This window comes from Buteo buteo, chromosome 7 (genome assembly GCF_964188355.1).
Source record: "Buteo buteo chromosome 7, bButBut1.hap1.1, whole genome shotgun sequence".
NCBI classification, from domain to species: domain Eukaryota; kingdom Metazoa; phylum Chordata; class Aves; order Accipitriformes; family Accipitridae; genus Buteo; species Buteo buteo.
Window position 1 is genome coordinate 29,446,316 of NC_134177.1, and position 274,726 is coordinate 29,721,041.

Sequence of the window (274,726 nt, forward strand, 5' to 3'; positions counted from 1 at the left end):
GCTTGTTTTTTCACCTGTTAAACAAAAGTATTCATTAACATAGCTGTTAGTCCAGCTATCAGAGCAGTAAGATATCCTTTATGATATCTTTCCATTATATCAACTGCTGCCAAAGCTGATGTAAGAAAAGCAAATTTCCCATAAATGTGATTATTCAGGAATTTGGAGGCAACTGGTCATGCAAAAGGTGCCTCCTAGTTCTTCCATACTTGTGTCTTCATTTTTGTGCTTTGGGAATGAGTGAATTTGTTCCCCAAGCGTGTACTCAATCAACCCCAAAGAAGGTGGAACGTTGGACAAGTGACCCTTCCTAGCCTTGTAGCTAGAAACATATATAGGCACAAGCCCATTCTGTGTCAAGATGTGAATTAAAACTTCAGATACAGTGTCCCATGTGCTTCCTCTAACAGTGAATGCAGTTCACATAGAGGAACCACCTGAAGCACATGACTTAGTGTGACAGGTGTTATCAGCTGCTGAGCAACTAAAATGAGAAGTCATCTGACTTTCTTACCAGAGCAGGACAATAAACTGTTTTTCCAAGCAAAAAAATAACAGGACTAGAAATGTATTGAGGAGCCAAAATAGGGGAATGTGGGAGTTGTCTTAATGTTAGGGGAGTGCACGGAAGCTTTGTCTGCAGTGCTGACGGTGCCGGTGGAGCTCGCTGCAGCGCTGCGGGATCGCTTACCTGCAGGGTGTCCGTTGCAGTGTTGAAGGAGCTACTTTTTGTCCAATTCCCTCTATAGCTCTAGCATGTTCCAGGACTTTTTGCTAGCTGAAGGAGCTAGGTCCTGCTCGTTCCTATAGTTCCTCTCTTGCCAGATAAAAAATTCAGGAAAGAGAAGAGCCTTGGGATCCTTCCAGGGGTGAGTGCTGGTGTCTTTACAAGCCAGTTACTGAGGTGAGATTTTTTTTTTTCAGATCATTTTAAGATGATTTCCCCTAATAGCTTGAAATTCAAAACGTATCTAGACCTTCTCAGATCGATCTGAAAAGCGTAAGCCGAAGCGCCCGAGAGGGTCGGTGCGGCGGCAGCGGGGCTTGTGCGGCCTCCGGAGCACTGCGGCAACGGCCGGAGGGGCTCTCTGCTGCCATCTCTTGGCGCGTCGGGGCAGGAGCACGCCTGTGATCCGCTCTTCCTTGGACGTTGGGATTGAGATTTAACTGAATTTTAGGAAGTCTGGAGAATCTTAGGAGACAGTTGGAGTAGGGATACTGAATTACTGCTATCCTTACTCGGAGACAGTAACTAACAAAGCTGGTTTAATGTGGCTGAACCACAAAGGGAGCTTAGGCTATTTTCCAGTATCCTCTCCAAGTTACCCTGCTCCAATGATGCTGGAAGTGTAATTTCCACCCATCCTTGTAGCTGAAGCTGCGTGTAACAGCACAAGGAGATGATGTAGTGAGAGATAAGGCAGAAGCTGCCACATTTCCACAGCCTGGAGTCAGACTCCCTTGTTGGTGGCCCACACTAAGGGACTTAGGTAAATGCAGGCAAGTCCGAAGTAGAGCACACAGAAGGCAGGCATATTGAAAGATGTGTCACTACCAGTATATTCACTGGAGCATATAAGGAAACAGACAAAGGACTTTTCCAAGCACATTGCAAGACTATAGCAGGGTTATACAAACATACAACATAAACAGTTTGTTATCATCTTTACCCAGATTACCCAATAATATCTGAAGTACAATTCTGTAAATTGTGTTTATTTACACTTGTATACTGAACCAGCAGCAGAGGCTTGCAGCATTACAGTAGGTAATGGTGGAGGATATTACATTTTCTATGTTATTGGGAAAGAAGCCAGAACCACTTCCCTCCCTCCTCCCCACAGTGTAGAGTTCCTAGAGATTTGACTCCTCTGTATTGCTAACATTGACCAAATTGGTTGTATTCAGGGAAGGTTTTCGTGTTCCAAATTTAGGAGAAAAACTTTTTTACTATCAAACTACTCTGCAAAGCAGAGGTAGGCTACTAAAGAGAAGTGGAAAACAGAAAAGCAACAGCAAAAGACTGCATGAGAAAGAGGTTAACGGCAAGGAATGAGCAATGTCAAACAGCATGAGAACCATCAAGTAAAATGAGCGGCATCCAGCAGCAGTGGAACAAGAAGCAAATATGGACTAGGTGGGAGAAAAGATCAAATAGAAAGTCTACCTGAAAATGTAAGCTTGCCCTTGATTCTTTTTCTCTTCACTGAGGGTGGGTGAAGTATTAGGATGACTTTTCAGTCTGTTGGTTAAAAGAAGCTACAGTTCTTTTTTCCTAGCTGAGGCGTATCGGTAAAATAGGAATTAGTTGGCTAAAATGGAGCAAGGAGGGCTAGTACAAAGGACCTATGACAGCAATATTTATCCTTTTAGCATGGCATATAGGATAGTTTGTCAGTATAAGCAACTTATAGTCAGCTATCTTTGGTTAGGTATTTGGGAGTCCTATCCTAGCATAGCCTAGCTGTGAGAGAGTGAGTTCATTATACCCATAAAAAGCATACTTGTGAGTTTTACTGTACTTGAGCACATATTTTGCTTCCTGTGTGCAATTACTTTGTGACACTTGTCACTGAAAGGGTTCTGGGCATAAGCATGATTTGGTGAGCATAACTAAATGTTCTTTGTAAATTTAGTCATGTGTTTTGTGACATGATAGCTTTAAATCTTGTAGTGGAGACTTGTACCAAAGCACTCTTTCTAAAGTCCTTCTGTTATGACTTACACTCTTAGTGCTATACTTGGGACATGGAAATCATAGGAGCTGAAATAACTGTAACATAATGCCGGAATACAAAAACAGTCGGGGAAGTGGCAAACGGACTCTTGGAAATTAAAACATATTCCTTGCATGTTCCTCTGCTAAGGGAGGAGAATACAGAAGCTGAAGTAGCAGAAGTTCTCAACAGTATGTTGGTTCTCAGTGCACTTCTGTAAACTGGAAGTCTCTTTAACTTTAGGCATGGATTAGTTCAGCAGTATAGTCCTTGTCCAGTGCAGGACACAGCATTGACCCTGCTCTTGGCAGATCTCCAGCATGGAAGCTGCTAATGGATGGCATGTCTGGACCTTGCTGAGGACACTTGCATCCTAAATTCATGAGTAAACAAAATGGTAACTCAGTCCAAACTAGTAAATAAAGGTAATGAATGACTGAGACCCTGTGAAAGATGATATAATCTGGAATGGCTGTTGTGTGTGTTAGTAATGTGGAGCCTATCAAACCTAGTGACTTGCGTTTCTAATATAAAGGCCTGAGCTTTTTGGAAGCTCAACTCTCAGTGTCCTGAGGATGGTTTTCTTTTGTTGTAAAATCATAGAAAAGCATCAGATTTATTCTGGTGAAGGGTCTAGAGCACAAGTACTATGAGGAGCGGCTGAGGGAACTGGGGTTGTTTAGCCTGGAGAAAAGGAGGCTGAGGGGAGACCTTATCGCTCTCTACAACTACCTGAAAGGAGGTTGTAGTAAGGTGTGTGTTGGTCTCTTCTCCCAGGTAAGAATCAATAGGGCAAGAGGAAATTACCTCAGGTTGCACCAGGGAAGGTTTAGATTGGATATTAGGAAAAATTTCTTCACCAAAGGGGTTGTCATGCCTTGAAACAGGCTGCCCAGGGAAGTGGTGGAGTCACCATCCCTGGAAATATTTAAAAGATGTGTAGATGTGACGCTTAGGAACATGGTTTGGTGGTGGACTTGGCAGTGCTAGGTTAATGGTTGGACTCGATCTTAAGGGTCTTTCCCAACCTAAATGGTTCTGATTCTGTTCAACAACAATTGAATAGTTTTAAGCGAGTAAAGTTACTCTGAAATTTTCAGAATAAAATAGGACAGAGAATGTTGTATCTGGGAGAGGCTCAGCTAACCTCAATGGTGCAAATAATACAAAGGAATACCCTGGTCATATTTTGAGATTAGTTTCAAGTTCCCCAAAATCATCATGTTTTGGTAAGGCAAAAAGAAAGAAAAGTCACTAGCATGAGAATTGAATAGAATTAATATTTACTCTGTTTTTCCCTTGCTGTACCTGATTGCTGAGGGCAGAGTTGGGCTTTTCAGTGCCACATGAGAACCTAACTTTGCATCTGAAGTTCAAGCAAGTTTTGCCCAGCTACTAATTAAGTTTAAACCTAAGCTCTGTAGGCATATGACCTGGAGGTGCTATTAGAAACTGTTGTATCAGAAAAAATTTTCCAAACATGTTATAATATTTTCTTAGTAAAGCCTACAGTGCTAACTGGATTATATTCCTATTAGATTTAAACAATTGCATTTTGTTTGTGCTTTCTGAGGATTGCCATTGGGAGGTTTTAGTCCTGAAGGTAGGCTAGATAATCTAGTTTATTCAAGCACTGAATTTGAGAGTTTGGTAGTCACTGGATTATAATGAATCCTCCCTAGGAGGAGATATCATCCATAGGGTGTGCCATTCCAGTGTGCTGCACTGCCTCAGAGAACCTTAAATGAAGATGTGATTAGTACTGTAGGGTTTGCTGATGCTGATGATAGGGTTTGATGACCAAGTCCTACTAGTTGCATTCATTCTCTTCTGACCTTTTTCCTCAATCTTTGGGATATTGACTTTGAATTTAAAGTTTTACTTGTAGCAAAACATAGCCAGTGTATGGAAAATGCAACAATTTTCCGCCATCAGCTGTGATTTTTCTCTCCTTTTTTACTTTCTCTTTCCTTCCCATTTCTTTTTGTTGCCTTTCCTTTCTTGCTGGCACATAAAATGCCTCCAATGACTTAATGAAGGGATGCTATCCCACTAGGGCAACCAAACACCCCTGCCAGGACACCACTAACTGGCATGCTCTAAGTCAGCCAGCCTTTTAAGCTCCAGGTAGATGTTTTCAAAATGAAACGGAAATTTGTTTCCAAAAAATAAAGGCAGTTAGTAGAAATGCAGTAGTAGTACTAGGCCCAATTTAATATCTCAGACCTTCAGTTCAGCTGAGAGTCAGTGGCTGCAGTAATGGACTTATAAATGGAAATGAGATTCATGATGATTTATTGATTGAAGAAGTGAAATAAAGGAAAGTCTGGCAAGAGCCTCAGGAAATACTCTGATGTGAAGTATAAAGTGGGAGCAGTTAGAAGCATATTTTCATTGTCTTTCAAAAAAAAAAAAAATCCCAACTCCTCTGACGTGTTCAGCCACTCTTTACTGGGAGCAAGTAAAAAGTTTTCCAGGAGGTATTGTGCCACCTGGTTTCAGTAAGGGGTTTTTTTTTTTTGCAGTTTTCATCCCTTACTGCATCTGCTCACTCTCAGCATGAGGAGTTCACTTCAAGTTGGGCACAAACCTTTAGTCAGCGTATTTCCAGTTTACCAGAAAGTGTTGCACAAATTATTAAGGTAAATTGCCACCTTGCTAGAAAAAAAAAAAAAGTTTCTGCCCAGTTTACTTTACCTTTGCAAGAAGCACATTTGTGCTGCATTCCTGGTCCTACCTGTCCAAGCTGGCACCTGTGTTTCTTTTATTCTTACCCTAAGAGTACCTTGCCTTCAGATCAGCATCTTTTTATGAATTTTTGTTTTTTTCCTTTCCCTTGCTTTAGCAGGGGTGTAATCTGGTAATGCTACTCTTGTTGGAATACCAATTAAATCTGCTACATTTTGCATTAGAATACAGACATGAAAGGGTTAGTGTAGCAGCAGCTCTTGGAAACAGCACTTGATAGTTCCTAAGAAGGGAGAGCTTTCCTCACCTGGGAGTTAACCAGGGCAGCAGAGCAGTTCAGCTCTGATGGGAGGAGAACAGCAAGCTGGGCAGGATTCAGGGCCAAGCAATCCTGCTTTTCCCGAAGCTTCCCCTCCTCCCCACAAAGTAGGGCCATCAGAAAAAGATTGACTGGTTTGATGGCCAACAGCTACTTTAGCCTTGCTGGCAACATGGTTCCATCTGCTTTTTTGACACTTTGTAATTCCAGTGAGGATAAAAGTGCCTGCCAAGGCCAGAACCCAGGATGGGCAGGATATACATGTCTTGGTCTTTATTTGGGGCTTTTAGTACCATCTTCTTAGAATGATAAAAGGTCTGTTACCTCAGGAGGTAATCTAGAGGATTTAGTCAACTCAGCAAAGAATGGTTTGGAGCCTGAACTGAATAAGGGGGAAACTGAGGCAGAAGCACTGGCAGGCTGCATTGCTGGAGAAAGAAATCAAGGAACACCCAATTTTCTTTCCACAGATTGTTACTGTTTCCACTCTTGAACAAAGAAAAGGGATCACTGAAAAATGGTCCCTTTAGAGCAGCATAGCTCCAAGCACCTTTCTTTTCTCCATTCTGTTAAATTAACGCTTGAAGAAATACTAATGGTGACTTGCTGCCTCTCTTCTCTCAAGAAGTAAGATTGCAGGAAACTACTCCCTTACTGAGGCACAGGTAAATGCAGAAATGCCAAGCAGGATTACGAACCCTGGCTATATAGAAAAATAGTAAGGAAGAGCTAAAGGTATAGGAAAGTTCTGAAGAAAAAAAAACACTTTTCTCCACCTTACCAGTTTCACTGCTGAGGTGTTCTCATCTCTCTACATCCAACATTCATTGTCGCTGTTTTGTGAAGTTGTTGTAAATGCAGTGTTCATTTTGCTTTGCTCTCACAAGGTTTCCAGCATCCTCTGCTCCACAACAGATACAGTATTTCCCTCCGAAGAGCTCTCCAGATTTGCTGCGAAATCTAACTCTACTCTGAATGGAACAGGATGTTTCTCTGAGTATTTTACAAACCTCAATCTTTTCCAGGCTCTTAAATACTTGGTTTGGAATGCATTTCCCCCACATCCTTATGGAAATTCAGCATACCCCTGTGATGGCATGAAAGACCTGCTTATTTCTCTGCTGAGTGCTAAAGTGCCTAATACCAGCAGAACTTACGGCAATGTGTCACAAACAGCAAGAGCTAAGATGTTGCTCTCAGTGAGCAAGAACAGAGCCTTCACACAACCTCTGTGCTGTCTGCAACTATTGGCCAGTGCTACAACTTCCCTTTTCCATTTTGAAGGGATTTGGTTGGAATAACTGTCCCCAGCTTTGATTAGCTGACAAGTTTAGATTCATGTAGGTCGTGCAGAGAGCCATGCAGGTGGAGGAGATAATGCAAACCTACAAGTCAAGCTTGTTGAGGAGAATCTATTTACTATGAATACAGCATCACAGTAAAGACACCTTTCTGTCTCTTTCTTGCTTACCTCACCTCATTCCTTTTCTCCTTTATTTTCTTTCTCCATCTGGTCTTAATGAAGCAATAAGAAGGGTGAGTGCAGGCCCCAACATCCTTAGCGAGCTGTTGAAGTAAACTTCTCTAAACTAAAGGGATTGCTTCTTTGAAGTGGTGCAACACCAATAGTTTCAGCAAAGCTACATTAACATGCACTAGGAAATAATTAATCTCGGTCATTTCCCTAGTAGGCAACAAGAAGGAAACATGAAGTGGTTCAGTTTCCCTTGACTACGTAGATGTTATTTTACCAGGTAGGGAAACTAGGTTGGCTCTCACTATACATACTGTCATATGGATTTACTGTTAATGCACTTCTTCCCTCCCCTCAGTAGTGGGATAAGACATTTGCAATCATGGCATGTTGAGTTAATTGGAATCCTAAAGTCACTGTAAAGAAAAAATTTCCCCCTCTCATAAACTTATAACCCCAGTCTAAGGTCACTTCTGTGAGAACTGGATGGCATCAATTCCTAAAAAATTCAGATACTGGGTTGCAGACAGGTCAAGGCAAAAGTGGATGGTGCTCTTCTGTCATTTGTACTGCAGATGAGGCTGCCAGTGTTTTCAAATCAGAGCAATTTCAAATTTGCTGTGAAATACACTAAGAGCCATCATGTCTAAGAGGTTTTTTCTTGCTAATTGCAACATTCCCCTGTGCAAGGTCCCCTTCAGCCTCAGAGAGCTGGAGTTGCAAACCAGTGAGTGGGGCTGGACTGAGCACTCCCTTGTGGTCTGTGCTGGGAGTTAGGATCCCATGGAGGAGGTGGTGGATGCTCTTTAGCTTTTGACCGCTAAAGCCATTAGCCTGGATGAAGGGTTTGGTTTTGTTGTTTAGCTGCCAAATGTGGTAGCCAAGAGAAGTCAAAGGATGCTAAGTTTGGGAATATCTCTAACCACACATCCATTGCTGATTTTTTTAATTGCAGTATTTTTTTTTCATAGAAAAACCTCTCATAAATCACCTACTTCTTCCATTCAGTAGTATTTTCACTTTTGCAATGCAGCAGCATGAGGCTGAATGGCTGGCAGAAAAACTACTCTTTGTAGAGGTGGAAAGGATGATTTTGCATAGGAAAAATGTGTGTGGGACAGTACAGTTGCTTCATTGCTGCCAAATTTGCTGGCTGCAAAGATTCTGCCTGCAGTGGAAGGACTTTCTGTCAGCAGACCTCTCAAATATATTCATTGTCATGGTGGAGGGACCTGTCCTGTAGTTTCAGTCATTTGAAAATGGAAGGGCTATACTGTAAGTGTATAGGGTACCTTCCAGCACAGCCTCTTCCAATTTGATGTTCCTTGGGCAGCACAACATCCAAGAGTGATGCAGTATTTTCATTTTCCTTCTCCTTCAAGATTTTGCAGATAATGTGGCAGTAGGTGAGAGATCAGGCTGGCTGGTCCTATTCAGTGTGTTGCATCACAGGTTAAGGAAAGACACCGCCACAGTGAGCTGCATGTGTCTGTACTGAATGAGATTTGACAAGTTGTGGTGGAATGTACATGCATATTTGAGGTTTTACAAGCCTCTCTCTGTCTTGAGAATCTCTTTTGCTAGTCTGAGGCTAAAGTCAGAAATGTCAGGTGAAGGAGCAGCTCAGGTGTTTCAGATACTGTCCAGAAAAGTTTGTGGAGAGTAGATTTGATTACGATCTCCTCAGATCAAAAGGTAGATGTTAAAAGCAAGTTGTGCTGTGCTCTACTTCCTTTTTACCACCCGGAGGAGCTGGTAGAATGGGCTCCCTAAATGCCCCAGGTGCCTTCACTCCAGACTTTTTTTAGATCCAGTAGAAGCAGAGATGCCTATGAAATGTGCTGGGGTGGGTGTGGGGGTATGGGGGCGTGGGGGTGTGTGTGTGTGTGTTCAGGATAAAGAGTAGTTCCCTGCATGTACATTTCTTACTCACATTGCTTTTTTGGTACAGCTACTCCTTTTAGCTCAAGGTCATACATTTGAACAGCATATTGCATTGGACTAGGTGCAATAGAACAGCCAGAAACCAATGTACATAGAGTAATTTGTAAATATCAGAGACATGTCAAAGCCATCCAAAAGCGAAATTCTGCCTTCAGCCAAGAGGGAAATGTATGAACAGGCCCACAGGCTGTTCAGATGCTTCAGGCAGTCTTCCTTCAGCTAGCAGGCCCCATCACTCACTCTATACAGCATGACCAACGAGTACTTGTCAGAGTGGTCAAGAGCACTGGGGAGAAGGAAGACAGAATTTTTAGACCTTTTCCAAAGTGTCATGGTTCAGTTGTCTCATGTTTCTTAGTTAAGATAAGGGTAGTGAAGAGTTTCTGAGAACACAAATGTAAAAAGCAAAGATAACATTGGAAGAGTGTGATAAACATGGACTCTTCCCTCTCAAGACAATAACTGACAATAACTGTAGGCATGTCTGTGGCAGTATTGAATCAGTCCAGTGATTCTTTCTAGCTTACTTCTTTGTAAGTAAGCAGAATTAAGTTTTGCACAATATGAATGAAATACCTACGTAGTATCTTTGATCTTTGCGTCAGAGCACAGATGGCAAACCTTGTGTGGACCCTCACAGGGTCACTTTGGGTAATTCAGTCTTAAAAAAAGCTGTCTGGGGATGGAGTAGTCAGCTGTACTGCACAGCAGTGTCATGGAACAGACAAAGGAACATGGATACCTTGAGCTGTGGGAAGGAAAATGGAAAAATGCCAAGTGAATCTCCCTGAGCTTAAATTTGCTTATGATATTATAGCATCTTTTGGTTACCTTATGATAATTTCAATAACCACAAATGGTCGTAGTACTTCAAAGCAGGGAGACAGCACAGGTGCGTTACTGAATGAAGAAAGGGAAGCATTACATCAAAATAGCAATACCAGTTCCTGTAGGCTTCATCAGGCTCTTGAGCACTTTGCTATTGCCCATGGCTGTTTGCCCTCAAGATTTTCAGACTGTACAGAGTAGCTACTCTCTGTGTAACAGCTATAGTAAGCAGATTTATTCCAGTTTTATTAACCTATGCTATGACTTTGAAAGGCTAGAACAGTTTATGAACTTCCAGCTCTACTTAGATACTGAGAGGATAGTTGGAGAAGTCAATTTAAAGAGACCACATAAGCCACACCGTCTGGCAGTTAGGAGGGCATTTCAAGTGTATTGTGTCCATGTATGGTCAGCTTGGTGAGCACCACGTGGGCTCTACAGCAAATACAAGAGCTATTTGAGTGATGAAAGAGAACATGAGCTACTTGAGTGATGAAAAAGCATGTAAGCAATTTGAATATTTTCCTTCTCAGAAGCTGGATTTGGGACTTTTAGCTAATCACTTATACTGCAGAGCATCCAAAGTCCCTGAAAGTCTTTATGATAAGGAAGAGGGGATGAATAGGTAACTATGAAACATTTATTTTCTTGGCTCCTCAGACATTGCCTGCTGCCAATTTTCACTGCTCTGCACACACAAAGCCATTTGTCTCTTAATGCTAAATCCCATACTGGGATTCGCAAATGCTTCTTCCATGTGTCTGTAGGGATCAGGCAAATGTACAGAACTGCCATCAAAGAAGCTATGTGCTTTAGAGGGAGAGAGAATGGGACCAAATGCTTAATGTTGGTATTCTGCATTCAGCTATGGAAGGTAATCCCCATATTAAGACAGAAGTAGATCTGCATATGTACTCTGCAGTGTTATGCCTACCCCAGAAAGCCTCAAAACTGATGAGGCAATCTCATGGATACAAATACACTGAAGAGCTTAAAAATCCAGATCATTCCCATGAGAAAGCAAGTACTGCTCCACAGAGGCTGTTACTGGAGGTTCAAGGCTGCAGAACTAGGCCAAGATCATTTATTCTATATGCTTGTCAAATTTTTGCAATCTGGTACCTTATAGCAGCCCTTTGAGGTAAAGCTCATACCACATCTCATAAAACTGAACCCTTTGGCAAACCAAAGGCATTTTCCCAAGAATAATGTAAGCAAAGTTGCAAACATCATCCAGGAATTCCTCAGCACCTGTAGTCCTACAGTTTACCATCCCTGTGAGGATTTGGGATAATGACTTTTAGTTCTATTTGTACTATGCTTGCTATGTTTTCTATTTGGGTATTGGGTATTTTCTATTTGGGTTCTGTTGTTAATTTCCTTTACCATAAAGTTTTGTTGTTAATTTCCTTTACCATAAAGTAGCTGTGTATTTCCCTGCTACACACACAAAATTGAATGTGTAGTACAGATTAACAATTAGCAGTCAAGACTTACTTGAATGTTCACAAAGTGAAAGGAGATGTAGAGAAATGAAAATGAGCCTTAGTTTCTGATATATTGAGAAGTTCCTTGTAAATAGTTCACATTTTAATTCCTCTCCAAGGATTGTTAGTAAATAAAACTTAAGCAGCAAGATAAATTTAGCAAAAATTGCAAGACACATCTGACACACCCAAACATTTGAAAGCAGGGACATCAGTTATTGAACCTTATGCCTCCCCTTGTTATTTCACATGCTTACAAAAATATTACCACTTCTGTATCCTGCTGTTGCTCATACATCTCCAATAAATATCCAAAGAAGTAATGCTCTTCTTGTTTCAACCCGGAAATATAATGGAAAACATTTAACAGTGATGTGCTTTTACACCAATAGATCAGAGCATCACAAGTTCTGTATGTTCAAAAAAGTCTTTACTGCAGAGGTCGTAGTTACTGTTAAGCCTCTCCAGAAGTGGCTGACGATATACAGCAGCAAACTTAGCATGCTAAAATATTCAGTGTGTTCACCCCAGGCTCTTTTTTTTTTCACTTCTGGATAAAATCATTTCAAGAAACACCACCTCTTACGTCCTGGAAACCAGGATGAGAAGAGCATAGTATGATCAAGGGATATATATCCCAAATATGTGACACTATTCTGAGAGATGAACCAAAAGGAAAAAATATTTAAGCTTAGAAATAAATAAAACTTGAGTTTTCATCTAACTAGTATTAAAAAAAGGATCCCAGAAGTGGTTTTTCTTCTGCTTTATCTTTTGCCATTTCAGTGACATTTTTGCAAAAAATAAATTCTGGGAGAGCTTTAGAACCACACTATAATGCAGCAGGACCTGCACCATAACTATCTGAGTTTGAAAAATAGTATCTGCCTGCCTGAGCTCCCCTTATAGAAATAGCTGTTAAGATAGTGAGATTCTTCTATTTTGCCCCTATGCTTTTATGTCTAATATTCACAATCACCACCCAAATAGAGTGTTTGCCTTGCAATTGAGGGACAAACTGCATGACAGAGGAAGAATACTTCCATGTAGGTTTAAAATCATTCAAGCAAACTGTTATTAATTACAAAGGAAGGAATGTGTCATCTGTTGCCTTTACATTTGGACAGCCTAAAAGGCCAAGAGAAGTTTTTCATGCCAATGTTCTGTTTCAGCACTTTCTGATTGTATTATGTTGATTAGAGTTTTAGGTTATATATACACTTTAGATCTAGGTTAGAAGAGGACAAGCAATTTTTTTGTGTCTGCCTTCTATTCTGTGTTTAGTGGAAGGAGGAATGAAATGTCTTTGTTTAACTGGAGAATACTTTATTTATGGAACACACATTGCAGTACTACCATTATCCTTAAGTAGCAATTCATTACATGACTGTGTTCTTTCAGTCAAAATAGCTTATATTTTTCTCCATGATCAGTGGAAAATTTAAATCTTCAAGGTAATGGTCTAATCCACCTAACTCACAAAAATGTTAATGTCTTCTGTCTCTCCTTTTTCCCACTGTGCTCCTCCCTTATTTTGTGTGAGCTATCATCCTAAGTTACTTGCAACAGCCAGGAATGCTGCTTTTTCTTGGCCATGTTCTTTCCCTTTTTTCTGGGCTGCATGCCCTGCAAGAATTGAAGAAGTATTGGTCCAAAGAATGTTTGCCAGTAGTGGCTTAGAGTACTGCAACTTCAGGAAATCCTGGCTCTCATCTCTAAATAATCTTAAGTATATTTTGAATTCAATGCTGTCTCACTTTTCTTCCACATAAGAAAAGCAGTGATAAAGAAAATTTTTTGTAGTGTGACTGAACTTTGTTCTGTGAGTGAGTCTTGGTAGTGATCAAGAATGTGGTTTGGAGATGTTCACTTTAGAAAATCAGAATTAAAAGGAGAAAAAAACAGTGGCATACATAGGGAGATGATCTAGAAAGCCTACATTAGTAGCTTTAGGGGTACATTACAGAGAGGCAGAATGAATAAATGCTAGTCAAAAGGGGTGAAGGGAGTAATGGACTCGTGTCTATAATCACAAGCTAATACTTTGTCTTGAGAATTGTTCAAGGTTGCTAAGTGACAGTTATGTACTTATATCACTCACAAAACCTAGGAACATAAAAGTAAAGAAACAATGAAGGACATCACAAACGTAAGCTTCCCATCCACCAAGTGTTTCTTCAATCAAATAGGAAGAAAGGTCTTCCATTGCAGCATAAATGTTAGTGGTACATAAAGCTGTAACAAAATAGTAATTATAAAGTATTTTTAATCTAAAAATACTTACTTTGCCCAATGTGAAACTTGAGAGCCCTCTTCCTTCTTTGCATAGGAAAATGTGTGACATGTGGAGGCCATATCCTGGTTTACTGCAGTTGAGCATGTGAGTCCAACTTTTTGAAGGAAGCAGTTTAATGTGTTAGCTATGCAAAAGCTACCAGCTTTTCATAACATCTGAAAGCTGTTCTTATCAACTTGTGGAGAAAATACAGGGTAAAAAGCTGATTCATGACAGGCAGAGAGCTGATGTAACAGGTATTTAGATTTTAAATCCATAAGCTATCAGATGGGGTTTTTTTTCTCCCATAATCAAGTTACAAAGTAGTGGACTCTAAGATCTTTAGATTCTTGTGTCTGCTGAAGAAGAGCCCTCCTAGCATGCCAAATAATTTTTTTTTTAATATTATTATTCTGGACTAGAGAGACAGAATTACCCATCTTATTGGCCCTCTGAAGTTATCCTTCAGTCCCTGACATCATGAGAACCATCGAGCCCTCCTTGCAAGATACCTCTGATAAAGTAGTGTCTAAATACTGACTAACAAAGGAAGGAAAAGGATTGAGAGCTAGCTGCTAGTAGCTCCTTCGTGTAGCAACCTAAGGATTTCAGTTGCCTCCCCTTATCTCAGTTGTAGTAGTATAACTTAGCAGTTCTTCAAGTTAAAGGAAATACTGGTGCCAAATACCCAGGTAATGGCACATAGCATTTATGGCCTAGTGGTAAGTAGCAGCTGCAACATCATCTTGTAACAGACTAGTTTGTCTGGGTTTGTGTCTTTTGAGCCATAACAGCAGAATAAACCAGCTATGTTGCATGTATATCTATAGCATGTTTTTTAATATTAGGCTGTTTCTTTTTGCCTCTGTTGCCTTCCTTGCAATTTCAATTAACTTTTATAAATAAGCAGTATTTCCAAAGACATGTAGTTCCTACAAGTTTTGTGAAAAATCTTTAGCTGTATATAGGAAGGAGACAAGCTACCAATTTCCGCAAGAAAGCTAAGTAGGTTGAATTCTACCATTCTGATATATGCAGATTCTTAAATAGAATATTAAATATTCTGATATATACAGTTATATATAGCTATATGCACACATATTCTTATCTGTTCTGATATATATATAGTAGTTAGAGGTGATGAGTCATCCCTGGTATAGCTTGAATGTTGTATAACTGCAGATACAGGATGTGAGGGAGGCAGTTAGCATTGGGAGCATGGTAAAAACAAGGGAGTTATGTGGAGCAGGGGGTGAATTCAGGAACATAGTGTACAAATCTGTACAAACCTAGGCTTTGTTAGTTTTGCTGTTCACAGAACCAAACAAAAAGTGTTATTTGTCCAGAGAAATTGTTCACGTAGCATAGGAGTACATACAAACTGAGTGGAATAGCACTAAGCATTAGTTCCTGGTGATAAAATTTAAAAGCAAATCTTTTTTTAGTCTTCACCATTATTAGATTCTTTTTCAGATCAGGCAGTTATTGTGAATCCACAGCAACTTTTCCATTAGACTGTTACATTAGTATTTAAGTGAGCAATTAAAGGGACAAATAAGAGACTGCATTAAGCTGTACAGCTTCAGCAAGACTGCACAAAGGTCAGACTTAATAAGGGAGTATTTTCTTAAGAAGCCATACCTAGGTTTTTCTCATTCCATTGTAAGGCAGCTAAAGATGGCAGAGGTTTTCATGCTTGAGAAATAGTATGAATAAATACTTTTATTTTCACAGTTCACAGTTGAATTGGCAATGATAATTTATGGTCTTGTTGCCTGCTTTTGCAAGTCAGTGGCAAAGATAGTCACATTCACTCATGCCACATCAAGTTAACTGGTGAAGAAGAAAAAAGAAACCCTTTCACATAGATTTACTCCTAATTGTTTTCTAATCGGTTTAGGTTCTGTTTGTAATCAGAGAAGCCAAATCAATATTCAGCTAGGCAAATGTGCTATGGAGGCAATCTTTCCTGGTGCCAAATGCAAAAATAATGCCAGCTTGCAGTGTTATGACCTTTTAAATCTTACTATATTAACAATGCTGAATCTCCAATTTCATGATTGCCAGGTTGTCACAGAGCCCCTTGCTGTGACGGTGTTTTACTATATACTGACAGTAGCTTACCCACCTCAATAACTGTGATAAAATTTCTTCTTGATAATGCTTGCAACATGTTTTTGAAGTAAGCTGTTCTTGTTTTACCGATAGGAAGACTAAGAAGGGAGAGAGGTTAAATTACTTGCTCAAGGTAAAAATGTAACCAAGTTGCAGAATTCCAATGCCTTTGCTGTACTCAGAATTACAAATATGCTCCTCTTTTTTTGTTACATTAATTTATTGATAGTTTCAGGGACAGTGGGATTATCTTCTACACACATGCTTTTCTAAAAATCTGCTTATCTGAAGAAAAACACTTAAAAATCTTTGTCAATGTTATTTTTTAATAATATTTACATCTTCAATCATATGTCCAAAACCAAAGTGCTAATATTCACAGAAGTGATATATTTGATTTGTATTTCTTTAACATTCATGATGTATTAAAATATCCAAGTCTTCTAAAGTTTTCCTAGTAATCCAAATACTAAGGTCTGCCTGGCATCCTAGAATTAATGAACTCCCGGTGCAAAAATCTGCGTTCTTCATTTGCATTTTTTATTTAACAAATTTCTGTGATATATTTTTGGGCCCAGAATCTAAACTCACAAACCTACACCAAGTGGAAGTAAAACTTATATGGGGTACATTTACAACTAATACTATGGGGGTTTTTGGTTTGTGGGTTAAACAAACTTTCATCTTATTTTGTTGTTGAATAGATACTAATCTCCTAATATCAAAAGCATTCAGGAAAACGAAATATGACCCTCTGAATTTGTAGCCTTAGAGGGATTTGACATGCTAACTTCATCTTATATTCTCTCAGTGTTTGAAACCTGTTGGAAACATTTTTCTGTAGTACTCAAACTGTGAGGAACTCCTGATTTAGTAAGATCACTGACCTTTGCCTGTCCTGAAGGCAGAACATTACATCTGGGTTCTGATTTAAATTCTTGTTTTGTATACTGCTAGACAGCTGATTCATAATCTGTAGTAATACTAGAGAGAATTTTTTCCTGTGGCCCTTGCATCTGGATGTCATTTATCTAGTACTTTGCTCAACCATATTCATTTTCACCTTCTGAGGTAGCTGTTGACCTGGAGTCTCATTCATAAGGAAGCTAAGACCAATGATTTTAAGAAGCACTCTCGTAAAGTTCTCACAGTAAGAAAGAAATTCTTACAGGTCAGACTCAAGAGGTAACAGATGGACAACATTATTGATGCTCTTTTACTGCCGATGCTGATGTTATTGATATTCAACAATGGCTAATCAAGACCTGGGCCATGAAGCCCACAAACCATGGAAGATATTCAGGACAGGAGGCTGACAATTGTGAACAACTTCATGAATCTACTCAGCCATTAAGTAATTTAGGTTTTGGGGTTTTTTTTTGCCTAGACCCTTGAGGCTAGGTTTGTTTCCTCTTCAGGCAGCAAAACCTGAGTAATGACCAACAAATAGTGGTGTGCTAGGGACATCCATGGCCCAGGGCAGCTGAAGGTACTCAGCAATTCAGCCAGCAGCTCACCTAGGAACCAGTTTGTGGCAGTCAGAACAATGGCCAGACAAGGATAAGTGAACTGTGCATCAGAAATAAATCACTCACATGTACTGGATAAAATGTGGCTCTGGTAAAAAGTACGTGTGTAATGATGTAGTTTAATATTGTATCCTTCATTGCAAAAAAGGGCCAGATTGAGATTACACAAGCAACCTTTATTTCTGGTATTTTTTAAGTTTCAAATGTTTGACTTTGTAAACATAAACATTAGTTGCACGGGATGGTTTGAGAGTTATTTTCTTACTGATGAATATTATATGAAGCCTTTGTATAATGCTTCAAGACATTGAGTTCACGTATCCGTCTTCATAGCTCCTGCAGTTTCCTAAGAGAAGAGATGCACTCTAATTCTGATGAAAAGTAGAATAACAGCAAAGTTAATTTGGAACTTTTGAATGAGAACACCACAAACTTCTTACGTTGAGGTCTCTGGATATTATTTCAAAATTTTTCTGAATAGTGGATGTTTGGTAGCATAATGTAATCAGTCAACAAGAGATCTTTTATGATGCTATGGACATGCCCAATTAAAAATATTAGTAAGATTGAGAAGTCAAACACTTCAGTGTTAGAAACTGCACAAATCATTGCTTGACCTAGTCCTTTAGGTAATAACTAAATGTGTGTTCCACTCTTTCTAGGTGGCTAGCTGAGATTTTGAGGCCTAATTACAGAACTGTTGTTAAGCCTTAAAAATTGTACTACTATTACTGGCAAATATATTTGTAACACAAAAATGTTCCTAAAGATAGGTCTTTGTCATAACAAATTGGACATTTAATATTAGGGTATGTGGTTTTACCTTAATCTGGATGTTTCTCAGATCCTTCCTGTAATGTAGGTAATGTCCCCAGTAATCTCAGATGGGCATGTGGATCTCTATTTTGTTCATGCATACAAATGCTTTTTGTTATTTGAAAATAAGGAATAACAGAAATTTCAGAAGGGTATTTTTATTTTTCTCTTCAGATCAAAATGGGAGTAATGTTCAGTAAATAAGTTTTTCACCATAATAATGAAGATTAAAACTGCTAAAGAGATATTTGTTCCGTAGGCATTGTTCATTCTGTGTACTGGATAAAACGTGGCTCTGGTAAAAAGTACGTGTGTAATGATGTAGTTCAATATCGTATCCTTCATTGCAAAAAAGGGCCAGATTGAGATTACACAAGCAACCTTTATTTCTGGTACTTTTTAAGTTTCAAATGTTTGACTTCATAAACATAAGGTTCTCTTCTTTCTTAAATGCAGTTTTAAATGGGGAAATTCCTGGATTTACAAAATAGTAAAGTGACCCCTTGCCCTCTCCCTCCTCAAACTCCATCATCTGAGTATTGACATAATCAACAAGCACCATTGAAAGGTTGAGCTACTACTTCACTTGAGCTACTACTTTATGGTAGTGTTCCCTATATTGCCAGACAGTATAGGAGGGGAAGGGGGTTTGTCTTACCTTTAGAAATTTTTGCTTTCAAAAAAGAAATGACAGTTTAAGAAAATATCAGGTGTTGTTCCAGACTTTACAACTGCTGCTCTGCTTTCGTGAGCACAGACATCTCCTAAGCTGCAGCAACTTCATCATCTTCTGAAACCTGTTGTCCAGTTTCCAGTCTGTCTCAGTCACTATTGTCACTAGGCTCCAAGCTTGTGCTGTTCTGCTGCCTTGCTCCTCCTCGGTCTATGTCTTTTTCTGTGAGGGTGGCCCTCAAGTCAGATCAATACAGGGAGTTGAGAGTGGTTTGAGCATGATCAGGGAGGAAGCAATCATCAAGAACTGTATCTGCTAAAATTTGACTCTCCGCTGACACCTGTGTGTTGTGACTTTCACTCATATCTGTGTTTTCTTTCCTTCTCCAGCAAGACTGTGGTAATTTTAGCGGACAGACAAGTGGATTATTCTTCATAAACTAGTAAGCATAAGTATGTAATGGTCACAATTAAGAAATGAGCTTTGATAAATTGTAGAGCCTTTGAGTAAGGACAGTTAGCACAGGGGTAGAGAATGTTTTCTAAAGAGATTTACAAAGCCACAAGCCAGTGCGAACTCTAATAAACTGAAAGGTAACCTAGCTTTTAAGCTGTCCCCTTGCTACAAAGATCCAGTTACAAGTCAAAAGTATTTCCTTCTTAACTGAAAGGTATTCTATGCATTAGGTAAGACACTTCCTAAAACTTCACAACAATCACATTTAAAATTCATTAAATGATCATGATAAAAATAGTGTATTTTTCTCTGCACCATAGCAAACTATTCACAATTAAAAAATGCTGTACTGGCCTTCTTTCTTGTCTTTCACCAAACTTCCAGTTCCATTTTTTTTAATTGTCTTCCAGTGTTAGCACTCAATAGGATAGTTCCAAATCCCAAGTGCTAAAATGCAGTGTAACAAACCACTGTGCTGTGAGCTGGTCCAAATTATGCAAACATACCAGCTGTTGCCAAACAGTTAGCTTGGCACTGGAGCCCAATTAAGTGTTTATGCCCATGTAAAACACTTCCCAGAGCTCTGGCTTATATGTACAAAAAAGCCTTTGATTTAAACCAAAAATAAGCTTCTGAAGCAGGGGTGGGGGTGAGGAAGAAACCTTGCATGCAAACCATGACTTAAGCATAAGGAAATTCTATGCTTTTAAAACTGCCGTTAAATCAACAAAACTCCCATGAATGAAGAATTTTACCACCTTCTTTACAGCAGCAATATTTAATATTAAAGGCTGTGCCAGGTATGAAGGAGAGGTTTCTGCCTCAAAAGAAAAGGTATGGTGTTGCGATTTTCATTTTTCAGGAGGAGTGTCTTTTGGGAATAGGAAACAGGAAAAAGGCATTGGAAAAAGTAGGAGGGAACCAAAAATGGGATGATAACAGCAGGGTGTCCTTACTGGTAGGAGCATATCTCTTTGCTTTGGTTCCTCAGTTAGAGAGTACAACTAGCACTTGCTTTGTGCTCTTTTTCTAGCAAGTCCACAAGCACACTGTGCCAGTACCTATCCCTAGGTATCCATCTGTTGTTGTCGTGGTTTAACCCCAGCCAGCAACTAAGCACCATGCAGCTGCTCACTCACTCCCCCCCCACCCAGGGGGATAGGGGAGAATATCACGAAAAGACTTAAAACTCGTGGGTTGAGATAAGAACAGTTTAATGGAACAGAAAAGAAGAAACTAATAATGATAATGATAACACTAATAAAGTGACAACAGCAATAATAGAAGGATTGGAATGTACAAATGATGCACAGTGCAATTGCTCACCACCTGCAGATCAACGCCCAGTTAGTCCCCGAGCGGCAATGCCCCCGCCCCCACTCCCCCCAGTTTGTACACTAGATGTGGTATCCCATGGTATGGAATACCCCGTTGGCCAGTTTGGGTCAGCTGGCCTGGCCGTGTCCTGTGCCAACTTCTTGTGCCCCCCAGCTTTCTCACTGGCTGGGCATGAGAAGCTGAAACATCCTTGACTTTAGCCTGAACATTACTTAGCAACAACTGAAAACATCAGTGTTATCAACATTCTTCTCATACTGAACTCAAAACATAGCACTGTACCAGCTACTAGGAAGACAATTAACTCTATCCCAGCTGAAACCAGGACTATTGTATAGTGCACTGCAGTACTGCTCTAAGGCTTTACCTCAAATGGTACGATTATGGTAATGCTAAGTGGGGAAGATGGATATAAAACATATCCAAGAGCAGTTTGAGTAATAGCTTGAGTTAGACGAGGAGAAGAATAGAAGGGAATTACAACAAATGAAATGAGTGTGGATTTACTAACAGTGAAATGCCTCAGTGTTGTGTGAACTACTCTTTAGGGATAGAGGCAGCCCATAGAAATTAGACACTACAGCCAAAGAGTATGTTGCTTTGCATTGACTGTTTTATCTGTGGAAATGTAATAAAAAGGAAGAACAAGGATTTTATTTTGCTTACTACTTAGGAACACCATGGTCATGCATTTAAGTATCTTGCATCTCCTGAAGGGTCTTTTCCATATTCTGTGCAAGAGAGCTTGGCTACAGGTGTACTTCAGGCTGTTATAACATCAGGTACAATTTTAAGTTGATGGTGTTATAGATGTAGTGTGAAATGTGACTGTTTAGTATAGGGGAAAGGTGGAGTATTTTTCCCATCTGCTTTAGACTGTTGATGTATTTCAGCAGCAGTTGGCAGCATCTATGTTCAGACACCTAAGTTTATGATATAGTCAAAATAGAAACTCCAGAGGTTGATGCAGCATGCCTAAACTGGATGTCTAGTTAGAGACACTAAGTCTCTCCTGCTCCAGTATATTTTGCCTGAAAACACTTCTAAAAGACAGGGAAATAGGAAAAAAAAATATCATATAACTATCTTCACAGTGGGTTTATACTATCTTAACAATAGAATCATATCATTTAGGCTGGAAGAGACTTCTGGAGGTCACCCAGTTCAACCTCTTGCCCAAAGCAAGGCCAACCTCAAAGTTAGATCTGTTTGTTCAGTGTCATTCCAGTCAAGTTTTGGGTACTTCCAAGGATGGACATTCCACAAGCACCAGCCTGTTCCAGTATTTCACCATGCTCTTTTCAATTTTTTATAATATCCAAGTGGAATTTCCCTTGTTGCAATTTTCTTTTATGAATAGATATGCCTCAGCTTCATTCATATCTGTTGTGCTACAGTGTACCTACAGTATAGATATATCAGAGTTTGCTTTAAATGAACTGGATTTGGTACCAGAGCAGCTGGTTACAGCAGTCTGGAGCTAAGAAGAGCCTGTAAAATCCACCTGAGAACCATGGAGTGGACAGGCAAGAAAAGGACTGCATAATCTCTTTATCAAGATGGTATAATGGATACTAAATGTATACAATTCAATAATAGGGATTATTAGGAGAATATTTGGTATTTCAAACACTGTTAGTACACTGTGTTAAGTCACAGCTAATTGCCATTTTATTGCCAAGTTTTCTAATATCTCAAACTGCTGCCTCCTAAATTGCATTAATGTGAAATGCAAGTCATATTCCATTCATCAAAATACTGCTAAAAGGCCAGCCTCAAACCGATTCCCTTTCAAAGTAAGCAAGGAATGACGGAGGCTGAACTAAAACAGTCAGATGCAAGAATGGAGGGAATGCAACACAGAGAATGAAGTTTGGTAAATTGACAATATCCAAGCAAGGCTGAAATCTTATCCGGGTATTATAACCATAAAGAACTGGAATTGAAAGAATCACTTACAGATACAGCAAGTCTGTGCAGAAGGGAGGGATGTAACAGTTATGTGTTCATGGTGAAGTACTGTTTGATTAGCAAAAGCTAAAAAAACCTGGTGGTATAGGAAAAAGGAGGAGTTTCCATTACTGAAAGGAGACCCAATGCTCACTTCCAGCAGGGCCCTGACTCTTCAAAGCTGGGAATACTGAAGAGCAGGAAGGTAGTACCTGTGTGTAAATGAATGCAAGCAACTAGTGACAAGTTAGGTATACAGATTTAGATAAATGTGGTGGTATTTTGGAGCTCTCTCAAATCTTGGGTGCCCTTTTGCTTTGGTGACCATATGTTCCCGAAGAGGTTGACAGAAAACCCTAAGTGCTCATAGGGTTAGAGCCCTGGGAAATGGAGTTCTTAAGCTACTTGAGAGTACTGGAGTACGATCTAGGCAGCAGGGTCCTACTTCTGTGAAGGTAAGGGAAAGAGTTGTGCCCAGGGTGTTCAATAGAGTTTAAGGAAGAGGCTAGTGACACAACCTATGGCAACTGAGGAAAGGTTAAGGGCCCAGGGATCCAATGTGATGAGTCCCTGACACGATAGCTTTTTAAGTGTTCAGCTTTCCCAACAATACATAATATTTTGAAACAATGAAATGCATTTATCTCTAGTATCAGCATGACTTCTTTATTTGAGGTCTATGGCAGGAGGGCTTATAATTTTAATGAAATACAAAAGACATGAAAAATAAACAACATATAAAAACTTGATACTGATGACTCAGACCTGTGTCTAAAGTCAGATAAGCTGCTAAGAAAATGCTAAGAATATTTAGATAGAAAATTAACTGATTCATGATCTCAACTTAATATATCAGCAGGATGCACTGTTAAAAATGAGTAGTGATACAAAACTCCAGATAACAAAGGAGAACTCTGTTCTTTTAAGAGGTAGAGTTGAAAAGAATTTAGAACAAGATCAAAAGATGATGAGGTTTTAAGGATTGAAGCATTACTACTTATAAAGTAAGAGTAATAACAAATAAATTTGCTGAAACTGAATGATTGCCAAGCTGCTTAACATAAACATCGGTTGGGGTTTTGGTTTTTGGGGGTTTTTTTGGCTGTATTCACACAGATCTGTTCAGTTGGCATAACTTCATTTTCTTTTTCAGGAAAAAAGATGGTTGGTATGATAATTTTAAGAGCTGAAAGGGGAAACAAGCTTGCTATATCTCAATTAGACACAGGAAAAATAAATTTGTCTTCAAGAATGCCAGATCAGAGAGCATTTGCTCCTAATGGTTTAGTTCACCATACTGTAAAGATCAGGGCAATTTATAGAACTCTGATCTGTCTTGTTATAGCCTAAATTTCATGTGTGTTCAGTTTAGGCTTTGGCACAGATATAACTCTATTTTCACTGGAGTTAATTCTTCTCTTCAAACAACCCTTGATAATCTTCCACTGTCTCTTTCTTCAGTGAGTTACATTAGTTGCCAACTCAAAACATGGGATGAGCTCAAATTTGAGTGGACTGTATTGTCTTACATTTTTTGACTAGAGTAACAGCTTTGTCTGTTTAGAGGTAGTTGTTTGCAGGAAAACACCAAATACTAATTAACCTTCCCTTTAATCTCTCCCATTATAGTCTCTGTAAGAAGACAAAAGCAAATTTGAGTAAAATATGGTCAAAACTGGATATTCCAGTGTCTAAAGCTAAGCCATGTCTGTGTATGTGTGTCTGCGTTTTCTGTCCACATAGCTGCTATAGTGCCAGGTGCAAGGGCTTGGACTTTGTGTAGCACTAGGGCAAGATGGCAGAAATTCTGGGACTTAGGCAGCTGTTCAGGCTAAACATTGCAGGTAAAAATCATGCCTCATGGCCTGAAGTTCATAAAATTTACCCTGACTTAGTATACCTAAGAGCACAAGGTCCGGTGATTATCAAACATACCACAGCGTGAAAAAGGCAGTCATACAGGATATGGCAGTACACTGTGATAGGGCTTTAGTTCAAATATTTTTCTCAATATGATACTTTCTCAAAACTTCCTAGTCTGTTACTGTTTTTAACATTCTTTAGCCAAGGTCATAAGCTACTGATTTCAGTTCTCAGGAGCAAATGTTTTTCTAAACCCATTTCAGAAAACAGACTTTTTGATCACTTATTAGTGGTCATATTCACCCTTATATGAAGACATTTAAAATGTTCTTATATGCACATTACTCAAGTTGTCTTTTTTAAAAAGCATATGATGAATTTTACTGCTGGGAATTGTTAGTATGTGGATCTACAGCAAGATCTTTTTATGGTTTAATGTGTAGCTATATGCCTCAGAAGTACTGTGAGAAGGGAAATGTGTTGCAGAGCATTGATATCCTCATCTTGGTCTGGGGACAGAGTGGCATAGAACAGGTGCAAGTTCTTCTCATGGAGACTAGTGTCCGGGACTAAGATCCTGTTTCTTCCTCTCCACAGATTATCTGAAGTGGGAGGAAGGTGCTCATTTTCCTTCCCACCTCTTTTCTCCAGCATGCCACAAAAGTTGTCTGAATTCTTTTTCCCTAGAGACAAATGACTGTACTTTTTAGGCTTGTCTTCTGGGCCTATAATTCTTAGGGGGGTGGCCTACCTAGGGAGAGCTCTGGTAATTTCTACTCTCAGTTTGCCCACATTATCTTTTCCACAGTTTCCTGCTCCACCCCAGTGCAGGAAGGCTTAGTCGTTTGAAGAGCTCCCAAATCATTGCAAGTTATAGCTGACATAATAGGGAAAGCTAAAATCAATGCCAGTTTACCATTCTGTAAGTCATTACAGCTCAGCTCATACCTCTTAAAAATCTAAGGGAAGAGTGACACAGGCAGCTGCATATGGAAACCATAACAGCTATTCCTACTGGTCAGTTACATGTGTTTCTTGCACCAGACCCTTTTCCAGAGTGAAAATATTTCTAGAAAATTGTTTTGAGGGACCTAAAAGGGGACATAATGAAAGACTATTTTGCTTTTCCCATTTTGACCTTCCCCTCCACAGCATCTTGCAGTTTAGCAGTGCAAGGGTACCAGAAAACAGTACATCTTCCTACTGTGGCTTCTGCCAGAGAATGTTGCTGGTCAATATGCACATATGCTGCCCTCTGACTGCTGCTAGGCCAGTCTGTGTCTGAGAATTAGCCTTCCACAGCTGTTTTCAGTACAACTGCTATAAAATCTACTCTGAGCACTCCTGTCAAGCCAGAGACACTCATCTACTCAGGCTCCCACTGTGCCTACATGAATGCTAGTAGAGGTGGAATTTTCGTGGTATAACCAACATTGTTAGCAAAGAGACCACAACCATTTTGCTGATTTCTAGTTGCTGTTGTTGGTCTGTTGCTGGAATATGTGCATTTTTAGCTACTTTTTCTAGAGCCGAGCATCTTTGTCAGAGGTTGTATTGGCAAAAGACATCAGGTACTGTCAGTCCAGGGCTTACAGCTGCTGACAGGGCTGCGCTGCTGGAATGCATCCACTTTGGCACTTTGTTGGTGTGTCAGCTGTGACCTTGCATGCTTCATGCAGACAATGGAGGGCTGGACTGTACCAAATTACTTTGCCTATTTTGTGCGTGTCTGTATAAAGAGCTGTGGTAACAAAACACCACACACTTTTCATTCTCTGCTGATCAGATTTTGTTGTATATCCAAACCAAAGTGGTCTGCTGACCAGCTTGATGCATATCCATTTCTCATATGGTTTCTAGAATTTTGCATGTGGAATTGTTGACTCTCTTGAAGTTATCTAAGGGAATTCTTGCCAGTTCAGTGGTAACAAACATTATACAGAGGCTTGACCTTATCAGCAGGCTATTGTTTGCTCCTTGAAGCTATGAAGAGTAAAGTGCTAACTACAATTTACTCGAGTTTCTGCAAAACCAACACAAAACTTTCTCCAGGATTTATCTCCCAGAATGATGTGGAATTTTTTCTATTATGTTTTGCTGGATTATCTGAAGAACAGTAATGAAGTACTTGCAACCTCTTTTGATTTCTGCTTCACTGAGGACATTCAGATTCTTTTCATAGGTGGCAGCAGTAGTTATCAGCAAGATTCATGTATTCCTCAAAGGGATGCTGTGGACAAGTGCACTTGTATTGCCTTGTTATAGCTTTTCCTTCAGTACAACATACATTTTTACAATTTCCATTTCTCTATCATGGATCAAGTTTAAACTCCTTCCTTCCTATACCCTCTTGCCTCAAAAAAAAGTCCACTGTTAACCTGGCCAGCCAGCAGCAGGAGTAGAGGAAGCTCTGAATTAAAATGCTCCAATGCATTACAATTACCCAACTTGGCTTTTGCTTTTCAACAGCCCTAATTTTGCCTGTTGTTTTGCATTTCAATGTTTAATAAGGCAAATATCTAATGCAAATATTCCTTAAAACAGAAGACGTGGCACTCATAAAGTGATTCTCCCTCAAAATGGAGCACTTCTATAATCTATTCCAATTCCTAAATAAGCTAACAGCATATCTATATAGGTAGTAGATGACCACAGTAAGAATTCCAGAATGGTTCTCTGTATGGACATGGCTCTAGAAAAATAGCTTGGGGCGTTGGGGGGCTATGGGCGGTGTACCAAAACAAACTCTGCATTTGAAGTAAACTGATTATTCCAAAATAAATCACTTTTATTATAGAATGTGTTCACACTGGGAACTATCATAAGACATTTCACTATACTGCCAAGCACAAACTAGAAAGAATAATACTTTTATTTTAAACAATATCTAGTCTGTGTGAACTCCTTTTATTTAAGGCTATTTCCATTGTTAGAATACTATTAGACAGCCTGTTTCTGCTCAGAGATTCTTATCTCTGTGTTCTCAAAAGCTATTCTCCAAGAGGTTCCCAAAGTGACAGATATGTGGAAAGCTTTAATATTCTAGCTGGAAAGAGAAATTTTTCTTCTTCCATTTCTTAGGCAGCATTCCTTTCCCTTGAGTTTGGTCCACAACAGAATCTTATGTACTGTTAGAAGGACTTAAACCCCACCTTGTCCAGCTCCTATGGAAAACACAACTGTGTTTCTGTGAAACGGATACTTGTATCCGTTTCAACCACTGTTACAGAAAATGATCTCTTACCTCTGGCTTCAGTAGCCTTTTCATGAAAATTCTCATCAAATCTGCAAAACTAAGTTTGAGATAGTTGTTAACACTTTTCTAAACAACAAGAAGGTATTTCCTTTCACTACAAATTAATACTCTTTTAATTAAGGAAAGCAACATTAGATTAGGTTTTCATCACGGAGCACAGTACATGCACACCAGCTCCACCTGAGAAAATGGCAGGGGCAAGCATCTTGTATTACAGCAGCATGCAGAAGCCCGTATCATTGGTACAGACCCATTGCACTGTCTGTAACAAAGCCTCGGCAAGGTACCCTCTGTTACAAATATTTTAATCATCTCTGCAGTGTAAGTAAGGCGTTTAACTGGTGACAAATGAAACTTCACCAACTTGGAGGAAAAAAGAAGAGACATAAAAAGGCTAATTAAAACAAAAGGCCGTAGTCATATTAATACTGCAATTGTTTTAACAACAGTACAATAAATGTATCAGAGGGAGAGATTAAAACTTGTGAAATAAACAGAAATTTGCTATCTATACATTCAGTTTCTTTCCTTTTCTGTGATATGTATTTTACAGGAAATATGTTGTTGGGCTTGCTACAGCAGCATACACATGCTCTGTGTTTTTCTTTAAAACATGCACAAATTGGCAGGACTGGCTGGGCTTGCTTAGGTCCCATTTTACTGTCAGTGACAAAGAAGTTTTGGAATTTCTGCTGTTTCCATCCAGCATCATCCAGTGCTTAGAAAGTGGTAAAACAAAGAAGGTAGCACTGCATCCTCTCAGGGAATGATGTGGAATTCTCTCCAGTAATTCTGGCAGTGAACAGCTGTTAACCCTAACCTTTCTTCCTCCTGACAAAGGAGAATGAGGCAGGAGGGGTTTTTATTTCAGCAAACATTTTTAAATGGAAGTATGGAGCTGGGTGTATTGAATTAACAGAGGGAGGCATCAGTTAGCTGAAATTGTCAGTGTCTAGGAGTCAAATCTAGGACAAAATTCAGCACAAGTTCAGTGTAGCTCTGTTTGTTTTCTTTCAATCATAGAGTGTTTTGTGCTTACCTACCTTGTGAGACTCAGTGAAAGGGTAGTTGGGACTTCTGTGTTTCCACTAAAATCAATTAATACATTTTTATGGTGTTTTAAAGTGTAATTCTCTATTTCTGCTATGTATAGACTAGTAGGCTCAAATTTATTTTGTTTTTCCTCTTATTGTTCTTATGAGTCCTTCATCCCAACCAGCTGTAATACCAGTGTACTGCATTTGTATGTATTAGGCTTATTTCTAGGACTTTTTTTATTTATATAAAAATTGAAGAGGCAGAAAACACTGTGCCACCAGGTATCATTGATCCTCAATGTACAAATCAAAAAAAAAAAAAAAGAATTAAGAGATTGATATACTATGAATAATGCCTTAAGTAGATCAAGATTGAAATAAATAAGTCCTCACTTGAGAGACTATGCTGGGTCTACAGTTATTTCCCGTTTGTGCCTGTATCAGGCTTACCTGATGATCCACTCTGGAACTGGTCACTCCTTTATCTGATGCAACTGTAAGTCACCACTATCAGGTACAGTTTGGGTAGATCACTGGTCTTATTCCTCTGGTAAGTTACCCTATGGCAAGGTTCAAAAAGAGATTGAAGTGCCACCTAGGACTGAACAGAAAAGCAAACTTGAAATTCAGTCCAGAAAAGCAGCCTCACACAACAGCCCTGGTACGCTACATTGGCCGCACTGTTTTCATTTGAATGAAGAACTTGTTTGCCTGGTGGTATTTTAGCCTTTTCTTCCAACTTTCTTGTTGCTGTGTCCTAAAAATGTTTAACACTCAAGGGTTCCTTTTATGGTAGCTTTTTTTTTAATTATAAATGCTGTGGACTTAATTTTGGCCTTGCAATCTTCATGAAATTCCTTTTCCTTATGCTCTCAAGTGTTGACTTGGTATCTTTTATAAAGACTGTTTTGATAAGATGCTGACAATCACAATCACTGTGATAAAACCAACTGTGGAAAATCCCTTTGGTTTGCAGCGTCAAGAGGTCTGGGAGTGCCTGGAGCCACGGCCGAGCGCACTGCCTAGTGCTGGGCACCTGCACTGCACAGGCATGCCAGCAGCAGTGCAGGGAAGTCCTTGATCTCTTTCTTGGTTCTTAGACATGCAGCTTCTACTACACAGAGGCAGCTGGAATGTGAACTTCTTCCCATTTCCTTCACCACTGAGCTAATTTTATGGTGTGTCAAATATTGTGAAATGGAGGAGGTTTTTTATTTCTGCACTTTTTTTCACTTTAGGGGATTTTTGAAACAGTGGCTTTTATTTGTTCAGAAAATATTCAGACTTTTGTTGGTCAAGTCTACAGTCCTTCTGCTACATTGCTTGTAGAAGAAGCATAATTGAAAGAGCTGATCCTATGGACACAAGACAGAGGCTGTGATTATCCACAGCTTGGCTTTGCCAGTCAATTTCTTTTTTTAAAAAATCCATTAAGCAGTACACTTCAAATTCCTTGCACTTTTCAGGTGGGTGACTTCTGTCTAAAAGCCTTCAAAGAGCTGAATTATGCACATTTCCAGTTTAGCTGCACATGTCTAAGCATATGATTGCTATAGAGCCAGTTTGGTTTATAGCTTTCAGCTTATTCACTTCATTGCATAGCTTCTTAATTTGGGGCTTAAAGGGGAAAGTGATTAGTTACTTCTGTGAGTGTCTCTCACTTCTCATGAACTTTAGCATCTCTGCTTTGTCTGTTCACCATTTCTGTTACAACATCAGCAAGGAAGGATGAATGCCTGTTCTAATTAGTTCTTTCCCTGGAGGATCACACAGAGATCTCAAGTCAAAATCCTGTAAGCACATTTGCTTTAGAATGCAATTTCCAAACTGAGTTGTCAGTTTTTTGAACAAGATCAAGGAAACAATGGTATAAAACACTAAGAAACAGTGCATGTGTTAACAGGACATTTATATGTTTATGTAAGTCCCAATGGCAAAGAGACAAGGATCTTCCTCGTGCATTGTAGCATTTACTGAAGAGTGTAAAAATAAAACAAAATTATATTTCCCATAATATTTAGATTAATATGTATGACAAAAACCCCATGCCAGCAAGCTTGCCAATAAGCCAATCTTAAGCTTCAGATCACTGCAGAAATTTACTAAGCTGTTCATACAGAAATTATTCCAGCACCATTTTCTGACTGTCTATATACCTGTTAAGGGTGTGGATAGAGTCAACATGCAGAAACTTTGCTGGCTGCACTGACTTCCTTCCACAATGAGACCACCATCTTGGTGTTTCTAGATACATGTCACACTAATGTCCCTAACAGAAGCCAACTGTTTGTGTCCCATTTGTGTTCTGAGGGGTTTTACAGAGCAAGGCTGAAAGGGTTACACTTGTTCCCTGCTAACAGGCATGTCACAGTGGACAGCTGCTGCATGAGAGAAACTTGGGGGGAAGTGCAAACTTGTAGAACCCAAGCTCCCCTTACATTTGTTTAATGCCCATGTATGATTGGGTAATAATATGCCACTAACAAATAGGCCTGTCCTTTCTATCAAGCCTAGATAGCATCATCTTGCAGCTGTTGCAGTGCAAGTCAGAAAAAAAGAACTTGAATAAGGAGCACCTTGTGCCTTCTCTGCGGACCCACAAACTCCTCCTGTAGATGGATTAATACCTTAGAAACTATATATGCTTCAGCTGCAGTTCCAACTCCCTGCTTAAACTTGTAGGCATTCGTGTATTTTGAGAGATCAGCTAAGGTCTTTCCAATGTTTCAGGGTCCTGACAGACATTTGGGTCTGCCGTCTGCAGTTATTACACAGCAGCATGTACACGTGGCTTTGATAAGTTCAACTTTTGCTTATGTCTGTCCACAGGAGGTCTTGAAGCAGTGAGCTGCAAAGAGGGGCTTATGGGGTGGATCTACTTCAACCACCTTCCCTTTGCAAGAGAGAAAAGACAATCATTAGGTAACTAGCTCTGTCTTACCAGTCACATGCTAACCTTCTGCTAAGACACAAATGTTTAGATCCACAGTATCCACATGAGAAAAGGGAGTGGGATGTGTCCTGGTTTCAGCTGGGATAGAGTTAATTGTCTTCCTAGTAGCTGGTACAGTGCTATGTTTTGAGTTCAGTATGAGAAGAATGTTGATAACACTGATGTTTTCAGTTGTTGCTAAGTAATGTTCAGGCTAAAGTCAAGGATGTTTCAGCTTCTCATGCCCAGCCAGTGAGAAAGCTGGAGGGGCACAAGAAGTTGGCACAGGACACGGCCAGGGCAGCTGACCCAAACTGGCCAACAGGATATTCCATACCATGGGATGCCACATCTAGTGTACAAACTGGGGGGAGTGGGGGCGGGGGATCGCTGCTCGGGAACTAACTGGGCGTTGATCTGCAGGTGGTGAGCAATTGCACTGTGCATCATTTGTACATTCCAATCCTTATATTATTGCTGTTGTCACTTTATTAGTGTTATCATTATCATTATTAGTTTCTTCTTTTCTGTTCTATTAAACTGTTCTTATCTCAACCCACAGGTTTTACTTCTTTTCCTGATTTTCTCCCCCACCCCACTGGGTGGGGAGGGAGTGAGTGAGCAGCTGTATGGTGCTTAGTTGCTGGCTGGGGTTAAACCACGACAGATGATATCATAACCACATGGTCTGTGAAGGTAGTTCTAAAACTTAGATTTGATCTCTCTAGCTGCTGAAGCTAGACTTTCCTTTGTTTAGGACAGCTGTTAGTGGCTTCACTGTTTTGATTCCTGCCAAGGTTTCTGAGACTGTCTTTGGCAGCTTTCAAACAGCAGACCTTTCCAGTGGCCCTAAAAAAAAGTAGTGCGTAAGCCTGAAATCAGAACCAAGCTCGCTGGGTCTGGTAGACTTTGGCATCTTCAGTACCTGCTTCCCTGACTGAAATGGAATCATGTTGTTCTTGGGGAGCAGTGATTATCTCACTGGCTGTAAGAGCTCTGTGGTGGTGTGGCTAACCTACAGCATTATTACTGAAGCCATAGAGTCTTCACACCAGTGCTTCCAAAGTGCTATGGATTTTCAACTAGCAGTACAAGTATCACAGGAAAATGGTGTGTGAGTGCTGCCACTCTGTGCAATTGTGTATGGCTAGGAAGTGCTACTGATGCTGCAACAGCAGTGGAGGAGCAAAATAAGTTTAGAAACCCCTGATCTATGCTTTGCTATAGGTCTGAGCATTGATATTACAGGTCAACTGCTACATCCTATCATTCTTGGCTCCTCAGCATTTACTTGGTATATGATACACACACATGCATATCACCAAAGCAAATGAGAGTATCTCATGCTCACTCTTCCTAAAGACACAGAAAAAAAAAATCTAGATTAAACAGGGAGCTTATCCTTGGGAAACAAAGTAAATGCACTCTTTTTTTCTTGATTGTGAGTAGTAGAACTTAATTTAAGGTGCCTTTATGGAGAAATTTCTTAGGGTTTGCAAGTATTTAAAGAGGATTTTTTTACTGCTTTGGTTAACTAAGTTATACTAGTTCACAGCAAACTAGTTTAACTTCTGTGCCAAGAAGCCTTTAGACTTTCTCTGCCTAATAATGCTACTAGCAATTTATTAGGCTTTTGAGATAAGTGTTTCCCTGAGGTTTTGGTGGCAGAGGTGGTATGTAGTTTACATGTTTCCTACTGCTCTTTTCTCATGGGACACTTTATGTAATAAGCTCTACTCTCACTATATCTGAGTTTGTCCTCACTTCAGTATTAACTCAGAAGTTGCTCTTCATCTGAGTTCTAATTGCAAATACATAAACCTTGAGCTCAGGTGTATGTTAGTAATTTACACTCAAACTAGTGGACCCATGCCATCATACAGGTCTAGGAGCTAAGCCAAAGTGCTGTTTGCTCTCACTGTTGGTAACCATGTGGATTCAGGCTAAACTGCCTGAAGGCTTAGTCCCTTAGTGCCTGCATTCTGCAACTACTTGAAAAGAGTGGGAAAGGGACAGATTGCCATGCTGGGAACGAAAGCGAGGCCCTCAGAAGTCCCAGGTGAACACAGAGTATTGCACCTTGCTGTAAGCCAGTACAGCTTTGTAATGGGACAGCTTACTCCAAGTTAAACCAAAGCCACTACTCTCAGCTTCTCTGCAGGGCAGGCATAGCCCCTGTGTGATATAAAGCAGAGTATTTTCTTAGATCTTAAGGTAAATATTTAGGCATCCAATGGCCAGCAGCAAGCAATGATAAAATACTTTTCAACTGCATTTGCAAAATCTGTATTTATTTTTTGTTATCTGTAAGAGGATCTCTAATCTTTGTATCTCTCTCCTAGCAATGTTATGCCATGAATAAATCATGATTGCTGGGTTAGCTGTCTAGGTTTCTCTTGACTAGGGAACTGGTTGAGTGTAGATCAAGCTTAGGTAACTTAGCTAGCATAAGCTTGACCTCAGTCTGATTTATTTTGTAGTGAGAATTCCAAGTCAATGCCTTCACAAATACAGGATAGTGTGAGGGAATGTACAAAAACAATAGACCTTTCAAATGTACCTGAAGTGACTTAGTCATGAAAATCACTGAAGATCAATGGAACTCATACTCCTAGATCAACTGGATTCCTATGAAAATGCCAAACGTAATCTTTCAATTTGCTTGTATTAGGAGAGGTTCTGCTCAGTCTGAGATAGATCTGGAGTGGGAAGTCACTAGATATTTCAGTTTTATGTTAGTATAAATGAGGAGAATTTGAGCCACTGCTAAAACTGTTCTTCTGTCGAGTGTCAAGCACAGAATAAAGGAAATTACACTGAAAAAATAAAACATGTGGAGTCCATGTTAAGTTTTAATCTCCTAGCACCTGAGATGTGGTTTATTTTTTCCCACCACTTTTTTAAGTTCGTGCTTGCATCAGTGCAGATTTAAATACAACATGACCTTCAGTCAGTTATTTTGGAGTTCCTGCAACTTTTGGTGTGATTTTTAAATGGATACCCAATCTGCTTGTGATGGTTAACTGTGTGGCTGATATAACCTCCTTTGTGCTGGACATGAAGGTGATGTAAAATGTTACGAATTCAGAGATGGAGTATTGCCATCTGAGGCTTGGTAGTAAAACAAGGGTCCTTTGGCAGAGTGCAGTATGAGAGTTTCCATGTGACTTACTGGGGGCTGTACAAAGAGGGTAGAGACAGTAGATCCCAGGGTACACTTGAATGACTGTAAGTTAAGCCATTAGACAACTGAGGGTAGGATTTATGCCAGGAATGGATTGCAAAATTTATTTTTCCAAACCAGGATGCAAAGGATCAGACAGACATCAAAGTGTCAAAGAACTTTTTCAGTGGGCTAAGAGGGTGTCTTCGGTTTGCATTTGCCTAGAAGAATGCAGAGAGAGGAAATCTGAAATGCATCTCCCCTAGTCCACAGGTTAGAGATAAAAACACACCTGTTTTTTTCCTCCAAAATGCTTTCTATGTAGACATTTAGTTTTTAGGCAACTCAGTGATTGCAGATTGTCACTCTTACTGCCTCACAGGATACAGAGTTCTGCTCCTGGAGCTAGTCAGACGATCTGATGAATCCCAGATGAGACATAGCAAAGCCTAGGGACGTCTGGCCTGAGAGCAGAAGATTCAACTTGGAAAGATGGATAATGGCTAAACACATGGTCTAGGTGAACTCAGAGAATAAGCAGGCAGTAGCAGTAGGTAACAGGAGGTAGCAGTAACAACTTGTATTTTTCAGATTTCTCATCTCTTTCCACTGTTGTTTTCAATGGAAAGGCCAGGGAAAGTGTAGATCTTGTTATTTTAACTCCACTCAGATCTTCTCTGATCTAAGAAACATGCTGGTCTAAACTGGCACTGATGCAGTACTTGATGTTTAACTCCCTGTGCAGCAAAGAACTACTCTATCATCGTCTTCAGTGGAATTTTACCTTAAGTATAAATAAGGACTGATTTAAGTATTTGCTTAAGTGATTATCATAGGTGACTCATACCTATAAGCACCTTTGAAATATCAGCATTTCAAAGCAGCATATAGAATTAGTGGGGAAGGATTCCACAGCATTGCAGTAAAAATAAAAGTGTTGACCCCAGAGCTTTGGTTTTGCAGTGTCTCCTAGGCAGGCTGTTGTGTACTTGGGTGGGTGGGTGTAGATCAGAAGGGCACAGGCCTTCCCTACACTTCCAGCATGTTCGCTGTCCCCCACTTCTAGATGGAAGGTGCTGCAGTAAAGAAAACAGCAGATTTTCAGCAATAACTCTCTATTTTCATTCATGGTCTGTTTATCTTTCGTGGATTGTATTTTAGTATGTTCTTTCACAAACTAACAGGCACTATACTTACCACAAATATAAATCAGTAGCAAAATCCACTGGAATATCTCCATCTGTATAACTAAAGAAAAAGGCCAAAATATTTTACATCTTACAGTTAAAACAATACATTAACAATAAATAGCTCATGTAACTGCAATTAACTTAATGGATGATTTCTTCATAGTTCTGTCATTTCTAAATATTTATATGTTTATAACTGCAGGCAAACACATTGCAATCCTAAAATCTGCTCTGCAATTTTATGCTGCAGTGTATAGTCCAACCATGTATGTAAACCTCATGTATATGCCTATATTTCCCAAAATCATAATATAAATTTCAAACCTTTAAATTGGGTTTACACTGTGCTTCTGGATGCAGCTGAACTTTGTATATAAGAATGACATCATTGTTTCTGGAGTTATTAGCCTACATGAAAAGAGGAAAATCAGAAGCAGACTTTTAAGAGGAAAATATCAAACAAAATAAATGGTTTGAACACAATATATGATGCTTTTGGGTGCTATAAACATTTTATTGTTACTTGTTTGGGAAGAACTGCATAACTCACTGGGGCTCCACAATTCGTGAGTAATGCAGCCATCTCAAAATCTAGCAGATTTATCAGTCATGGTGTTCAAATGAAAATCTGGGATCTAATTTCCTCCTAAGCCCTTATAAATTTGACCCAGTGTTTAACTATGTCTCATCTGCATGTGTTTCCTTACACTTACATAAGACACAACTTGAATTAAAAAGTGTAATTTGATAGGAATATTTTAGTGCAGGAGTACTAAAATCTAGTTGTAACTTCTATTTTAAAGAGCACTGGAAACTTAAGAAAACTGTCACCAATAGCAGTAATTACAGGAGATACGGTATTTGAGTTAGAGATTTTTTTGCTAGAAATTAACAATTGTTCATATTATTAATTCTGCATAGACAATAACTCATGTCTAGATGAAGTGCCAGCATGACTGCCATTCCACTGAGCCTCACTCTGCCCTTTGACACAGGGCCACGTTTCATCCTCCATTTACAGGCAGTGGAGAGAGGCACCAGACTGTGATTTTCTGGGGTTGCCTGGACACTTTGTGGCAGTGGACCCCGCCTGCCTTTCGGCAACACGCTGACAGATCAGCCGCAGGACCCTTCTTGCACCTTCTGGAAAGGACTCTGCTCCGGTAAGGTGATTAAGCCCAGCTATAAGCACACCAGCTGGCCTCCGTAGGTCCTTACTATACTGATCCTTGCAACAGCATCTCAGCCTGCTAACTACTGCCCTACAGAGGATAGTGCTATAAGCCAGCTACGTACCTGGCAGTCCCTGGGTCTTCCAGTGTTTTGCTTCATTTGTGAGACTAGTGTCTTCCAAATGCATTCTGCAACAGCACCGCTGCTGGATGGAAGGCTGCCTGACAGATCAGCAGAAAGCATTTCGCTGGGAAAGTTTTCTGTAAATAACGCCTTTGTTGATTTTTGCCTCAACTTCACCTATTGTTATTATTTCCAAATTATGTGGCTGACGGTGTGCACAGGCTTTTTCCTGCTCACAGACATCCTGCTCCTCTGTGTGACCAGAGCATTTTCCTGTTGCATCCAGTCGTGACATTGCAACTAAAGGCCTGTGGTGTCCCGTGTGGCGGCCGCAGCCGGAGCAAACACATGTGGGAAGACCCACTCCTATTCCCATGCAAATTTTCTTGTTACTATTAACTGTTGTTTCAGAAAGGGAGCAGAAACCTAGCCCCCGGAGGAGTGCCAAGGCTCGCTTTTGGGGATTAATTTTAAGGTGGTGGCACGCAAAGACTCCCCCCGAAAGCGCTAAGAGCCGAGTGCTTCAGGCAGCCGCAGCCGCCTCGCAGCCCACCCGGGTCTGCAATGCGAGTGATTTGAGCGGCCGCCCCGCGGGGGCCAGGGGAGCGCCGGCGAGCGGAGCGCTCCCGGCAGCTCCCGCAGCTGCGGGCCGGGCCGGGCCGGGCCGGGCCGGGGAGCCGAGGCCGGGCAAGGCTGCAGGCGGAGCCTCCAGCTGCAGCTGGGAGCTGAGCGCAGTGTGGGCCCGCCACGGCCGCCGCCGCTCGCTGTATGCCCCCGCAGCCGGGCGGGCTCGGGGCGGCGCGGGCGGCGGCGGCGCTGTGCATGCCGGGCGCGGGGCGGCGCGGGCAGGAAGCGCTCGCTCCCGGCCGAGCCGAGCCCGTGCGCAGCCGGCGGCGGGGGCGGGCGCTGCCGTGCCGGTGCCGCTGGGGCTGGGGCACGGCGGAGTGCCGCGGCGGAGGCAGCGGCGGGATGGGGTTGGCTTCCTGAAGCGGGGGGAGGGTGGAGGGGGCTGGTTTTGCGTTTCGGTCCCTCTCCGCCCCCCTCCTGCCCCTCTCTCCCAAGTTCGTCGCTCTGCCGCGGCCCCTCCGGAGCGGCTGGCTGCGGGCTGCCCCTGCCCCGCTCCCGGCGCTGCCCGCGGCGGGGCGGGCGGGGACGGCGGGGAGCCGAGGCAACCCAGGGAGCGGCCCGCCGCCCCCGGGGAGGCTCTGCTCCGGGGAGCAGTGGGGGAGGCGGCTGGCACAGGCGCCGGGCTCCGCCGCCCGCCCCCCGGCACCGCCGTCGTCTGCCCAGCGCTGGCGGCCCCGGGAGATGGTGACACATGAAGCGTGCGGGAAGGACCATGGTTGAGAGGACCAGCAAGTTCTTGCTGATCGTGGCCGTCTCGGTGTGCTTCATGCTTATCCTATACCAGTACGTGGGGCCGGGGCTGAGCCTGGGTTCCCCCAGCGGCCGCTCCTACTCGGAGGAGCTGGACCTCTTCCCCACGCCGGACCCGCACTACGTGAAGAAGTACTACTTCCCCGTGCGGGAGCTGGAGCGGGAGCTCGCCTTCGACATGAAGGGCGAGGACGTGATCGTCTTCCTGCACATCCAGAAGACCGGCGGCACCACCTTCGGCCGCCACCTGGTGCAAAACGTGCGGCTGGAGGTGCCCTGCGACTGCCGGCCCGGGCAGAAGAAGTGCACCTGCTACCGCCCCAACCGCCGGGAGACCTGGCTCTTCTCCCGCTTCTCCACGGGCTGGAGCTGCGGGCTGCACGCCGACTGGACCGAGCTCACCAACTGCGTGCCCGGAGTGCTGGACCGCCGGGAGAGCGCTACCGCCAAGACGCCCAGGTACCGGCCCACCGCCCTCTCCCGCTTCCCCGCTGCTCCTCGGGCCGCGCTCCCCTCTGACCGCCGCCGCTCGCCCGACTCCGTCCAGTGTCGAGCCCCCCTCCCGGTGCGTTGCAGCATGCTGCTAACGTGCTGTGCCCCAACCTGCCCTGAACCTTTCCTCAGCCCGTTCACCTGTCCTCCCCTCCCGTCCTCCAGGCTGTGCCCTGCACCTTCCTCCTGCATTCCCAGGCAAATAGACTGCTCTTTCCCTCCCGTCTACCTAGTACACTGCACCCTCTAGTCAGTGGTCTTCTGCTCTAGCAGCCTCTGTAGACCCCTTAGCAAGCGTATGTATTTGAGCCACTTACACTCTTTTGTAAACATTTAGTCTTTATCTCGGACCTCACTTGCCACCTTTTAGTACCCATTATAACATACGCTAGGCTGAAGCTTGCCTTTGTAATCAGCTTTGCTCTGACCTGTGCACCCGTTTTCCTCCAGTTGAAATTGTTCCCCAGTGCAACTGAGGAGAGGCACATGAGCCCACCAGTCCTCGTGCTTACCTCCTTGTTTTACCCCTGTAGTCTGCCTGATGGTTTTTTACACACTGCAGAAAACGTCCCTTAAACATCCTTTCTTACGTTCCTTGCTGTTTATCTTGATGGTAGACCTGAGGTGAAATCTTCTGGGGAAAGGAGCTGCCTTGTACGTGTTCCTTGTGTCTCCCTCATCTGTGCACCAGGAGAGAGGGAAAGCCATCCTAAAGGACCCCTCAGTGCATCCCCGTTGAACACCCAGTGTATTTCTGCCCTCTTATCCCATATTTCTCTACCTTGGTCTCTTTATAAATTATAAATTTCAGAGGAATTTTCTGTTTGAAGTACTCTGATAAAGACAGCAGCTTATATTAAGATCTCCAAAGATAATGTTATTTTAACTCAGTATACCTTTGTGTCTTTCATTTCAAATGACAGGTTTTTTTAATTGATCAGTTTTTTTAACACCTTGCACACCTTCCTTGACATATCAGTGTTTTTATTACGACACTTTGTAATCTGTTTGCCTGAAAATTTTATTTTTAAAGGTGTCCAAGCTCTTATGCTAACATTTGCTTATGCCATATGCTTTATTTATAGGCATATTGTTAATACCATATGTAATCCCTTTAGTGAAAGGTGGCCTTTAAGAAAGTATGTTTTAGCATCATAACTGTTTTCCTCTGCATTTTTTAAAAGCAGTTTTTAATAATTTTTCTTTCATTGGAGCTGTGTGCGATTGCCGGGGTTCTTTATTGTCTCTGTCATGATTGCTGCTGTTTTGAACCCGTTTCAGTGTTAGTCATCCAACTACTGTGCTCAGATTGCTGTCATGCTGCCTGACCCAGGAGCAGCAAACTCAAGTATGTATCTAAAGGGCTGAGTATTCAGGCTTTCCTGTGGTCTCTTATTTTACTAAGGTGCTTGAAAATACCTATAAGTGAAATATCCTCAGCCCATCTAGTTGCTGTTGAGGTTTTAGTGAAGCATTGTAACGAAAAATGCACGAAGTTCAAATCTGATTCAAAAAAGAAACAAAATATTACCCATTTTGTGAACCTTGGCACTTGGCTAGCAAACCATTAACCTTATATAAAAACTGGTGTGGTTTTATGAATTGTCTCAGAGCCTTGTGTGTTTCCGTTGGAGATTTTGTACTAAAACCTGCTATCTGTTCAGTATTTAACAGTCTCATCCTATTTAGCAGGTTTTTTTGTATAGGTACCTGAGAACGGGGCACTTTGGGTTGTGAAACAGCAATTAAATTCCTTACTGCAACTCATAGGAAGTTGAGAACCAGAAGCCTATTGCCTCATCTCAAACGCTTGTGAATAAAATTTTCTTTGTCATTTGTTTTGCAACATCAGGAACTGTATGCTTCTATATGTTTCTTAACTGTCTTGATTTTTTTGGATGTGCCGGAAAAATAATCGATCCTGTCCCATTCCCTCATGTCTCTGCGTATCCAGAAGTAGTTCTGCTTAATGTGCTCTCTTTATTTCCCTTAAATCTAAATTAGAACTTTGTTTTCAGCAGTGTAAGAACTATGATGTGGAAGTTTTAGGTAACCTAAGATTTATCACCTTGGTCTGTTAAACAAAAACCAGAATTTACTGTTCACTGTATCCTGGGGATGGTTTTGGTGCAATGAACAGCTGCTGATTATTTTAATAATACTGTCCTAGGATACTCCTCTGTTGTACTGCAGTCCAGTTTAGTAGGCACCTTCTCCAAACTATTATTTATTTCATGTCTAAGAAAATTAGGAATAAGAGACAGGCAATGCTTGTTTAAAATAAAAATTTGATGGATTTTCTTTGTTAGAAAAAGGATAGTCTTGTATTATGTCCGTTACACTAAGAGCAATGTAAGTTTATTTCTCCATTGTGACATTGGATCTCTTATGTTGAAACAGGACATGTTTTTAGATAAGGCATATGCTAGACATGCTACTGTTTCAGAGTGGAACTGAACTATGAAATTATCTTTCTCTTTCAAAAGGGGAAAAAAAAAGGAAAAGGAGCAGCAAACAACCGTTGTGGCAGGGTTCACTCAGATTCTAGTATTATCCACTTTGGGTTTTGGAGTACAGTCTTCAAATTCAGCTTTTAAAGCTAAGGTACTGGCCTCTGCATTTGCTACTTAATGTGAAGTTTAAACCTTTGTTCTTCCAACTATATGTTTATCCCCCAAAACAAAACAGCTGACTTGTGATTATAAATAAATCTGCCTTCTAGTGAACGATGAAAAGCATGAAGGTCGTTCACAATTGCCCACATGTACAAATCATGAGCTTAAAGCTGTTAATTTTGTAAGGAATGCAGTTCTGTCACTGCACAGTGCCCTATTGCACTACATTCCATAACCTGTGCATGGTACATAAATTTACAATGCAATTGCTCTTTTTATTGTTCTGCTGTTCTGTGCTAGACTTAATGGTTAGGAGCCCTAGATTGCCAAAGACTGCTTTTTTTTTTTTTTTTTCCTTCGTTCTGTCTCTCTTTTGCATTGATAGAGTAAGCAGTTGGAGATGGGTGTTTTAGCTCTAATGGGTCTGCACTCTTTAAAAACAAAAACAAAAAAAACCCCAAACAGCAAACTACTGGTTCTCATCCCTTCCTGCCCCACCCCCCCGCTAGTGACTTTCCCTGTTTTGTATTCAAAAGACTTATGGACAAGCACTTCTTGAAGCAAATGTTATGTTTTATACACAGCCAGTAAAAGAAAGAGATTGATTTGTTTGGGGGCTGTAAAACTTGGGACTCCAAGGAACTCTGAAGCTGGCTGTGTCTATTAGCTAAGTCACTTAGCTGCAGTTCTCTTCATGGCTTTAGTAGAGGGCAAGATTTTGGGAATGGAGGGCCTATTTACTCCTTGTACTGTTAGGCGTAAATAACTGCTGGAAAAGACTTTTTTTAAAAAGCAGTAATACTAGGGTGCGTGCTTTGAGTCATCATGATGGTAATATTTCAGAAAGCAGAGGCTAAGCAGTTTCTGTGAACTGCTCCCTTAAATTTCTCTCACCTAAAACTGCAAGAGATCTAATCTCTTCAGTTGATTTTGAAAAAAAGCCAAACTCAGTTCTTTAATTTGACTTCTAGAATTAGAAAAATCTATGAAGTGATCCACTAGTAACTTGTCCATCTCCTCTGTTAAAGGACTGAATGAAAGCCCTTAGAGGTGTTGAAAAGGTTCCCTTGTTAGCCTTTGGAGGAATCATGATTCAATGCCCTGGCTGCATCCTTCTTCCATGCTGCTAACACAAGAGCAGAGCTAGGTGTTCTGAAGTTGTCCTTGTACGGTACTTCATGCGTGAGCTTGACTCTAATGTAATGTGCTGCAGGAACAATAAAACAAACAAATTATGCTGAAGGAATTCTACATGTTTCCTCTCCTACCTCTTCTCAAAAAAAACAAACAAACAAACAACCAAAACCACCGCCCTCCCCCCCCAAAAAAACCCCAGACAACCCAGGCTTTATTGCTATCCTATGAGTTTCTTCTGCCTCGTGAAAAGAAAAGCATCTAAGCTGGCATTTTCCTGAAGACATGTTATGCACAGGGGAAGTGTTTTAAGGCATACAGTTCCTTTAAAACTATGTTTTGTGCAAGCTGCCTGTTGCTGTGGGGAACCCATGTCCTTGGTAGAGTGTTGGGTGGGCATTGCTGGCTCTGTGCTCACCCAGCTCACGTGCATGCTCTGCCTTCTGTTAAGCTGTTTCAAGCACCAGGTAGATTTATTTATTTTTTTCATGAGCCCCCTCAAGACACTAGCTTAGTGTTGGCTTTATGTATGTGTTTCTATGCTAGTCTGTGATAGAAGTTTGGTTTCTGAGTTCATCTATGAACAAAAAAATTGACAAAAGTATTACTTAGTGATTTTAAAAGCATGTGCATGCTTCCCATTTCAATATTTTTTCTCAAGATTTCATATGCTTTAGAAATAAAAAAATAGTAATCTACATACTTTTATGTAAGAAATCTGGCAGGTTAGTAAAACCTGCTGTTAAACAGATCAGTCCAAGTTTTAGAATCCCTCTGTTAAGCTATTTACAGCTTATGTTTTGTGTTGGTTTTGGTTTTTGTTTTTTTTAAAGAAACAATTAACAGGGCTCAGCAGTTTCTTAGTTTGATTTTTCTGAAGTGTGAACTTTCACAGCTTCAAATCACGTATCTGTCCCTTTGCAGGGATCTGTTCTTGATGAGGTTTTTATTATATGTGTGCTTAGGAGCTGCAGAGACACATTGTCAAGAGACCAACTGTTTGAGAATGAAAGGCTTTACCGTATTGTTTTTATAATATTAGCAGTTTTTAAAAGCTTAGGCTTATCATTCTTTGTGGATCTGTGTGTGCTGGGGGTTGTGAAATACCTGTCTGCAGGAAGCAAGGGGCATTTTTTCCAGTCACCTGTTCAACTCAGACGAGTTTCTCTTAAAGACTGGTGGGGAAATATCAATATAAAGCTATTTTCAGTAGCCTGATTCTTCTTTCAAATCTGTAGCATGTGGTGTGTTTTAAAGCCTGCTAGTCTGATATGAAACCTTTTGCACCTGGTTGTGCTTACCTGTAAAGCCAGGTTGCTCCTTCAGAGCCAAACCATTCTGAAGGGCCAGATAGGTTTATAGTGAAAACCTTTAAATTTGACATAAGAACTAAATGTGGCTGAAAGTTGGAACTCTTCAAGTAGCTGCCTTAAGTTTGAGCTACTGTATATATCTGAGCTTAAGACTTTTGGCTAGTATACCAGGTTTAATTACTCTTACTATTTTTTTTCTTTTGTTGGAAAAGCAAAAGGATGTGTCCTTAGATATGTCCCCGCTTGAGTGTATACTTATACTAACCTGATTTGGCAAAACTATGCATTTGGCTGTTTTTCATTAATCTTTAAACAAAAGTTGCGTCATAACATAGTAATTTTGTTTTTCTGCTTAGAAGTTTGCAAACACTCTTTACCTAGAGCTCAGATTTTGCCTTTTTGCCCTTATCATTTCCCACTCTACAAATAAAATGACAGAGGGTTTGTTCTCTATCACTCATTGAGCAATTTTAGTGTACCTGTATCTCTTCCAAACTGATGTGATCTTGAGCAGTGCCACCTTGTGAACTTCATGTCACATCTTGAAAGAAATCCGTGATTTAAGAAAATTGGAGTTCCTTAGTGCTGTAGGGGCTTTAGATGAAAAATAATGTGTGATCTGCAAGTATGAATTTGATGTTGCTTGATAGAACAGCTGCAGACTTACCTGGTGTGACTGGGTTGAAACCTCTTCCCTGCAAGAGACTGGTGAAGGTCTTTAGTTGGATGTTAGAATGTGAACTGGAAGAGGTCATATTACCTCTTAAGAAAGCACTACTAGAGGAGATTATGTTATAATTTGGAGATTACTACAATACTGCCTTCCCTCTGGGCCATCTGTTCCTTCTAGGAAGGAGGAAGAGATTAGCCTCCTCTTGTGGCCTCTTCCTTCATTGATTTGCAGGGTTAGATTTAATGAGTTTGATCAGTCAGCAGAAGCTTTTGGCTGCCTGTTGTAGAAATTGGAGGAGTGTAACCTGGGACCTGTTTTCTAGAAAGTAATTCAGGATATGCAGGCACAGAGTTATTTAAGAAAACTTCTTTGTGAGTTCATTTCATTGGTGAAATTGATGTGCCTTATCTGAGTCATTTGTATGCAATGCCCACGTTTCCGGCTCTTGCAGGAGTCCTAGATGACTCCTTGCCAACATGTTCCTAAGCCAAATGTTAGTCACAACAGCAACAAGCAGAGCCACAGAAGAATCGTGATAGAGATTAGTGGAAGGGGTTGTGATTGTGGCTGTGGTATTCTAGTTACTTTGACCTGGAAGCAAAGGGTGACTGTACAGATAAACGCACCTGATTTTAAATTCCGTGAGGAATATCTCGCTTATTGAATGTATTGCACACATTCTGAGTTTCTCTGCTGTACATCCTGCTGTCTTTTACAGATTATGGCTTTTGTACATCTCAAAAAGTGGGAAAGCAGCGTGGACAATTACCTTCAGTCAGTCATAGAACCAAGGTCACTGCTTTGTGCCTCCTTATTTTAAACTTCCAGTTATTTGGCAGCAACTTTACCAAATTTGTGGTAGTAATGCTTTAAATCGGTAATATTTTTGTCAGTGAACACTTGGGCTTGTGCTTGCTTTAGAAAGCCCAAGTGGCGTACTCTTAACTCCACAAAGCTTATCTTTGTTTATGCTTGTATTTCCAGAAAGTATTAAGGCAGAGAGAAATTTTCCATTATTGACTGAAATTGTGCTTTGTCAAGCAAATATGAAGCATGGTCTTTAATTCCTAATAATCACAATTGTGATAGATGCCAAGTCAAGATTTTTTGATGGAGTCTTGCTTGATGTGGATGGAAGGGAATGATACTTAAACATCACAAGCAAATGTCTTCCTAAACAAAGATGTTAGTGTGTTTAAATAGTACATGAAGCACAGGAGGAACGCAGAGCTGAAGTAATCTGTTACAAATTCTCTTGTTTCTGAAATGGTGGTTGACCTTAAAAAAAAAATCTCTACTTTTTCTAAAGGAATTGAGGTAGAATTGATGAGGAAAAAATAACCACGAGCATAGATTCAAGGCGACACAGTTTCTGTAATCGCTGTTTGATGTATTTTTGTTCACCCTTCTATTTCTGTAACAGAGTACTCTGCTGACAATCCAGTCTGAGAATCTCTCTGAAGAGTCCTTTGGAGATTATTGCCACAAAGACACAAAGAGCCTCAAACACCTCCGTACAGTAGCATGTCAAGTTTCAGATCTGAAGAGGATGCTTCAGATAGTCTTGTGTGTTACTGCCAAAGGAGGAGCTGTTTACCAATGTGTGGGATTGGAGCCTGAGATCTCTCATGACTGGAAAATGTGTTTTCAGGAAAGGTCCATGCAGAGACAGGTCGTCAAACGAAAAGCACATCATATATTTAATAGGGTTTAGTTTTTCCTACTTGTATTAAATGGCATACATCCATTTCTGTGCTTAGCCTCAGAAGTATGATATACTATATGGAATGCTGCTTCATCCCTACAAACTGCTGAGTAGAGCTAAAGATATGAAATATTCTGGGGCATGTCTGTTCCAATGGTGCATCCAGAAAGGATTAAGAAACTCCTGTTGTCCACCTCTAACTGTCACCTGTATTTCTTAGGAGTACTAATTATATAGCTCTTTCACCTGTATATCTCAAAGCCTCTTACAAAGTATATAGTAAATAGCACCTGGTGTTATATTAATTCACAACCTTAAACAGCCCTTAAGTGGCTTGTCTTAAAGCTGGCTTTGACCATAAGTGTCAGACTTACATATTAATGTACAGACCTTTCCTGCCCAGTGACTTTCTCTCTTTCAGAAGCAACTAGTTTCTTAGCATGTTACTACTACTTTGCTCTGTACCTCCCTTCCTTCCACCCTATTAATGGTAAATGCTACATAATAGGTCACCTGTGTTTTTATAGAGGAAATATTTCCCAATTTCCTGCCAATTTAAACAAGAAAACAGTGATTCACAATTAACTTTTCATGGTCTGACTCTGTGTTTTGCCTCATAACTAATCTCCAGCCTATTAAGCAGAGATTCTTTGATTGCACCTTGCTGCAGATTGAAATATTATCATTCCTTTCATGGAGCTCTTCTATGCGAGGGGGGAGACCTCTGAGCTTCCTGAGCTCCTTTTGCATTTTTGTTTTTCAAATATACCAAATTTCCTTTTTGGTTAATGCTGATCTTGAAGTACTAACAAGATGATTTCAGATTTTTCTGGCCAAATAGCGTTAGTTAGAGTTTCAAAATGCCTGGTAACTCTTCATTATCTAATTTCAGACATGTTGAAAGGGGCCTGGTTTCTGGACAAGTGCTAAAGAGGTAAAAGTGCTGCCTTCTAAAAAATCCTTCCACATATTGGAGTTACCGTACATTTTAGCCTTAGTTCTTGTTTCAATTAGACATGCACACATATAAGATACCTGATTACAGGAAATATTCAGTGACTTTTGAAAGGTTTTATGAAGAGCATGCATTGTTCTTTCCTTTTTTATCTTAAATAGCTTAAAGAAAAAAGTATTTTTTGTATTTTTTCTCTCAGGTGTCTCAGAAAATTTAAATTTTCTGACAAACAAATCCTGTAAAAATACAATTGACTGTTGTTGTTGTTGACTGTTTTGTTTTGCTGCCATGACCCCCTTGCTCTCAGTAAAGGTTTTAGTTAGGATACCTGTGACCCTATATCAAAGTGTTGGGAAAAAAATCAATGCCTCATAGCTAAGACAAACAGCAGCAGTGTGCTGACTCACCAGTTTACTGACAGGTTTTGCTTTCCTAGTGGAGATGGGGAAAGAACAAGGAGCACAAGAATCGCAGAGTATAATCATAATCAGTCAACCATCCCTTCTTTTAACATGCCTTAAATCATAAAAGGCAGGATTACCTTGTTCTGTTCTTTGCCTCTTTTTCTTTTCTTTCTTGCCACCTGTACCTTTTTTTAGGTCTTTGAAAGAGAAAAGACAAATGTGACTTGGGTAGTTCCACAAGGAGGAAGATTGAACAGATTTATCCTGGCTGCTGAAGCAAGTACAGTAGGGGTCATTTAGATGAAACCCCCCCTTAAGGGAAATACTTCATCCATTGTATACCGTACAGGAAAGCCAGTACATACACATAGGAGCCTTTTCAGATAAGGAAGTGCCTTAGCCTCTTTTCTAGGGGGATAAAACTGGAACTTGAGTGGAGTTTCCATCACTGATTATACTGTTGTGGCTGGTGGTATTATTTGCAACACATCCACAATAAATCATCTTCAGCCTTTTTTTTTCCCTGAAGTTTTCCTTTGATTTATTTGACCAGATTTCCATATATGTTTAAAAATGACAGCATCTTTCTAGTGTGTACATAGCCTGACTCCAGTAGAGCCTTAGACCTGGCCAAAGACTTCACCACTAATTTCACCATTATTGTAGTGAGGTCCTGTATTTTTAACAACCATATTGTGTTACATGTATTGGGATTCCTACCATTGCTACCAGTAGCTTTGGTTTTGAAATGTAGTATTACACTAAAGACCAATGACTCAATATTGCCCTTCTTTATTCAAGCCATTATTTGGGCACAGCTCTCGTATTGTGAGAACAGGCTTTGTCTGAGCGGTGTGTTATTTCTTCCTAATACCTGAACAACCTTTATTTTCCATTCCCTGGGCTAACACTTTTCCTCCAGGTTGGCATCTTCTTGCGCCTTGATTACTTCAATACTATCTTCCTGAACTTGATGAATTAAATCTTCCTCTTTCACTTTAGAGATCTCCTACTGCCTAACCCTTCTCACTCTCATGACTTACTAGAAGTAGGACTTGAACTCTGAATCAGCCAGTAGTCCCCACTTCCATCCCAGCTTGAATTTTCAGGCAAATTCAGTCACACTTTCTAATATGCTCAATCTGCTTATCAAGGGAGAAGCTTCCTGTGTTGAAATGCAAAGTTCCTTGGTTGTTGTTCATGACTGAGAGCTCATAGACCTGTGCTGTTATACACATGCAAAAGGTTAGCACTGGTATTTTGATTAGACACCCTCAGAAATGTTTGGTGCTGAAGCAGGAGTTGAAATGCTACGGTCCTTTTCTGTCGTATGCTTAGTTTACTTGAAGGTTGTGTCATTTTTGCTTAGATGCCCATGACTTGACTCTTCATCCTGGGTGGTATGTAAGCCATGGTCGAAGTAGTTTCCTATGCCCAGAAAGTCCTACAATGTGCTCCAAACCATCTGATTGCTTTTTGGGTGCTTCTAAAGTAATCACTTAATAAAGAAGTGAAATCAGCTATATTTTCTTAGAAAGGGAAAATGTGTTTTAATAAGATGTATTACTCTTTGAATGCTTTATAATCTTGCAAGATACCACATGCTTTGTTATATTAAATTAATTCAGAAGAGGATGAAATAATTTACTTAAACCTGTGCTTGTAGTTTTAGCTTTTTTAAACCAAGGTTTCTCCCCATAACTCTGTGTGATCATCTTCTTCTACCTTTCTTAGTCATGATGTGTATGTAGTCCATTTACCATTCTCATCCATTTAAGAGTTTCTGAAGCTGAGTAGACTAGCAGCTTGAGGCCTAACATGGCAGAAAGCAACTACAAAATGTCCCATGTTTTCTATATTTACTTCGCAGACTTCTTAGGATGAAGAGGATGGTCATACTCCAGTGCTGTGAACCCCATGTGTTCCAGAATATGAAAAGAAAATCCATGCATCTATTTTCAAATGCTGGTTGTGTCTTGAGATTTTTATTTGGGCTTTCTTTTTGTTCCAATTCTTGAAGAGCCCCTTTTTTAATAGGTCGGAAAGTTTTAAGCTTACAAAATGTAACTAAGCCAACATCAGAAACAACTATTAATCTCAGCAGTCAAATTTAATACAGTCAATACACTTAAATCTTTTCAGTGAGGCATTGCTGTCTTAGGATGAGCCTCTAACACTGCTCAGAAAGGGTTGCTTTCATGACTTTTACTAAATTGGATGAAGCTGACACCTGTTTATGCAGCCAGTCATACGCAGCAAACACATGTATTACAGAAACTGAAAATTAGCCAATTACTATTTTCAGCATTTACACTTTAATAGCCAGTTACCAATTTTCAACCCCAAGTGTTCACAAGTCAGGCTCTAAGCACACAAGTGCGCTAGCAGTTTATATGAGAGCATCATTTTCTTTTTTTAAGAAAAAGCCAGCTCCAAATATTGAAATGATAAAACAAAAATCACTGAATGATACATGAGTTTTGATTTTAAAAAATAACCTTGTCATTGACCATTTCTAATAAAAGAGGGCTAGCTATAGGCAGTCTCTTACGTGTGACTTGGGCATGCCAAGGAGGGACTGAAAAACAGCTACCACAATTCTATTAGTATGAACTCGGGTTTGGTCATATGTCATGAGGACTGATGTGACTCCCACCAAAAAGGAAGTATCAGGAAGTTGTTCGATGGTGACGGCTGGAAGAGTTGTACTTAACTTCTGGTTGTAAAAGGAGCACCTGAGGTTGGGGATAGAAGAAGATCGAGATAATCAGTCCATACTTGAGGATGAGGGGAAAAAAGAAGAAACCGCACATACCTTGTGTTGACTAGGATTTTCAGGTGTTAGATGGTTTGTTAGTTACCAATAAAGCTTTTTGTTAAATAGCCATAAAGTCTTTGATCTTAGTGAAGACATAGTTTGAATTTCTCGCCTTTCTTTCCACCAAATTTCTTTGCCTTGAGAGTTCTATAGGATTTGACACTGAAACTGTGTGTAGTTGTTTAAAAGAATAATATTGGACCATGACATGCAAGAAGAATACTCGAAAAGTCTAGTGTGAGTAAATATAGTATTTGAGACATCTAGCTTAGTAAATGTGAAATGCATTTGTCCCTGACTTCTAAAACATATTTAGATCTTTTAACTGGCAACTGCTAAGATTATATTTTTATAATATGATTTAGGCAACTCCTTGGAAGAATAATTTGGCAAGTTCTGTGTAACTTTTAAACTTTTTCCTCAGTGTGTTAGCTGCCTTGAGAGAACTGAAAAGATTGTGGATTTGCCTTCAGCTAGTCTGAAGATTTTCCATGCTGTGACATGCTGCTTATAGCAGCTTCTGTGATGTAGAGATGCATTAAAAGAGAAAGGTGTCTTTGCCTGAAAGCCTAATCAAAGCTCAAGGGAGGCTTCAAAAATCAGGATTAGTGCTTTGAAATGGATTAACTTGCAGTGGCTGTGATACAGAAGTTTTACACAGTCCTTTCAGTTTTCTCAGTTTGGGAAACAGGTTTCTGTGTGATAAGCTAACAGTGTGGTAAATGAGTGGATCAGTATGGCCAAACACGGTGTTGCATGAGGGAAAAGAATCACATGTCCTTGCTGCCTGGAGGTGACTCGCTGGCTTTGAGTCTCCTGGAGTGTCCTGCTTGCTCAAGCAGGGGCTGAAGCTGTATCACTTTCATGGGCCTGTTGGCCAGATGTTTGTATCTGTCAGGTCTTCCTTGAACTTCTTTTCTCAGAAACATTACTGAAGATTTCTCTGGATTATGCTTATGCTAGCAGTTCTTATCTAGGTGTTAACCTGCCTATGACAGCAGTTCCTGCTAAGAAATATTCCTGTAGTTAGCTGAAATGTTTCCACGGTGCTTATAACAGTAGCTGTCAGCAGGAGAAATACACTTGTTTTGTCTGAATCTTTGAAATTGGCTGACGAAAACGGTTTTGTTTACAGCAGTTCACCAGCTGGAAAGCAGTAGGAAATTGTCCATCCCATTTCCATCCCAGCAAAAGGCCCAGCCAGGAGTGTGGAAGTTGTGTATTACAAAAGCTGGATTGTTGCCCATGTTACTAGGTACTTCAGGGAAGCTCGTAGGAACCGTTCTTAACCTGGCTGTCTGTCCCATCTTGCTCAGGCAAGTTTTTATGTTTATTTGACAATGCTAAGACTGGGTTATGCACACTATTTGCACAGCCAGCTTTTATGTTGCTAAACTGTAAGGTGATACATGCAGGGGGCGGAGGGATGCTGGCTTTTGTAACTGTTCAGCACAGGTTTTGTATTCCTCCCAAACAGTTGAGCTCTCAAGTGCGGGGGTTGCTTCCCTCATGACCCCTGGGGGAACCATGCATTGCTCCCCATGCTCTGTCTCGAAAGCTGTTAAGAGAGCTTATCCTTTGTGGCTGGCACAGGACAGCAGCATGTGAAGGAAGCAGCACTAGCAGCAAACTCTCTGGTGTACAAATAGGGAAGAACCTGGGTGTCAGTTTGTATTTGTGAATAGCCCAGGCATCATCTCTAAAAGGCATCAGAGAACTTTGCATACTTTTCATATCCAGGGAGAGTGCTACTTGCCACCTGACCTGAAGCATTTTAACAATAGTTATTTTTTATTATATTATCTGTTGCACGTATTGCCTTGTAGCCCTTTTGAAATAGGTTGCCTGCACAAAAATGGAGAAATGTTTGTGTCCCATTAGTTTCCCAGTCTTGAAACCACAGATGACAAAGCCAGTACCTAGCAAAGGTATGTAAGGGCTTTTGTTCTTGAAGAGCATATACATTGGATGTGTATGTGTGCATACTCTTGTTTCTTCAAATTCCTCTGCAGTATAACTGTTAATCCCTGGGCCATGCTGAGCTGGGATATTATGTGTTCTTTTTGTATAAATGCAGAAACAGAGGCAAAGGTTAAACTGCTTCCCATGGGATAGGCCAGGACACCAAATCTAGGATTACAATATATGCATGTTGAGTGCTCATCGATGTGCTTACATGGTAGGTTATGCCTTATCACAAGGACGGTTCCATCTTTCCTGTCTCATGATCTGCCCAAGGCATGGCTTGGGTTGGACTGTGTAACGAGGTAACTGAGATTTCCTGTCACTCAATCAGATGCTATAAGTAAAGATCTTCTAAATCAGTTTTCTAAATATCCTGAAACAAATGCAGAAGTAAATCTTCTTGCAGACTGTCCACAGCATGACTACTTCCATTTGGAAATGACTTCCCCCCTGAGGCTTTCTCTCAAAAGTTCTTCTTGACGAGAGCATTTTCTTCCTGGCACTCTAGCTAATGTTGGAGGGGGAGGACTTCACACTTGAGGTGTAGTTGGACTATAATGGCAATATAAATCACAATAGGAAGGGTGTAACTGCAATTTATAAAACTTGCTGGATGATCAATAGTTTCTCCTGTATACTGTGTGGATAGTGGTTGGCTATGATAAAGCACTGGTTGTCAGTGTAACACCCAGTTGGAAATCTTGCAGAAATTGAAGGATGGATTCTCTGAACATTTGGGAGATGTGGGATGCTTGGTCTGCCAGATACTTCAGGCAGGATGAATCCACCCCTTTCCTAACTAGGATATTTCCTGACTTATGAAGTTATTTGAGGATTGTAATGAAAAATCTGTTTTCTGGATTGAAGCCTGGCCAATCCCAAATCTGGAAATAACTGCTCATGAGAACAAAAAGAACAGTTATATTTGTCAGCTAGACTATCGTGGGTAAGCGAGATTTAGAGAGTTTTGCCTAGCGTAGAAAGGATCTGAGAACAGCTTTCTCTTATGGAAGTCAGTAGAATTACTTACACACTGAGGAATTTATATGGCTCTCTACTCCTTTTCGTGGGAATATGTGTTTGTGTTGGGATGTTTGTGAAACTTTAATGCATCTATTTTAACTTGGTTTGGTTTAAACTCAAGCAGGATCCTGTGTCTGCATGAACCATGACACCTTGAATTACTCTGAAAATAATTTTGTAATCTGTGCAAAAAACCCAACCCTAGCATAGATCGGAACCAGAGCTAGTGAATTGCAAAGGTGTCAGCTATTAAGTTCTTGGATACTTCAGGATTTACTGTATAGTGCATACTGCTGCAATATCCCTGTTTCAAAAAGAAAAACTTACTTCCATGCGAAGTGGTCTCTCTGGGGTCAGTGAGGAGAGCATATGGGGTGGGAAATGACTGGGCGTTAACAACTTCCCACAGGATAAAGCACAAACAGTCCTCCCTTCAAACAAATCCAGTTACTGAATGTGAGTAGGAACTCTGAATTTTAGTGGATTTCTGCAATTAAGAATACAGGCCTTGTGCTCCAGAAAATAATTAACCAAGTGTTTATAGTGGTGAGGGAACTCAAGAGTAGGAGCTGGTTATACCAATTCATTCTGGTTATAGGCCTTTCTTCCCCCTTCCTATTTATAACTAATTTAAATGTGACTAACAGCTAAAGCTAGAACTACACTTCATGTCACATAATCTTTTTTTTTTCACCCTGCTTGATGATGCAAGTTGAAACAAAGGCCTAGTTGTTTAAGCTGCCTTTAAACTCTATGAAAGTTCACATGCTTCTAAGTCATGCTTTTAAATCACACCTCCAAGCCTGTATGGGAAAGCTACAGGCAAGTTTTGAGAAATTCATTCTTCATTCTGTTCAGCACACAGCTGATGGTGTCACAGGAGAGGGAGGAGGAGTCTAAGCATGAGAATGGTACTTTTAAGTGCTCTACTTGGTTAGAGATGGAGGTGGGACCAGTGCCTTGAGGTCGTGTAAGGAGATATCTGGAGCTTTTTGCCCCCAGGTCACTAGATCAATGCAGAACATGGTTAATGTGCTAAAAGCTCATATCCATCTGGTCTGTACTTTCAGTGCTGCTCTTAGGTGACAGATGTCCTCTCTACAAATGCAACTCTCTATATGGCACTAAATAGACCCGTTTCTTTTGCAGTCTTAGTTGAGTATGTAAGATTGAATTAAATAGAGGAACTGAGCTGTGTGAATGGCCAAGTCATTCATGATGTGGTAAACCTTCCTCTGATGATTTCTGATTTCATCAGCTAGCCTTTCTGTCATGCCAGAGTGCTCTTCTGCTCTTTGTAAATAAAATAGTGATGGTAGAATGGGATGCAGGTACAGACTATGCCACTGCTGTTGGAACGTATCTGGAGCAGTGTCAAAACTGCAATCCTGACCTCCATGAATCATCTCACTTTAGTTCTCTGATATGAGAGTATCCAAACTTGTATCCTTGGACACAAGGATCAAAAATGTTTAACTTGAACTCACTCAGGTTAGAAAAGTTGCCTCAAAGGCACACAAAATGGGGAGTAGGAGAAGCCTGGCCATTGAAATGAGACTTTTGGACGTAGTCACAGTGGGACTCACTTAAGTAGCTTGGTCAGGTACCAGGTGCTCTTATTTTTCCTTTCCTTTGTAATGGCACTATACAGGTCTGAAGAAGCTTTTATAAAGACAGTGAATTGTAAGCTAGCCCAGGAGACAGGAGCAGCATTCAGCTATCAGTTGGCAGGAAGACAGAAAGAGACACTGCATTAGTACCAGAAATAAACTTGGATTTGGGCTTTAAATATGGAGTTCAGCTTTCTCAACATTTGTATAGTTTTGTAGTTTTCATTCCTGTTTATATCTAATTAGAGTTTCCCTTGTTTGGGAGAAGGGAGGTGTCTCTGAAGTACGAGCTCTTAGGGGTATGACTCCAATAACAAGTTAGTGCAAGGTGAGGGCGTGGATTGCTGGCAGGTCAGCCTGCCTGGTGCTTGCCCTTCTCCCACAGTAAGGTGCAGTGTTTCAACCTCAGTGGAAATGGATAAGCTGCTTCACACCTGCTGTGTGGCAAAAATATGCCCACAGGTTTCATGGCATAAGTGGCATGCTATAAGTTTGCATGATAACATGCCTTCAAATATTATGATGTAAAACCTATTGTGTTTGGACTGAGAGGAACTACAGTACTACAGCTGGTTGCCTGCCTCAGAGGGGAAGGTCAGTGAACGTCTCTGCCATATTCTTGAGTCAAAAGTATTTGCTGTTGCTTTTGCTTCCTACAGCAGTCTTTACCAGAGGTAGGAATTGTGCCATCACAGTGCCAGGAGGTCAGGTACAAATGTTGTACAGAGCCTCCATGCAGTAACTGTGTTTCTCACGCACTGGACCAAACATCCTTTTACAATTTTTGGTTTTGTTGTTTTGGTTTGTTGTTTTTTTTCTTTTAACCATTTGGCAGAATCTTCATCTCTATTCCTCTGTATCAGGAAAGGAAGAATTGTAAATGCAGGTACTCAGCTACTCTCAACCTGAGAAAGATGGAATTGGTTTATTTGGCTGGAAGCCACAGAACTAAGTGAAATTGTCATAGGATTCTTAGCCAGTTATGAGAAAAGCCTAGGTTTAGTTTCAACAGTTTAGTAATGAAATTCAAGCATGGATAACAGTTGTGGTTCATGGTCTCAAGAGAGGTACACTAAAGGACTTCGTGTCCAGCTCTCTCCTCAGAGCTCTTGCGGCAGTGGGAGAGCTCAGAGCTGGGCTGTGGCTCATCCAGCTGTCAAGAGATCAGGTGTCACACTGAAGAGCACTGTTGTAGTATTGATCTAATCTGGAGTGGACAAAAGAGACTCACATCTCTGACAGAAAAAAAGGGTTTGGCTGTTCATGCAAACTTGTAGCTCAGAGCAGTTGCTTTCACTGGTGACAAGATAGAGGCTCTGGTGCAATTAATCTTTGTCTGGCCTTGTGTGGCTACGCTACTTGGGTTTCTGTGCTGCATCCAATTGCATCCTGGTAGAAAAGGAAGGCAGCAAGAGGACACTGGAATAACACTGGCCAAGAATCTCCATTTGTCTTCAGGCTTTTTCTGGTTTAATTTTGCATGGCTTCAGTGAGGTTGCACTGTTGTTCAAGTAATTTGTAGGGTACAGTCTCAGGCAGGTTGTTTCCTGGGTTTGAGTAGTCCACATCCAACTTTGTTTCCGTGAACAGAGAGATGTGGGAGATTTAGATTGTGGGAAGCTTTGACAGGCACCATGCACAGGCCAGAGGTTCTGAAAAAGCAGATTTGGAACAATGGCTTTGAGGAAAAACCTTCTTGTCAGTCAGTGGTTGATCTTCTTTATGAGAATTGCTGTACTTGAGCCCAGCTTCTAAGGTTTTTAGCCCTGTCATTTCACGTTATATAGGCATAAAGTTTAGCATGATCAAGTTCAGCACCTCTCATACCTATTTACCTGTGCAATCAATCCTCACCAAGAAACAACAAAGGTGTCCTTCAAACTTTAGGAGTTTGGTTTTCTGTTCATTGGGTTTTTGAGTAAAGGAAGAGATAGTGATGCTCTCAGTAGCAAGGAAGATTTCTGCTTTTTTTATGTAATTGAGGAATTTGAAGGGGTGGAGTAAAAGATCATGGTTTATTCTTTTGTTTAATTTTCCTCTCCTTCATAGCACAGATGTTGGAGTTATGTTTATGTCATTCCAGTGCTAAACGCTTGCTTTGACTTCAGCAGCAGCATTACTGCAAAAAAAAGAATGAAAAGTTTTATGCCATGCCACAAAGCACATATGAATTACCGCAGAATGTTGACTTGCATTTCTAAATTTTGGCAGGAAATGAGGCAGGAAATGCTTTATTAGAAACCTTGTCCAAAGAATCCATAATTGCACAATTTAATTATGTTGGCAAGGGGCTCTGGAAAGGTGCTTGAGCTTCCATCAAATGGTGACAGCGTATCTATATGTTTTGCCAATTGTTGCCTCTTGCCCCGCACAGTGACATTTCAAGAGAACAGTCAGTGTTTGCTGAATGGGAGCATGGAGGTAGGAAAAAAAAAAAAATAGAGCAACATTTTCAACTCCAGCACAGTCTACTTTGGCATGCAGCACACTGCCTTTTCCACAGGGATGTGTGTGTTCTGTGGAGTGTACTGGACTGGACTGAAATTAAGCATTTGCAACATTAACTGTAGTGTCCACTGTATGAATCTGTTTATCTATATAGATATGTGTATAATGACTCATAATTGTTCTGAAGCTTTTCTGCATGCTCTTGTCTATGAACAGTTCAAACTATGTACAGAAGGCATCACCAGTGCTGTGATAACATTCACGTTCTTCTGCTGAACTCTCTCCTGCTGTCAGTCGTCCTTTCAGAACCCAAGGGCACAAACTGCTTCAAAGGTACCTCAAATTAAATTGGCAGGAATCTCATAAATTTGAGTCTGGTCCTGACTACTCCTCAGTTATAAACATTTATCTCTATTGTTGCTAGGCTGTTAACAAGAAATGCAGACCTGGGATTTAGTTTAAGTGCCATTTGAACCTTACATACAAACACTACAAATAAACCTACCAGGCTAAACAGAAATCAGACATGTAATTCCTTCTGAGGTATCTAGATGCCTTGATATCTTTTCTGCAGGTAGCCTGCCAATCAAGAATTAAGAGTTGTTGCTCCCTGTCTTCTCTGGAAGGTTGTTTCTCTCCTTACCTGTATTATACAGTTATGTTTTTCAGTGCTACTTCCCTACTTTCAAATGTTTCTCTTGGTACTTGTTAACTTCACCCTCAAAAAGGGGTCATTCTGCAAGACTCTTGTGGGACATCACTGTAGAGCAGACCTGATCCCTATGCTGCTTTTCCCATTAGACATGAGTTAAGACCCTCAGAGCTGACCTAAACCAGTCAGGGTCTAAAGATGGAGACTTAGTAAGACTATTAAGGATAAGCATCTAACAGTGAATTACAAGTTCACAGAACTTTCTTTTGCACTGTAGTAAATTGACATGAAACAGCCCAAGTCTGTAATGTTCAACTCTTGCCATCCTTCAAAATAGAGTGCAAACTGGTTGCAGGCCCTTGCTAATTCCTGAGCTATGCCCAAAATTTGTTTGTGAGATCGTTGACTGGCTTGGACTAAAATCACACCAAGGACCAGCAATTAACAGTGCGATAGAGAAGTGTTCTTCAGGTGGCATAATCTAAGTGTGTAGTTTTTTTCCCCTCCTCCTCCTCCCTGCTTTATAGTGTCTGTCATCTGTGTGCATATTTAAGGGATTTAGAAAGGAAGTGCCCTATTATCTTCTCTGTATCCCACGCTGCTGTGTGGCAGTCCTGTACCTAACTGGGAATCTGCAGAGAGGCTAATCAATGAAGGAAGCAACCATCTGCTGGAAATTGGAGACAAGTGACTGAAGTGGAAGCTTGGATTAGTATTGCCTCTCTTTTTCTGGCTCTACTTTTCCTTAGATGAAAAATTAAAAGATTGTAGCAATTCTAGAAAACACTGAGAGTGGGATTTGGGGTTTGATTGTAGAGGAAGCAAATGCTGCACAAAGGGGCAAAGTTAGCATTAGCTTTTGCAGTCCAGCACTGTTTCTGAGGTTTGGGAATGAATTTATTTTCCCTGACTTTGAATGACTCCTTGCTGCTCTTCCTTATCCAAGTAAAGGAGGGGCAGACCAGGCCTTCTCCATGTCCAAATTGCAAATGAATTGAGCAGTCTTGATCTTTTTGGAAAACAGCATACTGATAAAGTCTTCAAGTAAAATGATAATAGGGCCTGAGAACCCAGGATGATGACATAGTTACTTGATCACCACTTCTTCCCTCTTAACGCTCCAGCAGGCATGCCTGCTTCTTCCTTTGCTGAAATGTCTTTGATTTTGGAACAAGGAAAGAGGAACTGGGAAGTAATTTGCAAGCATTCAGACTGTTTGCAACACTCAAGAATAGGAAGCTGACCTGTGGTTTCCTTGGTTTTTGTTTGTTTGTTTTCACATTTCAAGAAGGAAGAGGAACACTTTGTGTCCTGCTCTGTGGGCAGCATGTGTGTGGCGGGTACACAGAGTCCTCAGTGGAGATCAGACGCCTAAGGCACCTCACAAGCATCAAGTAACCCCATACCACGCGCAAGGCAATAGAATGTCCCTTCCTGCCCCATCCTTTCGCCTCTCAGGAGGCACAAACAAATATCATATTGTCATCCCAGAACGGGAAGTCCAGCACCAGGAAAGCTAATGTAACCCTTGCCTTTTTGTCACTATTTTAATACCTGTATTTTGATATTTATTTTGGAAAGAACTTACTTCACACAAGCTTGTCCAAGCAGCATTGGTGCATTGGTAACGGAAGAGCTACTTGTCTCACAAGTGTTTTAATGAAATATGACTCAGCATGTTTGTGAGGATTGCAAACCATTTGGCATGGGTTCTGTGTCTGCTTGGCCTTCCTTGAGACACTGGTATTTACAGAGTGGGTTTGATTCAGCTTCACCTTTCTTTAACTGGCCCAAACTGGGTATGTTTTAGCTGAAGCCAGTGATGTAACCTTGCTACAAATAAGGAAAGAATAGGAGTTGATATGAAAGGAGTTGCTTTTTCTAGGACACTTGGTCACACTAAATTCCATTTGTCCCAGTGTAAATTTCATGGAGTTCAGTTCTGAAGCCATCCTTTCCTGCCCCTCTAGTTTAGGAGGCAATAAGGAGCATGACTGCCTGGCACCATGAAGCTGCACAGCTGGCACCTGCCTAGTTACTGATTTTTCCAAAGCTGTGCCTAACAAAATATTTTATGACATCCAATGATCAGTGCAAGTACACAGTAAAAATCCACTACATTTATTTTTATTTCTAAGTCATAAAAAGAAAAATAGGCACATTATATGCTATGCATATATATAACATATATAAAATTGGGTTTAAATAGGAAACAAGCAGCTTTCCTCATCTTCCCTAGTGTATTACAGTTGTTCACTCTTCACTTGCAAAAGATCTTGAAGCTAGCAAGGAGGGGGCAGGAGGAAAAGCTTTCCTAATAGAAGCAGCAGTGCTTAGTGCCTGCAGCCATGTCTTGTTTTAAATGTAATCTACTCATTTGTTGTCAGTGGAACAAAATTATCTTATCACCCTTGGCTAATACTTCAATAACCAAATGAGTGAATATATGCAGACTATGAAATGAGCTAAAACATCTACAAGTTCCCTCCTGGAGAGGATAGAAGCAGGAAGCCTAATTCAAAGTCTTGAACAGACCATACAGGACCTGATCCAAACCATGAGTGCGTTGGTGGGATTCACCTGAGAGTGGTAAGCTGCATCCATAAGACAGAATCTCCTGTGGATGTTGTTACCCTCTGTATCGTCTAGTGGGGAGTTTTTCATGCTATTTGTAGGCAGAAGCTGCTGTCTGTCTGTCTGGGGGCAAGTGTAAATCGGCTCCCTTTTAAACAGTGCCTTTGCCTCAGTTTATTAAAAGTTCTGTGAATCCTTTCTCCATCTATCAAAACAACATTACAGTGAGCAAAATGAAAGTAATTGTGTATTTCCTACCTCATTTTGAAAGTCTGAGTCAAGAAATGTTGCTCTCAAAGTGTACCAACACTGTGTGCTGGGTCCTAGTCTGTAGCTCCATGCTGCAGAGCTCCATTTGTCTGCTTTCAGAAGTGGCGAAGCAAGGCTCCTGGAGGCTTGGGTATTCATTTGTGATATTGTGAGCAATGGCCTTTTGTTCCTGAAGATGAAAAAAAAGCATGCTGCCTATCAGAAATGGAACTGATGTCTCAAAGAGTTTATGATCATTTACAGATTGTTAAATGAGGTCAAAATAATCTTTCTGTTGTGTGATATAGCAAATAGGGTATTGCAAAGAATAGTAGTGGCAGAGGCTGAGACATCTTTAATCTTAAAGATATTAATTTTGGGCGTATTTCACTTTTTTTAAGCTTTGCATACAATATTAAAAATTAATGTTTCACCTTGGTTTCTTAAAAAGTACACAAGTCTAATGTAGAAAAATAAATTGGTAGAGCTAAGAAGTACCATTTCTGAAATGGCAATAAAGTGACAATTTCTTGAAAAGGGGCATAAGAGGGACTATTTCTTAGTGGGCACTTTCTTCCAGTTAATAATAGGGAACAGTGGGTTAAAATTCTCCTGAACTTCTCCTATCCTACTTTTCTGTGGCATTCTGGAGTATTTGCAGTTTGGAAACAGATACATTACTAGTGAGTTACAGGCATAATTTAATTTGTGTTTTTACTGCATGCTCCTTGCAATTCATAGAAATATCATAAAATATGCAGTTTAACTTGGTGACATTTTTAGGCAGAATTACTACTGAGAATAGGCTTGGACTTATGCCACTGAAATCACAGTAAGCTTATGTGTTTTCCTGCCTTGGAAGACTGCTGAATATCTCACAGGGCCAAGCCCTTAACGAATTGAAAATCCTGGATACATAGGTCTTTTTTTTCTTTCTTTCTTTTTTTTCTTTCTTTTTTTTCTTTTTTTTCTTTTCCTTGCTTTAATTTCCTTTTCCTTTTTGCTATCTGAAGTTCCCAGTTCTTATTGTCTGGTCTATCTTTTGTCAATCAATTTTACATATGAAAGTGTAAAATACCATATTTTTATGTCAAATACTCGGAAGGGAACAGGACCAATGTCTTCCCTGTTCCAATTAAGCCCTGGGTTAACCCTTGAGGTTTTTGACAGGTTTTCTCTAAGTAGTGAGTAATGCTAATAGGAAAGAATGGGAGCTCTTCTGTGAAAGGACAGGCTAAATAACTCACAGGTGATTCTTACTTGCCTGCTGTATCTTCCATACAGGCCTTTGTTCTTAAGACATTTGATTTTCTGTAGCTAAAAGATCAAGGAGAAAGGTGCTTTCTAGCTTTTTCATTTGAGTTCCCAGACTGCTGTGGGCAAGGTGGGGAGAAGAGGTAGGCTTTTTTTCCTCTTTTTAATTAGGTCAATGATTTCACTGTCTTTGTACAGAAAGTATTTGAGCTGTAGCCCAGTCACTGGCAGATTTGTAAAGGCAACTTTGTTTTATTTTGCTTAAGTTTGCTGGCCTGACAGATGCATTAGCTGCGGAACTTCAGTTCTGTGCAATTCGGGGATCTTGGCCCTATATGGCCTATGAAAATCTTTGTGCTTGGTACTGTTGAATGCTCCTTTAAAGATCTGTTTTATGTGTTGGTACTTAAAATTCAGCAATGGTCAGCGTAAGGCAGTTGAGTATAGCCTGTGACCTATGAATGTGGTCCTTTTGAAATAAGAGTTTCAAGAATTAAATATGGAATGAGTTGGGCTAAGAAATGGGAAGAGGTCAGGAGAAAAAGGCTGGCAGAGAAAATGGAATAATTGAAAGCGGATACCTTGCAGCTCATAACCAAAAATTGGCATATCTTCATCTGTCGTGGCAGCTTCTGTCATGGTTACTGGGGGACTCTTTGTATTGAAGGGAAGTCACTCAGTAACTCTAAAGCAAAGCATTTTAAAGAAATGGATGAAGAGTGTGTGTGTATATATAGATGTGTGTGTGTGTATAAAGTCAGAACACTTTTATCTATAGTTATTTCTAAAGGAATTGGGGATGAACAGTGAAGCAAGAGAAGAAAAGGAAGCATTTGAGGGAGGTGTCCTTTATTCCCCACTGATTCACTACCTAAAAAACCTGCAAAATGTGAGTATGCTATACAGCTGCATTTATAATGGCCATTATGTTTCCTCACCCCAGAGTTACAAAACCCAATTTTTACATCCGTGAAACATTGACAGTCACTGTTTTGAGGATTTTCAGGTTGGTATATGAAAAATCAGAAGCGTTTAACAGTTCTTGCAAGTATGTTTTGATTATATGTTGAAAATGTCATGTCTGAACTTTTATTTGGGTTGCATTAGCAATTATATGTCCAAGGGCCACACTTTCAGACATGATTAGTGTCACCTCTCAGATGTGCAGGGAGAAGGCAGGGAAGCAGGACATAATGAGGTCTTTAGAGGTCTGTTTTATTTCATCAGAGCCTGTTTCACAAGCAGAACATAGCCAGAGCATGTTATTTTGTTGACCATGTCCTTTTCTGTGGTGAAACCATGTGTAGAGGAAGTGGAAACTTCATGTTTGGTTTTTCTCACTTTTCAGTACTTGGCTGTTGTGTCAGCTTCCTTTCAGAGTCATTGTTTGCATGGAAAGCTGTGTGATATAATCACCACTGTTTGTGGCTGTTTTAAAGGGATTCTACCATAGGTTATTGCTCCACTGTTGTGTGTTTCATATAGTTAAATTTGTTATATTTTAAAGTGATTTTTTTTTTTTAATGGACTTCTAAATCATTGCATGTAAGGTCAATGAGCAAAGTAAGTGACCAGATATTTGGGGTTAGAACTAAGTCAGGGATAGAGCCTTGTTTTGCTCTGTATTAGGTGTGATTCGCTAATGAAAAAGGAGGTTTAAAATCAAATCATGTAACAAAAAAATAAGTAGTTGAAATAATTTACTGACAGTTGAAAAAGACACCATAATATTTTCTTTCTGGTAGTTACTCTGAAATGAAATGTAAGAAATGGCATGATTTAGTGGCAGGTCAATATAAGAAAATAGTGTTATTGCAGTTGTCAGTACCTTTTCAAAAGTGTTGGTGTTTGTCAAAAATCCTGCCTGTGAAAGGTTGTTTTTTTGGTGTTAGACTGTCGTGAGGTCTGTTACTACAGCACACTCCCAGTAACTTTCAGCTACTCTTGCAACAACAGATATTCTATATGAAGGCTTCAGATTAAAAGTAGTGGGGGAAAAATAGAAATATAGCTATAGAAATATACGCTGCTTCTGTTTCTACAGAAAAAATAACTGTAGCAGAGACTCACAAATCAAAAAAAAAAGAAAGCATGCCTTGTGTATGTTAAGTCATTTATGTGGCCTGAGCTTGTCAATCAAATGTAATGAAATTCCTATTTCTGCTGAAATTACTGTATTTCGCTTCAGAAAGGAACACAGATTTTACAAGTTCATGAAACGCCATGAACTGTAAATACATGGGAGTTCTGTGACTGCAAAAAAATTACTAGTGCAGTACAAGCTAAAGTTCATCATGTTCTTTTAATGCAAGGGGAATAAATAACATCATGGAACTTGGCAGATACTAACTATAGCGTTTTTCTAACATTTGATGTGCCACCCGGTAATAATCTGATTGTAGGAGAGGAAAACAATGGTCATGGGAGGAGATATGTTGTTGTTTTGGCATGTCATGATGATAGCAAAGGATTGTTGTCAATTTTGGTTTTGAACAAAAAACATGAAAGAAAGGGAAAATTCTTTGTAGTGTCTGTTGTTTTTGGGGGGGGAGCAAAACTGCGTGGGATGATAGGTTGATGAAGCACAGTAAAAATGGCTGAGACTTGTTACTAAGAAAAGACCTCTTTGCAAAGTTACTGACAGCCACTTTTCTGAAGAAAGGAAGACTTCTGTGATTCCAGAGATTATGAAAGAGAGGATAACTTTGTTGTTTTAGCCAAACTATTAACAAAATCCCATCAATGTGTTGTTTTTCTTGTAACCTTCAGCAGGTGATATTAAGCCAGTTTGTAGGCATGAGCTGGTAGACATGTCTGAACAAGAAAGTATGCATTTTTACTGTGTTATTCAGCATTATACAAGTTTGCCAAGACTCAGTCAGATTTATATTAATTTTTCATGCATGGTAATTTCTTTTTGACTGTCCAGAAATGGGTGTACTTTGTATACGGAAGTGTCTTTATAGCCTTGCAAATGTTTGTAACAAATATTGGCAGTAAACATACATAAGTTAACATACTTATTCTAGACCCACAAGCTACCTGTCTAGAGAAAGCACTTTGCTTTGGGGGAGCTACATCAGTTAGCTTCCTGCGTGGAAACACTGGCATTTTCCAACGGTGCAATAACAGATGTACTCTCAAGGAGCTATGAAGAAGATCATAACAAAATAGCAACCAGCCAGTAGAAAGTACCATGTTCTTTTAAACTCCCAGGAAGTGTGGTTCATCTTCAATAACTGCATAGCTGCAAAAGATTGAGGCAGAGGGAGCGGAAAAGACAGGAATCTCAGCACCCCTTTGGCTTAACATTTTCTGCACGGTAAGTACTTTCCTAAATGTAATAAAAACTTAGAGCAGCTGCTGAAGAAACTGTAATCTCAGCTGTCCAGCCTGTTCTTTTGCTCTGTTCCTGTACGTGTTTCAGAGCAAACTGAAATGTGTCCTGGCTAAGTTTTGGGTTGCAGTGAAACTGAATATGATGTGCCCAATTTTACAGCTTTTTTTTTTTGACAATCAGTTTCATTAACAAAGTAATGCCTTGTTTCAGAGACTTTCTTGCAAAATGCTTTGGTTTTGAACAGGAGTTCAGCAGGTTTGCCAGTAAAAGCTCACAGAAAGTGTGTGCGCATAACTGTGGAGGCAAGAATTGTCTTTTGACTTAAATTCTTCAACTGCTGTAACCTAATACAGCTTTAACCTGCTCCCATGACTGTTTTTTGCTTGTTCATGAGCACTGGAGGGTAAGCAAGAGACAAGAATTTTGTAGTCACATATTTGCAGAATGTAGCACAGACTATTTGCAAAACTGCTTTAAATACCAGGCTAGAGTCTTTTGATGCATTCAGAGCTGAAGCTTTGTTTACAGAGAGTTAAAAGTTTTAAGTTCCACAACTGAAGTGTCCCTTTCAACCAAAAATCTCGACAGCTCTGCTGGACCCAACTAACCCCAGGAGGGAACAGATGCTGGCTGAGCAGTGGGCTGATTTTTCCAAAGGAAGAGTCAGGTTCCTGCCTAGGCCAAAAAAGAAATGAGGGGAGAAATATATGCCATAATGAATTGAGGTGCTAATCTTGGTCATAACATCTAGCTCCCTGTTTCATGTTTTCACAGCAGTAAATTCATTGTGTTGCTTGTTGTTGGGATGCATGCAAATTTCTTAGCTAGCTGTCTCTCACGTAATATGAATATTATTTTTCAGGCTGAACCTACCTATTGTGACTGTGGCTATTCTCCTTTACAAATATCATGGGACTTCACTTCCATTAAACTGTAGTTTCTCTTCTTCTACCGCTGTGGTATTAGCTGTCTGACCAGCGAGTTACTTCTCTGCCCAATATGAGTTGCCAGCATGACTCGGAGGCAGTCTTTTCAAAAGTACCTAGCAGCTACTTTGTCAGTCAGGCAAAACCCATGATTGTTTTCAGGTTGCGGTTTATAGGGACCTATATCTAAAAAGTGTCTTCTGATTTCAGTTTAACTGTTCTATCTGGAGACTTTAGATTTTCAAGTCTAGACAGAGAAGAAATTGAATCTAGCTTACATGTAGTCACAGTAAAACCCAGTAGTCAGTGCTGAAACTCTCAGACAGTTACAGAGTGCTTATTCCCTCAGCTCTGTAGTATGGTGGAAATAAAGGGAGTAGATGAGTAGGAGACCTCTTACTATAGGGCAGCTTCCTGTTCATGGTATGTATCTTTTTGAAATGAGCATTGGGTCATCTGCAGGGTTTTTTCTGAAGTTGGAGGAAGGGCAAAAAATAATCAGCCTAAGTAGAAATGCAAACAAATCGTCACGCTCTTAATCACAGAGGCAGCATGGGAATCATAAATCAGGGAGACAGCTAACAGTGGTTACAGGAAGCACAGATGAGTAGGAAAGGTTAGACTTTTCTTTAAAGATACTTTAGCTGCTCACTGACCCTGCACGTGCTAAATTTTTACGTAGCAAGTATGAGAAATAGAAAAACAGATTATACAGAAAGAAATCCGCATTATGTAGATTTTCTCATGCACCCTTCTAACTGCATTTTCTATACTTGAAACATGTATGCATCTTTTAACCACATACAGTAACAAAACACTAGACCCTTCTGATTGCATGTACAGTATGCATGCACACAGGGTGCTCCTCTGTTCCTGTTTCTTTCCTCCTGTGTTTCTTTCCCTTGCTGCCTCTCAGGAATGAACAAAGGTTGTAATATGATGGAGTTCTTTTTCCAGAAAATAAACCAATGAAGTTCGAAGAGACAGAAGAACATCATAAAGTAGCTTTTTTGTTCATATAGATGCAGTTGAGATAACTCTTCATTTCTTACTTAGGCAAGCAAGGGCAAAATTGGAAAGCTCATTGTTGTATTTCTAGATCTATTGCCTTAAACCCAACTATGAGCCTGGAACCACAGCCCTGAGAATTTTGTAGTCAAGGAATGCATCACAGAAATGTTTATATTTCAGAGAACTTACTGTTCACAAACTTGTATTTTTTTTCTATGCTCTATCAATTATTTTAATCACAGATATTTAATTTCCTTAAAAATCTTTCCTCCTTTTGCTTTGATCATCCTTTTTTAAGGCTTACAGGGATCTTTACCTTTCCTTCTTGTAGAGTAATCCAAAATTGACCTACTGCTATAATAGCATCTGGGGATTAAATATTTCTAGGACCTATTTTCTGTTCTATTTTCATTTTGCAAAGCCTTGGGCTTCTGAAACAAGCCTTATATCTTCAAAAATGTCCTTATTTTTAATATATCTACAATATAGTGCTCAACTTGAGACACCTTTGGCCTGATTTTGAAAAGTTCCCAACCTTCCAGCGGATGCATTAAAAGCAATGCATGTCCAGAGATTTCAGTTTTTCAGTTTCATTATATAGAACTTCCTGAATGTTTTCCTTAAAGTTTCTGTCTCACTTTCCAGTTTCACAAATGGTATCAGTAATACCACTGCTGTCCTGCACTTCAAGGTTCTCAGCATAAGCATTGTGAGCTTTTTTATAACTCTAGACAATGATAGTACTTTATTTGTTATGCTTTTGACATACAAAAATATTGTAGCCAACAGTTGTATTTTTTGTAGGTAGCTAATTTGGTTATGTCACTTGTAAAACAGAATCAGGTGTCAGTGCAGGGCTCTGCCTCCAAGTTTACATTTACCAGTTTAGAAACTGGTTTGAGATCAATTAGTGCCACTGAAGTCTTACACATTTAGAGTTTCCCCTTTCCCAAAAGAGGTGCTTTTTCTACCTGTGTCTCATCCCACAGTCATTTCTATAAAATCTACTTGTAACTGTCTCCAGATCAGGCAATCTCATTTGTCAGCTTCTAGTCTTGTAACACCCCAAAGTTCGAGGGGTTTTCCAGAGTCAGAGGGAATGCAAAGCTCCTTCAACTCTGTATAATGCACCTTGAGTAACAAAAAATTCCGGACAGTGCAAGCTGCACACCCTCACCCCATGTACCAAATTTGTGTCTCCTCCTTGGTCCAGCACAGCTGAAAAGTTGAGGGAGGGAAGTGTGCAAGAGAGATCTGTTTTGCTCATGTATGCAGAAACAATGTAGGAGAGGACTTTGATAGGTTTAAGCATTATGGACTTGAATCAGCCCTGCAGGGCAAGAGTGAGGAACAGGATCTGTGTGACTCCACCAAGAGCTGAAGAGTAAATTGCGGCAGGTAACAGTAGTATTGGAGAATGAGACTTCAGTCCTGAAAACCTTAATGCATCTACTTTGTTTTAATGATCTGACTTGTCCTGTGATACACAGTCATTTGTCTGCAGACTGAAGATTTAACTTTTGGGGGGCAAACTAATGCTATGGAAGCTTGTTGATGAGCAGTTGCAGCATAAGGATTATAATCTGGTGAATGCAGAGTTGCTGTTGCAAAGTTACTTCGGTTGTCTCTTCTCATTATGTTTGCTGGGTTAACAGTCTGTAAGTGATACTTGGATGAAGGGCTTTTTTTCTTGTTTTCTTCAAAGCTCTTCGATTTGCTGTCTTTCTAGTTTGAGAGCTCTGCCTTATTGCTGGTAGGTGACCTGTTAATATTCTGGAAACTGGAGCTTTTAAAAATGGATTGATGCCTTCAACATTTAAAAAAAATTCCTTTGCATTAGTCCATTTTAACAGCCAAGGCAATTTTCCACATGGTGGCTTTATGGAAATGGGTTGCAGCTCTTGCCGACCATGACCAGAACATTACAGGAAATGTATTTTCATGGAAGATTTGCTGCGATTGCCAACTGGAGAAAGGGGGGGGAAGGGTGTAGGGGTTTGTTCTGTTAATGGACAACTGCGTACCATGATGTGAGTCCCTTCTGTTAAATTAAATTGGTTTGCACTTTCCACTATTGCTTGTTCCATGCTGAAAGAAATAGTCACTGATATGCCATTTCCCTCTGTAAGGACTGTAGTGTGTTGGCGTAGCATGACACCTTATGCTGAAAAGGGGTGAACAACAAACACATTTAGGTATCTGACTGAGATAATTTAAACGGTACGAACAATTGGAAAATTTCCACGGAGTGGCTTCATCAGAACTGGAACTAATAGAAATTGGCTTTGCCGCCTCAGTGCTTATAGCTGGTAGTATCTTACATGATTTACAGTAGTACTGAATGAGATTTTAAATCTGCAGATACTACTGCACAAGCATGACTTTAAGCATGTGAATAGTCTCTTTAAGTTAAAACTTTAGCATCAAAGTCTGAACGTTTAGGTGGGGTTTGGTGCACTGTGAGTGTATTTTTTTCCATAGCTGCTACAGCTGAAAGTTTGATACTTTCCAAGTAGAAGCAGGAATGATATGTGGCTTTATTTATATGTGAAAATGTTATCTGTGCTGGGAATATATGATTGCTTGCACGAAAAAGCACTGCATGACTGATTCCCCTGTGGTAAATATTTGAATTCCAGTAGGTCCGTTATCAGTTCCATATGAGATATTTTCCATCTCTTACTGCATACGTAGGAGATGAGAACAAAAGAGAAACAGAAAAGAGCAGACAATGAGCAGAGATCATGAGTACCATCCCCTAAGCTAAACTCCTTGTTCCTGTCAAAGGAGACTGGAGCTGCAGGGCAATGATACTTCTTAAATACTCATGTAGGGTCTTACTGTCTCTTGTTTTCATTTAATTTTTCTGCAGCTTGATTTCAGTCTTCTCTTGTAAGGAGTTTAAAGCTGAGCTCTATAAGTTTGTATTGACCCTGACACTGGATAGGCAACTCTGTTGAAACAGTTTAATAGAGATTTTACTTGAAATTGGCAAGTGTCATTCTAAAAAAAGTGTATGAGGTAGGATTTGCTCTATAAAGAGTAGAATTATGCCAAACTAGGGTGGGGGTGGTAAGCTCATCCAGATGGTAAAAATACTGTTTGTAAAAAATAGTTTTGGAGGGGTTGAGGTTTTTACAGTGATGTATGAACTTTTCAGTGGTTGTGTTGGGTTTGTTTTGAATTTACTCTAGGAGGAAGTTTTACTGTCTACTGTGTGATGCTTGTAATTACATGAGTAGGTAAAGAGGAAATGGTGAAGTAAGACTAATTTGACAAAATTACCCTGAACATATGAAAGAAGTATTTCCTGACAAGTTGACAATCTGTGTGTTAGAAAATTTTCATTATTAGTCCTTTAATTTCCCATTGCCAACACAGAGGAATTGGTTTGCTTGCTGAGCAGAAAACCTTGAATGATCAATTGAAGCTCACCCTTTTGAGGAGGTTTTGTTTTATACTAAGAGCATGTACTGGACGAATATCGTTTATATACTTCATGTGGCATATGATATATTTAAAGTCTGTTTTTAACAGTGATCTTGTCAGCAGCATTATAATAATGTTGCACAGCTTATTCTGCTATACCTGTCATGTTTTAATGTTAGGTGTGTTATGCAGAGAGAAATACCACAGCAAGTTGGAACAAATGGGGAAGAGGGAGCGTGGTGGAGAGGCAAGGGCCTTAAAGGAGATGGCACTATCTTGCTGCTTCTTTGTGACTAAACTTAGGAAGTGCAAGGTATAGTACTTATTTCTTTGTAAATCTTGGTCATGGTAGCGAGAGAATACTAAGGGTGGGTGGTCTCCAAACACCTCTGTAGTGTCTTAAACATGAGACTTTGAAAAATATGCATAAAACTCTTGACACTGCAAAAGTAATTTAACTCAGAGCTGAAGTTGGGCATTCAGTAATGCAGTGCCTTATCCCGCAAGAGAACAAGGTAACCTTTCTGTACTGGCCCTTATTACTACTTACCTTCTGGGCAAAGGTATGTGCAATGAACAACCTCCATGAAATGTGGTACTTTGAAACAGTGAGGAAGGGAAATGAAGAGGGGGAGGAAAGTAAAAATAAAACCTTAAGCCCTGTCGATACAGTAAATACAAACAGGGAGTGAAGCCCAGACATGCACTGTATGATTCCTGCTTTTTCTTTGCCCTTTTTTTTCTTTTTTTTTTTTTTTTTAATTTTTTTTTATTAATGGGTAGCCATTCTTCTTGGTATATATAATTGAAGTCCATGCTACTTGGTAGAAGACCTGGAGTTCGATAAAGCAGTCAAATGAGGCTCAGTGAAATAGTGCAATCATTTTACAAATCAACACTCCCATCAATGACTGTTTCCACTTGACTGGAGTGGCTTCTGTGGTAGATTGAGTATGACATGCCATCTCGTATCCCAAAGAGTTATTAAACCAACATACCATGCATGAGTTCTTAACACAATATCACCAGAGGATTATTAAATATTCACTGGGACAGGAAGAAGTGCAGGCTTTATGAAGAAAATCAAGCTCTCTTGTGCAAACTGACTGCTAAAAACTTGTTGATGAAAAATTTCAGTTCAGCACAATTGTGCCACACTGTGCACTTGGAGAGCTATATATAGCTTGTTCCCCTTTCTGAGTCCTGTTAGCAATGCAGCTTCTGAAAGAGAAAGGGACTGTTCTGTCTAACTGGATGAAACAATGGTTTTCTTTGCCTATTTGTAGATGGATATGGTGCTTGGAAAAAAGTGGCTTTAATTGTTCATGTGGTCAGTGCTCAGCCTTGAATAACTCTGAGATAAATGAGCTACATGCACCTGGTGCTTGGTGCAGAGCAGTAGAAACAATATGCTTCCAGTCAGTCAACAGGTTATTTAGTTGATGGATGTTAGTAGATGCATGTTGGCATGGATGAATGTAGTAATGCTTTTTGGGGAAGAAACAATATATTTACAATGCCTGTTTTAGGAATAAGCATTAAATGCTTGCACTGGAAATGGCATTAAAAGCTTGATGTCAACTCATAAAGGTTGAGAAACGGAGAGTTAAAGCTTAAGAGTCCTTAAGGTCTTTGCTTGCTTTGGACAGTACAGCATCTAAAAATACAATTTTTTAACTCTGCATCTCTTAGATATCTGTAAGAGTGAATGCACATAACAGAAGTTGTACAAGTGGGAGTAAATGAGAGAGGGTCCATCTTTGATTTCTCCATTCATTGCAGCACTTCAAATGATGGAGCAGTGTCATTTTGCTCATGCAGGAAGTTCTCTCTTCAGCATCTGATTATCCCACTGACCTTTTTGTTTGGATTTGGGGGGGGGGGGGTGGTTCTTGATAAAGAATGGTGATGGACTGTGTCTTGGAATTTTCTGTGTTTTGTTGTCTTGACTTTTTGTTGTTATCGGTTTTTCCCCCTGCTTGGGTATCTAGCTGCAAGCACTGAATTAACATGTTTTGGTAGTTCACTTGCTGCTGTAGTTCTGCAATAAGTCTTCCTCACTGGACTGGGAATGGCTTTCTCTTGGAAGGGAAAAAATAATAGGCTGAAGGAAAGGTGGTAGAAGTTGCTTCCTGTTTTTTATCAGTGCTTCACAAAGAAGCTCAAGATTATAAGAGACGTGCATTGATTCAGAAAAATCCCAACTGGCTCCTTGCCACTTAAATTATAAGAAATAGTTCAACAAGCAGATGTTTTAGTTATGAAACAGCCAGCCCTTATGATCAGTAACTATCTGTTCTGAAAGGATCATGACCTCAGACACACCTGAAGTGGCTGCAGGAAGGAGCGATGGTACTTGTGACTTGAACACAGAGTCTGCATGGTATTATTAGCAGATGTGGCTGGTTTATTTCAAGCATATCCTTTTGGTCTTGTTATGCAGTTGCATTTGTTGATAAAGCGTCTTGCTAAGCACCCAGTGAAAGCTGTCTCAAGATGAGAAAATCTATGATGGTGATGTTTGAAATCATGATCCATAAAAGCCTATTGTTTGTATTACTGCTGTTCATTCTTTTTACAGGTTACAGAATCTCTGGAAAGAAGCAACATTTGTATCTTCTTGCAGTCTAAACAAAATCCTTCCCCTATTGTGGACATGGAGAAAGGTCCTCTGTTGCTAGAGGTTATGACTGGGTGGCACTGGGAAAATGCATACTCAGCCTCATCAGATACGAAATAGAATTGAAGGCACAAAAGAATTTATACCCTTCATTCCTATCTGATTCATTGCTTGTTCACAGATTGTCCTGTCTGTTGTTAATGTAAAGAGAGAAATCTGCTTTTCTGAAACAGCTGTCTTTGGAAATGAGATTTAAACAGGGCTATTTTACAGATAGATTGGTTTTCTGCTTTCTCATACACACTGCTTACTGGGTGTTTGTATTTGCAGCTGAACAGCTGATGCTTCAAAAGAGAAAAAGGATAAGAAAGGAAAGAGAATAATAGCTATTTTCTCAGTTAGTATAATTTGATGTAGGTATCCCATCATGAACCAAACTTACTCTGTCTTACTGCTGAACACAGCTGAAGACTCAGCCAGCAGTTTTCCTGTTGCAAAGGTTGAGTGCTCCTCTGCCACATGCCCAGTGTCTGCAAGCTGTCACGTTGCACGAAGGCAGATTTGGCATAGTTTAGCTGGCAGTGGTGATAATTTTTGTAGTATTCTTAGTGAAAGGGTGAGCAGTGAGGCTCACTGGGTCTTCTATCCTATAAGTTAATAGGAAGTAGTAACACTGCAGTGCGTGGCATCTGAGGCTGTCTCCTGTCTTTTTTTTTTTTTAAAAAAGAAAGAAGAAGAAAGAAGCTTTTATCATTATCTAAGAAAATATTGTGTAACTTTACTGCTTTTGACTGTTGTATGCTAATAGAAATAAAATAGTGAGAGAGAGTGCTTCTTGCAGCTGCATTTCTTGTTTGATGCAAACAAATGTTACAAGTCAGTAAAGCAGTGTTGGTACTTGATATCCTGGAGCCAAGGTCTTACCTGAGTGAAAAAAAAAACAAAAAAAAAATTTTAGCTTCTATTTCAGTACATAATTAGTGCATTTAGCCTTCAGCAACTAGAAGGACAGAGGTCTAGTGCAAGCAAGAGCTGTGGAGGTGCTGATGAAGGGAAAGACAGATTGACCATACTAAGCTATTTCCTTTGCCCTTAACATCACTGTTAAGCTCTGGATTTCAGATCAAAGATACCTCTTCTACCCAGGGCAATGCTGAGGCCATTAAAATCAAAACTTGACAGTAAGATTTGGTATTTAGAGTTATAAACTAATTCCATTGAAAAATGCTTTCAATGCTACTGGAATAAGGCAGCGTGCAGCCTGGAAAGTGTGGAGGAGACTTCTGCGTTACATGGGTAAGATCTAGGGCAATAATGTCCGCAATAAATAGAGGAATTTCATGGATGTTCTATCAGAGTTGGGCACCTTTCCTAAATGTAGTAGGAAGATGCAAATGGATCATTCATCCTTTCTACAAAAAGGAAATGAAATAAAAAGCTTCATTGGGTTTTGTTTTCCTTCCTTCCAGCAGCAGCTGAATTGCAATTATACTTAGATTTTTTTTCACGTTATTAAAAGGAGAAAAAAAGCTGTTTCTTATTCCAGTATTACCAATTCAGACATGAAAATGAAAATCTTTATTTACTTTTGTTACAGAGGTTGAGTGCGTGATCCCACTTACATTGCCATTGGTGGCAAAACTCCTATTGATTTCAACGAGAACTGGGTTGTCCTCTTGCTGGGAACAGGAGATGCTGTAGTGAGCTTGATTTGTGACAGTAAAAAGAGTGTTCAGAGCCAAGGGATTGAAAAACAATCCACAAAAATGTGGAAAAACATATTACAAAAACATCCAGCTATCATATCTGTGGGCCTGGTAATAAAGTTAGAGGAAGTAAACAATGCCAGTGGACTCTGAAAACATACAGTAATCAGTAAAAAATACCAGATTGTTGGAAAATTCTTCCCCAAGGGAAGAAGTCTCTCTTTTGAAAATAATTCTTTCAAAACAAATACAACAAACATCTTAAAATTAACATTTCCAAAGCATAAAATGAGAGGTGTGTGGATTTGGTATGGTATAGTTTAATTTGTCTCTAGATAAGGTTTGTGGGTGTCCCAGCTTGGCATGTCTAGTTATATGTACACATTCCCAGGCTTGCAGCACAATGGGGAAAGGACATTAGTGCAGTTCTCTCCAGATGTGGAAGAGGCCCAAGTACTGGGACCCCAATTTAAGCAACCTACCTATGCTGCTTTGTGCTCAAAGCTCACTGGTTTTAAATGGGATTAGTTATCTGTCGGTGTGCCTGTGCAGAGTAGGAAACTGAGAGTAACTAGTGCATTTTAAATTTGTACTTGCTTCTCATGCTGGCAGGCATGAAGTAGAGCTAATTCTGTTCAAGTTTATGGTATCTGAGCCAAAGTTTATGTAGTCTCTTCTGTTTGGTGAGTAATCACCAAAACAAAAGTGATCAGTCTGTGTCTTTTCTCTTAAAAACAACAAAAAGTCATTATGAGCACCCTTGAAATAGAAGACATGAGAATAGGTGTTCAGAAAGGAACACAATTTTTTTTTTAATTGCTAATGCCTTGCTGCAAGTGGAAAGCTTTTAAATTTAAACGACAGTTCTAAAGCAATGAAAAATTACTTCAGTGTGTCCTTCACTCTAAAGCTTTTGATGCGTTTGCTTTCTCTTGGGAATAAACTTGAGCAGAGCAGTGATAATTATCTAATGGAGCTAACTTTTATTTCTTGTCTGGCATTTATATTTATAAACCCAAACCTTCAGTACTTACTCAAGGTATGGTTAATGCAACCCGGTTTCATTTTGTCACTACATGAGCACACCAAGGGAGGGAATGAGTTATGGCAAGGCTTTGAACAGGCACGTACCTGACAGCATGAGCTGCAGCAGTTGTTTGGAGAGCTCATTGCACCCAGGACTAGCGTATTGGTCCCACAGATCAATTCCCTTTTCAGTGGGCTGGAGCCACCCTGGGACTTGCTTTTGCCTTAGATCTGAAAACTTTCCACTCTTCTGAGAAGAAACAACTCTGATAGCCACACACGGATACTGGGCTGTGAAATGGAAGTTGGTGGTTCTTGGAGAGCTGAGAGGAAAATAATTGATTTAAGTCCCAGCTCCACACCCTCATTTTACTGCAAGAGTCAGTACCCCTTGGCTTCAGCAGCTACTCCTCCTTTTCCTTGGGTGCAGCCAGGATTCATGTTACTCATTATTACAAGCAGCTTGATACTTAGTAACTCAGTCTGTCTTCTCCATGCTTATGCTCTGGTGGGAATGCAATTGCTCCCTGCTTGTCTTGTGTTTGGAGGTGGTGGAAAAGAACATGAAGTAGATGTTGGCAAGAATAGGCAGAAGAATTGGTTTGGGTTTTTTAGTTTTGGTGGGGCTTTTTTGTTTGGTTTGGTTTTTTTTTTTTCAACACTGTGTGCTTGTTCTGAAGAAATAGCATTTCACAGAGGGGAAATGTCATTACTGCTGATTTCAGACTGGGTAGCTTATTTGATTGCTACCTAAATGGCACATCCCTGTCTTGGAAAAAAAAATTTTTAAAAAAATTATCCATCTAGGTTAAACACCAGGTAATTTAAACTAGGGGGGCGGGAGGGACGGACGACAGGTAGAGAGGGGGAATTGCCAGTAAACACTGAAAAGACTCTGTTCTTGATCTTCCTTATTTCCAGTTGCTGCAGGAATCCTAGTGCTGCAATTTCAGATTCTTGCTCAGCTTCTTGGTCTTGGAAGTTTAAGTAGATTTTGTACAGCTGCCGACAACCTACAGGATTGGGCTTTTTGGGTCTTAAAGACAAAGTTTTGCTTCTTATACTATGTTTCCTATTTTCGAATTAATTTATGAACTTCTGATGACTGAACTTCCTTTTCAGTGTTTGCAAGGGTGATCCCAGGCTCAAGAGCTTTCTTCCTGTATTTTATTGACTGTTCTTTTTATTTAGTTTTGGTTATAGCCCTCTCTATCTCACTATGAAGTTCTGCTGTCTGCAAGTTTTCATTCTTTCCATGACCATTTTTCCCCTCTACAGAGGAACGTGTGTCTGTAAGACAGGAATGTGTATCATCCTGTGCAACCTCAGTCTCAATGAAAAAGAGCAGTGCCAGAAGATGAGGCAATGAAATCCGACGAGTTGAAGGACTTTGTCTCTGTAATGCATCATGATGTGTTTTCCCCACCCTTGGCCAGACTTCTGCAGGCCTTTCTCTAGACAAGGAATGACCATGGCTACATAGACTTCAGAGTTCTCAGACTGAGAAGTTGTTCAGAATAAAACATACCAGTTACCACGGTTAAGGTGTACCAAACCTGGGCTGATTCCCTCACCCCCCCCGCTATCATCAGCCTGTAAATTTGTGGCGTTGCTCTAGAAGTCTGTTTCTGTTCTGAAGAAAATCTGATTTGAGGAATTTGGAAGCAAACGCTGTTTGGCAGGGAGTTCCTTTTGGAAGGCTTTTGTCTTGTAGCCCTGTTGTTTCCCAATTGATTGAAAGTGTTGGGAGAGGAGAAAGAGCACTGTGGTCTTTACCTTCAGCTTAGAAAACAAGTATTTGCATTACTTTAATTTGCTTTTCACTGGACTTTTCTCAAAAAAAAAAAAAAAAGTCTCTCAAGATTTCTCAGTGTTTCTGTGACTTCAGAAAAAGGTCATCCAGGCCTGACATCTTTAACTGAGTTTACAAAGCTAGGGAGATTTGAGGCCCTATGCCCCTCTATTTAATGCTGGTGTAGTTTTAAAAAATGTGCATTGCCTACGTTACTCCACTGAATTTGTGGCACTACCTGTGATCAATATTGGATTCTTTTCTTCATTCACTTACTACTTCTTTCTAATTACATGTTTCACATTGCTTTCAGTTAGGATTAGTTAGTATCAGGGTGTGTTAGTCTTTAGCATGCCAATGATAAGCAATTTCTACTGTGTCAGAGGTGAGACAGTAAAAGCTGCAAAATATTCAAGTTCTGGACTGGCATTCAATATTCCTCCTCCTTTTCTGTACTCTTTCCACTGACAGCCTATCAGGTAAGTGGGGTGAGGTGAAATGCTGTAGTCAAAGACAGGCTGCAGGAACATCTACACAGCAGCCACCATGATCACAGGTGCTTGGTCCAAAGCTGAGCTGCCTTTATATAGTACCTTATTTTTGGTATTGGTAGTACCTCATGTTGCCTGGCACAAAGTACCTGCATCTTGTCTAGTAGCATGAATAGATTTTACAGCTCACACTGAGGTCAGCAGTCAGAATTATGCTATTACCAATAACCTCTACTTTCCAGTTTACAGTTTGCTTTAACTGCAGACCAACTGACACTACATATATTGTTCAATTCACTTAGGTGGTTTCTTCCTGTAGTTTGTTTTTATCCCATGCTGTTGTGGTTTAACCCCAGCCAGCAATTAAGCACAGCTGCTCACCACCCCCCCCCCACCCACCCAGTGGGATGGGGGAGAAAATCAGGAAAAGAAGTAATACTCATTGGCTGAGATACGAACAGTTTAATGGAACAGAAAAGAAGAAACTAATAATGATAATGATAACACTAATAAAATGACAACAGCAATAATAAAAGGATTGGAATGTACAAATGATGCACAGTGCAATTGCTCACCACCTGCCGATCGACACCCAGTTAGTCCCTGAGTGGCGATCACCCCCCCCCCCCAGTTTCTATACTAAATGGGACGTCCCATGGTATGGAATACCCTGTTGGCCAGTTTGGGTCAGCTGCCCTGGCTGTGTCCTGTGCCAACTTCTTGTGCCCCTCCAGCTTTCTTGCTGGCTGGGCATGAGAAACTGAAAAATCCTTGACTTTATTCTAAACACTACTTAGCAACAACTGAAAACATCAGTGTTATCAACATTCTTCACATACTGAACTCAAAACATAGCACTGTACCAGCTACTAGGAAGACAATTAACTCTATCCCAGCTGAAACCAGGACACATGCCATATCACCACTGTCTTGGTTGTACGTACGCAAGTGTTTAGGGGCCAGACTTTAAAACAATATTGCTGAAAAAAAAGCTGATTTAAATAGATTTTTCTCTAATCCACATCATTTTGATTTTTATACAATGTTCTGCAATATGTCTGCCTCAGCACAGCTGAGAGAAAGACCAAAGTATGATGTTGAAGCATGGATGAAATCTTGTTTTGGTTTTTCTCATCCTATACCCAGTGTTTTCAGCTGCTGTAGAGTTGTTGTTTCCCAAGACCACTAACACAGCTGTTCATTCAAAAACAGTATAACAGGAGTTAGTGCAATGCAGCAGGAACATTTGGTTCTGCAAGAGTAAAGAGTGCCACAGTGCACACAAGTCAAACACAAACTCTGTGTCTCCCTGGATATGCTCTTTGCTACTGTTATCAATCTTCACAGAAAATCAACAGCATTTAAAGTTTGCTTTGCCTTTTTCACCTACACAGTCACTTACCATAGCAAAACCAAACCTGTGAGCCCAGTGATGTCTGTAAGGCTCTTGGCTTTGTCAGTATGTATTTTTTGTTACTTTTCCAGCCTCTGTTTAATCTACCTTTGTGATGGCAGTCAATGCTGTGATAGATGGCTGTCAGTTCTGGAAATGCTGTCCCTTTTTGCTTTATTCACTTGCCCATGCAATTTAAAATGTATACACTCTCTGGCCATTCTGTTGTTCACCTCATCTGCAATATTTCCAGAGCCTCCCAAGCTGGGCCTGCCGCTGCACACAATATTGTTATTGGCACAGCAGGTAAAACTGGAGGGTTATTTCTAGCAGTGTGTTAATGTAAAGGAGCTGATGAACATCATCCCAAACCTGTGGTGTATCTTAAGGAGTTCTAACCTTCAGAATTCTGCTGAAGGATGCTTCTTCACAGCGTAGGCAGAATTTTATCTACAGCTCTGATTTCTGGTCTAAACCCCTATGAATCCTTTCTTATTTCTTATTGTTTCATTTGAAGAATTTCTTCTCAGGCAGTCATAGTTGTTGAATTCTTACTTCCTTGTGTGTGCATAGTTTTTATATACTTGGTTTCATTTTATATATAAAGCGTGGAAATAATAATGATCATTGTGTTCCACAATTGATATTCTGCAATTTTAAGATGATAAATTGTCTAAAAAAGCTTTCTTGAAAGAAGCTATTTTTTCTGCTCTGTAAACTTTTTGGTCTTCCACAGAGACTCTGTATCATGAGAGCCATTTGTTTGCAGTTTAGTATTTAAAATTCTCTGAATTTTGGCATGTAGAATTGTTCCTTAGGTGCTCTTTTTTTTTTTTTTAATGTCCCAGATCATCTTTGTTGGTAATCTGTATATAAATAGTCTATTATAATGCCTAATCCTTTGTTAAAGGAGACCTGGAAGGATCAATGGTGCTGTAAAAGAATAATTAGCTTTTTTTTTCCCCATTACCCTGAATTGAATTTTCACTCTGTGTCGTATTGACTTTTAACAGTTTATTGAAAATGAGGTTTGAGAAAGTCTGACTCTCAGACAGGCTAATCAGTCAATTGCTAATAGACCTGTGATGCTCCACAGCCACTAGCTAATAGATTTTCTATTGTTCCATCCTTGTTGATCAGATAATCTGTTTTGGTAGTTGAGCTAAGGCATGCACAAGTGGCACTTCTCAGAGCATGAAGACCCTAAAATTTCCTTATACAGTTTCTGTTCATTCCTGCTTCGTAATTGGCCTACTTCTACCTGCTTTTCTCCCCTTCCTCTTCCAACTCTATTTAAAACTGCTGCTTATTGAATCTAGAGATCCTGAAAGGTAGGGGACTGATGGTTCGGCAACCTTTATTCTCTTAACATTCATGCGACAGCTAGCATGTAGCAAGCAGCAGCACGCTTTCTTACCCTTGGCTTAACTGTGGTGAGTGTCAGCTTCTCTGTCGGCACTATGCTGCCATGGATGTGGCTGCATTCACAAGGCTTCTGAGGGTCATGGCTGCTCCTTTCTGGTTGGGACACACAGATGCAAAACAGTTTCACATGCTGCAGCTTTACTTGTTGTCAGGGTGCAAGTATTGTCAGAGTATGGGTAAACTTTTCTCTGTAAGGAAGCTGAAGTTTAGAGAGCTCCCTAAAAGGCTGTAATGTGCCGTGAAATTTATGAATATAAAAATGGACCATCCCAGATGGACATTATTAACAAATGAGTTAATGCCAGTGAAGCATGAAAGGAAAGTAAAAACATAGTGGATGATATTGTTTCTCTGTAAGAATTAGACTCTAAAAATAGGCCTTTGACTTAATCTTGCATATTGCTGCACACTGTGGATCCATCCAGGAAACGATGCCTCCTTGCCTCTGCTAGGACTACTCTTGAAATTAAATCAGCGTGAAAGATATAGCCAAAATACTGCATGGAAAAAGAAGTCTTGACTGTAAGAAGCATATCTGCGGTCTGTAGGTTTAATATGAGCAAGTGAAGGTGCTTAGAGTTCTGTCAGTAGCTCTGCAATTAGCACCCAGCTCTGTTTCTGCACAGAACTTAGAGCTGTTTTTAACCAGGATCAGAAGTCAGCAGCTCCTCCTTTTTTATTTAAGCTTAATAGGCAAATAGATTAAGTTATTTATCTTCAGGGGAGGGGAAGAAGAGTAAATAGGAAAAAAATTATATTTGTCTCTGTGCATTGTTTTGTGTACTGCGCATCCCCACCCACCCCCTGGTCCTGACAATTTTCATTTTTAGAAATTTTAGCTTACTGAATGGTAAGTTGCTGGGATGGGGATGTGGATGCACACATGCAGCCCCTCCTACCCTTTCCCCTACCCAGGGAATGATTTTTTTCATAGTAACTGATATGTGGACAAATTACTTATTCCTAAAAATAATAAATATTTTTAAGGATGATTCCCAAGGAATGTATTTAAAAGAAGGAAGGTACCACCTTTATGGTCAATTTTCACTTCTCTACTAGAACTGTAGAAATCATCTTTAAAGAAAGTATTCCACGTGGTAGATATGGAAGTTTTGATGCAGCTATACATGCAGCTTTGAATACAGAAATTATTTATTGAAAGATGGTTGTGCCATGAACCTGAGTTTTAGAAACTCGGTAGATGCCAAATGGAGTTTCATGTTGTTGCCGTGTTTATGTGACTTTGAGCCCTGGAAGTCAGGGCCTGTTAGACCTCTTAGGTTTTGGTCTAGTTTTGCAGTCTTCGCTGTGTAGCCTTCATTGCAATAATGGTAACTTTTTTCCCCTGCTCTTGATTTGAAATGAAAATGGTGCTGATTTGGTTAAACTCTCTATTTCTATTTAACATCAACACATGAAGTGTAATGGCTTATTTGCAGTTCTGTTCTGACCTTCAACCACATGGTGCTGTCAGACGTGAGGTGAGAGCCACTCCGTAGCTGGTGTCTTGAATCAAAAGGGAGAGAAAATAAACTGATCCCAGTAGGTTTGCTTGGAGAAAGATGATTGATAAATGGAAAACAAGTAGCAAAAGCTTCTAGGGATATTGGGGGGAAAAGGAGTTTTCTGGTTAAGTAATATCTTAAATAAGCTCACAAATGCTTTTTCTTTCTTGAAGTTCTCTGTTTCTGGTGGATTAAGCTCTAAGTGCATACGAGACAAAGATCTTAGGCTGATAGTGTTGTTCATCAGAGTCTGTTAAGCAGCCAGCCAAAACATTTAAATTGTACTGAAAGATGAAGGACTGGACAACAGAAACCAGAAACTGCCCTGAAGGAATGACCCTGATTTCACAATTCCTTTTTTAACTCCTTATCTTTTTTTAATGTCACAGTTTTCATGATGTGTACTTTCAGAAGAACTCTTGGGCCTAACCTTTTCTTGAATTTTGATCACTATTTTAGTACTTTGCTGGGAGATTTAACCCCTTGAGAGCCTGCCCAGATACACTCCATGGGTGTAAGGAATGGTCCTCAACTTCTTCGGATGGCAGTGTTCCCTGCATAATGCCTAAAGCTGTTATAGACCTTCTGGGAAAACAGGTTTTGTTGTTTTGTCTAAACATTGTTAACATGATTCTGGAGAATAGACACTGTAAATACTTTGCATAAATGGGGAAGTGATCTAATTCTATTCGTGCTGGTGATGATTTTTCCAGTGTAAACAAGTCAGGTGCGGTCCCTGTGTTCCCTACTATGCACTGGGGGTGCAGTGGCTGCCGTTCTAGTTGCTGGCAGTTAGCTATTATTCCAAGTAGAGACTCCAAGGAACTGGCACAATCCATGATCTTTCAAGTCATCATATCTAAGGATCTTGGTGCTAACACAGGCTGTGTGATGTAGGTTTAGGTCCTAGCTGCGTAGATCCATTTGCAAGTTTAGAACCAAAGTGATTCAAAGACAGAAGTACCTGGAGAACCTTAAAACTTCTGATGTATTAGCTTGTAATGTCTCTGTCCCTGCACAAGCCAGCTAGCCTGCTGTGTTCCGTATTATATTCCAAAATTTCACAGGTTATTGGACAAATATAGATATATATATATACACACACACACATGTATATGTATAAATAAAAGAAATTAGTGTGGAGAGAGAAATTCAAATAAAATACAGTGGAAAATATTCCAAAAGCTAGAAAACAATGCAGATCGCTACCTTTTTCTGTTCACAGACCTTGTCTTTTACATCATCCATCATAATTTTCTTCAGAATTTTCTGCCTGAAAATTTATTGGATCAGTCTGAATTTAGACCTAGTCTTAAGTGCCATTTGAGGCCGTAGAAGAGCCCAGACAGCAATGAAGGTATCTTCTAAGAACTCAGGCAGGAATGAGTTTGGATCCTTGATACTATGGTGTCTGCTGCTAAAGGCAGGAGATTGCATCATTCATAACCACAGCTAGGAATTACTTGATTTTGAGATTTACATTTTTAAAAAATGTCTAAGATTCCATTCAAAGTAAAAGAGAAAAAATAAAGAAAAAAGGCAGCAGTGGGGAAGAGAAAGTACTGGAACAGGAACACTGGAGCATCACATTGCTTGTCAAAAGCCCTAAAAGATATTTTTGTCCTGAGGAGCCACCCTCCAGCATCCTTGCACATGGGAAAGAGCGCACCAACTTTTTCACCCCTTTCACTGAAGCTTCTTCCTCTTCCCTTTCAGAGGTCAGCCAGCCTGATTGGTTTGGGTTACTCACAGGATAGTAAAGTGGGAATAAGCATGCCCTATTTCAAAGAGCACAAAAGAAGGCAGAGTAGAGGTAGGAGTTTGGTGTGTGCATCTAAGCCTCTGCTCAAGGATTTTGGCCAGAGATGTCTCATGAGAGGGAGCAGTTAGCCACCAGGGCCCTTCAGCACACCCTCTTGGTGGCCACAGTGAGCTGAGCCCTTCCCTCTGCCTCTCTGAGGAGCTGAACTCCAGCACTTGTACTTGGTAGTGATTTAAAGAAAAATCAAAACCCTGATTGGATTGCAATTATCAGAACTGTGTCCTGGTGGGAAAGTGTATGTATGTGTGGAATAAAAAGGATTAGTGGTAACACTCTGCAGAAAGAGATCATGGAGCTAAAACCACCCAAGCAGTGTGTGACCCGCTGAAAGGCAGAAAGAAAAGCTTCCCTTGCCCTTTGGGGGGGGGCAGGCACAATCTACTCTTGTGTGGTTTGAGTCAGTAACAATTGGCAATTTGTAATAGTCATTTTTTTGAGAGGATAATCCCAGGTTAAAAATAAACAAAAAGCTGGAAGGAGTCTGGTATTTTGTGATAGCTTTCCCAGCAGAGACCAAGTTTGTAAAAGAGAAACTGCCCATACTATATACCCTTGTGTTTTAAATGTATTTTCTTTGGGCACTCATCTCACCCGATTTGGTGATTTCTGAGCACCTTTGAATGCTGGAATGGTTGAATTCATAGTTCATTTTGAAAACTAAAAGCATGTTTTGTAGAACAACGAAGTGTGGTTCTTACAACATTGAGTGCCCTTTCTAATTAAAGAGTATTGAAACTTAGTAAGAGATTCCCAAAGATAGTGTATGTTTTCAATCTGGGAGTTGCCCTGATGATGGGCCATATTGTATGAATACTTTCCAAAATGCCAAGTTGCCCGTTTTTCTTTCATTTTTCCTAGCCAACGTCTTAGCAGCCACCTGGGTTTTTCTCTATACAAAAAGCTAGATACTGCAAGGCTGACTGAAATTCCTGGCTTATGCTTTGGGAACTTGATGTTTCAGAAACCATGATGGATTTCCAAGGAATTCTCACGGACAAAATCTGTCCATGGCAAGCTTCCATAAGAAATAATATAATTGAGGTAAACTGCAGAGGGAGTTTTCTCTGGATCTCTCTGGAGGTATCCAAATACACTTATAACAGTGAAATGTTCTCTAGACCACATATAAGCAGCTTATGACTAAATCATCACTCTGCCTAACAAGCATTTAAAAGAAGAGGTCAGTCAAGCTGCTGCGTGGCACTCGGAGTGGAGCTCTGCAGGTTGGGCAGCGAGGGGGCTGGGTGCTGTTGTTGTCCAGCCTTCTCTGGGGAGTTGAGAAAGTGTTGGCGCTTGGGAGCCCTGGTTTTAGGTTTCATCTCTCAGACTGGGAAACCAGGAAACTATTATTTCATTAATCATCTATCCAAATATGCCTGTGTATTATATGGACTCCATTGTTTATAAAAGGAAATTACCCATTTAACGAGTAATAGCAAAAGAAGGGGAGAGGGGAGAGAAACCCACTCCTGCACCCATTGAGACAAATTCCTTGCAGAGAAAAGCCTTCCATTTCCCATAATGAATTCCTCTGCAAATACAAACACATACTAAGTGCTCCTGCTATGCTAGTGATGGAAGACAGGGCATATGTATACTTTATGTATATAAAAATAATTGTGCAATAGGTGTAGAATATGATTGGATGCCGCTTTGACATAAATGCATAGGCTTTGTAAAAATGTGGTACAAGTTTAGCATGGAATATATTCGCTCGAATTTCTTTGTTAATTTGGTGAAAGGCCCTACAATACCTAAGGAGTCCCTTTATTCCTGTGACGTTCTTTTTCCTGTTCCCGCTACCTATTTCTTTAATTATTTCTGAAATCTGTTAATACAAATCTAGTTTTGAACATGCTAGACAGTTTAACAGTGTAAGGTAGCAAGATGTGAAAAAGCAAATCATTTAAAGCCTGCAGTGTTACCTTCTGGGGGGGAGAGGCTGTCAGGCTGTTTGTGAAAGTAGCATTTGCTTCTGACAGTAGGTTTGCTTATTACTGTAACAGGAAAGGGCAACACTGCTAAATGGATAGACAAAAAGATATTTTAGACCAGAATAGAGCACTTCAGCTCTCGTAGACAAATTAACTGTAGAAAAGGGAGACCACCTTTCTTAGACACAAGGTCACTTATTCAAGCAGTAGACTGGAGCCATTGCATTGACTCCTACACATGCTTTGAAAATGTAAAGCTGAAGCAACCAATTAACACATCTGACTGTTGTTGATCAGGAAAATATACCATTTGCTTACTGTCTGCATCTGTTATAGTTCCCTTGAAAAGTCACAAACAGCAGGATCCAAAATCCTTCTTGGAGAAATATGGGGCAGAGGGATAAAAGATATAAGTAAGAAAAACAAGAAAGGTAGAACTGGTGTGAACAACAGCTACATTTATATCTGTGCATGCTTTGTCATCTTTCTAAAATTGTTTCATTGCATTTGCCTGTTTGCAGGGTACAGACTGTTTTCTTCCCAAGCCTCAGTGTGCAGAAGCCAAGTATTGGCAGTAAGCCGTCTTGAAATTAGGTATAGTCTATTGAGGCTAGATTGTATGTGGCTTACACTTTCTGCATGTTCACCTGGGGGTTAAAAAAAACAGAGAATGAATTGCTGGTAGTGGTATTATATATGTTGTATCATCTTAATGTACCATTTGGTGGCCCTGTGAGTTCCACAGCTGTATTAGTATGAAAATAAGAGACTTTGCCGTGGTTGTGGAATGCATTTTCAAGTGATTTAATGGTTTTCCAACTTTTGCACTTTAGAATGTAGTTCCTTCAATCCTAGATTACTGTTTCATTTGAGAGACTTTGGGAAACTTCATTTTCAGTCAGTGTTTCTATCCTAAAATTTGGTGAAGAGGCAGGGTAAACTTAGTAATTCCAATTGCCTTCTTTGAATTTGTGTTAAAATGTAGCACTCTGCTTTTTCCACATTAATTTTTAGGTGCTGTTACACTCTGCTCTAGCAATGGAGGGTAAGAAGAGTAGCTTTAGAGGAGGAGGAGAGACATATGCTTTCGCAGGCACTTAGTCACTTGTGCTTTTTAAAATTGCCAGATAGCCCCGGTCCAGGGAGAGAATGACCTAACTAGCATCCGTGTGTAGCAGTTGGGTTGATAATTGCCTGATATGCAAAAGGCTTCCAGTGAAAGCATTTTCACAGACCTTACAAGCCATTTACATGCATGGATCACCAGTCTTGGTTAAGATTAAATGGGTCTCAAATAACACTTGTTACTTTTGCTATGTTTCTTTCAATTTCTACAAAAAAGTAATATAGAAAAGTATAGGTGTATTTAGGGGAGATGTAAAACATAGTGATGACATTCTTATGTTGAAACTAAAAGAGTTGTTTAACTTTTTTTTAACTTAATATAGTCAAGCAAAAGACAGAATGACATTTTAATACAAACATCACAGTGGAAATGATCTAACACCATTTTTCTGCTCACTTTACCTTTTTCTTAGCATTTATTGCAGTTGCTTTCTTTGCGCTTAGATCAGTGTTTGCTGTCATTACCACACATATGTTGTAACTTAACCTTGCACTTCATTACTGACCAAAAGCAATCATTGCAAGCACGGCGTAACTATTCTAACTTTTAAAAGGAAAATAAAAATATGTTGTTTTTTATAACCAATAAATCTACTTTGAGTAGTAGGATAGCATCTGTAAATCAGCATTCACTTCCCTTAGGTCAAGGAATTCTTTTGAGCCTAAATTGCCAGACTTTTTCTAAATACTTTTTTAAAACAAAATTCAGTAGTACCCAAATGATTAAATGCTGCAGAAATCTACTATAGTTGATCATGGTTTATTAAAAGTATTAAAAAGTTTTCTTTATTGCATTATGAATTTGTTCAGGGGAACTTTCCACTGTATCCCCAGGGTTGTCACTAGGACTTTAATTGAAGTTGTTTGAAATCACAGCGTAAGTTTACAGTGTTGCACATTACATCTTATTCCAGCTCTCTTCTCCTGACTTGTCTCATGGCACTGGGTAAGCCACTTCACCTTCTTTCCATGTTTTTCTTACTAGCACGTTCTCTCTCACCCTCTGTTTCTTGTTTTTTTAATAAGCATTGTAGGTGCCTTGGGCCAGGAACAGCCTTTCTGCTTTGTGTATGTCCCGGCATGGTAGAATGACTGATCTTGCTTAAAAATCTCTGGGTTCTGCTGTAATAGTAATGAAAATCATAAATAGTAAATAACCCCATAAGAACTTTCTAGTTTACCACAAACAGCTTTTGTTCATAATATATACCTTGTGGGGTTTTTTTAAATGAATTAAAACATGTGAAGTCAAGATAAAAATCCCAGTGTACTCAGATACAATTAAAAAATAAATTGGCTCTCGGGCAGAAACACTGTGCACTTGAGTCACTTGAAAGAAAAAAAGAAAGTGGTTAGAAATGCTGTATTGCTGTCTAGATGGAAAACATGTCAAATATGCATGAAACTCTCGGCCTAGGGGGTGGGGAAGTTGAGAAATGGAATGCATTTTTTTTATCAGCTAAAAGAGACCATTTGCTTTCAGCCTCACCTCTAATCCTGATAAAAGAGTTTATTGCACTCAGATGCTTTTCAAAGAGAATTGAAGGGCATGTTCTAATTTTATTTCTCAGAGAAAGTTGAAATTATGATGTTGTCTTCATGTTCACAGTGCTTCTTCAGAGTTGGAAAAAAAGCGGGGAAAAAGGCAGAAAAAACCTATCCTGTCTGCTCCCTCTTCCCAGGCCTGGTGACAGGGTGTTTTTATTAACTCTGTTTGTACTTCCATGGCCTCTAGTAAAGCAACATGGAATTCAGCACAAGGCTGTTCTATCTCCCATTGCACAAACCACAGGGGGACAGCCCTTTCTGCTCACTCTGTAGCTTTCACAGGACCTGGGACTCAAAAGCCTCTGAAGGAAGGAAGCACAACTGGGGACTCTGCACCTTTCCATTGCATCTGCAGTGATGAATCCCTCTTAAACACCACAACTGTGGTGCTGTTTCAAGTCCTGTTTCAGCCTTTGCTTTGTCAACAGTTGTATACCATGGCCTACTTCTGAGGGGGCTGTGAAAGACACAGAAAAGTGAGGCTGAACATGCTATGAAGAAGCTTGCATGTAGTTTAAAAAAAAAAGTCCGTATGTCTATTTGCAGTTGCTTAAGGAAATAGCAATTGTGCAAATTGGAAAAGGTGAAATACCACAGCTGTTTCTTTACATAGGTTTTATAGAAACCTTCTCCATAACCTGCTGATGGACAAGTTGAAGACATTAGATGTACTTGGGAAAAGATATGTGATACTGTCATGGTTGCTTTAAAGCAGTATCGAAGGACGTCAAGTTGCATTCATGCAGCAAAGAGTCTTATGCACATATTATGGTCATGTTGCAATTTTTGTGGTTGTAAATCTTAACTCTTCCTTTTGGACCTCCACAAAGAATTAATAGATCAAAGGAGTTGGGGATCTGAAAAAGCTTGTCCTTTTTTTGTAGAGGTGTAGGTTTTCCTTCCCTGTTTCTCTCCTTGTGACTGCTAAAGGAAGTTGTCATATCTTCACATCTGTTCTTTTTTTTTTTTTTTTTATACACCAGCTTTATAGTTGGTCTGTAATACTCTTCTGCTTCTGTCATCTGAAACACCCCCTGTTCTATTTGAAATTTATAATTTTCTTATTTGCTGAGGTTAAAAAAAATACGTTGCTTGCATACCTTTTCATTATAAAATTGGAATTATGCGAGAGGCTCTTTGAATGCCTTGATGAAGACCATGGGAATGAGCAAATGGCCACTGAAAGCTCAGGAAGATAAAAGGATGGTATGAAGACATTTCTTCTGTTTTTTTGGCAGTCAGTGGATCAGGTCGTGTATCATTCATTGCTTGGAGGTAGTGAACAATGCTTGCTGATTGATCTTTTTTGCTTATTATGTAATATTGAGGAGTTGAGGGTTATTCCTTTGTATAAATTGCTTCTGATTATTTTTTAGTTTCTCCTAATCTACTTGTCATTAAGACAGGATGGAACTTTTCAAACAACTGCTAGTGAGGAAAGGTTAATTTAATAAGCTTGATCATATATGAGCTAATAAATTGTAATAGGAAATGTCATTATTCTGTTACAGTGTATGCTGGTTACCTGTTCTGACATTTGTTTCTTATCCAGTATTCACAACTTGTGAGCCATCTTTTTTGTTTCTAATGGATTTTCTGCCTCTTAGTTCAGTTTACCAGTGTGGTAAATTTGTCCTTTCATATAGCAAGTCCTGTCCTGGTATTATGCATGAATATTCCTTCTTTTTAAGGCCCCCAGGTCTCCAGATGCATAAATATTCCATGAATAGGAAGCCCCTTATGCTTCCCTTCTGGACTGGAAGTGATTGACAAAGAGGAGAGGTTACAGAAGTAAGGCGATGGGGCAAATGCTAAGCAATTCTTCAGTTAATTCTTAAAAAACAAAAAAACAAAAACAAAAAACCAACCAAAACCTTCATGTCTTTCTCCTTCCTTTCCTCTCTATTTACAGCATGTTTGGGCTGGTTTTTACACTGGAGTGGGGCAAGAAACTATTTTATTATTTAGTTCCTGACATTTCTAATGTCCTTGGAACAATTTTAGTGTCAAATATCAGAGAATGGGAGGAGGAGGGATAACAATGGTTTGAAGTTATCTTGTTGTTAATAGGATGTTATTTGTGTAATTAGCCAGTGAAGATGAGGTGATATAGCACAGAATGTGACTGTGAAATGCAGCATCAATAATAATAGTAGGGGTGAAATATTTATGGTTTTCTTCTCCAGGTAGCAGTTGTAGTTTTAATTGTTCATTTTTACACATCCATATGATGTTTCTTTGTCTTCCTGTGGTTCAGTTGTTTTCATGTAGCTTTTGTAACTCTTAATTTCCCTTCTTATTGCCAGAGCAGCATCTGCTGGCTAGAATTGATATAATTGCCATTTTTAGCAAATAATTTATCTCCTTTATTTCCTTTTTATTCAGGATATTGCCATATCTGTTTCTTTCCTTAGGTTTGAAGAGTTGTGCCAGTTGTCAATGCAAAGAAACCATCAGGACCTTGAAGAAGGGTCTAATTTTTCTGCAAGAAGTAGGAAACAGGGTGCAGTGATGGGGTTAAAAGTACTTTTGTACTCCTTTCCCTGATACATAAGCTTTTGCTCCTAGACATATTATTTCAGGTCCTATCACAGTTCTCATGCCAAAACAGAGTATCTTTGAGCTTCATCTCTGTTCCTTAACATATGTGAGCCAACTTTCAAAACAACCACATGATCTGATATTTGGATCTGTTCAGTAGATGCCATTAGCTGGAAGAACAGTGATGCAGATACTGGAATGAAAAGCAACGGCCAAGTCTGTGTAGGGAACTTTTGTCCTTGTTGAAATGCAGTCAGTATTGTGTTATCAGGGGAATGCTAATATGAATCCCTTAATACATGCTAAGAGAGGGAACATGATGATGAGGGATACACTTCTCCTACAGTTCCCTCCCTGGACAAAGAAAAAAAAAGTGAGGTAGCCTTTTGCTTTTTAAGTTATATTGTGGATTTCTGAGAAAATTAGTTTTATCTAAGTTATAAATAAATATGCAAAATGAAATGGTGTAGTGCCAGCTGACATCCAGCTGGGATTTACCTGAGGCACCACGTGGACATTTTGTGAAAGAGCTGGATTAGCCTGTCTGTGGTCACCTAAAATTTTGTGAAAAGATATCCTTGGAAAGCTGTGCAGTCTGGTACATGGCAAAGAGAGAACATGTGTCTGAGAAACGTTTTTATGAGGCTAAATATGAGGTTTGTCTTTAGCAGGTGTGATTTCATAGTACCCACAGAATGGAAGAATTAGAGGAGAGACCTCTGCTAGAGACTGGCAACAGTCTCGTGTGGCCTCAGGCCAGGGAGCAGAATCTTAATGAGAGAAGAACAAGAGTTGCCTAAGAGTCCTCCAGCACTTACCTCCCTTGAGCTCACCAGCACTCACCAGGCTGGCTCAGGAGTTGCAGTATTTTAAGATATATTATAAAGCAGTGATTTATATGCTGAATTTTTGAGGAGTTTATTTCTTAGGTTGGTGGGGAGTTACATGTGACAGTGGGATCTTGCTGGGTACTATATAAATGGTGAGCTGTGGCCCAAGCCCTGCAGACTTTCCGAATTACACAGAGGCATAAAGTGATGTGGCTTATACAGCACTATGGAAGAAGTTAGTGGCAAAGACCGGTTTAGATCTGCATTCCTCCACTTAATATGATTTAGACAGACAGCATGGTTGAAGATAAGATAATGCTGTAAACAGTGATGGCAACAAATAAATGATAATTAGACCTCTAAAAGCTAAATGCTCACAAACGGAAGCACCACACGTAGTCTTCATTGTACAACTACAGAAAATATGAATTTGGTCCAAAGAGAGAATCTTTACATTTAGAAACTCAAACTTTTCACCTTGCAGTTCATCACTGCTCATCCCCTGGGCTTCAGATAGCTGTAGGTAACCACTTCCTGTTTTTTTCCTTAGTTTGAAACCTCAAATCTTAAAAGTAAACTTCGCGTATCTCAGAAGTGTGCATATTTCAGTGCAACCACTTGCTACACTCTGCTCTAGAAATGAATTTGCCATTTCGTAACATTTTGGTGAATGATATGTTGATCTATTTAAAAATCTGAAATAGAAGCAAAGTGAACAGATAACTTTTTTATGCTGTTTCATACTGAGAGTAAAAACAAAAAAAGCAGTTGACTAAAGAGGTAAAAACTTCCTCTTATGTGTACTTAAGGTATTTTCTGTTGCTTTGCTTACATGAGATGACTTAACTGTATAGTCTGTGAACTTAGCTGCCCAGTGTTTATACTCGCTGTCCTGTTCCCAAGAGGCGTAGGAAGGGCCAGGCTGGATTTTTACAGAGCACAGTTTATAGTTCTTGTCACTCTTCAGCTTAACTTCTAATTATTCTATTATCTCTGCTCCCGAAATACAGAGATTTTTTTTTTAGGGTGAGTGCTGGAAGGAGTAAGGGAAAGAGTATTCTTAGCCAGGAATGTGGGGTTAAACCTTTTTCTTCCTTGCTTTGCCTGGTGCTGCCCTGACCTCTGATAAACTCGAGGGGAGTTCAGGACTGGTGTGGAATTTACTGACATTTGAAAGCTCAGTGTTTTGAGCTGAGAATAATTTACTAAGCCACTTTCTGCCTGATGATGAATGACTAAGATGGTGAAATTTAAAGGGGGAAAAGGAGTTGTAGAGAGTATTAATGGGGGAGGAGAGGAGAATTTTAAAACAGTTCTGGCAGCACCATTTACTTGGAAAATCCTGTGTCCAGCAGTGGTGTATGTGGCTCAGTCCTGATGTGGTTCTTGCAAAGAGAATATAACAACCTGGCCTGGGTAACAAAACTGTTAATTAAGCTGTCATAGGGGGAATGTGAGTGAAAACCCTGCATTACAGGAGTGTTTTTAGTATAATCCTTAGTTGTTCTTTGAACAGGTGCCCAAATAGTTTTCAATTTGTGGAAACACTTGAGCATGCATGTGGGATTTCATCTATTTATTTGTATAAATATCAGTTTCCACCACAACTGTGCCTGCACCTTTGCAGCCTGCAGACCTGATGTGTGTGTGCTGAGTAGCCAGAGAAGTAGTGCCAACTCAGGTGCACTAGCTGGGGGAGAGTTATTTGAATTTCCTTATGTCTGCACAACAGCAAGTACAAAACAAAGATGGTTTCTTTTTAGATCCTGATCTCTGGCCATTCCAGGACAGGGAGCTGCTCCTTGTACCAGAGGATCATTGTGGACTGCTTTGGGGAGAGGTGGGCAGAAGCACAGTGCACTGTTTATTCTCCGGAGCACTTGGGAACCCTGAGACAGTGCTTGAATGTTGCGTGGCTGGAGCTGTCCCTCAGCATTCACCCCTTGTTTCCAAGAAGTTTGGCAAGGATCTTTTTAGTTGGATCCTGGAAAGGTGCAGCTCCACCAGTGGCACAACATATTCTGCTTGCTTTGGGAAGGGAGAGGTAGGAAGTGTTGGTAAGGATTTCACAATGTCTTAGAACATTTGACATGTGGCTCTTTGGTAGGAGAAGAGGACAAAGAGAAGAGCAAGTCCAAAGGCAATACATCATGAAGTAGACCCAAAGGGGTTACGTTTTTGTTTGTAAAGGAGCGGGGTTACTTTACAGTGCACCATGAATGAGTTAAAAACACTTCCAAGCAAAAGCTTGAACAAATAAACCAAACAAGCCCATGTGAACCACAAAGGCTTTTCATTGACATTTTTGTTTGTAAATGCCTTGTATCACAATCTTTTTATTAATTCTTTTCTTCTTCAGGTTTTATTGTGTGTTTACTCCAAAACGAGCGCTTGATTTTTGTGCCTAGTTTCGAGTCTTGTGACTTTATAGATACTGGTTTCCCTCTACTTTAGAAAAAGTTCAGTTGATTTCATAAACCTCTGCAATTCCTCATCTCACTTTTTAGGTGAGACTAAATGCACAAGCTATTAAGATGACTATAGAGAATTTTTCAGGCAGACATAAATGAATAGAAACTGGAATTCATAACTTTAACTATGGTATTTTCTCTGAGATGCCAAGATAGTGTTGTTGAAGTAAACAACAAAACTGTCAGCTAGTGGTTACATTTTAACATGGTTTTACAGGGAACTGATTTGAGCTAAGCTAGGTAAGTGCAGGTTAACAAGCTCTTTCTGTGACCTGCCATATTCTTCCTGATCAAGCTCTGATCAGATGCTGCCAATTGTGCCAAAAAGTGGTGTGATTTTGCAGCAGCCAAGGAGCAGGATGGGACTTGCCAAATACTTGTATGCTTGTGACTGATGCCAGAACTAAAATAAAACCCAGTGGCTCTGGCTGCCTTATTGAAAATGTTGCTTTGTATTTTTCCTTCCTTTTTGTCTTGCTTTCTAACAATGTCATGCAGTTGCAATGGCAGCCTCTAGCTTTTCAAATATCTACTAGCTTTTTTTGTTCTGTGGCCTATAGCGGGGGGGGGGAATCTGTGCAGAAATTCAGTCCTTTCTGTGCCCCCATTCCCTCTTTCAGGAAGGGCAAGCCAGGTAGAAGATTTGGCACTCTTAAGATCTTTAATTTTTAAGCTGCAGGTAGAAGGAACCTGAGTAAATTAGTGCATTGGTCTCCTCTTTCTTTGCCCTCTTTCTGTTCCTGGGTTTTGTACGTCCTTTCCTCTTGGATTCCTGTCAACTAGTTTCTGTACTGTTTCATTGCTTACAGCCAATGCTGTGGCTCCCAACCCAGGGCTGAGTGCAGCAATAAATCACGCCCACTGCTGTGCACTAGGAAGAAAGATGCTTTCAGTGAGCTTGGGGCTTGTAATGCAGATTAAGGTTTCAGCATCTCCCAGGAATGCTGGGGAGAGCAGCGAGAGGGAGGTGGGGAGGCAGAGCTGTGTCTCTATTCAGGAGCTGTCTAGCTGTTTGTAACTCGCCTTTGTTGAGTCCCAGTCAGGTCTCCCTTAGGTCACACATTTGCACTTATTTTGAATAAGGTAGAAGAACCCTTGAGAGACTGCATTGCCAAAGAGGGCCAGGGAAGAGCAGGGAATGCGTTTGGGGCTTGGGAAAGCAAAGGGAGGGAGAGCTAAAGCTACTCGAGTGTGGCAAATGAAGGTCAGAGATCTCCTATGACCTTGCACTGCCTTCATGACCTTTTTAAGGCTCTTGACTGTGATGATTTCCCTGCCTGAGGGATCACTGGCATCTGCAGGCGTTCCAGCAGCAGTTAAACACCTGTGCATTTGCTGCTGACATTTCATTAGGACGAGTAATGAGGCTGGGTGTTAAATGTCTACCTTTCTGACTGGTCAGGAGAGAAGACAGAGGAGGGAAGCTGTAGCATGTCTTGGGGCTTGTGACTCCTCATAGGAAGAGTAAAGCACTTGCCCCTCAGCCCTGCTGCTGAGAGCAGCGTGGAGAGTGGGCCCAGCATCACTGTGTCCTTGCCCTCCTGCACTGTGGCCATGAGCTGAAAACTGTTTCCCATTTTTACAGCCATGGCATAACTCCCTTGTGTCAGTCTCAGGTTCTTCCTAGAAGTATAAAACATTCAGTAAAGGTTCCCTGGGATAAATGCCCACATCTGGGCAAAAGTTTATTCTGTAGCCTCCAGTTCCAGATAATTCTCCTCTGTGCTGGCATCCAGAGCTCTGCATTGCCAGATTGTGTCCCATAGTGGCATACAGAGAGGGTGTGAAGGTATGCCTGCAACAGCCTGGGCTGAGAAAAATGTTGCTCTCCTCTGATGGTGGGCCAGGGCTGCTCTCAGCCAGCAACCTGAAGGGCTGGAAAGCAAAGTCAAAACATGTGAGCTTCCTACCTTTAAATCCTAGGGGATGAAATACTTCTCTGCTCATTTCAGTTGTCAAGAATTGTATGTGTTTTGAAGTTTCTTGTGCAACTAGTACTCCTGTACCACAAACACACTTTTTCAAACCTAATAAATGTCAGGCTGATTGGCAAAACAAACAAAACCCCAAGAGTGTGTTTATGAAAATTTATTCTTTGGAGAAAGGAGTCTCTACCTACAGCCTGATCTTGCAACAAACTACACCTCCAAATCTAAATCCTTTTATGTTTGTATGGGGGAGAGTAGACCTATCCTAACAGAATCTGAAAGGGCTGGTTTACTGACAAGGAAAGGGCTGTCCATGTCCACTTCTAACATGCCAGAAACCAATGCAAAATCTTTATCTTGGAGTGCTTTTTCACAACAAAGGCAGCTGTCATTTTGCTGTTGCTTTGAACTCTGCTGAAATACGGTCTACTGACTTGCACTGATGTTCAGAAAAATTGATGTCTCTGTTTCCACAGTAGCATAAAGATGTGCTACCCTTTACAGACAGTTGGCAGGCTCCTGTACTGAGCAGCTGAGCTTGAGATGTTTTAGATATGCTGGTGGAGACGCCTTCCTAAATTTTAGGAGGTGCTAAAATTATGCTTCTCTTCAACAGGCAAAGATGGCCTTCTACAACCACTCCTATCTTCTGATCAAAAACTTACTGAAATAAGTGGAATAGTGATATACTTTTAACTTGGCTGAGACGTATTTGTGGACCTTTAAATATCCTATTTGTTGGTGCTGACTGAAGGACAAGATCAATGTTCCTCAAGTTTGTATTAAGCTTGATTAGAGGCATGTTACGCTTTACTCTATCAATATGGAGTGTTCAAAATGAGTTTACTACGGTATAGAGAACAGTTAGCTGGGGTTTTTTTCCCAGCCCTAGGGAAATTATTGCAAGATTCTTTTATTCCTTTTGTTGCTGATGCACAGGACAATATTTTCATGAGCAGCATTTTCATTTCTGACAGTAGCTGGCCTATAAATCACTTTGGCATAAAAGTATGGTTTGGAATCTGGAATTTCCATGTATCTTACATAACTGTGCTTCTGCCACCAGGTCAGGAGTGTATGCACAGAAAGTCTGAGGGCTGCTTAGACTGTTTTATATACACATGAAAGAAACAGTAATTTTTTTCTTGTTCCCAGGTGTCCATGTGTTGGTTTTGTTATATGTCTGTTTTCTTGCCTTCACACTACTGCAGGCATTGGTGTCCTTGCAGATTATTCATGAAGGGATGTATGTTTCTGTGTTTCCCATTTCACCATAGTTGTGCTTTATCCTATTAGGGCCCTTAGTGTTTTCACCTCTGTTTGGCATTTCTGTCCCTACTTGCTGTTCTTTTCCCTTGGCAGAGCTGATAGACACACTTAATTGGTTCAGGGTTATGCTCAGTCTGAATAGAAAACTTCCTTGGAGACTAGACCTCTGTCATTTTTACAGCCACTGTGGGCCATTAGATACTGACTTTCACTGAGCTGTCCTCCCTCCTTCTTTCAGTATGTCATGAACATCACCAGTCCCCAGAGCTTCCATTTTCTCCTAGTTCCACCAGCAGTGATGTTTCCTGTGCTGCCTGCAAGTCCAGTGACTCCCAAGAGGATTTTGGTTTTCAACTCCCTTCCTCTTCTCCTTTCTTAATGTAAAAAGTGTCTTGAGTGAAACAACCGTGCTCATAACAGTCAAGATTTGTGATGGTCTTTTAGATGTGAGAAGCCGTGAGCTGCTTTGGCATATTACATCTTGGGATGTTATAATTGGCCACTAGACCCTTCTCTGCTTTGTGATCAAGTGAACAGGATAATAATGTCACAGCAATCCCATGGTTTTGGGGGTTTTTTTACCATGAAAATGTGTGCTGGGTGAAGGCCTCTCGTATGTCACAGCTGGAGTAGTTTATTGGGGAAGTGATGGAAGGAGAAGGGGGAGGAATGTTTTTATTTGCTTTTTGAATGAGTGATAAAATTCATGGTTCTCACTGATAAGATGTCAGAGGATTTGCACCTGTATTGTATTTCTTTAATTACTAAACAAGAATGAGAGTGAGACCTAGGTGGACTTGAAGTCGTGTACTGACAACGTTAAGACTCCTCCCTCTCTCCAAGTTTTAGAGCTGAATGCAAGTGTCATGACATGGAAGTTTAAAGTGTGTTTAAATTTTCATACCTACTGACCTCTAAACCTTTTATGCTACCTTATCTCTGATTTTTAAATAGATGTTTAGCTAAAGATTGTCTGCATCTGAATACAGGTTTCATCACCAAAAGGCTTTGTAGAGTGAAGACAGAGCAGAGGGGAGGAAAACTCAGGCAGACTTTTTGAAAGACTCTGGAAAGGGTTTTGTAACCATGGAATCTGCAGAGAATATGCTTTTCAGGAGCTGATGTCCCTTTGTAAATAAAGACTTTTCTTTCTTTTGGAGTTGACAAACAGAAAAAAGAAAGCTTTATTTTAATGCAGTTCATAGGGCTGGGGAGAAACTGGGCTGGTGTTCAAGCTGCCTTGTAACCAGAAGGTGAGTGAGAGCTGTGAGTAACTGTGGACAAGCCATGAGTGGGTGAGTCACATTCTCAGCACTGGTTGCTTCATCCTGGCAATTGTGCTAAGCTGTTACGCATGTGTACTCTGTGTGTGTTTAGAAGTTGTTTTTAAGCCATTAGTACCATGGTGGAGAGAAGAGCAAGCAGACTTCAGATCATCTTTTCTTTAGTTGGCTGGGTTTTTCCCCATATGGCTGCTGTCCCACAGTGGGTTTTGTTTCTGTTGTTCATCCGCAAGCCTGGCACCAAAGTTTGGAGATGGCACAGACAACCAAGAGGGAAGGGTATTTGGCTGGCATCGAACACTGGACATGCTGACCTTTTAAACTGGTGATAACAGGCAGTGAGGTGGTGTGAGCGGACGGCAGCAGAGAGATTGTCTTCTGAACCTTTGCTGAGAGCTCAGCTTCACTCATTCAACTAATCAGCAACAGCATTTTGAAAACAGAGAAGAGCATATGTAGGACACAGTTTACTTGCCCTTGAAGTAAGATTATGATTCCATGGACAGTGACAAATTCTCTGAAATAAGGCAGCACTTTGGCTACTAAAGTGCTTGTTCATTCCGGCTGTGCCAGAGCGAGTCTGCTACTGTAGTCAGAGAGATTCTGAGAAGAAATATTGAAGGAAATCTGCAAAATCATTGTAATTTGGTGGAACAAAGTGATGTAAATGTGGGTGGTTTTTTCTGCTTTCCTATAAGCTCAAGGTAACAGACAGTTCACACTTTCAGATGCCTGCAATCAAAAATGGGAGGAAAACAGGCACAGGAAGGTGAAATGATGCTGCTATAGCTGTACAACAGGACAAGGATCTGGGAACCCTTGTGCTTTATGATCCAGCATTCTGTCAACTAGACAGGGCTGCATTTGTCTCACTCTACCTCTTCCTCTTCATTCAAAGCAAACCTTTTGTTCCCCCTTTCTCATAACAAAACTATTTTCTTAATCCTAATATATACCTGAAAGGAAGAAAACTTGGTAAAAATAGTATTAAATGTTTTTTGTTTTCTAAAGTAAACATCTTGCAAAGAAGTAACTCTCTCAGAGGCATGCTCTGTCCTGCTCCTCAAGAAGAAGCTGCACTGAAAGCAGGGTGGGATTCTAAAAAGCGTGGGATGTTAATCTAATTCTGCGGTCACTGAAGTCAAAACTACTGCTTTTAGTAAGAGCAGGTTTATACCCATACTTGCTTTGTTTGAGGAAAACAAAGAAAATTCCAGTCCCCCAAAACTGCCTGTTGGTTTCAAAGACCAAATGGAATGGCCGATGTATCACAGAGTTGTGATGGACATGTAGATTTCCTTCCAGTTCTGAAAAATACTTTTTAGTATTATTTAGTAAAACAAAGATTCCAATATTGCACTTAAAAGCAATTCCATGAAAAAAAAAAAAAAGGTATCACTTTTATTGCCTGAAAAGCTAACATTTTTTGAGACATCCAATGACTATTTTTCGGTTTACTAAATAAGGTAACTCCCAAAGTGGAATACTGAATGCTTTTTAAATGCATATAGGGGAGAAAACTGTAATTTCATCAATGTCCAATATAAAATCAGCTCAGTTCATACAGGAACAGAAAATGAAAAATCTTTAGTGACAATTAAAAGGAATCAGTGCAGTTTCATTCTACACAAACCATTTTATGAGTAATCTGAAAAAAACCCATAGCATTTACCATATGGTTTTACTTCAATGAAATGTTAGCTTATTCTAGAAGCAGTGAAAGTCATCAAGGCTTTTGAAAAATGTTTTTTTTAGTGGAGCTGGTTTTCATCTTCTTTTCAGATTGCACAAGGGTTGTTGGGATAAGGTCTCAGCAGGTCCCTCTGCCAGCTGGCCTTGCACTGATATCTGCATCTGATGCTGTGTAAGATCTTGCCCAGATCGCATCATATCCTGCTTTATTCATCGCTGCTCATAGAAGGGAGACAATATTGCTGTAGAAGTCTTTTGAGATTGAGGGGACACCCTGCATAAATGCCAGGTGATGATACCATTTGAGTCTGAGCTACGAAATTACTTGAGTATTCCTCTGTCACTCCATGCCCAAGGCTTTGAACTAAAACCCCGCTTAAAAGCTGAAACAAGGAACTCTGCTGTCTTGCTGCACCCAGCCAAGGCCAAGGTACGCAGAAAAGGTTGCCTTTTTATTTCTTTTCCATAGGAAGCTCCTTGCAGTGGAGAATGCTAACTGGGTTTTGCTCCCTTATAGTGTTCGCTGATTATCTGATCCGGGTGTGAGGACTTCTCAGTCCTCAGGCAGTGGGAATTAGGATTTTAAAAATGCAAAAAGAGAGGATTTTAAATGGAGTATCATACTGTGTTCGTTTTGTGTTATGCTGTAATGATTAAAGTCAGAACGTAAACTGGGAAAAAGTTCACGTCGTAGATGTTTAATTCTGTTGTCTCTTCCTCTTACCAATAGCTTTGCTTCCTTTTTGTTTCCTTATTGCTCCTGCTGCATCTGTCAACCTTGGAGAGCTTGCATGGTTTTCTTGGCAGTGCCCCATACCTCTAATCTTAATGCCTATTACTGTCTGGCTCTCGGATCATATGTACATTTCTCTAATACACTGCAGAAGGTGGCCAGCAACAATCTTTCTTCTTTATACCTCTGCAGGTCTAATCCTGCAGAAGTCCTCACTTGTAAAGATAAAGCGAGGACTTGTACATTTATCCTCCTTAATGAGGCAGCAGGTCTGGAACTGCGAATTGGTACTGAGTTATGTCAGCAGAACCACACAGTGACTAAAATGTTATGGCTGATAATGACCAAGTGGTACTGAAGGAGCATCTGCACTTTACCTAGCTCTAGCCTGCCCTGAAAAGTTGTTCACATTAATTTGTAAATTATGTTAAAATTAAGAAAATAGCAAAGAAAATACTGGTTTTGCCAGCACAGAGTGACACAGAGTATTATGCGGGCTGGTAGTGAGGGGAGGAAATCCTTCAAATTGAGGAGGAGAGGGTCATAATTTGCTTCGTTGGTTTTAAGTCTCTGGCCCTACAGAACATAGTCCCAGTTATGCAAAAAGGCAGATTAGGAAGAAGTGCTCTTCCCTGGGCAGTGCTCGGGGTCCATGAGATGGAGCACGGATGTTGTATTGCTGCCCCTGCCATTCAGGCAGTGTGAGCCTCATCCTGATCCGTGGCTCTCATCTTGTGTTTATGGTTACATAAAGGAAGCTTTGTACTTTGGGTCCTGGATTATCTCTGGCTCAAAATTCAAACGTTAGTGATTAAGCCAAACATGTAGAGGTTATTTAGTTGGTTTTTGTTGTGTTGGGTTTTTTTAACTGTTTCCAATTAATCTCATGGAGGAAGAGGAGCTGTTCTTCCCCCTCCCCCTATTTTTTTTTTTTCTTCTTTTCCTCAGCACCTTTTTTCCTTATGAGGACCTGCCCTGATTTCTAGCCATAGAGAGCCTTCCTGCAGAACAGCCAGGCTTGAACCTTTGAATACTAGGATATAGCTATCCTGGGTCAGATTAAAAGCCCATCTTAACGCAATGTGTCCAATGCTGGTCATCATAGAAAGATCTCTACAGATAACTAAAACAAGGCAAGGGTGTATGCTACTTCCCCTGAGTAAACTCTCCTAGTCTCCAACTATTTCAGCTCAAGAGATTTCCTGAACTAGATGCAGTTTCTACTGTATTTAGTAATTCTCAGTGGATTTTTCTTCTTTGAATTTGCCTAGTGTGCCATTAGTATAGCTACCCTTTGGCAGTGCTTTCTATAGGTGCCTATGTTTTTATATTGCCCCCAGCATGAAGGATTTACTTACTGTTGATTATTTTGGATTTGGCTCACAATCTCTTCATCTGCTGCCCCAGCTCTGAGAATGGACAAGATGGAGAACAGTTGATCCTCCTCTGTTCACTGAAGGTTTGAACATGATGGGAGTTGGTGGCTGTTTTTTAACAAGGATGATTTCATTTGTTTGAGCTAACAGAGAGGTTACAAAGAAGTTTTGTATAAAAGCAATGTCAAGACTCAAAATCATCTTAAGCTGTGGCAGGAATAAGAAGGTGAAAATGAAAGACTGTGGAAGAGAAGACATTGGGGAGCAATGGTATGGTCATCTGGTTGTTGGAAATATCCATTCTTGATTTAGGGAAAGAAAGCAGAAAGGTAGATTTGGCTGAAGTGAAAATGTGCATAGTTGAGGTAAATAAAATGCATCTTTTTTCCAGTTGATGTCAGTTGCAATAGAAATGTAGGTTATTGTGAGTTATTACAGCTAGTGGAACTTAGTGCTGGCTGTTCCCCTACAAAATCTTTAAGAATTAAGATTTTTGTCATGCAATGAGATGAAAGAATAAGGTTATATTGTATTAAATAAATATCATTGTAACAGGAGCCTCAATAAGAAATAGAAGAAATAAGAAACTGCAAAATAAAGATATTTTGAAGATTACTCATTTTCTTGTCTTTTTTCCTTTCCTCCTAAAGCAATTTTTTCCCTTGATGATTATCTGCTCTTGAAATTTGCTGCAGGCTTAGCACAGCTAAGAATTAATGGGCTTAATAGGAATCAAGTTCCTAAAACTGCTTAGCCAAAGTCAATGAGATCTGAAGGCAAAGTCAGGCCTTTGTGTGCCTGAGCCACCTGTGTTGAGTCTGTGAAGAAACAGTCTTAGGTGGGCAGCTTCTGTGAGCCTTGTGGGTGGAGTTGTGTTCTGTCCATAGAGTGCTAAGGATTCATTTTTATTTCTCTGCTTTTTTGTATCAAACTCATCTGCATGCATCATGCTGCTACTAAACCAACACATAGCAAAAAGGCAGCACTTGAGTAGAATTAATTTGTTAAACTTTGCTCACTCAAATAAAGGTTGGGTCTGATTTGTTTGGGGTGCTCTTAGCTCTTATCATCAAGCTAACTGGAACTGCCTATCTTCAAGCTAATTTATTCCCTCTTTATTTTTTTTTCTTTCTTCATGTTTCCTTGATGTCTTCTGACCTGAACCTGTTTCACCATTTGATGTGGCTTAGGTAAGTATATATGCTCTAAATCAGTGTTGTTTTGTTGTGGGTTTTCTTATTCCTTTCCTCTCCCCTTTTGTACAACTTGCAGCATTTTCTGACTGTTTCTCATGCAGTTAGGAAGCAATTTTTGCAATCTGTCACATTATTGTTCCATGGGCTGAGCTGCAATGCAATTCTATACTTTCCAGGTCTCTTCAGCTCCAGGTTTGGAAAGGAAGGTGACCTCGTAGGCTCTTTATGACAATGCCATCATTAGGCCTCCAGCCTTAGTGAGGGTAGCAGCTCCCTGCTGGAGCAAGGAGAGTGTCTCTAGATAAAACACTCGGAGTAATATGGAAGTTAGCACACTTACAGCTGACCAGAAAAGCTTTATGATGTTGCCTAAGTGATTGCTATGTAAAAGCCATTTTCTCTTACCTAGAATTCCAGTTTTGTCATTTGTTTTCACCTTTTCTTTTTTGTGCCTACAAATCAAAGATGCGGGTTGTTTAGTATGGGACCTTAACATGTATTCAGAGTCTATACCACTTGCAAGCTAAATAGGAGCTGGAGATTTTTTTAAAATTCTCAAAAAAATTAGTAAGTGGTTCATGAAGCCTTCCTTGAAAGGCTTCTTGGAAATCTCAGCCTTTTAGGGAAAGTATTCATATACTTTTGAAGAGATAAATCCTTGTCACCATAAATGCAGACAGAAATTATTTTCCTATTGAGCAGTAGGGCTACCATCTGATAATGACTGTAAAACATTATTATACATAGCCATTATTTTAATTCAAAATGAAGTGCTTTTTTTTGTGTTTTAAACTTATCTAGACATAGAGAATATGCTGGCATCTATTTAGAACGTTAATATAGCCATGTGACTGAGACAAGTGAAGCACTTGCTATGGTTGGGGAACTGACTTAGGTACTTGTAATCTGTTGGTGATAGCAGCTTTAATTCTGATCAGTGTCCAACTTTTTAATGGAATTTTTTTGTAAGAAAAATACAGAATGTAGAGATACTGACATACTATGGCAGCATTTTACTCTTACATGGTATAACAGAGTAGTTATTGACTTCACTGAACCACAGTGGATTTCCACTGATACAAATGAGGCATAATTTGAATTGCAGAATAAGAATGCATGAACTGTCTTTCCTTCATAAGTATTTATGTGTGAGAATTATCACTTTATATGCAGTTATGGAAAGACTGAATGCATAATGTGGGATCCCATATGCTTGACAAAAGAGAAGTATAGAGGACAGCCTACTTGTTAGGTTTCCTATGTAGGAAGCGGATACCTTGTGGATTTAACATTGAGATCATCTGTGTTATCCTACCCACTTCTGTGAAGCTGCGAGGTGAGAAAGAAAGAAGTGAAAAGGAAAATACTCCCTGTGAGTGAGGTTCCTGACCGTAAGCATTGTCTTTATGGGCAAACCAGGACAGACCAGTTTAGAATTCACGTTCCAGAAATCTCAGCCCATCAACAGAGTGGCTGCTCCCAGAAACAGATGGCAAGGCTGCCCCGGAGCCTGCGAGGCACCTCACGTGCTGGCTGATGTCTCCCCGTGCGCTGCATGTCTGTGTGCCGGCATGGGCACATGGCTGAGGCAGCCAGCAGGGAGGGGAGAGGAGGGGAGCTCAGCTCCAGAGGCAGATGTTAACCTGCCCATGCACTCTTGCAAGGGCCAAATGGGATATTCTGCTTTCCTGTACAGATTCGACTGGGAAACCAAACATGAGCCGGCTACTAGCTGCTTGCAGAGAAAGAAATTACTCTTTCAGCAGTTCTGTGAGCATTGCTATGGTTCTTTTCAGAGGTAGTTGTTCCAACTGAAAAAGAGTTTTCTGCAGAAGGCATATAGCACTAACCACATCTGTCTCACTGCGCTCAGGGAAACAGCAAAAGCAGGCTTTGTCTTCACCACAGAAAGTTTGCCAATTGGGCCCCAACACATCACACTGACGCATGGAAAAATGTATCGCTAACCACGCGCATTTACGCAGTACTTCTGCAAAGACTGTACTTGCTTCAGTGAAGCTAAATGCTATGTCACATGCCATCATGTCATTTTCTACCCAAGCAGTAGTGGCAGATTCTGCTCATTTGTCTCAGCTGCCCAACTCCAGCAGTCCCATGTTCCCCAGCTACAGCTGAGGTGACGTAGCTTGCTGAATTTCTGTCCCCATGTGTTCTTGTAGCATTAAACAAACAATATTTCATTACCTGGACTTTCGTGACAGCTCCAACTTACTACCCATTGTTGTATGCTCTTTTAGAAAGCCTCTTTGGAGCCCATCTCTCAGAAGCTGCTTTGCAGGGAAGGATTTCGGGTGACTGTGGGTTGGCTACTTGTGAGCATATGGAGATAAGCAGAGATTCAGCAGAGCCTTCTTCTATAATTTGAAACACCCTGTTCTGTGGCAGCCAGTTTAACTTTCCATGGTGTGTCAACAGCTCTAGAAGTCATTGCTAGGGAGAAAGGAAAAAGATCTGTAGTTCCTATTAACAGGGTGGTTAGGAGGAGCAGAAGCTAATCTAGGTTATTAAAGAAATGATACTCCCTTTCAAAAGAACTGAATGATCTTATTGTTGCCTTTCTCATGTATGGAGCAGTTCTGAGGAGCTGAGTGCCAGTCTGTCAAGGGACCAGGATAAAGAGGTCATCAGCCATACTGTCCAGTGTCAGAGCAGTTGTGCCTAAACCCATCCTGGGGTCTCATAACCCTGCTCAGGAGCTATATGTGCAGAGACAATGAGGGGGAACATTTGGGCAGCTCTGAAGGGGGCTGTGCATCATTTGTGCTGTAGTAGTGTCCTGGTTTCAGCTGGGATAGAGTTAACTGTCTTCCTAGTAGCTGGTACAGTGCTATGTTTTGAGTTCAGTATGCAAAGAATGTTGATAACACTGATGTTTTCAGTTGTTGCTAAGTAGTGTTTAGAATAAAGTCAAGGATTTTTCAGCTTCTCATGCCCAGCCAGCGAGAAAGCTGGAGGAGCACAAGAAGTTGGCACAGGACACAGCCAGGGCAGCTGACCCAAACTGGCCAACAGGGTATTCCATACCATGGGATGTCCCATTTAGTACAGGAACCGGGAAGTGGGGGCGGGGAATGGCCGCTCGGGGACTAGCTGGGTGTTGGTCGGCGGGTGGTGAGCAATTGCACTGTGCATCATTTGTACATTCCAATCCTTTTATTATTGCTGTTGTCATTTTATTAGTGTTATCATTATCATTGTTAGTTTCTTCTTTTCTGTTCTATTAAACCATTCTTATCTCAACCCACAAGTTTTACTTCTTTTCCTGATTTTCTCCCCCATCCCACTGGGTGGGGGGGGGAGTGAGTGAGCAGCTGCGTGGTGCCTAGTTGTTGGCTGGCGTTAAACCACGACAAGTAATGCTGAAAAGACTTGATTATTTTAGCTCTTACATAGTGCTAGGTTCAGAACAAACCATGTAATTAGTGACTGCCTCAGCTTAAACTTGTCATCTCCTTCAAGGATGAGACATACAGGCAAGGGCTGGGATTAAGGAGGAGAGGTAACATGCAGGCTGTCAATAGACAAAAGCAGCAACTGCTTTCAGCTCAATCATCGCAGCTTTAGCTGGTGGTGGTGTGAGGGGCCAGTGTTGCATGTTCTATTACTTGGGAAACATGACCCAAGAATTAATGGTCTTAAATTTAAGCCAGGGAGCTTGTGCTGATACTAGAAAAAATGGTGAGCTTAGGCAAACACTGGAATAGGTTTCTTGAGGGTGGTGGGGAGGGATTGCTCAAAGTTTAAGGACTGGCTGGGCAAACGTTTTAACAAAAAAGTTTTAGGTACGGTTGAATCTGTCTTGGGAATAGGATCTCTTCAGGGTCTTTAAGCACTCTTCATGCTCTCCTCCTGTCCTCTTTACTAAGTCTTTTTTCCCAACCACTTCTGCTTGTGCAAAAAAGACAAAATGCAGTCCTGAGAGAGGAAACAGCCTCTATCTGATCTCTCCAGCTTTGAAGTCAAAGCAGAGTCATCTGCTAGCTTGATCAGTTCTGGTGAGCTTTATCAGGTTGTGACCTGAATCCATCTCTTTTTTTAATTTTGCAGGGCAGGGAGGGATGTCAAACGTTTGCTTAGCATAAAACACATTTCCAGAGGCTCCAAGACTCAAGATTACATGACAGGATAGAAGCAGGATTATGTTGTTAGTGTGTTACCTTTTCTTCAAAACCCTCTCATTGAATTTCCACACCGTTGCCTGATTCCTTGTGTGGATTACCATGGCACTTCACCGAGTTGATAAGCGGAGCAAAGAAAACCAAGATTTCACGACATGTATTTCACTTCAAATGCCGCATACTTAGTGTGATGTACATTTTGCTTTGCAATTAGCCAGTATGCTTGTGTACTCTAATCTGCAGCAATTTTTGCTCTATTAATAACCTATTAGTAGCCTGCAGCATGTTTTCCATACATCACCACTTCACAAATCACTGAACTTCCTCTCACAAGTTCATATGAACTGAAACAAATTATAGTAAAAAGGGTGAGAAAGTATGCTCTTTTAGAAAAGACAAAATCTGACCTCAAGATCACAAACAATGACTTGTGAAAAATACAGATGCTGAATACGGCCTGTTTCAGGCCTTGGTACTTTCTGTCTCCCTGTGCAAAGTGTACACACTCCAGTTTGGTTCACTCACCTAGTGCCATCAGCAGTCATGTAAATCACAGCCTCAGGAAGCATTGCTTGTTATTCCAGCTGCATGGCAAATCTCATGGCCCTTTGAGCCTACATGCTATTAAATACCTTGCACTGGCTTTTATAAATGGTGTGCAGAAAAGAGAGATTATGATACCTCTGCTGCTGATTGCACTGTCATTGTGGGTCATTAATCTCTGCCTGACTTTGGTACTTCCAAATGAGCACTCTGCCATTGCTCTGCACCTGCCACAGCTATAGCTGCATCACTGCATCTGCAGGATCCAGGCCTGGCTTTGCAAACCCCAGAGCAGGGGGAATGCAAGACTCCTGGCAATCATGGCAAGAACAGGATCCATGAATGTGTCTGTCCACCTGTGTACATATAGCTGCCTGGTAATTATCCACAGTAACCCGTTCCTAGAGTGACTTACCAGGATGAGCTGTTGTGGTTTTCAGCTGGGACAATCACCATTGATTTTTGTACTGTGAGATTCTTACACTGGAAATCTGGGACTTGCATGTTGAGGCTACTGTCTGGTCTAGATACACAGGAACATCTCCTTTACTTGAAGTTGCATGGTTACATCAGCATTGCCTGAGCTGCTGACGCGCAGCAGCTTGGTCCTAGCAGCCAGTACCTATGGGCCAAGTGGCCCCTGGGACTCCACTGCTGATGGACTCCATGGAGTGGGTTATCCCATAATTTGGGAGGCAGCCAAGGGCATCTTGTAGACCTGACACAGATTCCACTAGCTGATGGCATTGCTTGCTGTCTATCTATAGTCTGTTCATTGCGCTCTCTGGCCATTGAGATTTTTGGCAATGACACTTCACAGGTTTCTGCTGAACACATTATCTGATCATTGAAGGAGTGCAGGCTTTCCCTCCAGTCTCTATTTTGAGAAAGTCACAGGGCCAAGTTAGTGTGGTTCCCAGAACAACCCTTCCTCCAGGATGCTTTGTGAGGGCTTAGTGGCCTTGCTGACTCTCCCACAGGGCATGCCTGTGCTGGGAAGTGTGGAAAGATGCTCAGAGGATGTTTTTTTCTACAGCAGCTGGGCTAGGTATTCACATGTGAAACAACTGGGGCAGGGCTGGTGAAAATGCATGCCCACAGCCCAGCAGAATTGACTATGTATACAGAGACTTGATCAAGGGAAGGTAGTTTGTTGGAACAGATTCAACTGAAAATTTGAGCCAATGTCCTTTTTCAGTAGCTCTTTCTGCATTTTAGTATTTCTACTTTCCCTTAGTTCTCCTGTATATTTTACCTTTTTATTGCCTTTTTTCCCTCTTTTTAGAGAAAGAACTCATTTATTTTGAAGAGTTGAGATAGTATTTGTTTGGTTTCTGCTACTTTTAGTACCAGATTTGTCCTTTGTACGCTCTAACGTAATCTTTTTTTCCTGTAGAGAGACCGCCTGAGTGTTTGAGCCAGGTCCAAATGCAAAATCAATAAAAGCTCATTGCCGTACATGTCATCGTATTAGAGCTCAGTAAGTGAGACTCTGGTTGGTGGGAAGGAGCTTGCTTCTAGCCCGTTATCAGACAGCCACCATGCTCCTTGGGTTTGAGGCCAGCACCCCACAGCACAAAAGGCTAAGTGATGTTCTGCTGGTGCTAAGCAGCAATGGAATCAACATTGCTTTATAATTTAGATGTTTTACCATCAAGTCACAATATTAATCTTTCTCCTTTCCTTCTGAAAATCAAACAGACCAGACTTTGGAAATAATTTCTGCAGGGATTTTACTCATTGACTATGAGACAGGATATCTAAACAGATCATTCATTAGTTCTTTTTATTAATGCACGTGTATGATGCCTCTTGACAGTTCCTCAGTACTGAGTGCTTGGGTTTTGGTTTTTTGTGGGTTTTTTTCTCCTTTAGCCTTCCAGTTTCTTCAGAAAAGTAATGTAAAAGAGACACCTGCTTGTGTTTGGTTTGGGTTTGGTTTTTTTTTTTCCATTCCTTAATTCTGCATACTTTATTTTTGAGTGAAGGTTGTGAACTTTGCAGCTTACTGGGAGATGCTCTTCTGTAGCCAACAGAGTCAGGATTTATTTTTCCTGCAGTTCTTTCTGGAAGGAGAAAACAAATACATTTGGTGAGGAAACTGGTTCTGGGCAATGAGAAGAGGAAGCTTAAAAATTTAAAACAGACATAGAAGGCACTGTAGCATCAAGGCTGTATTTTAGATGAAATAGTTTCTGTCTTGTATTTCATTTCTGATTCTCCAAATGCAAATGGGGTTTTGACATATTCAAGGAGGCTTTTGCATTTTGAGTTTGGGTTTTGATGTTTGGGGCGTTCTTCCCAAGAAACAGGCCAGAAGCACTAGCTTCAAATGCATACACTGTCCAAGGCATTCCCTATGACCAGCATTTCAGATACCCACTGCCCCAGCTTGAGATCTATGGGCATAACATCTTGCCTAGAAAATGGTGCATAAAGAATGAATGTTGATTACACAACAGAAGTTGAATAAATAGGGTAGCGGGAGGTGGGTTTTTATGACACCATCTGCTTCTGTGATCTGGAGCCTCAATGTAAAATCATGGCTCAAGTTCTATACGATGAGTTAACAAAAGCCTTTAAATAGGGTAACTAATGGGTCAAATGTATCTTCGCTTGTAAGGTTAAGACCCACAAGTCATCATTTGTAAGAAAGTGGGGGGTGGATTGGTCACTGGAGAGGAGATATTAAATTAAATGTGGTGAAGCAGCCACATGGGACCCCTTAATAGTTTCTGAGTATTATTTTTTCTTAATGAAATGCAGCTTAATGCAGTCCCACCCTCCTGGCCTGACAAATGTCAACTCTGGCCTTTTGAAGGTTGTCATGTCACTACTGCCTTTTAAATGATTCTGTGCACTCTCCACTCTCTGCTGCTTTCTTGTCACTTACAACCCCTGTTTTTTGACATAAACAAGGGAATATGTCAGTGGGAAGCTGGGACTGTCAGGCCTTTCAGTTTTGCTTCTCACCTCGTTTCTTTCTTACAACAAAAAATAAGATACATTTAAAGTGGAGGTTGTACAGAGACCCACCAGTGCATTAAAAACAGGCAGCAAAAGTGGGGGGAAAAACTTCTGTGGAATATGAAATATGAATGGGGATCTGATCCTCTGGAGGTCATACTCGAATAGGCAGTGTTGTACGAGCTGGATCCAAGTGAGCCTCAGCCCTGGGTTCATCTGCTGGTCAGGACTCGGAGAAAGCATTGCTTTTTTGGGAGTAGTGAGTAGAAATGGGTCAAATGCAGGCTGCCTGATTCATTGTAAGAGCCATTTTAGGATGGCTGAAAGAACTTGGATCTTAAACATGTCTTTTTAGCAAGACCAAAGGCCACGAACCATCCTTATAATTTTTACAAGAATGTGTTTAAACATAGCCAAAGCAATACTGCTACTGACCATTACTCATCAACAGCAGCACCTCACGGATGAAATGCTATGCCTTCTCTAATAGCATCTTGGTTTCCATTAGGAAGGGGTTTTAGTAGTGTATTTCTTTCACTTCCCCCAGAAGAGTTTGTCCTTCCCCCCTCCTAGCTTTCTGTGCAAGAACTGTTGTGTTTCCTGTTCTGTCTTTGGTGGGGAAGGAGTGATCCTCCTCCCCCCACCCCCTCTTCAGACCTAGATATAAATTGGACCAGAGACTCCTGCACACAGCTCATCCCAGAACTTGCCTGCTATTGGAGGAACACTTAAATGTTAGTTTTAATGCTTCCCAGGTCTCTCAGCTTCAACTGACTGCAAAATACTTTCCTGCAAGTTTGCTCTTTCTGGAGGCAGCCTTCAGCACCTGTTAATTGCATACTTGGTGGCTCTTCCTCCTGTTGCCTGGGCCATATTGCTAAAAGATTCAAATACGTACATCTCCTCATCTTTTCTTCCTTCTCACTAGTGAAGCATGTATGCTTCAGGAGTCTCACCACTATTTCTGGTCTCAAAGGCAGTGTTAGATGGAGCCATTGCTCTGCTTCATGAGTCTGCACATAGCTGGCAGAGGAATTACTGGGTTCTTTGGGCAAGAGCAGTCTGCTGTGTATATCACATAGCAAGCACCCTGTTCAATAACTGAACAGGCAAGGAGTGGGGGAGAGGGTGTGTTATCACCATGGTTTGCCTCTTGTGACTGAGGCACAGAATTTAAATGGCTTGTCAAATATCTGCAGCATTCAGGTAGTTGATTTTTTTCTCTATATTCAGTCTTTTCTTTCACTAAATGATTATTGTTTTGAGATGAAATGCTTTTAGTTCTGGGAAACAAGCTTTTAGGAATAAAAAGGTTTTGGCTTCCTCTTAGAAGTAGTTGGGGAGAAACCCATATTTAATAGTGTTACATAGGAGCTGGGCTCAGTAGGAACACAAGGGAAGCTGGTTGGAATTGGGAAGTGACAGGAAAAGAGTAGATGTGACAACATTAGTCTGAAAGATTTCTTATTATCACATAAGTATGTGTGGAAGAAGGTAAAAAAAAATCTGTCACTTCAAACTAAATGTGTCTGGAAGTAGAATGTAACTGAAGTGTCCCACTACACCAGTATCCATAGTGCCCCTCATTTACTTTGATGTTCTATTAATTGTGCATATACAAAATGAATGTATTTACCTAGGTGAGTCCCTTACTCATTATAAGTTAATGCTTATTAACACTGATAGGGATAGTCCAACAAAGTCTTGATGAGTCCTCTAACAGTAAAAGTAGAGAGCACTTACACACCTATGGAAATGGACTGTGAGGTTTAAAACAACTCTCCTACCCTGCTGTGTGGTTCAGCTCTTGCCTAGCTTTAATTCTTGAGAGAACTGCTCAAAGTCTTCCCTTCCTTAAGGGCTGTGCTAATCAACATAATCTGCTTTATGCAACAGGACAGGTAGTCTAATTGATATGTCCATATAAAAGAAAACTCTGATAGTGGAACAGAATTTCATACCTTAGTTGGCATCTCAGCAAAGAGGCATGAGGCTGACTGGGCATTAAATCAGAATTACCTTTATACCCTGTGATGGTGGTTCTCTCAGGGCATGGCCCTGCAACAGTGGGGCATGCTCGCAGTTGTGAACTTACTGCTTCTGGAGGCAGAAAAGCTGTTGAAGCTGGCACAGTTTCAAAATAAAAATTGTCTGTGGAGATACAGCAAATGCTGTAGTCCCGCAGAATTCCTTTGAATACTTATCAGAAAGTTAAATGCCACTTGTTGAAAGGACTTGGCATCTACTGGGGTGAAAAAATGTGTATCAGTAACTGAGCAGTTGCACAGTCCAGCGTGCGTATGTAGCAGATCAGGTTTTCATACGTAGTACAATCAATGTGGTGAGTGCCTGCACCGAGGAACCCAGCAAACAGGGGAATTGCTTCAGAGCTTTTTGTAAAGGTGGTTCCCAAGGGACAGTTCCCTCTTGTGCTGCTGCTAATAAGGCTTTTGTCTCTTCCCCCACCTGCGAGAGTCCTTGGAACAGCTGCAGAATGTGGATTTCCATATCCCACCAGCAGACTCAGCTGTGTCCTGGGAAGATCCATCTCCATATTTCTCCTTAGGGGAAGCTGATTCTTTGATTGCATGTGCTGTCCCACTAAGGGCTGGCTCTTGCTGGGGACAGTTAATAATAAATAGGTGTCTCTAGGGAGGCCTTTAAAGCTAGGGACCCTCTGTTTGGTCCTGTTTTGGTAACATAAAGGTGAAAGGCCAGGGAATTTATCCATTTAAGGATTCTCTTAGGAAAGAGAATATGTCATGTAATTAAATAACGGTCCCCACAAGGTTTTGGGGGATAACAAGCAGTACTCAGAGCAGACACTTCAATAAAATTTATATGCAGGTATGCTGCACTCATACTATAACCTGCTTAAGGCAGGTGAAAGTTTAAGGCAAGTAAAAGTCCTTGAGGTTATAGTGAGGGAATGATACTGTAATTCTGGCCTCTTTTCTTTCTTAGTATAGGTGGAACTCGTAGGCCCAAGTGTGGTCATAACTGGGTACGTGTGCAAACCCCATCTTAAACCTTTGAGCTTGTTTTAAAGTTAATCCATTTATGTTTAATTTACAAACAGCTGGTTGATTTAAAGGGATTTTCATGCTGGAGTAAACAAGGAGAACATTTACACAATGAGTAAACTATCCTGCTGTAAATTCTCTTTGCAATTGTTGTAGCTATTTGTTTGTATTAGATCTTAACTTCCTCAGTGCAAAGCTAATCCTTCTTGATCCTATAGTGAAGTCATGATCCTGTGTCTGATGTCACCATCTGTTGCCATAGAAGCAACTGTGATGTTGCAAATTAAACTTTATGACTTCACGGCAAGATAAAATCCCATCTTCAGCTGCTTGCAAAAGTAGTTAGGAATATTTCCATGAAGTATATGAAAAACATGCCAGTTAAGATTTTGTCTAAGTACAGTTCTTAGAAAGTTTATGAACAGGGAGGCGTTGGAATAATGTACTGTATGAACGGGGAAAAAAGAATCCCAAGGTTTGTATCAAATTTGAGCTTTAAAAAAACCCCAAACCCTGCCAAGTAATTCATACTTGGCAGGAGCCCTGTCTGTTAAAAGGTTAGTATGGTTACCAACAGGATCGAAATAGAAACAGTTTAAAACTCAAGCACTGTACTGGTATCTCCTCCTCTGACTATAAAGAAAAGTTTGTGTGATCTCCCCTGGCAGTGTGCAACAGCTGTTGATAATGACAATTTAAGTCATTGTCACATAAATATCCAGTCAAGTATTACAAAAGCTTGAACTACAATGTGATGTTATTTTTTTTCCTGAAGCATTTAAATCACATAGGAAATTAAGCCTTGATCGCACTTTTAGGTGTCTGACCCACATTGAGAAAAATCTTCCTTTTCATAAATTAGAAGAATGGTTTTCGCCTGAATGGCAGGGGAAGGAAAGGCGTGAGATCAGTGGTGCAGGAGGAGAGCAACAGTGATACAGATGCATATGCACAAGCGAACAGATGAAGGGCTGTGCACTCCTGGTAGCCCTGGCTCAACTCTTCTGCCAACAGGAAGAGGCTGCAGAGAACATGAGGTAAAATGCAGGATAAGTTTTTGTTTTCCTTTTTACTGTACGGAAGAGAAGGAGAAAGAAAATATAATTATTTTTTTTCTCTGCTAGCAAGGAATAGAGCTGCCGAGTTCTACATTAGGAACGTATTAATTTATTTATTTATTTTTAATTGGCCCTTTCTCTTTCATGCCATCAATCATTTCCTTAAGATTTCCTAGCTATTTCCCTCTTAAAACTGGATATCAAGTTTCAATATCTTCTAATTCTGTATCTTTGAGTGACAAAGACTAAATCATCTTACTGGAGCAATCCAGAATAATATATTGATGTAAAAAATAACTTGACAGACTATTGAGGACAAAATGCAATCTCATAGGGAAGGTGAAAGTTTCCCAGTGAAGTTCGAGTGCTCTGTACCTACATGCACCTGTTGGAGAAGCACAGTCTTGATTCCACCCATCTGTCCTTAAACAGGTATACTGTATGTGTCAAATACTCCATATGGTCATCTTCACTGGCTTGCCTTGTCTGTATTTGAAGACAGTGGCTCAAAATGGATGGTTTCCAGACATTGTTAAAGTTAAAAAGAAGAGGCAGTTTGTAGTGCTTACAGTGAGGATGCAGAATCTAATATGTGGGGTTTGTTTGCCTTTCTGTTGAAGACTGAGCATCTTGGGGAAGAACAAGGTTGTATTGTCCATCCTGTTCAACTGCTGCAGGGTTGTTCCCACTGATGTATTTGTGGTTAAATTATTTGGATCACTGCATTCACTTCTCTGATAAGCACACAGCTATGATAAGTGAGTTACAGGATTACTTGAATAATTTCTTTAAGAGAAGGCACTAGTTCTGGATTCTCTTGACGTGTCTTTCCCCATTTCTGAATATCTCAAAGGGAAATGAAAGTAAAAAATAACACCCAGGAATCCCCAGCGGAATTAGGTTCACTTTAAACCTGACACATACTCTATATCCCTGGGGCAGGCACTTAATTTTGTAGTGTTTCAGACTTTTATGACATGATGATTGATTTTGTAGAGGTGGAGTTGCCTTAGTCATTAGTTAAAAAGCCTGATAAAGCTGCACAAAGATATTAAGTTGTTATCAATCATCACTGTCTTTTTGTTCTCCCCCAACCTTTACCCCACATTTCAAAGGGAAGGAGCGAGACAGGCAGGAGGCTGTCTCACTTTCAGTCTGTCAGGGTTTTATTAAACCCTGGCTCTCTTGTCAGGCCCACTGTTGAAACCCAGGTTTGCACCAGATGATTAATGGAGAGCAGCATGCCCTGGCTGACGGACTCCCGCTAGGCTCCCGCTCTCCAGCCGGCAACCTGAGCCACAGAGTCCTCCGCTGGAGCTTAAAACGCTCCCTTGCCCCCACTCCCTGCACAGCCTGCACTGCGCCCTCGCTGCAGTCACCTTTGCAGATGTGTCGTAGCCTGCAGTTGAAAACTGGCAAAGAGTTTCAGGGTGTTAGTTTCCTTTTCTCCCTTTTTCGGTTCCCCTCCCTCTGGTAGGGTTTAATTGGTTCTTGGAAACCTCTTCAGCATATGAATGGCAGCTCGAATCCTCCTGTGAATTGAGAAGCTGCCCAATGCACACACAATTGATTCTTGCCTTGATTGCATGGGGTTCTCCCAATTTTTTTTTAATTATGTGTTTTCTCTGAATCACAGAGGTATTTTTCCTGATTTCTAGTGCTCAATTTCCTTTGTCATTTCTACCATCAGTGTCCTAGGGGTTGGCTTTTTCATTCTGAATTTCCTTTTTATCATTGCCATTTGTGCTTACAGACTATAGGAAGTCCTCTCAGTACAAGCTTCTTGTTTGATTGTGGTTGGGAGTATTGTTAGGGTTATTGTAGGAAGAATAGAAGTATGTTTTGTGGATAGGATTTTCCAGCCAGAATAAGCATGTACCCTTATGACATGGCTTATGAAGGGATAGTGCTAGGTACGGGTGGATAATAACTTGTGGAAAGTGATCACCAGGTCACACATTGAGAACAGTAAAACTGTGCTTCATCTCTCCTACATGTATTTAAAAAAAAAAATAAATAAAAATCCAGGTTTTCTAGGCAGCCAACCAAAGCTGCTAACTCCTTCAGACAGCTTACTGTAGCAATACTGTTGTAATGGACTTAACTGGAGGTGAGGATATGTATATTTTTATTTTTCTCTAAGCTTATGTTTTGATTTTACTTTTGGTGATGTAAGAGCATTTTTCTCATTCTGAAAGTAAGACCCTTTCTGTATCCAAGTGCAACAGAACAGATCTATAAATGTGTTGAAAGGACTTGTCATACTGGGGTTTTTCCTTCTAGAGGCCTTTTAGTACAGGAACTCCACTGAAAGGTTCTTGAGTGGTACACGAATAACATACTAAAAGACAATTTAAATCTGTTTTGACTAAGTTCCGTCTTTTTTTTTTTCTTTCTTTTAAAGAATGACAAATCATGTCAGACCAAAAACGTCCACCTAGCCCCCTGTATCCAACAGCAACTAGACTGAAAGCCTGAAAAATAGCGCCAGGATGGGGCAAGAATATAATTATAATTATCTTAGTGGTGTTCCACCCTCAAAGACTTCCCTGAGTCAGAGGTGACATCTTCAGAAATTACTTCCATTAATTTTTCCAATTCCTTTTGAACCTGTACTCCTCGCAGCTTTTAACAGCATTCTGTGAAGATGAGTTTCACAGTCTAACTAGATACTGTGTGAAGAACCACTTCCTCTGCTGCTTGTGAATTTGCCATCTGCAAGTTTCATTCGATGCCCCCAGTTCCTTTTCTAGAAGGTACAGTGGACAGCTAATCTCCAGGCATCTTCTCTGTGTCACTGGACATTCATAAGCCCTTGTCCGTGTGCCTACTTAGTCATCTCTGTTTCAGACTGAAAATATTTTCTAGTTCAGTTGCATCCTTTTTCAGATGATAAGAAAACACAATCTTATTCTGTATCAATCCATCATAGTTACTATTCCATGTTTGCTTTTCTATTCTTAATTCCTGTCACTCTCTTTGCTTTTTTGACAGTTAGGAAGCACTGAGCTGGCATTTTTATTCAGCAGTGTCATTAACTCCCAAGGTTGGGTTCTGAAACGACCAATTTGTAGTCCATCACTGCACATGTAAAATTAGGATTACATTCTCCTATGTGCATGTTTTAACATTTTTCTACCTAAGTTTCATCTGCCCTTTTATTCCTCACACGCTTAGTGAGGTCTTTCTGCAACTCTTTGAAATTCTGTGTCTTTCCTGTCTTGATATACTGGTACCTGCGAACTTTGTGTCATTAGTCACCTATTTTCATATCATCTGGGAATATGTTGCCCAGGAGAGACCCCAGCACAGATCCTTGTGCAGTTTTCTGTGTGCCTTTGTGCTCTTAAGAAAAATGACTATTCTTATCTTTTGTTACCTGTGTTTAAAGCAGTTATCCTTCTTCCCCCACACCCACTGAAGCTTTTTTTTGAGGCAGATTTTCTTCTGAATCTGCACTTTCAACTTTGAAAACACCAAGGTGCCCAATGACACAGGTGAGAGAGACTCTACAAATTCACAGAATGGTTTGGGTTGGAAGGGCCCTTAAATATCATCTAATTCCAACCCCCCTGCCATGGGCCTGGACACCTTCCACTAGACCAGGTTCCACTAAGCCCCATCCAGCCTGGCCTTGAACACTTCCAGGGAGGGGGCATCCACAACATCTCTCAGCAACCTGTTCCAGTGCCTCACCACCCTCACAGTGAAGAATTTCTTCCTTACATCTAATCTAAATCTACCATCTTTCAGTTTCAGAATTAGTTGTAAGATTTGGTTTCCAGATGTGCAGGCAGAGCAAGGATCAACTTTGTTGCTCAAATGCTATGCTAAAGAAGCTTTTCAAATAGGGAAGCCTTTAGTTTATCAAGCATGAAAACAAGTTGGAAGAAGAGGTGAAAAATACATATGTTTCTCCTGCTGATGTTTTACAGATTGCCTATACTTTGTCTGCTGTTTGTACATTACATAAATCCATTTGCCATATAAGGAGGTTGGAGAATGCCAACTTCATGTATCAAAATATACTACTAAATTTAATTTAAACTCCCTAAGATGGATCATGTTCACTAAGTTGCAGTAGAAAAGGAAATGTTTATAGCTGAAAGTGTCAAGATTTTCTCAAACTTCTCAAGAAGTTTATGATCCTCTTTCTTTCCTCACCAGTATCCACATGCATACTGGCTAGTTGTGTAAAGCTGTTCAGAACTAAGGCTGATCAGTGGCTTATTGCGAAAAATAATGCCAATGTTCATTGTGGACTGAACTGTTTTCCAAGCCATTTCACTCCTTCCAGTTTCAGCAAACATGACATTAATTCACAGAGTTGTTTGGATAAACGGTTATTTAGAAATAGCTCATTTGAATTATTTGCTCTTTGGAATTGGTAGTGAGTGAGTGGTTTTACAAGTTAGGTGATGTTGTTACTCTGTTCTGATGGCATGATTTACATTTCTAAAGGGAGGAAATGAACAACTGAAATAATGAACATCAAGGTAATAGTGGGGATTCTTCTTCTTGCACAAACACCCTTACAGCTCTGGAGAAAGCAGCTATTTCCCTAACATTTGTGGAAACAAAAAAATGGTTCAGTTGAACATGCATGAATGTTATCTGTAACATCTGTTTGGTGAGAACTAACATGTAAAGCAGTGTTTTTGAAAAAACACAACCATTAAAATCATAAAGCCCTGGTGTCCAACAACAAAGACAAAAACTCGGAGAATGTTTGAAGGCTTTGATATTTACTTAATTTAAGCACTCTCTCCAGTAACCCTTGGGAGCATGCACACCTGTGCACATGCACAGCTGATTTCAGTAGCATATAGACCTCTGCACAGACTCCTTTTGGTGAAATTCTTAAAGCAAGGAGGACACTGTAAAATATTTGCAATTTCTAGCTGGTGGGATAAGTCTCAGAGAACAAGTGCCAGCTGTTTGCACAACATACCAATGGCTACGTGTGTGTGTGAGGAAGAGCAGTAACTGTCTCGGCACCTCTTGTAGCACTGGTAAAGTGGAAGGGTCAAGAAATGTTTAAGCAGTCCTGGTTGGATTTAAAGAATGATACAAATCTGTGAATCATCAATGGGATTTTTCTTTATTCAATTCAGGTTTAGTTTCTCACAGTAGCAAATGAGCACCGTTTCAAAGGAGTCAGAACCATAAGAAAGGGTGAACGAATGGGACTTAGAAGTGCCAGTTTCATTTAAGAGTACTTGAATTTTGAAAGATGTGGGTGAGTAATCAGTTTGATTGCATGTCCATTTCAATAACCATCTACTCCTTTTAAATACTGTTTCCTGGACGGAAGTGAGAGCCTACAGAATGCTGCAGTGCAACCACTCAACAGCCTCCTCTTTATCAGAGAATGTGGCAGAACATGCAGGCCTCCAGGTGTAGTGTTGTATCTGGGATGGAGTGATTCCTGGGGTCACACAGCAAACCTGCTTGCTGGTAGCTATCAAGTGCATAGATCAGGCTGGTATTGTAAAGTTGAGAGAAGCTGAGAACTTGAATATTGCTTATTTTCTGTTTGACTGGGCAAAAGAGTTTACCTCTTACAAGTGCCACCTTATTTTCAGAGTAAGGCTGTAGTAATGTGTGTAGGGGTAACTTCTTTTGCTGGAAGATTTATTCAAAAGATCGGTCAAAAGCAAATAATTTGAGAGTACAAAGGGAGGCTGATTTCTCCCCTCCACCCCACCATTCGTTACATGGTGCAGTTCAAGCTTGTAACCTCCCCATGTAATCTGCTCATTTTCCCTTGTCAGGAGGTACTCGCAAGTGCTGTATTTACAGCGAGGGGATTAGGCTGGCAGCTCTCCAGTGATGCTGAAAACAGCCTCGGTGAGCCGTGTTTCAGCTGAGGTTGTCAGCGCTGATTGATTTTCATGGTTGACAGCACTTGAAATGCTTTCAGATTGTGATTTCTCACTGGGCCTGATGTGGGTGAGGTATTTTTATTATCATTATTAATAATAGAAATAGTATTATCTGAATACTTATGCAGATAGAGATTATGGGCGCAGACTGGCATGAGCAGTTGGTGTCAAGCTCCATATTGGCAAGGAATAATCTCATCAAGACTTGCATTGCAAAATGTAGCTAGTTCATGGTCTTTCCAGGGTAAATGAAGATTCACCATAAATTTTCATAGATCTGACTATTTTTGTCATTGTTGCTTAATAATAATAATAATAATAATAATGGAATTGGGGGTCTCCTGTGGGACAATCCACTGTTTTTTGTAGCTTTTAAAATTGTATGTTCTTAGTTTGATGGAACAAAATTCACATCAGTTTCAAAGATGGGTGTTTTAGTAAGGTATTTGCAGAGCTGCTTTTGAGCTACTTCTGCTGAACAAAGGATCTGCAGACTAACAAATTGCACAGTGACTGTTCTTGGAAGGTATAGCATGTGTTTGCTTCTTTACTGCCCATGAGCATGAATCTTTGTGTTTGTCCCTACTTTATTGACTTATTTGGGAAGGACTGCAAATCCAGGTAGGGATGACGTTTTTGCCGTTATCATCCATGCCTGAGCATGGGATGGCACAAGATTCCTAAAACTGGTTTGGCTGCCTTTGATACCATCTCTCCTTAACATTTGGTTAATTGTTGCATGGAAAAGTGGTGTCCTGGGCCTCAGGTTTTTTGTGCTGCCTAGAGATAAATTTGGGAAAGGAATTCCTTTTGAGTCTTTTTGTGAGTTTCCAAGCAATGTACTTCGCCCTGCTCACTGCATTACCTGGTGTGGCAAGAGAGCATGTTCCAGCTGAATACATACATGTTCACATGACTGGATGCAAGCCATGCTTTTCCTTACCTCATCCTCAGCACCTCAGCTTCTTTTAAGTGTCTGGCCAACAGCTGGCTGTGAGGAAGCTGCCAGCTTCCATCTCCTGGAAATGTTGATCTGTGGGCACCAGGTGGTCTCAATTCATGGAGCAATGTGCTGGCTTGTACCCATGTGGAGCTGATAGCATGCAGTCCTGGGAAGTGCTGCATAGGGCAGCTTGAGCTCCAGAAATATGTTATTGGAACTATGTAGAGCTTGTCTTGCAGTTCTATCAAACATGACAACCCCAAGTTCTATGTAACATCAAAGCTAGAAGTATTTGAGTGTTGTCTGTGGCTTGGTGGTGTTTGCTCACCTACAGCCCCTCCAGGTGCCACAAAGGGCAAAGCATAGCCTAATCTGTTGCTTTGAATCTTGCTTATCACCAATCATGTCTTCAGGCATACAGATGCAGGTTTTTTATTTGCCTGGTTTTTGCTCAGTCTTCATAGCAAGCAAGTATTTTTTACTCTCGTGTCACTTTGGGATGCCACTTCATATGACACATGTCTATCCAGCTCCTTTTTCAGTTACTTGCTGATACACTGCACTCTGAGCAGTCCCAACTCAAAAGCATAGCCAGATGAGCATTGTATAGACTACAGAAGAGAAGCAACAACTATCTGCTGAATCCTCTAAACCTTCACCTTGACCCAGGTTTTTCCCATGCCTTGTTAAAAGAATTACTTATCCCAGTTTAATTTCTGTATAAGTAATGTAACTTCCAAAAATACAAAAAATAAAAGCAAAAGCCCATTGAGGGCAGCACAAGAATAGCATTAAGGTTTATTTTTAACATATGGAACATCTGTCAGTTTTGTGCTATGAAGAAAACATATCCTAATGCTTTGAAGTTATCTTTGTTACTGTTAAGGATAACAATGAAAAGCGCACACAGAAAAACAAACCAAAGGATGTCTGTCAATAGCGTTGCTCTGAAAAACAGTCTGATCTTTGTGGGAAATACATTACTCTCGGAAATAGGAAATCACGGTGGCTAATGAGAGGAAGTTTCAGAGTTGGGATCAGTCTGCCCATCTTTGTTTGAAGGGATCCCTCCTTAGCCAAAGAAAAAGGTCTTTTTAAGTTCAAGGCTGAAGTATGCTACTGTTCATGCCATGGGTTTTTTTCCCTACAGTATAAACATTAAGGAAAAATAATTCTTCAGGAACACTTTAGTTTAGGGCTACAGTCTTTAGGATTTAGACATAATGTGTGCCCTGTATCACCCCCTGAGGCACACTGGTGATAATCTATGACCTTACTTCACTTCAGTAGGTGTTTTCCGTAGTGCTTGTGGACCAAGAATACCTTTTGTAAGTCATTGTATAAATATGTACCAAAGACCAGCTGCCCCTTCTTTAAGTTTTCTTAGCCTCTAGGTACTGAACTCAGCAGCAAGATCCTACCCATGGCTCTCAGAAGTGGTGGTGTTGGCTGAAAAATCCTTAACAGGGCAAGGCAGGTAGAGACCTTGGCAGCTACTGAGTCCTTTTAAAATGAGATGAGCTGTGACCTGGAGTTTCTTGGTTTTTTTCATGCTGTCATGAAGCGTATTTTTTAATCCTTTGGCTACATTTATGCAGTCAGTGTTGCTATTGACATTGCAGTGCATTTACAGGAGACTTCTTTCTTCATTGTAGAAATTCACATTTTGGCTGCAGGTAGTTTCTTAAATTATAGACTTATAAATCTGAGACATATAAATGTTGAGTGAAGTATTCCATCTCCCTGCAAGTGATGGTTTTGCGTGGCTATCCAACGGTAGAGCAAGGTGCTGCCCTTATCAGTGCTTGCCTGTCAGGGACCAGTAATAGCTACTGTCTCAAGACTATGTATTTCTTTAAAAAAGAAAAGTAGTTGTCTATAGTGTGGCATATGGTTAGGATCTGCCCAATTCTTCCAAATGTCTGTCATAACCATTAGGCAATTTAAACTTACAGATTCTCATCTCACACAGATTCTAGACTGCTTTCCTCTCTTAAGAAGAGGAAGCAGAGCTAAGCGTTATAACCCTACTGCGCACATAGATGAGGTGGGTATATTGCCAGATTGAAAACACACACTGTTTGCTTTCTTTGAGAGCTACAGATGATTGCTTGCAGGTAGGTAGGGTTGTATTTTTTTTTAAAGGATATATCAAGGGACTCTCATTACTTGTTCTTTATTGGATTTTGCCAGCTCCTCGCAAAGTCGTGTGGGATTTAGTCAAAGTATCCTTGAGCTTTTGCACTTGTGCAGTCAGTCCCAGCTCTGTCAAACAAGGTGGGCCAGGTTCTGCTCTTTCACACTGAGAGACTGCCCTGTATCAGATATAACATTTCATAAAAACATTGTTTTGACAAATTATGGTCACATCTGAGGTTTTGTGAATGCAGTATACATTTACTAACCCGTGATTGTACTTGGTAGTTCGTTTCACCAGAAAGTTCAGAAAAGACTGTCCTGGCTCCTGTCACTTCCATGATTTGGATTTTCCTTCTTTGCAGAAATGTAGATTTTCCTTCTGTGCTTAATTAGCCAGATGCCTCCAATCTCCTTTTCTACCGAAACAGTAAATGAATTATTATTCTTTGTGTCTTTTATTAAGTCAAATAAATGCTTCTTTTAAAAAATCTTTTTAGTACTTATTTTTTGTAATAACTCCAGACATGAGATTTATCCCGTTTACCTTGCCTGTGCAACGGAGAGGAGACAGGGTTTGGGTGTGGTAAACTCTACTCTTCTTCATCTTGGCTGTTGCTGTGACATTTCATGTAGTTTTCCCTAAACTGTAGGATTGTACATGAAGAAGGCATAGCCTGCTCTGCTTTGTTGCTATAGACGCTTGTCCTGGTTTCAGCTGGGATAGAGTTAATTGTCTTCCTAGTAGCTGGTACAGTGCTATGTTTTGAGTTCAGTATGTGAAGAATGTTGATAACACTGATGTTTTCAGTTGTTGCTAAGTAGTGCTTAGACTAAAGTCAAGGATTTTTCAGTTTCTCATGCCCAGCCAGCAAGAAAGCTGGAGGGGCACAAGAAGTTGGCACAGGACACAGCCAGGGCAGCTGACCCAAACTGGCCAATGGGGTATTCCATACCATGGGATGTCACATCTAGTATAGAAACTGGGGGGAATGGGGGCGGGGGATCGCCGCTCAGGGACTAGCTGGGTGTTGGTCGGCGGGTGGTGAGCAATTGCACTGTGCATCATTTGTACATTCCAATCTGTTCATTATTGCTGTTGTCATTTTATTAGTGTTATCATTATCATTATTAGTTTCTTCTTTTCTGTTCTATTAATCCGTTCTTATCTCAACCCACAGGTTTTACTTCTTTTCCTGATTTTCTCCCCCATCCCACTGGGTGGGGGAGGAGTGAGTGAGCAGCTGCATGGTGCTTAGTTGCTGGCTGGGGTTAAACCATGACAACCCTGTTCAACTCTGGAATGGATTAAATAATCATATACTGTATTATTGACTACATTTGTTTATATATATTTCAGATCTTCACTAAAATCAGTTTTGTCTTTCTCATTGAGCTTTTCTAGGTGTTTTTTGGTTTGTAGATGATAAGATCCCATCAGACACTAGAAATAACGTAGAAGACACACCACTGACTTACCCAGTATAGCATTTTCAATTTCATTGCTATCAATTTTAGTTGTGTTCACTCTGTCTCCGCAAACTGAGCATAGCACTGCCCATCACAATGTCCAGATCTTGTTTCTGGAAGGCTAATCCATCACAGCATAAGCCAGGAGTCACAGATCCTTGCAGACATTTCAATGCTTGTCTGCTAGTAATGTGTTTTCAAGAGTTCAGGTTTTGTTATGTTTTGTTTGGTTAGCTAGGTCTTTTCCTGCAGCTCCCCATTTATTTATTTTTTTTCACTTGGGAGGCTTTCAAAGTCAGTTGGTCATAAGTAAAGGTATGCTACCATATTCCCCCTCACTTCCAGATCTTCAAATGCCAGGCAGAACGCTATTGAATTGGTGGGAATGTTGTCACGTACCTAGAATAATAAAGGGATTGAGCCCAGTATCCCTTCTGTGCTGTGGAAAGCTCATTTAAGAGTTTTTCTCTCCTGTTTATGCTTCCCATTGCTTAGTTAGTGACAGGATCTTCTCATTCTTAGTTCTGTGTTATTTTAATGGCCTCTTAGCTGGGACTTCATGAGACTTTCATTGAAAATGTAGATAAATTATATCCTCTTGTGCTTATTTATCTGCCATACAGTTAATACTGTTAAAAGTAAAATATCGTGGTATTAAGCCCGTAGAATATGTATGAATTGCAGCTATAAGATAGAAGCAGATTATGATGTAGACATTTATATTGGCTTACTATCTAAAAACTGCCACACAGGTTGTTTGTAAGACTTTGCCACAGACGTACTCTGTACTCACCGATTGTATCACAGGAACAGGGAGCAGGAAACCAAAGAGAGAATTTTATCTTTAGACTCTACTTAAACTCCATCATAAACATAAAAGTGTCAAGGTCAGTTGAACCAACATGAAGAATAGTGCTTAAAGTACAGGTCTTAAATTGAAAACCAAATGAAATTTGGTCTGTCTACTTTGTCCTTATGTGGGTGGCTAATAAAGCATGTGTATGCATTTCTTCATATAGGATAAAGTTGGGTTTCTGATTCCTCCAAAGAATAGTTTTGGCAGCATTTACGTCTATCAAGAACCATTTCTTTTTCCCTGCTTGCTTAAGGGATATACTTAAAGGGGAATGGAGAGAAATAACTTCCTACAGTGATCTCCACTGTCAGAGCAATTCATGTTATAGTGGCAATGCCAAATCTTATGCAGGAGTGCTTCACTTCCACGTTTGTATCTAATCCAGAGTACATGTAAGTGGGGTTTTAGTGCTCGCTGTGAGTCAGCGTGTCCTGAATTACCCTGATTGACTGAAGGTCTGTGCAGCAGCTTTTGTGTTTCAGCACGTTTTGTTCTAGACCTGCTATCTACTTGCCTTCTATAGGTCTTTGTCTTTTAATGTCTTTTATTGTTTTAATTAGCTCTACCTTTTGCGAAGAATCCTCTCTCACAAGTTAGTCGCACTTTACTGGTTGTCACAGGGCAGGTTGTGGTAACAGGGCTCAGGTGTCCTTTCACATAAGGAGTATCTACCCTGTAGTGGACTCAAATTCAACTGTTGTATTTAACAGTTAAAAGAACATTGCACCTGCATGGTGAGGGATGTTGTGGAAGAATTTCTTTGTGCAGCTTACCGTATCTCCCCAGGCTTTGGCTTCAGTTAGTCACCTTACATGCAGGATATATTTTTTGGTTTGGCTTGGCTTGAGGAAGCTGGAAGGTGATGCTGCCTTGGTTTTGAGGGAAAGAACACGTAGAGGTGAATGTGATGCACGTACTGCCAGTGCTTTTGTCCTAATGAGCAGCACAACCACAAACAGTCAATAGCCAGAGTTTATGTAGAGTAACTCTTGCCAGAAAAATCCTATTGTTTCATTTGCAAAATTTACAAAATTAGTGGCTGAGAGGAGTGCAGTTTAAAGGCCAATGTGAGATACACAAGGAGAGTGATTTATAGAGCTAGAACAGGAAATCAAGGAAGAGGAGAGCTTGAGAGGATATCAGGAGGAAGGAAGGGAAACAGCCTGACAATGAAATAGTTTAATTTTTGAATAGTTCTCCCAATGGATGCATAAAGCTCAACTGATAGAAATAATACTTATTATACTGTAGGGAACAGATTTGTGATGGGAGAGACACAAACAGTATAAACTGATTTAGCCTGTTTAATGTGTAACTGTTTTGTACAGGTTTGGTTTTTTATTTTCCCCAAAAAATTTTTGCTGGCTGTTAACTTGTAAAAGCCCATTTACTGACCAAAAAATATGAGCTGTTTTTCTTTTTGTTGATTACAGCCTGTTTCACCTGCACTGCCAAAACAAGCACCCACTTAATTTGATGGGGTGACAATTTTCAGATATTATATTCTGCATTACTCTGTTTATCCAATGTGCAGAGCAAAATGAAAAACTCAGGATGGTTACACAAAGTGGTAAGCACATTTGTAATCCAAGATGATTCTCTGGTCATGGCCAGAGCATGTATCAGTCTTGAAATCTTAGAAGGAATTGCTACAAAACTTACAGAAGGAACAAAAACCAGCAGCTGCCTGGCCTAGCTTTGAACTTAGCAAGTCCAAACCTTACATTCTCGACAAACTTCAGCCAGGTGCATTGCTAACGTGCCTCGGGGTGCTCTCTGTTACAACATGAGAATATGGCTGCAAGGGCTACACTGAAAAGTGAGTCCATGTTTCTTTCATCCAATGGCATGCCCTTTGAGAGGCTCCTTTGCATTATTGGTTGGGCAATATGGATTTTTTTTCTAGTAGCCTGTAGTGTTTCATTAGCTGAACAGCTAACCCTTAAGATACTGCTGATGTTATATTTTAAAAGTCTGGGTGAAACTTTCTAATATGCCTTTATCTTTTGAAAATGCAGATCTTCAATTTCTAAGTAGATAGATATGCTAAAACACAGTTTCACTGCCATGCTGCTTTGTTGTTTTTTTGCTGTTTGTTTTCCTTTAGTAATAGAAACTTTTCAAAAACAGAAGCTTTATTGTGTTGGCTTTTGTTAATTATTTTCCTCAGGATAATGTATTTCATTTAATGTCACCTATAACAGTAAGTTAATAATCAAATGCATGTTTCAACTGCATATCTAAACCACATCTGTATCAAACTCAAGAGATGAATGAACTTCACGTAAATTGTCATACTTGTCTTAGGGAAAATGTCCATTTTTATATGTGAGGGAGAGGACAAAGATCAAGATCAGAAGCAGAGTATGTTGAAGCAACACTTAGATTTAGTTAGAAAAACAAAATCTCATCTTTCAGAAGAGTCCGAGAGCTTTTGGGTACTGATTTGTTTTGAAAACCTAATTCAAAGGGGTTGGGGGGGGGGGGTGGTTTGGGTTTTTTTGACTTATTAAAAGTCATATAATCACCCATTTCCCGTATTCTAAGCAGTTAAATGTTATCTCTTGTCTGAGAATTAAATTAGCTCGTACTGTGTTTGCCAAGAGCTCAGAGCATGCACTCAGTCTGTTACTGCTTTTCAGTCGGGGCACAATAAATAGTCAAGCTGCAGACTTGGTTACTCAACTTTTAAGCTAGTGTTGCAGTGAATTTTTTTTACAACTGAGGAGCAGACAGATGACTTGTTAGATTAGTCTGCATTCATTTGAATGCCTTTTTTTAGGCGACTGAAAGACAATATATTGAAATAGCAGCAGTCTTGAAGTGGTAAAAGTCTAAGGGTATATGAGTTTCAAAGACAGATGATATCTTTTGTTACCCTAACTGATACGCATGGGAAAGCAGGACAAGCTTTTGATGACAGCTATTCAATCGGCTGAAATATCAAAGCACATTCTCTTATCTGTACAATGTGGAGATCATATTTTCTGAGATTTTCATGATGATTCAGTAGTTCTTTAAATACTCCTGTTAAAGTGTGTTTAAATCAGCCAACGGGAATGAAGAATTACAGTTTTTTCCACAAGAAGGTGGTGAGTGTTAAGAACAGACTCACTAACTGTGCTTGGAAGATGTCTGAAAGGTTTCTTCAGTCTGTGTTTTTGGGGTATTACTAGAGAAACTAGTTGAAATTCAGCAGTCCTTCATATGCTGGGGTACTGCATTGATGTGCTCATTTCAAGTTGATGAATAGACTCAATGAGAACAACATAACGGTGGTATCATGTATGGGGGAAAGATGTTGCTCGCTCCAGGAAGAGCTCTCCTGCCTGCTCTTGGATGTTTGGCCTTTCTTTTAATGGCAAGCTGTATGAGTCAGCTGCCAAATGCATTTCCCTAGTGTGGCAACAGGATATATAGTGTATCCCCATCTAGGGAATTCACTCAGGCTGTATTTCTGTATTATTACGAGGGTTCCCTGCTGTTAGATCTATGGCAGAGAAGAGGCAGTGTCTCTCGGGCAGGAATGTTTAGCATTTGATAAAATGATGGCTCGATTACCAGCAATTTGTAATGTGCCTTTTCCTGTTTTCAAATTTAGTTACTCTTAGGAACAACACTGAATGTTTGAGAACTCTGAAGTATATATATAAATATATAATATTTAAGGAGTCCCATATTTCACTGCATACATTAATTTTTCTTTTGGTTTCTGTGTTTGGATGGCATATAAATACTAGATCCCAGAAGGTCCTGTTTAAGCTAGGAAATTGAGTTGACTTATTATCACTGAGATGAGAATTACAATAGGAAGAATGTTATTAGCTGGGAGTAGGACAGTCTAACCTCGCTCAAATCCCAAAGCTCTTCATTCTTCACACCAATATTTTAAAGGAACATCGGCCAGTTGGAACCGGTCTGTCTCAAGTCTCTTGTAGAGCTTCTCTTTGTTAGTGTTTATGGTTTTGTACTTGTTTTCCCATCTCAAAACGTTTTTCCCTGGTGCATAAACTATCTGTACAAACAGCAAAACTGACAGACTATAAAAACTGGAAGCTGTTCGATGCACAATACCCAGAATTAACAAGTGTGTAATGAGCCAGTCTCCATGTAAGCTCCTTTTACGGTCTCTAACGGGTGCTGCAGTGGCACTTCACCTGGGCGTTGTTCCTCTGCTGGATGTCTGTGCATTTTTACTTTAACAGAAATTCAGCAAGTAGGGGAAGAATACATGAGTTTTGTCCCAGATCTTTCATTTATAATAATCCAAGGGAGTTCCATAGCTTTTTTAATAAATAAAAAGGCCATGATACTATCCAAATTAACACATGGTTTCATCTACATGCTGTTTCACCATGTGGTTGCATTGCTGCGGTACCCATTTGTCTTTCTCATCACTGTTATTTTATATCCCCCCACCCCCAAAAAGTGTAGGTTCCCTGTCCATCCCTGCTTGCTTGCATATGGTAGAGGTAGAATGGAGGGAGAAAGACTGCTTGCCAGCCTGAGCCCATGAAACCAGCCTTTATGAAAAACAGAGGTTGGTGAGAACTGCTGACGTATTCCCAGTCTGTGACAATAGTGATGGTAGAAGGTAACGTCCATCTCACTCATATCAAACAAAACCAGAAATGCTCGAATGAACGTTTTCTTTTAATCTTGCTCACACAAGAGTCACTTTGGCCTGGTGAAGTGGATTTTTGCCAAAGGGTGTTTCCCAAGACCTTTCTCTCATGCTTCTGGCAGTTGAGGCCTTGGATGGGGTTTTATTTAAAACCTTTGGCTTTGAGACTGGGCTATAAGTCACAGGATCTCTTTTAGCATCTCTGTGCACATCAGACAGCTCTGAAACAGGGGCTCTTAAAGGATGTCAGGCAAAATATCAGTAAATCTTGTCTAGACAAAGTTGCGTTTTCTAAATCAAACCAGCATATGTCAAATGGATTTCATCAAATAAAAGTCCTTGAGTTAGGATGCCTGAGCCAGACTTACCATAAGCTGATGTAGTGTGATTTCCTGGGCAGAATCCATCTTCTCCAGCCTAGTATCACAGCAGTTCCTCTTCGCCTTCCTCAGTTCCCTTAAATCTTGCACAAGGAGACTTTTATTGTCTCCCTTAAATTAGGCTCTTTCAGTTACATTGCCTCATTTGATTCTTGGTGTGCTAGTCAGGAAGCTTACTGCAAATACCATTCATTTCTTAGTCTTCCAACTTGGAAAAGGAGTTTCAGAAAGCTGGGAAGAATGAGGCAAGTAAAGGGATCATTAAAACCAGGCAAATTAAATATTCTCTGTATCTGCTATCAGCACTAATCATGCTTAAAGACTTTTCTAATATTATCACAGCAGGCAGAACTTACATATTCCAGTTTCTATCATACAAGTGGTAGGAAAATAGTTGTAGTAGTACAGTGCTGGGTAAGAGAACCAGAAACGACTCTTTGCAGTCTCCTTTGTGATCCAGTACAGCATTCTTCTGTCCATACAGTGTCTGGTTCAGTCCACTTAGCTGAGGTCCATCCAAGCTAACTGGAGATCTCTATCTTGGGTGTCCTTGTTAGGAGGTATTCACTATACAGATTGTGAATATAGTCCACAGAAACGGAATGACGCCTCCCAGAGCGTGCTTCAGATTTTAGGCATCAAGCGAGTTTCAAAGTTAGGCATCTCAGGTAAATGTCTAAAAGTTGGGTGGGACAATTCTGGGCTTTTTCTCTCTCCGTATGAGAAATGCTCTTTTATATATTTTGTTGTTGTTGTTCGCTCGTACAGGGATATAATTACATACTTTGCTTTCTTTTCAGTAAAAAAATAAATGTAGAAATAAGAAAGCACTAGAAGGGCATAGTTCTGATGTAAACAATACTTTTTAGATTGCAAAACTGTCCCAGATTCCTTTCAATTTCAAGAAAGCAAACTTAAGAATCCACATAAGAACAACTCCCCCGTCTGCCTTCCTCCTCCCCTTCTCTTTGGTTATTCTTTTTCCAATTACTGAGTACTTTCCTTGCATAAAAGTAATGATTTTAATGTCAGCAACAATCATGTTATGTTTCCCTCTTAAATACTGTGCACGACCCTATCTTCCATGTTCACAGTTTCCATAAAAGAGAATATGGAGTTGGAACCAGTTTGGGTTATGGAGTGGAGAGGGAGATTTTCCCTTGGGCAGCTTCTATGCTTTTTTCTAATTTACATTTAATCTTATCAAATTAATTAAGGACAGTTTCTCTTAAACTTGATCTGATCCAGCTGCTTAATGGAAAGACAAGTTAGTTTTGTTAGATTAAAGGAAAGCAAACTATTCTTTTCCTCTTTCTTCCTGGCTTTCTGCCATGAAATGAATACAGTACTGACCTGGGTTGTAGAGACAGGAAAAGGATGACACCGGACCTTTTGTACTACAGTGCTCAAAAATGAAATCTATGAGATTTTGTAGATTTTTAGATGTTCAGAACACTGAACAAGGTAGGCTAACCTGTTGAATATTGCCATATGTTGCTGTTTATTTCCAGGTACAGTTGATGATAGGGGACAGTAACTGAGAGCAATGTGGTAACCAGTTTAGGAAAGGTGAGTGCTCACAAGTCTTAGTAAAAGAAGGATCTCTACATCATGAAATTCATCATGGCACTTGGGACAGATAGATGTTCTTGAGCATTAAATATGGTCAGGTGTCAAGATTGCTTTGTTAAGTAATGGTGGCCCACTGTTGTAAAATGGAAGCCCTGATTTAGGGCACTGCAATTCAATGTATAGATATTGATGCTTCTGTGCTGTGGCAATATATTCCTCCTTACTTGTAAGGGGAAAAACAGGAGTAGGACAGCTATCAGATTGTATTAGGAAAACAACCTTTAAACTCATGACTGTTAGCCCTTGAGATTTAAAAGGAAGTTGTATCTGATAGACTATAGGCAGGATTTTACACATGATTCATCCATGCATTTGAAATACACTCCTGCCCAGGCCTGACAAAAAGGCAGCGTTGTTATCAGGTGTATCTGAAACTTGCTTGTAGTTCCTTTTGGCTGGACAGAGTGCTTATCATCCTGAGCTGTAAGTGATTCCCCCAACACTGTCTTGTTTCCAAGCAAACAAGGTTTACATGAGTGTGCTGTATTTCTGTTGAATCCCCCACCAAAGTGTCTGGTGTAGAGAAGTCTGGCAAATTCCAGCCAAAGAGGGGTAGTCATCTTAAAGAGAGGAAGGTCTGGAAAGTTTAATGAAATCAGGCAACAATGTAGAGGAGAGCGAGGCAATAATCTCACAGGGGTAATGGCTACAGCTTCTTATTATACATCAGAAAATCAACACTAGCTCATAAAACTGATACTCAACTGTATTGTAAACCAGGCTTCATTGGTCTGTTACCCACAGAAGGATTTTTGCGAAGTGTGGGTAGACACGACAGTTTGCAGGTAGAGATTAAATGTAATTTAGATGTTAATGACTGAGAAGCAGGTACTGTCTCACTGCTGTCTGCAGTGCCTAGCAGTAGAGGAGTCCGACCATCGTGCTGCTATTCAGGTACATCATAAAGCTATAGGCGGCACTTTATTCTCAGCAAATATGCCAGCTGAACTTGAAGTAAATGCAGAGATGGAGGTGACATTTCTTACTGGTAGCTTCAGACAGCTATCTGTGAAGCATGACATTATGAGATTGTGAAAGATCTCATTTTATCTTTATGAAAGCTATCACACAGCAGAACAAAGAGCCGTGTCGTCAGGGTTGCCTGTTTGATGCTTTTTAACCACCACATTGCATTTATGGTTTAAAATGTTCGTTTCTGTAGTAATTTTGAGTTAGGAGGAGGCTCACTTTTTGGAGCTGTTCCAATTTTATTCTCCCACAGAAGAAACCCCTAACTATATAATTCACTGGGGTGTGTCTATACCAGTAAAAGAACATTTATCTGAACCTTGACAGACTTCACCAGGTTGGCCAGGGCTATGTGTATTCTGGTGATAATCTGCTCAATTCAGGCATGAGTTCAGCTGGTTTGTGGCCCTTTATGAATAGGAGTTGCATCCTCTGGCCTGGGCTTGTGCAGTGGTACCTGGCTTCCAAGCTACCAGGAAAGATTGTGTCATGTTCGTTAGCCTAATCATTACAATGTCTGCCTAAAGATAGGGCTATACAAGAAAGGGCTATACAAGGAGGCAGGTGAAGACGTTTTCTGGGTGAGAAATCCACCTAGAAGTTGAAACTGTCCACAAAAAAACTTTCCTTTGTTTTAATTTTCAGCTTTCTGTACTCTTCCATACACAATTAATCAAATAAAAATCCTATTTCAAAGTCTACACTTACTGCACTGAGGTTTAGCTGAAGTGACAGACATAGGTTAATGTCCTGCCATAAGGGAACAACTGTAGAAAAGTCTGAAATGCAGTTGGTGTATTTTTAATTGGACTTTTACAGTTAGACAGTAAGAGGAGTAACTACTCAGTCTTTGCACCTGATGTTCAAGGAAACAATGCAAAAAAGTTGTAGTGTGTGAATTCTCTCAGTAAGAAAAATTAACTGCAGTATTTTTGCATGTCGCATTCCCTACTAGCCTTACTGTAAGACTTGACAGTAAATCACACACAAAGTTTAGTCCTAGACTCTTGTGGTTTGCACTGTTATTTAATTCACCATTCTCCTTTTTATTCAGTATTTATTATCTGTTTTATAGTTTAAAGAAGATGGAAGATTGCTATGGTCTCTCTCAGCATTGAAATGTACATGGGGTTTCTTTTAAATTTTATATTTTTTTTTTTACAACTATTCTCAATTCTGGAAGCAGTATCTAAATTAGCTGTCTCTTTAAAATCATTGTCAATGATTTTAAAATAGGGTGGGGTGCTTGCTGGAGAGGGGAGAAAGGAAGATGCTGGCATCTGCTGCCTGTTAAGTCCATTAATTGAAAAGAAAATACTGCTGGTGCCAGAATGTACAGCCCTGCTCCTAATTGAGCCTAGGGAAGCAATGGGCTGGTTTTAATTGAGAACAGCATCTCCCTTAATGGTGCCAGCAGCTAAAAAACGCAAATAGATTCAAAGCGTGAAGCACATGCAAGACAGTAGTGACTATTTATAGGGTCAGTCATTGTGCCATACTTGGAAACCTGCATCCCAGCACAAGACCTGGAGGAATAATTGGGTCCCAGTTATGGACAGAGTCGTTTATACTTTTCTAGGTCTGAGAGCTGGGAGTTTACAATATAAATTAGCAGTAGTCATTAGTAGTGTGTCCTTTCAGAAACAGTTAAGGAAGAAAGTATTTCCTGGTAACTTTTGTGGCAGGAGGAAGAGCTGCCATGCCTTACTTTGCCTGTGGCAGTGTGGTTCCAATTAGCGTAGCCTTCATACTTGAAATGCTTTCTGCCCAGGTCACCCACAAGTTCAGGCGTCTGGTGTGTGCACCGCATTTCAATCCCAGATCCCTTAATTATCCCTACTTATCATAACAGTATTCAAAAAATAATAAAAATCTTCATTCTGAAATAATCAGCCATTAGGAGTTTTGTGCCAAAAAAGGTCCTAAGCCACTTTTAGCCTCGTTTCTTAAGGGAATGAGGCGTATGTGATTGTATCATCTGTTTTCGTGCTTGTCACTCCTGTTCTAAAAGCTTTTGAATCCACTAGGCAATTTCAGGCGAAAAGTTCAGTGAAAATAGGTGGCCAGGCAAAGCAAAGAGACACAAATTAATTCCCCCCTTGAGGGGAGGGTTAGGGGTAAGCTCAGCTACTTTATTAGACATTAATGAATCCACACGGGACACATGACTGCTCCAGGAGCTGAGTTCCAACTTTTGTTAGACATCAGATAATCAAACCCCAAGCCCTGGGAAATCAGTCTTCGTAAGTCACACTGCTCACTTGCTTTCTGTGATAAAGGTTAGCCTGGTCCACTCTGGAAAAAATCTCTTCATTTTTCCAGAGCAGGAGGCTCGTCCTTTGCCTAGCCATCTGTTGTTCCCGTCCGCCATGGAAAAACTGCAACATTGAGGCTTATCCACCATTTTGAAGCAGCTTTTTGATCCATATTCACTGCCTTCCAACACAGATGCCATTATCCTTTGCCTAGGCGGTGAATGTATTAGATATATCCTGTGCCACTTCCTAGGGGATGTGAGTCTTTTTTTCACGGAGCCTGGCTTTTCAGCTCCAACTGTAGACAAAAACAAGGCTCATGGCTTCAGGAGCAGCTGCTTCAGTTCATTTTATCAGCGGAAATGTCCATCATCACACCAAACTGCAGACGTTTAACCAAAGCCAGGGTTTGGGACACAGAAATATCTCAGGTCCATCTGTTGTCTTGCGGTTGCTGAGTTAGTTAGCATATTGAGTAGCACTCTAAAATCTGAGGTGCTTCTGGAAATACAGATTTGATGAGAATATGTACCTTGAATGATGGGTGGCCCTTACTCTGTGTGAAGGGAAAACACTGGCCTCCCAGTCCTGCCTGGGACAAGTGGTAGCTCAAGGTGCTAACTGCTTACACCTGAATGCCTTAAACCAGCCTCTGTTCATTAAACAATTCTCAGCCAACACCAAAGTACCTTTCAACAAGAGGGTTTTTAAATAGGACCTCACTTACACAGTAGTAGTTTCAAAAATGCAGTTTGGAAGGGAGCTGTATTGTATCTACCTCATCTGGCAGGTTGGAAGAAGTCAACAGTGAATTTGCTATCAATCTGGGATTTTTGTCTAATATTCCTACAGCTTAAAGACTGATTTTGTTTTGGCTTTAGTCCAGATCATTTAGTAGCCTGGCTTATCTGACTTGGGCTATAATGACCTGGCTATGTTTTTAAGCTGCTGCTGTGAGCCTAATTGTGTATTTAGACATGGCTTATGTTTTCATGGCAGTGGTCAGTAAGTCCTGTCTGTGTGTTGTAAGCCTTTTGTCACAGTGCCTGCTGGGTTTTTCTCTTGATTGTATTGCTCAAGTTTTTTCTTAAACTTTTTTTCCTGTAGAAATCCAGCCTGTGATTTATTCTGAGGTGTGTTTTCTCACTTTGGCATCCTCAGTATGGTGAGCTTCTACTTTCAAGTTGTTCATATGCAGATGGCAGCAAAATATTCAGTGAACAGTAAATTGGCCAAGAAATACAATTAAGGGTGCGGAGAATCAGTATTATTTACAAACTCTGGTTACATTTGGCAGTTTCAGCCAAAAAATGAAATAATTATTTTTTCTATGTATGTGGGGCAAAGGTCTAAGATCCAGAAAATGAAATTGATTTGGTATGAGCAAAAATGAAACTTATACATGGATTTTGTCACTGACTTCCAGAAAAATTCTTTCGTGTAGCTTGAAGTTTAAGTTTTCTTTGAGTTCAGCCTATGCTCTGACAACTAAGGACACTCTCCAGACCCAAGACCTAGCATGCCTCAAGGTTTCTGTATTTCTCAAGGCCCAGGCTGCAATGCTCGTTAACCCTTTGACCTCTCCAGCTATGTCTCTTGAGATTTTGTGGTTTATGTGGTTGTGCTGTTGCAATTTGTGCACGGGCAATAACCTCTAAGCACAGTTCCAGCTCTTGAAGTAACATCTTTGACCTTCCAGGCAGAGCAACAGCTTGAACCTTATAAACTGACCCATGTTCATGACTCAGTAATTCTTAACTCTTCTGGGACCATGTCCTGGGAGGCTGGTATCTAGTCTGGGGACTGCTGATCTGTGGCACTCTTTCTAAAGATAGTAAGAAGGCAGACTGTTTGGCATAAAATATGCCTTGTCTGCATGTGCCAGAGGATTTTGTTCCCAAATCTGAACTCTCGCAGAGCCTCTCAAGATGTGCACCAGCCCAGCTTCATGTAGGTGAAGGTATGTGGGAGGCAGGCACCTGCCCACTGCTGCATGGGGTCAAAGTTAGGAGTATAGAGCTGGGAGTAAGAGATAGCTGCCCTGCTCGGAGCCAAGCTGCTACCAGCAGTTGTTGATGTGTCTGCCTCTGAAAAAGCCAAGCTCCAAACACCCACTGAAGCGGAGTTTGCAGGAGTCAGGAGTGCCGCCACTCACAGACACAATTTGCCTCTGTGCAAGACAAAAAATGAAACCAGTATACTTTGTATTTTTTGTTCACAAAATGGAAGCTATCTGGCATGTGACACTTGATGGGCTGCTGACCTCTGAGCTAGTGGTTAGACACTGAACCTGAGGTCAAGAGATCTAACTGGTTTCACAAGTTTTGCCCCTGGCCTGCTTTTGAGCCCTTGGGCAGCCTGCTTTACCTTGTGGCTATGTTTTCCATACATGCTTTGTCTCAGACTTTTAAATTATAAGCTCTCAAAGAGAGTGCCTCTCTCACTGTATGTGGTACCTGCCTGTACCAAGCACTGTTTGTGGTCTGGCTGCTGCTGTCATATAGAGTGTGACAGTCTGGAACTGATGTATATCTTTTCTTCCCCTTGACTTTAGTGAGATTTGGCCCCATAACCACATGCCTGAGACCCCCAAGCACCATTCCTGGCTGTAGACTGTTACTCCATTTCAGGATTCTCCCGTGCTCTGTGATTCTCAGTGAAAGAACAGGCTGGTGGTTTGAATGCTCATTCTTGAATAAAAGTGCCCATATAATTTTTTTCACTGATACAGAGAACAGGAGTATTCTTACGAAAATGGTTGGGAGCTTCTAATGAAATTGGTCTGTCATCAAAAGTAAAATGAGAAAAAAACCCAGGTTTCCATAAGAAGTGGGAGTAATTGGTTAAATAGTTAAGCAAAATTATCAAAATTAAATTCATACTTCTAGTAATACTGACTTTTCAATTTCACTGTTGTTGCCTAAATACACATGTTTAGACAGTCTTCAAAGGAAAAACAAGTGTGGCCAGCAGTTAGTAGAGAAACTTTGCCATAGTACTGTTTCTTCATATGTAAAAGAAAATTTAAAGTGAATGCACTGAGGTGTCTGTATTAGTTGCTTTCCAACTTAACTGTCAAGCTGGTTTCTAATTGATGCTTTCTCTCTCCTGCTTCTATCCTGCCAACTTTTCTCTGTCTTTTGGGGGGCCCTTACCTTTGCGACGGGATGCCTGGGAGGTAGCACAGTGCTTTGGGGAGTTTTAGCTCCTGCTGAAATAGAGTTTCTAAGATGCTATTTAAAAACATGGCCTGCATTCATTTGAGGTTGTGATTGGTGGTCTGGAAAACAAACATGGATAGCAGCTCTTCTGTGTTTGACAAGTTAGATTGGACAACATCATCCCTTTCAATTGCTTTCTATTTATTTCTGGCTGACCTCAAGCAGTGCTCTCTTTTAAGACAGGCCATGATGCAGAATTGAAAATCTGCTGCCTTATAATCACTGGGTGTATTGCAACGAGAGCGAGGCAGCACCTTTGTCATCTGTTCTCATTTTTCTTCTCTTGCCCAGGGCAGAACCGCACCTCTGCTCCTCAGCCTCTTCTCCCTCCCTTCCCCAGTGAATACACCTGAGCCATTTGTTCAGAGACTGCCTGTCTGAAATTACTGTTAGCCCATTAGCACAAATGCCAAATCTCCCAGCCCTTCAGTGTGTTTTTTAATGGAGCCCTCTGAAAGCGAACGCTTTATTTTGGGGCTCCGCTAGACAATAGGCTCTCTGGATTCTCCTCCAGGGGACAAGCTTGTCAATCAAATTGTCACAGACAATAATTACCCCCTGCTTTATTCGCTCTGTCTGTCTTCAGAACAGTCAATTAGAGCTATTGATACAGACAAGCTATTCTCACCAAGTTAGTTTTCAGCCTAATTAAAAGGAACCTGTCAGGGCCTTTCCCGTAACCCTCGGGCTTCTAATGGCTTCTCTTTGTGTACAGTGCAGGAACTGAAACTCAGCCTCAGTCTTGGAGACAGAGGACTTAGTTAAAGTGTAGTCTTTCATCTCAGTATTTTCCTCAGTTATGGTGAGAGGGTGGGATGGAGGGAGGGAGAAGAGGATTTTCTAGAAAAGACAGAGTCCTGTCTGCCTGGTTTTGTCCAGTTTTTAAAATTCATCATGTGGAAAGGGGGGAAATGCTCTGAACTTCGGACTCCTTGAAAGCACTCTGATGGTAAATAAGTGTTAATTGTCTCTGAGCAGAGACCTTTAAACAGACATGTAAGAGCCCTCTTCAGGGATGAAAAACAGTGCTTTTCCCTGCCAAAGTGTTTTGTTGTGCCTTTTTTCTTAAAATGACTAGAACACACAAAAAGATATGCCAAAAATCTCATCATCTTGAGGATACTGCTGATCTAAAGTGTATTCAAGGAAGTAAATACTTTGACTAGGCTTTCACTGTGATATAAGAAAGAAACTGCCATGCTCCACAATTTAAGCTGGGGGGGGAGGAGATTCTGCCATGAGTTTATACCTTCTGAGATCCAGTATATGGGATCTAGTTTCTGAAGAGAGAGTGGGCAAGATCTTCAGGCCTCTGCTCCTACAGGACCAAGTTGTATGTTATATAAATCTGTTGCTATAACTGATTATTCCTTTTCTGAATTAACAGTGTATCTTTTCATTTTCTTTTCCATGTTTTTGCTGCTGTTGGCTCTTCTTTTCTTATTCTCTTCATTCATGAACTGAAACATACAGGTTAGTGTAAAATCTTTTTTTACAAATATCCATTATCGATATGTCTTTTTTCTTTGCCTTTCACCGCAATTGTCTGCTATATTGCAAGTGACTTTTGAAGAGTCTGTTGCACAGAGAGAAATAGTAGTGAGGAAGGTATGGTATGATCCCCAGTACTCTATAAATACATGTTCTCAAACAATGAGCCATTTCACAAAATGAAAAGAAAACCCAAAACTAAGTTTCCCATTTAACCCAGATACAGTATAAAGTGAGGCAACACAAGTCACTTGCCAATGAAATTGCTAACCTCCCACTTTGTGCTAAAATCATTGGAAATCTGAACTCTGGATGAAGAAAGTCTTTACTTTCCTTCGGTGAGATAGACCTGCATAGGAAGTCACAAAATACTTTCCAAGTGTAATTCAAAATGGGGGTGGGATTTTAAATGTAAGAAAACCTACCTGTAGGTTAATCAGTACATTTAATCAGTATAGCTTTGTACTCAAAACTCTTTGCACACTTCCACAAAGTGTTTGCTGACAAGTTTGCTGTAATATGTAAGTCTATCGTAATTCAAAACCTGTCCCAAATCCTTTCCCGCAACCTGCCTATAATTACCCAGGACATAAAAGGGAATACGAAATATTTAATTTCTGGAGTCTTGGAAAACTTCTCTCTTCTCCCACCTTTGAAGGTGTGTGGAGAGCCAAACAGATCTCAGAGATCTAAAAGTGGAGCTTTCAGAGAGGCGTTTGAAGCCTAGGCTATTGCACCTGAGTTCAGTAGCACAGGATACGTCCTGAGCTTCTCCAGTCCTCTCTGTGACCTGAGCTACAGGCTTTCTCAAAGAACTTTATAATTTGCTCTGGAGCTCCCTAGTGATGACTGCATTGTTTGAAAGGTGTTGCAGGTATCTCCCACACTACTGCTCTTGGCAGCACTGCAATTTATTGTCATAGCAATTTGTAGGCAACTGCTGAAAATTCAGTTTTGTTCTCAAACTTGTGTTTTCTGCATCCTTCCTCCCCTAGATATCTGTGACTGTGCTGATGTTACAAAGGCAGACTAGCTGTCTTTGTGCCACTACTCGCTCACCAGTCGTAATTTTGTCTAATTTGGATGAAATCTTGTTTTAAATGTGTTTACTTTCAAAGGTTTGGTTAATACAGTACTGCAAAATGATACAACAGCCAAAATACTTAGAAATTCCCATTGTTTGAAAAGCTGTTTTGCTGCATAAGTGAACTACCAAGCAAAGGGTAATTACAAGTATAAAAGCACTCACGTAAACTGCATGTTTTAAAAGCTGTGTGTGTATTATAGTTTTAAAATGTGAAAAGTAACAAAATACCATCAATATTGCATGTACCACATATGGAGCATAGAAATATCTGAGCTTGTAGAACTGAACTGTGTCTATAAAAGCAGAGTTTGAAGCAATCCAGCTATGTAAGCTCATGTGTACACGGGCATATGTAATCTTAATACACTCACACAAGTATATATTGACCTTAAGTTGTGTTCATGTGGGATGTTACCCTTTTTGAAAGAAAAAGAACAGCTGTACTGGAGCAGGAGAAAAATCCATCTAGTCTGATAGCCTAGGGAAGAGTAAAAGAGGGCAAGCATATGTGATACTTCCCCCTAATAGTTCTCCAGCTTCCAATTATTTTGAGTTTATTGACTTCCTGAGCATCGCAGAAGTAGGATGTTCAGAGTAAAAATTAAACTTACCAGACAAATATGGGACAGAATATGGAGTTTCTGACTAAGGGTTTAAACACTGCTTACAGCAACATATTACTTTCTTCCCCAAGTCCCCCATTCCTTAAGGTACCCAGCACTGCACCCCTGTCACCCACCAATGTTAGCTTTCTCCCAGAGGGCAAATAAATAATGTGCACCAGTTTACAAGTTCCTTTGATGTAGCACTCTTAAAATTATTTCAGTGTAAGTGATGGTTATCAAATGATATTGTAGTCAGTGCCGGAAAATGCAAAGCGGTTCTGTGTCTGGGAAAGATGGAGGCTTTTCTCTTGCTCATGTCAAAGGCGCTACACAAGGCTGTGTGAGAGGTCATTGCTTTCCCTCCCTGTGGTTTTTACATGTTATCTTCTAGTCTTGCCATTAATGAATACTCTTTCTGGGTTTGTTTAGTTGCATGGAATAGTTGGAATCTGTGTCTGGCATATGCCAGAGTCTTCGTGACTGTGGGTGGCCTATGTAGCATTAGAAGTAAATCTCTTAGGAGTATCTACCTGCTGTCCTTTCCAGTACACAAGGGATATTGTGAGCCCTAGTTTAATCCTTCAGTGCCAGTGATATTCTCAAGTCCATAGCCAGCCTGAATAGCTGGCCTTTACTTTCCTTGCAGGTCGTCATTGTGAAATGACCTGTTTTAGAAATAATTTGTTGTCCTTTAGAGAGAGTGTTCACTTTGGCTGCAAAATGTGCTATTTTGAAATGTAGCTGAAGGCAGGTGATATGTATGCATTGGAGGAGTGGAGCTGGGCTTGCTTATGGTATTACAGAAAAACGGGGAAATAAAATCAGTGGATTTGCACTCTCCTAGAGGAGGCTTCTCTCACATGCAGCTTGCCTGTTGTATACCAAGTCACAATGGCAATTTGTGGGCTTATATGGTAGATTTTTTTGTTGGTTTTTTTCCAAATTCTTCTTGAATAATGAAGGACCAGGTTTTCCAATACAGTAGTTGAGGGGTGTATTCTTAAAAAGGCAATGCTCAGTAGAGGCTTCTTCAGAGAAACAGTAAAGGTAAGAGTTACTTAAGTGCAGAAGAGATCAAGTAGCAGTATTACTAACAATACTATTATTCATCTTACAAAATGTGCATCCATTTATATGCACAGCAATTTGGCAATGTAACGCATTTGAAAAGAACAGAGCTCTGGTTTACTCTTGGTTGATGTCAGAATAAGAATTCATTGCTGGGGCTTGAATGAGATGTGGACTGTCAGTTGGCCAGCTGTACACGTGGAAGATTTCCAGAAATTTTGTCTGCCATTTTTGGCCGATTGTGCCCTTGGGGTGTTGTCAGCTGTGATTGGGAGGCTTAAATACATAAAAGTCCTGTTTAGAAGGAACAGTCCATATTTATAACAAACATTTCTGTAAAAAATCAAACCTGGTTCTATTTTTGCCTCACTAGAAATCTACTGACTCTGAGATAGTTTAATGACCTTGAGATTTTCCCTGTCCTCCTTTTCTTCAGTTCCTGAACACTCTTTAGGAACTGGTGTTTTAACACCCTTTATATTGAAACTTAGCAAACTGAAGCAAACTTTTCCTGACTCAGCAATTAATAAGGAACTGCCGTTCCTGAGATAAACAGAAATATCAGGGTGGATGAAATCAAGTCAAATTGCAGCAGGGTAAAGACAGTGTGCATGAATCCTGCAGATTTGAATGAAATTTAGCATAAAAGAGAGAAAATGTATCAAAGGTGTTTTCTATCTCATATATTTATTTAACTCTTCATTTCTTTTGTTATAAACAATTGCAACTTCCCCAATCTAGTATCTAACATCGTTGAGTCTTAGCCTGCATTGCCTAGAGTAATAGAGTAGCCCAATGTCAGCCGTCTTGGTTTAAAGCCATATCACAAGTACTAACACCTCTTTGAAGTGAAATACTAGGCTTGCTGGTTTAGACACTAAACTTTGATATGCATATGTAATTGTGTGTATGAGGGCTCATATAAATGTGAAATACTCTTGCAGAGCTACTTCACAGCCTTTCATAGGAAAATTCAACCAGAATTTGTAGTTCACTAAACCTGAGTATGTCTGAAAGCTCAGCTGAACATTGCATATATTCTCAAGTGAATTAAGTATACTTGGCTTAAGTTTCAGGAATTGATACGAGGAGTGAAGGGAAAGCATATATCAATTACAGAAGACCCTGGATTTTCTTCTGTTTTATTTACTTCAAAGTGGCATATGAATCACTGCCTGCATTGCAGCTATGATATGGTTGTATCAATAGCAAGTTCTCTTGTTAAAAGTTGCTTAGTAGTTCTGATATTTTCCTTTTTTCTGTTGCTTGTAGCATTCTGAAAATGTAATCTCTCAGGCTAAGGTATTCCTGCTCAAAGCTGACTTGTGTGGGAGGGAGGACTGTGATGGTTCATCAGTTTGGATGCAAGTCTGTGGTGGAAGGGCATTGATGTCCTGTTACGAAAACTGGAAAACAATTCTCACAGTTGCTTTTGATACATTATCATGCTGGTCAGCCAAATAATGCACGTGTCATGTCCAACAAGATCTGTTGTAATAGGTACTCGAGAAATGCAAGCATGTAATTAAATATTGTACCATAACACACACTCAAGTGGGAATGTAGTTAACATCATTCCTCAGCATAAATATTTTTCTTTGGAACATTAATTATATAACAGTAATGCTTTCTTAATATGTTTTGGTTTATAGCCTTGCACTCAAAATATGAACATTACTGAAAAAATTTACTTCTATAAATTGAATTGCCTTATCTTTTACATTAAATTGTCCAAAAATTTATTGGCAGAGTTACTGCTGGTTTTCTTAGTTTCTCATGGCATTGTTGCAAACAGATACAGAGGTATGATTTTGTTCACAATGAGATAAGGACAGGTAAACTGGCTTCATGCTGTTGTATCACGTCTGTGTTTTCTGTTCCCTGCTTTTATTCTGGCATTTAACTTGGCTGCAAACTGCAGAAATAAAAGAACACTCAGGAGGAAGAAGCATAGGGGCTTGTAAAGCTTGTGATGATACAGGGTGAAGGGAAAAAGAAAGGGTATGTTGAAAAGATGCCTAAAAGACAGAGCAGGCTTTCTTACTAAGCTTGTTTCCCTGAAGATCCAAGTGGCTCAGCATGAGTCCAGATATGCTGGTGAGTGGCCTTTCCTATGCAGCCTGTAGATCAAGATGTTTTGCTACCAAACTTTGGTCCTTTTTATCCTGATGGATGTTGTGGTGGAACGGAGAGAAGTTGCAAATACCTCTTCAGTCTGGATACTTGAAGTGTTTCTGACAGATAACCTGGTGAACAAATGGCCTGTGTTGCAGGATGATTTTGTTTTTCCTGTATTGTTATATGATGATACAAGTGCTTTATTAGGTTAAAGAAGAAAATCGTAATGCCTGAGTAAAAGGTACTGCTATGGGTCCAGTTGCCACTTCAGAGGCTGCTACTTTAGTTCAGTGACTGTGGTCTCTGCAAAAAGCAGCACTTAAATCCTGCTTGCTGGGAGACTGGTGGGTGTTTACCAGTCGTACAAAGGGAGAGCCTCTTGCCTTTTCCAAGCAAGGCTGCTTTGTTTCCACAAACCTCGTTGTAGAAAGCTTTGAACCTAGAGAAAGGTCCAAGTGGAGAAACACTGGCAAGCTACAGGTTAGTTGGTCATTCATTGGCCCTGTCTTCCCTTGCCCTGCCAGCTTCCCCGGCCAGTTTCCTGAGACAGTAACATCATGCACGGCTTGCAAAGTTCAACCACAGCACATTTTTATACTCCAGATATCCAGCTGAAGGCAAACCGCTGTCCCATCAGAAAAGATACCAGACACCCAAGTGTCACAGTTGCTTCATTTATAGGTATTTATTTAGACAAGTGAGCAACCTGAAAGCCAGATTAAGTCTCAGTGAAGCGGAGACTGGATGATGAACAGTATTGCCATATCTTATCACATTGTTTCTCAGTTTTTAAAGGTACTCTGCTGAATTAAAAATAGGTAGAGATACAGTTTCACCTCTTTCTTTCCATGCCATTTTTGTCTAGAATCCAAAATTATTTCTTTTTTATTAATTTTTTGAGAGACTCCAGCTGGCCTTGGATCTGGAGAGACAGAAGATTTTAAGAGAAAAGAAAATGAGAACTCCTCAGACTTCCATCAATGAGTGGGCCACAGACATTGGTTTGCATTTGTGTGTCTCTCAGAAATGTGCAATGTAATTTTTTCCTCATCCTGTGGGTTTTGTAGTCCTGAAGATAATTACTGAGATTGGGAAGTGCCTGGCAGTACACTGGCTAAAACAGGGCATTCACATCTACCATCGCTTAAATCTCCTACATTCCTCTAGAATGCATTTTTGCAAGTCGCTGTTTCCCAGGCAAAACCATGGTGATCATTCTGATTTAAAAATAAATAAAGAAATAAATAAAATTTCCATGAACCAGATTCAGGAAAGTATCATGGTTTTCCCTTCCATATCAATGGCTGGCAGCATCATAGTGAGAACAGGCTAAACCCAATTCAGTGAGGTTCGCAAGCAAAATTATTACATGAAAATGTACAGTTTACTAATACCAACACACATCCTCCGGCAATATCAGCAGATGGTCCAGTCAGAGAAGCAAAGAAGTGATCCATCTCTTTCCAAAGAAAAAAGGGAGGGAAGGGAACAACGAACCAAAATCTGGAGTTTCTTACTAGATGCGCTGGGAGTTCAAATGTCCAGAGGGAACAAATGAGCAATGTAAACCATCAGAATAAAACAGTAGACTCGGCATTTTACACTTTTTCACCAGGATAACTCCCTTGACATCAGCTGAGATAAACTATACTAACTCATAGAAAATCATACCCATTACTTATAATTTTCAAAGACTTAAATTATTCTGATATTACATCTCTAGCCCTTGTAATCTTCCCCTGGAGAGTGTGTTTCTGAGCAGATGCCAAACAAGTCAGAAGATGAAAGACCATTCTGCCCCCGGTATATTGTAAGGGTAGACAGCTGTCAAAAGGTTAGAGAATTGCCATGCCAAGCACTGACCCACTCTCAAAATTTGTGAACAGATCTGATTTTACCAGCATACACCTTTTTAATCATTTTATTTCCCAGTTCCCTGTAAAATCTTTTTCTTTTCCTATTACAGCCATCATTATCAGCAAAATAGTACCAAGCTGCACTGCTGCAATTTTCCCAGGCTCTTATAGCACAAAGTTGACAGGAATGTGACCCAGTTTGTCTTGCTCCAATTCCAGTTATATTTTTCTCTCATTTTCCTGCTACTACTTTATAGTCTCTTATGAGTATTTTCCTGCCTTGGGGTGTTGTTTCATTTTTCTAACCTAATACAAATAAGTAATTTAGTGTAGAAAGGAACTTGATTAGCAAATATAAACTGGCAAATATTTATGTTTTTAAGGATGGTGAAACAGATCTCATAGGGTTCTTAGAAGCAAATGCAGATGGTGGTGCAGCTGACTATTACTCAGTTTAGCTTGATTTTACAATGTTTGGATCTATAGATAAAGACTGAAAATTAAAAAATTAGTAAAACCACCCAGTAAGTTACCTTGTTGAATTTTACTGTGTTGTTCTGTGAAGACCGATAATGGTAAATTTCTCAAGATGAAAGAAGTAAAGATACAGAATGTCTGGGCGCTGCAGAAATCTCTTCTGTTAACATAATGATTTACTGGTACAAGTGATGAACATGAAAATTAATTGTTGGACTTCCCCTTTTCAGTTGCATTTTTCCTGAAGAGTAGCGTGACTAATAGGGAGTGGGTTAATTTTTTTTAGGGTCTTTAGGAAAGGTGGAATTTGTTGGTACTGACAATAGGTCCTGTTCTGCAGAGAGTTTTTTGCATAGAAATTTGACCGGTTTGAATGTGGGCACAGAAGCCCTTGCCTGAACCTATTAGACCTGTAGTTTTCTTGTGGTCTTTGACTGAACCTTCAACCTTCCTGATAAGGTCAAATAGTTTCTTGTGTAGGGCCGATTCAGTTCTTAAGTGAACTCCTGGCTTAAGCCTAATACAGAAATGATCTAACCAAGTATAAGCCTCAGCTGTTTCTCTCAGCAGTTACCTGCTGGAGGGTAATAACAAAGGCTGCTCATAGAATATTTAGTTGGGTTTTTGTTGCAAAGGCTAAATAAAATTACCTTCATGAAGTATCTGCAACAGAATTGTATTTAATTCAAGTCACTTTAAGGAAGAATGTGACATGCCTGCTGACAGCAGGAGAAAATCCCCTCTAAGGCTCTAAATCAGTATGTCCAAAAATGTCTCCAAAAATATAAATGAGTGTGTTGCAAAATCGAATCCTCATGGCAAATAGTGTGAGACATCTTCCATTGTTTGTAGCGTAAGGTTGCTGCCAGGAATTAGCTGTAGCTGTTAAAGCTGAGTACAAAGACACGGTTTCATTTCAGATTACGTTATCTGTTTTGGCATTTAAAATACTAGTTATGATGCATCAGCACTCCAAAGTCTTTATTGCCATTAGTAGGGAACAGAAACTAATAATCAGTTCCATGTATAGTAAGGAAATTGAAGCTTCTAGTCACAGGTTTCAGCTAATGGTTTCAAAAGTCACTTAAGCAGGAATACAGTGTACTTGAGCAAGCATTTAACTTTGGGGTTTCTTCAGCCATACCCTTAGGCTTAGCTTTGAACTGACATGGGCCACAATTCCCCTGCCCACTCCTCAGACTGCTGTCAGGCTCAGTGTTCTCTGTGCAGCCTGCTCTAAAAAGCCAGTAAGGAAATGTTTTGAGTGGAGCAAATGTTGTGAGACAATACAAATTAATGTTGCTGCTCAGAGTTTCCAAGTAAACTGTTTTAATCTGTTGCTGACAAAACCCTTCTCACCAGGCCCAGGTGAGTCCCTAGAGGGGGACTCCATCAAAACATGTAAACTGCAGTGACTGGTGCCATTCTGCAAGTGAGAAGATTAGAAACTGCTATTTATTTGTATGTGAAAATACTGTTCATTTGTCACAGACTCTAACCTAGGCCTTGGTCAGTCAGATGCTGTTTGACCCCACAGGCCACTAGCCAGCCTTTCAGTGCTGTGCATGACTTCAGCGTAGTGAAGTCCGACCTGCAGTCCCACACCGATGCAGACACGCACTTATATGTGGGATTGTGTGCCTCTGTTTGCAGCACTTTCATTTACTCTGAGCAGGCGCCGTGGCTGTACCTCCATGTGCAGGAAGGGTCTTTGGGGCTTTATCCCTGGATTCCATATTTGCTGCTGGGGCCAAAAAGATAAACTGGGGTTTGAAAATACCACAGCACTTCTGCTATGCCCATCCTGAGTAAGTTGGCAACTTTGTTTTTAAGAATGTATACTTGGACAGCAAACAGTATATGGAATTGCTTCTGGTTCCTTGATTTATTTTTTTTAATCATACTGGCTTGATAGCCTTATCTCAGCAACCCTTTCTGAGATGGGCTTTTTGCCAGTTTTACAGCCTTGTCAACTGCATCAGTCACACAGCTCATCTGAGGTCACAGCAGTCAGTGACTCAGCCAGCATTAAAATCAAGAACTTTCCTTGATAAGCACATTCACCTTTTTGTAAGAACAGATGGCAGGACTAATCCACCATTCATTCATAGCAGTGAATGTGCTGTGTCACCTTAGCAGACTTTGTGCGGCTCTGGTGCCTGCCTCAGTTGACTATCTTCTACCACTGCTGCAACACAATTAGAGTTACCGTCATCCCTGGTGGGCCCACTCCAGCCTGCAAGAGAAAGAAGCTCATAGGTGCTTATGAGAGGAAAACAGAAAATGACAATTAGGAACTCACTGTCGCTCTTCATTTGCATGCGTGTCAGAGGTATGGTACCAATTGACAAGTGATTTTCATCAAGCAGATTCTCGAGCTTTTTTCCCTATTTCCCTGCCTCTGTGGCGTGTAACTAAGGCCAAACTGTGCATTAGAGGCAATGGATAAGCAGCATGGTACTCTGGTGGGAGGGAAAATGGTGTATTGATCTGCTTATAAACTGCACAACAGAGTAAATTTTCAGTGCTAATAATATTAATAATAGTGTATAGTAGCAGCTGTCTGTAAGGAAGCAAAATACACAGTGTGAAGGGCCCCATTGTAGAGCTGTAGCTTTAGGTGGCTTTGGGGGCATAGCCCCAAACTGTTCTGATTATAGTGGAATCAATGCACCTGCTGATCTTGGAAACTGAACTGTCTTGGGCTTGTCCAATACAGGGATGAGACACTGCTTGGCAATCTCAGATGTTGTAGGCAAAATGCGAGGAGTCCAGACTGAAGAGCTGTTGCATGTTAAATGCTAGAAATCAGATGAACTCAAATAATTAATTCACCCTGATCAACACTTCTGAGCTGCAAGTTGTGCAAAAAAAAGATGTCACAAAGTCCTTTGTCCTGTTACTTTGAGAAATTTTTTAATAACTTTCCATTTGTCAGCTGGTACTTACATTTACTACCTAAGAAACATGATTGAATTTGCTCCATAATCCTATACTTGCTGTGTGGTATTCCTAGCATTACACTAACAGTAACAACCCCGGTCCAGACAAGAGGTGGTCCTGGTGGTTGGGTGCACTATGAGATACTCTGCAGAACCAAACTCCAGTGCAAACCAATGGAAAAATAGACCAGAGGCAGGAGGAGAAATAAAGAGCTGGAGAGTCTGAGGGAATGTGCTTTCCACATAGCAGGTCAGTAAAGGGTTTAGGAATATCAGGTCATCTGACTCCAGCTTCCAGGAAGGTAATAAACCATTAGAGCCTGCTGCTATAGCTCCTGACTTGCTGTTAGGACTTAAATCATACATCTCCATTTCAAGTTCAGCAGGCAGATAGCTGGCTTTTTTACAGCATTTGAAGCAGAGGAGACTGCTGGAACATGCAATTATTTGCTTAAGGTGACAGACATGACTGGGTCCTGGAGGACAGTAATAGTTGAAAAGTTGCAACTGCAGACCTGTTCATGTTATGTAGAGGCATCTGCCTGGGGTGATGATACCAGGAAAAACTGTGAGAGTTTGGAACAATGCCTGTCCTGTCTGCCAACCTGTCTCTCCATGATGCTGCTGATGTGGCATCTTGTGGCTGTTCCAAACGGGAACGCTAACTGGTGGTCTTGAAACTTGACTACATGAAATGGTGGAGGCAGACATGTCCTTTGGTCTTCCCTCTAATGGTTAAAAATATTTAGGACAGGATTGCTGAATTTTTACCCACATTTGCTTAGGGAGAAGTTCAGCGTAGTCTCTAGTTTTATTTGGCCAGTAACACTTTTGCAGCTGGTTTCTGAGGCAGCTTTTCTCTTTACACTACATTTTCTCTCCAAATTACAAGTGGTGTGAAATAAGGAATATGCTGCAGGAGCACAGGGGATACCATATATAAGGGAAACTACTGAATTTCTGGTAATCTTGCACTCTGGTTTAAGAACTCAGTTGACCTTTAGGTAAGGTCTGATTCAGGGATAGGAACTAGTCTAGTTTTTCCCAGAAGTTTCTTGTATCTTTACTAGCTAAGCCATCTAACATTTTTCTTGTATGAGCTTTTTAAGTTATCACAGAGTGCTGCAGCTGCCCTTTAGTTTTTTCTGTTTCTCTATCCCCAATTACACTGCCCTTGCTGCTTTTTGAAACTACCTAAGAATGGTTAAAAATCTAAAATCTAACAGAGCTAACTTTTTTTTAGTAGTGGAGGCCCAAGTATATTCCCCCTCTTTCCTCTTCTACCCCATCTCTCTGTCCTTTACTATGCTTTGCCCATTGTTTAGTCCTTTCCTTTTTGATTGTCAGGTAGTAAATTCACCATGGAGAGTGTCTGCGAAGTACAGAATACCTCTCTGTTCACATGGTAGGGATCTCTGTTAGGGAGGAGGAGGCAACGAGTAAGCCTTCACCCTCTTCCACCATTCTTCAGACAGCTGTCACTCAGGGTAAGCAGCCTGGCGGAACGGATGGTAATTATGTACACTTAAACTACAGCACCTTCCTCCATAGAAGTTGGGTCGGTGATGTACTTAGGGAAGTTAAGTGTATTCTGCCAGGACCCCAAGCAAAATATTTACCTTTCTTCTTGTTACAAAGTTGCTTATTTCTAAATACACACTATAGTCTGCTTTCCACTGTTCTGTGTACCCTACTCCTGCCCTGGCATTGGATCCTTAGGTGAATACCGGTGGGGGAAGTGATCACTGAGTAAAAGAACAGTGATGTGTGGCAGATACAGTATGGTCTTTTCAGATGTGTGCTGACTAGCTCTGAATAAATGCCTCTTGTTACTAACATTTTGTAAAAATGAGAAGAAAAATATAGGGAAACGTGGTTTGGATTGTAAATGATTTGGCTATAACTCCAAGTCCTTAAAACAGTCTGTTAGAACAAGATTAAGGAGCTACCAGAGGTTTATAAAGTCTTGCCTGATGCACTGCCACTTTGAAACGCTGCATGCCATCTCATAAGACACTTTGTTGGTGGCTATAGCCATGAAGTGCGCCCATGCAAAGACTCTGATATCATACATTTTTAATACACATGTACTTTACCAAATGTCACTTATTTGGGATACTGTGTAAAACATTTTGATTTATCTTAATTTTACCTGATTTTATTGGATTGTGAAGAGCTGTTAGTTCCTCATTTAGACTGCCACATAGCATTTAAACTCATTAATTGACAATTATCTAACAAGCAACAGGAATAGATCTCTTGCTGGGCTGAAACCTGAAAAGCACATTTGAACCTTTACAAATGTTAGCACATTTAATGAGCTAACAATGAATTTGAGTTACTGCATGTTCAGTGGGAACTCTTTCTAATTGATGGCCAATTGCATTTTTCTCTTCAATCCAGGAGAGGTAATGAGACTGGGATGGTGTTTAGAGTAGTCCACAGAGAGCCTCTCATTAGAAGTTGTTCCTTCTGTCTCCATCATGAAGCTGGACTGAAGAGTGCCTCCCATTTCAAAGGATTAGCATCTGAAATACATTATTTAGAGTTCCTGTAATTTTATTTATGAGGAAATTGAGAGTTTAGACAGCAAAATATTACATTTCAGTGTCAACTTTAATCCATTCTCTGGCCTAAAACTCCCCAAAAATGCTTGCTGCCAGGGTGAGGAACTGGAAGTATGATTATGATTAGCATCAGACAAGGCAGCACAGCAGCCTGATTCAGTGCTTGCCCAGATATTCTCATCTGGAAAGTAGGCTTGATGTCTTGACAGCAGTCCTTCCTTTGCCATAACTAAATCCCATGCCTCATTTATTTGGTTTGGTACTTCCATGATACAGATACTCATGGTTTTATGTTTTCAGTTTGTCACTGTGTGTGTCTGAACACTGAGTACTAATTACGTGACACAGCTGCTGAAGATCAGCCAGCAATGTAACGCATCAAAGATACAGAGCTCTACCTGAAGGCAAAAGTGTTAGACGTGGTTCATTTTAAAGCAGCTTTTTCTAACTTTCTGAATTCAAAGTTCTGAGTCCTGGGTAAAAGCTGGAGTTAATACTAAGGTTAACCTAAGAATTGCTAGGAAAACTACACTAGAAGTGCTTTTTCAGGGGAAAAAAACACCATACTGACAAAGTGCTCTTGCTATGGAATCAGCTGTACTGGCAAAGCTGTTCTTTGTAGTGTTTTAGTAACACTTCTCCCTGGAGTGCACACACATGAAATAAGCTTTCCAACCAAAAGCATGTGCTGCCAGCATAAACATGTCTGCACAGAGGGGCTTCTGCTGGCATAGCACTGTCCCGCAAAGACGCACCTCTTCTCACCCTTCACAGAGAGGGCTGTGCCAGCAGAAGCCTGTCATATATACATGGCCTTATTTTAGCTGAGCTTGTTTATTCATCCACTTTTATAAAAGTCCTTGTGATGTTGAGTATAGTGTGGCACAGTGCTGTTCATGCTCTCAATGTCAGTCCCTCTATTAATCCTTGCTAAACCTATTAAACCCTGCCTTTTAATACACTTCCCACCTGCTTCACTCCACAGTACAAGTTGTTAGGCACAGTGTGAGAGTATATAGCTCTGTAGGTGAAATTTTCACAAGTGTCTGAGTGAACTTAGTGACTTAGGCTCTTGAGAGTCTTAATCTATGTAGCTCTTAGCCTCATTCAAGGTCTACAGTCTTCTGCTTATATTGACTTTTCACTTGTACAGGTAGGTAGTCCTCATTACATTGTTTGCAGAGTGATCCAAATCATTGCTGATATGAATCAACATCACCCCATAAATTTCAGTGAAACAAGCTCATTTACACCACAGTGAGGATTTGGTGCTTTACTACTGGGCTCAGCAGGGAAAATGTTTGTATGCAGCATTTGAACCCCTAAACTCTGTTCAGAGAATCTGTCACATGGCCACATTTTGGAAACTGCAGCCTCACACAGCTTCCCTTCTTACAGCATATGTCATGATATGCGCAATACAAAATACATGTGAATTATGAAGAGCAGCCTGATTTCATGTATGTTCAAGGCAGCCATAGCACTGCTTGTAATTTGTTACTGGAAGTTACTTGCTTTTCAATCAGGCCAGAAATGCGGGACAGAAAACAGGTCGCTGTTACTGCATGTTCTGACAGTGAGTGTACGGGCTATCACACAGGTTCCCTCTTCCACCTCGGTAACAACACAAAATAAATTTTCCCAATTCTTTCAAAGCAGTTATGGATATTTCCACTTTTTGTCAGTCTTGTTCTGTGTGCAAGAAATGTTACAAATAGCTTTATTTTCAGAAGAATATCCTTTTGCTCATATCTGTCCTGAATACAAAGATGTCTTAGGACTTAAGCATCAGGTCTGAGCAAATCCAGGGCATTTCCAGCAGGATTTCTTCCGTGCATCAAAGAGCATTGTCAGTCCATTCGGAGAAAGCTGTACTATTCCATGCCAATACAGAGTCATTCTCTCTGATCTGGGTATTACATTTTTCATTTGTGTAGAGAAATATGCTGTGCTGGGGTTTCTGTAAATGTGTCTTGCCAGTGTCATGGGAAGTTTGTCAAAAGCATAGTGCTGAGGAAGTAGAGAAATCCAATCTTGGATTTACCTAGGACTTGTCAGAGTCGCTGGTGCTTTGTGTCAGTGTCAGGCAGGCAGCTGGGCAGCAGGAGGGAATGGCTCAGTTTCTTTTCCTACTTGGAGTGACTTGTTAGCTAGAGTAAATCCTAAGGTTAGGTTTTGAACACCATATCTGCTCCACTGTGCTCCCCAACTTTGGAATGGACCCTGCAATGTTTTAATTAGAAAAGCTACTACTATCTTTAATTCCATGCCAGATTCAGCTCAAGGCCGCTGTCACTTACTAGGACACGAAATCAGAGGTCTGACTCTGTGTGAGGGAGGGAAGATCAGGGGTGCAGGTCAGATGCTGGCTGAAGTTGCCCCTCCAGCTTTCAGAATTAAGTGGATCTGCCATCCATCTAACAGTTCAAGGGACTTTTATGTCTCAGAGAAAGGCCTTTTCCTTCACAGATTTCTAATGCTTCAAGAAATAAGGCTTTTTTGCATATAGTGGAGCTTTTGCCTTGAAGGATCTGATACTGTTGTGCTTGAGCCCTTCCCACCTCCCTCCATTAAAATTGAAGTGATCCTGATTGGAGGAGAAATCTTCAAAAACAGGACTGGGACTTTAATTCCCTGCCCTACGCTGATCTGCCGTGTCTTTCAGCAAGTCACTTTACATCCTTAAGTTGCTGTTTTCCTTCCTGTCCTCTTCCTGCGTTATGTGTTTAGGAACCTAAGACTGAAAATTATCTCTTCAGCTGTAGGTACAGGCAGTCATACACTAAACATTTAGTGGGGAAGAGTCTGCTGTGCTGGTTTTGGCTGGGATAGAGGTGATTTTCTTCATAGTAGCTAGTATGGGGCTGTGTTTTGGATTTGTGCTGGGAACAGCGTTGATAATTTAGGGATGTTTTAGTTATTGCTGAGCAGTGCTTACACAGAGTCAAGGCCCAGCGAGTAGGCCTGGGGTGCACAAGGAGTTGGGAGGGGACACAGCCGGGACAGCTGACCCCAGCTGACCCAAGGGATATTCCAGACCATGTGACATCATGCTCAGTATATAAAGCTGGGGGAAGAAGAGGGAAGGGGGAGACATTCAGAGTGATGGCATTTGCATTCCCAAGTAACTATTACGCTTGATGGAGCCCTGCTTTCCTGGAGATGGCTGAACATCTGCCTGCTGTTGGGAAGTGGTGAACAAATTCCTTGTTTTGCTTTGCTTGTGTGCACAGCCTTTGCTCTACCTATTAAACTGTCTTTATTTCAGCCCACGAATCTTCTCACTTTTACTTTGCCGATTTTCTCCCTCATCCCAAGTGGAGGGAGTGAGCAAGCAGCTGTGTGGGGCTTAGTTGCCAGCTGGGGTTAAACCATGACACCTGCTTCATATGTACACATATCTATGGGCTGTCAAATGCTTTCCGGTTCCCTGAGGAACAAAACCTGAAACTGTGGGCACCAATGGTTTTTTAGGTCCTTGATCAAGCAGAGGTTTGTCCAAGTAAAACCCTAGGTCACTGTAAAAGGGGACTGTGCCCCCTGCTACAGAGAAGGCAGAAAAAAGGAAAAAGCCTGGTCTCAGCCATGAAGCAGTGGGATGGGCATTATATATTCTGTTTGTGGCAGGGTTTGTGTCTTTCTTGGTGCTGTCCTACTACAAATAAATATTAATAGGTTTAGATAAAGGTAATTCAGGACTTTTTTCATGCTGAACTTGTATCTGCCTTTCAGAGGCGCTGAGCCCAGACAGCAGCTCTCAGTCATTTCATGTGTTAATTATCAGGCCTTAAATGTTCTCCAACTAGTGGGGGGGGGAATGATAAGTGAATAATTCTCAAGAAAATGCACTTCTTTGTCTTTCTTACCTGATCCTCACCCTTCTGTATAGCATGAAGTGAGGGAATAAAGGCAGAAGAATTGAATTTTGAAGTTGATCAAATGCATTGAAAATTTTAACATGGAGGTTTTGTAAGCATCAGGATGCTGTCCCAAGGCAGCCTGACACACTGATGGCTCTGTATGAAATGCAAGGGAGAGCTTTTAAATAAATAATAATATGTGAAAAGAGCTCCTTCAGCCCAGTTTTTATTCAGCAGGAGAATGGATGCGAAGGAGAGGGGGGAGGGCCCTTTTCTGAGCTAAGCGATGGTGAAAATACGCTCATTCAAATGTGAAGAATTTTTAATTGGGGGAGAGGGAGGCTGAGAGCAGGCGGGACTGGAACAGGAGAGAGAGCAAGGAGGGGGCAGAGGGAGGGAGCGGTGGAATGACAATTCTTAAAGATGCATTAAACTGTAGGGAGCCTAAAGTAGGCTTAGAGATGAGCCTAAGTAACTGGGACAAAGTCTGCTCAGAAGCCACAGATGGGCCTTGGCTTTCACTATTATCTGCATGAACTCACAAAGAGGAGGAGGGGGAGGGAAGGGGGCGAGGGTAAGGTGCATTGTCGCCTCCCTCTCCCTTGCATTTGCATCGAGAGAAAAGTATTGTTCACTTACACTTTCACAGAGACATGCAGGAGCGATGGAGGGGGGGAGAGAGCAGCAGCTCCCGGTAGCTCAGGGGATCAGACAGCCCTGGATTCTTCCATCCTGCTTCTGCCAGGCAGGGTGTTAATGTGGCGTGAAAGCAGTTTAAAACCCTGGGCCTCTCTCTCAGTCAGCAGGGTGTCCCATGCAGGCCAAAGTCCCCAGTGGGTGGCTGTCAGTGGCAGTTTGGTCGGTTAGGCAGAAATTTATTAGTATTATATTTTCCCCCATTTTTTTGTTAGAGCAGCAGGGAGAAAGTGACAGCTGTATTAGGGGCTGAAATGCCTCCAAAGGGATCAGAAGACATCTGCAGAGAAGCCTTCTGACAAAAACTCCTTTCAGTATGCCTTAGCAGCAGCTTCCAAAGATATCACGGAAAAGAAAAGAAGGGAAGGTTTACTGCTTCTGGAGGGCTCGGGCTCCTGCCTTTTTATTTCTCTGTTTATTTCTCTGTTTCTTTATTCCTTTCCAGCCTTTCACAACATAGGCATCCTTCCCATTAGTGCCCCAGTGCCTGAGAGAAGAATAACCGCTCTGCTCCCTCCGCTAGCTTGCTCGCTCGCTCCTTTCTTGCTCTTTGTCTGATTTCTAAATACGAAAAGTGGAGGCTTTGAGAGAAAGGTTGTCTCAGAGTCATGCCTGAAGGCAAGTCCTCCGCAAGGCAGCACTGAGTCCTCTGCCACCGACCCTATCAGGCTTGCCAGAAGTATTTTAAGCAGTCAAAAAGGCTTTGTACTTTTTAATCTCTCTGTCCCTAACTATCATTCCCCCTCTCACATCCTATCATGTTCAGCTGTGGAGCTTGGGAGAGGAAAAAAAAAAAAAAGAAAAAAAACAGGGGAAAAAAACAGCAATTGCTTTTGTCATTAACCCATTCAGCTGCAAATTCCCCTCCCCAATGAAAATTCATACACAGATTTGCATATGCAATCAACTGTATTCTTTATTTCTATAGTGCCTTTCTTATTAACCACTTCTCTCAAAGGAACTCTTAAGGAAATAAAATTGGTTAGAGATTAAATATAAGAAGTCAACCTTCCATGTTAAAATACAGCAGTTTTTGTGAGGGAGACTATATCAGCTGGCCTTGTCGTTAACACTGCTTATTTTCACATCTGCTGCCCCATTGAGATGGGGCATTTAACACAGCAGATAGGGTTCTGTGCCAAGTAGCTGTGGGCAGCCTTGGTGTATTAGTGATCTTAATCCTTCATTACCTTAACAGGTTTTACTGTCTGGGATTCTAATTTATTTTTTTTCCAGGCTTTGAAACACTGTAGAGACTAAAATACAATGCTGTTTTTTTATTAATGTTTCAGAAGGTTTCATTCACACCTGCTCAAGTTCTGTTTATTTCACCTTTCATGCGAGGGGACAGAGAGCTGCGGCTGGACAAGCAGTACCTGCTGGGGCTCAGGCAGCTGCCACAGGTACTTGGGGCCGCCAGGTTTGGCAGTTCTCCTGACACTTACATCTCCTCAGCTTTGGCTAGAGAGCTTGTTACAGTGATTGCTGGCAGTAGAAATGTGACTTTTTACCCACTGGAAATAATACAAAAACCTTTTGAGAATTGAGGTCCTAAATGGAAGGAATAGTATTTTGAAATACAAGAATTAAGATTAATCTATATAGAAGATGTAGATATAATACATAAAGGAAGGTGTAATGTCATATATAGCACCTTTCTGACTGCAAATATGCAATCGCTGAGCATCAAAAGAAATTCAGCAAAGGAGCATTTTTGCGTTCATTAATCCTGTATATCATTGTCGTGGGTATGTTTCTTCATTTTCCGAGATCCTGTTTTAAATCTGTGATTGTTAATCTCAGCATTTGAAGCTGTAAGTGAAAATTTGTAATATAGGAATTCACAGCTGGAGGCTTATGTGTCAGTTACAGTTGGACCAACGCTGCGTGCTTTACTGAGTACAAGCACAAAAGACCACTTTTCCCATAAAGAGTCAGGAAAGTGGAAGAAATTACTTTTCAGATTCTATCATCTGTAAGCAGTAGTACCAAATACTGTCATTTGGTAAAAAAAAAAAGCGGGTAATTTTGAGTAGTCTCATTTACTGTAAGAAAGATAAGAAATTCCAAAGTGCTTGCCAGGGAGTTACTGAAAAACATCAGTATTGTTAAATAATTTCTCATTCAAATTCCAAAACAAAACTCATATGGATGTCATTTTGTGCATAATCAGTATCCAGAGACTTCTCCTTCTTTTGTGATATTTTGTTTTCCCTTAACTGTGATGACAGGAAAAAAATTTGCACTAGCATTTGTTCACTCTTATTTATAAATGGAGAATAAGTCCACATTATAGTAACAGCAGTGCTCCCCAAGGCAAATTGTTCACACTCCAGAAGGTGCTGGAGTTTTATTGTGAATATTGCATGCCTGTTTCTGTGGACTTCAGTTATGGTTTAATAATTGAAAACTCATAAGACCATGAGAGCTTTTGGAAAATTTACCAATCCGAGGTAAAGCAACGTTAAAGATGGATGGAAAAAGACATTGAGAGCTGGTCTACTCATCACGTGGCCAGTTTCTTTTTAATAACACACAACTCACCTTGTTAGCTCTTTGTAATCCCTATCTAAGAATAAACTGATGCTACAGCTGGAGTCAGTGAGGGAGGTGTCACCACCTCATTTCTGCTGTTTACAGTGAAACTTAAATAGTTCATGGTTTCAAGTTACTTAATAAAAGTATCAGACTGGAAATGTAGCTTTAAGATAAAAGCAGATACCTGTCTGTATTGAACTGTGATGAAAGTTGAAACATCACTTGTTTTAAATATTTTTAAAGGGTATTGTTTGCATTTTAATTTAATGCAGAAAATTATGACAATCCTAACTGAATTGAAACAGTATAGTGAAAATTGAATCAGGAGGGTTATATAGATAATGCAGCTATTCCCTGGTTTGTCTCAATGTACTGATGCTTTAGATACCTTTAAAATTCCTCACTAACCCTTCTCACAGAGGCTTCTGGTTCTTGCGTTGCCCTTTGGCTAATCAGGTTCTTGCTCATACACTGCGCAGGTTGGTTTTGTGTTGCCCTGAGCTTGTGATGCTGTTTGTGATGGATTTTAAGGTCTCTGAATGTGCTTGGAAGCAGGCGTAAGGGGGACAGCACTCATCCAGGGTAGAGCGATTAGGGGAAACAGCTAGTGTCTGAAAGAAGATGTTTAGTCACAGCTGCTTTTGTTGGAGTTCTAAAATTGGAGCTGCACCTAGCAAACTGAAAGCTTAGCAACCTGTGTGTGTCAGCAGAATCTTTGTTCAGAAGTGTAAATTCCTGGGAACAAAAATAATAAGTATTCTGTTTCCACTATTTTCTCTCCCAGCAATTGAATAACCCATGCCTAAGGGTCAGAACCACAAGAATGGTGTCCCTACCCTGGTTTCCTCTTTGTAATCCTCAAATGCAGGCAGTCCTGGCCCAGAAACTCAAACCGCATATGGAGAGTACGACTGCAAGGAAGCGTCTTTGATTTTGAAAGTAGAAGAATAAAAAGAGGAAACCCAGAGAATCTCACTGCACACGTACAGCCTCACTCCTGGATGATTTGCTGCTCATTAAAAAGACAGTGATCAAGAAGCACTCCATTTTTATAACAAAAGTGGGAATTGCATGCAACTCCCCTGCCACCTGCCACTCTCAGAACTGCCTCTCTGAGAGATCAAGGAGTGAAAAACTAAATAGCACAAGCCACCTTCCCTTGATGAGACATGATCTCTAATGTTGCAGCATCAGTTGTAACAGTGATAATATTATGGACGTAATGATCAAAAGATTTAAGAGAAGAAAGGATGGTAGGGGTAGTTAGTAAGTTTTGTTGGACTAACTAATATAGCTGGAAAAAAAGGCCAGGCTTTCATCAGCTCAGATAAAGTTGGGGAGACGATACTATGCTGCTATTGTCTTTGCTGTACCTGTTGATCCATGATATAGGATCACAGATTTTGCAGCTGTCAATCAGGGACTTCAAATGAGTCCCTCAAAAACCCCTGCATTAAAACTCTCTCGAAAGCACGCACACAAGATGACGTGTACTTGCATGTATTCTCCCCGCAGTGTGATAAGCAGCCTTGGGGCTGGTTCTGCTCCAGGAAGGGTATCATCAAAAGAGGAGAGGGGGGCAAAATCAAGAAAAATCTTATGCATATGAACGGACTTCACACTAGTAAAACCTGAATGTCACTATTTTAGTGCCTTTTCTTTGGTCCTTCTGTGTAATACACACCATTTCTTAAAATTAAGAAACACAAGCTTCACCCTTGTTTTAATACCATCCAAGAGAGATAATCATTGTGATTGTTGAAAAGGGGTAGGAAGGGGGAGAAGTAGGGAATTGCCATGAGGATTGCTATAAATAGAACTTTGCTATAGCAGTGCTTTTAGTGGAGAGTGTTCTTGCAGACAGGCTTGTAACGAAGAGGGAGCAGATTTATTGTGCAGGACTGTCAGCCTTTCTCTGAAAGATTTGTTGATGCTGTGCCAGTACGTTCAGTTTAATTCTCTTGTGCTTCTGCCTAAGAATCCCCCCTCTATGCTTTTTGCCTAAGATTTTCTGTATTCATAAATTGTTCTTCCAATTGCAGTACAAGGAACAGCACTCTTTATTTGAGAAGGATTCTGCAGTTTAATGTAGGAGAATGGTTCACCTGCCTTACAGGGATGCTTTCTTGCTTTGAACCGTTGAAGTTAATCTGAACTAGGCTTGGCATACTCCATGCTACCATGTGCTTTGTGGAAGTGGAGATGGAGGAACCTTTTTCTGTGGTCTGAATGGGGACAAAGAAACAAAGAAAATATTGTATTTCTTTTTAAAAAAAAAAAAAGAGTTTTGATCTAGTTGTTTAGTATAGCTAAGGCTGAAACAATAATGAATCCTGCATTATTGTCTGTAATTTCAGACTATCACATGAGAGCTTTCGTTTCTTCCTCCTTCCCTCACAATAATTTCTAATTTCTATGGATATGTTCTTTCAGTGGGAGGCGGGTGGACCCTGTTCCTTGCTGTCAGAGTCAGCAGAAAGGTTCAACCAAGTCAGCCTCGGTTGGCTTTGGGCACTCACTCAAAAGCAGGTATCAAACAGAAGCAGAGAATTTCGTTTTCTTTTATTGGTTTTGTTCTTTCCTAAATTGTATCTGCATCAGTCCCTGAATCTTTCTGAATTTAATAAGCATATTTTAATGTTCTTTTGTTGGAAAGAACTCAAGACTAGACGTACCCGTGCTGCTGTTTCTTTCTTTTCTCCAGCTGAAAGAGAAGGCTGAAAGTCCACACTAGACAATACAAAGGTGGGCAGAATCTGCATGCTAACCTCCCTGTTAGCCTCATCCCAGAGCTCAGAGCTCAGGAGAGCTAAAAGGGCAGAATCTCACCCGTCTCCTTGGCATGTCATGCACCCAGCAGATCATCCCAGAATCATCCCTGAGGAGCAACTCTTTTCCCCATCTTAACCATAAAATTACTCATCACTGTGTCCAGTGTGTTAGTGGCAATCAGTGAGGCCATTTGTGTTCAAAACAGTTTCCTGTCACAGGCTGTCTTTAGTCATGAGGCATATCAAGATGATTGCATTTAGAAATTGGGATGGATGGTAGCTGTTCAAATATTCCCTGAAATAATGTTATGATACAGCTCAACTATAAATCTCACAAACATCCTAGTCATCCTGTTATAGAGACAGAAATAACCTGCACTTGTTGGCTAGAACTTAACGGTTAATTGTTGCTAACTTTCCTCTTCTGGAAAAAATACCCAATGTAATGGGAGGGTTTACTGGTGGTGGTGATTATTGCATGAATGGGCTCCTGTGGGTTGCTGGGTGTCACAGCAAGGTGCCCTCCAATGGCAGCACCAAGAACCTGTGTGAAAAATTACGTATGAGAGCATCAAATACAGAGATGCCCATAAGTAGGAAAAGAGAATAGAAAAAGGGAATAGAAAATTTCATTTTCTTGATTTATTTTTTCTTCTTTTTTCTTCTAGCCTGTTTCTAAATGTCAAAAATCTGAAAAGATGTGAGTGCCTCTAATGCTTGCTGCATTAGGCTGATTGTCATGGGGGGAGACAGCTGTGTCCTATGTCAGTATATAGGGGAGGAAATCAAAAGTTCACCCCAGAGCAGACACTCCTGTCAGTCATAACGCATCGCTGAGCAAGATGAACCTTCTCTCCTCCCTCCTGCTGGCAAACACCATAGAGGGGCCCATTGTTGCAAAACCTGTTACCAGAACAGACATGCTACAGTGGCATATTTAATCCACAGGAAGCTTTAGCAACACTGTATGTATTGATCACAGCAGCTTAATCGAAGAATAGTTCATGAATGAACATATGGGTAATGCTTGAAAGGAGGCCACTAGCTGGAGCTGGAAGCAATGTATTTTGATCAGATTTGTAGGTTTGTGCTCATTACTGTTTCTCAGGCCTATGATAAAACATCACAAATATAATTGTAGTTGACATATCATCAAAAAGGAGAGAGGCCACTCTTTATCCTAATGTTGACTTGCCTTGACAATCCAGTGGCCCATAACACTTGACCTGTAATCTCAACAGAGTTACAACAGTAAGTGGGATCAAGACCAGTCAAACCTTCACAAGGCTGCTCCAGGAATGTGTAAGAGTGTCTCAAGAGGGGGCAGTCTGTCTGTCCTTGAGTTACCATTGCACAAAGATGCTGACAACAGCACTATATGGTACTCTGCAATTAGAAGCTCCTTCAGTTTGAGCCATGTCTTGGCTCCAAGCACTTCTGTCTTTGAAAGGCTTTGGCAAAGTGTTTTTACTGTAATCTGTCAAAAATAAAGAATGGGTGTATGTAGAGATAGAAATCATGTTTGTAACAAAATTTGTACCAGCCTATTGGTGACTGTAGTAGGAGGCTTTTTTAATAAAATCATCTTCTGCCTGCCAGAAAGAGGGACGTGATGCCTTAGTCCAGGTATGCAGAGTAGCTTCCTTTTGCAATTTGCTCTGTATTGCACTTGAGGCAAACAGTACTCTCTTTTCTCAGTGGTTTTGATGCTCTGCAAGAGACAGCATTAGAGTTGCCATGTGCACTGCAGCAGGTTGATTATCACAGCTATATTTCCCTCCCTCATCTTTTTTTAGGAATACCATCTGTTTAGTCATTAGCCCCATCAGTTCTCATTAATTGAGTCATGTCTCATTTAGGCTGCTGTATTAGCTTCTCATTGTTCCCTAGATAAGGAATTGCAGGCTTTTTTCCAGATGCCTTGCTTCCTGTTGAGCTCTGTCCAAAGTCAGGTGTCAGCTGGAGAGCAAGGATGGGATCCAAACCCAGGCTGTCTTTCAAAGCTTCATGCCAAACTGCCCACTTGTTCCTTCAGGGCACAAAGTCCCAACTTGTCTGCACTGGCTCAGCTTTGGAGAGTCATGGGGAATATGGAACGGCCTTGACTAAAGAGAGAAAGCCTTCTGTCTCCTTTCCCCTTTGATTTCTCTGCTTTTCATCATCTCTGCTACAGCTAATAGGGTTTTTTCCTCTCTCCAATGGCACAGTGGGTGCATCTAAGTATCAAAACCCTGATGCAGGACAGATATTAAGAACAAATCACCTAGAAGGAAATGATGGGTTGCATTTCAATTAGCACACTTTGGTTACACAGAATTAGTCCTGTCACAGAACTTTATCAAGAAAGCCTTCAGAAAAGCAAGGAGAAAAAAGGAGCCCTCCTGTGTAGTTGAATTTCAACACTGGAGGACAGAGGGTTTGTTATAAAATCTTCTGTTTAACTCAGTTGTTTCAGGCTTATGTTTTTTTACCATTAGTTTTATTGAGCTTGCTGAGTTGATTTTTATTTTTTGAAGGGTAGAAGGATTAGTTACAGCTCAGCCCTTTGATTTGAAATCTTATCCTTAAAAGAGCCCAATTTGAGTAGAAGAATGTGTTAGAAACTAGCCTGCTCACTGCAGAATGGATCATTGTTAAGACTACAAAATGTAGGTGTGAGTTTGCGAAAGCTGCCTGAGAGCAGGATTAGGAAGGTGTTGAAGTAATCAAGGCTCCTCAGAGTGATTTACAAAGAAATGAATTAATTAGAGCAAATTGTGAGTTCACAGTTTTCTTGAATGACCTGCCTGGCTTGTATGCTGTGAGGCCTCCAGACAATATATGATCGCTAAACATTTTAAGCACTTTGCCAAAAGAGGGAGAACAAAATGTGGAGCTGCTAAAAGAAAAGTGTTTCTTTTTGCAGACATTTAGGTGAAGACTGTTATGTCTGTGCGGTGTTCCCAGCTTGTTTAGCTGTCTAATTAAACGTTAACAATAAATTTCTTCCTCTGCTCCTGTCGTTCCCATGTACATCTGCTTTCATTTTCATTTTCATTTTGCTGCAATGAGGTGCCTACAGTTTCTTCCTAGGGCTTCCTTAACACATGTTAAATGGAGGACATAGCTTCCTCCAAAGTTTTGGTTCCATGTACATGTCATGTTTGCTAAATCTAGAAAAAACTGGCAGTGTAGTGATGACCTTCACTAGTGGGCAAAAATTTGGAAAAGTCTGAATCTGGAATGGAACAGCACATAGACTCTAAATCTACAGTGTTAGATGTAGGTGGTGCTGAGCAACCAAAATTACTTTGCATGCAAGAGCTGAGCCATTTCAACTTGACCTTCCTTCCCAGAAATTCAGTGTTTACTTTGACCCATTGTAGTGTGCAGTTGAGGCCAAAGCTAGAGGAAGATTTGCTAAGACTTAAGAGGACATAACTCCTTGGATGTCTGTTTTACCCTGTGCAGCCTTTCTGCTTACCTTGGTGCCTGGCAAGTGCTTAGCTGGGGCTAGGCAAGTTATTTCTTCTCCTTGCAGGGCTACTTCTAGTTTCCATTGCTGCCTCCTTTATATTGCTGCTCTAATTAACCTCTTAAGGTGAAGCAGCCATAGCCTATCACAAGCTGTTTGTGTTGCATATATTTTATTGCTTGTCCTGTCTTCCTCCAGCACCTTTTGATTCCAGGAGAGAACAAAATACTAAAAGGCAATTTTCTTCACCCAGAAATCATGTATCTACATATGAAAAAATGTGTAATTTACTAGCACCAGTTCCTGTGATATCTTTGTAGATTGTATTATAAATACATTTAAAAATTATGGTTCATCATTCAAATGGTTTACAGTCTAAATAAGAAAAACAAACATAGTTTGTAGAATAAAGCATAATTTATAGAGAATTGCCTCAAAATGGAAAACTTAAAAAAAAAAAATATGTACCCAATTCTTTCTTAAATACCATGACCACTATGTTTCATGTCTTTATTCACTGCTTTTCTCATCCTTGCAATGACTCTACAAAATACCTATTCTAAACTAAGGTATGGCAGGATGAAGCTTCAAAGATATTGATTTCTTTATAGGGAAAGCTTTATCTAGCTTCCAACTTAATTGTAAATGGATTCTGTTTCCATCATGGTGCCAAGATGTCCATAATGTCTCCATATCTGCTTGTCGTTTTGCAAATCAAAAGAATGCATTAATAGTGATGAGTACACTGAAGTCGAGTTGAACAGCACCTGTGATTGTACTGTCTAGGAGAAGAAAAGAGCTCAAGGATTGCCGGGGACTTCTGTCTCTATGCTAACTGTACAGTGCCTGTGAAGGCCTGACATGCTGTGGATGTGCCCTGAGCTCAGGATTTGTCTATGTAACCAGCTTGCGTTAACCCTTCCATGGATGGCCTGCCTTATTCTTTCTCAAGCTGCTAGGCTAAAGCAGAGGGGTGAGCAGGGTTATCCCTAGAGCCAACAAGCTTGTGCTCCTTAGGAGGTTTAAAATCAGCTTGTCATAGTGAGCCAAATACAGACATTTTTCTGATTATCATCTGAGGAAGAGAATGAGTGGGGATAGTTGTTTGCCTGTAAGTATCGTTTCTAGGAGCTGAGAAGCTTAGCGGATTAATCTTCCTTCTGGGATGTGGATCAGGCTGAAGTGCAGGGCAGGATGATTATTAAGACTGAAATTCTCTGTCAATTTGTTGGCAGAGATAGTTTCTCTGTATCAAGACGATGGTGGCAGAAGTGCCTCGTCGCAGAGGCAGCACAGGGAAGGGGCATATCTGAGATGAGACTAAGAATGGCAGGCTTCTCTCTGGAGGGGATGGAGGCTGGTTTTGCAATGCTGCATTTCTTTAAGTCTTCCTGCTGAAAGAACTACTTCCTTTTTTCCTTCAGAGTTTTTTGTAAAAGACATGTAGATGTGGCACTTAGGGACATGGTTTAGTGGTGGACTTGGTAGTGTTAGGTTTACAGTTGGACTCGATGATCTTAAAGGTCTTTTCCAACCTAAATGATTCTATGATTCTATGACTACAGGCATTGCAGAGAGCAGCACTGATCGATGGCCTGTTTCGGATGTTCTTTTGAGGGCTGGAACGCTCCCTTCAAGGCTGGAGGTGCTTCTCTGTTTTCCCCTCAAAGAACAGAAGGTTTTTCTCTGTCACATTCAGAGTCCAAGTGGTGGTTGCACTCAAGCTATGTCAAATGCCACCTTGGTGCCAAGCAGCTACCCAGCAAGCAGTGCTGGTTTTGAGGCTTCCTTCTTTCTCAGCCTTTGCTAGTCCTTGCTTCCAAGTCCTCCTTCCCTTTGAGGAATAATCATTCAATCTGGAGCATTCATTGTAGATTCCTAAGGTTACAAATGCAGAGAACTCATTATTTTTGCTATATTCATTTTGTACTGCGAGAGGTTCTGGGTCAGGAAGACACTGAGATGTGTGCTTATACGAGCTGCATTGCATTGATAGCTTTAGTCCGCACTTCACATTCAGATTGCTGCGCTGCACAGGAGCTCAGGTAGCAGAACAAGACTCTTACTGTGCTGGATGCTGGACAAACATAGCAGAAAGACACCCAGTATTTTTGGTCCCGCAGGGTTTCTAATTTAAGTGTAAGATCTGCAGTTGCAGAGGGAGGCTGACATGCAAGGACACAAGGAGCCAGTGGTGGTCATTATGATATTCTTGTAGTAGTTTTTTAATCTGAGGCGTGTTAAAAATAGAGGACAGGTAAAACTGGGACTCTTTGTTCTGCAATATTTAGACAGTGCCCTTTTGATTTTGTTCATTTTGTATTGAAGAGTATATTAATTTAGTTTTAAAGTAAGTGGTATGTTAAGTTCTCACTTAGGAGCTTGTCTCTTAAATACTCATCAAATGTGAATTTGCACTGGACTCTACAGTAGAAAGAGCAGCAGGTTTGGGCTTTGGTAGTCATGGGAGCTTGTAGACAGGTGTGTGTGCATCCTGAGGCAGAAAATATCTTTGAGAGTGCAAGTTTTTGTATTGTGTTTCGTTTAAATACGGCCCTGGGAACTAGTTTCTGGAAAGGTCTTCTCCAAGTGCAGACTGTCTTAGAATATTTGTTTTCTGTCTTAGGGGTGTGTTTTGTACTTGGGCTTCTCCTTCAGGCTAGTCTGAGCTTAGATACTGAAGCACATGTTCAAATGATTCCCAATGCTCCAGAGACATTTTTATCCTGCTCGCATATTTTGTTTTAATTTTGGTGCAGGTTTTATTTTTAAAAGATTGAAAAAAAAAAAAGATAACAACAGTTCTATTGGTCATTTCTCTTCATCTGCAGCTCATTTTTTTCCATTGGGCATTGTGGGAAAAAGATGTGTGTGTCTGACCTTGGATCAGTCCTTCCTACAAAGCTTTTGAGTCAGGAGACTTAATTCTCCTTTTCATGCTTCACCTCTGCACAATCAAGGCCAACCTTTGAGGAGAGAGCATAATTATTTAGTGTGGCAGGCTGGGCAGATGGCAGGGTAAAAATGCATGTGAGGTATTTCGGTTACTTCTGGGGAGCAACCCTCATCATCTAAAAGATGGTTGGTATAATTGGAGTCATGCCTTCAGTTGTTTGAAGGGGTGGTAGCTGGCATATGTATCTGTGCCTCAAGGGCTTTTCCACAGTTTCACTTGCCTTGCAAAAGGCGCTTTTTGAAAACTCACAGGAGCCAGATGGCACTGAAAGGGTCAAGTCAGGGCCTTGCCTGCAGCTCCAGGGCATCCCACTCAGGCTATGTTTTGTATTTCTATTTGAACTGACAGGTTTTTAATCCTAGTCTACTTCTATTTTAGTGTCTTACAACTAATGGAGGCACGTGCAGAATCACCTAAACAAGAAGTCCTAGAAACCCATTCCTTTGACATACCAGGATTTCCGGCTTTCAATGTCTTTTCTTCCTAATCAACCCTCTGCTGCCTTTTCCCCAGCACCTGCTCCTAGCACAAGGAGATCCATGAGAATTCACACACTGCTTGAGGACCAACTCGTCCCTGTCACACCGACTGCAAGTGGATTACTAAATACACTTTAATAGGGACTGCTGGGAATGGGAGCAAGTTCACAAACAACTGCTTGGTCATGTGTATTAAGTGTTTCTATGCAAAAAAACCAGGGAAGATGGTGCAGATCAAGCTGCAAGATTCATGCCTGCTCATGCCCTCGTACAGAATGCACTGCCCTGCTATAAATTTTGATGAAGCCTTCCTGAGGCAAAGAGTTGTTGAAACTTATATCAGTATGCTGTAACCTGGCAAACCCCGGAGGGCAAAGCATTGTACCTGAAGCAGAGAATGATTAAAATATTAGGCTGACGCATATGTGATATCTGAAAAGTTTTCTGCCACAGCCATTAAACTCCTTAACATTGTGCTTTGGAATGTGGCCATGAGTCATAAAAATGTCTGAACAGGCAAGAGGGTTGGTGGTATCATAAATAATAACGGCATTGCTCTCTGAACATGCATGAGAAGAGAGAGAAAAGGAGAAATAAGGAGCAGAACAGGATGACAGAGGGAGATTTATTAACCTTAGCAGATGTAAGATTTAAGATTGGAAATTTCCTGACAAAAACCAAACAAAATACTGTAAGGTCTCCTAAAATAAAAAAGGGAAGGCTCTGATTAGTGCCTTGGTATGTCATTGGCTGACATTTATTTTTAGTTGCAGCTTTAGTAAAACATCCAAAAAGAATTGAGCTGTGTTAGTTTAGTTTGGTCTGACACACCATACTATCACTCTGCTTAATCTACAGTGCATGGCTAGGCAAAGGAAACTCAGATTCCAGGAACAGTGACTCCAGTGGAAGTTAGTATTTTTTCCTGTGTGGTGAAGAAGATGCAATGAAACACTGTCATTTTCAGCAGAAGCTGCCAGTGTGTGATGGGTTGACCCTGGCTGGACACCAGGTGCCCACCAAAGCCATTCTATCACTCCCCCCTCCTCAGCTGGACAGGAGAGAGAAAATATAACAAAGGGCTCATGGGTTGAGATAAGGACAGGAGAGATCCCTCACTGATTACCATCACAGGCAAAACAGACTCAACTTGGGGAAAATTAACTCAATTTATTACCAATCAACCAGAGCAGGGTAATGAGAAATAAACCCAAATCTCAAAACACCTTCCCTCCACCCCTCCCTTCTTCCCGGGCACAACTTCACTCCTGGATTCTCTACCTACCCCCCGCAGTGGCACAGGGGGACAGGGAATGGGGTTTACAGTCAGTTCATCACACGTTATTTTCTGCCGCTTCATCCTCCTCAGGGGGAGGGCTCATCACACTCTTCCCCTGCTCCAGCATTGGGTCCCTCCCACGGGAGACAGTCCTCCACGAACTTCTCCAACGTGGGTCCTTCCCACAGGCTGCAGTTCTTCACGAACTGCTCCAGTGTGGGTCCCCTGCGGGGTTACAAGTGCTGCCAGAAAACCTGCTCCGTGGGCTCCTCTCTCCACAGATCCGCAGGTCCTGCCAGGAGCCTGCTCCAGCATGGGCTTCCCACAGGGTCACAGCCTCCTTCGGGCACCCACCTGCTCCAGCATGGGGTCCTCCCCGGGCTGCAGGTGGATATCTGCTCCACCATGGACCTCCATGGACTGCAGGGGGACAGCCTGCCTCACCATGGTCTTCCCCAGGGGCTGCAGTGGAATCTCTGCTCCGGCACCTGGAGCACCTCCTCCCCCTCCTTCTTCACTGACCTTGGTGTCCGCAGGGTTGTTCCTCTTACATATTCTCAATCCTTTCTCCGGCTGCCATTTCTGTGTCTCCCGCAACTTTTTTTTCCTTCTTAAATCTGTTATCCGAGAGGCGCTACCACTATTGCTGATTGGCTCAGCCTTGGCTGGCGGCAGGTCCACCTTAGAGCCAGCTGGCATTTGCTCTGTCGGACACAGGGGAAGCTTCTAGCAGGTTCTCACTGAAGCCACCCCTGTAACTCCCTCCGCTACCAAAACCTTGCCACACAAACCCAGTACACAGTGGTAGCATTAGAGGATTTTATGTGAGTAAAAAGTCTTGTCCCAGACTATATGCTTTTGCACAGAAGTCACTTTCTGAGCAGCAGAACCGATGAACCCTGGTTTCTTAGAGAGTTGTGTCCTGTGGATTGATTTTTTGGTGTAGCAAGATTTGGAAAGCTTTGCCTGAAACTGGTGTTCATAACAAGCCTCTCTCATGCAGAAGCTTTGGTGCCTGACAGAAAAATGCCTTCCCTGCTGCTGTTGCTATAGACTTATCTGGTATCTGCTGCTATCTCAGGGTGTCAACAGCTCTACATTGCAGCTCTGCTGTCCAGTGAATGGTAAATGCTCCGAGAGGAAAGTTGGTAGCTATTTTTGCTGTGTCTTTTGTTGCTGCCATGTTGCTGTCCGTGATCCTGTTTTAACCAAGTAGGTTCTCATCAATGCCCCATTTTCTTCCAAATGCTGAACGAGGTACGCCAAAGACCTGGCTGGGTTCAGTGCTGTAAGGGAGAACCAGCAACGTCGGCACGTCTCTCCTTCAGCACCATTCAAAGCCAAGTTTTGGGAATATGCTGAAATAGAAACAAAACATCCTGCTGTGGACCTTAAGAGAAATTCTGAGGATGGCGTGGTTAGCGGTCTCGAAGCAGTGCTAGAACTAGCTGTATATGCAGGGACACTTGATCTTCCCCAATAGCCAAGATGAAATCATCACCTCGCCTCCTTTGGGCACTCTTTGTGTTGCACTTGGGGCTGTGCCTGACTTTCCAAGTATCAGGTGGTTCTTACAGGGCTGCTTCAATTTGCAGTGTTGTAAATAGCCATCCGCAGACACAGAGAGGTGTACGGACTTTGTGCTTATTCTTGTTTATTCAGTGTGACTTTAATCTCTCTGTATCTTCCTGTGCTCTGTTGCACATATGGATGCAGCTTGCAGACTAACATCTCATTGACGGAGACAGCTTGCACTAATTTAATCCATTTATATAAAACAATGTGACAGGACAGTCCATGAAATCCCGTGCCCCGGTACTGCTATTTTACATACTTGAAAGTACTTTGACAGCCCTGAATGATATGAAAAATAATGTTGACATTTAGTAATAAGTAGTAATTTCAGCTACAGGCCAGGCCTTCTGCACACAGGGATGGACAGACCCAGACCTATCCTGCAGAGCAAGGAAGGCCAGTACAAAAGCCAGGGGTCTATAGTAATGCCAATAGAGCTTGTAGACCCTTTTAGTAGGGTTTCAGATGCTTTATAAGGAAGTGAGTTTTATACTTTATAAATTGAGGCTTTTAGAAGTAGGTCAGAGAGACTTGGAAATGGTCACAGGCGAGAAACTTTAGAAATGGTGAACTCTTCACCTTCAAAGAAACTAGTTTAACCATAGGGTACACAATCAGGCAGGTTAAGTTACCCACAGAATCACAACATCAGACTAAAGATAGGTCTGATCTATCTGAAGACAAAGTGATAAAGTTAGCTGTGTCCCTTTGTTGTACTTTGTGCAGATGTGCCTTAGTCTTTAGATGGTAAGAGAGGACGTTTCTCTTGCGGGAGGCAGTTCTCAGATCCACCTGTAATGAGACCCTTTCTACCTGAGCAACTTATTTTCTTAAACTTAGGTTATGATTTTTTGTAACAGGCCAGCCAATCCGTTAATGTTCCTTAAAGCTTGCAAGCTTCAACGTTTTCGGTGTTAAGATTCCTTCCTTTTTTCAAAGTTTATGAATACGGTGCTGCATATGTTATTTGATGCAAAATTAGTAATACATTTTTCATTTGCTGTATTTTTTCTGTATTTTTGCGAAGATCATTTTGTCTTTCTTTGAAGTTCTTGTTTTCACTGTGACTGGATCCTTGCACCCTCCTAGGCTCCGGCTCAGGTCAAGGTGCAGCTGAGGAGGTTAAATAACAGGACTTTTTGCTAACACAGAGTGTCAGATCCCAGTAGGTCACTGCAACACATTGCAGCAGCCATTAAAGTGTACATTGGAAACAATTTTGAAATTTGTAGATTTGATATAACAGCAGACAAAGGCCAAGTTACAAAGAAAAGTAACACTGGCCTTTGGAGAGATTATAGACTTCTTTGCATTGCAGCATTGATGAAAGCTGCCTCCCTGCATCCCCTTTTCTGAGCTGTAGCAAACAAAGCCAAGCTTTTTAGCTCTGTCTCTGGAATAGAAATGGACATCAGAAGCCGCATGTAAAATAACCAAACCAATATACAATTGCAAACTGGGATAATCTCTTTAGCCTGGTTTCCTCCAGTAAGCGTCAGCTCTCTGAATCACTATTGAGAGACTTAGAAAGCACCCCCGGAGCTGTGCTGCGGGAAACTCGCTTTTCCTGACTTTCAGGCTGCATTTCTTTTTTTGTTTTTATTCTTTTCTCCCCATGCCTCCCGCCTTTGCCTCTTTCTCCATTTTTGTCCATGCAAACATTATAAAAGGCCTAAAAGTGGATAAGTGTCTGCTTCTAGTGTATTTAAGAGGGAGTACCATGCAGAGAATTCCCCAAGACAGCTGCTTTGGTTCCGGGCCAAGCCGGCATTAGTGCTAGAGGGAATTAATTATAATATATTAATATATAAACATAGAATATATGATGCATTTATCTCTTGAAATGGACTTGTTCATTAACTTTGTTTTTAATTATTATTCTTTGCATTTGAATACTTTCACCTGAGGATCTCGGTATACTTTGTCTGCCTTTAGGTATGAGCAAAATACTATGTGAGGATAGGGCCTTTTAGAAGGCCTCTGCTATATTTTAATACCTTGGGAACATACTGCTTGGTGTATGCATACAGCGTACAGCTGTGAGCATGGGACAGAGTTCTACGATATTGAATTACACTGCTGCATGAGAACAGCACTGAAGGCACTGATGGGATGCAAAAGAAGCATCTCTTAATTTCAGAATGCAAGATAGAAGAGATACTAAACTGTCGAATTAGAGAAACAGTTTATGGAATGTCCTAGTTCTTAATTGCAGATTTCCTTTTGTTTTTATTACAGTATCTGGATGCTTCCTTAGCATGCACTCAGTTTCTGTCTGTCTCAGTTTTCTCTTTTTTGTTTTCTAATTATGGCAATTGATTTTAATACAACAGTTATACACTAAGTATATTTAGTGAACGTGAGTCAGAGGGACAGTTTCTCACCCTCCAGTACAAACTACTGGTGATGGGCCAGTTCTCTGAACTGCAAGTAGCTATAAGAATCCTGGTTTTCCTGGTTTTCTGTTGAGAATTTCCTGCACTTTATTCCATAAAATTGGCAGTGTGTACAGACCTCACTCAGCCCAAGGGTATGTTAAAGGCCCATGAATCTCACAGATGTTCACAGATAGCAAGTGCTCTGCCATCACCTTCCCTGTGGCAACACATGGCTCATTCCCTGTGCTGTCAGCAGCCTCTCCAAAGTGCTGCCCTAAAGTTGTGAGGGCTAAGAAGGCGAATGCTCCCTTGAGCATTCCCTCCTTGCTCATTTACTATTCCTCTGCTGCACCATTTGCACATCCTCTCATAGATCCATCAGTAAGGAATGTTAGGAAAAATTGAATTTCACAACCACAGGGTCAAAGACAAAATAATTTCTTGGCACAACATGTGAATGAGGTAGGCTGCTCACCGCCTTCAGTCCCATCCAGCAGGGCTAGCCACGTCCCTCTTCTTCTGGGAAAGAGAAACAGATTTTTAGCAGCCAGATTTCACCAAGTGCAGTGAGTTCACCAAGTGCAGTGAGTTCACCAAGGTCTGGCTACAGCAGCAGCCAAAAAAGGCAAAGGGTGCAAATGCCATCATTTCCTCACTTCTTCCTCACTCTGGCCCTGGTCAGGGGTGCAAGCTCGGCAGCAGGTTGGTCTTCTTAGGGCAATAGCAGCGTCCTCTGGCTGTTGCCCTGCTGCGCTGGAAGGTTGGGGAAGCACGGGGAGCTGGGAACCACAAAGGCCAGGGTTTGCGTCAGCTGGGCTGCGTGGCTGCCCATGCCATCTGACACTCTAGGCAACTGCCTGCTATGCAGACATTCGATGCCAGCCTTGATCAGTTTATAAATGTATATTCTTATCTGCAGCCACTGAGTCTAGATTTATGGCAGAGTTTTAGAGGAGACTACTGTAGTGGGTAAACTGGTGGGGAACACTTTACTGATACATTTGCTTACTAAGTAAGATATATTGCAGTGCTCTTTCATGTGAAAGAAGTGTATTCAAACTCTGCTCCCTGCCCCATTCCACCACCCTTCACTGCTTGGGATGCATTTACAGAAAGTCTGAGCTGAATGACAACTAACAGCTCCCAAAGGGGCAGGCACAGTCGTCTGTCTTCCCTTCTCCACTCCATGCATGCCTTTTCCTTTGCACTGGCTTTGAGGTATGATTAGCATCTTAGTGAGTAGATTTGCCTTACTAAACTTGCAAAAAAAACAATATTGAAAAAAAGTGGGGATGCAAATTGTGGGCTGACTTGATGTGCTTTTACACATAACAGCTTGATGTGCTGACTTGGCTCAAGGAGACATCAGACGAGTGCCAGTGCAGGGCCAAAGGAGAGGACAAGATGGTGTGTCCCATAATGGTGAGGGGAGAGCAGCATTGTTCCTGCTGGCAGCAGCATGCTGTTGAAGTGGCTCAGCTCTGATCATCAGACCCCGTTCGCAGGATCCATGCTGCCATCCAGTGCTGCTGGGGAAAAATGTAGTTAATCCCAAGGTCCATGGTCGGATGTTGCATATCTCTTAGTCACTAATAACAGCAGTGATACCACCACTTGGGACTGAGTGCTCTTGTGTTCATACCTGTGGGTCTATGAACATTCAGTACTCATCTCAGCCACCTTCAGGCCATTGTTTAGGATTTCTATCGGCTTTCAGCAGTAGGTGACCCTTCTCAAACTTTCTTACTTGCCAAAAGTGTGTTTGCAGTCAGCCATGCTTATACCTGAGCAAGACTGACTTATTTGAAGTTTTTGGTGTTTGTGAAATCCAGCTTCAGCATAAGGGAAGTTTCATCTCCTGAATGCTGTATTTTTTATATTATTAGGAAAACAGAAGCCAAAGTAGTTGAGAATTCAGCACTGTGTTTTTCCCAGCTCCCACTAACTGTGTGAGAAAAACAGTTGACCACACAGTTATCTTCTAGGGGGTCATGGTTGCAAATGGATGGCATTATTACGGGAGTCTTTTCATTAAAAGCCAAAAGGACAGGATCCCTCTCCCATCACCATCCTGAAGCCCTGCTTCCCCTAAAGAAAGAAAACCCAAGACCCCAGGCAAGTCAATTAAGCATTGTATGGACCTGTCAGACAGATAAGAAAGAGACTCTTTGGCCACAGTGAGGCCAAAAGAGGCGAATGAATCCCAGAAAGTCTCTTGAGCAGATAATAAATAGCCTTTATTTGGGAGGTGTGTCTGTGTGTGTTTTTTGAGGAGGTGTGATGTCAACCTCCCAGACTTGCTTTCTTTGTTGGGCAGACATTTGCTTTAATTAAAAACCTCCAAGGGAATGTTAATTGGCCGGGGGGTGGGGGGGGTGGGGGAGGAAATCATTACTTCATCTTCTCTCTCCATCCAAGTCCATGCACACACATATCACGAATACACATGCTTTCTTTTACAGCAGAGAAAAACAGCAACAGCTAGTTTTCTTGCAAGGCCTCTCTCCCCAGTGTGCCTGTTTGCATGTCACAGTTTGGCAAAGGAACAACAGATAAATATGGTGCTTTGTTTTATTCTTCCTGAGGAGAAGTGAAAGGAAGATTTGCCAGCTCCTTCTAAGGGTTTCACTCCAAGCAAAACCCATGGACCCACATGAGAGCCCTGTGCAGCCTAAGATCTGCAGTGCAGGGCACAGCAACGCCAGAAGTGACTTCCCCCAGTGGGGTATGGCATTATAATAAAGTGGAGGAGGTCCCACTTGGCTTAATGAGCATCCTTTGACTTTGTTCCTTTGAACATTGTTTTCCATCAGTTTATTTTTTTGAATTAGGTCATTTTATCCCACATTTCAGAGTGGGAAGCAGCAAGTGAGCTTGCAGAGAGACATGAGAGGGTTCTCTAATCCAGAAAACCTTTCCTTATTTTTCATTCTTCTTTTCAGCTATTCCAAGATGAGTCAAAACAACCTTACCCAGCTTATATGCTGAATCTATACATTATCTCAGCCTAAACTAACATCCCCCTGTCATCTGGGTTTTTTTCTTTTGTATCATCACTCAGAGCAGTAAGGGCAGTTTCTCAGGAGTACCATGTTGGAAGCAGTGGTGGTTGATTGTCCTGCTGTGTGAAGTCTAGACCTAATGTGAAACACGGTTTCAAAGTCCTATGCTTTTTTCTTCCTAAGTTGTGACCTGGTTAGGTACCAGTCATCCTTGCGACTGTAGCTTTTCCTAAAGCTGTGTAGTTTCAAAATCCTGTGATTTTTTTCATCTGTGTCTCATACATTATCTGTTGTGACAGTTTATAGAAACAAACTCCAAAATACAGATAACAGCTGAAATGAAAAAACCCTGTGCCTCTCAACCTCACTGTCATCTCCCTCTAAAAAAAGATTTCTTTTCTTCCTTTGCCATAACTGTAGAGCAGATGAGTTGAAGTGCACAGCAAACTTCTACCTTGAACTACTGCTGTGAATAGTTTTAATGTTATTGGTGCACTGAGTAAAGAGGATTTGGGGAAAGGGATTTAAGCAATAATAAAAATATATATTTTCTGCCAGGCCTGGGATCTAGATGGGAGGGAGAGGGGGGAAACCCACAAGCCAACCCTGCTGGCTGCCAAGTGTTAGTAACCACTGATGTTTTGTCAGGAAGAAACCAAAAAGGTAAGAACAAATGCAAAGACAAATTTAAAAAGAAATGTATGGTATCCCACTCTGGAGCTCAGTAAGTAGGTGGAGGTTCCAGCAAGCTGGCAAGCAGAGCAACTGCTGGAGGCGTGCAAGCCCTGCGCTGCTCCCAGCCCAGCAGCACAGGGTCTGGAGGAGTGAGCTGATCCCTCGGCTACCCAGCTTGTTTCCCCCACGGTGCCTTGTAAAGTCCCAATCAGCACATTCGGTTACACTCAGGAGCAAATGAAATAGTGAAAACTTTCAAACATACACACACACAGAGGCTATACATGTAAATATATGAAGATAAGACATAAGAACATACAAATTGTAAATCATAACTGAATTTTATCTAACATTTTCCAAAATGCCCTTGGTTTTGAAGGTACTTAGGCAGAGTGATGTATATTCATACTAATTCACTCTTAATCAGGGCTAATATGCAACTTTAGACCGCGACAGCTAGAATAACAGCACAGCATCTAACTTCAAGCTTTTTATGTTGTTAACGGAGAGACAGGCTTCTGTTTCACATGCTTTGTATCACCATCCACAGGAGTCTTTCTTTCCTTTGACTGGCTAGGAAGGCTGTACTCCCAACACAGGCAATTGGAATACATGTAAAAATTTGATGCTATGCATGCTGTAAAACAAGAATACCTGTGTACCAAGAGGTAAGTACTACATGCAGGTCTCTGCAAAGCCAAGGAGAAAAATGAGGCCTGTTCGTTTCCCCAGAATTCTATTTAAAAGGAGTGAAAACATGCTAGGCTCTTGAGGGAGGTAACACAGCTGCCCTATATTGCATTCTGGAATGTCTTTTAAAAGTGACTTTTTCAAAGAATGTTCTTGTGCTCAAGGCTTGTACCCATTTTTGCTCCTAGGTATTCAAGCATGAGTGTGATCCTACTTGATAATTGAAAGAGTAGAGCTATTGAATTGCTAACAAGGACATCCCTTCTGAAAGATGCTCGTTAACTGTTGGAATTTTAAACAAAATATTAGAGCTTTTAAGGAGCCTAAATTGAAAGGTCTTCTCAGTTATGCAGCTTTCATTCTCTTGATTCTCATGCTGTCATAGTTTTTGGCATTAGCATGGCCTTTCAGAGTAGGCAAGATGTAAATCTGTATTATACATAAGAAGCAGGGAAGAAAACTCAGTAAAACAAAAGAGAAAAACTCAGAAACCCCTATCATTTAAGCTTTGTTTATTCATCCTACAAAGTACAAGCCCTATGTGGTTCCTTTGCAACTTCTCAAGGTAAGAAAGAGAACACCTTTTTAATTCATGCAAGATCCTTTCATGCTCAGTGTTATTGACTGATCTTATAAAAAGTACATGGATGACAAGACTAAAAGTCTTGTCAGTCTCTAGAAGAGCTGCAGGTTTGAGCCTCCATCAGCGCAACAAATTGCACAGAACTGGTCCTTAGCCTCTTACTGCTGAATGCACTCTGCATTGCTGCCAAATCTCCCCTTCATGTGCCACGTTTAAACCCATCCCTTAAAGACCCAGACAAATTTTAGTTATAGTTTAGTCACTATTAGCACCTGATATAAATCATAAAACAAGGAGGAAAGGTTAACATACAGTTAATTTTTGCAAAATACTGGAATTAAGCAGCCCCATGTCCATGGCTAACATTACTCTTGACAAATTTTGTCTCACCTAGATTTTTAGCCATTCTTTTTTAGTGCCTGTATGAACTAAGATAAGCAGTGCCTTTTTAATGCATCGTAGATAGATGGGTGAACTCCAGAGGGGCTAACATCTTAAAATGCCATGTAACCTGTTCGCAGTAGAATTTTAAGATTGGTTTCATTGGGATGTGATGGCTTTCACCCTGATCTGGACATACCAAACATTCAGATTCTTTTACAAAATTCTGACAAAATAAAGGAATCCTATAAGTGGGCATAACAACAATTTAAACTATTTTTCAGGCTGACAGACAGATTAATGGAAAGGAAAAACAATGTAAGAAACTAGACTTGGGCCAACTTTTCTGAAATAAGCGGTAGCCCCAGTCTCACACACAGTCCCATATGTGCTGAAGTCAAGCAGGTGTCTCACCTACCAAAATCAGTTTTCTCAGGATTGGGCCCTTTGAGTTCTGGTTATTTTTCAAGTTCCATTTGTCACTGTTCTAGTGCAGAAGCAGTACTGAAGGCAAGTTAAAGGACTTTTATAAATGTAATTTTGAAAACTAATTACCTTTAAAACCACAAATTACTGCTTAGTCTACTCTGGGTATATTTTTGTGTTGTAGAACTGTCTTAGAGATTGCTGGTTTTCTTCTTTATTGGACTACAAGGTCAACATAAGCATTTCTTTCCACAAACCTTGCAAATCAAATCACTTCAATCAATCAGCAAATTGGGCCTACTGATACACAGTTAATGAAATGCATTAGGATGCTAATGTCTTGCCCAATAAAAAACTGAGATTAAGTCCTAGCTTGTAAATCAAATTGGCTGGAACGATTGTAGTTCTTTCGCAGACGCATAGCACAACCACACTGGGTTTGGGACAGGCAGCATCATCCAAACAAGGCGTGTCTAAGAGGAGGATAGCAGTGGGGCTGGGATAAGAGCAGGGAAGATTTGATGCTTGCTTTGGGGATATATTGACAGATGCTGCGTGAGGAAGATTTGCAGGCAGCCTGATGAATGGTGTCTTACTATCAGGATAGCTCGTCCTTCATCTTGAATAAAGTCAGCCCACTTACATTATTTAAAAGAAAAAGGGAGCTAGCTTAGTGGTCTGTAATAGCTGTTTTGCTATTATGGAAGAGTTGTTGAGTGTTCATATGGCAGGACAAAACAAAACAGTCTGTAAAATGAATCTTTCAGCCCATGGTATGTGTCAGTATGAGTAAGGAGGAACACTTGCAAAGTGCAGGCGGTTTGCCTGGAAGCATACTTACTGAGAGTGGAAATGGCCAGGAATCATGCTAGGTGGTAGTTAGGCAATTTGTCATCTATTTATGCTTTTAGAAGTATATTTGTGTAAAATATAGGAGTTAACAGAAGATGATCCTAATGACTCAAATCTGCCATTTTCTCCCTTCCGTTCCTTTTAGGAGAGCCCATCAAACACCAATAATTCTAATCTTTTACAAGTACCTAATGGCTCCCAGCCAAGAAACGTTTTAAGAAATAAATAGGAGCTCTTAATGCAGTGAATTTCAGTTTTGCCTAATCTGTGCAAATTGATGAATTAAATCCCTTTGCATCTCAAACCCACTTTGGTGATTTGCATGGTGATTATTTCAGTTTTCATAAATCTTCCCCAGTCATTTCCTGTCATTTCTTGAGAACAGACGTCTAATCTCTGCAGAAATGTGTGTATGTAATAGTTACATAGCGTTTAAAACTTGTCTATACATATTCAGCTATTCCACAGTCAAAGATAATGTATGTAAGATGCACGCAGGACACCAGATATCTCAGCTGGCCCTGATGAATGCGCCTGCAATATCTGTGTATGCGTCCTCTTCAAAGAGCAGAAGCATATTTTGAGATACAATGAACGTGATTCAAAAAGCAGCAATTAGGTTTGGCTGCCCTGTCTTTTGTGAAAACCTAAGTGCAGACTGGTTGTTATACATGAATCCTGTATTGTGTACGCTTACCTGTAAAATATATTCTAGTAAACTACATTTTATATGTAAGATGCAAGACTGTACATTATAGTTCAGCTGCTGGCATGGAGCACATTGAAGCAATAGCTCAACAGATAAGCCAAGAAAGATTTTTCTGTTTCTGTTCTGTGTTGTGGTTTAGTGAAGTTTAAACCACCACTTTGCTCAGGCATTAACTGAAAAGCAGCTACTAAAATGCAGCTAGCTTTTTCTGCCTTCTGGGCCCTTCACACAGAAGTTTTGTCATGTAAGTCTGTCCCTCTCCTACAGCTTCTCTCAGTATGACATGAGCCAGAGAATATTCCTTTATCTTAGAGCTTACGTTTTACTCAGTTTGGCACATACTGGCACAAAAAGGAGATATTACTGATACATGTGATGGTTTGGAATATGATGGCTACGGCATGTCATGGCAGTCGGTTATTTGTTCTGGCTTCAGGAGTATTATAAGAAAAGTTCGACTAGTCAGACACGTAAACTCTCTCTGCTTTAAAAATAGCAGATATGAGTAGCAGCTTTGAAATTATTGTTACGGTATCTTTAGCCTTAATGCTTTTCTTTTTCATTTTCATTCTCATCTACTGTTTTCATGATTATCTGGAATGACTCTTGTTTATAGAAACGGTGTATGTATGTTTTGTAGATAAATGGTTACAAATACAGCTAGAGATGAGCATCATACATGTATTTCTGTCTGTGTCTATATGCACTTTACACGTTCATATGAATTAGGAAGTGCTTTAACTCCAGTTTTATGGCAAGTAGAGCAGTCTGAAAAGTAATGGTAATTGCAAAGATGAATGAAAAGTCACTGTCAGAGACAGGATTGGAATCAGGCTTCTGCGCTCTCTGCTTTCATCAGAATTGCAGAAGATCAACCTAGAAAGCACACGAGGTCATCTACTCCATCCCAGTGCCCCCAGGCAGGATCAATTCCAACTAAACTGCTCCTAACAGATACTTATCTAACTTCTTAAAACCTCTTAAGGATGGAGATTCCCGAGTTCCTGTGGGTGGTCGCTTTGGCTGCTAGCTGGATATTTGCCCACAACAGACGATCCTGTCACTGGGTGTTGCTTTGCCGTGCACAGGATTTCATAGCAAACCTCAGAAATACAGGGCAGAGTGGGTTGTGTGGATGTCTGTGTTTTAGTATTTAGTCCTGGAGGTTTAATAGACTCTTTCTGTGTCGAGATGGACTGTGATACTCTGTGTTGTGGTATTTCTGAGTCTTCTCTACTTAACAGAGTCTCTTGGGTATCTGTTGAACAATTCTGAGCCTGTTTTTTTAATCTAGAAAAGGGTTGTAATTCTATAGCAGGTTGATAGTGGAGTTTGCCCAAAGTTCTGCATCTTCTTGGTAAATGTTCATAATGTGATTGTCCCATGAGTTTGGTTGGACCCATGGGAAACCTGTGTATGGGGGAAGTACAACTGAACTGCAAGGAGGAGAGAGACGTAGTTGTTCTGACTGGGAAAAACCCAAACCATTGTGAAAAGGAGTAGGCTGAAGTTTTGTATGATGTTTTTAAAGTTATCTTTTGGTGAATAAGTTGGAGCTACACAAGATGAATTTAATTTTATAATTCCCTGTGTGGTCCCTTGTTGGGGTAGGAGCCTGTCTGTCCCCTACCCCCACAGCACTGCATGCCACAGGAGTGCTGTCTAGGATGTAGAGGCAGTTTGGCATCCCCTGTCCAGCACATCAGAGATTGGAGAAGCCCCTAATGAGAAATCACCTGTTTGAAGTACGCTCAGGTAGCAGGCAGCTGGCAGGGGCTGGTTTTTGCCAAAGAGGCAATGTGAAGAAGGGTCACAGATGCTCAGGGATGTGCTGAGGCCCTATGGAGTGGGGCCCAGAACTGCAGCATCCCGTCCCTGATCCTAGCTCACTACTGGTGTCTGGCTCCACCAGAGCTGTTCTGCAGAGGCTGGGCCTGGTGCTGAGGGTCAGCTGTTACATCTCTTCCCTCCTGCGCCATGTCTCTGCTCCTCCAGGACCTTTGGCACTACAGGGTGTTTATAGATATTGGACATTTGCCCCGTCAGCTCCCAACTCTCCAGTTACGCCGGCAGGGCACTGGGATATTTCACTAACTCATTCTTCTCTTAATATATAAAATGAGGCAAAAAAATAGTGAAATTCCATGAGGTTGGAGGATGTAAGGATCAAATAAGAGCATGGTTTGGGAATCTGATTATGGGTGGCTTCGCTGGCTAACGGTTCATTTGCTGTCCCCTCCTTTCTCCCCTGCCTCCGGCAGCTGCTGGCTCAGGGGCTGCATGCTGAACTGGACGAGGAAAGCAGTCAGGGCTCGTTTCTTTGCTGGGTTATTTTTAACTTGGCTCAGTTGCCTGATCAAGCCAAGCATTCAGCCCCATGAAGCAGTTGTTCTGGCACCACTGAATTGAGTGCTTTGGGGGTGGAAAAGAGCCGTGCAGGGCAAGGAGGGATGGTGGGAGCTACTAAAGTTGACCTTGCTGCCAAAAGGAGTGTCGGTCATTCTTCCACCTAAATGCAGCACAGCTGAGAAGTGCTGCCTTGAAAATGCTGGTGCATGGACTCCCCTCTTCACCATTTAGGCTCACTATGGAGAGAAGAAGAATAGTTTTCTCTGCAGTCCCCAAGCAGAGCGTTTCGTCTTTGGCATGAAGAAGCCCTTTTAAGACATTAGCTGAGCTATTACAATGATGAGGATGCATGTAGGTCAAAGTGGTCATTAATTTGCATGTCCTCATTCCTTTGCATCTCTTCTGGCCTTGCCAGTTATTGTCCACCAAGCTGTGTAAGGGTTTGTTTTTTAATATAGATATCTGTTGCCTAGGGACTGGATTAGGAATGCCCCAGTTTATGTCAAGCACTGATCAGTCTCTAGGTAGAAACATCTATCAAGGCTGGATGTGACGCTGTGACCTTGGAAGGAGAGCCTGACTGTTGATTATCCTTCCCCTGAGCTGAGTCTCCCTCCCCATGTGTGTAATCCTAGAGTTTGCGTATTTTCCGTAGAAGAGATTCCAGCTGGCCTTTGAAGTTACCTCGAAAATATTTATAGAGGACAAGTCAACTCCTTTATAAAGTAAGTGTTACATGTACTCAGAATTAAAGTGTAAATTATATCTTTCTAAATGTGTGCGCCTACTCTTGAGTATCAGAGCTGGTCTTAAAATACATACTGCTCGTGAAGCTTTTTATTAACATTACGAAGGAGTTAAATGTAAATTTAGAGTAAGATCTTTTTAAGCCTCATATATGAGGAGGCTTTTTCCATCTGTGATGTCCTTGCCAATGTTTATAATACCACAGTATCCAGCAATTATACTGAAAGATTGGAGTCTACCACTAATTAATTTGCCATGCTAGTACTGTTACGCCAGTTGGTAGAGGTACCCTGAATATTACAAAGGAGGAGAATATTATGTACAGGGGCATTTTGAACTGGATTTCTCAATTTGCAAGAAAGAAATGCAAGTTAATGATACCTTCCTATTGCAAACCTTTGCAATATTTTAAAGCTCACCCTTTCCCACAGTTGCTATCGAACAGTCCAAGACAAAGAGGAAAGAGGTTACAAGAATGTGACTTTTGCAATCTCAGAAATGGATGTTACGTCTCTGTATATGAGATCCATCAAGGTGTCATGCAGCATTTTCCCAGCAAAGCATGAAACTTGTAGTCTGAATATGAGGAGTATTACAACGTTCAAAGGCAATTATGTAAAGCTGGCTCTTGAGCTGGGCCTTTTATTGGGACAGCCTCAATTTCCACTGTCATCTTGGGTTTGGCAATGAAAGCTGTACCTCTAAACGGTGATTTGACAGGGTACAAGTTAGGGGTGAGCAAGCCAGCAAAGAAGCATTAGCCTCAGAGCCTGAGCTGGAAATCAGGCCATTTGAATGCAAGCCCATGTGCCTATAGAGCTGCAAGAGGAGTTTTGTGCAGTATAAATGCATTTTACAACTTGTAAGGAACAGTCTTTCCCACTTACCTCTCACAGTTATTATCCGGGTTCATAACTAGCCTAGTGCAGCTTTTAACTCAATAGTAGGGTGGATTTTCTTGTGGTTGAAACAGTGCTCTGTCCTGTCAGCGCATCTGACGGCAAGCTATTACTGAGTTTCATTTCAGAGATTTCCCCAGTTTAGCTGCTTAAAAGCATTCCTTTAGGAGGCTGCAAGATTTCACAAAGCTATTTGTCTGGCATGTCTCAAACAGTTTGCTTCCTGTTGATAGTAAACCGATGTAAAAATGCCAGAGTTGTAATAAACTATGTCAATTCGTGCACTACAGATCTGCTTAAGATTTGCCTAAAAGTCACAGGGACTGTGCACTAAGTATGTATTTTTTATTATTTTATACAGCAAAGGGCAAACCCAGACTGAAGGTCAGTTTATTTCTTCCTACAAAAAGGTGGCGTGACATTTTTGTATTTGCCAGTGTTTAGTTAGGGAGTAAACAGACAAGAGAACCAGCTTGCCATAGAAGAGCTGTGGAGCTGTCCCAAAGGCATTCAGATCCTACAAAACTATTTTGGCAAGAAGTAGGCAGGCAGGGACTGAAGCAGGCAGCATGCTTATCCTGCTAGCATTTGCTTAGGACATAAACACAGGAAGTAATAAACTTGTCATAAAGGGCCGTCTGTAAATGCCTAATGCTGAAAAATACAAAAGCAATGCACATGAGCATAGATTAGATCTGTTCCTGACTTCTTTGGCAAAATGGTTTTGCAAGGCTGGCAAGACAGCTATGTGAAAAATTGGCCTGAGAGAACAGACAGCACAGCCATTTGTGCTGCTGTGCCTGGAGTTGGTCCCAAAGGTGAGCGGGTGTTGTGGTTTAACCCCAGACAGCAGCTAAGCACCACGCAGCTGCTCGCTCACTCCTCCCGCCTCCCTGTGGGATGGGGAGGAGAATCAAAAAAAAGAAGTAAAACCTGTGGGTTGAGATAAGAACGGTTTAATAACTAAAGTAAAATAAAATATAATAATAACAACACTAATAATAAAATATTATAATATTAACAGTTGTAATGAAAAGGAATATAACAAAAAAAGAGAGAGAAATAAAACCCAAGAAAATACAAGTGATGCACAATGCAGTTAGTCACCACCCACTGACCAATGCCTGAGCAGCAATCTGTCCCTCCTGGCCAACTCCCCCCAGTTTATATACTGAGCACGTTGTCTTATAGTATGGAATATCCCTTTGGCTAGTTCAGGTCAGCTGTCCTGGCCATGCTCCCCCCCAGCTTCTTTTTCACCTGCTCGCTGGCAGAGCATGGGAAACTGAAAAATCCTTAACATAGGATAAGCGCTACTTAGTAACAACTGAAATATCAGTGTGTTATTAACTTTATTCTCACAGTAAATCCAAAACACACTGTACCAGCTACTAGGAAGAAAATTAACTCTATCCCAGCTGAAACTAGGACAGTGAGGGAGTGATGCTCCTTGTATAAAAGTTTGCCTCCACTCTTAAGAGTTTACTTTGAACTTCACAGTGATGCAGATGAGAAGGAGAATATAGAATTAAAATAGGGTTGTATTGAGAGTGTATAATAATAGGTCGCCTAACCAGTCTTTCCCTAGAGGAGATGAACAGGGTGAAATACCAACAATAAATACACAGGTGAATAACTAGACCCTACTGGTAAATTTTTGGGCACTAGAGCTGTGTAGCTTGAATATACACAGGAGATGTGAAGCAGAAGCCACCCATAAAATAAAAAGCAGAATAACCAACACTAATGGAGAGCTTCTTGGAGGTAGAGCCTATCATCTGGTCTGGGGCCTCAGACAGAAGTTTCTTTCTGACATCTTCAGAAGAGATCTTGCTGTGCTGTGTTGTGTGTTAAGGTGAGAAGTTCTCTGAGCCAGGAACCGACTTCGCTGTTTGTTTGCATCATGCGTCTCAACTGAAGCACCTGGGCATTGCAGAAGGCATGCAGTACGTGACAAGAAGCAAAATGTTCCACAGGGAGGTGGTTACACTGCTGTGTTCTCTTTTTCCTGGGGGGGGGGGAAATATATTGCAGTGGTGGAAGATAAAAATAGCCATCAGTCAGAGACCTGGCAAGCATCTATATATGTAGTAAGCATTCTACATTGAGGCTCAATAACAAAGCCATTTAATGCTCCTTTCTTGGTAAGAGTTTAATACAAAAAGGCCCTGCCAATGATGCAGTCTGCCAAGGAAGGCCAGAGCCAAAGCTAAGTCCCAAATGTTTTCCATGGATGTTGCTTAGTGGGGCAGGGCCACTAAGTTAACAAGTTTTCAGCTTCTCTTTAGCTCCTTCTGTGAAAGCAACCATGAAGGAAAGGGAGAAAGAAAACAGGGTGAGTTTGGTCATGAAGGATGCTGAGGCAGGGCTTCCTGAGACAGAACACCGGTGAAAAGGTGAGTTCTGGAGAAGGTGGAGGACAGCCACACCAGGTCAAGCCAAATCCACCTTTTCCTAGTAGTAGTTAGAAGTGGTGCTGAGGGATGGCCAGGAATATGTCAGGCATGTAGGACGCCCCTAACACCCTCCCAGCCTCCAAGTGTAGTTTTATTCTTTTTTTTTCCCTTGCCTCTTCAGAAAAAAAAAAGACTTTTTGTAGATTCTTGTGTAGTCTTACTTATTTACAAAGAAATATTGCAGCCATATCAATTTTTCATGGAAACAAGACAGGAAAGCTTTGATTTTTGCATACTGTTTGGGCTAAAAGGGCAACAATATGATGCATTTTAATACATACGTTTTGAGTTTCTTCTAACCAAAAATATCAAGTAAGCAAATTAAAAAGAGTGCTAGGGCTACTTCTGAAGCTTGCAAAATAGATAAAAGCCAAGAATTTAAAACATTTCATTAAAAACGAACCTAGAAGTTTTTTGAAGCTCAACATTTTGTTCTGCAAGCTCAGCAATATTCATTAACCTCCCACTGAAGATTGCTGAACAGCTGGATCCGATTTCTGAAAAGATAATCATAAAGAAATTAGATTAATAGTCTTCAAGTGGAGCAGTTGAGGATCAGTTGTGGCAAGCTCTTTTATATGTAGCATGTTGTCAGCTATTTTCCATGTGAAGATGGTTACTGCAGTCCCAAGAGGAATGAGGCCATATCTCAATGATACAGATATCAGTTCTCCTGGACTTCGAACACAGCAAGGCACAGATAAGCAAGATTGCTGCTGGCTCCCTTTTCTCCTTCTTTCCTATCTCCCTATTCCGAACACATCACCTCCATGACATATATGCATATTTGCTGCAAGGAAATTGCTGCCCTTTCAATATCAAAGGCGGCACGTTTCTGACATACCAATCAGCGCAAAAAAGCTCCTGCTGGCCCAAGTGAAGATTAAGTGCCTTTGTGTGGTGCTGTATTGTAATACAGAGGTAAATGCAAAGGATGGCCTGTCCCTCCTAAGGCACAGCCACAAATAAAGTAACATATTCAGTACTGGCTTCACTCTCACTGAATTAACTGATAAAACTCCACTGAGTTCAGCAGTAGCTGAACTGGGCCAGGGCAGAGCACTTCTGAATCCTGCATTAGGCTGTCCTATCCCCACTCTCATTTTTCACTCGCTTCAAGTAAGTCTCACAAGGAGCTGTGAATTTTCTCGTGTTCTCATCAATGCCAGTGACCTTGGTGGAAATCCAGAAACCTCTCTCGCACTGGCTCCCACAGCACAACCTTCCAACAAACAACTCCTGCAGGGATATGCATTTCACTCCGCAGCCCAACGACACTACTTCTCTTCACATCCCTGTACTCAGTCTAAACAAGTGTAAGACAGGTGTGCTTCATGCTCTCAATTTTTCCCTGGCAGTCTCTGAATACTTCATCCCCACTAAAAAGTGTCCTATTTTTACTTGCATGTGGCAACTACATTCAAAGGAAGAAAACACTGTTCTGAATGCTGATGTAGGTCCCATATCAGTTATTTCCCCTCTCTGTTCATGTTCTAGTAGCTTTCTCTCAAGTATGGGACAAGCCAACAGATTTGTAAATGTAAGGCAGGAGTTAAAGCACGTTTATTTTTGCACAGGGGAGCATTCTCATGGTGCGTGGATCAGCACATGCTTCAGTTGCTCTCTGCCTTGCTTCTTAGCTCGCTCATTCTCTGACCTGTAAGTTTATCCCCATTCACACAAATAGATGCAGAATAACTTGGCAAACCTTAGGGCTTTGATTTTCCTGATGAGGTGACCAGAAACAGCTTGCTGTTGTTTGCAGTGTGGTTCACAGGCACTTTACCAGCAATCTTCTTAAAAAAAAGTCCAGCATCACCAGCTTTCACCCATCATTCTCTGTTGTACAATTAGCAAAATGATATGCTAGTTCTTACCCACCTACATTCAGTCATTCCCTGGGCAAACATATAGCCTTATATAACCGTACAGGTTTTAGGAATAAACTACTGCGTTACACCCTTAGGTGACATCCTGTTGATGTCTTGGCTGCCAGATGCTCCAAGGTCTTAGCTAAATGACAGCTGTGCGTGCGCACTGTGTTTGATACAGGATACCCTAGAGCTGAGTCTTCCAAACCTGCCAGTGTAGGTGTGTGCCAGTCCTTGGGTCAGGACTTTGAAAAGCTAGCTCTGGCACTGCCCACCACCCCATGCACACATGCACAGGCACATTCTCCCAGTTTGGTGGTCCATTCTTGGACAGCAAATGGCTTAAGCACATGCCTGAAGTTAAATATCCCCTTAAGGCTTCCTGTCCCAAGTAAGAATGGATCTACAGTCAGCTCAATTGTTTCTCTGAATCATGGTCCAGAGAATTCACTTTTTAATGTGTCCCCCACTGGTCCCATGCCAGAAGACCCCTCATTTTGAGGGAAACGTGGCAGCAGAATAGGCTGTGCCTGACTTTTGGCAGTGCTAGAAGCCAGCCGGATCTCTAAAAGTATTAGTCTTTTTCTTTGCAGCCTGAAAGGAGTATTTGAATAAAGTGACAGAGCTAGGTAAAGCGGCAGAAGGGTTGTTTGTTTTCCTTTTTACTCAAACTTTCAGTACACGCTTAAAATGTGACACTCTGTCTGGTATTTCAGTTTAGACAGATCGTGGTCGTTTCTTAGGTTGAAAAATTGAATTCCAGAAAGAAATAATGCTTCTGGCAAAGCAGACTGCATTCCAGGGCATGATTTCATCTGGTAAGTAGTCCAAGAGAGTCAATATTGGCTAATATGACCATGACTGCATGTATTTCTCATTAATTTTCATCAAAACTTGCCAGAAAATTCATGTTTTGGTGCCAGCAGATCACTCTTCCTTTCCATATATTTTGTAGTGTCATCATTCACTAACCCCAAAACTCTCTCTAAGGAAAAGAGAAAGCTGTAATGCAATGTGCTCATCCTCTCTCATTGCCCACTGCAGAGTTACAGAAAGAGGCAGATAGAAGTCCTTTAGCAAACAAATGGGAAGTTCTTCAGGAAATGGTTTTGTGAGTCCCTTGCAGGACCAATATCTTCTGGTGCATAAGAAAACATGATTCTAAATAAGGTCATGAAGCGCAAGGCAGCTTTGACCATCTCTCTGCTTTCTCCTGCTGCTTGAGCTTAGAAGAGAGCCTTGCTGCTATCTAATCTAATTTTTTTTATATGTTTGACCCAAATTCCCTCAAAATGTCTTTTGAGAATCCTCAGGACATTCTCACTCTCCTGTTGTGATGTGTGGTGGCCACTTCTGCTGCACCACATTCCCCATCCCTAGATGTGCAGATTTTGTGACTTGCTTACTGTCTTACAATACATGAAAGAATGGGAACTCTCGGTGCCTCTTCTATCTGCAAGAGTCCTGGATTTGAAACAAGTGATGCATAATATGCCCAAAATTTGTCAGAGATGGAAGAATGCAGTTGCACATCCCAGAACAATCCATGAAAATAGATCCCAGCTCCTGAATTCTCCTGGTGGTTAAGTGCATTTCAGCATCCCATCAAGCAGCTAAACAATTTCTGTGTCCTCTGTCCCTAAAAATGATTTAATTATATCTTTCTGCAGGGACCAGTTGGTGATGCAACTGCCAAAAAATTGACCCACAAGGGCTTTTTCAAAATTCCACCTGAGCTGTCTGTCAGTTCATCAGTTATCATTCCTAAGCTCGTTGTCAGGACATATCCCAAACTTTGCTTTGTTGCCTTAGCAAGCCAGTCTTTTCCCTGCCTTTTGGTTATATCTGGAAATTTGAAAGTCAAAGTGCCCTAACCTAGAGAATCTCAAAATGGATCCCAAGGTTTCTTTTACAGTGCTGTCAGCTGGCTGGCAAGCCCTTCTCTCTGAATGTCAAAGTGCTTTCCTTGGGGAGACAGACGGCATCTCCCGTCTGCTTCAGAAATATGCCAGTCTTTGCAATCTGGTCAGCAGATATGTGCAGCAAACTCCTGACCTTTGTTAAACACCATGTACTACATACAGCAGCCAGGTCAGATGCCAGATTTGGAAGAGCCATGCTTCAGTCAGTCTGACAGACAGAGCTGATATTTCTCTTTCCCACTCTCCAAAGAGATTTCTTCTTGTACTGCATGCCAGAGTCTATAGACCTGGGTATTGTAGGGTAAATACCTCTTTGGAGTTATTTCAGCAAAGGTAGACCTGGTGACCCAAATGCCTTTCCTCCCTCTCTGAAATCTTCAGCAAGAGATTTTTAATTCTGAAGAAACTTCTCCTGCCTTTTTTATGGAAAGAAGAGGCCCCAGGAGTGTAGGTTTAGGCTGGTCTTGAGCTCTGGAGGTGAGTGTTTCAGCATCTGCAGCTGAATTGACTGAAGAACCAACTCAGAGAAACTCTGTTACTGCAAGTTACACCTCAGCTTTTAAAACAGTCACCATATCCTGCCAGTGTATTTCTTTTGTCTGCTTTCTTCTTTTGTGAAGAGAAGAGCTGTAAGTGATCCATTGAACAAAATTACATTCACAAGCATTTTACAAATGGAGGGGGTGGGAGGTATATATATTTGTTTAATTATTCACTACGCTGAGTGCACCTGTAAGAAGTAGTTCTTATATCGCTATAAATTGTGCGCAGAGGGGGGGTTATGTTGAATTTCAATAAACTGAGTCACAATACTTGAAATATGCACAAGAATCAGGAATCAGGAACTAGTATGTGTGTTTATAGCAGTATTGCTAATTGGAGGCTTTTTAAATAGTACCACTGTAGTGTTTTTCCTTATTTCTCAGCTGCTGAAATTACATTATCACCTTTGACTCCTCCTATAGTAAGGAAGGAACAGTTTTAAAATTCAGGACTTATTATTTAATAAAAGCTATGACTGTGTGCATGCATGTCTGTAGGTGGAAGGTCCTAATCCATTAATTTTTTCCGTATTTGGCCTGGCACTATTGTGTATGGGAGTGCAAAAAGAAGACAGTGGGGGAATCTAATCTGCCTAAATTCTCATTGAAATCTATACAGTAGAGTCATTTGAGAGAAAAAAAATCCAGCCCCTGCTCATGCACCACTCTCCCCAGTGGTGTGCAGTAGGCCCATTATCCAGCTGATCAGATTTTATCTATTCCCTGCTCTGGAAAATTAAGAGATTTTGAGAGCTAAGTGACAAAGCTCCTTAATACCAAATCTATTATCAGCAGTGTTACTGTCACCACCTGTACTGCAAGCCCAGCTTCCTGTGCAGCCCTCTTTGAGGCCAACAGGCAGCAGAGGCAGGGGTAGCAGGGCAGGCAGCTTAGGGGGGATAGTCTTCTGCTTGTCTCCCCTCCAGCTGCACACTTTGCTCTGTCTTTGGGTAGGTTTCTCTCTAACTAGGATTTCAAAGGCGGGAACATAGAATACGATGAATGCATTTCTGAAGCATGGAGGTGCAAGTGTTGAAGAAAGACTCCCTTAAGGGATAGCAGGAAAGAAAACAGTTTCAGTAACCCATAAGAGTAAACTGTGTGCCATCCTGCAGACCCAGGCAATTTGAATGGTGTTAAAAAACCCAGCCCTTTTCCCCCCTCATTTTCTCCCTGACATCTCCACTTAGCAACAGAAGACAAAGTTACATCAAATGAAGTGATTGTTTTGATTTATATGGCACCCTGGGTGGACTAGGTACTTTACAAGACATGTAGGACTATTGCAGCTTCCAACTGCTTACAGCCTAAAGAGATGCATGAGATGTGACAAGCTCCGCTAGCCCCAGAGGACTGACTGCGGGGATGTTCCAGGTGGTGAAAGAGGCGTAGCTGGAAAGCAGCTCAGTGCTGTCAGGGATTCCTGTCTGCCAGAAATGAATCCCTCGAGTGGTGGCTCATTGCAACTGTCTGCAGCAGCCTAAGCCTGCAGGTGGGAAAAATAAAAGTAGGTGAAAGCCAACTTCTTTTTCTCTCACTCAGATTTGGTGCAGAGTGCAGTTTGGCCTGACTCTCAGTGATTATGCTGAACCCAGAACAGAGGACTACGTGACTCTCAACCCCCTGTTGATTTTTTTCAAAATACAGTTTCTTATTCTGCTCCACGTGGGCAAAGCCATATCAATCACACCCTGCTGGCTCCAGCCCTAAATTCCTGTCAGTGCTTTCCTACTTATTTATTTTAGCTTTTCTTGAAACTCTATTGTATGGCAGATCTTTCTGTGATGGGAGCTTTTGTCAGAGTCCTTATAATCAAAGGTCAGACATTGCAATAGGTTAGGTTTGCGTTTTGATCTTTGCTGCACTAGTGCTACCTTTGGGCTGAAACCTGAAGAGTTTCCTTAAAGGCAATGTCTTTCTTTCTGTTTCTCAAAATGTAAGGGGTTTGTAGGATCAGGTTTGCTATTTGTAGATTGGTTCAACTTCCATTTAGCTTGTATAATGATAGGCTCTACTGAAATATGAAAATTAGATGAGATCTCAAGGGAGCAGTCCATCACCTCTCGGGAAGGTGCCAAAGTATGTGCAGAAGACCCGCTGAAATCAGTGAACGTGAGGCACAGGCTCAAATGTAAGCATCAGCCCTGTCTGCTCTGTATCCCTGGGTGTACTTTTTTTTTTTTTCCGTTTATTTGCCATCATTCTGAAACTAGTTTGGAGAGTAACAATTAAATACTGTCAGAAAGCATACAGAAGAGGAGGAAAGGCCTCCCTAATTGTGTTTTGACATTTTTTGACATCAACAATTCTTTCAAAGGAAAGAGAAAAAAGAAACAAAACAAAATCTGTTCAATCAAGATTTTCTGCTTTTTGTTCTCTTCGGCTAAGAAAAATCAGGTGTCAGAGAAGCTAGCGCTGCAGAACCAAAGCTTGCCTCCCAAGCAGGAGTTTTCATGTATTCAGCTTCCATCTAAAGGCAGTTCTACAGAAATTTGCACTCCTGTGAAGTGAGTGTTTTCTTAGTAAGTGATACAGCACTTCAGCTTTCACAGGACCTTAATGCTTTCACTATCTCAGTAACTTCAGGGACGTGGTACTAAGATTTGCTTAATACATGGGTCTGTCTAAACGCAGTAAGATGTCAGCTCTGTGCCCAGGTTTTGCATCACTAGGTAAAAAACTTAGCAAATGGAATTGAGTGTCTGTGTTTTCTAAGATTAAAACCCTGGCTGAAAGAGACTATTGTAGCAGCTCTTGAGGGGAGCTATAGCAAAACTGATACAGTATCATCAACATGGAAGGCTTTCTACAGAGTTATTTCTCTTATTAGCACCTAAGGTTGGTTTCAAAGATATTTTCTAAATATCAAACCCAAACTGTAACAATAAGATCCCTAATTAATGACAGAATTACCAGGTAGCATGTAGTCTTCCATGCTTTGAAAGCATTCCCACAGAGTTTAACAATGACTTCACACAGAAGACAAGTAAGGCCAATAGCAGGTCTAACACCTAAAGCAGGTTTAATTTTTAAATCCCTCTTTGTTGGGCTTTTTGTTGTTTCTGCTTTAGTTTTGAAAGGAAAACAGAGCATTTCCAACCTTTTCTTATATTTACCTACTAAACCTTAGGACTGAGATTTTATTCCTGCCCTGTAAGAGAGGAAATCCTTGTTTGCTAGCATGAGACACTACAAAACAGTAACAGAAACAGTTAAATCCAAAATCTTTGTGAGGAGTACAGTTTGTTCTCCCTCCTGCTGCCCTGCTGGAGTTGGTGGTCCAATGTAGGTGGCTTTAGGGAAGGATCCAAAGCTACAATCTCTCCTCCCTCCATATCAGTGGATAGCCCTGAGCTCGGTACAGGGAAACATTACAGAAGCCTCTGAGTCAGCCACAGGGACATCTTGATAGATGCCACCACAAAGCAGGTTCTTCTCATCCCCCTCCAGCACGCCTAAGGGCTCTCAGCACAGATTTCTTTCCTGTAGCTGTTAAGGATATTTTTTTCTGCTGCCTGGTAAGCTTTAATACTACTTCTTTCTTGGGTTTGGCAGGTAAATGAGAGCACAAGCTTCCAATTTTTTTTATGAATTACATTAAAATGTCTACATTTCCAAATGGCTAATAAAACCTGAAATCTCCCAAGAGACCTAGGGCTTTTCCCTAGAATTAGCCCCAAATGAAAAGGCCTGTTGAATATTTCCTGAGTATATTCTAGATATCTTTTAAAATTTTGATTGAAAGCTAAGCATGCAAGTTATTTTGAAGGGCCTTTCTGTTTAGTTGTCAACAAAGTGGGTTGAAAGGAATTAGTGACCAAATTTGAGCAGAACTGAAGACTTGTGGGATTTCCCACAAGTAGGATCTGAAAGAAATCTGAACTCCTCCTCACCTGGTACTTGCGGGATGTGGTTTTGGAAGGGACTCACAAAATTATATATGTACAGACAGCACAGCTTCTGGCACTTCTGCATGGCAAACAACATTTTTGAGTCAAGCATCATTTTGAAGGAGAATGAGAAGAAAAAACACAGATTTTGTGAATAAGCTGTGAGTAGTTTTCTGAACCACAGGAACTACAATCACACCCTATTTTCCCCCATGTCTACATCAAGGCACCCCGATCCTGCCATTCAAAATGAATGAGAATATTTTGCACATTAACTTGCTAGTGAAATAAATAATGTGAAATGTTATTCAACTACATGGCTGTTTACAGAGGTCTGTCTGCATCACGTGTACATTTGAGTTTCCAAATGTCCACAGATTCAAATGTCCACAAATTGATGTGCATAAATGATTTAAGTGGCTTGAGTTTGTCCCCTGAGTGTATTCCCACAGAGTTAAGAGTCTGCCATCTGAAAAACTGGATTCATACATAACATTACACAATTTTTAAATAATTTTACAGTTCCTTAAAAACAATAGCATGAAGTGCAGATGATACTCTCTCAAGTCATTGCTTTGCTCTGATTAAGGCAGAACTTTAAAGCTGTCTCCTTATCCTATCTCACTGTCCTGAAATGTAGTGACAGCTCTGTCACTCACTGGAAAACTTCCTTCTGAAGTTTGAACGTCGTTGTTTTTTGGAGGTTGCTTTGTTGTTGTTGTTTAATGGTAGTCTTCTCATTTTTTTTATGCTTACGGATTTGTACATCCCTGGTGCTTTGGTGACAATCCCATCAGCTCGCTTCAGCAGTATGTAGCTTTCTCCTTATTGAATGCAAACAAACAGTACTTCAGTACATTGATGGTGGAGGGATATTCCAGGAGAAGGGGCTGGGGCAGACTTCTTGTATGGTAAATGAGCAGGCAGTTTCTCTTGCTTTACTGTCCTGTTTGGATCTTAAGAACAATTTGCCATTTGTAAGATTCCAGAAATTACTGTCCTTGGAGAGACAAAACTCTCACTTGTTCAGCTGGCGTGCCAGGGCTCATCTAAGCTCTTTTCTCCTGCAGGCACATTCTTGAGCATTCTCCTCTCCCTGCCCAAAGCTAACAGCCAGGATACCATCCTGCTGTAATTTCCAAGACCACTCTTTCATGCTTCCGACTCCAGCCCTGGATGAGATGTTGCATGGAGCAATCCAGCCTTTGTAAGTTGGCACGCAGAAGCTTAGGAAGTAGTTCAATTCTGCTTGCGTGCATCTCTTCACAAAATTAGGGACTGCAAAAGGCGTTGCGATTCAGAGCTGTATTAACCGCCAGATGTAGGAACTTTAAAGAAAGGCATTCTGCAGATTGATCACAGCAATGCTATTATCATCAGTGGTGTGTAAAGTGTCAACTGCAGCTGTGTTGAATTATTCATTATTTCATAAATACAGTGAGGTTTCCAAGGGCAAGGGTTTTAAGATCCATTTGAAAAGTGGAATGAAAGCCCCTGTAATTAAAAATCATTATTAAACTTCATTTATTTAACTTAATTTCAACTTTTCCCTATGTGATTATTATTAAAGTTATTATATTTATTGATTTTTCTACTCCCTTCCGTTTCTCTGCCAGCTAATGAGAAAAAAGTGGTTTTGAATTAAGCAAATAATCTTGCTCTCCCTTGACAATTGTTCTGTGCTCATGTTGACCCCTGGAAAGAGATTTACTGGATGGTGCTCTTATTTTTGCTGATAGGGGACACTGTGCCCATCAGTGCAGGGTAAAAGGAAATAAATTAAAAGGAAACCTGAGTTTTGATGTGCTTGCATCTTAGACCCTTAAAACTGTCTTTAGGTTTGGAATGACTGGAATCTGCCCTGGGCTCAGCGGGGAATGAAGTGCAGCAGACAGAGAGCAGTGCTTTCTTGTTTAAGAACAAGCGCTGAAGACAGAGTACATGTCCAATTCCATACAAACAATGTTATCTTCAGTTCATCTCTACTAAAAGAACATATTTCCATCAGTACTGTGCCATTCAAGATTAAATAGTTAAAAGTCCCTTTGATACCTCAGCCATCTTTATGGTCATGCTACAGTCCTCTTGAGATCAAGGCTGTGGTATAAATACCTGGGCTGGCTTGTGTGGCAGGACCAGATGAATGCAGTGATGATGCTTAAAATAGCCTGAACTGGACTCCATCACGGTGAGGGTCACCTGTTTCCTATATCTCAGCTACTCATTTGCAACTTGTAGGGGGCCATCCAGAACAGCAGCAAGGACACTATGAGAGCAGCATGCCTGTCCTGAGGGCTCCCAGCTCCCCAGTCTCCTTTGGCCTCTTCCAGCCTTCATCGCAAGGGTGGCAGCAGCCAGAGGAAGCTATATGTGGTGGACACACAGGCAGCAGGAGTGGTCACAGCAGCAGGTCTCACCTGCCACCATGTCTTAGCCCTCCCTCCTTCCTGAGCCCCTCACCACAGTCTGACTGCCCTTCCCTGCTTAGCACATGGCATTGGCACCAACCAGCCCCAGCCCCAGGAGCCTGACAGAAGCCAGGGCTGGGGCTAGGGACTTTGCTGCCAACAATATAGCTGTATGACACCTTCCTCCTATGTATTATTAATTATGGCTCTCTTACGCTTCAGTTTTCCTGCCTGCCTATTGGAATTATTAGTCTTTGCCAGTTTCTTAAGGATGCTGTAGGGCTGTATTTACTGATGTTTATTGAGGTTTATTTTGACCCTACAGTAGGAGGTGCTCTTAAATGTCAAGACTGTCATGTATATTGTTACCTTTATACGCAAATATGTTCACATGGCTCATCTAGCATTTGGCACAGGAATAAGGGCTAGTAATTCCATTTTGTCTGTCTATTTAGTCTTCCAATAGTGCAATATTGCCCACAATTGAAAGCCAAACTGGTAAGATGCAAAGCATTATATATTCGCCTAGAGAAGGGTATCTTTTTCTGGAGTTAGTTGTGCAGGACTCTTCTGCTGATTGTGTAGCACAGCCTTAATATTGCACCTCCAGGCATCAGAGTATCTTAGAAATACAGAGAGTAAATTTTCTTGATTTCTGTGCAGTGTGGCAGTCCCCCGCAGCAGGAGGACATGTGCTTTATGGTTAATTCCAGCTCTCCATGGGGAAATGGAGCTACAGGGCCCTGTTGAGAGAGAAGAAAAGATAAACAATCTTGTAGAAGAAGTTCTTGGAAAACTCCCTGTCACTTTCAGAGGACCAGCTGAACCAGCAGGTTTTTTTCCCCAACCCAGAGACAAGAAATCTCCTGGGAGCAGTTCTCAGTGGGAGGGAAGAGCCCTCAGACCAACTCTCTGCGCAAACTCCAGATCCTTTGGGTTCTCCTGCCTTACAGAGCTTGCTCTTCCACTTACTATGTGTCTTTGAACCACTTCCCTCCATTCTCACTGCTTTCCTTATAAAAAATGGAATTCACTGAGTGAATTCAATACACTGATGAGTACTGAGGCAATAACAGACAGCCTGTAAAGGTTTTGGGGTGAAAGTCAAAGGCAGTTCCCGTTCCCATTCACTTTTGTGACCATATGAACCCATATGTCTCCTTACACATGTGCTTTCTCATTTCTCATTCATATTTGCCCAGTAGATCTTGAGGAGTGAGATCATAACTGGAATTTATTTAGAGCTATGGTCTCTCCACCCTGTTGGGTCCTTCAGCAGAGTGACTTTATCCAAGATTTCATTTCCTCCCTGTCTTTTTGCATAAACAGAAAAAAAAGGTGGATGGAAGAATATGCTGGCAGAAATGCTTTGGCAGAAGGCCCTTATTTTCGTCATAGCCTCACAATGAGTGAGAGCAAGCATCATAGCTGAAACTTGTCTGCTGCCTGTCCCCACACGTATTTCATGGCTAGAGGGCTGGTTTCTCAGCACCCAGCTCTGGCCTGGGGGAGGAGAGGAGTTTCACAGCTCATTGTTATCACAGAGTATTTCTGTGCTGTGAACTGGAGCCAGCACAGAGATGCCCAGGCAGCAGCATGTTGCCATCAGTAGGGCTAATTAGCTCGGAGGCAGCACTGAGCAATTGTAGCCTCGACTGAGCTGGACCAGGTGTCTAGTTAACATATTCCTGCAAGGTTGTGATGAACAGAGTGAGTGCATATCTTCCTCCATTCACCACGGTAGACACATGTGCTGTACCACCCCAGCACATTAGAGCTGCTTTCTGTATTTGTCTGTGGTCTTTTTTCTCACATTATGATCTTAATTTCTCTGGAGGAACATCTCTTTATATGTGTGCCATTTAGGGTCAAGCATTGGAGCTCAAGTAATAAAAATAGAAATGTCTTATGACACCATTTTGTTAAAGTTTTTAATATAAATGCAAAATTGATTTTGTAACTCCTGAAAAAGGTTCCTCTTACTATTTAAAAAAATAATTATGGTTGTAATTTTATCATCAGTGAAAATGGAATGCATTATAAAAATAATTCAAACATGCCATGCCAAATTCATGAAACCTGATGGGGGGGACACAGATGACATGAGACAGAACTTCCCACTGGCTTAGGTTTTTTTCTTTATTCACAGACACTTATTTCAAACCTTTTACCACAGTGTTGGAGCACTAATGAAGAGACAGTTAAAGGACTTGAGACTCCTGCTTGCTTTCTTCAGTAGCGGTAGAAATCCTTCAGTCTCTGATAAATTCCCCAGGAAACTCACAGAATTTCTGACTTTAGAACAGTCTTTGTTTCTTTACTTGCAAGTAATTATTCCCCTCCCCTTTTTATCCCTTGATTGCACCAAACTTCTGTTGTTTTATGGATTTTTGGTTTAGCTTTAACAAGTCTCCAAAGCATTTTCCTTGCCTGAGTGCTGGAAGTATGCTGCTAATATAGAGAAAAGTGTCTGCATATTAAAACTCTGCCCAGGGCTTGAGATAACATGGCAAATGCAATGGGCTGGGCTGGTACCACCGAGAACTGGAGTTTTGCCAAGGGGTTAAAAATTTTAATGGATATATTTTAAATATATCCATTGCAGATGGATATATTGATACATACCCTACCTTTTCTCTATATCTGCATCCATTACTTATACTTAGAGTACAAAAGCGGAATGGTATGTGTGTGTGTGTTAAATTTCATAGTACATAAAAGATCTTCCTGTTACTCCTTTGATGACAGCAAATCAGTGTCACAAAGGAATGCTGGTGAAATATCATTTACATAAATCTTTGAAATCTTTATCCACTGACAAAAGCACTTTGTGTCACTCTATTTCATTTTTACTTCATCATTTGTTTGGAGAAAACAAACTAAATTGAACTAAAATATCTATTTTTTTTCCTGTTTAGCTGGTATGCATAGTGAAAGACAAATGTAACTGTTTTTTCTCTCTCTTTCTCTTTTCCTTTTCTTGTTTGACCTGGATTTGTCTTTTGGTGGCTTTGATATCCCTGTGTGATCCTTTCTTCTTCATTACTTTAAAGGTAAGATCATTATTTCCTCAGTCAGTATTATACAAGTATCAGAGGTACAGAAATAAAAATTGAAAGCCATCTGGGGAAGAAATTAGTAAGGAGGCAAAATAACTAGTGGCCATTTGGAGTGCAAGAAGTCCAATTAAGAAGTACATTTTATATTTTGTCTTCACTAACCATTGGCTGCAAGTAGGGATGCTCTCAATAGAGAAGGCTCGCGTTTTCCTGGGCAGCCGTCTGACAATGTATTGTATGCAGTGCCAGTGTGCCGTGCTGGGCTTTGTCTCCCTCCTGCTGCTTCCCAGCTCTGCCAGCGCTTCCCTGAATGCAACCGAGAGGCAAGTGAAAGGTTAGCGGAGGCATTGGAGCAGCCTTGGGACAGCAAATCTACCCAGGACTGCAAGGAGCAAAACAAGATCACTTGATATTTCCCCTCACACAGGAGTTCCAGAGAATTTCAGCTGTCGAGAGGGGACTCAGTGAATTTAAAGATAGATATATAGATATATATATGCTGGTTTAAATTGCAATAGAGAGACAGGATGCCAATCAAGATCAGAATATATAGTGATAGGTACACAAAGAAAGGCAGAGACATTGTCTCTTCCCTGAAAGCTTGCAGTGTTTTCTTTCTATTGCTGTGTTACAAGTCTTTGGTTTAGACTGCATTTTTCTGCCGCTCTCAGGATTCTGCCAAGTCTGAGGTGAAGTATCTCCAAACCAACCACTCCTTCCCAGAGCTTGCTGCCTTTTCATGCCTTTTCAGTACCTTCTGTTCCTCAGGAACCAGGACACTTAGGGATGACAACCTTTTGCAGGAGGAATTTAGAAATGTGCAGATGTTGGGAGGAGGGCTGTGTATTTTCTGACAACTTCCAACTACAGAATTTCACTGAAGATAAGCAACAGAAACTAAAGTAGGAAATTTTATTTTAATGAGCACTTCTATATGTAATCAGTAAGTGGCAAATAGCGAAGTCCTGATGCTTCCCGGCTTGCATAGAGACAGTCCTGGTCTCTGACAAATGTGGAAGATAGTATTATTTTTCCAGACTTTATACTTTCCCCCCTCTCAGAGGTCCAGAAATGTGTGCTGTAGTGTCTGGGTCATCTCTGCAGCCCTGCAAAGGCCTGGCTGTGTTCGAGAGAGTGACTGACAGAGAGGATTGGACCCGGTCGCCTTGTGCCTCTCTCAATAATGGTAGGTTGCCTCCATTTACATAGTGGCAGTGGAGTCACAGAAGACTCAATGAATTTAATTAGTAGGAACGGAAAAATGTGTGTACTCATTATGTAAAACATGTAAATTTAACCCTTGAAATGGAATTGTCGATGACTCACCATTCTGGGTGGATGCCAGTGCCAGAGGCAAAATTACAGAAACTGCAAGTGTGTCACAAGAAATTAAATCAACTACATTAAGGTTCCTGGGTTTTGTTGGGGAGGTCGTTGTTCATGCCCATTATAGACTAAAAACTTTTTAGGAATATTGGTTTTTCTCCATTAAAAATGGGCTTTGAAGCAAGATATGTGTATGTAAGGAAGTTAATTGATAGAAGACCAGAAAAACATGGAAGGAGTAGAAGGAATCATATACTGGATCTCTACCAAAGTGTGCACAGAGTAAAAGGCCATAATAAACATTACAACATGTGGCCACCGTAGGAATACTCAAGGCTCTGATGGGTGTTGCAGTGCCAAAAAATGGTTGGGAGGAAAGTTTCTACCTACCCAGTCACTGCAAATGTTAATTCACAGACCCTCAGGCAAGTTACATGAGGATGGATTATTGCTGTGGGATGCCCTGGGGTCTCATTCGGCCTCATTGTAGAGGATATGGAACAAAGAGTTTCATGGTGAGCTTTAGACTATTGTTTTCAAGAAGAAGGGAAGGGACTTAACCCTCAGGCTGTTGCTGACACTTCTGGATCCCGTCCAGGAGCCGGTGTGTATAGTTGCAGCTCTTAGGAGGGTGCACAAAAAAGAATTTTTAAGGGTCTTTTTGAACTGCTGCCACTGTTGAAAAGCTAAAGAAAGGTCTCTTAACGACTCTGAATATTACACCTGTCATGTGGTAAATGAACCTCAAAGGCTGTAATTTTTCCATCCTATCCCAGTGGTTGACATGGCACTGTACTGTAATCTGCATAAGACTGAAGCAGGACTGGGAGCCGAAAGGGGTGTCCTGGAGTCTCACCCTCTGAGGGGTCCAGGAGGCTGGTGGGGTGGCATGTGTCTGGTCAGGTTTTGCTTTCCAGTGCTGCAAATCTCTGTCTGACAGCAAGGCAGATACTAACCAAGGCTGGCAGGGCTGGGAGCAGCTATCAAAGGGCTACTCTGCTGAAATGGCATTTTAAAGAGGAAGAAGCACTGCGGCTCTGAAAGGCAGAGCAATCTGGGAAACATGGCTGCCACCAATGGGAAATATGGCCTATTGTCATCAATTTTTTACCATCCTTGAGCATGGCCTCAGTTTATTTACTAATTTATTCCAGATTTCTTATTTTTTTATTCTTCATTTAAGAACTGCTGTCTTAAGCTTTCTCATGCTCTCTAGGGACCATTTGATGTGTAACATAGTTCTGCTTGGAGGCTCTTGCTTATCCTGCAGTTCTCTCCACAAACATGCTGGCAGCATGCTGCTTCCAGAAAGGGCTGTGCGCTCCCAGACCTGCAGGAAACAGTCTTTCCTGACCCCATTTCCAAAAGTTACCATGCAGGGATTTCCTGTGCATACTCTAGAAAAAAATTCATCTAAATTCTTCTCAGAAACAGGCAGTGAGCGTAGATGTGAAGCCTGGCAGGCCTGAGACAAAGAGCCCAACTCCCACCAGCAGTAAAGCCCACCTCACTGAGCGGTGAAGCACACTTTACAGAGCAGATGTAACGAGCTGAAACAAAAGTGCTGAGAGCATTGGAAGGGTAATTGGTTTCACTCAGAGACAAACTGCAGCCTGAATTGTCCATTCCTGCCTGCCCATCGATACCCCCAGCTCTTCCTACCTGCCCATTTGACCTGGTAGCTCAAGGTGAGCAGGTTCTAGCCAGAAATGCCACGAGTAAGATTTTTTGAATTGTGATGCGGCTTTATTTTGCCAGTTTTGCAGTCTGAAAGCCTGAGGCGGTTATTAGACAGGGATGTTTAACTAGATCAGAGTCCAAGATTATTCCGGTCTTGGGTCACCATGTCAAGTGCTGCTGTTTGCAACAGTAGTTTGAAGGATTTAACTTCTTAATATCTCCAGTTACCTAGGGAGTGAGTTGGACTTGCAGTGGAGAAATGCTTGCTCACACAGAACTGCATGTAATTTTATGTCTGTGATTTACACCATGCCTCAGAAGGAGTGGGGAAGGTCATCAAGGAAAGTTTAACTAAGAAGTATAGAGAAACGGTTATGAGAAGATTTTTACCGCATTTTTAATATCTAGGAAAAGTTTTGCTCCTCTTCCCAAGCCTGTCCCAGTGCTCCAGCAGAGTTACACAGGCTGCATAGGTTCTCCTTCCAGTTTCCATCCTCTCCTGCAAATTCTGCAGCGTGGCTCACCAACATGCTTCCTGCTGGGGCTCCTCTGCCCAGGAATTTTCCTGACTCTCTTTCTCTTGGTTTGTCATTGCTGCCAACAGCCAGCCATGGCAGAGCAGTGAAATGCATGGTCCTTTCCTCCATTAACCATAGCGCAGTGGGTATCTGTGGGACTTAGGTGGAGTAGGGCAGCCAGCCCTTCTGTCTGCAAACCAAGCAAGGCTTTTCCATAGCAGCAGGTTTGCTCTGGGGGTGCAAGGATTTAAGGATTTAATGTGGCTGGGTGTCATTCTGAGGCCAAAGAGCCTGCCTCAGCCAAGATGACACATTTGGAAGTGAATCTCAAACTGTGTGAAAGGTACCAGAATGGAAAGCTGTGGAGATCAGGGACAAGCAAAATCATTTTATCAGCATTTTAGTGGACTTGAACACTGTAGGTCTAACAGTTGTCATCTTCTTCAATATTACTGGGCTTATGTAGGAAAGAAAAAATAGCCAAAGAGGAAAACACAATTGGGGAAAAAAAGGTGAAAATCTCTCAGGTACTCAGACAGTGAGGGCAAAGCACACAGAGGGAGAGAGAAGGGGACTTGTGCTGTGTCACAGCACTGTCAAAGCAGTCCAGACTTTTGGAGGGAGAACGGGCACCCTCCTCATTTGTATCATAGATCTTTGAGAAAGACATTTGTTTATGGAATGAAAGTCCTCTTTAAAAGTGGGAATACAATTATCTTTGAGACCATTGCTTGGAGCACAGCTACATACCGACCTCCCCTCCTCCCAGCCAGCCAAGTTAAAATCATCAAAGCTGATGGCTGCAAAAATCTGAAAGGCCTGTGGGCTTCTGGATTTCCCAGCTTGGAGCAGCACCAGCAGCTGTGCCACAGGCTTCCTCAGAAGGTACCACTGCTGTGCCTCCCTGCTGACCCCAGTGTGGAGAGTTGGGCATATCTACCCCTCCATGGCTTTCAGTGAAACTGCTGCTTGTGGTAGTCGTCCTGGGTATTTGCCCTCTGGGCTGAAGCAGTAAATAACTTACACAAAGGCTACTAAACATTAACTGCTTCCTGTTACTCTTTTTCCAGTCTGGTTATAAGCACGTGACCTAGAAGTAAACTCACTGCCCTTCACTTGCCATCATGCAAGTCATTTTGTACCCCAGTATTATTTGGTTTCAGAGTTTTGACTCAGTTTTCCAGACGTTCTTGCAAAGACAGCTGTCGCTAAAACAGGAGCTGCCACTGCCAGTCAGCAAAGTCCTGTATTCATCTAGCTACTGACACTCATTAGTGACTGCTAGATGATAATGAGGTTTTGTTCATTACCCTCCTTTGTCTGATTTGAACTCCTGATCCAGAAACCAAATGCTGTAACATCTCATTTTCAGTCTTGAGCAGTTTCAGATCCTTGTTTCTCAGTGTAACAGAACGTGAAATTTGTCCAGAATATCTTTGTCAGTATTTTCATCTTTATGGTTTCTTCATTTATACTCTTTTTGAGAAAGTCAGTCTGTTCACTGGGATGGGATCAGTTTATGAACACTTTTTATATCACAAACACAGGAGCATAAGGCTCATCCTAACATGTGAAGTGGGCCAGGGGATGTTAGTGGGATCTGCTGCCAGGATCCCGTGTGTGCTGTACTATAGGTACACAACAGGTATCCACCCAGGAGTTGTGACAGCACCTCCTGCAGCTTTGAGTGTACCATTCACCTTCCTCACTTCTGGTGCCCACAGCTGGAGAAGGCAGAAAATAAATAGGGGAGGAATCACTGAAAAACTAAGTGAAAGAAAAAGACTGAAAACCAGGCCTCAAGAGGAAACTTGCAAAGCACAGTCTGATGGGTTCAAGCGTAAGTGTTATAGGGCCATTGATTTGCAGTCTGTAAGGGGAACAGCAAGCTGGCACTAGACTAATAGACAAAAGAAAGAAGAAGCTAGACAAACTCAGACTAAAAATTGTAGAAGATTCACTGGGTTGTACTGGGTTGAGCAGTGCTGACAATTGTTAAATTGAAATAAGACTATTTCAAGAATACATGCTGAGTTCAAGAAAAAATTAAGTCATAGAATCCCAATGGCTCCTGTAATTCAGAAGTCAAAATTGCAGTAGTCTTTTGTGATTTTACTGTCTATGAATGACAGTGAGATGAGTAAGTTCCTGGTTTCACTGAGATTTGGTCAGGAAATGAAAATCAGTGTGTATCCTGTCACTTGATACCATGGCATTGACTTGGAGAGATATCTCCCCTTGTTTTCCATGTCAGAAGGACATTCCACTTTGATTTGGGAGGCTTCTTTCCTGCCACACACACAGTATGAAAATATAAACCCAGAGCTTTTCATTACAGCTATGTCTGAGCTGCTGGTGTTTGCTTGTTTTAGCAATCAGGAGGATATGAGAGTTTGGAGGTGCATTTACTAATTTAATATCAGTGTGCTCTCAAAAGAGAAAAGTAAACTAGTTGACATAGTAAGCATTAGTACTGAAACATAAGTAGACTAGTTAACGTAAGAAAATGGTCTAAATCTTGATAGCTCCTCATCTACCTGACAAAAAAGTAATGGTGCAGCTGATCATCTCAGCAGGGCAGATCTCAACAAGGAAAGGAGGAAGGTGAAAGGGCAAGCCAAAAGCAGGCTGCCTCACTGCATTGTCTGGACAAGTTGGGCTGCTCTGGAACCCCAGAGGGGCGTGAACTTTAGCAGAGGTTTGGGTTGTGGTGATTCACCACAACCACTGGTGTTTACTGTTGCAACCAGGAAAAAGTGCTTCTGGAATCCCAGCGTGAAGGTGAACAAGGGCACAGTCAGGAAAGGGAAGTAGCAAAAACTAGGGATTACTCAGTGGCAGCATTTTCAAAAGTGCACAGGTAATTTGGGAGCCCAAACTCCCATGAATAGCATTTAGGGTCATCTTTCTCACAGATGATGTGAAAGTGTTGCCATCCTTCTGTTCGAAAAATTGGCTTTTGTTCAACATGGGTGTTCTCACAAGTGGGCTCACTGTAACATCCACCTCCTTCAGCTGAAAAATTTGGCATAAAGAAGAGGGCCTACAGTTTTTTGAAATGTAAGTAGGCTTCCAGTTTATCAATATAAAAGCTGGGAGTTACTGTTGCATTATCTGAGCCAAAAAATACTCGGCAGAGTGTTATACCAGTTATATGTCAGGCTGTACTTAATGTGCACCATAGCAAGGGTTAAATGAACTGGAAAGCTCATAGAAAAAAGCTCATACAGTGCAGTTTTTGTTTATACTGAAATGTTCCCATATGTTTCAGTTAATGCTGAACATAATTGGGTCTGCCTTGGGATGGAGACATTTTTCTTACACAATTTATCCATTAATCGAGTGTGGGAGAGAGTCCACCTCACTAGAAATAGCTTCCTTTCCATTTTAGCCAAAACCCCACAATTCAAAAGCTCCTCCCTTCTCTCTTCCCCTTAGCACGCTCATTCTCCTCTCCAAAATGTTTTGCCTTTCTGCAGTGAAATTACCCGGTGGAACAGTTTCAAACATGAGGTAAAATAGTTCTGCCCTAAATTAGCTTCCAGTTAATGTATTTCCTGGCTCAATTTGCTGAGCAGCTCACATTGCACATGGATGTTCTTAAATTAGAAAATCATACATTTAAAAGTTTTCTTGTGTTTTTGTGTGTATGTTGCTTCAAAGTCAGGTTTTCTGGTTTTGATTTTAGTACCTCAAAGTAACAGGAATGAATTGTGCTTGACATTAATTACATCTTTCTGCCTGCTTTATTATTATTAGAATAAACAAACTACTGATTTGAGGGAGAGAAAAGTCTACAAGGTGTTTGAGGTTTTTATTTCCTTTTCCTTTGGTAAACTTCCAGTAATTTAGCTTGCCTAATTTGCTGCTGGAAACCTGCTGCTGGGAGTGCTTATACCTAAGAGAGAATAAAATTAGTGAGCTGCAAGGAAAATTTCAGTAATGAGATGAGAAGCAGGGAAAATTTGGCTTTGTCTGTTTGCTTTTTGTGTGTGAATGTGCCCAAAAAGCAGAAGGAATATTGATTGTCTGAAAGCAAGACAGTGAGCTGTGCATGAAATGGGATGCTCAGTGATGTTTGGTGGTATAATCGGTCTGTTAGACATTATACAGTGTTTCAGCACCAGGTGGACTATGTACCGTATGCCTTCCATTGCCCTTCCAGACAGAGACAGAAGTCTTGTGCTGCTAACTTTGATCTGCATTGGTACTTGGTCAGGGACTTAAAGCAGTGCAATTGATCGCTGAATTATCATCTCAGCAGAGGGGAACCCTGTTGCATCCTGGAGTCTTTATTGTGGCTCCCCAGAGTTAATTTAAGGGAATCGGAGTGGGTTTCTCTATGTGCTACCACTGATCCCCTGGTGCTTTATTGACCCACAGGAGCCACTGACAGCCCATAAACTTAAGCCAACTTTTGTACTATTGCCATTTACTCCTAGGCATAAGGCAGATTCAGGATCAGTGGCATTCAGCAGCTACCTCTGGCCCTTTCTTGGCCTGTACTACACATTTCTTGATGGTAGCCATGGATGTGTCTTAGTGCTTGGAGGCAGAGCAGGTTGGTGATCAGTTGCAGGTGTACCAGACGACAGTCCCATGAGCAATCGTGTTCCTTGACTTTTTGAACCAGTGGGTTGTCAGTGTATCAAGACTGGTGCCACTTGTGAGAAAAAGCCCCTGTTAGATTTGGAGAGAGATTCATTTAGTTCACTCGGGTCCAGCCTGAGAAGCAGCTGGCCTGGAAGAGGCCCTCTGAGTTCCTCCTTATGCGTGCACACTTGTACCCATGCACACAGGTAAATATATATTTTAGTGTAAAGTTGAGCTGTTCATATGGGAAGAGTTCAGTAACTTTAGTTGACATTTAGAAACAGTGTAGTCCAGTGGTTTTGGAAAACTTCTTTCCTCCTGTACTAACTCCCTTTCCAGAAACCTATTCTTAGTTCCACATCTTATTTGTAGTTAGCATTTGCTTACATTTAAAAGTACCTGTAAATGAGATTAGCAGTCATATGGGGGTCCACTGAGATTGCAGGTAGAATTTCTTATGTTGGCCCAACAAATGCAGCCTGGTATTTGATCATCAAGCCACACTGTCTTAAGTGTCATTCCTTATTGTGCAGATTCTGTAAGCCAAAATATCTCCCTTATTTCATATTTGCAATCTCTCTACATGCACTATTTTCATCTTTGCACCACCATGTGGCTAACCAAGTGCCATTTAGGACCGAACTTGGTTATCAAGCTTAATTAACAATAGTTCTATTTATGAGACACAAGATAAAGTTGAGTTCAACTGACATGCTTGTAATTATGGTGACTGTAGTGCAAACAGTTGTAAAAATGTACTAAAAATACCTCAAGTGAGCAGACATGACACTGAATACACTTGGAGAGTGAATCTGTCTATTACTAAATCGATGCATTTCATAGCCCTGTTTCAGAGGAGAGCTGCACTGTAAGCAGGACAGATCACAAGGAGCTTCTCTACTGTCGGGGTGCTCCTGCTTAGGGATCTTTGCATTTCATCTCTGGCTATTTGCTGTTCCTTTTCCTTTTAATTAGCATAATTCCCCCTTCCGTAGCAGTCCCAATCACTTAAATCTTTCCCTGTCACTTTGTAGTCTGGTCCACTGCACCCATGTGCTTACAACCCCTTAGGGTCATCCAAAATTTATATCATAGGAAAGAAATTGCCAGCTAGGAGAGAGAGAAGTATAACTGTGCAGGAGTGGCCTGAAACCAGGACAAGGAGGCAGAGTGATAAATGAGATTCTAGGAGGAGGGAATGAGAGAATATTAGTTTTTAACAGCTTCTACAAATCCTAAAATAGACCAGAACTGGGCCACAACTAACAGAAATCATGACTGCTTGCTGACGAAGAGGCATCACTGCTGTGAGAGAAGGAGGTTTGGCAGAGGACATCTCCTGCAGCTTTTGTGTAGTTACTGGACCGAATGACTTGGAGCTGGAAGGATCCTGGGCTCCACTGCCAGAGTACTTGTAGTTGAGCAGAATGAGGTCAGCTTAATGTGGTGGAATTTTTCAGCTGGTCAGGTGGTTTTCCAGGGGCCTGAGACAAATTTTCTGAAAGCATGAATCTGGCAATTCATAAATCTTTTGGCTTTTATAACCATCAGCCACAAACAGTATAAAACCCACTTCACATGTACATGTGGGCAGGTGGGAATTTGGGGTCAGTAGATGCCACATGAATGGACTGAGAGACTCCGCTGTTTTCATGGCAGAGCACTGACTGAACTAAGAGGCCTCAACTTTCTGCTAAGGCTTTTATTTTCTACCTTTTAGCTTCTTAGTGAATTAGCAAGGGAGGAGTGTTTAGTTTCCTTGGCTGCTGCTGAACAGTTGGGAGTCCCCAGTGCGTCTGCTGAAGGCAGTGAGATCAGCAGTCCTAGGTGACAAACTGGGCACAGAAGGTTGACATTGTGATAATAGCAAATAAGACATAATTGTGGGGAGAAACCAGTATTTGGCTCCCTAAACAAGGCTTGGCAATCACTTTTTTCTTAAATTGTCCTTCCAAAGGATGTGGGTCACTCTGCTTCTGTCCAAGGTATAGGATATGTGTGTTTTCTGGCAATCCGTTATACCCTGATCCCTCTGTGATGCTAACAAGGTACCTGCCTGGAGCAGCCCACAGCTCTCCTCTAGCCTATCAAAACCACAGCATGGGGTGGCTGGGGCACCCCTGGACATCAGGACAAACTGGTTATCCCACATGGATAAGAGTACCTGGATCTCATGGCGTAAGCATAGCCTAAGAGAAGTGGTGGGGGCACAGAAAGCAAAGTAGCTCCAGCTGATAGTTTTCAAAAGCTCTTCCTTTGAACATGAATTGGGAAGGGTCCACACGTCTTCAATAAAACATATCTGCCCTTTTTGCAGGAAGGCGATATCACCATTGGGGTCCTAGTTGTCCCTTTCTGAGAAAGGCCCAGCATTGAAACAGCATGGAGATACAAGTTCCTACTTTACCTAGAAATTTTTCTTCTGAATTAGGGTTTCAGCACGAGTGGCAGGATCATGTATGCTTGTTGTAATGTGTAATGGTGTAATCATTTCTGTCTGCCCCTCTTCCACAGTTCTTACTGGTTTTCTTTTCTACTCTGCTCTTCTCACTGTTGCTGCTCCAGCATGGGTCACCAGCAGGCTACAGTCCCTCAGGAGAGTCCCTGCCCTGGGGTGAGTCCTTCATGGGCCACAGTCCCTCAGGGGTGTCCCTCCTTCCAAAAGCATGTCTCCAGCCCCTTTTGTCCTCAGCAGTCTGTCCCTCCCCATGTCTCTTCAAGCTTCTCCCCGCGTGTTTCCTCATGTGTCCTCCCCTGGCAGTTGTCACTCTTTCATAATAGAGCTCATACACAGCATTTGCTTTGTCTTCAAGGAAGGCATTTGGCAGGCAGGCAGGTGAAGTATGATCCAAAATCCCCTAGGAGCCAGTGCAAATCTTCCCTTTGAGTTCAGTGAGCTTTGGATTGTGCCATTATGGATTTAAAATTTGGCAGAAGAGTGCATGGAGTAGTTGTGACTTAAGAGTCAGGCAAAAAGATTTCAGCAAACCAACAGTGACTGGAACAGCTTAAGATGAGTGCAACAGGCCAAGCACGGGAAGGCAGACAGAACAGGAGAGGTCAGCACTGGTGCCTAGAAAAACATTTGTAACAGCAATTCCACATCAGAGTACAGGCATGTTCAGCATATTAAAAGTGACAATAGACCTCTGAGGTGTTCAGCCTTCACCTGCAATAAGGCCAGGTATGTTTGTAATTCATCCGTATTAATGGTAATCATTTGAAAAGTTCTTGTTTCTCACTGTGGAATTAATGCAGTTTTTTAAGTAAGACCTGTGAAAACCTTATCCACAGAAAGAAAAAGGAAAGGTAGGATTATAGTAGATACAGGTCTAAAAGTAAACCTTTTGGATGATAACATTTGCAGCTAATCTCACCCCAAATATTGATCAAAAAGAGAATTAATCATGTCATTTGCAGCCAGAACATCCCATCCTGCACAAACTGGTTTTAAAAGAGAAAATGTCTAATATCTTTTATTTTACCTCCTCAAAAGGGAAGCCCTTCGTTTTACAACCAAATTGACCTAAAGGTGAACTCAAGGCTGATATTGAGTACTATACGTAATTTTGCAAATTTAATCTAACAAATTTAATCAAATTTAAATGTAACCAATTTAATCACAACTCATCTCAAGCTCTTTTCTTGTCTTCCTTCCTTGTCCTCCCTATCCTGTCATCTGGATCATTCAGAGTATTTCTCCCAGAATATTTTGCTACTCCTTAAGGCTTAGACGGATGAGAATCTGTGTTTAAAGAAAATCGGTGTATTCACTGGGGATGAATAAAAGTGCAGATGGAGCTATCTGTTGTCAAGGATAACCGGTAACTTTCTGATGAAGGGAAAGGGTAATAAAAGGTATTGAAGCTTCTTTGGGTTAAAAAATTGGAATGTGATTCATAAATCTGCCATCCACCATCTTCAGTACCCAATCTCAAAGCTCATAGCAGCCTTTACAGGCTGCTAGATTATGAGAACGATACAAGGCACATCGCTCTTTGTAAGGGACTTTTGGCACGCAATTTCTGTAAGTGCCATCAGAAGCCTCATCCATAGAGTTTTGTGTGTTCGTGGTATTAATGGGCATTTTCCTCTTAGATGCAAATAGTCTCCCTTTTCTCTGAGACTGAGTATTCTAGAAAGAAAAAAACCCACTCACAATTTCATGTAAATTCCTCACAAAATATAATCCCATTATTTTCCAAGTCACATGCACAGCACAGGTATTGCATGAAATATGTTTGGGTTTTGCTATAAGTAACTTCAGCTCAGGTTGAATTCCAGGTCCCATTCAGGAAAGCTATCTCCTATTGTAATGGACTTTAGCATGTCCTTTTTTGATTTTTGGAGCAGTATTAAGGATTGTCCCAAAAATATGGCAATAAGGGGAACCTTCCTATGTATTTGAAACACAATATAGTATGTATGATACATGTTCCCGTATATAACAAGAAAAAGTGTAGTTACCATTCATCAGAATAAAGATGTGAGACTGCATTTAATTCTGATTATGAGATGGAAACATGTCCAGAATCACATGTCTAGAGTTGAGTTACTAGCTAATAGTTTTAAAATTGAAAGTTGGTGTTGAGTGTTTTTGGACCAGTGCGATTTCCCATCCTCTTCCCTGTTTTTTCCTCTATATTCTTCTTGCTTTTGGTTACAGTTACAATGTTTCTGACTAATCCTGTCACTATGTCCTTGTTTATCAGAGGGATGGCTAATGAGTCATGGAAGAGCGTCTTTCTCTAGCCCCTGCAGGAGCTCTCACCTCCATACCTTCAGCTGTGAGGTATTGCCAGGCTAGCACTCAAACAGGGAACAGTTTGAAGCTGTGATTTTGATATCTGAATTATTCTTGGCTTTCAGATTTTTGTCAAGGGAAGTCAGCTGCCTTATATTGGCTTTTAAAGCAAAGTAAAATAGATCTCTCTAGTCCTTCAGTGACAAAGGAGAATAAAGTTGAGTGGGATGTTTCACCGCCAGTGTAGCCACATCTCCCCTGACTTCATTTGAATGAAGAGACACAGACAGCAGGAGACTGTTCCTGCTCCTGTGCATATCATTAGGGCTTCCTTGGCAGTGTGGGAAAACGCTGGGCACTTCAGTTACATTTGCAGACAGTGAGGAAATAACGTTCATGTGGCATAAATAGCTAGAGTCTAAATCTGCTGGTTTCACGCTGAATTATGGCTCTTCAGGAATGGTGCAACTTCCCAGAGACACGGAGGGAGAGCAGAAGCTTCCACAATGCAGAGCTCTCAGCTGTGGATCATAACTAAGTCACAAGAGTAGAATCCTGAAATTGGTCCTAAAAATGTCTGCCTCACAGTTCAGACACATGCATAGCTGTCTGTCTGAAAGGTCAGCTCTGTCCATTGATGTTTCTTGCACTCGATTATGGGAGGACTGTGCAGGAAGGACAGGAAAGAGTCCAACTGTCAGAATTATTTAAAAGATCTCTTGAGAAGGAAGGTATTTATCCACAGGAGGTGAGCTTTGTCTCGCAGAATGGAGGAGACCAAAACCAGGCATAGCGTACAGAGAGAGAGAAAGGCTTCAGAAGGACAGATAAGTGTCGGACACAACAATAAACAAAAATTCCCAGTTATCTTTAATTAAGTCTCTTCCTGTCCTGTCACAGGGAAATAGGTCCCGCGGCAATAACAGAAAGGAATTCAGTACCTCCGCTGTTTACTGTAGTGCCCTCCTGGGACAGACGGACAATATTGTTGTGCATCTGCCCTGCTAACAGGCTTCATCCCATGAAGAGGTTCTGGCTCTTCCCAGCACCTCCCAAAGTGCCCTGAAGCCTCATCCTGCAGCCAGAGCCCTTGGAGCATCCCCAGAGCAGAGAGACCAGGAGACCGAGGCAACCCAAGGACCCGGCTTGGGAAGACAGGAATTGGGAGAAGTGTGTGCTCAGCCCCAGCTGATACCTGCTACCAAACAGCTGTCAAGCAGTGATGGAAAAACCACGCAGCGTCTGTTTTCCAGAGGAGAGCCGTGCTTGTGAGCCGCAGTGTGCAAGGGCTAAAATCTCTTTGTTAAAACATATGTTGCAAGAAATGAGCAAAACCTAAAGTAAACAGTTTACACAGAGGTGAGCATCTGCTGATTGCTGGTATATACAGGCAAAATGAGTCTCTGTTTGAAAATGGCCTTATTTTGCCCTTGCCTGCCTTTTTTATATAGTGGAATAACTGACTTTTCAGCAAGGCAGAAGGCTCCTTTACTTATGTTTCCACGGTGCATTTTCTCTCCCAAACAATGTGTGCTGCCCCAAGAGCCTAATTATCACCTAAGAGATGTTAACAGCCAGATCATTGAAACTTCCAAAAGGTTTTGATCAAATACAAGCAAGATGTAGTTTGTATTTTGCTGCCCCATATTCCAGGAGCAGCTGGTCTCCTGAGGTAGTAAAGTGTGGACTAAGTTAATGAATTTAAATATGCTTCTGTTAGATCTTTTAATCACGAATGTAATTGCATCTGGTAGTCTTTTTAATTTTTAAATATAGAGTATGTGATTGGCTTTTTTTTTCTTTTTCTTTTTCAAATCTATTGCTACTGTTCCTCCCTTCAGGGAATTCTCCAGAAGGCAGACCTTGTCTTCCCAGAGTGAACACTGTGATTACTGTACTGATTCTTTCAGTATTAATTTTCTGTATTAGCAATTCTCTTTCTGTCCCTCTCTACAACTGCTTCTGCCTTTGTTATGTCTGGCATAAGGAGGATACACATGTAGTAACAGGTACACCAAGCCCAAGTGTGGAGTGGGAGGAATTTAGCTTTGGTTTTCTCTGTCTCTGATACATGCCTTTCATGCCAGCTTGTCTCTAGGCTGACTGGAATAACAGGATGCACAACAAGCATCAGCCCAGCTTCTCAGAAAGACTAACAAGGGGAATTTGAACCCCAATGCCTGTGTCCCACAGTCAACTGAGAGATGTAGCTTTTCTGTGTTTCAGCTGATTGATAATAAAAAACATCATCAGGCTAAATGGAGCAAACAAAGGAAGCAGTGCTGGCAGTTCCTGTGATGCTAAAAGCTTTCCAGATCTCTTGCTTTTGTACACACCCTCTCTTTGGAATGAAAAAATGAAATACGCCAAGCTGAGATCCCACAAAGTATTCAAAGAAACGGATTGCAATGACCCTGCTACCCTCCAGCTCCCATTGGCAAAATACTCAAAGAAAAGATAAATTCTTATGTGAAGAGACAGTCAGGGGATTGAATGACTGAAGGCTGTGGGATATGGAGCCTCATATAACAAGATCACCAGCTCTCATCCATCCCAGGTTGGTAGTGACTGAAAGCCTCTCCAAGCTCAGCAGTTTGCCATTGTATCTGAAAGAACTAATGGCCTCAGCCCAGCAGATCCCAGTGGGCAGAGACTTATCACAGCATGCCCTAGGGATGTAGATTGCCACATTCTTATTTCAAAATTTACCAAACACAAGAAACTTTTTCTCTGTGATAATTGTTTTGACGGAGAGACTAAGCACATGCCTGCATTCAAAATGTGATTATTTCAGTAGAGCTGTGCTGATAAACCCCTTCTGGAAGAGAACTCACACTGGCAAGCGTTCCTCTGCCTCTATAACAACCTATTTCCCTGGAGAGAAAAAGCTATACCCACAACTGTATATATAAGGACCCACAACTTTTTGCTGGCATCGCTATTTGGCTGACAATGTTCTTTTATTATGTATTTCTCACAGTACAGCTATGCCAGCAAAACTTTTCCATGTAACCTAAGCCTATGAGTGAGAAAACTTTTGTGTACATTTTTTGGAGGTGATGTTTCATAGTCAAGCCTGAGGCAGAGACTTAAGCAAAAGGCTCTATAGATACAGAATTGTAATCGCATAACGCAAAACACAGTGTTCCACAGTTATGTATGCAACATCACCTGCAGGCCAGGGGGCACTTCGTATGCAATGTTTGTGTAAGCGGTGAATATATGCCATTGAATTGGAAATGTAAATACCAGTGGCAAGTACTGTAAGTGCCTCGGGAAGGAAAGTTGTGTGTGCAGAGAATAGCCTTGGGAGGATCGCTTGCGCTGACTCTCATACTTGGTTATGCCACCCCATCAGAGGCTGTGGCTGGTACCCAGCTGTGGTGACTTCAGTGCAGCATGGGCTGCTGTCGGGTGGCATGCTGGCATCACTGCCTCCAGCCCCAGTATGGAAAGGGAAATATTCACAAATACCGATTCCCGTCGTCGTCCTCCCCCACCAACCCAGTTCAATGAACTTGCACTTGTGGCCTTAATATGTAAGACATAACAAATCCCATGAGAAGGGAAGAGAAATATTGCCGTAAGGAGAGCTTCCCCTCTCCCTGGCCCAGGCGGGCAGCGCTCTCCGCTGCAGGTAACATTCAGCAGCGGGCAGGTGCCATCTAGTGGGAGCTGGGCTGCATCCAGCCCTGCAGACGGGCTGGGTCTTTGGGAGAGCTGGATTTTCCCTTTGCGCTGGCATGGTGGGGTATTCCCAGGCTGCAACAGAAGCAAGAGGAATAGTCCCAGTGTGCACTTTCTTTGGGAAGATGCAAAGGGTTTGTCAGAGCTGAAAGCAGTGCTTTGGGGAATTGCAGCATACGCTTTTAAGCACATAATTAGACTTCCCTGCAGTAGAGCTGCAGAGGAGCTTGGTTGCCTTTCAGACAGCTAGGACACCTCCGGAGTCCTTCAAATGGAAGGTGAGGCGATAGCATTGGCCTGTATTTTAAAAAAATAAAATGTCTCTCAAGGATTTATTAATCACAAAGCTGCTTTTCAGAATCACATTCAACACATTGCTGCTTTTCTGGTAGTAACAAGTGCTCCTACTAGCCACAGGGCAAAGGAACTCGTTTACCACCCTTAGAAGCAGAAGAACCCATAGTTTGTTAGGGCATGATATCCCTTCTTCACAGTCCAGGGGTGCTGTCCATGTGAAATAGCCACTTGGTATTTCATTAGACCTTACATTCACTCAGATTTACTAGCTCTTTCAGCCTCATAATGTATTGGTCTGAGGGATCACCCAACAGAGAAATCCTGTGGTTGTTGAAGTTTTGAAGACTCAGATGTCCCTTTGAAGACCTAAACCACGAGCCTGAGTTGTGATTCCTGTGAGTGCAGCTAAGAGGAAACAAGAGGATTCCTGTAATTAGAAATAGCTTTGCTGTTCCTTGCACCTCTCTCGGCAGTGCCTGGGACAGGTCACTGTCAGAGACAGGATGCTGACTGGCCTAGACGGATCAGTGATGGATTTGGAGCAGACCTTTCCAGCTCTAACTCAGCTAATGAATTTTGCAGTCTTTGTTAGCTTCCTCAGTATGGTGATTCACTTAGGAGAGAAATTGTTTCTGTGACCTAGACCATCACTTTGACAATTCCTGTTGGATATTTCTGTATGCCTGCTTTAAATGAACTGTGGCTACTGAGGTTGGCAGAGAGTACTAGTGCTGTTTGGTATAAAATACCTGCACCTTATACTGCATGTGTTACATATTTTCCTTTTCTCTAAGAAACAATATTAACAAAAGTGTTAATTGCAGGCCAGCTCATGCTGTGTTGTTTTCAGGCTCAAGCAAAAGAAGTTGAAACCAAGAATTAACCTACTGTTTTCAGATCACCGATTTGTGAGAAAATGAGTAATGATGCCCATGAAGTCTCCAGTTGTGCTGTCGGGAAAAGCTGGTATTGGTTACAGTACAGCATAATGAATAGCACCCTCTTCATCAGGCCGCAGCCCTTCCTGTCTGCCTCAGCCCGACTTCTGTGGTGTTTTTAAGAGCAATCACTAAGTACTTCCTTAGGTCTGAATCTGGATGCTGTGCCACATGCAAAATGCACTGCAACATGAGTTTCTGTGCTGTCATGGCCTGTGTGAGATCAGTTGCTTTTTGCTGCATACCCTTTGATGGATTTGTTGCATATGGCTTTTAGTAATGTCTTGATTTCCCAGGAAATAATGTCTTTTAGACAGAAGCCAGGCATCTTGTTACTCCTGCCAGCTGACAAGAGGGGGTACATATATGCATATAGATATTTGGTGTTTAATAATTGAGGCTGGATATATCAAGGTTGGCAGCATGTCTTTCAGCTTTAAAGACAGGGCATTGTTACAGGAAAATGGGATGTTTTCCCATGCTGAAGACAGATTTTTCCTCCCCAGCTAATCCTGGTGTCTGCAGCTGCTGTCTAGATATCACCTCCTAAATGGCAGGGAATGAACTTCTGAACATCTGTAGCAGCTACATTAAGTGGCATGGTTTATTGTAGAATTCTGGATGATGATGGCTGGATTACTAAATTGTAAATCAATCAAAGGCATTCTGATGATACTCTAAACCATGAGAGAGAGACTCATGCAGGAGACGACAGTGATTTATTGCACCAACTGGTAACACATATATCCCCAGTCATTTTTATTTATCATTATTTTGAAAAGATTTCAACCCTTCATAGAAGCAAATAAAAAAAAGAAATCTGTAATGATGATAAAGTTTTGCTGTAATGAAAATTGACTGCACAGTGATTCCTGGTGATAGTGGAAAGCGGAGAATAAGGAACTTAAGATACACAAACTTCACAATAAATTAGTTGAACAATTGCCTTTGTTTAATTGTCTTTTACAAGCAAATGAAGGGAGCTTTTTCCTTTTTGTTCTTAAATCTATTCCTTTGAAAGTGTCTCGCGCTATCTGTAGTTTTAAACCATTGGTACCCAGGATTTTGAATGCTTAGCAAGTCATCCATTTCCAAGGCATTAGCAACACAGACAGGATTTATTTCAATCTCTGCAGTTGATTCTTTGATCCGGGACTTGCTTAAGTGCATTCCAGTGCAATTAATTAGAAAACGAGTATAGGGCAGTGGCAACTCCAAGTGATCTTAAACGTAAAAGTGGCTGATTAGTAGCTCAGCTTTCTTGAGGATTATCTATTTGTTGCTTGACAGCATCTGCTATTCCTGAGCAAGGGAGAATCAGCTAATTGAGAAGAGGGAGCTTTGGTACTCTTTGTAAGCCACTAATATGACTATTCGCAAGAAAAGAAGCAGTGTGGCAACCTCTCCCAGCACTAATTTTAAGAAGGAGCTGGGTAAATGGAATTAGGACCAATCGCCTATCTCATGCCATCAGGAGTATGGCAGTATGTAGTTCACATTGATTTGCTTTGCTGGGTAGTAGTTCCCTTTCGCTAGCAGCCGTATGTGGCTCACAGAACAGCAGAGGAGCTCTTTGGAAACCCGTCCTTGCAACAGCTTGCACTGTGGCTGCTTCCAGGAAGGGCTTGTGTGGCTCTGTGGTTTTCTTCCTTGGGATGTCTTGTTACTTGATGTACCCTGTCTGGTTGAAAGTTATAATGTTTACTTATATGTCCAGGACACGTCAATTGAGTTTCAAAATTCTGTGCATCTCAATTCTGTTTCCTAAGTCTTTCCACTCCAATCAATAAAAGTAGCCATCCATCAATTTTTGATTGGAACAAGATTGATCCACAAGCAACTCATGGGTGTCTGTGTTGCAGTTGCAGTTGCAGCTGCCTGACACAAATACTGCATCCCTTTCGACTGTGGCAGGGAGTTGCCAGGGAATTCAGTTGTCCTGCATAAGCGATCAATACCTGCTCCTCTGACTACTCTTGCTCCCTTAATCTTCCTGTATGGTTTCTTTATAATTTAATCTTCTTCAAGGAGACATACTTCCTGTCTATCATGCTGTTACACTTTCGAATGTTTCTTGAATCTCATGGCCAGTAGAGCTCCTGTGAGTCACAAGAGAAGCAGGCTTACAGTTCAAAAGAAAATGCAAATTCCAGCCTATCTGCTTTATTTGCAGCTGATTCGGATAAATATCTTTGCATATTGCATAGTTACTTCTGCTTTGTCTTTGGGCTATTTCAACTTGCTTCTGGTTTTCTTTTTTCTGTGTGGCAATATCCCAATCATTCTTTCTTCTGCATCCTGAAGTGTGCAGGAATCTGATGCAGAAATCCTGCTTTATTAGGTAAAATATGCACTTGTTTTATTCATTGTATCCATCTTGACACCTGGGGAGGCTGAATCCCAGGCATTCTCTCTCTTTCCAGGGCAAAGACAGTACGAAGGTGTGCAGATTTCCATGCAGAACTAGTGCATTTCAGTCCTGATGACAAGGGGGAGACTTAAAATTCAGCCTCCCTGATAACATGGCAGCCTGCACTGGCAGTTTATTAGGGGACAGCACTTACCCCCTGGAGGTAGAATGACACCTCATATGTTTTCCACTTAAACTGTCTAGTGATAGGATGAAAACTGCTATCCTATGCTACCTATCCAGTGCAAATTGGTCTAATGCAGAGATGAAAAGTTCAGTGTCTCATTGCAAATGTCTCATTACTCTTCAGGGGTTGACTTGTTTCTTGCTTGTTTCTAATGTGACTAATGTACAGGGAGAAACTAAAAAAAAAATAGTGGGTACAGTACCCTTCTAGCAAATATTTCTTAGTAAATATGGCTGTAATGTGTTACTAAAATCTGTATTTTGTGTAATGCTAAAATCAATAAAAATTAAAGTCTCTGTGATAGAGACAGTAAGTGAAGGGAGTGAAAATTTTTCTTAAGGAGAATGGCGGTGTTTTTTCATGTGAAATTTCCTACCTTCATGACAGCAGGGGCAATAACAAAAGCAAAAGAATGCAAAGAATAGGCATGGATTGCAGTCCACATTTCTACTGTCTGTCCTCTGCCAGCACTGATGTAATCCTTCTGGCAGTGAAACTTTCCATTGCAGTCTGTCAGCATTCAGATGTGCTATTGATTAGTCAGTTTACTAAGGTCACTTAGGAATCACAACAAACCTCCTGAAACTTGGGAAAGGTAATAAATCAAAGGTATTTGATTTGTAACTTGCCGTCATTTTTGGTGCCTTGCTTCAGTAGAAGACAGCAGTCAACACTTCCTAAGCGCTTGATACGAGCACAGTTATGATGGCAAAAGAAAGCACTTGTTTATAAACGGTGCAAGTAATATAAGCTTTCAATGGGTCCTAGAGGAGTCCAAGGCTACAGAGGGCTCTGGAATGCCTTCCTCTCCGCCCCCATCTGCTCCCCTTACCCTGACTCCCACTTTTTTTTCCCAAGCCTTTGGCCAATTTTCATCACATCTGTCATTTTGAAAAATTAACTGGCAGTTCACTCCTAAAGATCATAACATGTCATGTATCTTTTTTTAGATTAACTTGTTTGCAAGAGACAGTGCAACAGGAAATTCTTGTGCTTACACAGCAGCTGAATTTTCGTGAAAAGCGGAGATGTTGTTAAAACTCAGTCTGTGTCTATTCTGCTAATTGGATAAAAAACATGAGACATAAGGGTGATAGGACCATACTTGCTTCCCAGGTAAAAGACTATTAATAGTATATTACTAACAAATCTGAATGGGGGCTGAGTGTGTAACACCGTATTATGAACACAGCAATTACCAGTACTGCACAACACCAAGATCTAACGTAAAAGCATACCCTCATTTCACTTATGGAGATAATGATCCTGAATGTGTCCATTTCTGATGGTTGCAGAGGAATTAATACCCAACCATACCTATCTTGATGCTGCATTTGATTCCAGGCATAAAATGCTGCCTTGTATTACCATATATATGTATATATCTCATCAGTATGGAATAGTCTGTATCATACTGCCACTCCCAAGGTGGGTATCAAGGCTACATGTGTCCTCCCAGCTTGCTAACAAACCACGGTTTCACCCATCTGCCCTTGGGGCTGACTTCCATCCTTTGTACCTCCACTCCAGCTCTGCAGCCTTTGCCAATACAATTCAGAAGGAATATCTGTGTAAAAGGAATATATACATAATAGTATTCCAACTACTGCTTTGTAGACCTACCTTTCTTTGTAGGTCAACTTTAAATGGAGACATCTCACAATGAGTTGTTGTTACTGCGCTGCAGACACCATCGTGTGCAGAGGCACGTGCAGACACACAGCATTGTCGCTCCTACAGATTCCAAAATCAAGGCTGGATTGCTGCAGAGTGTCCAGACCGAGCACACAGATTGATCTTTTCCTTGGTTCCATGTCTGCAGGTTTCTTCACCACCAGGCTGGAGAAGACCCTTGCAATTGTGTTTGACTCTATCCTGTGTTTTTAAAGCTGTGACTCAGAGCTCATGCACGTCTTGCAAACACCGAAAGGGAAGCTTTTGTTTAAAGTTGTTCTGAGTGGATGGAGGGGTGATTGTTCCTCTTGTGAAGTGCCTGAGCTGCTGCTTGCTCTTTTGTCTCCTTCACTGTCAGTTTGTGTTATCTTTTCTACCACCTTTGCAAGAAAGATGTGTTGTGTTTGGTACACACAGGTACAAACACCCACGAGCTTCACGCTCCCTGGCTGGCATTGAAGCGTGACCGTTCATGGTATGATGAAAGGCTGCATCACTGGGATTGTGAAGCATTCAAAATCCTCCACATTTTACAAAATACACAGGGGGAAGAAGAGAGGTGTGGCTTTTCATGCATGCCTACTCACAGTTAGATTATTTTTTTAACTCTAGGTTAAATAGTACTGGTATTTTTAAGTGTATATTTAATGAATATAACACATTTTAATTCCTGCTAAAAGATAGAAGTATGTAATAGATTCTGACTCTACAGCTATTCAAATCCAAAAGACCAGACCTAAATAATCTTGGATTCATTTAGGCTCTGAAGTCTCATGCAGATCTACTTACACCCTCAGCCAGTATTGTTGTAGCTGCTGGAATTAGTTTACTCTTTTTTTCCATTTGTAATCTGTTCTGTCCCAAGAGGTTTTTAGGATAGGACAGAGTAGAGTAGAGTAGAATAGAATAGTTAAGTTGGAAGGGACCTACAATGAGCATCTAGTCCAACTGCAATTCTTCTGGGCAGTAACTGTGAACTGGAAGGGCAGCAGGTAAGGCTGCAGCCCCAAAGGCCATATAAATGTTGCCAGCTATAGAAGTGCTCTTTTTTTCAGGAGCTGCTGGTGCTCGCACCCCATCCTGTGTTTCAGAGGGAGTTAGACATGTCATGTCAGCGAGGATCCAAAGCTCCGAGCACCCAGCAGGCGCTCATATGCAGGGTTCCTAGGCCAGGGCCTTCCGCAGATTCCAGAATCTGCTTTGAAACCCCTTTCTTGGGAATGGAGGAATACATGTTTGTGTTAAACTGCATTTAAGCTATCCTGGAAGAATGGCCCTTCTTACTCCCCCATTGCCCTTACAGGAGCTGGAGGCGCAGATCAATTATTAGTGGTTTCGTAGAGCTGACGTGACACGCGAGACTCCACTTTGCATGTGCCTGAGATGGGATAAGCAGGCAAGTGGTTTCTGGAGCATCCACACACAGATATGCATTCATATAGCAGATTTTTGTTTAAACACTCAAAAATACAGCCAAATTGTGAAACGGTGTAACCTCCCCATAACTCTGCTTCCTTTTCAAACAGGGGTAGCTGGACTGAAACACCCAATTTTACCTGCTGAAACCCACCGTTGCGTATTTAGAAACCTGTGCTTTGGATTGCATCCAGCTGAGAGAGTCTGTGAGACTTTTTCCATTTGGAAGAAAAGCATGTCAATTTGTCTGTAGTACAAGAGTATTCTCTTCTGCCTCCAACTCCTGAAGTAGCCTGAGGGTTGTTATTAGGGGTTAGCTCCCAGTGGGCTGTCAGCAGCATGGCCCAGGCATCGCTGCATTGGGAATTGGCCCATGGTGAAATCGGACCCTAGGACGAGTCCCTGAGTCAAGATCTGGAGGGTGAGCAGAGCCTGTGTAGTGGTTGGTTGGTTACATTTGAGAACATCTTATCTTTTAATACAGCAGAGTCCCAAGAGCAGAGATCATCAGGCAAAACAAACACAACTGTGCAAAACAAACCCAGTTAGCAAAGCAAGCACTGTGTTGCTGTAAAGACAACCCCCCTTGTTTACTGAAAAAGAAAAACATTGATGTAGGTGTTTACACAGTCTGAGTACTGGAGGACTGGCTTTGCTATTAAGTTTCTTGGCTTTTGGTGTTTTGTGTAGCAACGTTTATTTAAACATAGGGGGCAGAAGAGACTGGTTGGTTTGTTCATTTGGGGTTTTCTTTCTTTTTGTACGACTTTTAAAGGGTTGAGGAGTTTATTGTGTGTGAAATGCAGGAAGAGTCTAAATGAACACCAGATGAGAGGAAATAGACTGAGGAAAATTAGGGCTATTTGCTACCAAAGGAAGTAATCATTGTACATATATTAAATTGCAATCTCTAGCTGAGAGTGTGTTTTGTTATGCAAGAAACCTGACCGTAGAGTAAAAAGGGAAATATGTGGAGTCTTCCCAAGTTTGGGCTTTAAAAGTGGTAAGCAGGGTTTGGTGTACTGGTGGTAAATAAAGTAGGAGGCAACTTTTACTGCAGCAGGTGGTGGGGTTGGCTGGAGAGTTTTCTGCACCCCAGAGTTTCCCACCATAGCAGAAGGTCATTTTGTGGCTCTGCGCAGAAGGGTAAAACAGGTTTTCATATGTCTGTTATTTGTAGATAACATTTAGTGTGACTTTATAATGAGAATATAAATTCCTTATAAACTTTCATCTGCCACATTCTTAGCTCATCCGTTGTTAGAGACTCACCTTTACTTACCTGTAAGTCATTGCTGGAACTGCTCCTTTATCTCCATTTTCAGTGGAGGTAACCGTTACCTAATAATCCCCTTAATTGTCTCTGTAAGGTGAGGGTTTAAGCCATCGCAGTAAGGGGTGCTGACTGCTCTAGTTCTCCTTTCCTTGGTCACTGCAGACTAACAGCAGGGTAGGTGCACATTTTCATTTTGCTGGTGGGAGGCAAAATCACTGGCTGTTTTAGGGATAAAGTATTTACAGTGAGAGCTAGTATGAATTGAATAAGGACCCCCACAAATGATTTGAGGAGTGCATAATATGTGGACTTTGCTTACAAAGATGCTTTAAATCAGCCACAAATTTGACATTACTACTTCTTATAAACAAAACAGCGTTTCTCATTCCTGCAAGCTGGCAGACACCCTGTTCAGTTCAGTTAATGCAGCAGGGACATAGAAAGATTTTTTTATTATTTTTTTCTTTAGCAGTAGAAAAATTGTAGCTTGGGGGCATGTTGCTTTGACAGATTGGGGTTATATGGTTGAAGCTGACCTATGCAGCTTCCTTCCCCTTCCCCCTCCTGGCAGGCAGGATGAAGCATGTATGATTGGAAGTGGCTATCCTTATTTTGCTCTTTATCTGATGGAAGGCCACCACAGTAGTCAAGAAGGACTCATTATAGCTTTTGCTTTTCCTGTGAGGAATGCTTGAAAGCTCAGTGAAGAACCTGTAGAAATAAAAAATAAGATATTTCAGCTGTGTGGGAGGGAAGCATTTAATCACAGTGAAGAATAGGGGATTGCACAGTCAAATAAGCAGTTCTTGGCAGATTTTAGAGACCAGCAGTGGGAAGTAAGAAGGGTGTATGGAATAGGAGTGTAGGAAAGCATAAATGGAAATGAACTGAAGAGAGATAATAGCATCATATTTAGAATCTGTCACTTTATCAGAATTATGTTGACTGGTTATTAGCAAAAGAGAAGGAATTGTTTTTTTAGAGGAAGAAGGGTTTCGTTTCCCCTTCATTAGCTGAGGAACCTGCTGACAGGAATTAAGGCAGAATATAATAAATGGGGGTTTCAGCCACTCCCTCCTGTCTGCAAGAAAGGGTTATTTTTAACCCAGATCTGCTCAATGACTGCATTTGCAGCATGGGCCTGCAAAAAAAAAAAAAAAAAAAAAAAAAAAAACCAAAACCCTCTGCTGGCAAAAACTAAGGCTGCTTTGTGCTGCTATGTGAGAATGGGAAGGAGAGGTCTGGAGTGGGAATCCTGTGGGGCAACAGTGCCCCTGATGCCTGTGTCATGAAAATATGCCTCAAGTTAACTATTGTCCTCTGACCTCAATCCATGCTGAAACAGAGGCCTTGCATAATCATTGGAGGAGACAGTTCCTGCTCCAAAAGATGTTATGTTTTGAATTGCCAAAATGGACAAAGGAGATACTGTCAGCCCTTCACACATGGGAAACAGAGGCAAAGAGAGAGATTTGTTTGGGGCACATAGGCTAATTTTGACAGAAGGGGTACTTACACTCAAGTTGCCTGAATTCATTTGTGTACTACAACTGCAAGATTGCCCTTCCTTTCTAATATTGGATTTTTTTCTCCCTGAAACTTCAGTTCTAGTACAGGTTGTTTATCAAAAACTTGATTTCATTTTGCTCTGTTTAATAAATATGCTAGCAATTCTTTCCTCAGACAAAACTGTGCAGCTTCCATGCCAATCCAAGTTGCAATGCTGAAGTTGCAAATGCCCCAGGGACCTTCAGGTGGATTTTCACGTTGGGACCACCAGGGACAATAATGCGAGGAAAGGTAGAGCTGTGACATTGGCTTCTGCTTTTCTTTGTCCTCCTGGGGATCACAACCCTATGGATATGTAGAAAGGGAGCCTGCAAAAGTAGTAATGCTGTTCTGCCCAGCTTCATATAGGAAGAAAAAGAAAAGAAATACCATACTAACTAAAATGTCCATTTTTCTTGCTCAGGCTTGTTAACTCCAGGAAGGCCAGTGAGTCTTGGCATTGCATGACCAAACTGGGGCTGATTGAGTTTTTTATGAGGCAGTATTGAGTGGAACCATCTGGGCTAGGAGAAGACCATACTTCTGAAATGAGCCTTTAGGAATACTTAAGTTAAGTAGCTGTCAGGGGCACCATGCTGAAAGGAAGGGCACTCACAGCTGCATGTATTTTATAGGTTTATTTTATCTCTGATGACAAAAGAGAACTTACTAGTCATGTGGTTCCTCATAAATTTCAAGCCACTGCTGACAAGTGGCACTGCCTGTGTTCTCAGCCATGGTGGCGCAAAGTTCCCCTGACTTTCTGGCTCCTGATGTTAATAACAATGCTGCTAATGAATGACGCTGTAGAGAGATAACCTAACTTTTCACTGAACTTAAAGGCAATCCCCAACTTAGAGTTAGAGAATGGAAACTTCAGTATCTTAAGTACCTTGGGTGAATACTTCCGTGGTCATTCACCTAAGATCAAAGTGGCTCATCTCTGGTTCCTGAGGCCCCAGTCTTCCTAAAGGTGTGCTGTTCACTTTCCTGAGAGCTGAGAGAATCTGCACCTCTGAAACTAATATCCTTCCAGAAAGCTAAATACAGTTTTGGGGAGCATAACTTTCAGTATGTCAACGGTGCATCTCAATTTAGGCAGTTTAAACTATTCTTTTGCATTGCAGTCTCTCTTTGGTTTGGGGTGGTTTTTTTTTCATTTATGCCCCATTGGAGCAGCTTCCCAAAGTACCTCCAGAGGCCTGGTTCTACTGCCTGTATTCCAGTTTCCAAAGATACATCTTATTTCTGTGTCAGGAGGCAAATTCCCCTTCTTTGAGCACTTTTCTATGTGACAGACCTGGAAAGGGACACATCAAATTCAGTATAATTTCGGAAAATGTAGCCTATTTTCCTATGCTTTCTATTCACTGAGATGAATCTTAGAGAGAGATTGCTCATGATAAATATTTATCAGTGTATCACCTCAACTAAGATAATAGCTCTTGTAGTGCAGGTGTGAAGAAAGAAATACTTGCTCCTTAACCTTTTTTCAATCCATATCCTGTTCAAGCTGTCTCTGTTCCAATGGACCCTAGAAGCTTTGCATGATATTTATTAATCTGATTTACTAATAGACTCCTAGAGTTGAGAGAGAGAGAGAGAAGACAAACTGGACTCAAACTTACAAGAACCAGATTCGTGGCAGCTCTGCCACAGACACCCATTTGACTTCATGCACATCATTTAATATTTGTGGTTCCCCTGTCTACAAAATGCAGATACTAATTCTTTTTTTTTTTTCCCTATCCATACCTGTGTATACTACAGGTTTGGGCAGGAATCAGCTCCCCCTCATACATCACGAACGAGTGTCGTGGTTTAACCCCAGCCAGCAACTAAGCACCACGCAGCCGCTCACTCACTTCCCCCCCATCCAGTGGGATGGGGGAGAAAATCGGGAAAAGAAGTAAAACTTGTGGGTTGAGATAAGAATGGTTTAATAGAACAGAAAAGAAGAAACTAATAATGATAATGATAACACTAATAAAATGACACCAGTAGTAATAAAAGGATTGAAATGTACAAATGATGCTCAGGGCAATTGCTCACCACCCGCCGACCGACACCCAGCCAGTCCCCAAGCAGTGAATCCCTGCCCCCCCCTTCCCAGTTCCTAAACTAGATGGGACGTCCCATGGTACGGAATACGCGTTGGCCAGTTTGGGTCAGGTGCCCTGGCTGGGCATGAGAAGCTGAAAAATCCTTGACTATAGTCTAAACACTACTGAGCAACAACTGAAAACATCAGTGTTATCAACATTCTTCACATACTGAACTCAAAACATAGCACTGTACCAGCTGCTAGGAAGACAGTTAACTCTATCCCAGCTGAAACCAGGACAACGAGTCTCTGGTCTTAGGTGAAACTCCTGGTTGCTTCTGTAAGCCACATAGTAATTGGCTTCAACCTGTTTCAGGAAAAAAATGCAACCTTTGGATTACATTGGTGCAAATAAAAAGTCCACTGCAGTTCACAAGTCAAAAAATGCTGGTAGTGTTTAGCATCAGTATCTCTTGCTTGAACATGCGGCATTCATCATTGCTTTCCTTTTCCTTCCACTGTCATATTTTATCCCCATCTGTCAGATGTTTCTTAGCACTGTCTATATAAATCATAGCTGCATCTCAGTCCGGGTAGTTGAATCATTACAGGCTACAATCAAAATGAAGGAAAAAGAGGTAAATTTAAAGGAAGTGTTTCTCTTACGCACTCTGCTCCCCTTCTTTTGTACACAGACAGTACTAGACAATATTACTAGACAGCGTGATACCCTTGCTATGAATAGAAATCGAAAAGTTTCCAAAAATAGCAGATGTTTTTACCAGCCCTAGTTCCTAATTCTGAAGTCAGAAAGCAGGAGAGGAGTTGGAACCAGAGTGGACACCCATTGCCATTGTTGGAAAGACCAAAATTTACTGCTTTGGAACAAGCCTTCAGCAAGTTAGTAATAAATTGGGAAAGCCAACATTCCTTAGAATCAGACTTCCCGGGCAGTGTCTTTGATGTATTTTCTTAAAATTAAATTACTCTTATTGCAGTAGTTTAGGTTACTGCTAGGAATAATAATATTGAAGGTGCTAGGAAAATATGGATGTGTTATTAGCCAAAACAGATTTTTTTTTACTTCCCCCCCCAAAAAAACCTGCAGTGCCCTTGCAATGGCCATCACATTCAGCTCTCCCAAGCCGTGCCAGCAGAGCAGCGAGCCATAACAGCATTGCAAAGATGCATTTCTGATGGGGAAATGAATCCACTGCCACCCCTATATGGAACATTTCCAGTAGTATGTGTGCATTACCCTGCCAAAGCCAGGTGCTCCCGTTTGTGTACAGTGTCACACAGCCCCATGTGCTGGGAGCACATATGGATTTAATTCCCTGCCAGCTTTAGCAACTAGAGAAGGTATTTCTTTGTTCTAGAAACATTCGGAGACACTATAGTCCCAAGTTACTGGAAGTAAGGGGAAAAAAGGCCCATTTCCCTCTGTCTGGAGAGGGCTGTTGCAGACTGCCATCACTATCAATCCCAAAACTTTATCCAGGCTCAAGGTGGGCTGAAGCTAGAGGGTCTCTTTGTGCAAGACAGCTGTCATGTTTTCAGTTTAAGGGACAGCCTGTATTGTTGGGGACTTAATTATACTTGAAACAGCAACTACTATTGCTGGTTGTCAACTCATATCTCCTCTTTCTACAAAGTATATTGCATTCCTGATTTCCCATTATTTTTCACTTATGTTCCTGTGATGTTATCCTACTACTCACTGCAGACTCCCAAATTTCAGTTCAGCAGCCAGTTCAATCAAGTAGCAGGTGTCCTGGTCAGCATCTGCATGAAGTGAAAATGATAGGCCTAGCTCATAAACAGACCAGTTGCTGGGCTGTCTTGCAGAGCAAGTCCTGGCTGATTCAGAGGGTGCATGGTTGTGTGAAAGGCCAGGCAGTCCCTGAAGTCACAGGTGCTCTCTGAAGTTGGTAGATGGGTTGAATCGTGGTGATTTGTTCTTGATATTGCAGTCTGTTGCTGGAAGTGGATGTCCCGGTGAAAGCATTACTACTTAGCAAGACTAAAATGGTGGGCAATGAGAAAGAGAAACATGGGTCTAATGTTGCACAAACTACTTCACATGAGATATTGCAAGAAGAAAATAATCCAAGAGTACAGTGGAATGGATGCTGTGATGTTGATTTACTCTTGTCTTTTTGGTATCTGCACTAGATCTCAGCTTGCCAAGCATCTTTCTTGTTACTAGCAGAGTATTTATTTTATTTTCTCTTCTTCTTGTAGAAAATTTTACTACATCACACTGCTGAGAGACCCCGTATCTCGTTACCTCAGTGAATGGCGTCATGTCCAACGAGGAGCTACTTGGAAGACCTCCTTGCACATGTGTGATGGCAGGACACCAACTCCTGAAGAGCTGCCGTCGTGCTATGAAGGCACGGACTGGTCAGGCTGCACGCTGCAGGAGTTCATGGATTGCCCATATAATTTGGCCAACAACCGCCAAGTGAGGATGTTGGCTGACTTAAGCTTAGTGGGCTGCTACAACATGTCTTTCATCCCAGAGAACAAGCGAGCACAGATCCTGCTGGAGAGCGCAAAAAAGAACCTCAAAGACATGGCCTTCTTTGGCCTGACAGAGTTCCAGAGAAAGACTCAGTACCTGTTTGAGAGAACTTTTAATCTGAAATTCATCCGGCCCTTTATGCAGTACAACAGTACCAGGGCGGGAGGAGTGGAGGTGGATAATGACACCATTCGGAGGATTGAGGAGCTCAATGACTTGGACATGCAGCTCTATGACTATGCAAAGGACCTCTTCCAACAGCGCTATCAGTACAAACGGCAGCTGGAGAGGATGGAGCAGAGGATAAAGAATCGGGAAGAGAGGCTTCTTCACCGATCCAATGAAGCACTTCCCAAGGAAGAGACCGAAGAGCAAGGACGCTTGCCCACTGAGGACTACATGAGCCATATTATAGAGAAGTGGTAGCCTAGGCAGACTTTTATATTAATGATATTCTAGGGTTTCCATATAAAAGATCATGGAAGTAAAATTACAAAAACAACAGAAAATATTTTATTTAAAAGCAAGTCTGTAAAACAGAAGATAGATTGCTTCCTTAAGCATAGGGTCTTTTTACTGTTTCTTACAAGACCAATGAGATTCTTAAAAAAAAATAAATACATAAAAATAAAAAAAAGTCAACATTATAATGCAGAGTTAAAAAATGCACAAATGCAGTTGCCCACTCGTAAGGCCAAATACAAAAGAATGTTTATTATCCTCACAATTCAAACACAAATGGCAGAAGTAGGATTTTTTTAAATCTGTTTATCCCCTGAGCATAATGATATAAAGATACATAATTAAAAAACAAGGAAACTGAGGTTTTCTTTTGTGGGTGTTTTTGGAGGTGGAATGGGAATTGCAATGCTTGTAAGTAAATGATAAAGGTGACTAAGTTGAGGATGTGCTATCCCGCCAAGCTGTGATCTGAGCACAAGGGTGGTCACTTCGTTTCAGCTGGCAGCCACTGCCAGAAAGTAGAGCACCATAAAAATAAGGGAAACATCAGAGGATGAGAATTATTAAAGCAAATTGGCTATGGCCTAGGATACGTACTTAGCACAGTGGTTTTGATGCATTGCACTGGTATCACGTATACATATGCAACTTCATCACAAAAATAATAGGGAATTCATGCACGGAGCTTCCAGATTTGTTTCACAGGCAGGTCCCAAAACAAGTTAAAAGCCAACCAAATTCCACATAGGCTCAAACATGCACTCACATGCCATCCTGTCACCCTACACAACTGCCACTCATGCCTTCATCAGTATTATGTGTTAACAGCACATGAAAACTCTATCATACATACTAAAAAAAAGGAAGACTTTAAATAGCAAGAATCCCTCATAAATTTGCATGACAGGTTCCAGGAAGACCCTGCAAATAATCAGTCATTAATGGGAACATGATGAGGAGGTGATTTTGGTTTGTTTGTTGCTATGTGAAGTACTGAACTAGAACAAGCATACAGACATACCCGTATCTGCATTTTTTCAGTTATTTTTACTTGCTTTTATCAGGAGATAATGGGCATCAGAACTGATTTAAGTGAGAACAGGATGGGGCTCTCTTCCAGAGCTGTGAAAATTTCTGACTCTGGGTCTGAATTAATTATGAGACAGTGCACATTGTCTTTTGGCAGAGTGCCTGTTCTGCAGCTCGTACTTTAAATGAACAAGCTGTGTTCATAAAACTGAAAAGGGGAATCATGGATAATGTTTTTTTAATCTCAGACCACTTTCAAAGCAGAACTCTTTCAATGCTGTTTTTTAGGCACTCATGTAGGTTTAATCCTCCAGTGTGGTGACAGTCTAACCAGGTTCTGCTTACTGACTTTTGAGTCATAGAACAACAATGACTTCTCTAATTCCTCTTCCCACTCACCAAATTAAAGTATGGCTTATTTTCTTGCTGTTGGAAACACTTCTTTGTTTGCCTGGAAGCATGGAAATGAAGCAGTTTTTGCCTGTTTCATGTCTCACCCCATTATTACTCAGCCTGTAAGACCTGAACCAGCTATTGTTTAGGCTAAACTATGAACCAAATGGAATATGATCTGATTTTCAAAGGCCATGTTAACTGCAGATCACATATGGCATTGAAATCACCAGAGAGGCAGAGAGCTGATACATTCAGCTTTATCATGTCATTTTTACAGTGTCCGTTTCCCATCCTACAAATCCACTGAAGTGCTGCTTGTTTTGTATTTTAATTCGCTCTCTCTGCCTCTGTACACAGTTTCCAACAGTTTCAAATTCCGACTGAGTTTTGCAAAGGACGTGGCTGCCCTAAGCAGAGGAGCTGTCTTGTTTCCTCTGTGTACACCCTGGGGGATACACCTTGCTTTTGGAGATGTTCTTCTCCAGAAGAGTGAAGATGACTAAAAACTTAAGAACAGAAAATACAAACAGCACTTTGGGCTCAAATACAACCCTGTTACAGTCCTGATCCAAAGTCCACTGAAGTCAAAGGATGTCTTTTGTATTGATTTCAGATTAATTTTGATCGGGTCTGCATCCTGGTGCTGCAAAGTGCCTAAGCACATGCTCCTCCATCTACAAGCACAGTGGGATGTTGTTACCCATGCATTTGGCTGGTACCAATATTTGCTAGTGGTGTCACTGTCTTTAAGGTTCTGCCACAAATGGCCCCTGTTCCCAGAGATGTGTAGCTTGGCCATAAGCATTTCCTCCTAGCTGAAAAGTGGGAAGCAAAATGAAGCCATTTTCGGTTGTCGGCTTGGGGGCAGAAGGTATTACAAATCCATTTGCTCATCTCTGCATTCCAAGACCGGGAGGAGCTATGTCTGCTAGTTCCCAGCGCTATTATGTGTTGCTGTAACTAAAGAAAACATTTATATTTTAAAAATGCAATTTTACAGGCTGTTTACCCACAAAAACAATACATAAGATATAAAAAGCAACTGGTTTACATGCACAGTTTCCAGCTTTCCCCAAAGGCTTTTCACTGTGCATCCTGTGTTACGGATCCATAATGCACAAATGGTTACTGCAGCTAATCCATATCTGAGGTGTACCTCGGCGCAGCTCCAGCAGGGCTGTGCAGTGAATGCCCAGGCAGGTCTGCGAATGCCAGCACTGACTTCTGAGAGGCATTCTGTACTGAAGGCCAAATTCTGCTCTCATCTACCAAAGGGTGACAGTAAATGGGACTGTGTATGATTAGGACCGGCATAATTTGGCCTAGTTTGCCTGAGTTGTTTCTGTTATGGGCTCTAAGTAACCAGCTGGATTTTAATGGATTTGTCTGTAGGTTCTCTAAATCAAAGGCAGCCTCTGACCCTAGAAGCATGTCAGTAGAAGACCTTGTTCCAACATTTTCTTTGTAAGATATTACAGTAACAAGCAAAGGAAATTAAACTATCTTGAAAACTGTCTTGTTAACAGTTTCACTTCAACCCACAAAAGGAAGGCTGACCTCAGCTTAGCACTGAGGCAGAAATTTCTAGATTCAAATCCTGCACCTGGCAAATGCCTCAGTTACTCCACCTGTATATTGGGAATAACAAATTTACACAATCTAAAGAGGCACTCGAAGGTACAACAAGTATAGGGCACTTTGAAACAGATTCTAAGTATTGGAAATTAAGAGAGTGACCCAAAAGCCATCCCTCGCCCTGGCTGCCGTGCTGGTCTGTTGATGGCTGTAGGCCATGTGTGCTGTGTGCCAGAGCATGGGCTGCAGGACGTACCTGGCACCATTTTCTTCCTTTAGTGGGTTTAAGGGAACATTTTTAACATAATGTGAGTGTAGGTTTTCGTGATTTATATGTACTACATACAGTTTGAAGTGGTACAGTTTCTTTCATTTTTAGGACTGATTATTTGATGCTACAATAACATGAAAAATGTATATGTAGTTTTAAAATTAATGGAGAACAACAGCTTTAAGGCACTCCGGCAGAAGTAGTGGCCAGATAGTACATTCTTGTTCAGTATCTGCCCCTTTCTTCCAAAATGTTTTTCCTGTGACTTCCAGATGCACTGAGACCTTCTTCACTACATGAAGTGTTTCTTCAGGGGGCCTGTCAATGCATCATGATGCAGGTCAGGATAGGTGAATGCTGGGTACAGTGAGGGCACGTGCAAGATTGCGACCTGTCTCTTACTGGAGTTGGTAAGGCAGCTCCCCTTGAATTCAGAATTTATGTAGTTGGATGCTTGACCATCCCACAATGTTTCTGCCGTGGTTCCAGGGATACCCTGTGAAAAGCCTTTACAAAAGCTGAGGGTGTGTAAGGTATTCTAAGAGTTTATACAGTATTAGTGTGAGTGAGCATTTTGGACAGGCAGTTACCTGGTACCAGGCCAAAGATGATGGCTCTTAGCCTCTGCCATCTTACACTGTGCTGACTCTTGCACATCCACAGATGAGGGTGATGCTGAGTGGGGATTTCCTAGCAGACTCCATTCCTGCTTTGGGAGGGTGGAAAGGCCAAGACATGCTGCAGTGCTAAGAAGAAGGACATCTTTTTTTGCTTTTAGTCACCTGAACAGTGTGAACTTCACTGCTTGGTGGGTGTTGTTGCCGAAGAAAACTTTTTATTGCTCATTTGTCTCATTCCAGCTAGCTCTGTTGAAGGAGTTTGCCTCCACCAAAGTTTACCAGACAGTCAGATGCCAACTTGTACCCTACCCAGGTCAAAAAATGCAGAACTGACTGGTAAGGTTGCAGACTCAGGCTGTCATGGGGTTCACAGCCATCAACAAAAAAACCTCAACAAAGGATCAGTGTGAATTTCTGGCTTGCCTGAATTTCTCTCTTTGTCCCCAACATTTTGGAATAAATGGGGAGCACTTCAGGTTGATGTTTTTGCACCCCATAGTCCCTTACTTGCTTACAAAACTGGGATGGCAATGGAAGCAGCATAAGGAAGATCCCAACAAGCTTTTGAATCCTCTCTCCCAGGGCTGTCCTGTAGGAGCAGAAAGGGCAGCGCAGTTGCTGAGAGTATGAGCGAGACAGAAGGACTACCACAGTGGCAGGACGGACATGTCAGTTAGGAAGTTTTCACTCTGAGCCCATCAAATCACTTCACAGAAAACACGAAACAGCTACAGAAGGTAATGACTAACATTACAGAACAGGGCCTGAATAAGATTTATATCCTGGGGTTAAAAGCATCTCTAGCTTCTTACTGGTATTTAGAGTTACTCAGACCCCCTCCTGTCCTGTAGAATTTTCCGAATGTCACAAAAATGGGTAGCGCTACAGGAATTCACAACACAGACTATGCTAAACATTGTATTTCCAGGGCTATAGCTTGGAATGCAACTCACAGTGTCTGCTGGATTCAGATCACAGGGCTGGCTGCATTATCTTTTTGTTCTTGTTTTCACTAAAATTAGCAGATCATGTTCCAGTGGCAGAAATGAACGCAGGATTCACTGCCTGATCAGCCGTAGAGCAAAGCTTTCAAAGCACAGGTCAGTTAGCAGCAGTTCAGGTAAACCAGTGAGCAGTGGAGCTCGTGTCTGTGCACACAATCCGAGCTATCTGTGGCTGTTTATTTTGCCCCATCTACAGGAGTTCTGCCAAGGTGAATGCAGTCCTGATAAGCACATGGGTATTAAAGCCTGTATTGTCCCAGCTGCAGGTGGTTTCCTCTGTAATTTTTAGCCATACAAGCTGAAAAAACCCAAGATTTGCAAATGAGTCTGTCTCATCCCTCAAAGCCCCACAATTCCCCCTTGCTGTTTTCCCCCAGGTATCAATTCTGCAGACTGGATTGAGAGAGTTGTACTATAATGAATAATTTTATATTCAAATGGTTTACTGAGCATGATTTGTTTTGTACATATTGGAATATGATTTAACTTATTTTTATTGCCCCTTTTCATCTTTTCTTCATAAGGAGAAGACAAAAATCCCCACCCTCTCTCAATGTGAAGTTCCTGTTTGTGTGTAGTCTGCCAGGCAAACATGCAACAGCCACAAGATTTCTCACCATCCCTACTGGCGTCTGATTTTATTTTTCATTGTCATTGGTTTTTGTCTCGGGCTTTGCTTATATTGTCTCTTCTTTCCTCTCTGCCACACAATCTGCACAGGCAAGGGAAAGGGCAGTGCAGGCAGGACTTTCTTTTTCTTCCTCTCCCTTTCTTGTGTGCTTTACCTACCAAGGAACTCAGTTCTTATCTTCTAGGAGTTTTGTGACTGAGAGTAAAAATATAAAACTGTCCCCCTACCTGCCATCCATCCTCCATATTGTAGATCAAACAGATTCAGCTTCTCTGAAAGTGATTGTGTCTGGAGTCATTCTGTTGGGCTGAATGTGTATGGTTTGCACTTTTTTCCCACTTCAGGAACTTAAAACCAACAAAAAATAAAAACTGTTTAACTTGAGCCAAGTAACACTTAAAGCTTTATATATTTATTTATAGCATCTTACAAAAAAAGTGTTAAAAGGTTGTTTTCTTCCACAAGAAAAATTGGATTTAAAAAAGAAATCATCTAATTGTTTTTGTCTAGATCAAGAATGAATGTTAGCAGATGAAATAAACCCTAAAACTGAGCATCTGTTGTGTGTGTTGTCCTTGCATGAGCCTTTGGATGCTGTTTCAGTGTAATGTGTCTTGCCTTCCTGTATTACAGAGAGATAAAGCTACCAGTGGAGTTGATAGAGAATATTTGTTTTCTGCTGAAAGACCAGACTCCTAACAGAAATATTTAAGCAGAAACTGCAGTCTGTTTATTCCTATTGTTACATTTAAGCCAACATTACAAAAAGCCCTTAAACCTCCTAAAACCAATCATCTTTTAAAAATTAATTACCTTTAATACTGTACAGTCCTCTTAGTTTTCTTTTTCACAGTCATTGCAATGAACAGATTTGCAGGTAATAAAATGGTGGTTGGTATACCAAATACTACAGAATAATTAACAGAAATTTTTTTGTTTCATGTTTAGAAGTACTTTCACCAAATGTGACCTGTGAAAATGTTCTCCAGTTACAGAACTGAAATAAGCTGTGCACCTGGTTGTGATACAGTGGAGGTTAGTAAGTTAGGGGGTAAGAAAACGATGATACAAGTGCTTTACAGTAGCCTCAGTGAGAATAGCTAGATATTTATGCAAGTGTAGCAAATAATACCACTGTTATTTTACACATATATGCTGGAGGAGCTAGAGGCAATGTATGAACTTTCCCAGGTAGGCTGCTTGGGTGTTTTTTCTCTTCCACCTGTGAAAGTAATCCCACTCAAGTTACTGGAGGCCCAGCCAAATAAAATGTATAAACTAGCAGGAACACAACGCTGCATCAATTCATATTGCTGAGGCATACCTCATTGTATTTGCTGGGCGGTGCAGGTGCTGGTGGAAGGTTCAGGTAAGCATCAGTTTTGCCAGAACCATGAGGCGACGGTTCCTTGACTGAATTGACAGATTTGACCTCCCATTGGCAGCTCCTCCTAAACGTTACCGCTGCTGAAAAAGGAGCCATGCTCCAAAGGAACCGGGCTTTTATTAATCTCCCAATTTTATTGACTTAAGTATAACAAGAACTGTTCTGTGCCTGCACTGCCCGCTTACACGGGCAGAAATTTCCCGAAGCGCCGGAGCCCCGCGCCCCCCCTGCTCAGCCCTAAAATGGCGGCGGTGCAACGGCCTCATCTCCCTCTTCCGTGGTGCTTCCCTGCGCCGGCAGCTGTCTCCACCCTGCCGATAAGCGTCGACCCATCCGGTCTCTCTGGCGGAGGCTTCCCGCAGCCTCTGGGCTGTGGTCTGCAGCCTGCAGACCTCGCTGTGGTTTGTGCACATGGCTTCTCTGTGGGGGGCTCTGGGTGGTCACTGCAGCCATGCTGCCCCTCAGAAGGTGCTTTGGGTAGCAGCTGAGCCCCCTCCTGCAGTTTGCTTGCTGGGACGTTACCCACTGGCGTCACTGCTCCAGTAAGCAGACTAGGCACCAAATTGCCCAGCTACCTTAATTGGGGCAGGCTGTGCCATGAGTCTGCGCGTTCCTGTTGCTGAGACCTGGGTGCTTCTGTGTCCAGAACATCAGTAGCTTGGAGTACCAGGGGCTGGTGCCTTGTGGGCCTTCCAGAGCTTTAAGAGGGTGCAGCAGCCTAGGTAAGGACACAGCTTGTTTGGCTATGTGGAGTCCTGTGCTGTGGCAGTGTTCCTGCTTGAAAGCGCTATTTTTCTCCTCCTTTGCCTCCCTTTCCCAACAGCCTGTAAGGTATTCTGTCACAAGAATTCTGTGCAGGCAAAATGCTTTCATTTGCACATGGTCTTTCTGCACCGTCTTTAATATGGTTCTTCCTCTCAATCAATGCTAGAAGCCTCCAGGAAAAGGAGGGAGGACAGCAAGCAGATGGAAGGACAGCCTCTTCTATTGCAAGAGCTGGTGGAGGAAGGGGAAGGGAGCAGAAAGGAGGGTTAAAAGAAACAGGGAAATTAGTTACTGAGGGGAGAGCCTCCAGACGTTGTGTTGGGGTTTTTTTTGTTCACACTGGTGATTGTTCAGTTTCCGTATGCTTGAGTCCAGGATGTTCCTGTTCCTATTATATTTGGTCATTTTACACTATCCAGCACTGCCTCTGGGGGATGTGCTGCCTCCAGTTAATTGGAAAGTGCCCTCCTTTACATCCTGCTATTACCCTAACAATAAGCAGCCCCTGGCTGCTGTGCTGCCCCAGGTGACAGCTTGCTCTTCCTGAATGGAAAAGCTGATCCTGACAGTACCGTATCAGAGGAAGTGGTGCTGAGCTCTTGTCAGAGGGTTGTGTTTTGTTTCTCTGGCTCAGGCACTCACACGGAGTTACTTTAACTCTTTAATAACATCTTTCTTGCTGCTGTCTACAGGAGGAGGAAAAGCAGAGCAAGTCTGCTTTAACGCTGTAATGCCAAAGGTTTTCCGCATTGATTGATCTTTGTGTAGTACAGGTTCCTTTTTCCCTTGGTGAAGATTCATGTGTGGGTCCACATAACACCTCTTCATCAAAGAGCAGAAAAGGGATGGAGATTCTTGCATAATTAAATGTATATCTAACAATGACTACATGTTTCATTGGATTTTGTAAAAGTGGGCAGACTTCAGGAGAGCCCCATGCATTGCAGTTCGTAACACTTTGTGATGCAGTACTTCAGTAGCGCTTACAGTAGGGATGTAAATAAATTTAGATACAGATAAAATAAACTTCTGGGCTTTCTGGAGCTGGAAGTGTTCATGACTGATTTGGGCATATTAGCTCAGACCCTCTCTGCTGCAGGGGGAAGCTAAGACATGTTCATGCATACACTCAAACAAAAAAAATATATTGTAGGCTTAACGGTAAAGCAGTTTGAGCTTTACTGTATTTATTATTTCATAAACTTAAAAGGGGTAGTCAATGAAATATTCATGATTTGAGCAGTATTTAATAGATCATTGCTATGTATCTGTTAAAGCAGTTGGAGATTGCAAGTGGGGAAGGCTTCACTAGCAAGCCCCTGCATGCTTTAATTGATCTGGGAAGTAAGCGGCTTGGAAAAGCAACCATACATGTTCATATTTTGCAAGCGTTATTTATAAGCCTAAAATGAATAAAATTACCAGTGTCTATTAATATTAATCAGACCATACTGTAGCATACTCAGGTGCTTTGGTATGTGATACTGTTTCTTAGGTCTTAGAAATTCTTTCCTGGATATGATTTTACTCATTTCTGTCTTTGGTGATGCTCTTCTCAAAAGCTTTTTTTACTCTTGAGTGCTTTCATGTCCCTGACTTACTCTTGCCCGCTCCCTAGTCCTGCTACGCAGAAGGTTTGTCCCCTTGTGATGGGGGACATGCAGTATCTCAAGTGGAGATCTTGTGCCCTTTGCACATGGACCTGCAGAACTGAGATACCAAAACTTTTTAATCAATATCCAGCCAACACCACAAGGGGGAAGTTGAATACCTGTCCTCTAGGAGCTGGGAATAGATGAGTGATAGCAGTGCTTTGGAGATGTTGAAGGAACTAGATGCTATTTATATATTTATTTTGCTCTTCCCACTAATAATATCATTCTGTCAGGCTATGGTTATGGAATCCAGATGTTCGTGCAATAAATGAGTAATAGTGATAAATAATAAAACATTTAATTCATGCAGCTTTAATGTATTCTAGTTCTTACTGGATTCTGTTTAAAAACTACTTTTTTTTTTTACTTAAACCAAATGTTATACTCAGTTGTGCTGTAAATAGTGAAGAAATTCCATGTGGCCTAATCTAGTTAATTCAGGCTGGATACCTGATACTGAAATGAATATGTGGTAATCAGTCATCAATTTTCTGGCATAGGCAGTGACAACATGTATCAATCATACAGCTTTTGTGAGAGAGTAAATAACTTCCCTGTAGAGCCCTTTGTTTGGGATTGTATTATTATTGCCAGACATTGTTTTCTGAACAAGAGCTTGCAGCCAAATTAGTGAATGCTCAGATGTTTTGCATACAACAGCCCCCATCAGTACATGTTTCTACTGATCATGTGTTCTTTTGTTTCCTTAATCTAAAATATTTTGATGCTAAATGAGAATTTATAAACTGATTCCAATTGGCCACAACTTCTTATTAGGCTATTAAATTTTACCGGGTTAATGCATCATCAAACCCTTTGTGTTACCGGAAATATTAGAAGCCATGCTGCCTAGTACTGGGGTCTGTGGTAGTAAATGCAGGCTTTACTCCCAGACTGGAGAACTTGGGTCTTGGAGAACAGTGCCACTGGAAGAGATGTACGACCTTCTGGACTGAGAGATCTGCTGTGAGTCTGTTAAAGTTGTTTAGGGTTTGGTCAAGATCAAGTGGGGAGTAATTGCAAAGAATTCAAGAGTGTGTGGTCATCTGTTTTGAGGGCAATCTAGCCTTCTGAAGCAGCTAAAATGACCGACATTCAGGTATTTTGTGGGTGAGAGTGGAGGCAATGGTCCTGTTTGAGGAGAAATCTCTTTATAGGAACCTAGCTGGTGTTAAGATGGGACCCTTTATCAAAACTGATTTGCATAGTTTTTCATGCATTTATTTTTGAATATTGTGACTGTTGTGAGGCAAATTATTCTTCTCCTCTACTTGGAAAACTTGTCAAAGGAAAGTGTGTATACTGGGAGCCAGAGTGCTGCTGACCACCTTACCCTGATGGGCATGGCCTTGTATCTAGTTCTTTGTGGTCACCCTTGGAGACAGAAGCCTATAACATTTTCGAAACAGTGTTCAATCTGAGCAAATAGTCAGGCTTTTTGTTTCTTCTTTGCAATGTCTTAGTAACTTAGAGGTTGTTTCAAATGCCCATCTGCCTGTCTGCCTCTGTTTTGGCGAGTGCTGCGTGCCATGCCATTGCTGTGCATGCTACAGCTAGTGAGGCAGTGAAAGGCACTAGCAGGGCTGCCTCCCCCAATGCAGGAACAAACCCAAGATCAGTTCTGCCAAGATAGGATGCTAAGACAGGGGCATGCCACGGTGGGCAAAAATGTAGGAGGGTCCTAAACGCTGGCCAAACTGAGCAGTTGTGGCATGGATTGTTTGTGGTACAGTCATGTCCTCCAGCAGAGATGGCTGTTAGCCTGGCAGCTAAGTTTTGCAGATGTTGTTTCCTAATAAGCCTGGAGAGGATTCTCCTTTACATAGCAGTATTTTATTTTTCTGGAATGTTGGGCTTTGTTTTGTCCTCCATCAGTTCTCCACTGTTGTAAGAGTAAATAATGGCTGTAAATTAATAGTTCATTCTAGCTGCATACGAGACCTATGCATGAAGCTTTTGCTTGGACTTTATTTCACTGTTATTTTTAAGCAATGCTTAAAGTTAAGAAATGCTTCTAGTTTTTTGAGACCGTACGCTTTGAGTTTTATATGTACATTTAAGGACTTTCACAAGAAAATCAAACCATATATCTGCAGGGACAGTGTGTTGGGAGGAACAATTACAGCAATAAATAAAGCTTTCTGCTTGCATGCCAAGGTAGCAGGCTTCACTGTCTCCTCATCAAGTGATCTGCCATTTGTTAGCAGTTGCTTGTTAGGGTCTTTCTCCTCTAGGCCCATTTCTGGTTTTGTGTATATTTTAGTCATCTTGACAAGGGAAAAGAACTCTATTAGAAGCACTTAGAACTCACAATGCCTGTACCATCTGTTGCAGGACTAGAATTACAAACCACATCAGCATATTTTACTTTTTTGTTTTCATTCTGTTTGGGAATCTCATTAGCTGTCTGTCTTACTTTTTTTTTGTGGGTTGTTGGTTGTGTTCCACGCCCTCCTGTGGCTTCTTTGTGAAAACAAATCGCTTTGTCTTTCTTCCTCATTCTTTGTAAAGGTAGCCTGCAGGTCTGGGTTAGCCAAAATCCACAGTAACTGGCAATGAGAGGACGTGAGGCAGCAGATACGTCTTCTGGTAGTCGTCTTGGATAGGGAGGTGGGACGGGAAGATGGTAGGTGGGAAGTGATACGTTCCTTAGAGCAGCCCTTGCCTCTATCATTCACTTCTTAGGTAGTCTAGAGCTGCCTTTTGTGTGTTAACAGTGCTTTAGGTGTGTTTCTCCTTCTCCAAAATCTGTTTTCAAGTTGTCCGTAGTGTTTTCCCCTCGGCTCCTCTTCTCTTACTGATATTACATTTGTTTGTTATTAAGCATAGGTACCTTATAGGAAGAACTAGTATTTTTGTCTGTAAGGTGTCTGATGCTTTCTGCACTTCCATTTTGTTCACTTGTATACTAGCTTCAACAACTAAAGCAGAAGTTTCTGTGGCTGAAATGATGCTGAAACATTTGGAAAGCTGGAGGATGAAGATTGGAGAGGATGAGCATAAGGGGATAAAGACAGACGAGTTGGTGGTCACCAAATCATGTAATCCTTTTTAAGGGTAGAATGGAACCCAAAGATCTCCCACTCTTTTGTACTGGCAGCAAAGGCACTGTCACTGAAATCCAGTGTGACATGCTCCCACTTCCTCACCCTGGTGTCAGACCACGCACGGGAAGTTCCCTGCATCAGTGCAGAAAACTCCATGGTGGAACTTGACTTCAAACATCTTCTTGCAAACAGGGCACTTATGCTGTAGCTTTAATAACCATAGCGAGACTGTTGATTTTCCTTTCCTTCATGTCCTTAAAGTGGAGTACGTAGATTTTTCCATGCTCTGAACCATATCCAAAAAATAGCTACCACCTTCTGGAGAGTGAGGCTGGGATAAGCATGAGTTTTTCCTTGCTCCTGCTAAGAAAGCTTAAGTGTCCATTAAATTTCCTTCACTTTGTACAAGGAGGGCAGTGACAGAAAGGCAGCACGCTATCCAGTCACTGTTAAAAAGGACTGTTTCTTACACATTAATCCCTTACTTCTCTTCTGTGGATTACATGAAAGAAACATAATGCAGGTTTCAGGGTGGAATAGTGAAGAAGACCAGAAGCCAAGAGGTGTCCATAGTTGCTGTGCTCTAGAAATTCCACAATGCTGTTTATAAAACAGGTAATACAGAGAAGTGTCTATCTGTAGTTAACTGGAAATATGCCAAAGCAGGCTGATACACAGACTGCTGACAGAGATGGTGATCTGTGATAAAATAAATGGAATAAAATAAAATAAATGGATAAAATGAATCGCCCACCTCTTCTCACCCTTACTCTATTTTGATCACCCTGCCATCTTGATAACTGCAGGCATGTGTAACTCATTAGCCATATCAGGTAGCTTCCATTAAAATGCTGAGCATAAGCCAAACTATCCTTCCTATTGTATTTCTTAAGGTCCTTCATGGTGTTAAATGATGGGATGTGATAATAAAGAATTGCAGGGAAATTTGTTTAAAAAGCTGACCTTGGAGGGGTGTTTTTCTCATCTGTTTAAGAACTCAGTTGTTTCCCCTCTCTGTGGAGCTTCTGGCTTAAAAAAAAAAAACCAAACACACCCCCCCCCCCCAGAAAAAAAAAAAAAACAACCAAAAAAAAACCCCAAACAACAGAAAGAAGGGTCTTGTCTGAGTTTTTGATACATAATAAATGCTGCAGGTTTTCACTCTCTTACTATTTTGAAATGTTGTAGCATTTGTATCCTAGTTCATCAAGTATTCTCTCACTGTGCCATGAAAACACAGAACACAGTGAGACTCTGCCTCAGGACACTGTAACTTATATCATGAGAAAGGAGAATTGATTTTGCCTCACCCCTGGGCTATGGCATAATCAGTAATCTTTGCATTAACAGTAAAGTAAGATTAGGAGTTTCTCACTGTTAGCAATGTGAGGACATGCAAACTTGTCTCATTAAGAATAAATAAAAGCTGGCCCTTGTCAGATCTACGTTTAGGCCCCCCAAAAGAGAATGTTACTAACTGAAAAGATTTTCTTTAAGTATTTTTAAAAATGGCCTATTGGGGCATATAAAAAATACAAAATTTCTCCTTAAAATTATTGTTACCCTATTTAAATACCCAATTATTCGATCATGCTTTCCTGACCTACAGAGCAGGGAATGAGCCACAGTTTTTGAGGGGACAATGATTTGATGACACTGATGGGGAAGACTGAACTCAAACTCCATTAGGGTGCATGAATCACAAGATTTTTCTCACAAGTTAATTAGTCTTTTTTCCTAATATAATGAAGTTCTGTCTTTGATCCTAGAATTTCTGTCTCTTGTCAGTTTTATTATCATCTCTAGATGGACTGTTCTCTCTCCTCCCACAAAACTTTTTCATATTACAAGGTGAGGTTTTTTGTAAGTGTACAAAATAGTAGTTTCTTTTCTTTGAGTAAAAACTTCCCAAGGTTATACTCTATTTCACACAGGTAAAGAGTTGAAACTACAGCTTGGAGTTTCATAGGCAATTATACCCAGACAATTATGAGTTCTGATTTATGCTCTAGATAGAGGATATTAGGACCTGACTGAATATCATTAGGACCTGACTGAGTACCAGTTACTGACTTTAAAGCAGAAGAGAATTTTGAGCGCCTCTAATTGCCATGGTCTGAGTGGTGCTGCCAGACAAGTGCTGCAGTGCAGGAGCTGTGAAGGGTTAGGACCACGTGTTCTCCTGACGTGTCCTTCCAAGCAAGGAGCATCAGACAGGTTTTATCACAGAGGGGAGGGAATTTGGATATTCAGTGGAGAGCCCCAGTGCACTCTCCCTCTTGGAGCCACTGTCTACTGCCTGCACTGCTGCTTGCTGGAGGTGATGTAGAGTGTTTCTTCTCTAGACACAGAGCTGCCTCACTAATATATTCAGGGACTTCCACTTGGGAAAGACCCTCCATGCTTTGAATAGGCTATGAGCACACGCATGGTGCAGGGGGCAGGTCATGCTCTCTGGCTGTGCTGTTAGATCACAGGAAGACCTGGGGGAGGATGGCCAAGACTTTTCTTGGATGTTGATGGGAGACCTGGGCTGAAATTTCAGAAGTCGTCTCCATTACTAGCAGATGCACTGGATCCAAGGCTTCTGTCTGTGGGGACGTCCACTGTTGTTCTGGTAGGGTTGGAGGGGAATTTTCATTATTTTGATGGAGTCTTTTTTTAAAATGTGGGATACCTCAGGGAGCTGGAAATCAACTTCTTGTAGCAGCTGCTCTCTACAGAGAAATCTTCTTTCCAGGTCTGCAGAGGCTCACCCCATATCCCTATCCTGCATGCAGTTGCAAAATACTGACCCACTATAACAACCATAGGAATTTCTTGGTTTGCATCTCCAGATCTCTTAACAGTGCTAGAGCAAGCTAGGTTTGAGGAATGAGCACAAGTATGATGCAAAAACTTAATGAGAGGTAGGGGGAGCCGTGCCTCTCACAGTGCTGCTGGCACCAATTTGGCAGGAGCTCTTATCTTTTTTTTTTTTTTCCTTTCTACTTCAGTATGTGGAAGCATATGATAAAAAAAGGAAGTTGAAATAATTTACCTAAAGCAGAACAGGGATTTTTTTTCTTCTTCTTTTTTTAGATCCTAAGGTTGCAGAGGATTTCTGACAACCTAAGGATGAAAACTTAGATGGGTGGTAAAGAATTGTTTACATAATTTTAAAATCCTGGGATTGAAAGTACTGGAGATAGCACAGTTAGACAATTACCCAAAATCCATCTGTCTGCTTTATAAGCATTATGGTATGATTTTTAGTAAGCTGTTACAAAGAAACTCATTGTGGACCAGGTCTTAAAAGGTCCATCTGGATTGCTTTTTGCAAGGCAGGAGGAGGCCTGGGTGACTTTTAAGGAAGGTGCATATTCTCAGCTGGGCAGAGGGTGGGATGTGACAGAGGACAGTTTGGGGGAAGTAAAATTGTGCTTGATCCTGGGATTTAGAGCAACAAGTTTGAATATGATATGGGAGAAAGGGAGTTGAGGAAAGGGAAGGGAGAAGTCATCTGGTCAGAGCCTGAGTAAGCTGAGGGCAGCAGCTCTCTCTACCGATAGGAGAGGGCAGCATGGGTGTGGGAGAGCCTGGGGAGGGGAAGCTGAAGTAATCAAGCTGAGAAGTCCTGACAGCCCCAGCAGTGGGAGTTTTAGTTGTGAAGCTGCAGAAAAATAGATTGCTTCCACATTTTTTTCAAGAATTAAAGTCCATGTGCAGACATGGACTGTTTTCAGTACTCATGTTCATTTGTATCTGCTGATAAAAGGGGTGGGGAGCCAGACCTGTGTACCTTTTCAATTGCAAATGAAGAAGTGATAGAGAGGACATGAATCTGTTCTGTTACATGCGTGTTCTCTGTGAGGAGTGCCGAGCTTTTGCAGCTATCAGCGTGCTGTGCATGGTAACCAGTGTATTCAACAGCACATTATCCTATTGCAAGCTACCTGCTTATTTTGAGTTCCTTATCACAGCAAAGCTTCTTACAAATGAATCCTGCCTTGTTCCTTTCAAAGCTCAGGTTTCATTGCCTTTCAGTCAAAATTATCTGCTCCTTTTAATTACCCCATGCTTTACTGAGTTAGACTTGGCACAGCATGCAGTATTGAAGGAATTACTAATCCAGATTGACTCTCCTGGACAAAGCCCATACAGAAGTCAGAATTCACATAAGTGAATTTTGTGAAAGGTAAAGTGAGCCTGCTTCCTGTGGGAGAGGAAGGGAGCCAGGGTTTAAGTGAGGATTAGGCAGTACCTGGTCTCAAAGGCGACAGTTCAGTAGGGAATACTCCTTCCATACCCTGTCTTTCTGATTGCCTCTCCCTTTGGTGCTGCTCTGTGCAATACCTGCCATGCTTGTATCTCATTAGTGACATGGTGACAAAACAAAGTGCTGCTGCACTTCCCCATTTTGTGGGACTCCAGAATATATTGGAGAGCATTTCCACTTGCATCACGTGAGGCTGTTCCGGCTAAAGGCTCACAAAGGTAACCAGTAATTCAGGGCTTCTGCTTGGGAGCCCTGAGAAAGTATCTGTACCTACTAGTTGTTGCCAAACTTCAAAACACAGAGCCTTGTGTTCAGTCCTCAAAGAATTTTGCTCAACTGGGACGTTAGTAAGTATACTTAAAAGGCAAAAGAGAGCTGAGAAGTTACTCGTGCTTCCCTGGTCAGAAGTGTGCTGGTGAGAAGGAAAGTGATCTGCTCTGGTTGGAACTCTAAGGAGTAATCTTCCTTTCCAGATCAGGTTATTTCTCACAATAATGCTAACAAGGAGTTTGTAGACTGCTGCTCCGGTGCAGCTGAAGAGGACGTTGTGTTAAGCTGTGTTTTCTGAGGCCAGGGAGAGGTGATGCGCTTTGCTGCAGGACTTGAGGTTTTTTTCAGAAATCTTCAGGAAGTCTGCCTGTGATCTTGTGGAAGACCAGGGCCAACCTTTGTCTTGGGCTTCTCTCAAAAATACCCCAGCCGGGAATGAGAACTGAAAAGATAAGGCTTTTGATTTGTAATGAATATTTCTTGGGTTTGAATTTTGAAGGGGCTCTGTATAGGTGTAAGAACCTTTCGCGGACTGACATCTCATACATAAAAATGCTGAGGTCCTGACAGGTCTGCCAGAGGGAATCACGCACAGTTAGCTGCTAGATGTGTGCACGCATGACTGCCTCTCTGCCCTTCAATCCAAGAAGGAGAAAAACAACTCTGCTCTGAAAGAGGAGGGAGGGGGAAGAAGGAAAAGAGTATTTAAAAGTAGATTGAGTAACTAACCTGTCTGGAAGCCTGTCTGCCCATCCATAAGCTGCTGAGCAACTGTGATGCTGCTCTCAAAGTACTCAAGTGCACAGAGCCATGTGAACTTGGCCCATCACTGAGGGAAGAAAGTGGAAGTCCAGTACTGAAAATGAGATCCTAAATCCATCTATATATTGAGGGTGTCTGAAAAACTTTGTCAGTGTAGTCTGACACTTACCTATAGAGCAAGGTACCTGGCATAAAGCCTGAGTAAACCCTTTCAATTTCACGCTCTGCATAGGAAGATACTGTTCAGCTTTGAGTCAGTTACATAAAGGGACCTTGGATATTGTGCACAGTATAGTGCAGAATTGGGTGGTTTTCTTACTAGCACTGTTGGAAAAGTTACTGTCTCTGTACAGCACCTGAGCATTGTGTCAGGTCTTACAGACTAGGTTTTAGGAAGCTCTTCTCTCCCATTCATTTAATTTTGGGTTCTGCTCCCTAAATAGTTTGAGGCAAGTGTTTGTGTTTCTTGGAAAATAAGGTCCTGATCCAAAAGCTATTTAAATTGTCAGGAATGATTTCACTCTGTACAAAATCTGCCTTTCCATACCTTTGGAATGGAACAGAACAGTTCATAAACATGCCTTCCTAGGCTGGCAAGAGCAGCTGTCAGAGCATCACCCAAGGTGGGGGGTGTGGATCTCCTGGCTATTGCATGTTTCAGGCTATGCCTGAAAGCTTGGCTCTTACATTCACCTTTTCTGCCCCTGGAGCCAAATCCCATGCTGTGCTGTTGAGATTATAGCATTTGCAAGAAAGTGGGTGAGGGGCCCCAAAGCGCCCATCTTCGGTGGGTGGGAAGAGGCTGGAATTAGCAAAGCCTCTCTCTTGGCTTGATCCTGGGGTTTTCTCTGATGCCCAGAATGCCCTGACATCCCTCCCTCTTGTCAAAGTTGATGTCTGTAGGAGTCTGACCAAATGTGTGGCTTTAGACTTGCTGCACTAGAGTTTAAGAGGTAATAGAGTGCCAGTGTTACAGAGGCAAGCTAGAACTACAGCCAGTTTTCAGAGAAGTTGCTATGCTCTTTTTTATTTTCTTCTAGAAATCCCCTACTGGTTTTGGATGTGAATGTAAGCAAAGCCACAACTTGGCTGCCACCTTTGGTATGGAAAAGGTCTAGAGCAGTAGTATTCAATTTTTGTTTTTGCAGACTAATAATTCTTATTTTCCAGGATAGTTGTGTACCACTGTATGGCATGCTTTAACTGTGCAAGGAACAGACTTGTGTTTTGTTGGTTAACTTTGTGAATCTCAGAGTATGTGGATTCTGCTTATACCGCACGCTGTCAGATCAGAATAACCAGAGTAGGATATTTCAATTTCAATATAGCTGTTCATGTGGTGGTACATACTGAATAGCTTTACAGTGACTGAGCCGCAGCATGTAGCTCCTTGCAGGATTGAACTTTTTGTAATTCACAGCTTTTTATTCCAGAAGCTTACTATCTGTTAAAGTGATAAGCCCACCCATGGTCAGTTTAAATGTGACTGGTTTAGATTTAAATAAAAATAATTTTTTAAAAATCACTGCTGAGACCTGTTGGGATCACGGAGGGGTAATGATTTTATTGAAGGCTGTGGCTAACTTAACTGTTTACAGATCAGATCATACTTCCCCATGCTGTTTGCCAAAGGAGTGGTTGCAGGAGTTGGTATCCCTACAGGTTAGAGTGGTTTGCATGGAGTTTCCTAACCTGCCCCTGCCTGAACAGAGTGATTCAAACCTCCTAACCAGGCAGGCTTTGCCTGAAGTGTTTTACTTGAGCATCCTTATGTTGGTTAAACTGCAGAAAAAATAAACACAGGATGGGAACGTTTTCAGGTAGCACCGCTGTTAGCAAGGTGTCTCTGTGCCTGCAGTGTGAGATAGAGACTATCAGAGGTAACCCGGGCTTTTTATTTGCTGTGTTACAACTGAACGCATGCTCCATTTATTGTGCACAGACCATATATATGTCTTGTATTAAGAAACACATACAGAGGCTGTTATACATAATGATGTATTTTAGTATCTTGCAGAGCACTGATGAGTGAAAGAGAATTCATAGTCACTGGTCAGTGTGAGTGTTGAGCTCCATGATGAAATCCTTTCCTGTTCATGGCCTCTGCACTAGACAGGATTCCAATAAAACCTGATGACATGGGTTTTGCTGGTATCTTCACTAGGGGAACAGAAACTAATTTAGGACAAAAGTCGCTTTTCTACTTGCTACCTGATGAGCTGTGAAGTTCTGCTTCAGCCAAGTGGTGTGAAATTAGTACCTTGAAACTGCTGATTAGACTGAGCTCTGTTTTTCATTACAGGCTCTATGATAACAGAGAAAATGGACACCTCTTCTGGATCTGGTCTCAGAAAATGCTTGGAAGCTGATGCCTGTTTATGTAGCGCTCTTCTCCTTGCGGGTAAGCAACATTCAGCTCAGTCACAAATTGTTCCTCTGTTGGCCTTAAAGCAGCGGAAGGACCCTGGATCTCTGTTAAGTTACTTGCCTCTGCTTTGTAACTGTCCAAATAAATATTGTTTCTGCACACTCATGAAGATGTGTCATAATTGTTAAGTTTGAAATTTGTTGGCAGTCTTGCGCTTGATCTTATCATTTGCTCCTCATTAATTAACTCACAATTCAATGACAGTTAGCTTAGGAGTCTTTCTCTCTGCATTTCATAGCAGGGAGTTGATGCAGTTCTGGAATGTGATCATACTTTGCTGTACGGTATTCAAATGTGTTTAAATAATAGGTGGGGACTGCTCAGTAAATACTTAGAATGTGAATTGCACGGCACCAGAGGAATACATAGGGAGGTTTTCTAGACTGCTTATTTACAGCTTCAATGGAACTAACAGTTTGTCTTGGTTTCAGCTGGGATAGAGTTAATTGTCTTCCTAGTAGCTGGTACGGTGCTATGTTTTGAGTTCGGTATGCGAAGAATGTTGAGAACACTGATGTTTTCAGTTGTTGCTAAGTAATGTTTAGTCTAAAGTCAAGGATTGTTCAGCTTCTCGTGCTTAGCCAGCGAGAAAGCTGGAGGGGCACAAGAAGTTGGCACAGGACACAGCCAGGGCACCTGACCCAAACTGGCCAACGGTGTATTCCATACCATGGGACGTCCCATCTAGTTTAGGAACTGGGGAGTGACAGTGGGGAATCACCGCTCGGGGACTAGCTGGGTGTTGGTCAGCGGGTGGTGAGCAATTACACCGCGCATCATTTGTACATTCCAATCCTTTTATTATTACTGTTGTCATTTTATTAGTGTTATCATTATCATTATTAGTTTCTTCTTTTCTGTTCCATTAAACTGTTCTTATCTCAGCCTACGAGTTTTACTTCTTTTCCTGATTTTCTCCCCCATCCCACTGGGTGGGGAGGGATTGAGCAGCTGCGTGGTGCTTAGTTGCTGGCTGGGGTTAAACCACGACACAGTTGTTAATGCAGTGACTTGGCTCAGGCATCAAGAAGTTCATTTGTATTCTCAGTAACAACTACAGGCTTGCTTCATTTAATTCCTTACTTTTACTTTAAAGTTTTGCTTCTACATTGCATCTAATTTTATGTAATATTCAGCAGCTGTGGAAAATAAGCTTAGTCCCATCCCACCACCCCCTCTCTGTCCTTCCACTACAGATAGCTATTTTTTTTATTCATGTGCTCCCACTGTGTTTCTTCCTGCTGCATGTAGTGATGATGTGGCCTTAGAATCAGCCTCTTCAGAAAGTTGGCATGGCAAAAAACAACCCCACCAAAAAGACTCTAAACATTTATTCTCATCAGATCAGCTTGCTGAATCTATTTGCTTTCAAGCTGTGTAGTTAATTCTGTGGGTGAAAGGAAGGGGGCTGGGAGCAGCTCTCTCTGGGACTACAGTTGAACTAGATACAGGTCAGACTGTATGTGTGTTACTCCATCCTGTGGTTTTCTCACAATGAGATGTTCAGGAGAGATTGATTTACAACTTTGCTAACAATAAGAAAAAGCATTGGTACAGTGCTAGGTTGGTAGTTCTTCTTTTTAAAGCCAAGTTTCACCTTAAAAGCTAGGATATCTCTATTTTGTGTTCTTATTGTATACTTCTTTTTTGGCAATGGACATGTAAGTATGGTCACATGATGTTGCTTTTACATGAATGAATATGGTATTCTCCATATTGGATTTTATCTTCTATGCAAATGCTTAGGAAACCTGAGCTGCTCAGGAGTTAACTGTGTGCTTTTAAGGGTCACTCTCTAGCATGACCTTGGGCAATGTTTTGGGGGGTTCTTTTGCCCCCAAGCTTCATAATGATGCTGGATGGTATTGTGTGGAACAAACCTTTAAATGAATGACACTTCCCACATTCCCAAGAAGCTCTTTTGGTGTCATGAAACTCTGTTTCAAGTGCAAGAGAAGATGGAAGTTGGTGGATTGTATGGTTTGTGTGGGTGTTCATTTTCTGTAATAAATTCAAACAGTTGAAAATGTTCTCACAAGTTGTGGCTCCAAGAGACTGTTTGAATGACAGAGGAGGTATTCTGTATGGGACTTTCTAACCAAAGTTCTGGTGCTTTGAATCATGCCTCCTGGCAGCTGAGTGAACTGAAATTGACAACTGACTACTTCCATGTTTGCTATTTCTCCAGAAATTACTTCAAAATATTTTTACTATTTTATAAGTTTGAACTAGTCTTTGTATACAGGTCTTAGCTACCATTCACAAAAAAGCCCAAAGTATAATAAATTTATAAATACTCACTGGGCTGTACAGACAGATAAAATTCAGTTGGTGTGACCGTGGATATATTATTCATTGCTACACATTATTAATAACCTTGTAACTCACCAGTGACAGAAAATCAGAGCCAAAAGGAAATCAAAAAGGACATAAATAGTTGAAATAATAATGTATCTGCTTTCAGGTTGTGAGTCCATCATTTAAGCAATAGTAGTTTTCTTTGCATTATTTTTGTATCTTTGCTATTCAGTACTGCTAGGTTTTTTTTGATCACTTTGCCTCCTGCCACTAGGTTAGTTAGAGAAGATTGTGTGTTGTTTTCTAATTAGATGATGAATTAATTCTTTCCTGTCCCTTCTGGTTCTGCTTTGGATTTCTATTATCAGATCTGGCTACCGATTTCGGTAAGACTTTAATTATTTACTTGTAGTTCTCCTGTGACATGTAAACTGAGAGCATGCAGAGCACTTGTTTTGGAGTGATTCTGACATCTCTGAACTCTTGCTGGAAAAAGCATAGGAGGTAGTTTGTGAAACCACTCTCCTTTTCTCCATGGGCACACCTGGGTATGTTCAGGTGGGTTGAGCAAATGGTGTTTTGGAAAGACACTTCGAGACATAGGTTCCTGCTGTGTTCCAGGCATATGACTCTTTGCCCTCTCCGACCCAATCTCAGGAAGTTGTAGATCAAAACAGAAATTTGGGTCCAAGTTTGAATCTGTTGGTTATGCTGGGATTACATGAAAAGGCTGTAGCTCAGATTCATCTCTGTATCATGCTCAAATATGAAGAAAGTAAGAAAATAAAAGGAAATCAAAAGGAAGTAAGAAAAATATTTATTTTTAGGACCTGGCTTTCTGCAGCTGCTGAAGGGTCATGACTGTTTCTTGCTCTTTAATTTTTATGGAAAACTCTGTCTTCTTTTAAGAGAAAAATGTATACTCCTAATTACTACATAAATTTAAAGTCCTGGGTGCAATTTTTCTTGCCCGTCCCCTTTCCCATCCCTGAGGGTCTGTAGATGTACAGCCACAGTTTCAGAGTTCAGTTGAATCAGTTGCAGTGCTGCATTTGTATATAGTCACCTGCAGCAATTCTCCAGTCCCTGCAGCCGTGTGTTGTCCCCTGTTGCCCTCCTGGTCCTTCAGACTTCTGCAACCTCTGGAGTTGGATGCTTTGGAGGCATAAGTGGAGGGGCACTGTGTACCTCTCCCTTTTCCTTCACCCCCTCTACTGTTTATAGGACTCTGTTTAGAGACCCTTCCTCCTAAGCGCCAGGAAAGCAACTTGTCTAGCACCATGCCTGCCTTCCTGGCATTATTCCTTTCTTCCTTCCCCCGGGTAGGGCTGGATGAAGGTGGGAAGTGTGCAGAGATTGGGCTTGTTAGTTCTGTGCTGAGAGCAGGAGGGGAAGGTGTGCACATTGCTCTTCTGGCCATGTAAAAAGAGCATGCTGGAGAGCCGGAGCCTGGATATCTGACGTGTCAGCAGATGGGGTGGGTTCTCTCTAACTTTTGTGGCCTCCATTTTGGGGACTTGTTCCCATCTCTGGCCTGGCTGCAGGGCACTGGGGCATGTCTGCATGTAGATCTGCGCTGGTTGAGCTCTCCATGTTAGGGTTTGCCAAATTTAGCAAAAGAGATGTAAGATATGATGAGTTATTTTGGTAGAGTTGTCCATCTGAGGGACATCTTTTAATGTTAAAGGGGCTGGAAAATTTTTCCCTGCCTAGAAGTGGCCTTTTCTCTGTCATAATCAATTTGTTTAAATATCAGAAGCTGATGGGTCTTGCCTATAGTAGGGCTGGTATGTGGAGAGGGGGACTTCTGTGTCATTCTCCAGTGTAACTTGGGATAAGAAAGGGATATAAAACAAAAAATGTGCCTATCTTGAGGGTTTTCAAATCAGTGGTAGTTTAGGATACTGAGAAGGATCTAAACCAATCAATTTCTTCCTCAATTTCTGTGCTGTTTGCTGGCAGCAGATTAATTTCTCAGAGCCTCTCTGTTCCATGTGCACTGGTCAGTGCTTTGGTTAACGTGCCAAGCAGCTACTGACTTGTAAGAGCAGCTTCTCTCTTGTTTTCTGCTACATAGGCATTAAGCTTTACAGCCTTAAGTAAATGAACAAATGAGCAAACCAGTTGGACAGCTTTTAGGCGGTTGCAAGGTTGGGTCCCTATAGTAAGAGCTTTCTAATATCTTATTCCTTGACACCTTCATCCCTAAAATACCTGGGCTTTGCTGAAGAGCTTTTAAAATCAACTTGCAGATGTTAAAATACTCAGCTTATGCTTGATGGGGCTGACACTGTCCTCAGATCACATTTCTGCTTTTAGAATGCAGTTCTTGCTTTGATCAGCAACACAAAGCGATCAGGTAAATTTATTATTCCACGGAAATGAGCTGGCAAGAGTGTTCTCATTCATCAGCTGTCTGGTGGAATGAAAGCAGGCAAGGCAGGAACCTTGACGATGAGGAAGAAAAGGATTTCATCTTGTTCCCCAGTGGGTTTGTCCAAAAGAAGTAAGCAGAAAGGCACTTGGGAACTTGGACAAAAAGATTTGCTTCAAAGTGTAGACAGAGCATAGCTTTAGCTCACCTGTGTTACTCAAATGATAGCATGTACTGTTATGACTGAGCTCAATCACTGTGCACTTTTGGTTGCTTTACACACAAAAAGAACAGGGCGGGCGGGGGGGCATTCACAACACACACCGTATTTCCAGCACTCACCCTTCAAAAAGAAAGTAAATTTTGAAGTCTTGTCAGTGAACAGAGTAAAAGTCTTGAAAGTATGTATTTGATTTAGAGTCTTATATGAGTCTTTAGGTGTTAATGTTACCCAGGCACAAGTGTTTCTCTGAGTGGGATGTGAGATGACAGCTTCTCTTGGAAATACGATCTTCCTGTAAGAAGTACAGACTTCTGCCCTTACGTCCGAGTCCTTTCTGCCATAGTGGGAGGTAGGAAGATGATTCCTGAACTATGCAAGGGTTTCTAAATTACTTGCTACATTTTTTGCCTACTTTCACCATAGAGCTTGTGATTGATAGTCATGATCAGATAGATATAAGACAGTGGACCAAATAAACCTGGTTTAATGTATTGTAAAGATTTCTGTGTTTCCAGCCCATTTCTCCTAGAACCAATCCATTTTTCTAAAAGAGGTGTCCTAATTCTAGTGTAGTGCTAAAAGGAGATGATAGTCTTCATTTGAATGAATAAACTGGCTCATGATTTGCACTAGAAAGTTAATGGTAAGTGAAAAAAAAGCAGTTCCGCAGGATTTTATTATTAATAAATAGTAAAAAAAACCCCTAACCAACAAACCAGCCAAAGGAAAAAACCACCCACAGAAGATCCAGAAGTGGATCTGTTTGGCTGCTCCTTTTCCTGGAAGCAGTTAGACCTTTTCAAGGTGACTATATTTGAACTTCACTGAAAAGCCTTAATAGCAGCAAGTCTAGCAAATGTATCTGTACTTCACAGAGATGGTATTCATTGCATGTCTTCACATGCATGCAACACAGACAGCGTGCAGCTGCAGGGCATGAGAATGTGTTCTTCCTACTTGGGGCTGATTTGGGTAGAGCTTGGCAAGCTCCAGTTTTCTGTCTTTGGACTTTGGCTTTTTTTTTTTCCTTGCCCCTTTTCTTTTCTTTTTTTTTTTTTTTTTTTTTTTAATGGAATGCCACAGTAGACCACATGGGACAAGTATTTCTCAGTTTAAAAATTGTTGGAAATTGCCAGGAAGGGGTCAGCAGGCACTTGTGGATTTTTTCCGCAGTGCAAGTTCTCCATCTACAGGTCAGAATGTTATAAACGCTCGTGACAAATTGGAGGAGCCAATTTGTATTGGATAAAAAAATCGAATTTATTAGCAAGCGATATAAGAGAGCAAAACAGCGCTGGGCAGCCGGGGAGGCAATGCTCCGCCACAAGCTCGCACCGAAACTGGGGAAGAGTCTCTTTATTTATACAGTCTTTTAGTCCCTGATACCTGACGGCTGGCTGGTATCTTCGGTATCTTGTGCCATCAGTTGTTAGGTGGTCGTAATCTGGCTTCTGGTGGTTGTTGGGATGAAGGCAGAAGTCTTCCTCAGCTGTTCTTTAGGTGACTCAAGTCCCATTCATGCTAATCATCAGTATGTAATTGTCTACTCAACTGGATACTTATGGTCTTAGATAAGTGAAGAATGTCCCTACCTTTACAGGTTTTAGATAAGCAAAGAATGTCCCTACCCCCACATGCGATTTCATGAACAAAATTAACCCGTTCATTACAATCCCCCCCTTTTCTATTTTATCCTGATTTTGTTCATTAAATCGATCTAATGCTTCTTTTGCCCGCCCGAGGATAGGAGTAATTCCTTCATCCTCGATTTGTTCATATTGTTTTCGTAGCAGCATTGTGTGCAGCTTCTAAGTGCCCTTTAACAATAGTGATCAACTTATTAAAAATGCATGGCCCAAAAGTCAAAAATAAGATCAACAAAATAAGAGGTCCTGCAATAGTTGACAATAGGGTGGTTAACCAGGGTGTATAATAAAACATAGACTCATACCAGCTCTGTTGTGCTTCCCAGTCTTTCTTCCGTTTTTCTAACCCCTCCCGTAGCTTGGCCATTGTATCTCTAACTATTCCAGTATGGTCAACATATATACAACACTCCTCCCATAGGGCTGTACATAACCCCCCCTACTGCATGAACATTAGGTCTAAGCCCCGTCTGTTTTGTAATAATTGTATATTTGCGAGTATTCTCATCAATGGGGGCCCATCCATGGTATGACCTTACTAGGGAACTTAAGTGGGCCGTGAAAGAGGGAGCACCCAGGGTAATTCTGTTTTGTATGACAACTGAGTGTTCTAGTTGTATTAGTGACCATTTGAAGGGTTGATGGCTGATATTGCCAGATACCATAGGCCCAACAAGCAAATACCACAGTAACATCATCCAAACACGGATTGCTGGTGGGGTTTCCCAAGGAACACCAATGGGTGTCGATGTCAATTCCCGATTATCTCTTTGCCAGGGCATACCTGGTCGGGCTCCCAGAGTCCATTCTTCCTCTCGAAGTGTCTGTTTCTCGCTATTAGCCGCCAATGATCTCATGGTGTACTCACACTCCCTTTTCCGTACGCCTCTGCCTACTTTGCCTACTCCAGTGCGTGGAGCAGCGAGGTTTCTCATCTTCTCGGCAGCAGTTGTACTTCTTAAGGGCGTGTTTTCCACTTGCAAAGCCCTTATGGGATTTAGCCCCTCCCCAGGAACTGTGCAGAATATTTTATATTACCTGGGAAATGACAAGACACTCGCAGGATTCAGGGTTATAGGAGCTACGGGTTGGTTAGGGATTTCCTGTAGTTACCCCCCCCCCCCCCCCCCCCCCGTAAGGCAGACGTGTTTAGTCCCCTTCTCCTTTGGGTACACTGTGTACAGCTGTCCCTAAATGGGTGGCTGTACCTGCAGTGTGTCCACCAGCATTCCTTACACAAATTTTATTTAAGAGTAGAAGCCATTCTAGTGATATGTTTAGCTCGCTTCCACGCGAATCTGATAGCACACCGCCTTATAGTTTCAGGCCAATCGTTCTCATATACTTCCCAGGTTTCAGGTACTAATAATTCCCACCCACAAATTAGTCTATTAATTTCCACTCTATTCAATTGGTCTCCATGGGGGAATTGATACCCTCGACACTTTATACAATAATAATGTCTCCTTTTAGAACTACAATACCATTTCTGACCATATTTTACACAGTTACAAAACACCCAACTCCAATGGTTGTGGTTACGATGCTTTAAACACGGAATCTCGCTAAAATATTCCGGTGGTCTAGGGACTTCAGTCTCCACTTCACAACAAAAAGCTAAGTACTTAGGAGTTCCTGTTAATTTATATATATCAGCTCCACCGGTTTGATGAAGTATCCTTTCTGTACGCTGAGGAGTAAAGTTCACCACCTGTAAATTATCTCCAGGTGATACCTGGAACCACTGGTATAAACTAGGTTTTACCGTTTTTCCAAAAGGATTTATTCATTCATGCAGTTTCTTTTTCTTCCTTATCACTAGTTTTAAGTCCTCTGAAGTCTTTGCTACTTCCCACTGGTCTCTAGGTAAAAGTCCTTCAATCCGCGAGGCATGCATCCATCCTCGTTCTGCAGTCCGGACAGCAGTTTCTGTGGTAAGTAAAACAAGAAAGGGCCCCTCCCACCTAGGAGTGAGAGAGGATTCTTTCCAGGCTCTGATTAATACCATATCACCTGGCTTTACTGAATGTATGGATATATCTAGGGGTGGCCTCTGTACCACCATTCCCTTCTTCCGCAATCTCTCTCTCTTTTTCATCAGCTGAACAATATAAGGGTTAATACTATCTTCATCTAAAGTAGGGTAATTGGCTGGGCATTGCATATCATAGGGCATGTCATATAACATTTCAAATGGGGATAATCCAGTCTCACTATGTGGTTTAGTTCTTTAAAAGTGCCAATGGTAAGCATTTTGTCTAGGGCATCTGTGTTTCAATCATCAATTTAGTCAGTTGTTGTTTGATAGTTTGATTTTTTTTTTTTTTATGTGGATGTCACGGGGTGTGATATTCCTACTGAATGTCTAATGATTGACATAATAATTTTAGATGTAAAGTGTGTGTCCTGATTAGAGTCAATGTACTGGATTATCCCATATCTGGGTATTAGGTATTCTAATAAAGTTTTGTTTTGTTTTGTTTTACTACCATCTGTGCAGTAGCTCGTGCTACAGGGTAAGCTTCTACCCATTGTGTTAAATGATCTACTATTACTAATAAATATTTTATCCTGCCTACTTTGGGCAACTCAGTGAAATCAACCTGTACCTCCCCAAAAGGTCTGCAAGCCGCTCTTTTTTCTTTCCTGTGGCTGCTTGTCGACCGACTTTTAAAATGTCATGAATGCTACCAGGGCTCAGCACATCTCTGCATATTAGCATTCCACATGTTATATCTCATAAGCAACTCCCCAATAGATACTGTCCCACATTCACCACTGACAAGCCAAGCAGCCCTGTGCATACACAAATCTTCATTCATTCAATAAATTCAATGAAATATTTTCAAAATATGTACAACAACAACCACCAAAATAGTCAACATTTGAAAAAGATGTAGTCAACATTTGAAAAAGATGTTGTTACAAATACCCGCGAGACAACACACAACAGCCACACGAATTGGTCTCTACCTTAATCGCTCGCAGTCCTTCTCTAAATCAAACAAGGAGCAAGCAAACAGTTTGAAACAGTTACTTTTTTACTTTTTTTTTTTTTAACCACTTGAAATGAGCACTACCTTTCAGATAGCTAGCAAAGTCTTCCAATTTTGTCCATAAACACAACCAAGCACCAACACAGGACTGTATAGTGCTTACACTCCCATCAACCTGCCAACAAGAATAGTTCACTGGCAACCCCAAATACCCAGAGGCAAAACACAATTCTCTGGCACAGAGGCTCCACAGCAGAGCAACATACTCTTTTCCCAGAACCACCACATAGGAACACAAAGAAAATTACCATGCTAACTCTAGTGACCCGAGTCCCCAGGGCTGCCCCTCGGGCCTCTCCATCCCACTCTCCCTGACTCAGCAATCCAATCTCCCCCTATGTCTTCCCACATGCACCACTGCCATCTCTCCTGGCTCTCCCAACGTTCCCAAAACCCTTGTCACCAATTCCAGATGTACAAGATTCCTCCCCTGAGCATCAATCAAACCCCTGTCCTTCCAAATCCTTCCAAAAGTGTGAACTACATATGTATTTTTGTAATCTGTAAATATAGGGGTTTTTTGTTTGTTTGTTTGTTTTTTAATAATTTTAGGGCCATATATAGGGTATACAGCTCACAAGCCTGAGTTGACCATGATGGGCTTAGAGGTCCTGATTCCACAGGTTTTAGGTTATTGTCTCACTTTAGTCTGGGTCTCAATTACCTTTAAACAGTTATGTTGTAATTTTTCTGATGGTTCTCCAAACAAAATATGCTGGATTCTGAGCAGAGGTTATCTTCAGTTTTAAATTAGGGGAGTCAATCAATATTGCTTCATATTTTGGGATCTGGCAATCTGTTAGCCATTTTTCCACTTTCTATTGTAAACACTTCTGACATTATGTGGAGTATACACTTTTATCAAGTAACTTAGAACAACACCCCACAGGTTTCTTAATTCCTGCTCAGTCTTGAGCAAGGACTATTCACAAAGAGATAAAGAAGGTTGGGGTTTTTTTTGGTTTTGGTTTTTGTTTTTGGGGGTTTTTTTGGTTTTTTTTAGATCTGTGAGGCTTAATACAGGTGTCTGTATTAATGTCCTTTTTATTTCTTCTAATTTCTGATCATCTTTTGTAGACCATTTAAGTTGGTTATTAGTTAATTTCTCACATAAGAATTTCACCTTTTCACTGTAGCTTTCAAGCCATGGTCTATAATATCTTAGTAATCTCAATATTTGTCGAATTTCCTTTTTAGTTTGTGGAGGTTTAACAGTTTAATAGTCGTTTCTCGGGTTCTTTCTTCAGTTTCTCCTGCTATTAATAGATCGTCTACATATTGTAATAACTTTACCTCTCGGAGTAAAATGAAATCTTAAAATTTTCTCTGAAGTTTGTCCAAATAGATTTGTGACTCTGTGAACCCTTGTGGTAGCACAGTCCATCTCAATTGTTGTTTTCATCGATAGCGATACAGCAGCCGCACAGAAAGCCCCCCTCTCTTTGGTTGTTCACATAGTTGACTGCAATTATCGCCTCGCGGCGCGAGGAGAGGCGGCGGCCGCTGCCGAGGGGGAGCTGCCCCCGCCGCGGCCGTCACTGTTGCCGCTGTTGCTGTTGCGGCTGCAACAAAGGACTTCGCCTGCTGCTGCTGCAGCGCCGGCTCCGCCGCGACTGCACGGAGCCGGACCTCTCTCCTTGACTTTGAATGCTTAAGTTTAATTTCAAAATTAAATCCCTTCTTAATAAATTGTATTCTGCCTTAGGGAGCAAAAGTAAATCACTAAGGACTTTAAAAGGTTTCCCTTTTGCTCTTACTACTGACATGTAACTCTTTCCTTTTTCTTCAGTAGTAAATAAAATCTCTAAAATAGACTGTATTTCTTCCCAGGTATAAGCATTGGGACCTAGGAATTGATCTAGTTTTTCAGCCACTCTGAGGGGATCATCTAGTAGGGTCCCCATTTCTTTCTTAATTTTTTTTTTTTTTTTTTACATCTGTGGTATTTAATGGGACTGCCACAAACTCAATGCCTCTTTGATTGTCTCCGAGGGTTACCTCTCGTAAGGGATACAAGAAGGCTCCCTCGGATGTGGCGGTTTCACTTTTTGTACATGCAGCCGGAGGTTTTTCTAATTCCGGCGTTGTTGATGATGGAGGCAGGGACATCGGTGTTACTGGTGGAGGTACTACGGCCGCCAAAGGGGGAACCGCCGCAAGAGGTGAATTATTGAAATATGGAAGCGGTAAGTTATCTAGTGGTTTTCATTTATCATCTTTTTCTTTCCCCTTTTTGTTTTTATCTCCTTTTTCCTCAAACTTCTCATAAATATTGAGGTTGGAAAAGGACGTGAAGTCCAAATCCATAATTCTGTATGATCACTTTCCTCCTGATTAAAAGATTCCTTTGAGTTAACATATATTTAAGGCTTGGCAAACCCATTCCTCAAAAGATCCAAAAACAGGCCAAAAGACATGTGGTCTTAAAGGTTTCTTTGGCCATTTAACCATGCAATATTGAATAATTTTTAATTTACTTTTTCCTTTTCTGGGGCCCCTTTCATTCCAGTTTTGAATCATTGTCCCTAGTGGACTTTCTGTTGGTATATCTGGTAATTTGCTCTTTTCTTTCTGGTTCTGGGTTCTTGACTTTGTTTGACCCATCTAGGAATTTTACTGTGGCAATTCCTACAGCCCTTAGTCACTGGTAAGAGTGTCTTGTAGGGGGTTTAGGACCTATCACCCACCCACGAATCCTATAGGAATCGCTTCGGTCCTTCACCGGACTACTAAGTTCCATCACACACACACACACTCTTACACACACAGGCAACCAAATCCCACCCAACTGAACGGTCTACTCCTTTAAATACTTTACGACTCTGTCGTCTTCGTTCGGATCTTCGCGTGCAGAGTTACGGGTAAAATAAACAGCTGCAGCCGGCCAGGGAGCCCAAAAATAAATTCTTTGCTTGTAGCATATTCACTCTCCTCTGGGCTGGCTGGTGGTCTCTTATTGTTTATCCATATGTTTAATTGTTGACATGCCCAATCCTTAGAGGACCCGAACACGGGCCAGAGTACATGAGGATTGTTGAGAGGTTTCCCAGCCCAAATCTCAATACAATAATTAATCATCTTTTCCTTAGACTTATCCTTTCTCTTTGGTGAACTGTCCCAATATCTTAACATCAGGCCTAGGGGACTATCTGGGGGTATGTTTGGTAACTTATCTTTCCTCCTTATTTTTATGAGTCCAGAGGGCTTGCTTTCCTCTGCCCCATCTTCCGAGGTGCCCTTATCCACACACATACTCACTTCCCCTCGGTCGTGACTCGCTCCCTCGCGGGCTACGAGAACTGCACTCCTGGAGGGTCCGCACTCGCATGATCTCAGAGAGACCTCTCACACAGTCGCACCTCGGGATAACCACCCCAACCAAACAACTCACAATTTATATACTCATCCGCTCCTGGGGTCTTCGTTTGGTCTTCGTGCACAAAATTTAAGGGGTCCTGCAGGTTCTTTTGCTCAGTTATCGTAATTTAGAGGGGTTTGTGGGTCCAGGGTGTGGCAGCGGCACCTCCTCAAGACGGGGCTATCCGGGGATAGGGCGCCTCCCCGCTTGCGAAGGTCCGCACAAAAGAACCTGGATCCGAGTCACGGCACCAAATTTGTTATAAACGCTCGTGACAAATTGGAGGAGCCAATTTGTATTGGATAAAAAAATCGAATTTATTAGCAAGCGATAAGAGAGCAAAACAGCGCTGGGCGGCCGGGGAGGCAATGCTCCGCCACAAGCTCGCACCGAAACTGAGGAAGAGTCTCTTTATTTATACAGTCTTTTAGTCCCTGATACCTGACGGCTGGCTGGTATCTTCGGTATCTTGTGCCATCAGTTGTTAGGTGGTCGTAATCTGGCTTCTGGTGGTTGTTGGGATGAAGGCAGAAGTCTTCCTCAGCTGTTCTTTAGGTGACTCAAGTCCCATTCATGCTAATCATCAGTATGTAATTGTCTACTCAACTGGATACTTATGGTCTTAGATAAGTGAAGAATGTCCCTACCTTTACAGGTTTTAGATAAGCGAAGAATGTCCCTACCCCCACATGCGATTTCATGAACAAAGTTAACCCGTTCATTACAGGAATCCCTATCAAATAGGTGTTTAAGATTCTTTTCCTCTGTGGTGATTTGTGCTATTCAGTGCTTTTGTAAAGGTATGGAAGCAATTGTGGTGACAGCTGTTCAGCAGCAGTGAATCATACACAACAATGCAGATTTCTTGGGGCCTCTTTCTGGAGAGGAACAACAAAAGCAGTTCAGGAAGGCAAATTTGAAATTACACATCTAGGAATAAGAAACACAAGGACTTCCAACAAATAGGGGACTGTATTCTTGAGTCAAAAAAGGGGTCTGGTGATTGTAGTGGACAAGCAGTTCAAAAGAAATTCTCAGTGGTTTGGGTAGAAGGCCTCCTTTGATGCTTGATGGTATAAAAGGCAAATACTCAGTACAGTGAGTGTGGATGTACAGAAATACACATGCATGCAAACATTTTTTCTTTATGCAGCATTGATGAAATTGATCCTGGAATACTTGGAATAATATATCCAGTTTCGGTGCCAAGATTTGCTTTTCTTTATTAAAAAAAAACAACCCCCAAAAACCTAAAAAACACCCAATGAAGCAAACCAGAAGATATTGAGAAAACAGTCTAAAGACTGAGGGAAATACTTTGAGCTCTGGAAATCCTTACTGTATATTTATTGTAGTAAATAAACACCTACAGGTAGAGAAAAGGTTGGAGACCAGGAGTCTGAGACCTGCTCTTTTCAGCAGAAAAAGGAGATACAGTAAGTATGAATGGCAGAGACTTTCCCCAGAAAAATGGGGGGTAAGGGGGAAGATGCACGGCTTTAGTGTTGGGACTTCTTAGTTTTAAGCAAACAAAGCAGTTGTTGGTTCTCTGTTCTGTAGTATCTTTTAGGAGGACGCCAAGAGCTGTACTGTGCTTGGTAGAGGGGGAATGGTGAGAAATACAACAGCCTCCAATGAACAGGCCGTGAGACCAGTGAGCTCCGGAACTGGTAGCACAGTGCATGACATGCAGCACTTTCCCCACCCCCTGTTCAGCTAAGTTACCAGCTGCCCTCTCTTAAAGATGGGTGTGTGTCTTAGTCCTTCCCCTCCCATCTCTCGGAGTTGGAAAAGGTCATTCATGAGGATTTTCAGCTTTCTAAGTGGTATTGTCAGTGGGTGCTTACCAGCAGGTGCGAGCGTGCTTCCCACACACCTGCAGGCTCGGCAGCTCCTCAGCAAACTGCTGTCTTCCAGGCACAGCACTGTGGTCAGGCACATCCTGCATCTCCAGGTGTGTTTGTCCTCAGATGTAGTAACAGCATTAGTTAAAGAAGCAGAATGCTTGATTGCTTATCGTGTGTTTCCTGGGCTGCCTAGGAGCAGAAGAGGACCTTGCTGTGCCATAATCAAGTGTATTTCAGAGTTCTTTATTCCAGATCTTCACACAGAAAAAACACTGTTCTCATTCCTCATCAAGTCCAAAGCTGGCTAATAAAGGAACAAATTCAGTGTATTCCAAGCACAAGGCAATCTGTCTTAGCAATGATCTTAATAAAGTCTTGTCAGCAATAAACCCTGGTAGTCAGAAGTGATTTTTCCTTGAGTGTCCTGATTAGGGAATGCTGTTCAATTATCTGGATTCCAATGAGCAGCTGGCATATATGCTGCACACAGAAAGGGAGGGTGGGGGAGAGGTCTTTAATTATCAAGTCAGCAAAGATCAGTGTGTTGAATTAAAACAGATGGAGTGTGTAATCCACTAGCAATACTCATCATTTGGTAAATACAGTTATATGGCAAAGAGGAGGAGGGCAAAGAAATGGAGAGGAATTTCCTCGTGGGTAGACTTTGAACATTGGTATATTTACACTGTCACTGCTAGCCAAGGTGGAAGCGTGAAGTGTACATATAACATCACAACGAACCTTTCTGTTGTGACTTGCAAGGTTACTCTGGGGAAGCAGCAGGGTTTGGGAAAGTCAGTTCCTTGAGGAACCTTGTGCTTTGTGTTCCGCTGGCAGTGGCTGTGTTCCAGATGGCAGATTTGGGAGTCTTTTGGTTCCAGAGGGCACAGGTTTAATTCCTTTCTGGGGATGTACTTCAGGCATTTCTAAGCGACTGCAAATCAGGCTGGACCTGGACAAAGTAATTGAAGACATTTTCTGGACAGTCATGAGCTGGTGAGATGTGTAACAGGGGCACCATACAGCTGCTGGATGAAGTTAAAATACTGGTAGGAGCTCAGCACTCTCTAGTTCCCAGTTGTGAGGTTTGCAGTTACACTCTTAAGCATCTCCACTCACTGCCAAGTGGTAGTGGGAGGACTGGCCTGACAAGCTCGTCAAAGCCCAGCCAGAACTTCCAACCAGAAGCCCATGTAATTGTCTGTAGTGATTTATGGGGTTTTCTGTAGTGATGCATACTGCAGGTGTCTGCTAGGGACAGTATTAAATCCAGTGGCCCTTTCTGCAGGGGGTGCTAGCTGGTTGTTAGAACGGCATAGATCTGTGTGTAGGCAAGGAGACACTGGTGATAGGACATGAAAGCCTGTTGCACCCAGAGCACAGCTGAGGGTACTGGTGTGTGCTGTGTGCTAAATTGCAGGGATATTTTTCTATGCAGGGGTACTGTCACGTGTGTCTTGGACAGGGACCCAGGCCAAACCAGTAATCTAGAGAGGATCTCTTCAGGCTTAGCAAAGTGTGCATGGAAGACTGGCATGGGATATCATTGCCACTACTTCTAAGCCCTGATGAAAAAGGCACCCTAACTATTCTAACTTGTCCAATTCTGAAGTGCATTTTAGTGACTGATTTTTCATGTTGTTAGGTCAGTGGGTGTAGTTGGTCAATAGATGGAAATAAGCAGCAAGAGCAGTATCTGGAAAGGTAGTTTGTTTACCTGGAGACAAAGAACTGCTTACCTTTATATATATGGCTGTATATGTATTCCCCAGTTAGAGCCAAAATGGTACAAGGCAAACAAGAAATCAAGTGCCTGTGATGTGTGTAGAGGCTCGTCCTCCCTTTTGTGTCTCCTCTGTGGATAGGAGCCGGGTTTGAGCTGCTGTGCTGAATATACCAGAAGTGGCACTAAACAGAGCTTTGGGTAAAGTACTGCTTTAATTTTGTAGCAAACTCCTCAGTAGAGGCACCACGCTTACTTACGGAAGAATGGCTCTCAATACCAAAATCAAATGCTACTCATGGAGGAACGCAGAGGAGAGGCAAGTTTTGCCAGACTGTATTAGAGGGAGAGTAGCTAGTGCTCCAGCAAAGCTGTGGTTGCAGGTTCACACAGTCTAGATCTGATGTGCCAGAGGCAAGGGGCTGCCACTGGTGTGTATTTCTGCAGGTACCCTTGCACCTCATAATGCTCTCAGGTAACCTTGGACCTCCGATTTTTCAAGTGCCTGTTTTCCTTTAAACGGGACAATGAGAGAAAATTAGCTTCCTACAGTGCTTGCCCCTCCTACTTGAAACAAACCAGAAACAGTGTTATTCTCAACTGAGGTTCTGTTCCTTGTTCTAAGTTCCCTGTATCAATCGCCCACCCCTGTTGTCCCTCCCAGCCCCAAAGATCTTCTGACTTCCATTAACTGGTATGTAGAATGACTGCACAGAAATTTAGGTGTAACTTGTTTGCAGTGAAAGACATCTCAAGCTGAAGAAAGGCTGAGTGGCAGGAACTTGTTCTGACGCTGTAAGAGCACACCCATAGGTGATACCCAGCAGATGGTGACACCATTGGTATGGGGCTGCATTGTGGACATGCTGGTATCTGCCTGTAGCATAGACTATGGCTGCAGCCTCAGCACAGGGTGGGGTGGACAGTCCCCACATGAGCCTCTGTATTATAGTGCACTGTGATGACCAAGTCTCCCCAGGCTATTAATTCAGAGCAGGGCAGTAAGTCTTGTACTGGAAAAGCTGGCTCTGCTTATTGATGAGAGCTAGACATGGGTACTGGAAATTACTTTTCAGATTGCTGTCGAGAAAGTGAACAGGCAGGTTGGGCAGTGTTGAGTAGTGCCTTGTACATGTGGCAAGAAGTCCAGAGACAAGCTAGAACATGGCGGGCTTCTACAGCAGCTGCCCTTGGCGTGTTACAGAACTGAAGGAGACATCCTGCACCATGTGGCATGACAGTCCCAGCTGCAGGAGCGTGCTTCCTGACACAGCTATATTAAGCTATATATGGTGTATGGCTGAAGTTTATAGGCATGTATTGACAGAATTGGTGTGGCGGGGGTGGAGGGGAACTGGACAGTTTGCCCATCAAGAAATCTTTTGTATTCAGGCTAATAAAATTTTAAAAATTCAGGTTTGTAGAAAAAGAGTCAAAACTACTTTTTCTATCCCCCCCCATCAGAGTTTTTCTCATTTAAGCTAGCTCTTTTGGGGTGGAGGGACATCAGTCTGACATAAAAACCATTTATCAATGTACAGTCACATACTTAAATATGTACTTTGAAAATTAAAAGGGGAGGTGGTGCAAAACCCCTTATTGGCTGAGGAGGTAAGAGGCATATAGCATCTATTTATTCTTTCTGACTGCTTCCTTTTCCCCTTTTAGTTGTCTCCTAGGATTTGTTCTCATCTTCTAAACCTGAGCAAGTTCAAGCAGCTAACTGTAGGAAACCAAAACATATTTCTATGGCATTCAACTGAGCCTTCTGTGTAAAACTGTCTATTTTATACCTCTTTAATTAATAAAGATGCTCTGGGTGAGAGGCTTTTCTCAGAGTCCCATAGGAGTTTGGAATTCATTCCCAACTCTGAAAGAGACCCAGACACAGCTTTGTAGTTGGATGTATTATTTGAGAAACACTAACTTTTCTGACTGCTTACTATGAATGTATCAGTGTAAAAATAAAACAAGAAAACTGACAGAGAAGCACCTTTT

General features: G+C 41.3%; 1 protein-coding gene and 1 long non-coding RNA gene across 2 annotated transcripts in view; one reads left to right on the plus strand and one right to left on the minus strand.

Moving 5' to 3' along the window:
• LOC142033369 (uncharacterized) overlaps positions 1–1,083 on the minus strand; it is a 19,039-nt gene extending 17,956 nt beyond the window's left edge. Inside the window, exon 1 of the long non-coding RNA XR_012651149.1 lies at positions 692–1,083. This is a non-coding gene — a long non-coding RNA (uncharacterized LOC142033369). The remainder of the gene's footprint in view (positions 1–691) is intronic.
• A 37,147-nt stretch (positions 1,084–38,230) lies between these two features.
• On the plus strand, positions 38,231–242,184 carry HS6ST1 (heparan sulfate 6-O-sulfotransferase 1). The gene is made up of 2 exons (XM_075032021.1): positions 38,231–39,182; positions 235,361–242,184. The coding sequence occupies exons 1-2, from the start codon at positions 38,665–38,667 to the stop codon at positions 236,067–236,069; spliced, it is 1,227 nt and encodes a 408-aa protein (XP_074888122.1). The 5' UTR covers positions 38,231–38,664; the 3' UTR covers positions 236,070–242,184.
• Positions 242,185–274,726: the final 32,542 nt, after the last annotated feature.

What these genes read in the sequence shown, in the direction of transcription:
- HS6ST1 (XM_075032021.1), top strand. Translation starts at nt 38,665, where the DNA reads ATGAAGCGTGCGGGAAGGACCATGGTTGAGAGGACCAGCAAGTTCTTG. An exon ending in GCTACCGCCAAGACGCCCAG is followed by an intron (nt 39,183 to 235,360) that starts GTACCGGCCCAC and finishes TTCTTCTTGTAG; the next exon opens with AAAATTTTACTACATCACAC.